At 37.8% G+C, this 288358-nt stretch overlaps 1 protein-coding gene across 4 annotated transcripts; it reads right to left on the bottom strand.

Annotated features, from left to right (window-relative positions):
• Positions 1-163486: 163486 nt before the first annotated feature.
• On the bottom strand, positions 163487-287343 carry ZBBX (zinc finger B-box domain containing). Of its 4 annotated transcripts, none has more exons than XM_080655203.1 (20): positions 287222-287343; positions 277280-277396; positions 267801-267914; positions 266126-266216; positions 259282-259330; positions 258061-258170; positions 254525-254620; positions 225216-225374; positions 219441-219615; positions 217639-217759; positions 208493-208602; positions 208033-208133; positions 199516-199595; positions 196654-196793; positions 191699-192006; positions 187649-187802; positions 186722-186817; positions 179837-180094; positions 165807-165945; positions 163487-163768 (listed from the first exon to the last, which is right to left on the bottom strand). In XM_080655203.1, exons 2-20 carry the CDS (start codon positions 277345-277347, stop codon positions 163642-163644), a joined length of 2496 nt encoding a protein of 831 aa, XP_080511329.1. In that variant the 5' UTR covers positions 277348-277396; positions 287222-287343; the 3' UTR covers positions 163487-163641. The 4 variants fall into 4 exon arrangements, with proteins under 4 accessions (XP_080511329.1, XP_080511328.1, XP_080511331.1 ...); XM_080655202.1 differs by having other exon boundaries at positions 163558-163768; positions 186701-186817; positions 287222-287315; XM_080655205.1 differs by lacking the exon at positions 165807-165945 and having other exon boundaries at positions 163558-163768; positions 186701-186817; positions 287222-287293.
• Between the last annotated feature and the right edge of the window lie 1015 nt (positions 287344-288358).

Here is a 288358-nt window from a genome sequence, read left to right as displayed (position 1 = left end):
CTCCCTTGTGCTCTCTAAAAGACATTTTAAAGTTAACAACATTCCGCATGTTGTCAGATTTACAATTGATTCCAGTTTCCAGTGTGCAACTTATTCTGACAGACTGCTGGAAAACGAACACTTCTTCCACTCAGCATTTGATTCTGAAGAAAAGCCATAAGAAGAGAACATATCAGCAGCAGCAAGACCATTACAATTTCAGTGGTTGCTTTCAAAAATGGTTTTCAATGTGATATGCACTGAAAATAAGGGACTGGAGTAAGAAATGGCATCTGTCTCATGCCACAATATTACTGAACATTTTTTCTACCTATTTCTTCTCATTCTTCTAACTGAATTAAAATATACCTCATTAGACAGCTGTCTATGACATCTTCAAGTGATTTCCAGCTTCACTTCATAGTATTCAAGCCAGTTTAATTGTTGAGGGAATCAGACACTATGCAATTACAAATTTATCTTTGCTAATTTATTATTTTTCTGTCTCTCCCACTATCTATGATCTCTGAGATCAGGAACTGTGTGTATTTCTTATTCAAAACATTTCTAGCTCCTGGCTAGGTATCTGATACATGGTAGCTATTTAATAAATATCTGGTTAATAAATAAACTTAATGAATAGAAATATAAGTACAACTCATAAGCACTAATTCCAGTTGAAAGCACCATCCACTGGACAGCTGTATTCTTTAGCTACAGAAATATTTCAACCATGCACTCACATAGTATTATTTTTTTCAAGAATAACATCAACTCTTAAAACAAATCAAAAAGAACTTTAGAAACAGAGATCATGCCCAATCCTATTTTAAACAACAATTACAATTACAAGTGGAGACATGAAACTGGAACTCACATAGTATGAAAAAATTATCAGAAGATGTCTACAGAGAAAGCAAAGCTAATCCTTCCATAGGTCTACTGCAAAGCTGGTCAGAATAATGAAGGTGAAAGCACATAATGTAAATATAGATGTCAAACTGATTTATACAATACATCATCTGTAATCTTTCCTGTGTATGGCCATATAACCCTTCAATAATTGTAATGCTTATTGATCAATTGTCTGATAAAAATAATGCCCTACTCTAGTCATTTAGAATACAATAACATGACAAAAGTTTATCTGAATATATAAGCATGATAATTACAAGTAGTGATAAATGCTTTGAATAAAATGATAAATGAAGATAAACTGAGAAGAAGAGGGGTTAATTTGGTATAAGTTGATAAGAAATGACTTTATTGAAGAGGTATCATTTGAGCTAAGGCCTAAAATATAAAGAGGCAGCCCTGTCAAGTTCGGATGGAAGAGCATTTCAGAACAGAAAAAGCACGAAGGCCAAGTTTAAAAATAGGATTGGTGTCTTTCAGGAACTGAAAGACCAGTATGATTAGAGTGCACTGAACAAGATAAAATGTGGTAGAAGGAGGATTCCTTAGGCAGAGTCTGGTAAAGCATGCTAAGGACTGTTTCTTTGTGTTTTTTAAACCATTTACTCAACTGACAGGGTGGCTGTCTATATACAATGAAGATCCAGGCCAAATGAAAAGGAAAGCACATATCCTACATTCTGTAGATATATTTCCTGTGCAGGATCAAATACCACACAAGGATGCTAGAAAAGGGATAGAAATAAGAACTCCTTAATTTTGCCAATAAAAGGCTATGTAACTTGTCTTACCTCTTATAATAATTATTTTTGTTGAGTGTTATTCTTAAATTAAAAGTGTAATTAAGGACCATAACTTACTAATAAATGCCATATGTAGTTTTGCCTTTACATTCCCTAGGGTATTTTGCTTCAGTAGTTCTAATATCCTTCACTATGACAATGTTTCTATTAGATATAATGGACCCTTACACAGCCCCAGCTGAAATTTCAACTGGAAGCAAAGAAAAAGTTCATTTGGAAGCATTTTATTTCTCCACAGCTGAAAAGGTCATGCAGTCTCTGTGACTCAGATACTTGAAAGCACCAAATAAAATTAATCGTATTTTTAGGAGTTTCCTTATGCAGTTTAAATGGAATCACATTCTAACCTAGGTTAGGAATTTTGTGCCCAAGCCATATACATTGTTTTGTACCAAAAACAAATGTCCGAGCAATGGAAAACATGGGATGGAACAGTAGGATTTCTGGTCTTGCTGTAGTTTTTGACACCTTATTCTTTTTTAAGTATGTTTTTATTGATTTAAGAAAGGAATAGAGATGAAAACATCAATGATGAGAGAGAATCATTGATTGGCTGCATCCTGCATGCCCCACATAGGGGATCGAGCCCTCAACCCAGGCATGTGCCCTTGACCAGGAATCGAACCATTACCTCCTGGTTCATAGGTCAATGCTCAAACACTAAGCCACACTGGCCGGGCATTGACACCTTATTATTAAATAAGATCTTAAACAAAGGGTTTATTTTATATCAGTATAAAACCAAGGAGATTTTATTCACCAAATGAGATAGGTAATTCAGCAAATGTTGCTAAAAGTTCGACACCAATGTCAATATCATTTTCATGCCTTAAGTGATATTCACAATCTAAAAAAGCACAGAAAAAAAATGGAATGCATACTACCAGTTTTCCAAAAGCAAAAGGATTTAAGTGTTCATTTGCATTATGTTTAAATGATTTTGCTAAATTACTAAGCTACTTTTCCTCACATTTAAATTGTCTATTAGTCTTAGAATCCAGGTCTTATTGGTCAGGAACTTGACAAGAATTTTGCATGGAAAATGGACAAGAGAAAGTGATACAACTCTCTCTTTTCCATGCTTATAAAATGGAAGGATTTATCTGATGAAGTTATAAAGTGACAATTTTTTGAAGGTGCCTTTAAAATGAAGAAAAAGAGAAAAGAAGGGGGATCCAAGGCAATTTAATACCAGCTCTGTGTCAATGTCTATGCCAGGTTTTAAGACAAAAGAGGAATCCAATACCTGCCAAACATTTCTTTCACTAACACCATTTGATTTTAAAGTTAATTTTACTACCCTGGCCAGTTTGGCTCAATGGATAGAGCATTGGCTTGTGGACTGGAAGGTCCCAGGTTTGATTCAGGCCAAGGGCACATGCCCAGGTTGCGGGCTCAATCCCCCCCAGTGGGGGGCGTGTGGGAGGTGGCCAATCAATGATTCTCTTTCATCATTGATGTTTCTATATCTCTATCTCTCTCCCTTCCTCTCTGAAATCAATAAAATATATATACATTTAAAAAAAAAAAAGCTAATTTTACTATGTTAAGAGTTAGGCCATTCTTGTGACAACTATTGCATAATGTGCATTGTAAGCAAAATGTATGCCTCTTGTTAACCACAGTAATAGTAGTATGGGATAGCAGTAGACTTTGAGTGGACACTAGGTGGATGAGTCAGCTCTGTCTTCTCTAACAAAATAACCCAGACTGGTATTTCTTAAAAAACAGAAATGTATTATCTCACTGTCAGATGGCTACAAGTCCAAGATCAAGATGCCATCAGAGTTGGTTCCTGGTGAAGCCTCTCTGTCTTATAGATGATCAGGTTCTCACTGTGTCCTCACAATGCATTTTCACTGTGTATCTGCAGAAAGAGAAGGAGAGACATCTCTGCTGTCTGTTCCTCCTTTAATTGGATTAAGGCTCCATCAATATAATCTCATTTACCCTGAATTACTTTATCAAAAGCATAAATACAGTCACATTGAGGGTTTGGGTTTCAACATAAGAATTTGGGGTTCTACCTTTAGCAGATCCTTCTCTCTCAATCCCTCTTGTTTTTTTTTTCTCCTTTATGTTTTTCAATGTGTAAAATGAAGTTGAAGTGAATGATCTCTACATATCTGAAAACAAAGAGAGAACACTTTCCCTTCTATAATTTCAATAATAGGATGATTTCTAATGACCAACTATAATATTTAGTGTTTAATTTAATTCACTTCATTATATACTAACTCATCTTAACCCACAGAAAATATAACTTAAAAGTTATATTAAGAGACACCCAATGAGCCTATAATCACCAACTCTTCTCAAATGCAAAAACCAACATCTTAAATAATACATCACAGAGTAATGCCAACAATGCATTCCAAGTCAGTCTGTTTAAATATCTCAGCCACAATATTTGTTGACATACTGGCCCATCATAAAACATTAATCTAGTAAATGCCTTGGGAGTTTATAAATGCACACATGTCAAAATGTTAATTAATTGAAATGTATTAAATTTAGCAAAACTATTATTATATATGCCTAGCAATTTAGGCAAAGAAAGAATTAGGTCCTGTTCACCCTGTTTTCTAATGAGTGGAACACTGGATTAATTACCAAGAATCACAGACATACTGTTATTCGGACATGCTACTCAAAAAGTCAGATTTCCAGCCACAAGATATAATGCTGGGGTGCCAGGTCATTAAGCATAATTGGAAGTCAGTTTTCATCTACAATCCAGAGTTCACATGAAAGCACAAGTAAATATTCCAGCATGAAGTAAGGTAGGAACTGAAGGCAGAAATAAGATTGAGAGACTGAAAAGTAGGTGTGAGAAAATGGATCAGAGAGCTGCTTTTTCATCACCCTTTTTGTCCAAAAAATGCAGCAGTTTTCCTCTTGGGATGTTTGAAATGTGCTACTCTGGCATCTGACAAAGAACACTTTGTACCATAATTTAGCTGATGTATGTTCCTGACTTTGCTGCTTGAACTTAAATAGTACATTTCATTCTACAATTTCAACATCAGGGGTGAAATGAACAAGAGCCACATAGACTCAATCCTCACCCTTTAGAAGCTGGTAATTGATGAAAGTGGGCTATAATGAAGAGCCCAAAAGAGGAAAATGCAATTCACCAGGAACTCTGTATAGTATCTAATTTGATTTTCTTGGCTTGTTAGCTCAGCTGGTTGGAGTGTGGTGCTAATGAAATCAAGCAAGTTCAATCGCCATATGGGATGGTTAGCATTACTCAATTCCATGGCTACTGATCAAATGAGTCCTATTGGTCACAAGAGGAACTAGACAAGAGAGAATGGATTAGAGAAAATCCATTAGTATGACTGTCAAAACAAACTCAAATTACTATCTTTCAGGGCAGGGTTGTACTGTGGAATTCCTTTTTAATTATTTAAAACTAGCAAATAGTTTACAAAAGCCTGAAAAGTGAATATTGAGACCAAAATTTAGACCTTATAAACACTATAATTAGTCTTCTTAATCAAATCAAGAGTTTGCCTGATAATCCTATTTTAGGTGTTTTTCACCTGAGTCTTAGACATCCTAGTTCTAATATGGCTGGAAACATAGATTTTAGTTGAAGTGTGTCAAATATATGAGATGAGAGAGAAAAGCAAGACAAGGATAAAAAGAGTTTTTAGGGCAGAACAGCGAAGGGAAGCAGGAAAAAGAAAAATAAAGGCTGGTAATGTAAACAGCAGACAAAGGACATGCAATTGCTCCACCTTTTACTCAATATGAAAAAGACCTAGTATCCAATCAGGCCCGCCCAATCTTATGATTGGGCTTTAATTCCCCTTAGACTTGTGATCCATTTTAAGTCATGTGAAAATAGTCATAGATTTCAAAGACATCCACATAATTCCCTTATCCAGGGAAAAATTACAGTCAATTCCTTTTTATCCCTGCATCTTAAGACCCATATCCTACAATTGAGTGCTGTAATACTCAACACATATGTAACATACACTAGCCACTCTGCTATACAAAAGCAACATGTCTGGAACTCAGTTTTATGATACTCCCAGAGAAATATGAGAGAAAGAGGTATCGCTGAACTAGTTTGTTTGGCAAATTCCCATTATAATGTCACAAATGATAATGTAGAATATGACCAGTGAACAAATTACTTTTGCAGAGAAGAGTGGATTATTTGAGAACCAAAAGCAAGCACACAGCATAATTTACAATTCACCATCCCCCGCTTTAATCCAAAAATCTGGCTCTTCACCTTGTCCCTCCCTGCTTTCACTCACAAGGGAAATGTCACATCTCTTGTCCTTCCATTCTGGCATATTTTGGGAAAAGCTCAAGATACAAGTTATATTTCGAGAGTTCTATGATTTTCAGGAAGGTTCTGAGGGTTCTCAAATATCTTTGTGGGAGACAGGGAATAAATCAAGCACTACCTCCCTGCTCACTCCCTAGGGTTGCATGCATTGGCCTGCAGCATCTGATGGGAAATTACAGGACAGATAATTCTCTATTTGAGATGACATGAATAAAAACAAGTGGTATACTTTTAGATGTCTTTGAATGGTACTGTAATTTATTCTTAGGAGTCATTCTCAAACTTTTTCAGACTCTCTCCTTTAAATTTCTCCTATTATAATTGCAGAGCAAAAAGTATTTCTAGCTAAAGTGTGGGAGGGAAGGGACAGACAATTAACTAGTGGTCTGCTCTGTTAGAGTAAAATTGCCTGAACAGCATTTTGTTATCTTGAAATAATAGGGTCATTTATGTGTGTCACATTTTCATTTTCAGCTCTATGTTCATTTTAATTACTTTCATTTGAATACCCAATCTCAACTTTTTCCCTTGCACATGCCTTGCTAATCAACATGATTCATTAACATTGTAAGAGTTAGAGCATTTTATTAATTCACTAATTTAAGTAACTAGTTCTAGTATAACAACTACAAATACCAAGGCCAGCCATAGAGATATTTTAAGTGTCTTGAGAATGTCAGATAACTGTTGTTAAAAGGGACAAGCACCAAGGACAATTGGTTACAGTGCTCTCATGCCCCCTATTGGTTAGTCACTTGAGAATCAAATGGAAGTTAAGTCATTTTGTGCCCAGAGAAAAATGTTCAATGATTTCACTTGAATCTAGTTTAAGTCATAAACTAAAAAATATTTACAGACACACATACATATGCATGCATGTGTGCGCACACAGACATAATACACTGCTCTGATTTCACTTTTGAATTGGAACTAAAAGAAAAACAAGAGATTAAAAAAGAAGGTAAAATTTGCACTAGGTTTAAAATAGCTCATACACCCACTTATATTCAACGATATAGTCAACGAGTTTTTCTTCCTTGTAATATTGAACCACATAAACATGAGAAAGCTATTGTTTTTTATCTTGAAAATGATATGAATTATAATTCTTACTGAACATTATTGTATAAAGTCTAAAAGAGTGATGATTTATGTGACAGTGCCTACATAGCATATAGTAAATGCTAAGTGTTAATTTACTCTTTGTTTCTTACAATAACCCTGTAAGAAAATCATCTATACATCCATTTTATAGATTGAAAAATTGAGGTTGAGAGAGAGAAAACTGCAGCTAGTAAATACTAATGATGGCATTCATATTCAGAACATATTGCCTCCAATATAAATATTTATCTTATGTTCTACACACTGGAAATTTATTACAATTCATTGCTACAAAATTAGCTCCATTACAAGTTACTCTCTTTGAATGATAGCCTATTAAATTTAATAAGCAAAATGCAAAGAAAAAAGTTGTGGTCTTATTTATCTTACTACTAGAGGCCTGGTGCACAAAATTCATGCATGGGTAGGGTCCTTAGGCATGGCCAGCAATCAGGGTTGATAGGGGCCTTCCAGCTGCCAGCCAGGGCTTTCCTTCATTTTGTGCCACCCATGGTGGTCAGCACATGTCATAGCAAGCAATTGAACTTTCAATCTCCTGGTCAAACTCCCAAGGGGATACTTTGCATATTAGCCTTTTATATATATAGATGTTAGAAAAATCACAGGCTATTCTCAAAAAAAAAAAAATGAGAAACAAAACATCTACAATTCATTAACATAAAGAATTTGTCATTTGACAGCTATTTACTCTCATTGTGGGTTTATTATAGTATCTCTTTGTTTTTGTTACCATTTCTCTTATTAGAAATACCAGCTACCATGTCTAGTCTATAAATGAATGAAAAGTAATTGTTACAGATTTTGATTAGCACATATACATTTACAAGCAGAATTAAATATTCCTGTAAGTACAGAGATTTAATTACTAGTAGAACTAGTTATATTTTCAACATAATTAAGACAAAGTACTTTGATTTTTTAATATATCTATGTTTTATATTATAGAAAATTGTATGTGAAAATTCATTTTAGTAATTAATCAAACTCTTAAAATCATGTAATCAGATATATATTTGATTGTGTTTGTCTACCAGTGCTTTAGGTTGCAAATTATTCAAAATTGTTTGACCTTTTAATTATTCTAATTTTTAGAACAGAGGAGAAGACAATTTGTGAACAATTAAATACACATTCATTTTCATTTCGGAATAATGTAGAAGACTATAATGACTTAAATATCTGCCTACTTACAGTCATTTTCTAGGTAGATCATAAATCAAAGTTAATTAAGCCAAGGCATTATTTTTTGATAGGTTTGGAATTTGCACATATATATTTAATAATGAATAATTGTAGGTCATTTCTTTATCAGCAAAGACATGTGCTATTATAATTGTATTAATCTTAGTAGAAAATGATAAGCTAAGGTTAAACAAGCCAATTAAGCTTTTTTGAATGTGATAAACTGAAACAAATAATTATGCATTGGATCTCCAATGGTGTCTTGCAGGACAGTGATACATTGAAATCATTCTGGTAAACTCATTCTTTTATTCATTCATTTACTCAAAAAATATTTACTGACTTATCATGTATACCAAAAAAATAGGTTTTAGCCTAATTAGCAACATGCTAACTAACTGATATATAAGAAAATTCCTCATGTCTTGAAATCTCTTATCTACAAAGCAAGGATAAAAATACCAACTTCACAAAAATGCTTTAAGATTGAAATGCAGTATAAGTACAATTCCTGGCATTTAAGATCTCTGCAATAAATATTATCTTGATCTAATCTTGAGCTTTCTTTTCTGGAGAGATAAAATCATTCCACTTTTCTATAATGGTTTCTTGATCTATAAATTATTGGACAAGAATATGTAGGAGGTACTCTTTGTATCTAATCTTCTATGTTATTACAATTCTACCATGTCTAAGTAGACCCTGAGATATTGTGTCACATTCTTCTATCAACGGATTTTTAAAAATTAAACTGGTGTCACTATTATTCCATAACTTGAACTAAGTTATATAGAGTACAGAAACAGATACTGTTTTACAAAAAAATAATACAAATAAATCTTTAGGTTTAATTGTACTATTCTGTTCCACCTAGAAAAAAATTTCAATATGTGTGTATGAAAAGATTTCTTAGCAACACATAAACAATATCAAGAAAAATGTGGATTAAAAGCAGTGTTATTTAAAATGCTTCTATCATGTAGTTACCCTAAAGTAAGTTTTTCTTGATACCTAAATATGGAAAAAAATCCTTTAACAAACTCAAATATTAGGTGGGCAATAGCATAACGTTGAGAATGTTTTACAATATCAGCCTATAAATGGTTGTTCTCTTTGTTTTTCTGTATTAAAAGCTGTATTTTGTCTATTTTTTTTTACATATTGGTAGTTGGAATGCTATTAATTGTGAAGATATGAAGTAAACAAAAAGATTGTTAGACAAATTTTAAAACATTTCGGGAGCCTTAATTCTAAGGGTCCTTAGGTTATCTTCAAAGACTCTGGGGTAGCTTGAACAACAATCTGTTTATTCTTCACTATGCTTTTAGGTCAAATTAACCAACATTTGGCAATCATAGATTGTGCTGAACTTGAATTTCCTGACAAATATTCAGAAATGACCATCTGTGCAATGGCAGCACTGAGGGTCAAATAGAGTGAAAGAGAGGTAGTTCAATGCTAGCTCTCTCAGCTGGGCCACATCCTCATGACACAATGGCTTCAATAAGCTGGCAGTAAGGGTGAAGGAAGGAAGAAAGTAATAGACAAAAACAGCAAGAGTTCCTTTATAAAATTTCACCCTCAACCTTTCTTATAAATGTGCTTTCTGATTTCCTCATGTCACTACATGTTAAAAAATGAAACTAATGAGACATAGAAGAATGCAACAGACTGAGGATTTTCAGAGAGAAGAGGGTTTGGGAATAGAGGGAAGAGATCAGCCAAAGAGCTTATAGGCATAATGCATAACTCATGGACACAGACAATAGTGGGGTGAAGGCCTGAGGAGGGGGCAGGAGTGGGGAGGTGGGAATCAATGAGAAATAAAAAGAGGACATCAGTAATACTTTCAACAATAAAGATAAGTTAAATAATAATAATACAAAAATAAACTGCGTTTCACATAAAAAAATTAAAAAAACACATGAAAATCAGCTATCAGAGACAGTGAGAAAAAGCATCATGGCAAATATGTGTAAATTCCTTTTACAAATAATTAGGAAGCATACACTGCATGCTTCTCATGAAGGGTAACCGAAAAACAAATGAATTGTTACCGTAAGAAATTAACATTATCAGTCAATGTCAGTGTGTCTTATAAATGTCAACCTAAATAAAATGTTATTTTGGTGATGATAATGAATCACCAAGATTCAGCAAAATTTCCATTTTGGAGATGAATTGAATTTGAAATGATGCTTTCCTCACCATTTAAAACTTACAATAAATTCTACATAGGGTCAAGTGATGGTAAAATTAAGACTCCCTTATTGACCTTATTGGAGGTAGTGATTAATTGCAGCTATTGGAAAAGATGGCGGAAGGGAGTAAAGGTTTTAGAGCCATTTGGGAATTGTGCATGCCCACACAGGTATCCAGGAGACTTTAGGAATCACTGACACAGTAAACTGTTATCTTTCCAGCATATCGGGGTGAAAAATATCATTGAGAATGATAGGTTCAGATTATCCTTCCAAAATATCTTTTAGTTTAAAAGATAGCATGATGCATATGCATAGTAATAGCATCTAAATGATTCTTACCACCAGAACACTCGCTATACAAAAATGATAAATAGCTTGAATATTATAGGTATCTAATCTTAGACTGCCACTTCCCTAAGCAACTTATTTATTATATCTTATTTATAAATATCTTATTTAATACTCTTTGGAAGAAAGGACATGATAGTATAAAATCTCCTTATTGGGTGACAAAAATGAGATGTAGAGGTTAGAATAGTTTGTTCAAGTTTTCACACCTTGCAAATATCAGAGCAAGAAAAAAGATCCAGATGTGCTAAACATCAATTACCTCAGAGTGCTTCCCATCCTAGGACATGTTTGTCAATTTGACTCCCAAGATGTGGTCTAATGGGGTACAAAATTATTTTTGTTGTTGCTGTTAATCCTCACCTAAGGATATTTTTCCATTGATTTTTAGAGAGGGTCGAGGGGAGGGAAGAGATGGAGAGAAACATCAATATGAGAGAGACACCTCAGTTGGTTGCCTCCTGCATGCACTCAGACAAAAGCTGGGGATGCAGCCTGCACCTGAGGTACATGCCCTTGACTGGAATTGAACCCAGAATCCTTCAGTCCACAGCCAACGCTCTATCCACTGAGCCAAACTGGCAAAGGCACCACATTCTTTTATAACAGTACATGGACATATAGTCTCACTGGCTTCTTCTCATTTTAAATCTTTCCCAATTAATTATATTTCAAATTACTCCCACATATGAGGTTTTCCTCAACTCTCAAATAATTTCAGTCATTTGCTCTATTTCACAACAAACCACAGTGGTATTGGAAGATCAACATCCATTAGTGACAGGGTATTACAAGAAAGCGTCTTCTAAGTTGGAATTGCTTTATTAGAGGCAATCATAATAGCAACTTCCAATAATTTCATTTTTATCTTTCCCATAATGAATTTTCCTACACTTTTAAACAGCACGTTTCAAAAATATTGAGTCAATTAATTTCTCAAATTTTATAATGTGATTGCAATGTACACAGTGGAAAAATCTAAATACATAATGTGTTATAAGAGAGGAAAAAAACACAGAAAGAGAAAGACAGAGATAGAAATTCATGCTAGTAATAGATTGTTTTTTTTTCTAATCTATAAAAGGAAAACTATTTGTCTCTGAAAACTTTTATTTTGTCTAGCAGACATATTTTAACCATGAAATTCCAAGTCTATATTTAACTACAGAGCTCTTTTGGCATACATCAAGTTCAAAGAGAACAATCTGTGCCTGGCAAAGCAGATTTGAAAACATCCCAATATGAGATTAAATGATAATGATCAATTCTAAAAACATAGTCAACCTAAATAACCAGATGAGTTAAATCTGGTTGCCTTTTTAAAATGTGATATGCAGCATATTTTTTCCTACCTGGTCCTCCACCCAACTACCAAATTGTGTTTAGCTACCAAAAATAAAAATATAAAATCCTCATGTCTATTAACTTTATAGTGCAGAGTAATTCCCTTGGTGTTTAGCATCTAAATGTTAACAAACTTCAACTAGAATTACATGAAATACATTAGAGTAGAAGAAAAACACATATTTGTAAAATTTGAAAAACTGGAAAGAGAACTGGAGTATAGTTATTGTGTAATGACAGGAATATGCCAGCATGATTTCCTGACATAACAGTTAAATTTCTGAAAGCAAGGCTTTTAGCTTGCTTTACTTATAAAAATAAAAATCTTTCTGAGGAAGAAAGGTGTAGCATTTTCCTTTGTAATACTAAAATATATGACATTTTCCCTAGTTATAAAACTAAATAATGAGCCCTAACTGGTTTGGCTCAGTGGATAGAGCATCGGCCTGTGGACTGAAGGGTCCCGGGTTCGATTCCGGTCAAGGGCATGTACCTTGGTTGCGGGCACATCCCCAGTGGGAGGTGTGCAGGAGGCAGCTGATCGAGGTTTCTCTCTCATCGATGTTTCTAACTCTCTATCCCTCTCCCTTCCTCTCTGTAAAAAATCAATAAAATATATTAAAAAAATAATAAAAATACAACTAAATAATGAGCTATTATTTGGGAAAATAGGACATTGTTAAACTACATAGAATATTTTGGAACTATATGTAGGTGATGGTTGCACAACATTGTGAATATACTACTAATTGACACTGAATTGTTCACTATGAAATGGTTAATTTTATTTTTTGGGAATTTAATCTCAATTTAAAAGTGCACAAAAATTACTATATTTATCTTTGAAACAATGAAGTGACTTTACATAAACATTATATATTATTGAGTTTAAAAACTTTCAGGCCTGTGCATCTTGTATAGATCTCTTATATATAGACATTTTTGGATACTCCTCCCCCAGTTTCTGATTGAAGATTATTTTGTGTCTGTTCAAGAAAAGGTATAGTTCTGGTGTATTTTTATTTTCTTTTATTAAGGAACTCTATGTCATCTTAAGGTTCAATTATCCTCATCATTACTATCAGCATCTCATCATTATCATATTTGAATCACAAATCACAATTTGTGAAGTTTTATAATCTGCATTTCCTCATTTGAAATGACTCTGTTGGGAAACTGAGAATTGGAGAAAAAAAATAAATTGACTCAGGTACTGCTACACAACAGTTATGATTGGCAGAGTAAGTTCCCAACCCAGGACTGAATCAAATCCTATATAGTTCAAGGCAGAGGGAAGCCTTGTGGTTATCTGTGAGTTGTTTGCTATTTCCTTTTATAGTGTATCTTAGAATCTTTTATTCTACATTCCTCTTATTTCAGGTAATTTTAACAGTTCTGATTATCCTATATAATAAAAGGGTAATATGCAAATCGACTGAACTGTGGAACGACCGGAATGCCTGCGGCCCCTCATCCCGTCTGGCCCCACCCCTAAGCGGGTCCCCTCACACCCCAATTGGGGGCAGGGCCAGCCTGCAAACCACCCACGGCCCCTCAACTCAGCTGGTGCATGAATTCATGCACCGAGCCTCTAGTAGGTTTTATAATCATCTATGGTGGTGAGCAAACAACTCAAACTCCTCAGAACAAGGATAATTTGCTTTTAAAAATACACAATGCACAAATCTCATTGTAATTGTTTTCCTCCTTACATCACAGAAGTCATGTGTCTATAAGTGAAGTGTTTCATAAGAATTAGAGCAGTAACTACATTGGTAATACTTAGAGACAGCTTAATGAAGAAACTGTAGGCTTGAGAGGGGTTTTTCAGAGAAAAAAAAACCTTCCCTAGAAACCTGTGCTTGTTCTTAGCTGAAATGACTAGGTAACCAGGTGTGTCCATTTTTAATTACTGTCGTCTGTGGTTTCACGTCAGTGTCCCTTGTTACACCAAAAAATTACATTAGTTATATATAGAAGGGATGTAATACAGTTTTATATTGGAAAAGGATGGTGATTTCAAAAAATAATTACATTTCTCATTTTCTTCCTTTGAACTGTATGCTCCATTTTCAGCTGATAATTTTAGTTATCTGAAGAGCAATTAAAAATACGGAACCAGCCCCAGCTTTTCTGATAAAAAAGATAGGAATATTTAGCAGTGATGGGGGGTGCAATATATGTTTTTAAAATATTTTTCTGGGTCATCCAGGTGATGGGGAAGACTTGGAAGCAGTCTTGTAGACCATCCATATTCACTGTGGCAAATAACTTTTAGAAGCACTGCAGAGGCAATTTAGAATCAAAGAAACACTCTGTTCCTGTACACAAAATCACATTTGGTGAGACTGACATTTCTAGGTCTCTGCCAACCATAACACCATGAGTGGATTATACTTAAAACTCAGATTGAATTTTGGAGGCGTTTTTCAACTGGGCCATTCCTGACCAGTTATAACAATTAGAAATTTAAGAAAGTAACTTTTCAGGTACCTCATGAGTATGGTAGTAACAATAATAACAACACTGATAAAAGACCTCTGTAAGAATGCTGTAGGCTGTAAATCAGTATAAATATAAGTTGTAATGTATCCTCAGTTTCTTTTCCTTGTGAATTACCCTACTATCATTCAAAACATAGAATTAACCTCCTCCTTGAAGTTTTTTCTGAAACTCCCTAGTCAGAATTAACCTGTCCCTTCTTTTTTTTTTAATGTTTTTTATTGATTTCAGAGAGAGGAAGGGAGAGGGAGAGAGAGAGAGAAACATCAATGATGTGAAAGAATCATTGATCAGCTGCCTCCTGCACACCCTGCAATGAGGATGAAGCCCACAACCCATGCATGTGCCCTGACCAGGAATTGATTGAACCGTGACCTCATGGCTCATAGGTCGATGCTCAACTACTGAGCCATACCAGCCATGCTTACCTGTCTCTTTTTTATGGCCTCATAGCACTTGACTAAGTTCTCTACTCTTGTTACTTTTGTGTCATAGGTATGTGTATACATTAGTGATCCCATTAGGTTTTTAGCATCTTGAGAGTGGATAGATTTCCCTTATCCTCTTGGTGATCTTTAGTGTTTGGCATAAGGCCCTATACAGTTAGTCCTCAAGAAATATTTATTAAACTGTAGTTAATAATAAAGACCCAAGGCTGTGAAACTGCATGAAGTGACCATCTCTCCATTCTTTTTTATTAGGGAGACATTGATTTATTAGGGAGACAATGGTTAATGCTATCTGAGAATATCAGCAGTTTTTCTTTGCTTGCTTGCCTCATGGAAGGGACAATCTCATTGATATAAAACAGTCTGAACCTATCCCTTCATCTATGCTTGATGCTGCTAGTGTACAGACTCTAAGGAAATAATCTTTGCAAGGTGAATACAATATTCATAAGGCTCTTACAGGACTGCTTTTACAACCCACCATACCAATTTGGTAAATAATATCCTGGAATCGAATTTTACAATGTTGTTATCATATTTGAGAGATAATCCCAATTATTAGTTGTTATGCACTCACTATCCTTAGCTTCAAATATTTTCTAAGTGTCCTAAATTTATGACCCAGAAGCAACAAGAAGCCTTTAATAATCATTATTTTAACATTTTGCCAAAATTTAACTTTTAAATTATTGGTAGGTTTGCTATAGCTTTTTCACAAAATCTTTCTCTTTCTAGCTATTAAAAGTCTACTGTTTTCAATTCGGAGTTTTATTGTATCAGGAGCAGTCACAGAAAGGGTTTTTCACATGTTCTTTTTGCTTGTTAGCTTTTATTCATCATATGTTTTCTTTGTAACTATACCTACAATATATGGTCACACAAAAATGTAAAAGCTTCTCTTAAATAATCAAAAATAATTACCTGTAATCTAGAATATGGCAGCTATTAAGTCAATGAAGTAAAATTATAGTAAATTTAAGTTATAGATATTTGACAAAGGGCCTGCTCCACTGAGCAGTTGGAGTACAATCTGAAGACGCAATTGAATACTTCAGTCACTATCATTATAAGATCAATACTCTATTGCAAGAATGATATTGTATCTGTCATGGGCACATCAAGGTCTGCTTCCCAGTTTGCCTGCAAATGATCAAACTAGCTCATGCACTAGTTTGTTGCAAACTAATGACTTCTTGGTCTTAAGGATGGAAGGCAGCGATGAAGAAAGAGAACACTAAAAGTGTATTCAGCAACAAGAGTTTCAGAATAAATCAAGAATGAGGAAGACATGGGATCCATGAACCAAGGACCAAACAGAATGAAGGTAAAGAGAATCAATGAAAACACAAAAGGAAGACCCAGGATAACCATTTGGTTGCAGACTAGGCCCAATTAGCAAAGAAGAATTTCTGGGGTAAAACCAAGAACAGGAAAAAATGAAACTCATAGATTATCAGAAAGTTTTGGCTTTGTGGAAAACTAGCACAAGAGGAGTGCCAAACAAAGGTAATAAAAGAGCCACATAATTACAGAAAAAAAATTCAAAGATCTTCAAAAAACAAGTAAACTCATAGTGTACTGCTTGGCTTAGCAATCAAAACAACAACAAAAGTTATGTCTTTTTTATGATGAAAACCTGTCTATATGGAATTAATAAAAAATGAGTTATAACTATATTTTATGGCTAGATTAAGGGGACATCTGTTTGGACATGTTGGATAACAAAAAAGAGGTAAATTTTAAATTCTAGTTACTACATAGTAGGAATAAGATGGAAAATATCTAAAACTGAAAAGTTAGGAAATACTATAATTATGCTTAAGAATAATACTGTAAATAAAGGAGTAATAATGTCAAGAATTGTAATGGTTGTCAGTGGAAATTGAACTAGAAGATAAATACACTTTTTCTTTATATGAGCTACTTTTCTACTTCTTAGCACTCTGAATAGGTTAAAAAATAAAATTTAAAATAAACAACTGGGTCTATGGATATTAAAGAAGCTTCAAGCTAACCAAGGTAGAATGACTTTGAAAGACAATGAAGACGAAATTCAAATTCCACTGAAGTGAATTGAGCACTTCTTATTTCTTAGGCACTCTTCTATACAGTATAGAGTCACTCCTCCAAACAATTCCATGGGACCAGAATTGTCAAGTGGAGACTTGGAGGGGCTAGATGATTTTCCCTTTATGTTTCCAATGAACGCATGTCATTGACATCACCAAGGTCCATAATCTGAAGGTATATTAATCTGCCATATGTTTATACACGGATCTCAAACTGCAAACGGAAAAGGGATAGGTACAATGTGTAAGGACTGCAAGCAAATTAGATTTGCATCCCACCAATTTCAGACATAAACTACCCACCTCTCCAACAAGGTAAGTGATGCACTGCTGATCATTTGAAGTTTCTAGTGTCTGCCCTTGTGTGATTTACAATAATAGAATATGTACTGTACTCCAGGCAGAATTCTAAAAAATTTATGTCTATGGATCTTGTTAGTTATCATAACAATCCCATAATATAGCTATTAATGTTCTATAAATGAGGAAACTGAGTCACAATGACAGAAATTAGGTGATTTACCCAGGTCCCCTTAGCTAGTAAGGGAAGAACCAGGATTCAGACTCAGGATTTAGGAACAAAGCCTTTAACGACTACCCTCTACTTATTTTCCACTGAGACATTGTAATAAACATATATCAACAAAATAATCTCCTAACTACTTTTGTACTTTTTTTTGGTACTAATTTCCCTTTACTCTGGGGCTCCTGTGGTGCAGCTGAGGGAATCAACTCTCTAAAACACAGATCTGAACACATAACTTGATTGTACAGAAGTAATTCAATGACTCCTCACTAACTCCTCAATATGTAAACAATTCTTTTCACAACCTGTTTCAATTTCCCTTTGCCTTCTTCCATCCCTTTGAGATGTAGTGCTATTTGCTATTCTAAGAACACATGAGGGCACTAGGCAATTACAGGCTCTATACATTGGGGATGTGTTTTATTTTAATGCTGGGTTAGGGAGTTATAGATCTGAAGCTATCCCTGCTCTGAAACTTCACTTTGATTATGTTACAAGGGAAAACACAGAGCTCTCCTATTTTCTCCACCAGGGCAAAGGTTTGCTACTTCTTCATAATGCAAACCAGGATCCTAATGATCCTATATAATAAAGGGCTAATATGCAAATTATCCCCTCGACCAGGAGTTCAACAGGGAGTTTGACCAGGGGGTGGGGCTGGCCGGCCAACCGCCCATGGCCCCTTCTCCCCTCCCCCACCCCCCCAACATGGCCTGATGGGCCTCCATCAGGGTGGGCCGGCCCCTACCTGTACACGAATTCATGCACCGGACCTCTAGTTTTTAAATAAACTTAGATTAACTTTCAAAATTAACCAGACCCAGGCAATGAGTCACAGGGAAGTTTTCCTGTTGTAGATTTCCATGAAGTTGTGTGTGTATACCTGTGTGTATATATGTGCATGTGTGTGGACATATGTATTTGAGAGTCCAGTGATGGGGTGGACTCACCATATTCCCAGCACCCTGCTAAGATTTTAGCTATCCTATGCCTTCACAAAAACTCAAGGAAGTAGGTACTATTATCCCCATTTTGTGAATGAAAAAAGTAGAGCTCTTGAGTATCTGAAATAACAGAGGGAAGATAAAAAGTATACTCTCCAAAGGATTAGAAAATCTAGACAGCCTTTATATATACATTTTATATAGATTCTGTAATGATTACTAAAAATGTCAAATAATATTATTAACATCTAATAGTCTCTCTGAGACTTTCATTTATCTTAAGGCAAACATCTCTATCACAAAATTTAAGTTTAAGGTAGTTTTAAGGCAGCAGCACAGCCAAACAGAATAAATCTGAAGATGCTGCTGTAAATATCTGTATTTAGGCAATCTTGAGACTTGCCACTAATAATTGACAGAGCGGGTGATTTTATTATCCAATGATTTATTTTAGAGTGCATTTATATTTTCAGACTTTCTGCTTTGTCTCACAGTTCTGTAATCTTCTAAAGACTTCCATTAAAACTGTTTGTGTTCACCCGATAGGCATAGGGTTTTACAAAATGTGCAAGGGAACACATACCCCTACCTGTTATTTAATCCAATGTGTTCCAAAGCACCTCTTGTTCTCTTTGATGCTACACTGCAGTGTGTCTCATAGAACAACCTTTGTAAAATCCTTCAATTTCTTTGGTCAGAGATTAGAATATTTGATGTCATATACAGACAATAAAAGTCCTTTTTATCTCAGTGGTATTTCATTACACTTTGTGACTTAGAAACAAAATGGGCTTAAAGTCAAGCCAAGACCCATCTTTAAGATTGCTATGATAATGCTAATATGCCCTTTAAAATTGAGGCCAGCTGGGAAATTGAAAGGGTGACAAGTGGAACCAACTTGCATCAAGCTGGCATGACACCAGACATTGGCATGGCCTAAGTGACAGCTGCAGCATCTGGAGAGAGCTTGATAAGAAAATCCTGTTATAATACTGAGCGGGTGTTTCTTAAATTACATCTTACATGATTTCAGAGGTGCCATATTTTATTTTAGAACAAAATGCATTTCTTTTGGAAACTGAAACACACTTGTCCTTAAGCAAATGTGAAGGAATGGTATTTGACGGTGCTTTGGCAAGAGGAAAACCCATGTATATTTAATTAGGCCCTTTACCTGAGAGATTTTTTTGTTATGAGAACAGAGTGTGAGACTACAACTTTGAGAGGCAACATAAATGCTATTGGAGCTTCAGAGCAAAGAGTGCAACAAAAGAGCTGCTGTCTGTGACAGCTGTTCGGACCATTGAGAGGTTCTGGACGGGAAGTGGATGAGGTAGAAGCAAGTCTCGGTTTCACTCCCAATTGAGCATCTTGTTTGGACAGGAAGTCAAAGTAACTACTTAGGTATTCTGGCATATAGAGTACTAGAGGCCCGGTGCATGAAAATTCATGCACTGGAGGGGGAGTCCCTCACCCCGCTCTGCCCCCTCTCACAGTCTGGGAGCCCTCAGGGGCAGGAGGCAACCAAGCAATCAGGGGAAGGTGATGCCCCCATCACACCTCTGCTGCTGCCAGCAGCACAAGCCTCAGCCGGCCCTGGTTACCTGAGCCTCAGGCAGCCCTGGGAAGCTGGTCAGCCACCATCCAAGACTTGCCTGTGTCTCAGGCCGGCTCTGGGCAGCTGGGGAGCTGTGGGGACTGGGCATCTGTGGACACTGCCATCTTTGAGGGTGTGGCAGTCAGTTAGCATATTCCCTTCTTATTGACTGTGGGCGCTGCCATCTTTGAGGGCGGAACAGTCAATTGGCATATTCCATCCTTATTGGCTGCAGGCGCCGCCATATTTGCGATGGTGTGAGGGTCAATTAGCATATTCCCTCTTTATTAGATAGGATAAGGAGGTCCCCACCCCACCCCTGAGAGCCTGACTTTATTGCAGCAGAAAACAAATACTCTAAGCCAGTGGTCAGCAAAATCATTAGTCAACAGAGCGGCAAACCACAGCTCGCGAGCCGCATGTGGCTTGTAGCCACAGTTTGCCGACCACTGCTCTAAGCAAAGACAGTCTGCCATCACTCAGCCTGTGGGTCTACACTGAAAAAACATGGCTCCTTTTTAGCAAAACGTCTTTCTCTCCCTTCTCTTCTTCACTTATTCACTATGTGCTTATTAAACAACCACCCTATGATAGGCACTGTGATTCTATTATTTGGATGTCTGTAATATAAAATTAATGTCCTATGGACTGCCTCTCCTGTTACAGACTAATAAAAAAGACACCTATATAAGCAGACAATTGTACTAGGGTGCGATAAGAGCATCAATATAAATATGTACACAGAATCCCCAACATTGCAGCTCCTCTTGGCTTTCTTACTGTGTAGAAGATACACATTTTTATCTTTATCTTTAAACATATTTTTATTGAGTTTAAAGAGGAAGGGAGAGGGAGAGAGGCTAGAAACACCAATTATGAGAATCATTGTTAGGCTGCCTCCTGCATGTCCACTACTGGGAATCGAGCCAGAAACCAGGGCATGTGCCCTGACTGGGAATTGAACCCATGACCACCTGGTTCATATGTTGATGCTCAATCACTGTGCCACACCAGCTGGGCCACACTTTTATTTTTGAAATCTTCAAATCTCTTTTTAGTTTCACAGACTCTTTAAAAATGTGTGAACAGCCATGGCCTATGACACTTTTGAATATGACTGATCTTTTGTAAATATTAATATTAGATCTTTCACTTCTATGAAACAGTCCAAACTCAATAATTATAGCATGGACAATCTAAAAAGAAAATGAAAAACAGCCTGGAAAATTTCTAGCACGTTATTTGATAGATTTTACCTTGTTGTTTTTTTAATCACAAACGTAAGTAGTCGTGTTTGCAATACATAAGTGTATTGCTTTATCTTACTTATATCTTTTCTGAAATAAGGTGGAGTATACAAAAATGAAGACAGGATTAAGGTACTAAAATAAATGAATACATGATTAAGATACAATCATTGCACTCACAGAAAGATGATAAACAAGAAAAAGAATGTAATCACACAGAAAGTTAAAAAAAAAATTCCTATAGATGGCATATCTGTAAGATATCTGTAAGATACTGGCAAATTATCAGCTACCAGCAGCAGTTTACTAGAAAACCAGATTTGATAATAATCTCTGATACATATAAAATATTTAATAATAACATCTTAAGCATATTATCTTTCAGAGAATCATTAAGTGAAGACAGTTGGTGTCAGGTGGGTGATTTATCAAAAACTCTCAGTAGGATCTCAGAAAATGCTAGTTTTCACCTCCCTACCCTACATTCTCCCCTCTACCACCTTATGCCCAGGTTTGAACACTTCTGCTGCTTCTTCTTATGCTTCAGGAAGTTTAATGATGCATGCTCAATTAGTTAGTTGTTCCAAAAAATTTGGTACAGGAATTAGAAACCATTCATAAGGTAAAACTACTACCCAACCTGCTGCCACCTACCGCCACCTAAAAGAAGGCCCTTCCATATTCTAATTATTATATTCACAAAAGGAAAAGGGGCATTTTCTAGACACTTTGCTCAAAGGCCTAATATTTCTACCTACTTTACTGATTACTGATTAGGAATACTCCCCTATAAAGTATTGATCACCCCCTGCAGGAATTTGTTCATCATAGTTTGCCATGAATGTACTGCAATTAAACATTTTTCTTTTTACTAATACTTTCTGTTTCTATCCTGTGGTTTTGAAAAACAGAGAACCAGATATAAAGAGAAAAATAAAGAGGCTTCTTTTCAACTCCAACTTTCATAAATTCTTGACTGCAAATTTTGCTTCTGATTTTAATTAAGGTGTCTTGTGGTTCTCACATTTTGTCAGCTAACGTGGACATCTTTGTTCACTGCCACTAGGGGGTCATAATGCATCCCAGTGCTTGCATTAAAAATCATGCTGAGAAAATAAAATTCCTGGACCTGCTCTTACCATTCCTGATCTCTTTTTTTTTGTTATTTTTATTTTATTTTATGGTAGAATAATCTTGTTATACCACCAAAGGGACTCCTATATTGTGACAACAAAGAAAATATCTATCAGATAATACCCACAGGCTAAGAATGAAAAAAGCCTCAGCTGATTTAGGGATATTATCCAGGTTCTCACTGTGACCTAGTCTCATTTATTCTTTTGTCCTGAGCCAATTACACTCTTCCTGAGATTATGACCAACTTCCTCTCTTAACCAGGTTCAATGCATATTACATGACTCTGACCAATATTAGCTGGTTGTGTCCCCAGGCAGATCCACATGTTATTTGTTCCTTTGCATGAATAGTCATTCAGCAACAATTACCTCTAAGTGCCTCGGGACAGGAATACATCCAGATATAAGTGTAGACCGCCCACACACTGCCATGTATTCACTATGTGATTACAAAACTATGTGCTCCAACCTACCATGCCAATTCTAAAATAGTTTAGCCATTTAAAAGAGGGGGAGGGTAACCTCCTTTTTTTTTCTTACCTAATCAACAGCCATTCCCAATTCTCTCCCTAACAGATCCAAGTAGATTTTAAGAACTCCCAAGACCTAGGAAAACAATTTTATTGGCCTCTACCAATCATGGTGATTTCATTTATCATAATTGTGAGCAGTTGAGTCATAGACATGTGACCCAATTATAATTAATAGACACTGGATGAACTTCTGTGGGACTTTTCAGAAAGGGCTGTTGGTTAAGAAAATAAAATGTATAGAATATAAAATTTTTCTTCTTAAGTATAGGTCATGGAGTTTGCATGGAAGCGCCACAGCTATCATGTAAACATGAAGGAAAGGTCACGACATGTTGAACAAGTCAAAGGTAGAAATACAGATAGTGCTAGCACCAAGGTCCCTCATGAGGACCTTGAACTGTTGAATTCACCAACCGTGGATACTGCCTACTTCTGCTTTTCTTATAATTTAAAAACATGAATAGTCAAATGTTTGTGAATAATAAAAAGTTGGTAAATATGCTACTTTTTTATTTTTCTGGTATTTAGCTAAAAGCGTTCTAGCAGTTAGAGCCTGCATATCCAATTTACAATACTTTTTCTTCTGTTATCACAATTTAAAACTTTAACCAATCCCAGTGTAATGGTAGTAAGAATAAATAATTACCTACTTCTTTAAATTTTATTACCCAAATATATGTCTTTGCCTCCTCTCTTATTATGACAGCTAGATTTTAAAAAGAATCTTATATGTGATTGCATTTTATGAAATAAGAGTGTGAAAACTAGAGTAAGTCACCAAGGAAGAAACCAATACTGGGGCAGAAATAACAAAATGCCACCCAGTACAGAACTGTCTGAAGCATTTGCAAAAGAAGGAAACCTAGGAGATTCAGAAGCCAATAACAACAAGGAATGGCAAGGTGGAATTTGAGAATTCCATAGCAGGTAGAACAGAGTGAATGCTCTGTTAGTGGGATGATGAAGAATTGGGCAGGACTGACTACATTATTTGTAGTTCCCCACACAAAGTAAAAATTCAGGGCTGTTTTTTTTAGAAATTGTTACGAATTTCAAGACAGAGACAACATAGCACTAAACCAAGTGTGGAGTCCTAGAAGGATCCTTAGAAAAAGTGGTATCCTGAGCAACTTCATGGGTTGCACATCCATGCAGGAAGCCTGAAAACTGGATATGCCTAAGAGGTATAATTCTTACTAGTTCATAGAAAGGGACTGAGATGAGGTGGGCATTATAAGGTTAATGATATAAAGTAGAAGTGAGCTCCAGAAAAACCTTCTTAGCTAGAGTTTAATTTCAGTACAGAGCTAGGAATCTAGAGAAGTGGTGATACATTGAGTTAGCCCTGTAGTAGACTCTTTCATATTTCAAATTAAAGATAACACAAAATACTATTTAAATGGCAAGGAAATACTTGATGTACAATATTAACATAGGTAGCTAGATGTAAAATCATATGTGCATATCTGTTTTTATAGGGAATTTATTAAAATAGACTCAAATGTAGTACACCAAAATATAAAATAATATGTGTATTAGTTTACTAAGATAAAATAAGCATCACAGACTGAATGGTTTTAAAAAACAGCCCGTGAACACAGACAATAGTGTAGTGAAGGACTGGGTTTGGGGACTGAGTGGAGGCGGGTGAAGAGGGGAAAACGGCAGACATCTGTAATACTGTCAACAATGAAAAAATGGAAATAAAAAAGAATAAATAAATATACATTTATTGTCTCACAGTTCTGGAGGCTGGAGGTCTGAGAAAAAAATGTTGGCAGGATTGGTTTTGGAGAGGGAAAAATGGCAGCTGAATAGGCAGACATGTCCCGAGTCTTATCCTGGGGCAGATAGAAGGAGCATCTAAATCAAATGACATCCACCTGGAACTGGTGAAGTAGACACAGCTGGTGAGACAATTCGCAGCGTGAAGGGCAGAGGACACCAGGAGAATGGTAGGATCGGGGATCTGGGCTGGAGAGGGTCACGAGAGCACCGAGATGAGAGGGTCAAAAGGAAGCTGCTTGGCACCAAATCCACATCCCTTGGGGACAGGCATCACATCTGACTGTGAAAAGGAAGTCCACAGGGCTGCTAAGGGCAGGGGATTCTAGATATAAGTCCACAGCCATGAGAGGCTGACCCCAGAAAGGCAGTCTGAAGAGCTGCCCAAGCCATGCAGTGCCGGGGGGAGAGAAACTGGCAGTTGTGCCGTTGTTTTGCCTCTGTTTTGTCTTTGCTTTTATTCCCTAAGTCCAGTTCATAGGACCTTTCAAATACAAGCACTCACCTGTGGCTGAGGTGCAGGTGGAGGTGTGGACTTATGGAGTATGGGAAGAGGCTGTGGAAGAGAGTGAGTAGGGGAGAGCTAACCAGGAATCTGACACTGATACACTCCTGACCCTCCAGACCTAAGCAGCCATTTTTCTCCTGAAGACCAGCCCCTCCCAGAAGCCTCAAGTCAGCTAAACACCCAGACTACACCCTGAGCTGTACAAAGGACACAAAGACTCTGAATAGTCCCGAAGAGCCTTTGGGGACTTTGTTGAAGAGAGGCTGTCCAGTCCCAGAAAGCAATACAACACCTCCTGACCTATAGCCAGAAACAGATATTTGAGAGATTAAGATTGACAGCAGGCAAACAGGCTAAGAGGGCAGATTGGTCCCACCTGTTTGCAGCCAAGGCTGTGGAGATAGACACAATCAGAGGAGCAGTGGATCACTTGGAACTTCAACACGGTGCTGACTACTTAACAGAAAACTGAGAAGTGGCAGACAGAGCAGAAAAGGGGGGTCTTAAACCAGCCTGCATAGGTCTTTAAAATGCAACCAAAACAAATCACACTTCACTTTTTTATTTCATTTCATTTTATTTATCTTTTTTCTTTATTTTTTTGTATTATTCTTCTTTATTCTATTTTTATTTTATTGTTATTCTATTTTACTTATTTTTCCTTCCCACCCACCCTTTTCTTCCTCACTTCTCCCTCTTTCATACTGTTTTTCTCTTTTCCTGTCCCTGCTTTAGTTTCTCACTTTCCTTTCTTTTTACCCTTTGTTAAAATTGATTTTCTTTATATGCTTTATTGATGTGTTATTATTACTGTAGTCTCTGTTGACTTACTCATATATCTAATTTCCTCTATCCTGCTCCAATTCCATGCACCCTTCTCCTTTCTCTTTCTTCACTAGTCAATTTTGTTTTTTTAGTGCTTGTTTTTCCTCTCCTCTCTTGATTTCTTCTTCTCCTAATTGTTTAATTAGTTTCACTATCTAAACTCAAGCCTACCTGCTCTCTCCTCTATTCTCCTTTTCCAAAAATGGATGAATAAATGAATAGATAATTTTTTTTAATTTTTTTGTTTTATCTTTTTTTATTATTTGTTTTTATTTTTATTACTTTTCTTCTTATCCACTCATTCTCTTTCTACCTCCTCTGTACTGAACCAAAGTCCTTCCCAAATTCATTCAATACCTTATCCTTACTTTCTGTATATAAGCTCTGCCTCTACAGATTCCACTCCCTGCCTTCTTTCTGGGTGTTTGTTTTTTCCATTTTATGGTTTATCTGTTTGTTTTGTGGTGTTTTCTCCCCACATATTTTTTTCTTCCCTTTTCTTTTCTCTCTTACTTTTTTTCCCCCCTCAATATCATTTTTGTTCTCTTTTTCCTCTCCTAATTCTCTTTTCTCTGGTGGTCACTTATATTGGGGTTATTGGTGTCATGAGTACATTCATATTTTGTTCCTTTGTGTCATTTCTTGTCGAGTTGCATTTTGTGCTGTTTGGTCAATGTGGTAGAGAGCAAGCCACATAACCAGACACCCTGAGAGGAGACTCCATCCACGAACATGACAATAACACTCAAGACCCAACTACATCAAAAGAATCCAAATATCCTAAGTAGGAGGCATCCCTACATTACCCACCCAAGAAGACCAGAGAGATTGTATCACTGGGACCCACAAAACATCTACTATATAAGACAAACTCAAAAAATCTGGGTGGCAAGAAATTTGATCTAATACAGAGAAACAATCACAAAGGAACAGCAAAAAATGGGGAGACAAAGAAACAACCCCCATGCAAAAGAAAAGGAGGAATCAACAGAAAAGGAAGTAAATGAAATGGAGGCAAGCAATTTATCAGAGAAAGAAATCAGAGAAATGGTTATAAGGACACTAAAAAGGATGGAAGACAAATTCAACATGTATAAGAATCAAGAGGAAATGAAGAAGAACCAGGAGAAAATGAAGAATGACATAGCTGCAATAAAGAACACAATGTAGAGTTTCAACAGTAGACTATGAGAAGCTTAGGACTGCAACAGCAAGTTAGAAGACAAGGTAGAAAAAAACCACCCAAGCAGAGCTGCAACTGGGAAGAAAACTTAAAAAGTCAGAGGAGAGCATAAGGGAGCTTTGGGACAACATGAAATGAACCAACATCCACATTAAAGGGCTTCCAGAAGGAGAGGAAACTGAGCAAGGAATAGAAAACCTGTTTGGAGAAATAATGACAGAAAACTTCCCTGGTGTTGGGAAGAAAAATGCCACACAAGTTCAAGAAGCACATAGAGGCCCAAACAAGATGAACCCAAAAAAGAACAACAAGACACATCATAATTAAATTGGCACAACAAGACACATCATAATTAAATTGGCAAACATCAACGACAAAGTAAGAATCTTAAAGGCTGCTAGAGAGAGACAAAAAGTTACCTACAAGGGATCTCCCATTAGAGTACCAACTGATTTCTCAACAGAAATTGATCAGGCCAAAAGGTAATGGAATGAAATATACAAAGTGATGCAGAGCAAGGGACTGAATCCAAGAATATTATACCCAGCAAAGATATCATTCAAAATTGAAGGTGAAATCAGGAGCTTCACAGACAATAAAGGGCTAAGGGAGTTTATTACTACCAAGCTAGCAATGCAAGAAATGCTAAATGGACTGCTGAAAAAAGAAGGAATAGAAAGGGAAAAAGGAACACAGGCATAAAGAATAAAAATGGCAACAAACAAGTACCTATACCTATCAATAATAACCTTAAATGTAAATGGATTAAATGCTCCAATCAAAAGACATAAGGTAGCTGAATAGATAAGAAAACATGACCTATATATTTGCTGTCTATAAGACCCACCTTAGAACAAAGATTTCACACAGACTGAGAGTGAATGGACAAAAAAATTTTTTTCAGGCAAATAAAAATGAAAAAAAAAAAGCTGGGGTAGCAAAACTTATATAAGACAAAATAGACCTCAAAGTGAATGCCATAGCAAGAGACCATAAGGAGGGCTACTTAATAATACTACAGAGAGCAATTCAACAAGAGAATATAACTCTGGAAAACATATATGTACCCAAGACGGGAGCACCCAAATCCATAAAAAGTACTTCTGGAAGATATCAAGGGAGAGATTGAAAGCAATACAATCATAGTAGGGGACTTTAATACCCCATTGACACCACTGGATAAATCCTCAAACAAAAAATCAGCAAAGAAACATCAATCCTAAACGACTCACTAGTACAGATGGAAGTAATTGACATCTTCAGAACATTTCACATGAAAGCTATAGAATATACATTCTTCTTAACTGCACATGAGACATTTTCAAAGATAGACCACATATTAGGACACAGGCAAAGTCTCTTCAAATTCAAGAAGATAGAAATCATACCAAGCATCTTTTCAGATCACAATAGCATAAAACTAGAAATCAAATACAACAAAAACAATTTTAAAAAATCAAACACTTGAGGCTAAATAGCATGCTATTAAACAATGATTGGTTTACCAAAGAGATAAAAAATAAATAAATAAATAGCATGCTGGCAATAAATGGCAATGAAAACACAACAATCAAAAAATCTATGGGACACAGTGAAAGCAGTCCCGAGAGGGAAGTTTATAGCTCTACAGGTCTACCTCAAAATAAAAAGAAAAAAAAAAAAAGAAAGAAAGAAAAACTGGTAATAAATTATCTAACTCTACAACTTAAAGAATTAGAAAGAGAGCTGCAAGAAAAGCCCAAAGTGAGCAGAAGGAAGGAAATAATAAAAATCAACAAAAGATCAATGAAACCATGAGCTGGTTGATTGGAAGGATAAACAAGATGAATGAACCTCTAGCTAGACTCACCAAGAAGCAAAGAGAGAGGAACCAAATAAACAAAATTAGTAACAAAAGAAGCGAAATAACAACAGACCCCACAGAAATACAAAGGATTGTAAAAAAAATAAAAATAAAAAAAATACTATGAGCACTCTATTCCAACAAAATGGTCAATCTAGAAGCAATGGACATATTCCTAGAAAAATATGACCTTCCAATATTCAATCCTGAAAAATAAAAAAAACCTGAATAGGCCAATAACTATGGAGAAAATTGAAGCAGTCATCAAAAAACTTCCAGCAAACAAAAGCCCTAGGCCAGATGGCTTCACAGAGGAGTTTTACCAAACATTCAAAGAAGAACTAAAACCTATCCTCCTCAAACTATAACAAAAAATTCAAGAGGATAAAACACTTTCATGCTCTTTCTATGAAGTCAGCATTACTCTAATCCCAAAACCAGATAAAGACACTAAAAAGAAAGAGAATTACAGGCCGATATCCCTGATGAACATAGATACTAAAATCCTCAACAAAATTCTAGCAAATCAGTTTGACATTACATTAGAAAGATCATACACCATTACCAAGTGGAATTTATTCCTGAGTTGCAAGGTTGATACAATATCCACAAATCAATAAACATGATACATCACATAAATTGAGAGACAAAAATTACATAATCATATCAGTTGATGCAGAAAAGGCATTTGATAAAATCTAACACCCTTTGGGATCATACTTCACCATAATAAAAGCCTTATATGACAAACCTACAGCCAATATCATACTCAATGGGCAAAACTAAACACATTTCCCCTGAGAACAGGAACCAGACAGGGATGCCCATTTTCACCACTCCTGTTCAACGTAGTATTGGAAGTGCTAGCCATAGCAATCAGACAAGAAGAAAAAAATAAAAGGCATCCAAATTGGAAAAGAAGAAGTAAAACTGTAATTATTCACAGATGACATGCTATTGTACATAGAAAACCCTAAAGACTCCATCAAAAAACTACTAGACTTAATAAATGAATTTAGCAATGTAGCAGGAAACAAAATTAACATCCAGAAATCTATGGCTTTTTATACACCAATAATGAACTCACAGAAAGAGGAAACTTAAAAAACAATCCTATTTATCATTGCAACAAAAAATTACGATACCTAGGAATAAATTTAACTAAGAAGGTAAAAGACCTGTACTCAGAAAACTACAGGACACTGAAAAAAGAGACAGAGCAAGACATAAACTAATGAAAGAACAAACCATGTTCATGGATTGGTAGAATCAACACCATTAAAATATCCATGCTACTCAAAGCAATCTATACATTCAATGCAATCCCCATTAAAATACCAACGGCATACTCCACAGACCTAGAACAAACTCTCCAAAAATTCATCTGGAACAAAAAAAGACCTCAAATAGCCACAGCAAATGTGAGAAAGAAGAACAAAATTGGAGGGGTCACAATATCAGATTTAAAGCTATATTACAAAACCACTGTTCTCAAAACTGTCTGGTACTGGCACAAGAACAGACATATAGACCAATGGAACAGAACAGAGAACCCAGAAATCGAACCAAGCCATTATGCTCAATTAATATTTGACAAAGGATGCAAGAAGAAACAATGGAATCAAGACAGTCTCTTCAATAAATGGTGTTGGGAAAATTGGACAGATACATGCAAAAAAAAATGAAACTAGGACATCAAATTACCCCATACACACACACACACACACACACACACACACAAAAAAAAAAAAAAAAAAAAAAAAAAAAAAAAAAAAAAAAAAAAAAAACCTCAAAATGGGTAAAGAACTTAAACGTTAGACGGGAAATCATAAAAATCTTTGAAGAATCCATAGGCTTCAAAAGAGTATGCATATGTCATTACCAATATCTTTACCAGTACAGCTCCTAGGACAATGGAAACTTAGAAGAAAATAAGCAAATGAGACTACATCAAAATAAAAAGCTTCTGCACAGCAAAAGAAACCATCAACAAAACAACAAGAGAGTCCACTGTATGGAAGAACATATTTGCAGATGTTATCTCCAATAAAGGTTTAATCTCCAAAATTTTTAAGAACTCATACAACTTAAAAAAAAAGAGATAAACAATCCAATCAAAAAATGGGCAAAGGACCTAAATAGACCCCTTACGAAAGAAGACATACAGAAGGGAAAGAGACATATGAAAATATGCTCAAAGTCACTAATCATCCAAAAGATGCAAATCAAAACAACAATGAGGTACCTGTCAGAATGGCTATCATCAACAAATCAACAAATGACAAGTGCTGGCGAGGATGTGCAGAAAAAGGAATCCTCGTGCACTGCTGGTGGGAATGCAGACTGGTGCAGCCACTGTGGGGAATAGTATGGAGTTTCCTCAAAAAATGAAAAAAAGGAACTCCCATTTGACTCAGTAATCCCACTTGTAGAAATATATCCCAAGAAATCAGAAACACCAATCAGAAAGGACATATGCACCCCTATGTTCATAGCAGCACAATTCACCATAGCTAAGATTTGGAAACAGCCTAAATGCCCATCAGCAGATGAGTGGATTAGAAAATTATGGTACATCTACACAATGGAATACTACACTGCTATAAAAAAAGAAGGAACTCTTACCATTTGCAGCAGCCTGGATGGACCTGGAGAGCATTATGTTAAGTGAAATAAGCCAGGCAATGAAAGAAAAATACCACATGATCTCACTCATTTATAAAAAATAAAGAACATTATAACCTGATGAACAAAAAGATAGATACAGAGGCAGTAAAGCACCGAACAGACTGCCAAATTACAGCGGGAAGGCTGGGGAGTGTTGCTGAGGGGGGAAAAGAGATCAACCAAAGGACTTGTATGCATGCATATAAGCACACCAATGGACACAAGACACTGGGGGGTGGGATGAGGGCATGTGACAGGGGGTAAGAGAGGCTGGGGCAAGGTCAATGGGGAAAAAAAGAGATATATGTACTACTATCTTATCTAATAAAAGAGAAACATGCAAATTGACTGTACTTATGCTATGCCCACCAGCCACGCCCACCAGCCAATCAGGAACGAGTATGCAAATTAACCCAGCCAAGATGGCGGTTAATTTGCATATCCAGGCGCAGAGCAAAGACTGAAGACAGCATAGAAGGAAGCCGAGAGCTGCAGAAGGGAGTGAAGCTGTGGAGATGCAAGCTGGGAGGTGGAGAAGGGAGGGAAGCAGGCAGGGCAGAGAAGGCCGCAGGAAGTTCTATTCTTGCAGGAATCTTCCTGCAACGGGCCTCTAGTATGTAATACTTTAAACAATAAAAAAAAAAATGATGGTATATCTACACAATGGAATACTCAGCTGCTGTAAAAAAGAACTTTTACCATTTGCAACAGCTTGGATGGACTGGAGAGCATTATGCTATATGAAATAAGGCAGTAGGAGAAAGATAAATACCACATGATCTCACTCATTTGTAGAATATAATGAACAACATAAATTGATGAACAAAAATAGAGCCAGAGCTATAGAAGCATCAAACAGACTGTCCAACCTAAGAAGGAAGGCAGGGGGGAGAGGGAATAAGAGACCAACCAAAGGACTTATATGGATGCAGATGAGCATCAGCAATGGACATAGACAGTAGAGGGGTGAGGGCATGTGCTGGGGGATGGGAGTGGCCGAGGAGAGATCCATGGCCGGGGGGTGGGGGGGAGAGACTTATGTAATACTTTAAACAATAAATAATTTAAATTAAAAAAAGAAAGCTTTGAGGAATTTAAAGAAGTAGGCTTACAGATGTGAATATGCAATCAGAATTTATTCTCTTTTTTAAAAAATAACTATTTTATATATTTTAAAAAATATTTTATTAACTTTTTTAGGAAGAGAGGAAGGGACAGAAAGAGAAGTGACCATATGAGAAAGAAGCATGGAACTGCTGCCTGCTGCATGCCACCTACAGGGCATCTAGGCAGGCATGTGCCCAGACTTGGAGTGGAACCAGTGACCTTTCAGAGCACAGGATGTTACCCAACCAACTGAGGCACACTGGCCAGGGAAGAGTTTATTCTTGTATTTTCATTTTTTAATTATTGTATTAATTTCCGTACAACAACTCTAAACCTAGTTTTGCCACATCCTATATTTACCTCTTGCCCTTTCATAATTTCTCTTTCTGCCTTCCCCAGCCTTAAATGCAGTCATTGATTTTCCTTTGTTTATAAGATTAGTTCATATTATTTTAAAAATATATTTTATTGCTTTTTTACAGAGGAAGGGAGAGGGAGAGTTAGAAACATCAATGAGAGAGAAACATCAATCAGCTGCCTCCTGCACACCCCCTACTGGGGATGTGCCCTTAACCAAGGTACATGCCCTTGACCGGAACCAAACCTGGGACCCTTGAGTCTGCAGGCCAACGCTCTATCCACTGAGCCAAACCGGTTAGGGCAAGTTCATATTTTTCATAATTTTGTAAGCACTCTAAGGTGTGTACTCTTTAACAAGTACTTGTTCCCTTCATGCCACACAGTTATTTTGAGATTCAACACTAAGGCTTATGTGAATTGTTAATTATTTTTTATTGCTGAGTAATATTGTTTTCTATAGATAACAACTTTATCTATTAATCTATAAATGGACTTTGTTATTTCCAGATTTGCAGTATTATAAATAAATCTACGGGGAACGTTAAAAAAAAAGATTGATTTCTTCTAAGAAATATGAGGTAAGGAGCTATTCAGGGACTCTTCTTGGCTTGTAGGTAGCTGTCTTTATATGCACATGGAATTCTCCCTATATGCATGTCTGTCTCCAAATATCCTCCTGTTATAAGGACACCAGTCATATTGGATTAGGGTCTGTTATCATGAGCTCATTTTACCTTGAATACTTCTGCAAAGGTCCTCTATTTAAATAAGGCCACATTCTGAGGCACTGCAAGTTAGAACACTGACACATGAATTTTGGGTGGGACACTTTTAACCCATATGTTAGGTTAAACATATGCCAGAATATAATGTTTAATGTATTTTCATTGCTTTCAAAGATTTTCAATCAGTTTCATAATGAGAAAAAATGGTATGAAAATTTTTAAAAAGTTCTAAATAACAGGTTAAAGAAAATATCAATCATATATTGACTTATTATAACAGAAGTCTTTGTGAAGAATATGGGGAAATAAAATGATGCATAAGAAAAGATGGTCATGTAGGATAAATCATTTTGTAGCATTTACATAGGTAATTCATTAAAGTATATATACTAAAAGAATATTATGACCTTAAGAATAATGATTCCAACTCTCACCCTTTACCCTCTTCCACACAACTTCTCCCCCAACTATATTAATCCAGAATTTCAGCTTTACATTTAATACTACATCAGACACCCCATTCCAACCTTTTAATTCCAAACCAAGCACATTCAACACATTCTAAGGAATATCACCAAACTCTGATTAGACTGAAATGGGCAAGGTTAACATTTATTCAGAAATACAATTTACTCGTTAGTATGTTTTAAGAGTACAACAAGCCTATATTCTTATAGGACATAATTACATTACAGCTATAAATTCATAATAACTACTTTGTAGAGACATTGGAAAGTGACTTTCAGTTATCATTTTCACTTTTCTATTCACTCTGTCATTTTTATTTATTCAGAACTCACAGAGTACACACACAATATGGAATATATTTGTTCATGAGATTTTGAGTGGAGGAAGCTGTGAGTATATTCAAGGAGGTGGCTCAATGTTAGAAAGCTAATTAAGTTTTGTTCTATTACTGCACTGCCTCAACCCCCAAATTTCCATTTGACAATATGGTATATTATAGGAAACAAACAAAATTATCCAAGAACAAAGCTACTTGGTCAGCTAACCAATTGAATCTCTAGAAAGCATTAAACACATAAACTCTCATACACACACAAAGACACAGATACCAAACATATATAGTTTCAACAAATGCCAAGATCACTAAAAAACATTTTGGATATGTTTCAAAGGAAGTTACAGAAATATGTCACCCATCAAAATCAAAACACACAGTTGTCACTGAAATTTCACAAGACAAATTAGAGCTGCCAAAATCTTTTAGAAATCCCATCTACTTTAAGGATGAACATAGTCTTTGCATTGCTTCTTAGCTTAACAATAACAAAAATATAGATAGAAACTATAAACATAAAGTCAGACTCTGCTAAGGCCTTAGTTGCTCAACATTATGATTTTCTAGATACCATCATATATTTTAGCTGACGTTAACAACAGTTTAGTTCAAATTGACACTCGTGATATAAAGCAGCAATTATAGTTGCAGATACCATGTATTAAATCATACCCTGACAATGACAAGTTTGTTTGTTTGCTTGCCATTATGGAAGATAGTGTTCTCTTGTTATATTTATATATTTTTATAAATATCATAAAGGAAGACAAGATATGTATTTTCCATTGCAATGTGACAATATAGAAGTTGATGTGCATTCTATATAGGATTTCAATATTTATAAAAGCGGGAAATGTTATCTTCAGACTCTCAAGGTGGATGACAACTTCATGTTGAATCAATGCCATCTACTTTTCAATGTGGCTACTATGCTTAAAGCACTCTTGAATATTGATTTTGAGTTAAAAATATGCAACCCTATCTCCATTCAACATAATCACAATCCAGTAGAGTCGATAAGGCATAGGAAAGCTTTGTTACCAAATAATACACTTGCTTTGTAATTGGTGTAAATACATAACTATGAAGATTTAAATGATGGAGAACACTTTTCTGTGGAGGGCGATTGTGAAAACCTTCACACAGAAAGTGCTATGTCTTAAAGGATGAAAAGGATTTCCAGGGAACCTATGAATAAGAAGAAACGCCTGACAAAATAAAATATTTTCAGCCAACTCATAGGGAAAGCAAAGTACAAGTAGCACATGTGAAGCAGCCACAATTATAATTCAACTGAAAAGGAAAAAGGCTGAATATGAAGAAGGCTAAAAACAGAGGATAGGAAAAAGAGAGAGAGGGCCAAAGACCAAAGAAGGGTGAAGCAAAGGAAGGCAGAAATGCATCTCCCCCATCTATTCTTCATTCAGTGATTTGGCATTTTGCCTGGGAGTTTTAAGTGGGACTGGGCTTGTTTACAGGAAGTACTGTCAATTACTTATGCCACATGCTTTTTCTATTTTTAATCCTCACCTGAGGATATGTCATTATTGATTTGAGAGAGAGAGAGAGACAGAGAGAGAAACATTGATGTGATAGTGAAATATTGATCAGTTGCCTCCAGTATGCACCCCAACCAGGGATCAAACCTGCAACCAAGGTATGTGCCCTGACCAGGAATCAAATCTGCAATCTTTTCGTGTATGGGACGATGCTCCAACTAACTGAGCTTGTGCCACATGTTTTTGAAAAATGGGGAATGCGTCCGCACACACACAAAACTCCACCAGGGTATTCCTCAGGGCCCTGCAGGTTTCTGACCTTGCAGAAATGATCATTATTTTCCCTGATTTAAAAGCTTAATAACAAAAGAACATTTTATGTATTATTGATCATCTTGGTGAAAGTGAGTTTACTTAACATTTTGGGGGGAAATGGAAGTTTGATTTGGGTTAGAAATAAAAGATCATACCTAAAATAACAAAAATGAAAACAACTGTTCTGTTTTATTAGTTTAAGTTCTAGAGAAAAAATTCTTATGTCTAATCTTCTGAACTCAAAATTCTGATTTTCAGCAGATCATTCAATTACACTGTTAGACACACACACACACACACTACCTCTGTTACCATTACTTTCAGCTTTAAAATTGACCAGGGCTTGATATGTTCCACACAAATCAGCAGACAGTTCTAAATTTCAGTGAAAGACCACATTTTTTTTCACACTATTTACTGCATTACATTTAAATAATGTGATGAAGATTATCTTTCTTTAAGCTAACCATTAATACAATATTTTCAAAAAGGAACAGAAAAGTAATAGGTAATTTAGCACTTTTTCCAAAAAAATATTTATATTCTGTCTCATTTCATACCTTATCTTGTATTCTTATTAGATATCTTTCCTACTAGATATCTTACATTCCTGATATTATAAGACCATCTCTCTGATACCAAATTAGTTACTTAAAAATAGCTCTATGGCCTTGGGAAGTTATATACACTTTCTGAGCCTTCATTTTCCTATTTGAAAAAAAGTAATGTTATCCAAATGACCATGGCATGTATCATACCACGATTTGCAATTTCTACATTTTTCTTTCCTTCCGTGAAAAATGACAATCACAGTGGCTCCTTTGAGTATCAGACTCTGCCATTTATACATTATGATAATTAAAGTAATGATCAGAGGCCAGATTTGCAAGTGCACATTTTGGAGTGAATACAATTCTCTGTCTTCCCCCCTCTGGCCTTGGAGGAGGCACCAGCACACCCATGCCAGGCTCCGAGGTTAAGGACGCCTTCTGCCTGTGAGGATCCCAGATTTTACTTCACAATGGCTTTATCAGCTTCTACAGCTGCTGGGTAATGCAAGCCCCTGAGAGGCTCTAAGAGACACTTAGACACCTGTCAAACCAGGTGCACTGGGACAGCAATTGCCCAAGAAATATCTAGGCTGGCATGGAGCCAGCTTCTTCTCTACCCTAAAAAAAAAAAAAAAAGAGCTGATGTGATCATATTTCAGTAACAGAAACCCTTTCCTATCCAGACAATTTGCGGGCACTGAAAAGACAGCAAATGGTGCTATTTAAATATCTGAAGTGAGGCTAGGTCAGAATCCAGAAATGACGCTTACTCAGTCTGTTCTGAACTGTTACATTGTTGTTAATCATTAATGAGACTCAAAATTTATGAAACCTTGAAGTGAAACAGAAGACTAAGATTTTGGCATCAACTTTCATTTGAATCAAGCTTCTGGAGGGGGAAAAAAAAAAAGCTCATACATTGGACTGCAGGCTGCTGGGGCTACCCCAGGGCATCCGTGTTATTCTCTGAAATCACACTATATCATTAGCATACATGTGCACAGGGGAGAAAACACATTAGACCATAAGATAATCGGCAAGCAGAGAAAATAAAATACGCCCTCAGGCATCCCATTTGTAATTCCCTGGAATCTGAGCTCACGCGGCTTTCTTTCCTGTACAATTCCTCAAGTTAATGCAAACCACTTTATGCAGCCACTACAAGGCCTCAGATCCCTGAAGTTTTGTAGTGTTAATTTATGGCCAGCTGAAGCAAATGCCTTAGAGAGGTCAATAAAAATCGCTCCTATCACAAAGTCTTCATCTATTGTACTCAAGATAGCATAGGTGCCATATCCCTGGTTTTCTGGTAAGCCTGATGAGAAAGGAGTCAGCAAATTCTTTGTCTGCAGGTAATTTGAACTGTGTATGTACAGAAAAATATATTGTTTTAAGAAACAACCCAAATAAGCCTTTGCTGAATCAAGTCTCTTAATTTCACTTCTGTGGAGGCGAACTGCACAGGGACATTTCCCAAGCTGAATGAGGAAAGACCTAAGCTAAGAACAGAGGTATTTACCTCGACTATTAAAGAAATTGCCTAGCAAAGAAATTTGGGCTTTTCGCTGAGATTGTGTCTCAACTTAGTGTTCACAAGAAATAATTCTAAACCTTCCATTGCATCAATTAATCTCCCACCAGATATTCACATTAGTAACTCCTGTGTGTGTGTATGAGCATGAAAGCACAGTCCCCATCACCCAAAGAGGAATGGGTAAAAGAAAGAATAATAATAACCTGATGTTTGTCATCAGAGTTTTACTGTTTTAAATGCGTATGGTTAACTATTTTAAAATATTATTTATATACTAGAGGCCCATTGCACGAAGATTTGTGCAATAAGCCTTCCTTCCCCTGGCTTCTGACACCGGTTTTCCTCCGGCACCCAGGACCCAGGCCTTTGCTCTGGCCACTGCCTTCCGCCTTCGCTCTGGCTGGAGTCTGCTGCCTTTGCTGTTGACTCTGGCCGGAGTCTGCCATCTTTGTCTTCACTGCGCCGGAGTGCAGCTCCTGTAGATCCCTTCGCCCCCCACCCTCCCTCTCATAGCAGGCGTCCTGCCCCACCCGGCCACTCCATGCCTGAAGCTGCTAAGCGGGGGAACCGCCACCATCTTTGTCCTTCTAATTTGCATATTCCCTCCTGATTGGCTGGTGGGTGTCACAGAAGTACAGTCAATTTGCATCTTTCTCTTTTATTAGTGTAGATATAAAATAATAATATAAAATTATATATATGTACATATATAAATTTCTTTGGTATTTATCTCCATTTTCTAAGAAAACTTTTTTCAGATGTTTCCAGAGATGAATTTCCTACTTATGTATGTACTAGAGACCCGATGCACGAAATTCGTGCAAGGGGCTCGGCCCTCGCAGCCCCTGCTTCATCTGGAAGGTCGTCCTGATGGGGTGGGAGGGCAGATCAGGGGTGGGGCCAGCCAGGGAGAGGGGCCATGGGTGGTTGGCTGGCCGGCCCCATCCCCTGGTTGAACTCCCTGTTGAACTCCCGGTCGAGAGGACAATTTGCATATTAGCACTTAATTATATAGGATGCCTGGACCAGGGATTGAACCCACAACCTAGGTACTGGGAATCAAACCAGTAACCTTTTGATGAACATGACAATGCTCAACAAACTGAGCCACTCAGGCCAGGCCACCAATTTTTATTCTTAAGTGGAAGATAAATACTACCATATCAAAATATTTTCTTTCTTCACTAAAGTTGTAGCTTTAAAAAAAAAAAAACTAGAAATGAGATGACATTTTTAAATAGCAGACACGTATAGTTTCAAGGTAAATATCCAATAAAAATTAAAAACTAAACATAACATTATTGAACTTACAGAGAAGTATGCTGAAGAAAATTATAAATGAAACTGGACAATATACACAGAGCATTTACCATACCAAGGCTATGTGCTTGGTATCATTGAGACATAGACATAATCCATCATTAGGACATCATAGAATATGATAAAAGTTGAGCAACAAAATATTTACATAACCATTCAAAACAACTGTAGGAAAGATGTCATTTGAAATGTGCAGATAAATATTGCCGTAAGGATTTATAGAAAGGAGTTCTTGTTCAAGGAGCGCTTCATTCATTTGAACAAAGTTTGGTGAAATATTGGATTTGTACAAGAAACAAAGGAAGCAAGAAAATAGAAATTTATGAAAAAATGTTATATATAAGTATTCAGCAACAAAACAACAATATGATAGATGTAGAAATGAAGTAAAATAAAAGAATATTTAAGCATGAAATTATCTGCTCCTACAGTTTTAAACAACCAAAATTGCTGTTCCAGGAAAATGGGGTATTAAGGAAATTTAAAGCATACATTGATCGAAGAAAAATTTAAAGGATAAAAAAGACTTAACTGCCGAAACCGGTTTGGCTCAGTGGATAGAGCGTCGGCCTGCGGACTCAAGGGTCCCGGGTTCAATTCCGGTCAAGGGCATGTACCTTGGTTGCGGGCACATCCCCAGTGGGAGGTGTGCAGGAGGCAGCTGATCGATGTTTCTCTCTCATCGATGTTTCTAGCTTTCTATCCCTCTCTCCCTTCCTCTCTGTAAAATATCAATAAAATATATTAAAAAAAAAGACTTAACTGTGATTAATAATTTTAACAATTCTCAGCCAGCTCTCCAACTCATTTCTTTTTTTACATGCAACAGTCACAGATTCAGTAGAATCACATAGCCCATAAGAAATGGAAGCTACAGATGGGGGGAAATGTAGGCCACCTCTCTAAGCAATCATTGAGTCAATTGTTCCTCAGCTAATTTTCTCCTTACTCTCAGAAAAACAGATTTCTGTATAATTGCACTAGTAATTTTGTGCTATCAGTTTAGCAAGAAATCAACAATCTGATTCCTGTTCATACTTCGTTGTAAATAAACTACTAGAGCAGCAAATTGATTTTATAGTTTTAAACATTTTGATATCTCAAAGCTAGATTGTCCTTTGGATATTCCTATTGGACACTTTGAATAGCATCTTTTTACAAAGAGAACATGTTTACTCATTTCCAGTAATTGGTCTTTTGAATCACAAGATGCCAGAATTCTCAAACTAAATATTGGAAATTCAGATCTATACGCTGGTATTGATTTCTGTTGTAATCCCACAGTGCAGAAAATTTGTTGAAATTATCTCATAAGGGTAATGCTTTGAGAATCTAAGCACAACTTTCTTTTTCCTCCATTTATTTTCTTTTATTTCCAAAGAAATTATGCATTTTATTTTTATAACAGCTCAGCATATAAATACATATAACTTTAGAAACATCCTAATATACTTGTAGAATATAAAAAGAAATTGAAACTTGAACACAAAAGCTTTTTTATTGGCTTAAAGAAGTAAGTTACTAGCTCAAATTAATATATAGAATTAGAACAGAATATTGTGTATATGTGAATTATCACAATGGTTAATACCACATAATAAAATAAAAAGGCAGTTTAAGTATGCTGACCTGATAAACTTTAAATTAGTCTGTATTTTAAAATAACAGCCATATATTAAATTGAAATATACAATCAGATGGATTGATCATAGTGTCTGCCTTAATTCTAGTAACTAATATTTTGATAGTAGGTTTTCTTTGTTTGGTTTTATACACAATTTTCTAACTATCACAATAAGAAAAATTTCAACAGTTCTGTCTGTTGTTTTGTATTGAAGTGGTATCTTCATTTAAAAATAATCATATGGCCTTAACTGGTTTGGCTCAGTGGATAGAGCACTGGCCTGCAGACTGAGGGGTCCCAGGTTTGATTCCGGTCAAGGGCGTGTACCTTGGTTGCAGGCATATCCCCAGTAGAAGGTGTGCAGGAGGCAGCTGATCAATGTTTTTCTACCATCGATGTTGCTGACTCTCTATCCCTCTCTCTTCCTCTCTGTAAAAAATCAATAAAATATATTTAAAAAAAGAAACAAAATGGAAAAAAATCATATGATTTCACTCATATGTGGGATATAAAAAACTGAAATATACACACTGACAACAGTAAGGTGATTACCAGAGGGAAGGGTGAAGAGAATAAAGGGTAAAGAGGGCCAAATATATGGTGACAGAAGATTATTTGACTTTGGGTGGTGGACACACAATACAATATACTAATCTTGTATCAGAAATGTGCATTTGAAACCTGTATAATCTCACTAACAACTAGAGGCCCAGTGCACGAATTTGTGCACGGGGGATGGGGTGGTGATTGCGGGAGGTTGGCCACCAGCTCCAAGGAAGGATCTGGCCCTCAGCCCCCTAGGAAGGGGGTCATGTCCGCTGCCACCAACCCCCAGTTCCCCGTTCCAGCCCAGGGCCTGAAGGCACCAGCAGGGTTGGGAGAGGAGGCGATGGTCGCCAGTCCAGGCATGGAAGAAACGAACACTGGACACCAATGCTGCCCCACCACCACATGGTTCCCTGCCTCTCCCACTCCTCCTTCCCTTGCCGCTGCGCCACCGCAGCAGGCGGGTGGCCCCTGGGGAAGGGAGAGAATGCAATTAAACAAACCTTTGTGTCCAGGGCTGACTTTCAATAGATCGCAGCGAGGGAGCTGCTCTGTTACATACGAAACCCCGACCCAGAAGCAGGTCATCTATGAATGATTTAGCACCAGGGGCTATGAGGGCCGGCCAGCTGGGGGGAGGGGCCAGGGGCGGTTGGCTGGCAGTGGGAGGTTGGCTGTGGAAGAGCACTGACCACCAGGGGGCAGGTCCTGTGTTTAGTGTCTGCCCCTTGCTGGTCAGTGTGCATCATAGTGAATGGTCAACTGGTTGTTCCAGTCGTTTTGGTCCTTCTGTCATAATGGTCGCTTAGGCTTTTATATATATATAGATGCCACCCCAATAAATGCAATTAAAAATAAAAGGATTTCACTAAAGAAAGTCATCATTTCTTATAGCCCTGATTCTCCTCCCACCAAAATTACAAATTTTTAATACCACAGAGATACTTTTTTTTAAATCCAGAATAACTCAGAACATTTATCTTAGCTTATCCCTAATGTGTTGTATTTTTTTTTTTTTTCACATAAGAAACAAAGTTCAAATCTACTTGGGTCAATATGAAAACAATCAAATCATCTGGACCTTAGTGGTCTAGAAAGCACGTGCTTCAGTTCTAGTTCACAAATATGAGTTAAATTTCTGGGGGTGTTTCATGGTACTCAATAAATACTTTAAGGACCATTTGTGTCCACAGGCAGTATGGCAAAGGCCAATACATCATAAAATGAAAAATAAAGAGAACTCTCCAAGCTCTTATTTTAGGTGATTCTATTTAAATTTGAGTAAGAAAAAATAATAATTTTTAAAATTTTTCAAACAAAATCCTAGGATACAAAACATTTGCCAATGCTTATCTAAATAATTTTATCTTGCTATAGAGTGAATTTCATGTCTACAATATATAGACCTGACAAAACTATAGAGTTGGAAAATAGAACAGTGATGCCAGGTTTTGGTATTGGAATGAGGAGTTGGCTATAAAAGATCAACATAAGGCAATTTTGGGGAGATGGACCTGTTTTGCATCATGACTACTAGGGAGGATACACAACACTAAGCATTTATCAAAACAGAGATTCATACCCTACAATTGGTAAATTTTACTGCATATAAGTAAGAAAAAACTAGAAATAATGATAAGAGGTTTATTAATAGAAAATATTACTAGTATGTTCTTTGTTAGTATCAGATACTACAACAAGTGTGTCAATTAGTCATTCTATTTTTTTGTGTTTTGTCCATATCTTACCCACAACTTTAGACTACAACCAACACCTTCATTTCCAGTAAAGAAGAAAGGCAGAAATATGAGTGAGAGTCAGGGGGAAAAAAAAGAGAGAGAGAGAAACCCTCTCTGATAATTCTACTTTAATCCATTCATTCAAAAATTATCTAACTTTTAGTATTAAAAATATAACATGTGAAAATACCAGTATGCATAAAAAAGCTAATTTAAAATACCAGCAAGTACAATAGGATGTGAAGGTTCCGATCAGTGCCATTCAAAAGTGGCCATAAAATATATATTTTTAAAAAATTTCCTGTGCCTTTAAAATTGATATAAAATTATTATTAAATAATTTTTACTCCAAACAAATACCAGGCAAAATACATAGTAAAATAATATGCAATAATTATTCTCATCAATTTATACCACTTGAGAGTTCCAACTTGCTAGAAATAAATTTTAGAAATACCCTGGCATTGTACCTAGATTTAGATTGAAAACATCAATTAAATAACAACAAAAATTTTGCAGGAGAAAAAGAAAAAAAAATGAAACTTCTGTATAACTAGCTTTTCTTTAATCAATAAATTTAAAAGGGCACAAAAACTCAATTTCTTCTTTTAACCGTTTATGTTGTTTATTTTGTCTAAGTGTAATTCTTATATACAATATATAGGTAGGTTTTATTTTTCAGCCCAATCTGACAGTCTATGACTTTTGATAGAGATTTCAAACCATGTGCATTTAACTATTAATCAATTTCCTTCAAGCAATAAAACATTTTATTTTGTACTGTCTTTTTGCTCCTTTTCCCTCATATACCTATTTTTATAACTTACTAGAGGCCCGCTGCATGAAATTCGTGCATGAGGGAGGAGGGGTGTTCCTGAGCCCAGCCTGAACCCTCTCCAATCTGGGACACCTTAAGGGATGTCTGACTGCCAATTTAGGCCTGATCGCGATAGGATTGAGCCTAAACGAGCGGTCGGATATCCCTCTCACAATCCAGGACTGCTGGCTCCCAACTGCTTGCCTGCCTGCCTTCCTGATTGCCCCTAACCGCTTCTGCCTGCCAGCCTGATCACCCCCTAACCACTCCCCTGCCAGCCTGATCAATGCCTAACTGCTCCCCAGCCGGCCCGATTGCCCCTAACTGCCCTCCTCTGCTGGCTCAGTCACCCCTAGCTTCCCTCCCTGCTGGCCTGATTGCCCACAACTGCCCTCCTCTTCAGACCTGATCTCCCCAAACTGCCCTCCCCTGCTGGCCTGGTCCCCCCAACTGCCCTCCCCTGCAGGCCTAGTACCCCCCAAATGCCCTCCCTTGCTTGCCTGGTCTCCTCCAACTGTCCTCCTCTGTCAGCCTGGTCACCTCCAACAGCCCTCCTCTGCTGGCCTGGTCACCCCTAACTGCCCACAACTGCCCTCCCCTGCAGGCCATCTTGTGGCGACCATCTTGTGTCCACATGGGGGCAGCCATCTTGTGTCTTAGAGTGATGGTCAATTTGCATATCACTCTTTTATTAGATAGGATTTTGAACAACAGTCCCTTGCTAATGACACACAGATTCAAAAAAAAAAAAAGGATTCTGCACCACTTTACATTTAAGCCTTAGATATTTTGAAACTTTAAATAATAAGAAGACTCATTAAACAACCTGGAACTTGACCCCTTGATTTGTCCAAAAACAAAAACATTCTCATTGCAGTGTTCTAGGACAGTGGTCAGCAAATTCATTAGTCAACAGAGCGGCAAACCGCAGCTCATGAGCCGCAGTTTGCCGACCACTGTTCTAGGACATTGCTGATTCTATTTATTAAACAAGATGTAACAGCCAATGTTAAATTATTATAACCTGAGGAAGGTTGAGCTCATTTGTAGCTTTGAGCAGAGAGAAAAGATGTAGCTCTGTCACATTATAATGTCATCTACTTAAATATCTCTGAAGTTTCACATACACTGTTGAAGCAAATTTTCAAGGAAGTTGACAACACCACCCTTTTCTTTCAGTGGGAAATAACTTGATAATACTGATTTCCCTCCATCTAGTCATGTCCTCCTTAGTGCATGATGTGTTGCTGTTGCCTTCACAAAAGCCTCCCTGTTTTAAGAGCTCCTTTTTGAAATGTCAAAGATGGTGAACTTCTTCAAAATTTTAATTTTGTATTTGACTTACAGACAAAAAAGATTGTTCAACATAAATTCATGGCTAAGAACTAAAGTTCAATGTTCTTTAACTTTAAGTCTTTATTTTTTATTTATTTATTTTTCTTTATTGATTTTTAGAGAAAGTGGAAGGGAGAAAGACAGAGAGAATCATCAATGTGAGACAGCTACCTCTTGCACACTCTTACCAGGGATGGAGCCCGCCGAAAGGGAATCAAACTGGCAATCTTTTATTTTTTAATATAGTTTTATTGATTTCAGAGGGGAAGGGAGAGGGAGGTAGAGATGGAAACACCAATGATGAGAGAGAATCATTGATTGGCTGCCTCCTGCACACCCACTACTGGGGATCAAGCCTGCAACCCAGGCATGTGCCCTTGACTGGAATCAAACCTGTGACCCTTCAGTCCGCAGGTTGACACTCTATCCACTTAGCCATACTGGCTAGGGCTTAAACTGGCAACCTTTTGGTGCATGGGAGGATGCCCAACCAGTTGAGCTACACCAGCCAGGGCAACAAAAGTCTTTCTTTCTTATTTTATTTTTATGAATTTTTAAAAAGGAAGAAAGAAGGATAGAGAGATAGAAACATCAATGGGAGAGAAACACCAATAGGCTGCCTTCTACATGTCCTCCACCAAGGACTGGCCTATATATAACCAGGCACGTACCCTGACAGGAAATCTACCTGGTGACTTCTTGGTTCATGGGTCCATGTTCCACCATTGAGCCACACAGGCCGGACAACACAAGTTTTTCTTAATCTAGTGAAGTTAGTAATGTAAAATTTTGGGAGCTATTTGTTTTCCTATGTATGTAAGATTTTGCATTAGTACTTGCTATGACCAAAATGGAAAGTTACTATGTATATGATTTCAAAGATATTACATAAGAGATTGGTCAATAATTTTTGAATGTCACTTTTAACCATCTTAGGTGTGTCAACCTTTCCTTTGGCCTCTTAGGAATGTGAGTTCTTTAATCTCATATAAGAATTAATTTGTAGTGATGCTACAAGCAAAGTATTGCAAATCCTGATTTATTTACCCTAAAATGGCCAAATAGTCAGTAGGGGAAACAATAGACCTATAGTAACCCAGAAGTTCTTAAATACACAAACTGGAATTTGCATTCTTACACAATTTTTTAAAATTATTTTCTCTTTTGATTTAGACAAGTCACATCAGTAAATTCGTATTTCATCATGTCTTTATCTTCACTTGTTAATTCCTTAAAGTGGTATGTCTTCCAGACCAGCAACCCTCTCCATGTTATCTCCCTATGCTATAAAAGTCCACATCGAAATAATATTTGTAGTCTGTTATCTTTGTTACCACATGATTAAATAAATGAAGCATGGTTAGCTGTCTTTGTATTCTGTTCAGTCACCTATATAGTCCCTACTAACAATACCCTCAAGCTACTTAATTTCCTTCTTTAAAGCATATTGTATGTCTTTGAATTTTGGTTAATATTAAAAGGTTATTAAAATCAAATATCAATAAATAATATGCTTTGAAACATGTTTTTATTTTATCTAAAAGATATCAATTAATGTTTAACTGAACTACTCAATTTTATTCACTATCTTAGACTTTTTATTATTTTATTTGGTACAAAAATAAGTCTACCTTTTTGGACATATTTTATAAACACTTACATGCTAATCCTATCTAATAAAAGAGTAATATGCAAATTAACCATCACTCCACTACATCCACAAGCCACGCCCACAAGCCAATCAGGAGCAAATAAACCCAACCAAGATGGCTATGGCCACAGAGAGCAGGAGGGAGGCTTGGGTTTCCCCAGCAATGGAGGTCGCCAAGCTTTCTGCCTGCCCTTGCCAGCCCAGGCCTCCACTCCAGGCTACAAAGTTTCAATGATAGAAGATACATAAATCCAAACAGAAATGGCGGCAGCCACAGAGCTGGAAAGAGCAGGAGGCTAGGGTTGCCCCTGGCAATGGAGGAAGCCAAGCTTTCTGCACACCCTGGCCAGCCCAGGCCTCGGCTTAAGGCTACAAAGTTCCAATTATAGAAGATACATAAATCCCAACAGAAATGGCTGCTGCCATGGAGCGAACAGAAGGCTTGGCTCCTCTCCAGGCTACAAAGTTTCAAATGTAGAAGATAAATAAATCCCAGATCCCAGGGCCTCCACTTGGGTCGCTGGGGGGTGTGGCCAGCCTGCAAACCACCACAGGCCCCTCACTCAGGGCGCCCCACGCTCCAAGGGAACTCCCACCCTGATCTGGGACACCCTTCAGGGCAAAACAGCTGGCCCCCACCCATGCACCAGGCCTCTATCCTATTTAATAAAAGAGTAATATGCAGATTGACCATCACTCCAACACACAAGATGGCTGCCCCCATGTGGTCAAAGATCCTCCCCCCATGTGGACACAAGATGGCCACCACAAGATGGCCAGCAGGGGAGGGCAGTTGGGGGCGATTAAGCCTGCAGGGGAGGGCAGTTAGGATTGACCAAGCTGTCAGAGGAGGGAAGTTGGGGGCGACCAGGTCTGCAGGGAAAGGCAGTTGGGAGGGACCCAGGCCTGCAGGGGAGAGCAGTTAGGGGTGACCAGGCTGGCAGGGTAGGTCAGTTAGGGGTAAACAGGCTGGCAGAGGAGCAGTTAGGCATCAATCAGGCTGGCAGGGGAGTGGTTAGGGGGTGATCAGGCTGGCAGGCAGAAGCGGTTAGGGCAGGGGTGGGCAAACTTTTTGACTCGAAGGCCACAATGGGTTCTTAAACTGGACCAGAGGGAGGGCCGGAACAAAAGCATGGATGGAGTGTTTGTGTGAACTAATATAAATTCAAAGTAAAGGAGTGGAGGGGAGAGCAAGAGAACCCTCCGCTCTCTCGGCTCCACGGTCTGGATAGAACAGCTGAACGGGCCAGATCTGGCCCGCGGGCCATAGAGTTTGCCCACGGCTGGGTTAGGGGCAATCAGGAAGGCAGGCAGGCGAGCAGTCCTGGATTGGAGAGGGTGCAGGCTGGGCTGAGGGACACACAACCCACCCCCCGCCGTGCACGAATTTCATGCACCAGGCCTCTAGTATATTATACTGTTCATGCTCCTCATTACTTTACTGACTCAAATTTCCAAATACTTTTTTTTGTCATTTAGTTTTGAACAGAATTAAAGTTTTAGGTTTTGACTTATTTTCACAGTTCGAATTTCATTTTATTCAAGAAAATGCAATTATATTTTGCTTGAAATATGAGACAGAAAAATTTAATCTTTTGAAAAGATCATTTTTTATACACAAACTTTATAAAGAAAAATATTTTTTTACTTTTATGAAAGCTTTCTATCAAAACTTCAATTCTGCATTCACCATGATAGATATAACTATAAAATATATTGTTTTAATTCAACCAATTATTTTATTATCCTTAGATAAAATTCATCTACTGTTGTGGTATATACTTTTAAAAATAATTTCACTTGCATTGTTTTATTTGATATTGAAATAAACCTCTAATGGAGTGTACCAACACCACACTGGCCAAGTCTTCCAGCTGCCTCCCCCAATATCTCAATTTTACAATTCATGACACAGAATCGATGAGATAAAAGCTTGTTATGCAGCTACTAAAAGAGAAGTTAAGACTAATATTTATGCTTCCAGGGTGGAATGTTCCTTTCTCCACATGTCTATTTTATTGTGTGAAACAAGAGAAGAAATTAGGTTTATTATTCATTAATTGTCCCATCATATTAAATGTCTCACCAGAGTGAATAATTTAATAACTTGATATTTATTTTAAAACTACCAATATTGCAAGCAGAGGAACTAGGTGAGTCATTGGATATATTTTACAATTTTATACAAATATATGCCATGAAATAAAAACTATTTTCCTTTTCCTATCTCTGAAGATAAAAACTAATTTGCATATAAGTTATCAAAATTAAGTCAAAATCTTTATTTACCCAGCCTACATATGTAAATCAGTTGAGATATGGTTCAGCCAGAAATATGTCATCATCTTGAAATTGTATCTGATTTAAGCAGGTCATTGATTTTTAAATAGCACAACACAATTGAATATTCACCCCAGAAATTATTCTAAAAAGGTTTTTAAATTTCTGTAATAAAGCTGTAATCATATTTTGGTTTTCATGATGTTTAATAATATTTTGCATCAATATGTAGCTCATTCACAGAAGTAATTTTAATTGTTAGAGAATTGGTTGTTTGTTCTATTGGTTTGCTTAGTTTTCTAGATGGAGTGGACAATCAGAAGACCTTTATTTTGTTTTTGTTACTTACTCTCAGAAAGGCCAACCAGAGGTCAGCCTTTCTGTAAAGGGCCAGTAGTTAGCATTTTTGGCTTTGAGGGTGAAAAGGAAAATCAAAGATATCATGAAAGTACTTACATACTCATTTAAATATAACCATTTACAAATGTAAACATCATTGTTACCCTGCAGGTACATTGAGCTGGATTTGGCCAGTCAGTTTCATGACCACTGCTTTAGGTAATTGATTAACTCTCTTTGAGCCTTAGTTTATAATCTTACCTAATAATAGACAAACATGTAAATTGACCATAACTCTGCTATGCCACCAGACAATCAGGAGTGATATGCAAATTAACCCAACAAAGGTGGCGGTTAACTTGCATACACAGGCGCCCAGTGATGGGGGCAAGACACTTGCGTTGTCGCCATGGTGACGATGCAGGCATTCTGCCCCACCCCCAGTCTCTCAGGGCCTCTGAGCAGCATGGGAAAGCAGGGCTGGAGCAGAAAGAGGTGGTTCCAGGGCCTGAGAGGAAATGGGCTGGGCTGGAGTGGAAAGGCGGTGCTGGCAGCCAGGGAAAGGAAAGACAATTCTAGCATGAATCTTCATGCATCGGGCTTCTAGTCAGTAAATAAAAGGCTAGTAAAGCCTCTGACAGAAAGATGGGAATTTGAAAGAAGCATGAGATTCAGGTTTGAATCCTTTTTCTGCTGGTTACTTGCAAAACCATCTATATATATAAAAGCCTAAGTGACCAAACGACTGAACAACCAGTCGAGTGGTTGCCGTGACATGCACTGACCACCAGGGGACAGATGCTCAATGCATGAGCCTCCCCCTGGTGGTCAGTGTGCTCCCACAGCCAACCACCTGTGGTCCCTCCCCCTGGCCGGCCAACCTCCCATGGTCCCTCCCTCTGGCCAGCCAGTCCCAATGGCTCCGATTGGACCAGCTGGCCAACCTCCTGTGGCCCCTCCCCCCAGACAGCCAACCTCCTGTATCCCCTCCCCCCGGCCAACCTCCCACAGCCCTAATCAGCCCTGATCTCCGGCCAGGCCGAGGGACCCCACCCGTGCACGAATTCGTGCACTGGGCCTCTAGTTCTCCATAAAAACCTCCAAATTCTCCTTAGTGCTAAATCAAGTGTTTATTTTATAGTCCTCATTTTAGTTCTAGACAGCTTTTGACTCCAATAATAAGCCTTTCATACTTGAAAAGCACTCTCTTCTTGGTGTCTAGGGCATCATTTTTATATCAGGCTGCCATTACAGGACTTTCTCAAACAGCAAAACTCAGAGACAGGAACTCATACTACATTACACATGCTAAGGTCTTCCATGAAATCTCTAGTCCTGTGCTGATAGTAATGAGGAGAGAGTCTGAACTTAACGTTCAGAAGAAAATCATTTCATGTCTAATCTCCATTTCATTTGGGTCTGGGTACAGGAAAAGCAGCCCATCATTCTCCAAAGCAACCTCTACTCCTACAAAATCCTTTCAAAAAAATCTCCTCTGATATATAAACATTTAGTCTTCTCTAAAACAGTCTGCATGTGGGGTTATGATGATTTAGGATCCATCTTGTTATATTTTAGCAATTTCCATGGGGATCCATGACCTTCAAGACTTTGTGTCTACTTTTGAAAGGGAGAGGAGCCCAGCTGGCTTGGCTCAGTGGTTGAGCATTGAACCTATGAACCAAGAGGTCACCGGTTCAATTCCCAGTCAGGGCACATGCCTGGGTTGTGGGCATGATCCCCTGTGGGGGTTGTGCAAGAGGCAGCCAATCAATGATTCTCTCTTCATTGATAGTTCTATCTCTCTCTCTCCCTTCCTTTCTGAAATCAATAAAAATATATTTTTAAAAAATAAAAACAAATAAATAAAAGGGAGAGGATAAGCTCATCCTCACTTGACATAGGATAGTTACATGTCATTAGCAGGAGCTTAGTGCCATAATAACAGTTACATTGAAGTTCAGATGTATGTAGAAGGATGTTTATGGATGTTCAGAAGGCAGACATTTGACCATACTGGCCCTTCACCTATCATTTACCAGCTCTAAATTCACCCGTATGGACAGCACTTTGTTAGGCTGCAGCTGGGACTCTGCCAACTACATTTCTCTTTGGGCTGCCAGTTTTTGGTCAGGTTCTGACAGTGGAAGGCACCAGAGGGAAATGGGAAGGCAGTTGTGACACTTGACTGCGCCCTTCCCTTCTCTCAGAGCCAGCCTCACTTCATATCCTCTGACGTGTTAGCAGCAGCAGTTGGCAGCGCCCTTCCTCAAAGGTCTGACTGAGTTCCAGCTTCACTATATTTTTCACCCAAGATTCAAAATTCTGAGTAATCCTATCTGTTCCCTGGGGTAAAAACTGCTTCTTGCTATTATTACTCCACTGTTCCTTTTTCACTCTCTCAACCTTCCATACCTACAGTTCTATCTATCAAAGTTCTTTGTTGAAATGTACAGTGAGAGTTTTATTTTCCTGTCAGAACACTGGCTTATATAAAGAACACACTAAATTTTAGTTTCATTTAGATAGTAAAGAGATGATTAATGGAAATATCAAGACAGCAATGGATCACCTGAAAGTAGAACAGGAGGCGTAAGTAATAATCATAATTTGAAACCTAAGAGCTACACTGTTGTGTGTCTACAGATGGCCAGCATTGTGCCAAGAGCTCTATGTTTAACTCCTCACAAAAGCACTGCATGGTAGGATCTCTACTTCGCTGGTGAGGAAATTGAGGATCAGAGAACTAAACAACTTGCACAAAATCGCAAAGCAAGTACATGGCAGGGTTGGTATGGAAGCCCATTTCTATTTGATTTGAACTTATGCCAATTTACCTCCCAAGAAAGACATCATTAGAAAAACAGAGAGAAGGGCTGTAAGTGTGCCTACTAAATGATGCCACATACAGAAATACTGATCAAAGGTTTGCTTCGTTGACCATACAAATATAATGCACACACAGATCAACACAGAGTTCATAAAAAGAAAGATAGGTACCAGTTAGAGACTGTGAGAATAGAAGTATGAAAATTCAAGGAACATACTTGAGATCAGAAGGGCATGTCTTATTTAGGAACACTTATTCAAGTCTATTTGAAAAAGTGACTTTGATTTTAACACCTCAGGCAAATTCACTTCAAGTCATATATTCATGTTCAGCTACAAAAAAAAAAAAAAAAAGTAATGTGGAAAGACTTAATCTAATTTTAAGGAATTTCTCTAAATACTGCAGGGCCAGACTCTGCAGTTGCTCAAAAGAGCTCAATTAAGGGAAAAATGTAATTCCAAATCTGGGACCAGGGACTTGGAACCAGGGGCAGGATTTGGGAATTAGTTATGGTGGCAACTGTAAGAGAGGCAATTGAGAACAATATGGCTGTAGAAAAGCCATTGTAGGCAGCATTTGTGACATTTAAGCACTGGTTATTTTGATGGCTGGTGAGGATCACAAAACATAATATAAAGTGAGTTATTCCCAAGTCTTGATAAGATCTTTTCCACTGTCACATACCCCATATTCTGGCCACATTTGACCCCCTCTCTTAAGGATTTAATGCATCGTGGGCTCACCTTTACATGCTTTTTGAATAAAATGCTGTAACCAAATCCATCTGACTACTAGTACATTTACTCATCTTCAATGCCAAAACAAAATGTTTCTGTTTGGTGAAATGTTTTAGAAACTATCAGAAAAAGTTTGTGTTCTCCTAACAGTTTATCAAAATCCCTTTTATTCTACTTTCCATTTTGGATGTACTTAATCATTCCCATGCCTTCTCCAAACACTCAACGTATGGATAGGAAATTCATCTTTTTCATTTTCTAAACCTAAAATGGGGTCTTGCAAAAGATAGTTGCAATATAATATTTGTTGAACAAATTAGTAGAAAGAGTTAATAAATTAAGTACACAAGTGTAAGTTGGTTATCTGATTACAAAGAACAAACTATTCTACTGCCAATCCTATATAATAAAGAGGTAATATGCAAATTGACCATCACTCCAACACACAAGAAGGCTGCCCTCATGTGGTCAAAGATGGCCACCCCCATGTGGATACAAGATGGCCACCACAAGATGGCCACCACAAGATGGCCAGCATGGAAGGGCAGCAGGCCTACAGGGGAGGGCAGGCCTTGTCCCTCCCAACTGCCCCCCCATGCAGGCCTGGTCACCTCCAACTGCCCTTCCCCCTCCCCGTGCACAAATTTCGTGCACCGGGCCTCTAGTTAAATATAAAGTCAAATACACAGGGAAAGACCCAGAAACAATTACTCTGACACAATTTAAAATTTTTTTAAATATAATCAATTAAAGCAGTGCTATATGTTAATGATTTCTAGCAAATTAAGCAACTTGGGCATTCAACCAAGCTGTTTAAGTACCTGTGTCCTTAAGTGTTACCAATTATCTGTCTCTTTTATTTGAAAAAATATGGCTGTAAGTTAATAAAGCATCACTCCTTCTAGACAAGGAAAATGATTAGTTAATTAGTGAAGAAGATAAAACTGCTTCCTTTTGAATGAGCAAAGTGGCATATAGCAGCACCTAGAGCATAGGTTGAGAAATAAGTAATTTTGGGTAAAAAGGTTCTTGAATTAGAGATTTCTACAAATTAACACCAACAAATGCAGGCTAACCCATACTTTGACAGGGGATGGACAGAACAAGAAACTGAAAAGTACTCAACTATATGTAGTTTGTTTTGTGTGTGTTTTTGTTAATCCTCACCAGAGGATATTTTCCCATCGATTTTTAGGAAAAGTGGAAGAGAGAGAGAAAGACAGAGAGAAATATCGATGTGAGAGAAACACATCAGTTGGTTGTCTCCTGCACAAAAGCCCTGAGCAGGGTCTGGGCCGGGGAGGATCCTGCAACCCAGGTATGTGCCCTTGACCAGAATCAAACCTGGGACCCTTTGGTCTGCAGGCTGACGCTCTACCCACTGAACAAAACTGGCTAGGACTATGTAGTTTATTTGTATGAATTTACTACAACTGAATATTCTTTTCCCCAAGTTTTCAATAATAATGTACTTAGTGACTAACAGGAATACTTGCATTCTGATTACTCCAGGTAACTAATGAATATGAATCATGAGATTTTTTTACCCTGATTCTTGTTCAATTAATTCTTCTTCAATTTTGAATACTATGAACATCTTCATATATCTGGCAATATTTCTCTCTTTGTTCAAAGCTCAAAATATGCTGTTGACCAAAAAGAAAGAAAGAAGGCTGGATAGGTAACATTTTTGTTGGAAATCGTAAGAAAGACAACTTTTATGCTACCAAAACTTTCTTCTTTATCATACTAATATATCTTAAATTTTTTGGTTTCTGATTAGCAGCTGAGAAATTTGGAATATTAAGTGTGTTTCTTTCTTGATAAGGACATATGAGTGAAGAAGTAAATATTATTTGTAAAAACTGTTATTTCCTGATGCTAGACTAGAACTATCAGGTTCTAAGACACAATTAAACACTCCCCCTTACATTTGACCAATGATTTGTCCATTTATCAAGCTTTCATTGATAACCTAAAAAGCTTAATTGCCAGTCCCTGCCAGAAAGGAACAGAACGGTAGTGCAAAAATAGACATAAAGTAGCAGAAAGCAGCAAATATGAGCTGAGGACCATGACATTGTAGAATTCTTTCATCTCTCCAAGGATGTTTCATCATCAGAAAATGAGAATATTGACATCAGTGGTACAGGTGTGTTGTAAACATTTGGTTTGGCAGAGATTGCAGCTATTTTCTCCTGGGCATCCTGCCTTTCCCAGACCATGTGGAGTAATTGTAACCACATGCCTATGTTCTGGCCAATAATCTCAATCAAGAAAATATTCTCCCAAGGAGTGCAGTCATCTTTTCCTTCTAACTTCCTGCTGGCTTGAATGTAATCATGTTAGGTATAGCTCACTCAGCAACCTTGGACTATGATGTGGCGCTTGAAGGTTACTAAAGCACCAGAATGGAAGGAATCTAGTATGTAATCATAATGGCCTACAGTCTACTTCTAGACTCCTTATATGTGCAAGAAATATAAATTTCTATCTTTATTTTGCATGATCTTACTTGTTTCCTTGTCTCTATGTATTCAGCATCATCTAGTACAAATTACAATTCCTATACTATAATCTCAGGATGATTTTAAAAGAATAGAAATTGAAGGCAAAGAGAGAATATAAAAAACCTCTTACACTTGCTAGGACAAAATATCCTAAATTCACAAGTAAGAGAGTGGCAAATGAGATTGGAGACTAATTTAAAAATATTTAGAATAGACAGGCAAGGCCTTTAAAGAGGCTAAAATGATATGGAGTAATGAAAGAACAGAGATTTTGAACCAGAATGGTAAGCAGTATATGATATTATTCATCAGAATAGGGATTTAAGAGAAATGAAGCTGTTGCAAAATAAAATAATAAGTCTGACTTTAGACATGTTGAGTTTGGGGTGCTGGTACAGGACTCTGGTGAAAATGTAAAGCGAATTTCACAATCTTATACTTCCTTATTTGTAAACTTAAGTTGTAGTCAACTTATCAAAATTATTCAATAATTCATTCACAAATTTTTCTTAAGCAACTGCTTTATACTTGCCACTATTTCAGGCTCTTGTGATACAGCAGTTCTCTTGTTCTCAATAAGACTTGTTCTAATAAAATGAAGAAGATAACTTCATTGTAAAGGGATCTTCCCTGTTATGGTAGCACAGTATTCACATTGATACCTTAGCATTACCTACTATCCTAGCCAAAGGTTACTTTTTAAGGTAATTTCATGTTGTTTTTTGTGTTATACCATGAAGCAGCTAGTTACTTAAGCTTGAATTTTTAAAACAAAAGAGTGATAGAAATAAGGGTGCAGGACAGAAATGAAAGGAAAACAGCCTTACACATTCCACTGATTTTAAGCAATAATTTCCTGAGTAAAATCTGGAGCAGCGCTTTGAAATTGTAGACATTAATAAAGCCCGTTTCTTCCCCTTGCTAGCAATTTGGAGAGTGTACCTGTATTATTGCAAGCATAAATTCGGCTGCAAGACCATGTAAACAGCTCTATTAATATTTATTACCTTCTTTCTTTGTTTCATGCAGTTTCAGTCAAGGTCCTTATTTTGGTCATGGGGGAAAATACTTAAAAGCACGTAATTTTGAGATTGCTGAAAAGTAAATGATTATTCTCAGTAAAATACACATATTTATATTGGTTTTATTGGTTTATATTGGTTTTATTAATCACCTCCAGCAATCTTCGCATTCTTTAACTATTTTAGCAACACAGAACTCTTCAAACAGAAAATCAGTAATACTTCTTTCCTGCAATTGTATAACAGAAATATAAAACTATAGTTTAGGATGAGCTTCTGACTAGATAAATGGTTTTGAACCAAGTCATAAACTTCAGATGACTGAGCAGCTCAGTCCACTAAAATATTGATGTCTTGCTTTAAACATTCCATAAAAATACCAACTTTGGTTCCTTGAACTTTTCTAATATTTTAAAGATTTCCATGCCAGGTGCTTTGGGAGGCTTTCAGTAAACTTTTTTTTAAGTATCCCAGTTGCTTATTTCACACACCACGGATTGCAAAGTGACTCTAATTGGTATAACCCTGGCTGTGCACTACAAAGTTGCTTGTTGTGGATTTAAATAATTAGGGGTGGAAGTGTTGGATTAAACATTGAGATCATTGGATCATATTCACTGATTCAGATTGGCCACTAATCTCACCTTTTTTGAAGGGCATAAATGAGCTTGAAGAGAAATATTAATTATAGTTGCAATACCTACATTTTATAGAACAATCTTTGGCTTTTCAAAATGTTTCATCATTTTCAACCTTATAACATTCTGTGAAGTAACATTTAAAAATGGGCAATAGTCATGAATATAATTGAGAGCTTTATCTTTAAAAATATTTAAAAATTTTATTCATATTATGTTCATATTACTTATGAAAATAAGTATGTTGGACTTGTTGTTTTGTGTTTAAAATATGCCTTTTTGGATATATTATTTATGTTAAAATATTCAGTTATGCCTTCCTGATTTGTCTAGTCTGCAGTTAGTGGCTATAAAACAAATATATAAAATATGCATAGGTAATATTAATTATTTTAAAAACTTCAAAAAACAGCATTACAAGTTACAAATTATTAATTATGCATTTATTTATTTAAGATTGATTTGTGTTTTAATAATTTAATGAACTTGAAAGGGCATGATTGTGGTAGAATAGAATCTGTGTTTAATGAAGTCTGTAAACAGATGAGCAGCCTGAGTCAGGCCCAGGTCATAATGGCTATTAACACATAGGACCCAAGATAAAGGGCTAGGTACTTTGGTTCAGATCCCAGCTTTGCCATTTAGTAGCTGAATGACCTTGAGAAATCTTTTAATAGTTACTAGTATCAGTTTCCTTCTTTGAAAATATACTCCTGCCTGCCTCACAGGAAAAATATGGGTCTTAGATATGATCATTTATATCAAAGCACTTTACATATCAAGCCCATGAAAAAAATGCAAGTTATTAATACTAATGCCCTGTTGTTACTACATTTTTGTGGATTACTGGAGAATAATCATATGCCATATGTTCCAGATAGGACAGTCGATCTCATCTATTCTCATTGCCTGTGAACTGAATTTCATCATTTGGGATATCTGATCCTATTTATCTTCTGTTCACATATTTTTGGTCTGTCTTTATAGTTTTTGTCAGGGAGATGATAAGTTGGATGATAAGTTGACTTTGAAGGATCTAAATAGTGGTTCTACCACAAAACTTTAGTTCTGAGAATTTGGATGGTGCTTCCTGAACCATTCCCTGAAATATATTATCTAGTATAATATTGAGGAAATAACAAATATACTAAAAAACTGAGATGGGATTTACAACCCAGCTGTGACTCACCATCTCCATTTGTCTTTCTCAACCCTACTCTTCTTATTACTGATAGAAGGGCCTCTTCTATTGCCATCATTCTTTGATATGATGTGACTGAGTTAATCCTGAAGGAAAAGTCAAGATATCCATAAATTCTAAAGACATACCATTCATTATCTGCGTCACTACTTCCGTTAAAAAGAAAAATACTTCCATGAGAACTGACCAACCATGTTAAATGACATTTGGTTAATGTTATATTTATTAGGAATGTGGCTTTGCCCAATTTTATCTTTCCTCATTTTTGTGGTTGAGAAAATACCAGAATTTGAGGTCCCACTCAAATTTTAAGGTTTTAGATTTTTCAAGATATTGCTGTTTAGCTTGCTTTGATGGATGGGTTCATCAGTTGTGTAAACATGGATATAAAAAATAATGCAATCATATTTTCAATTATATTTTATTGTTCCTTAATAGTGTAGCTCTTTTTTTTTTGCTAATCAGCTGACTTTATTTTTTTTAATTTCTTTATTGATTAAGATATTCCCCTAAGTGTAGCTCTTTTAATGTGTCATTGTTTTCCTGCCTCAATTTTTCCCCACTCAACTCTTTTCCTTAATCAAGAGTGTTTTAAAATTTATTCTAGTGCCTCTATTATCATTTTCCTTAGGCCTTTTATTCAAGATGGCAAACACCATTTAAAATTTAATAAAAATGCATAGTATATAAAACATTTTTCCTTATTAGCACTAAAATAATTTTGAAATACTGATGGACTCTGAAAGGATGATTTGTAAATTGTAAAAGACATTTATAGGTAAACATATGGTCATATTCTTTATCTAAGCATATTATGTTTGACTAGAGGCCCAGTGCACGAAATTCGTGCATGGGGTGGGGGTGTCCCTCAGCCCAACCTGCACGCTCTCCAATCTGGCACCCCTCAAGGGATGTCCCACTGCCCGTTTAGGCCCAATCCCAGTGGGATCGGGCCTAAACGGGCAGTCAAACATCCCTCTCACAATCCAGGACTGCTGGCTCCCAACTGCTCGCCTGCCTGCTTTCCTGATTGCCCCTAACCGCTTCTGCCTGCCAGCCTGATCACCCCTAACCACTCCCCTGCCAGCCTAATTGATGCCTAACTGCTCCCCTGCCAGCCTGTTTGCCCCTAAGTGCCCTCCCCTGCAGGCCTGATCCCCCCCAACTGCTCTCCCCTGCAGGCCTTGGTCCCTCCCAACTTCCCTCCCCTGCTGGCCATCTTGTGGTGGCCATCTTGTGTCCACATGGGGACAGCCATCTTGTGTGTTGGAGTGATGGTCAATTTACATATTACTCTTTTATTAGATAGGGTACATACACATTTCAAGAGAAATCAAAGCTATTCATTTAAACTTTTCATAATAGCCACTGAACACTTAGTTGTTATGCAGGACTGACTCATAGGGCTAAACAGGACATGGAAAAATTGCAAAATATGACATTTGTTATTTAGAATTGTATAATATAAATGGAAAGGATATACAAACAGACACACTCACTCATGTTGACTACAGGAAATATTACTTTTTGTTCACTACTTCCTTATACAGTGCCTGACACTAGTAAATATTCAGTAAGAATTTTGAATGAGTAAATAAACAAATGGCACAGCCAAAAGAGTGAAGTTAATGAGACATAAATAGTATTTGCCTCGGTACAGATGGCAAAATGCATTTTAAGTGAAGATTATTTCAGAATATTTAAAGATGGTGGTTTCTATCTGTTTATATCAGCCAATGAAATCCTTACTACACAGACCCTTACCTCAACAAATTTCTAAAAATCCTTTTTGCTGACTTTTTTTGCTTCTACTTCCCATCTCCTGAACTTTCTACTTCTTTAGAATCCACAGACAAACCCTTTATATTTTTATCAGTTTCTCTAGATCTTCCCTTCACATTCATGCTCTAATCAAAACTTGCCCTCCCTTGGGGGAATTGCTTATCCAGAGCCCTCTCAAGTGTTTGCCAATTTGCTACCCTCATCATTCATACCATTTAGAGATGAGATAAAAATCATCCTGGCTCCTCACTGCTACTTGTAGATCTTCTTCTAGAATAAACAAACAAAAATATTTTAATTTAATGTGTTTGCATACTACAACTACAACCTCTCCTTGTTGCATACCCTGGGTCACATTTATGAAAGTTTTTAGCTCTAGAATCACAAAAGGTTCCTTTTATGGAGTTCTTATAATTTACAGTGATTCTAATATTTGTTTAGATTATATTTCAGTATGTTGGTTTCTCAGCTGACTGATATTTTCTCTTTTAATAAATTTTCTCCATTTAGCTGCTCACTCAAATTATCACCCCTTATCATTTGTCATTAAGAGCAAAGTTAATGCTTTCATGTTCTCAATGTCCATCATCACAGTTTCTCCTCTGTCACTGTCTAATTCTTCTCAATATCTTTTCTGACTGATCCTCATCTTCTTGACCCCTAGATGCCAGAATACCCAGAGCTTGGTCCTCATGTATATATCACCTTGTCTCTCTATGCTTACTCTCCTGTGATTTCATCTAATCTCACAGTTGTAGCATTATATCCAAGAGTCTTGATACATTTACATGAAAGTCTAAGCAATATATCACTGTCCACAAGTAAGTCCAGAACAAGACTGTTGACTTTTTTATCCAGACCTCCTTCTTCTCCAGTGTTGTTTTTTTATCCCAATAAATGTCATCTTTCCAGTTGCTCAAACAAAAAACAGTGCAGTTATTCTTGATTATTCTCTTTCTTTTAAATTCCACATTCAAACTATTAAAACCCATATTTAAACTATATTGTTTATATTCCAAAAACAGTGCCTAAGATAACATAGTTTTCCAGTATTATTCAAATAGTGCCCAAGTGGTGTCTCTGCTCCCACCCTGATCCTTTCAAAATTTAAGCTGATTGTGTTATTTCTCTGCTTTAAAATATTCAAATGTTTCTTATTCCAGAATAAGATGCAACATTTTTACGAAGGTCTTTAAGGCCCTAACTTTTCTGGTTTCCCTATTATGTATTTCACCTAATTCACTAATGGTCCCATGCCCCCTCCATTCCAGCCAAAGAGGACTCCTTACAGTTTCTCAGCTATGCCAGGTCCTTTTGTACTTCAGGGTCTTTGAAATTGGTACTTTTTTGGCCTGGAATACTACTTCCCCAGATATCTACATTTTTCACCTCCACACCTGCTTCAGGTACCTTCTAGAAAACTTCCTAAAGATAGCTCATCTTCTTCTCAATGAGACCTTCGTTACCAGCCATCTGAAATTCTCCTCTCCTAGAAATCCCCTTCCTTGATATTAATTTATTCATAAAATTTATGACCTTTGACATAATGTACATATTACTAAATTTCTGGTCTCCGTCTTCCCAGTTGGCATGTAAGCATTATGGTAGAAGGTATGTTTACTTGTTTTCCTCTGTTGTATCCCCAGTGGCTTGTACAGAATCCTATATAATAAAAGGGTAATATGCAAATTATCCACTCTACCAGGAGTTCGACCGGGAGTTCAACCAGGGGTTGGAGTCGGCCAGCCAACAGCCCCCAGCCCCTCCCCCAAGCTGACCCTGCCCCTGATTGCCCCCACACACACCGATTGGGGGCAGGGCCGGCCAGCCAACCACCTGAGGTCCCTCTCTCCAGCCAGCTGGACCCCACCTGTGCAGGAATTCGTGCACCAGGCTTCTAGTATGGCATATAATTGATGTTCTTTGTTGAATGAATGAGAGAATAGTGAATAAATACTAGGATTATAACAGAGTAGAGAGAGTCTTTATTACCAGCCTAAAGAACTAAGATGTATATCTTACAAAACTACCCACTTCCCTACTTCTCTAGTGCTTTCAACATTTCTCACTCCTAAAATTGTCTCCAGGCTTTTTTTATTTTTCAACTACCACAACACTGCCAGAGTCATTTTATTTCTAAAATAATGTGTCCAAGTTACTCACATTCTCAAAGCCTTTCATTGGTTTTCTATTTCCCAGTAGATTAATTTCAATTCCTTTCCGTACTTCAGGACAGAAATAAGACTATTGAAGACAGCTTACCAGAAAGGCATTTTTAACAAGTTTGCCTCCAGGACTTCACAGAATACTTATTGTATTAGTTAGGAAACTCAATTTTATCTAGTTAACTATATAAAATGCTACCCTATCTATTCTTTAACTCAATTGTTTATCTTTATATGGTAGAAAATTTTGGTTGAGATTGATATTATGGAATGAAAGTTTTATGAAACTCTACATAACTAAATGCATAATTATAAACCATTTGTACTATATAGTGCAAGTCTGACATTAATTGTAAAAAATTGATGCAAACATAGCTCATTGTGGCTTAGGGAAATTATTATTCTTCCTTAATATAAAACATATGTTATAATTCTGTGTTTTGTTAAAGTGATGAAATTGTTATTCTCCCTTAAAAATAGAATATTTTAGAAAAAAAGATTTGTGTGTTGGGAGGACCCTGTTGTGTGCCATCTTGTAGAGAAACAAATACAGTTGAATCCAAGTTTTCCATGCTATACCCCCTACACTGACCCACACCTATCCCACAAACTACTTTTTTAATGTTGTATATGTTTAAAATTTAGAAGAGTTTTCATGAAATGACCTGCATGATATGTTGGCATAATCGATAGAAAAGTCTGTCTGAATCATAGCATCATTATTTACAACTAGAGGCCCAGGTACAAAATTCATACTGGGGGAGGGGAGGTCCCTCAGCCCAGCCTGCACCCTTTCCAATCTGGGACCCCTGGGGGGATGTCCAACTGCCGGTGTAGGCCCGCACTTTTAACAGATGACAGCTTCATTGTTGTTTCTTTCTTTTCATACTTAAACCCATTGGAATTAATAGGTATTAAAAGTGTGTATACATTTTGGGGCGACACCCTGTATATCTCTAGTCAGTGGTGAAAGGAACCAAGGGTGGGTTTGGGACCCCCCAGACAGGGAACCTCACTCACTCCCCGTATGTCTCCCCACTCCACATTCTTACCTTCACGGGCAGCGGGAGAATCAATGTTTTCTCTCATTAACTTGGAAAAGCACATCCTGTCACCTGCTGCCCGGCAGGAGTGCACTAGGCCCCAAACAAGCAAGGCTCAGTCAGAGCAGCCTTCGCTCATGGGTGCTGGCACCCAAAGTGCACATTCCTCCTCTGCAGTCACCCCGACTCTCCCGCCATTTCACTGAGAGGACAGACCTCCTCGCCTCCTCTGGGTTCCCAACCTCAAACACTGACTGAAGGCACCTCAGCGAGGGCCACCCTGCACCCACCAGGTGTGTCTGCTCCCACCTCAGCACCTGCATTAGTCCCATGGAGGCGATCTCGTCACCACACTGTCATGTTACAGCTGCCCACACCGAGCAACCAGACACACTCCAAAGAAATTGAGTGTGCCAGAGGGGATGTGTGCATGTCATGTGGGGGACATAGGCATGCTACCGTTGATGGAAGTGCGGTGGAGGGACGGGGGGAATGTGCGCATCCATGGTCTGGGACTGTTGCACGCTCCTGTGGATGACAGCACCCTGGAGGACGTTAGCACATGAGCGGGGGAGAGGATGCGCTCCCACGAGGCCTGCGCCTGCCCAGATCTGCAAACCCCCCGTGTGGCACGGCCAGGAGGATGTCAATCTGGCCCGCCACCATGGCTGTCCCTGCAATCACGCACCTTCTGGGCCAGGAGGCGGGACTGGCGCAGCCACTCCTCAGCACTGATGGCCCACAGGCACTGCTTCAGCTCGGCCTGCAGGCTCCACTTGTTGCTGCTCACAGCCGCTGCCACCACATGGGGAGTACACGCTGACCTCCACCAGGTCCCGCCTCCCCTGCCCCAATCCCCCGATGCTGCAAGTCCCCGCCCACCCACACCTGCTGCCCACACAGCCTGCTGATTGGTCATTAACTGTGACAGCATCCCAACAAATTTGCATATTACCCTATTAATAGTATAGATAGCTAAGATCTGGAAACAGCTAAATCTCTTACCCTTTGAGACAGAATGGATGGACCTTGAGAGTATTATGCTAAGTGAAATAAGCCAGGCATAGTAAGACAATTATCACAGGATCTCACTTATATGTGGAATCTAATGAACAAAATAAACTGATGAACAAAATAGGTCCAGAGTCATAGATGTATGAAACAGAATGACAGATTTCAGAAGAGAGGTGGGTAAGATAAATAGGAAGAGATTAACCAAAGTACATATATATATATATATATATATATATATATATATATCCCATGAACACAGACAATAGTGTGGGAAAGCCCTGGGGTAGGATGGGTTCTGGGTGGAGGGTGCCAAAGGAGGAGAAATGGGGGATATCTGTAATACTGTCCACAGCAAACAAATAAATAAATAGGCCAGCAACTGAGGTGGCTGCTCAAAAAAAAATTCTGTTAAAGGAAAGTCACATATTTTGTTAGATAGCCCTTTCTGAAGCAGGAGGTGTGATTGAAACAACAGGCTTTGATGATCCATATGATATTAGGCTCTGATATATATGATATTCGTTCCTCCAGAGACCACCTGTTCACCAATAACTTGTAGATAATTTTTTAAACAATTGTGCAGATATTACTTAATTAGTCCTTTCTTTTACCTAAAACACCCATGCATCACTGCTTAAAAATAAGTAATTCCATACGTATTCAAAGTTGGCATCATCAGAAATTAAAACATGGTGCCCATAAAACCTCAGTGATTATCTAAATTCCCTTCTGCAGTTGTGAAAAATGATATTGCTTTTTGGTAACCCACATCACAATCACAGCAGGATATTTAAGTCCTTAATTTACACTTCTTTTGTCATTGCAGAGCTTTAGTAATATAAAAAATAATAATATTTTTTAAATGTTGGTATGTCTGTAATGTAAATTAGGTATAGATGAAACTTAGTCTCTTTTCATCAATAGCAAAAGCACTTTAAATCTCTGAGGCAGGAAAATTACAAATAATTTATGCAAATACTCCATCCTTAAAGAGGGGGAACATAATCCACAACTCTAAGTGTGGGTTATGCATAAGGACTTTCCTCCAAAAATTAAAGTATGGAGAGGAAGGGGAAAAATAACTTTACAGCAGAGAAACTGGCAAATGCTACCCTAGCCAGGTGATTAAGGTTAACATTAACAGTCATATTGACAGTGTGCATCCTGGATTTGATATGAAGACAATGTCACTTCTCTGTGGTCTTCCTTCCAATTGAGAAATATTCTACACTATTTGGCTAGTAATCGTCAAAACTGTCAAGGTCATCAAAAACAAAGAACATCTGAGAAACTGTAACAATCAACATGAGCTAAAGGAGACATAATTAATAAATGTAAAGTAGTATCCTAGATACAATACTCAAATAGAAAAATTATATTGGGGAAAACTAAGAAAATCTTATTACAGTATAGAATTTAGTTCATCATAATGTATCAATGTTTGCTCATTACCTGTGACAACTTTACTATATTAAAATAAGATATTAATAATAAGAAAAACTTGGTATGTAATATTGAATAACTCTTTGTACTATCTTTGCAATAATTCTGTAAGTCTAAATCTGTTCTAAAGTTTAAAGTTTATTTTAAAAATAAGTATAGTTTATCCCAAGCTCATAATAATTATGGCAAAATGTCTAACGGCAAGCATATGAAGAATATGTTTATTGAACATCTAAAGATGAGATTATTTGCGCCCAGCTGGCATGGTTCATTGGTTGAGAGTCGACCTATGAACCAGGAGGTTACAATACGATTCACGGTCACGGCACATGCCTGGGTTGCGGGCTCAATCCACCGGTGTGGGGCGTGCAGGAGGCAGCTGATCAAGGATTCTCTCTCATCATTGATGTTTCTGTCTCTCTCTCCTCGTTTTCTTCCTGAAATCAATAAAAAATATATATATTTTAAAAAATAAATAAAGATGAGATTATTTGGGGATATGTTCTATTTAATTCAATATGTTATATTTAATTTCTTGCACTTGATGCAAGACATTGAGGAGCAAACTGGAAATGGGAAAGATTAGACAGTCATTTAGTAAAGTGGTGTCTTGATTCAGGCTGCTATAAAAAAATATATATGTATATTCCCACCCCTTTTAGAAAGTTCCCATTATTCTGCTACATTTTATGAAAGATCTACATTACTATCTGTTTTCACTAACCAAAAGAAACCCAAAGAGGATTTTCACTTTTACTAAATTAACTTCAGCATTTATTCTGCAGTGAGTGGCTATAGATACGGCACATACCCACAGCAGCGAGAACAGTGCTGCTTTTTCTATGTGTCAGTGTTCTTTTGGGTTTTATGTGTTATCTGATATGGAACGATTTGGTAGGATTGTTTTGGGGGGGGGCTGGGAATGCTCACAATTTACTTTTTCTATATGAAATAATGGCAATTTATTGCTTCTTTGCTTTACACCAAGCATATCGAACGCAAAGGCTAACATGGGCCAAATAAACAAGGTTTAAGTTTACTAGTATGTGGGCCACAAAAAAACAAAAGCTTCAAGTTTCATAGAAATGTAGATTTATTTTGATAGAGACATGCTGAATACAAAGGGCTGAAATAAATGAGTAACCATTAACATAAAATAATAGAACATTTTAATAAAAATTCATATTTTTCTTGAACATTAACTTACCAGACACTGAATAACTGCACAAATTGATAAGTGTAAGCAAATAAAGCTATTTTTCTTGTTCTCCAAAAGTGAAACATTTCCTGTTGTGCACACTAAACAAGTCAGTCCAAGACTAATGAGGTGGCAGTCAGCTGCTAAAATATTCGCTGCTAGTATTAGTGGAGAGAAATGGTGCGCCTGTGCATAAGGCGAGTAAGGGAAATGAATGCAACACGATTATAGTAATCAATCATTAGCAAATGTTGTTGTTCATTATTAATAATCATGTATAACAGGATATTATAAAAATTAAGTTACAAAATTTTTATTAAAACGTTTCTTACATACCGTTATATTGGCTGGGCCACAAAAATATTCGTTGTGGGCCACATGTGGCCCACTGGCTGAGAGTTTGATATGTTTGCTTAACACCATTTGGACTTATGAGAGGTTTTGTTAGTAATGCTCTATTTTTTAATAGCAGGGGAAACCTATACCACAGATTAGGTGGCTTAAACAACAGACTTTTATTTCTCACAGTTCTGGAGGCTGAGAGGTCCAAGATCAAGGTGTTGGCAAATTCAGTGTCTGGTGAGAAGCCTCTTTCTGAGTTGCTGATGGCCACCTTCTTGCTGTATTCTCACATGGAGAAGAGCTTTCTTATTTTCCCCCTTTTTATAAAGCCATTAATCCCATCATGAAGACCCTGACCTCATGGCCTTTTCTAACCCTCATTACCTTCTTTTTTACCTAATTACCTAAATACAATCACAATATGAATTTGAGGGGAGAAAAACATTCAATCCACAGCAAGTGATAAGAGTTTTGTATGATGGAATTTAAATTTTTCTCACTCCAAGTGTGCCATGGAGCCTGTTAGAAATGTGAACATACAAGCCTATCTCAGACATATTTCATCAGGTATACATTTTAGCAAGGTCCTTATGATCACAATGCACCTTATAGTTTGAGAAACACTGAGTTATACTATTATTTTTAAAAGTTTAGAGACATCAAAATGAATGGAGAAAAAATCAGAGTTTGGGTAAGGAGTAAATTTTATGAAATCTATAGATATAAAAAGCCAGTAACCGGAATGCTGTAACAACCAGAACAAAAGGTCGCTATGATGCCCACTGCGGCTAGCAAACCAGCCCAGTCTGGGGGTGGGGTCAGCCAGCCAACCTCCCTCAGCCCCCCCCCCAGCTGGCACCGCCCCTGACTGGCCCCCCTACCCCAATAGGGAGTGGGGCCAGCTGGCCAACCTCCTGCAGCCCTTCCCTCCTGACTCCACCCCAGATTGGCCTCCCACCCCAATCAGGGGAAGGGCTGGCCGGCCAACCACCTGGGGTCTCTTCCCCCAGCTGCTGACCCCCAATGGACCCCCCACCCCAATCAAGGGCGGGCCCTACCAGCCAATTGCCCATGGCCCCTCCCCCCAGCCAGCCAGCCCTGATAGGCCCTGATTGGGGTGGGCTGGCTGACCGACCTCCCACTGTCTCCTCCTTCCGACAGGCCTGGCCCCGATCCTCCCCAATTGGGGCTGGGCTGGCTGGATCCCACCCGTGCACGAATTCGTGCACTGGGCCTCTAGTTTTTGTATAAGGGAGGATACATGAACATATTTATAGATGAGACAAAGAAACAAGTGGGTAGATAAAAACATTAAAAAAAAAAAAAAAAAAAAAAAAACAGAACATAAAGTACTGCCCATGATGTTAGTTATGATGGCTGTTCTTTCCCATCTTAACTCATCATCTCATGACCATTCCTATTATCTGGGGCTTTGCTATTAACTGTAAGTGGAAGTGGGGATTCTGAGGAGGATTCTCCAAATCTCTTGACTTAGGTTATACAAGGTCTTCTGTAAATTTCCTGACAATTTGACTTCTCTGAAAATGAGAACACTGAATGAATATCTGTACAAGCAATTCAAATTTTAATAAAAAAAATTTGTACCTTTTATGGCAACTAGTTAGTATTAAATAGAGGAAAGTAAAAGGGAAGTTATTCAATTTGAAATCTCCTTATAGAATGTGCTTTATAATATGAATTTCCAAACTAATTGTAAATTTCATGGATCCTCAGAGAGGCCCATAGACCTGTCCCATTTTGCTAATTAAAAGGCCAGCAACATGCCACTAGGCTTTTGCAGTGTGCCTTTCCTGGGGAAGTGTTTTGTACCCAGTTTTTCCCTCAGAATCGTCTGTAAATAAATGTTAATGAACAAGATTTCATTCATAATTCTCCTGTGGAGACCCAATGAGCACTAAGATAGTTTAATAAAAAGCATATTTTTGTTGACATCCATTAGTTTGATACAGAGAAAGGAGCAGGAATATCTGCATTAGGAACTAGGACATCAAAGCTATCAGCTTAATACTATGACTCTGGCATTTTTATTGTCTCCTTAAAGATTCAGTGTTTCATCTCTAAAATGGGGAGATTGAACTAAATATTAAATAGCAAACCACTCTCTAAAAATCAGTGAGTTCATTTTGCATAATATATAATGCTTCCATACATCTTATTATTTTTATATATTACTCATATATAACTCTCCAAATCTTTCTGAATACACAGAAAAAGAATAACCCATTTACCAGATAAAACATGAAAGAAATATTTAGATTCCATTATCTTTATTTTATGTAATCTTCACAAAACCTCATAGCTATTGGGAGCATTATCTCAATTCGTTGAGGTTCTGCTTCCCAGCATATGTTGGCAGTTTGGCTCAAATAAACTCACAAAAATTCTTTACAGGTTTCAATGGTTTTGTTTACGTTAACATTACTTGGCGTAGTCGCGGCAGGATTCCAAAGACACTCACCCAGGACCATCCCTTGGACTTGGACTCGGTGCAAGGATCCAGCAAAGGGCCCATTGAGCCCGCCGTTCTCCGCCCATTGGGTGAACGTGGGTGAGTTGTCTCTTGGATCCAGGACCTTCCCTTGCTGTGGTAGAGGGTCTGACTTTATTTGAGCTGTGTTTTAAAATCCTCGAGGTGGAACCAGGATTGACAGAACCCAGGCTAAGGCAGGACTGGAGGAAAAAATGGGTGGCTGGTTTTGATTTTGGCTTTTCAATTGGAATTGGTGAGAGTCTGAGCAAAAAATAACCTTCGCCTTATAAATGAGCTGAATTCATTCAGCTCCAAAGATAAAGGGGCAACATTTTTTTTTTAAGAATAGTCCAATTCTGGGGTGTTCTTAGGTGACTAAGAATCTTTGTGGAGGTGTCAGAAATGCAGGAGCCCCATATGGAAGTCCCGACACAACTGTAATTATCTAAATGGCTCATCTAGGGGGCCACCATAAGGCTTGGTCTCCCGGCCCCAAACCTTTCTTGTGGTTTTAGACAGCAGGGAGAGAAACTAAGGCCACATTTGGCCCACTACATAACATGTCTAGAAAGTTTGCTCAGACTGCAGATATCCAAAAATAAAAAAAATCAACATGGGAAATTGTGCCTCCAAGGCCTGAAGTTCCCAAGACCCCAGCCCTCATTTAATACTCCTGATAGGAAGCCTTTACTTGCAAGTAATTTACAGACATGGGAAGATTTAACTAGAAAATATTAACAGAGAAATGGCAAAAAATGCAGTTTTTTGGGGTACCTATGTTAATATTTTGCATGCAGAAATTAGAAAATGCTGGCTCTGAAATTAAACTGAATGAGTATATGGGAAGCATATCTTGATTTGGAAATTAGAAGCTTCTAAGGAAAAGCATAGAAAAAATTTCTTCCAATAAGATGAAAATTAATAAAAATTTTAGAAACTGTGTCAGAACTATTCTGAAGTTAATAAATATCTACACCCTGTTTTTCCCCGTAGGAAGCATGCCTCTGATTTATCTTCATAGAAGATTCCCCCAGACAAAGGGAGTCAGAGGCAACTAGAAAAGACTCCAGCCCATTTTTTTAAATAGTCCATTGGGAATATACTGAAATTCTAGAGAGGGGCAGTTCCCGAACCGGTGACAAAAGACACTGATTTGGTAATTTTTAATGCTGGACATTCTCTGGTGTAAACTTTTAGTGTGTTCTGCATGCCTGAAAATAGCGTTGATGTTTTCATATCTCTTTGTTGTTGTTTAATTTGTTTAAAGAAGAGGCAAGTCCTGCTTTGGGGAAGCCTAGTTATGTGTGGTGGGGTTGAAGCGTAAGAGAGATTGCAAGAACCTCCCAGCAGCTGCCAAGAATTTTTAATCTTGGGGGCTCTTCTTGCTCTCCCTCTCAGGGTTCAGCCACCAGAAACAGCTAGTGAGATTTCTGTTTGCCTGCAGTGTAGTTTTGGCTTTCTATCTTTTAGGGATTTCGGTTTGCTCTTTCCTTGTTTATTGTGAGAATAAACAAATCATCTTTTCTGTCAATAGTTTAGACAGCCTCCATTTTGGACTGTGGGACTTGGCAGCCACCATGTTGGCCACATGGCTTGCCACTCCCCTGAGGGCTGCCATCTTGAAACAGCAAAGGCCAACCACTCCCTTTGAATTAGCCAATTAGGGAAGTCCGTACACCTGAGCTCCAATCAAGAGCAAGGCACTCTGCTTCTGAAAGGAACTTGCTGATATTCAAAGCCAAGTTCAAACAGAAAACTTTCAGGGGGGTAGCATGTGCCCAGTCAGGGACACTGGGCAAGCCAAGAGTCATGATTCCCTGTGGGGGCATCTGCCAGTGATATTTGTGTTTCACATATTGGGAGTTTATGAATTATTTTCAATGCACAATACACTGCTTGAAATAAGCCATGTGCCTCATTTTAAAATCTTACATATTATTCTTTATATGCTGAAATTATAATTGAATCTAAAGACACTGCTTTATATACAAATTTTATATTATTCTCTATGTCATTTTACAGGGATTATTACTTACCAAGAAGTTGTTGTCTTGGAATGTTATATTTTATAGAAAAGCAAAGTTTTTTTTATCAAATCTATAACCATGCCACTTTTAAATTATTGTCATTCGTGGACAGCTTTATTCTGATGCATTTGTAGGTATATTATATGTCTAGAAAAATCCATGAAAAGGACTTGGAGTTATTCTAAATTGCAGGCTTCTAAGCAGGTCATATTTTTGAACTGGATGAAGATTTATAGAACTTCAAGGAATAACTGAATTCAAAAACTACTGGCAAATAATCATGATAAACAAAAATAACTATGGGACTAAATGAATTGAGGATAATTATTCTTATGACTCTGTTAAAAATATTGTTGACTTTTAAATCTTTTGTTTCCAAAATATAAGGAAAAGCAAAGAGCAGACATTCTGCGTTGTAGGAACTAACAAATTGGTAACAGATTCATTTCCCAGTGCACTCCTGGGAGACAAGATTTCAAAGATCATGGCTTACAACCAGGATATTTGGTGTCTTGGGAAAGACACCAAATAAAAGACTCTCTCCAACCTCATTGGAGGGGACTTTACCAGGTATTACTAATTAACCCATGTGCAGCTGAACTTAAAGGAGTTAGCTTATAGATTCACATTTCTCATTTAAAAAAAAAAAGGCACCTGACTGTGAATGGACGTCTACTCCCATCACTGACACCCATCTCCATCTGCAGTGGAGATCAAAGACTTTTCAAGGACGAGAAGTCGCTGACCACAGAGGCAGACAGCTATCCCAAGATGACGTCAACAAGGCCTGTATGCTCACAAACTGATATTGCTTGAACCTTGTTTTTATATCATCTGATTGTTATTGATTGAATGTTCATAAAATGATTTTCATATTATTATTATTATTATGGTTCCCTAGTGGAAACAATATCTATCTCCCCAAACCTCCTCCCTTATTAGATATGAAAAATTTAACTTGAATACCTGCTAATCTTTCCCACCTACTACATAATGATGTTCTAATTATCAGGTATGATAGTGAAATTAATGCTTTGTTAGCCACACATTGGTCCTCTCCTACTATCAATAGAAGCTTTGGTTGTTGTTGTTGTTGTTGTTTTCTGGCTATATCTATTATAAAGGACCCACCTTAGGCAAATACCTCCAAGAATACCTCCCTGATAATTCCACTGGTAGAACTGTATATGGATCTAATCTGGATGAATATTGTATAGCTATAGAGATGGGTGATGAATAGCTAAGAAAAACACCTGGATATCATGGCCAAAGGCTTGCAGCAGCCTGTCCTATCTGTCATAGTATATCTTGTCCTCGAACTCACCAGCCATGCTCTTATGGCTGGGTGTCTGTGAAACAAGAAAGAAATCAATGGATCCCATTTCAGAAATTATTGGGATCACTTGGTGGGTAGAGATGTCTATAATTACTCCACCGTCCTTGTGTCCTGGACGCTTGTGAGAAGCCCTGTGGAATACTCAAACTCTAGCTCATTTGGGGGTCACCTTCAACCATTTAACTATGGCATGGGAAACTCAACATTTTTGGGTCCACTCAGTCTACCCTAACTGCTCCCAAGCCATAACTACCCAATGGCAACAATATTCCTGGTGGATCCAACAACATTGGCCCCCCCTAAAAGAATCAAAAGGGGAATACTTGGAGGAGTAGGGGCTGGCCTTGGTATCCTGGGGACAAGCTGAACTTGCAGCTAATGAAGAACATCATTCATTAGAAAAAGATTCTTTTTTTTTCTTCAAATTTTTATTAAGGTATTATATGTGTACATATCTTACCATTGCCCCCCCCCCACCCCACTCCCATACCTGCCCTCACCCCCCAATGTTTTGCATCCGTTGGTTACTCTTATATGCATGCATACAAGTCCTTCAGTCGATCTCTTATTTCCCCCACCTCTCCCTAACCTTACCGCTGTAATTAGACACTCTGTTTGATGCTTTACTGCCTCTGTAACTATCTTTTGGTTCATCAGTTTATAATGTTTTTCATTATCCCTAAATGAGTGAGATCATGTGGTATTTTTCTTTCATTGACTGGCTTATTTCACTTAGCATAATGTTCTCTAATTCCATCCAGGTGTCTACAAATGGTAGTAATTCCTTCTTTTTTATGGCAGCATAGTATTCCATTGTGTAGATGTACCATAGTTTTCTGATCCAGTCATCTGCTGACGGGCACCTAGGCTGTTTCCAAATCTTAGCTATTGTAAGTTCTGCTGCTATGAACATAGGGGTGCATATATCCTTTCTGATTGGTGTTTCTGGTTTCTTAGGATATATTCCTAGGAGTGGGATTACTGGGTCAAATGCGAGTTCCATTTTCAGTTTTTTGAGGAAACTCCATACTGTTCTCCACAGTGGCTGCACCAGTCTGCATTCCCACCAGCAGTGCACGAGGGTTCCTTTTCCTCCGCATCCTCCCCAACACTTGTCGTTTGTTGATTTGTTGATGATAGCCATTCTGACAGGTGTGAGATGGTATCGCATTGTCGTTTTGATTTGCATCTCTCGGATAATAAGTGACTTTGAGCATGTTTTCATGTGTCTCTTGGCCTTCCTTCTGTCTTCTTTCGAAAAGATTCTATTTAGGTCCGTTGCCCATTTTTTTATTGGATCATTTATCTTCCTTTTATTAAGTTGTATAAGCTGCCTGTAGATGTTGGAAATTAAACCTTTATCAGTGATACCATTTGCAAATATGTTCTCCCATACCATGGGGTTTCTTGTTGTTTTGTTGATGGTTTCTTTTGCTGTGCAAAAGCTTTTTATTTTGATGTAGTCCCATTTGTTTATTTTCTCTTTGGCTTCCATTGCCCTAGGGGCAGTATCACTGAAAAAGTTCTTTTGGCATATGTCTGAGATTTTGCTGCCTGTGGATTCCTCTAGTATTTTTATGGTTTCCCGTCTTATATTTAAGTCCTGTATCCATTTTGAGTTTATTTTTGTGTATGGTGTAAGTTGGTGGTCTAGTTTCATTTTTTTGCATGTATCTGTCCAATTTTCCCAACACCATTTATTGAAGAGACTGTCTTGACTCCATTGTATGCTCATGCCTCCTTTGTCAAATATTAATTGCGCATATTGGTTTGGGTCGATATCTGGATTCTCTATTCTATTCCATTGATCTATATGTCTGTTCTTGTGCCAGTACCAGGCTGTTTTGAGGACAGTGGCTTTGTAATACAGCTTGAAATCTGGTATTGAGATCCCTCCTACTTTATTCTTCTTTCTCAGGATTGCTGTGGCTATTCGGGGTCTTTTTTTATTCCAGATGAATTTTTGGAGAGTTCTTTCTAGGTCTGTGAAATATGCTGTTGGTATTTTAATGGGGAGTGCATTGAATCTATAGATTGCTTTGGGTAGTATGGACATTTTGATGATGTTGATTCTACCAATCCATGAACATGGTATGTTCTTCCATCTGTTTACATCTTCCTCTATCTCTTTTTTCAGTGTCCTGTAGTTTTCCGCATATAGGTCTTTTACCTCCTTGGTTAGGTTTATTCCTAAGTATCTTAATTTTTTTGGTGCGATGGAAAATGGGATTGCTTTTTTAGTCTCTCTTTCTGTAAGTTCACTGTTGGTGTATAGAAATGCCATAGATTTCTTGGCGTTAATTTTGTATCCTGCTACCTTGCCGAATTCATTTATTAAGTCTGTTAGTTTTTTGATAGAGTCTTTCGGGTTTTTTATGTACAATATTATGTCATCTGCAAATAAGGACAGCTTTACTTCTTTTCCAATTTGGATGCCTTTTATTTCTTCTTCTTGTCTAATTGCAATGGCTAATACTTCCAGTACTATGTCAAACAGGAGTGGTGAGAGTGGGCATCCTTGTCTTGTTCCTGTTCTTAGGGGAAATGGTTTTAGTTTTTGCCCATTGAGTATGATGTTAGCTGTGGGTTTATCATATATAGCTTTTATTATGTTGAGGTATGATCCTTCTATTCCCACCTTGTTGAGAGTTTTTATTAAGAAAGGGTGTTGGATTTTGTCAAATGCTTTTTCTGCATCAATTGATATGACTATGTGATTTTTATCTTTCAATTTGTTTATGTGATGTATCACATTTATTGATTTTCGGATATTGAACCATCCTTGCATTCCTGGGATAAACCCTACTTGGTCATGGTGTATGATCTTTCTGATGTACTGCTGGATCCGATTTGCTAGAATTTTGTTGAGGATTTTGGCGTCTACATTCATGAGGGATATTGGCCTGTAATTCTCCTTCATTGTGTTGTCTTTATCTGGTTTTGGTATTAGGGTGATGCTGGCTTCATAGAAGGAGCTTGGAAGTGTTCCTTCCTCTTGAATTTTTTGGAATAGTCTGAGGAGGATAGGTTTTAGTTCTTCCTTGAATGTTTGGTAAAACTCTCCTGTGAAGCCGTCTGGCCCCGGGCTTTTGTTTGCCAGAAGCTCTTTGATGACTGCTTCAACTTCTTCCATAGTTACTGGCATATTGAGCTGTTTAGATTCTTCCTGATTGAGTTTTGGAAGGTTATATTTTTCTAGGAATATGTCCATTTCCTCCAGGTTGTCCAGTTTGTTGGAATAGAGTTGTTCGTAGTATTTTTTAACAATCCTTTGTATTTCGGCGGGATCTGTTGTTATTTCACCTCTTTCATTTCTGATTTTGTTTATTTGGGTCCTCTCTCTTTGCTTCTTGGTGAGCCTGGCTAGAGGTTCATCAATCTTGTTTATCCTTTCAAAGAACCAGCTCTTGGTTTTGTTGATCTTTTGTATTGTTTCTTTGGTCTCTATGTCGTTTATCTGTGCTCTGATCTTTATTATTTCCTTCCTTCTGCTTACACTGGGCTTTTCTTGTTGCTCTTTTTCTAACTCTTTGAGTTGTTGGGTTAGGTAATTTATTACCCCTGTTTCTTGTTTTTTGCAGTAGGCTTGTAGAGCTATGAACTTCCCTCTCAAGACTGCTTTCGCTGTGTCCCATAGATTTTGGATTGTAGTGTTTTCATTGTCATTTGTTGTCATGATGTTTTTTATTTCTTCTTTGATCTCTCTGCTAACCCAGTCATGGTTTAATAGCATGCTGTTTAGTCTCCATGTGTTTGATTTCTTTGGGTTGTTTTTATTGTAGTTGATTTCCAGTTTTATGCCACTGTGGTCTGAGAAGATGCTTGATATGATTTCTATCTTCTTGAATTGGAAGAGACTTTGCCTATGTCCCAACATATGGTCTATCTTTGAGAATGACCCATGTGCACTTGAGAAGAATGTATATTCTGTGGCTTTGGGGTGAAATGTTCTGAAGATGTCAATTAATTCCATCTGGTCTAGTGAGTCATTTAGGATTGATGTTTCTTTGCTGATTTTTTGTTTAGAGGATTTGTCCAATGGTGATAGTGGGGTATTGAAGTCTCCTACTATGATTGTATTGCTGTCAATCTCTCCCTTGATATCCTCCAGGAGTTTTTTTATGTATTTGGGTGCTCCTGTATTCGGTGCATATATGTTTACCAGAGTTATTTCTTCTTGTTGGATTGCTCCCTTTAGTATTATGAAGTGGCCTTCCTTATCTCTTGTTATGTCCTTCAGTTTGAGATCTAATTTGTCAGATATAAGTATTGCTACCCCAGCTTTTTTTTCAGTTCCATTTGCCTGGAAAACCTTTTTCCATCCCTTCACCCTCAGTCTGTGTGCGTCTTTTTTTCTGAGGTGGGTTTCTTGTAGACAGCAGATATATGGGTCATGTTTTCTTATCCAATCCATTACCCTATGTCTTTTGATTGGGGCATTTAATCCGTTTACATTTAAAGTTATTATTGATAGGTACTTATTTGTCGCCATTCCTATTCTTTACACCTGTGTTCCTTCTTCGCTTCCTATTTCTTTTTTTTTTTTTTTTTTACAGCAGACCCTTTAGCATTTCTTGCATTGCTGGTTTGGTGGTAATAAATTCCCTTAGTCCTTTTTTGTCTGTGAAGCTCCTGATTTCACCTTCAATTTTGATTGACAGCCTTGCTGGGTACAGTATTCTTGGATTCAGACCCTTCCTTTGCATGACTTTGTATATTTCATTCCATTCCCTTCTGGCCTGATGAGTTTCTGTTGAGAAATCAGTTGCTAGTCTGATGGGGGTTTCTTTGTATGTAACTTTTTGTCTCTCTCTGGCCGCTTTTAAGATTCTTACTTTGTCGTTGGTGTTTGCCAATTTAATTATAATGTGCCTTGGCGTCGGTCTTTTGGGGTTCATTTTGCTTGGGACTCTGTGAGCTTCTTGGATTTGTGTGGGTTTTTTCTTCTCTATATCAGGGAAATTTTCTGTCATTATTTCTTCAAATAGGTTTTCTATTCCTTGCTCAGCTTCCTTTCCTTCTGGAACCCCTATTATGCGGATGTTGTTTTGTTTCGTGTTGTCCCAAAGTTCCCTTAGGCTCTCCTCCTGCCTTTTAATTTTTTTTTCTAGAAGTTGCTCTACTTGGGTATTTTTTCCCATCTTGTCTTCTAGCTCACTGATGAGGTCCTCTGCTTCTTCTAGTCTACTCTTGATGCTTTCTATTGAGTTATTTACAGCAGCGATGTCATTTTTCATTTCTTCTTGGTTCTTCTTCATTTCCTCTTGGTTCTTGCTCATATTGTTGAATTTGTCTTCCATTCTTTTCAGCCACCTTATGACCATTTCTCTGAATTCTTTCTCTGGAAGGTTGCTTGCTTCCATTTCGTTTACTTCCTTTTCTGGTGATGCCTGCTTTTCTTTCATATGCGGGCTGTTTCTTTGTCTCCCCATGGTCTCTCTTCTCTGGGTGTCTGGTTATGTAGTTCTCTCTCTCCTGCGTCGATTTAAAGGCACAAAATACAGCACTTTCCGTGGTGGAGTGTAGAGCTCCTCTGAACCCGTGTGTTTGCGCCAATTGGGGAGCGTTGTTCTGGGGCTCGCAGCTGTTCCGTGGGTGCCGCAGTTGTGGATCAGAAAAAGATTCTTATTTCAAATAGGTCATATAGAGGGAATGCTATTTCAGGAAGAAGGAAAAAGGGTAGCAAGCAGCATGGAAAGACAATAAAGCCTTAGTTTCATGGATAGAACAGACTCCACAGACTATAAAAACTCCTGCACAAACCCAACAATGGGAACGTGCCTGTGCCCTAACTTAACTGGGCCTATTGTCTATGCTAATGCAAGGAATCTGAAGTGGCTATGAAACAATGGCCAACAATAATGGCTGCAGGAGCCCAGGCCAGACACTTATGGGACTCATATGGTTCCCCAGGAATTTGGAAAACTTTGAATGGGAAATGCAATCTACAACGCTGTGTTTTAAAAGCCCAGGTGCCAGTTAAATCCTAAGCTTAAATTCCCAGTAGTTTAACTGGCTGGCATAGGGACCATACTCAGTAATACTAGAATACTTCCAATGGGAAGTAGATGGGCCATATTTAAAAATAATAAACAGTGTGAACCCATCTCACTGTCTGATTGTGAAAATCGGAAAGGTGAATGGTTATGCCCCCAATCCATATGGAATACTGAATTCACCCAGTCCTGGCCTATTGTATCTACCCCAACAAATAACAATATATGGTGTATGGGAAAGGGGCATTTTTGCTGGGAAGCGTTAAAAAAACTCTTCTGTTATACTAAGCAATTTTGACTGTAATATCACCAAGTTTACATTAAATAATATTAGAATATGGTGTAATACTGAAATTATAGGCAGAATGACTTTGCCTGATGTTCGTAAAATCTGTGATAATATTGATACTGAAAAACCAATGCATTGGGAAATTGAACTCCTCTCCATGAAGTCATTTCTATGGAAACTAACTGGCCAGAAGAAAATTAGAGCTTCTAGATAATGAAATAGTAGAGAGTCTTAATTCATCTGGCCAAACATATCATAAGGTACAACTGACAGTGGATGAAGGAAGAAAACATATAATTAGCTTAATAAAAATTATGATGATACATGTAAAGGGTTTTTCAGTTGGCTGGGATGCTTGTTCCCCTCAGACTTTTCCTCGTCTAGTATTAGACATTTTCTCTTCCTAATCAATGTTACTGGTTTAGTATTATAACTTTTGTTCCTGGTATGTAAATGTTATACTAGATGCAGAAAAACAAAACTTGACAAACAGCAAAAAAGACTCGGATCATGGTGGCTCAAAAATTAGAAATGATCCAGAATATTTTTTAACAAGGACATATAGGATCTGACTGCCTCCCATTTACCTGCCCTTTTTGAATAATAATAATTTGATCTTAAATGCCATCTAAGGTTATGGTCTTGCCCCATCCCCAGTGGTCCGCCTGTTCAGAAAGATATGCTGACACTGAGACATCCTAGGAATGAGCCTTCCTAACACCGTGGGACTCTATTATCCAACCAAAAGGTTGGTCATCAATGCATCCTTTGGATTGATTTATGACCAAAAGGGGGATGTGTGGATAAAAGGGGCCACATGCTAACCTGACAAGCTCAGGGGAGGCCTGCATGGCAGTCTTACAAACTCAGAGGCCTAAAGGAACCACAAAAGATGGTCTGAAATTAAACTTTAACTAAAAGCAGTTGTGGTGGACAGTTACATCCTAGGCCAGTATCTTCACTGACAAGGTCAACCTTTACCTTAACTGAGCCTATCTGTCTTTTTGCATCTATGATAACATACCCTTGAAATGTCTGGGTAACTTGTAACTTCCTTTCTGGAGCCCCTGGGTCACAACCAAATGTGGTGGGCGCCAGGACAGATACCACAAATTCCTTCATTATCATGTTAATTGTTTCTGCACCTACCTTAGTATGTGTCCATCATTTTACTTTTTATCCAATCCCAGGGGTCCCCCCAACTGCCGCCGCTCTTCGCTTTATCCCACCTCCTTAATCAATCACCAATGAATTTCATGTAACCCACCTATGTTCCTCCTTTGATTGCAATCTATAAATACAAATGTAACCCACCATTCTCCAGAGCATTATCTCAATTCGTTGAGGTTCTGCTTCCCGGCATATGTCGACATTTGGCTCAAATAAACTCACAAAAATTAAAAAAAAACAAAACACGCACACACACACCAAACCTCATAGCTATTTAGTAACATGTACAAGGTCATTCCAAGCACAAGAGTTTCTGTTCCTGAATGCTTGTCCAACACTTTTCTCATTATTTGACAAGTGTCAATTTATTAGAAATTTACATGAAGATGCAGAGAGAGGAATAGGAAGAAATTGACATGGCTATGTGCCAGTTGCTGTTTCAAGCTTTTGTTAACTAGAGAAGATAAGGAGAAGGAGTTAAAACACTTGTGATCCATTCATTCCCTTTACCAATGGGATACTTCTGTGGGAAGAAAAAATGGCAGGGCATCTTGCCTAATATTTTTGTCAACAATTTTCTGCATGAACCTCTAGGTAATAGAATAATCGTATTTACTAAAAGGAGGATGTCTGTCTATTGACTGTTCTCTACAGTAGGCCTGTGGTTTAGGATTATATTTAATAATCCCAAAATTTAATGATGTCTGAAGCTCCATAGACAGTGTTACATAAGCTATGGTATAAAATGGAGAGAACTAAAATCCTCCTGCTCTGTGAAGGGATAACCTCTCACTTGTAGATCATGTCTACTCTTGGTCAGAGAGTACGTGTCCTACACAGGGAGGAGGGACTTAGAGAGTGGTGCTCAATGTCCCACTTCTCCCAATTTTGTTTGTCCCTCCCAATTTCCTTTAAGATTACAAACAGGCAAGGGTTTTATTTATCAGATTTGAAAATATGATCCCTGTGTTAACTCAAAAAGAGAGTTTAAAAAAGAACAAAAATACATGCTTAGCAATACATTTCTCCAAATAACAGGTGTGACTTAAAAGTACAAGGGAAATGAATATTTATGTAGAAATTACCATGTACCAGATGCTTTCCTTATGTTATTTTCTTATACTACCTACCATGCAAGGTAGGTAGAATAATTTCCATTTTTATATAAAATTAATAAGACTTTTATTTATTTTTTTAAATATATTTTATTGATATTTCACAGAGAGGAAGGGAGAGGGATAGAGAGCCAGAAACATCGATGAGAGAGAAACATCGATCAGCTGCCTCCTGCACACCTCCCACTGAGGATGTGCCCGCAACCAAGGTACATGCCCCCGACCGGATTCGAACCCGGGACCCTTCAGTCCGCAGACCAACGCTCCATCCACTGAGCCAAACCGGTTTCGGCAAGACTTTTATTTTTAATGTGCAATCTTACTCAGCTGCTAAGTCAGGGATCTGGCATTTTAACTTAGGTCCAATTCTCCACTATTTACTGTTGCCTTCTAGGAGGAAGTTAAGTCTCTGATCTCCTTTTCCTCGGGTTGAATTCGAGAACTAGTTCTCTACTTTAGAACCTGATGGGAAATCCCAAATGTGTTAGGAAGCAATATTTTGTAGGTTTTGCAGTCCTCTACTAATCACCTTCTAAGCTCCCAACAAGCAACTCACTGCCTTTGGTTAGATGTCCAGCACTAGGTTAGGACTCAGGAAGATGAAATGATTCTCCATCTAATAAAAGTTCTTTTGATGTCAGTCAGCACTCACTCTTGAAAAAGTCACTTTTATTACACTTTGACATCTATTTTCTTTTACACCAAAAAGAAAAAAATAAATAAACCTCATGACTTTTAATGGAATAGATATGGGTTTTGCCCTGGTAGTAGGTCAAAATTATAAGAAGTCATCTATAAAATGTTTGAAAGAGTTTGAATGAAATGACTTCAAGTTTCTTCACCTAAAATATAGTGAAATTTCTGTGCTCCATGGGTAGAAAGTTTTCTTCCATTTGATATATGATCCTAGGGGATTTATAATGCTTCTGTAGAAAAAAAAAAAGAATTCTAGAGAAGTTAAGATGATGAATGATTATAAATAACAGAGTTCTCTTCTTTTGATGTTTTCTCCAGTTATATCTAATTCTGAAATAATAAATATTTCTGGGAACAGAAGGGCAGTTGAAGAGTAGGCACAGGTAGGAGTATGTCATGTTATACAACTCCAGGATTCATCTGCAAGTGTGCATTAGGCCACAGAACAAAAATCCCCGGGAGAGCAGATAGAATCAACCCATAAGCAAGGTCATGTCGGCCACATTTTTATAATCACACTTAAAATATATAACTCATAGGAAAAAAGATAATTATTGTGTTGCTCCATGATTTTCATTATTTTTCTAACATGCACTAAGCCTCTGTGTTTACAAAAAAAAAAGAAAAAAGGAAGAAAAATCATACAGTCAACAGATCACAAATGGCAGAAAGTCTAAAGCATAAGTGATAAAAATATATCACTCCTGGATGATTTGGTCTAGGCATTTTGAGAAGAAACATTTCTAATTTGGCAAATATGCTGCTGTTACTGTGTTTTGCATAAATTAATAATGATGTGCTAGTTATTAAAAACAAGTTGATTTATTATTGGTATGATTCTTCTATTTTGAAAAGTGGTAAGAAAAGAAGTTCCTGATTCAACAGCCTTCTGTCCCAATGAAGGGATGCATTTTCCTGATGAAAATTGTTTTGGTAACATCACAGTAAATTCATTATCATGGCATGTATGCCTTGCTTTTATAAATTGAGGACGAAAGCCCCTCTGAGGTCCAGAGATTGAGAATAGCACTATAAGGGCAGATACACAGGTTTCTGTTTATAGTTATTCATCTTCTATAGCCTTTTTCCTTATATGGACCCTTAAAGTGTGATATTTGCCTCAAAATGTTTTTCTCCTAATTCATTCTGAATGTTTATGTGCCAAATTATAAAGTGATGGAGGGATGATACATTGCCCATTTTGCCAAATGCCTTTTTCCTCTTCCCTAACTTCATTGCTGCTTCTATTCCTACTCAAAATTAAAATTAGCTATAATATTGATTTCACATAAAAACAAACAAACAAACAATCAGCTTTTCCCAATGCTTTTCTGGGGACCCATCTTATAGCAGGACCTTTTCTGCTGTGGAAATGTGACACATATGTTCAAAAAAGAGTTTCTATCTGAGCTGTCTAGTTTAAACAGAACAGTTCAGAGACCATAAAGAGTGGGACAAAGAAGGAGAATAATGGAATATGTATTTTATTATATCGAGTATGAGTAACACTACTCATATTTTACATAAGAAAAACAAGAAAAAAACCTTTATGTTTCTAATGTACAAGTCAAAGGAGTCTCTCCTCTCCCATCCAACGTTGCTCCATTCTCTCTAAGAATTTTTTTGTTGAAATTCTGCTAGTCTAAAATTAATTAATCATTCCCCTCTAGCCTCCTTCCTTCCTAGTTATCCTGATAAAGGGAAGGCATAGCCATTGGCTCACCCAACAGATCTGGAAATCCCTACTTTCTCTATGATTCTTCCTTCACATGTAACATCCAATCACCAACTAAGTCCACTGGTTCTCACTCCTGTGTGGCTCATTTATGCTTCTCCTTTTACCCACAATGCATCCACTGCCTTTCAAAGCCCATCAATTTCTCACCTGGACAAAAGCAGCCTATAAACAGGTAACTTTGTATCCCTAATCCCTCCTCCCCCTAGTGTTGAGAATACTTTTTCTGCAGTTATATTCTGTTATTTCTTGTTTGAAATAATTTAGAAGTATTAGGGCACTCTGCCTAAAGTGCAAGTGTCTTATATGTTGCACATTATCTTCTGGGATTTTTCCTACACCAACAGGCTCCATTGCTTGGGGAAAATATCACTCTTAATTGGCTTATTTTCTAGCAAATGAACACTGTGAATTTAAAAAAAAATTTTCACTCAATATATGTGAATATTATCCATCATAGGTTATATGAAGATGTTTTGGGGCTCTAAGACTTTCATTCAAGAGGTCAGGATATGGGCCCTGGCCTGTTTGGCTCAGTGAATATAGCATCAGATTATAGACTGAAGGGTCTCAGGTTCAATTCAGGTCAAGGGCACATGCCTGGGTTTCGGATCAACCCTAGTAGGGTCATGCAGGAGGCAGTGGATCAATGATTCTCTCTCATCATTGATATTTCTATCTCTCTCTCTCCCTCTCTCTTCCTCTCTGAAATCAATAAAAATACATATATAAAACAAAAAAACAGAGGTCAGGATTTGGGAAACAATACCTGTGAAGGCTGAGTTGGGCAGAGGGAGAGGTTGAATTGTGAAACTGTTACAATAGAATCTTGGCCAATCCTGAAGCAAGCTTTGATGCTGGGGTTCTCTTTAATTTTTTTTCCTAATGGAGGTGAGGGGCCAGGCTTTTGCACCTCCACATGCACTAATCATTAGCTATCAGCTGCCTCTGTGGAGGTCAGACCTGAATGAACTAGCTTCCTTTCAATGACAGAAATTCCTAGAAAAACATTTAGCTTTGAGTCGTCAGGTGCTAATACTAACAGCAGCTGGGAAAATGAGTACCTAGGTCCTAGAGGGGAATGTGGGTAGAGCATCCCAGAGGCACACTACCTTTTACCAGGATTTATTTATTTATTTCAGCAGTTACTGTGATTTAAATTGTTCCTAGAATGAGAGCCAAATTCTAAATTTAAAATGAGGATAAATGCTCAAGATGATAGTTCTGAAGCCCTATACAGTTTGATCGTAATTTCCAACACATTCTAAAACATTAAGAAAATACAAGTTAAAATTGAAACAATTCATTCATGTCCAGCCGTGCTGACTTCAGAAGGTAGATTATTAATAAGGTTGATTTCCAGATTTACTCCCCGCCCCCCCCCCCACAAGATTTCTATAAATGTAGAATGAGAATTTGGGCTTTCAAGAACACTTGAGAAACTGAAATATCCTTGTCCATTGGCCAATCTCATTAATGTCACATACTTCCATTGTTGCTCTCTACAAGAGATTTTCTGCCATGGTTGATGTCACATTTAAATTGTAGAAATCGATCAAAATTTTTTAAAGTGTATTTTGACCTTACTTTTTGTGCTAAAATATTGTCTTATATGTAGAAATAAATATGATACTTTGGTGGTGGTGGTGGTGATGATTATGCCCCATTGAATACAATGCAATTAGGGTTCAGATAGAATTACTTACTACCACACACATATCTTAAGTCAAGCATACCTACAAAGAATATGGAGAATTGTCTCTAAATGATTGTGTGAAACACAATGTGAATGAACCCCTCCCCTGACATACACACATTTCTCCACAAAGAGGAAATGAATAGTCAGTTGCCTTATAGAGTAACTGCCATAGGAGAAAGATTCCTTAGAGTCTGCATGTAAAGATAGCTGCTAATGAAAATGAGTTTAATAAAGCTGTAGCAAGAGAATTTCAAAAGCAAAATGAGTATGCAGAATTTTTAAAGTACTGAGATCACAGCTGACATGATATTCTCAAATTTTTAACTAAGGACAAAAAGATACTTTACTTTTCAACCTCTTCAAAGAATAACAATCACAATAAAACCTACATATATGATTTTAAATATATTTTTATTGCTTCAGAGAAGAAGGGAAAGGGAGAGAGAAATAGAAAATCAATGATGAGAGAGAATGAACTATGTGTGACTAGTTATCATGTATCTTCAGAACATATAGATAATGGGTTGTATCTGCTTGCTTATAAAACAGCAAGAGTTCTGTCATTTTTTTAACTTTTTAACATTTTTTTCTTTATTGATTAAGATATTACATATGTGTCCTTATCCCCTCATTGCCCCCCACCACCTGCTCATGCCCTCAACCCTAGTGTCTGTGTCCATTGGTTATGCTTATATGCATGCATACAAGTCCTTTCAAAATATGCCTATATTTTTATTTGGGGATTTGTTTGTTTTTAGTTAAAGTTAGAGCCTTTATTTAACCACACATTTTAAAAATGACTAAAGCGAATATATTTTAATTGTATTATAATACATGCATGTATTTGAAAGAACACATAACAATGGGACTTTAAATTTTAACTTAAATTGTGTAGCATGAGCATGTTTTACTTCCATAATTAAAAAGCAACCCAAACATATTTCAAGCCCTGGGAAAAGGTCATAAGTCCATGGTGTTTTCTGAGGACTAAACTGGTTTATTGGTCTATTGAGTTTGAGCTGACCCTCACATCTTTTGTGATTGGATCAGAGTTTCAAAGAAGCCTATACCACAGTCAGTAATGAAAAAAGAGAAAGCTGCTTAGATGTGATGTTATATACCTAGAAGTTCATATTCACTCTATGGATCACTGACCAAAGGCCACAAAATTTCCAAATTGAAATCATGAATGAGAAGAAAAGTTAGCTGCTGACTGAGGCACCTTTGTCCTGATTCCCAGCTGCCCATGCTCTCTGGTTTGATGTGCTTCAGCAATGTTATTCTGGGTTAGTTACTAGGCAACTCTATGAGTCATGGGAGAGAACTTAGCAGCAATATCATCTGTGTCATCTTTCAATAGACTTAACACAATAGCTAAATGCCTTCCACAAAGACCCATGTCACACATCAGGAAACTAGCTTTATATTATATAACTCATAATTGCCTTTCCTGTCATCTCATAAGTAAATATTAATATCATTATGGAAATAAATGGCATACTAAAAAGGAGTCAACACTAAGGAGCATGAAGTAAAAATAAATAGAAATTTCTGAAGGGGGATGGTCAATAAATACAACATCTTTGGAAGATTATTGTCTCTTTCAGGTATCCAGGATACAGCTTGGGAAATCAGTTACTGTCTTCAGTGCACTGAAATAATCAACTTAATTCTTCCCTTCCTGGTGTTTCAAACAATATGTTTTGTTATCTTGGTGGAGACAAAAGCCTTCTCTCTATTACTTTTAAGCAGACTCAATTATTCTTTTGGCTTAAAGTTTTGTAGCATCCTAAAATAGAAGAGTTATTAGGGATTGTGGATGTTGAGCCTGAGAGAGAGCAGGTGGGTAATGAAGGAAATAAAAAGAAATTTTTCATAAGCAGATATTCAACTTCCCAGTGAACGGTGCCTGATCAATGAGCCACAAGTAAGGAACTTTCAACATTTCATTCTACTCCTTTGTCTAGATCAATTTCTGCCACTGCAGGTACCTACCATCATTTAGCCATTTATGGTGAAAATAATAATCATCTCCTCCATCTCCCTGTATCAGGACCAGCTTCATGTGTCTGTGTTCTGTGTAGTTGCACAGGGTCCCATTCAAAGAAGAGCTCACACTTGGTTAAATGGGTTGATGGCACCGTTTGAAATTCTTAATAATTTATGAACAATGTGCCCTGGGTATTCATTTTGTGTCCTGGGCCCCACAAATTATTTAGCCAGCCTGTCTTTCATTTATTGCATGAAAATAGCCACCAACCCTATTCTACCTCTTAGAGTAACCTAAAAACTTATCAGTTCTATATCCTATTTTCATGGTTCAGGCCTTCAATACAAGAAACTGATTGTGACAAGGACTTTAGAAAAAGTGTCTCCTTGACAATGAACAGTCATGAGTAGGAACTGGCAAAGAAGAGTAAGGGAAAGAACATTCTAAGCAGTAGAAATAGCCGTGGGTAGTTATGAGGTGGGAAAGGGGATGGAAACTGGACAAAGAGAGGTTCAGAGATCCTGGATGCTTTCCCTTTATTCCCTCCCCAGTTCTCAGTCTCCACCTGCATGTTATCCAGGTCTAGGACTTCTGGTTAGAATTCCTCATTCCTGGGCCCATGTACCTCTGGATCTAAGTGAGCTTTTATTATTGATTTTAATCTGTGGCACTGTTACAAACAAATTGGTACTTATCCTTGGAAACACTATACATCTCAACACCCCACTGATAGGCTTATCATACCCCCTGGAGTAGGGGGAGGAGGTCAGATAAAGCTACATCTTTTAGCATTTTTATGCACATTTTTCATCATCATTGATTTTTCATCAATCTATGTAGCTCTATGCCTTTGCATGGGCTGCTCTCCTGACCTGTAACTCGCCACATACACAAGTTCCCAAGGAGTTTAACCAGCAAATTTCTACCCAACCACTATCTTCTTGGAAAGATGAACTTGTGGTTAGAGTCACCCCCTGCCTCTTCTATGTTGATGTAGCTGGTTTGCACATTTCCATTATAGAACCAGCCACGTTTTAGATGGTTAGAGGGATGAAGAAAGAGGCAAGAAACAAGAGTTCTGTACTCCTATGGAGTCTACAAATTAGCAAGTGAAGGCATTTGAAATGGAATTACTATAGCCACCAAAGACAGCTCTCCTATTTCTCAATTTGCCCTACATTTTTTCTCCACCAGAAATCATCAGGGCTTCCCGAAATGAGTTGATGTCAGTCTGAATTGTGCAAACATTTCTCGTGAGAAAAGCCTAAGTGCCCTCCTTCCAGCCCTGTGAGAGAAAATTAACCAGAAGTTAGCGAGACCAGCCATCCCTAGTATGAAGAATAATTTTTCCAACTACTTTAGTTTGACAGTAGTTGCTCTTTGTTCATTCTAAATTCATGGGCTCATGGGGACCTGAGTATACTGCCCCAATTAAACGAAATTTCCTTAGCAAATGTCAAGTTATATCTCATATTAAAATCTAATTATTTCACATTTTAGTTTATAAATAAGTTTCTCTATGATTTTTAATGTAAGTTATTAATAAATTGAAACTAACTCAAATATTTAAATAAAACAGATTATCTAATCCAGCAAAAATTGGAAGCCTGTTTCTGGACCCACGATGGTCCACCAAAAATCTCTTTCTCGAGATATCTCATTACTAGCAACTACAGTTTAATCATATTTAACTACAGAGAGTTGTTAAAAGAAGTTTAATTTAAATCATTTCCTTACTTTTAAGTTAAATACAGCTAAAGAATTGAATTGACAACTGAATGAAATTTTCTGGAAGAATGGTCAATGTTATTCCCTCAGTACTAAAGACATTTTTCACAAAGTCTACCAAGAGCATCATTTAGTAATTTGCAGAACTTCCTTGAATTAGTTTCATTTTCAAATGCAAACAGAAGTTTTCTTATTCCCAAAACTGTTTAACTTCAGCATGCCAAATAACAAATTATTCTCACCTCTGGGTAAGAAGACCGGATGAGCAGTGGAAAGTTCATTAACTTGTTCTTTTTGAAGTTCTTCAAGGTAAAGATTACATAAAGCTGCCTAAAGATGGTATGACTTGACATAAGGTTGAAAATGTATTTAACAAATAAGTATAAAATCCCTTTTTTGTCTATTCAAAATTTATATTGGATATTGTTGCTTCTCTGAGTTTTCTCTCTCTCTCAAATTTTTTTTAGAGTTTAAGCATGCCAACCTACAATATCTTTCAGAAGGCTATTGACCTAAATAATATTTTATTTATGGATGGTTGATTACTCTGTCTATATGTTTCCCTCTGGGACTTCTTAAAAACCAAAGTAGAGGGTTAGGAGAGGTCCCAGGTTGGTCAACATGCAGAGATGTGGGGAGAGTAGCATGCTTGAAGAATTCTTGGACACATTGCTGGTGTTGAGAATTTTTGTTGGTGTGGAAAACTGCCCAACCCACATTGAAAATTAGGTCTCAGAACACAAAAAGACTTTGTGATAGGACAATAGGTCAAAAATAATCTGAATAATATTAAACCTTATATTGGTGAATTAATTAGTTTATAAAATTATATTCATAAAATTTGTCTTATTTATGCCTGATAATTTTTAAGAAGGTCTCTGGTCACCAATTTCAGTATGTGTCGGTTTTCTCCATGCCACCAAACAATTCTCCTACCCCAACTGGGTAGCTGCAATTCAACTCAATTCTGACACTATGCAGAAATATAGCATCTAGTACTCAGGTTAAGGGCTCAGTCCTACAATACTGTCCCACGTCCCCTACTTCAGCTACCAGTTATAAGTCTAGGAGGAATGGGGAGAAATAGATTACAAAGAAGCAAGAAACTTTTGGTGGTGATCAGTATTTTCTATCCTTCTTGTGGTGATAGTTTTATGGGTGTACTAGAGGCCCAGTGCACGAAATCTGTGCATGGGTAGGGTCCCTAGCAGCTGCTGGCTGCCAGCCTGGGCTTCCCTTCCCCTGCGTGCCTCTGCCACCACCAGCCGGGACAGGGCCAGCCATGGAGAGGGGCCATGGGCAGTTGGCCAGCCGGCCCCACTCCCTGGTTGAACTCCCAGTCAAACTCCCGGTCGATGGGACAATTTGCATATTAGGCTTTTATTATATAGGATAGATAAGTCAAAAGACATTAAATTCTTTAATTTAGATGTGTGCAGTTTGACATATGCCAATTTTATCTCCATTTTTAAAAGCCTTTGTATCTTACAAAGTTTTATCTATGGAATATTTTGCATATACATTCTTGAGAGTTTGTTTACCAGGGACTGTATCTTCTGAGACTCCCCGTCAGTTGCGGAAGATAATGTTCTTACTTGTAGTTGCCTATTCTTCAGTCAGTAATGAGTAGCTTTCCTGTCCAAATCAGAGCTACTGCTCAATTAAATTATGCTTATAGATGAGAGATAAATAGATAGATAGATATAGATATATGGATATATAGGTAGATATATAGATATATAGATATATTTAGACTGAGAATGTTAATATTGGGTCATTCAGTCATTATTCTCAACATTTACATAAACTATCTACTGTTGCCTTTCAGTGGGAACAAATTATTCACTCTGAGAGACAGCCAGGATAACAGAACAACAGGCAATCAAGATTGCCCATTTCCTCACATTCATATATTAAGTAACCATAGACAGACCCTTAACTTCTCTGAGTCTAGGTCACTTACTAAAAATTATCAGGACATTAATTCCTGTCAGAAACATTGTTAAACCAAATGATTATTAGAAACATTCCAGTTCAAACAAATATCTATTACCAAAATTTAAGATCAGACTTTTTAATAAGTCAAGGTCACACAAGCAATGATTTTTAAAGTAGATTGCAATAAACACCATAATTAAGGGTCCATAGGAAATACCTTCTACTAGTATTTTGGAAACCTATTTTTGAAAGACTAGTTTCTCTTAAAGTTTGTTGTTATACGCCTTTCAATTAAATTATCTGTGGAATATATGCATTTTTAAAATAGTAATTTAGAAAGTTTCCTTGGTAATATTTCCCCCGAAAATCACCATTTTAACCAGAACACACACATACATTTAGAAAAACTTTCAGTTGGTATTCATGGATTTAATAGCATTTTGAGGCAGTAAGGGACTTTAGAGATCATGCTGTTTTAATTTATATAGCAGAATTTGATGTGATGTTCCAATCTAAAGAGAATTCATAGAGAAATAAAAAAACCTTATTTGTCCTAAAGAGATATTCAGGTAAGATGTTCACTTCTCTGAAATAATGAATTATCTTCAATAAATTGTCAAAAAAGACCTGTTCTTGTGGCCATATCTATCGATTCAACAGAGCTTCACATTTAAAATATATAATTTATTATTATATCTGACCAAATACACCAGGTAGGTTCTAAAGGCATATTTTTACTTTTGTCATTGTAAATAATGTAAGTCCCATCCATTGTTATCTCTGAGAACAGAGTGCTATCACCCATATCAATCTTATGCAGCAAATAATCTTTCATACTAACTCTGCCTTTGTATCCACTACTATGTCATATGTTTCCTGGAAGCCATTAGCAGTTAAAATATTTTATTCTGTCACATTGGAAAACTATTTAATACAAACACTAAATGTATTAATTGGCAGCAAAATACCAGGATTGAAAGCTAGTTCAATTTTTTTTTCAAGGATTCACTTATATTTCTGATTAATGGCTTTAACCTGACCAGTGTTTAATGCCTTAGTGGGCTGAAGAGAAATAAAGTAATCATGTATAACCATTAATTGCTCTATTACTTTCAAGAAATAGAAAAATCAAGTTTCTTGAATCACTATTTCTCATAAATGTTGTTCAGCCAGAAAAGTCAGAAAAGTCTAGCACAAATTCAATATATATAACACAAGGTCAGTTTTTAATATGTATGTTACTTATTTCTTAATCCCTTAGAAATGTCCTTGCTTTATCCTGCCTTACTTACTCAGGGCATCACTGATTTGTAGAATAGTAGAGCAAAAAATCCTCAGCTATAACAAAGTCTATGACTATTTCAAGCAAGTATTTTTTTTCATGAATTACTTGCATAAGAAGCTTCAATGTGCTTTTTCAAAGAATGCAGAGTCCTAGGCCTCACTTTACTCAGGAAGATATTCGGGAATATGCTATAGTAATCAGTTTATCATACAGTTTTCAGGTACCATAAATGCTAAAGGTTCTGTGCCCACCTATTTCAGAGATCTCCCTATGAAAATATAGAGAACATCATCTATTTAGGACTGAACAATCTCAGTGACATTTTTTTAAATTATCTAAATCAGTCTCCTAACTCTATCCCCATCCCCAACTCTCTGTTTTTCCCTCCACAGCAATTATTCTTAACAAATCTTTTCTAACCAAAAGCTAAGTTCCATGAAAGTAGAGATATGGCCGGTTTAATCACCTATATCTTCAATGCCCAGTAGAATAGGAGCCCAGAAATTAGTTATTTTTTGAACCAATGAATGAATAAACACAAAAGACCTTCAGGACTTATTGAGCATAACTGAAATGACATTGTAGTAATATGCACTTTATTATGGAGTTAAATTATATATGCATGTGTATATGTGTGTATTTTATGTATATATCTCTAATTATAAATGATATCTTCACTTTATGGATAAGAAAATTGAAATTTAAAACAGCCTCATGTGGTTAATTCAGTTCATTCAGTGAAGATGGCAGCCTTCTGGGTGTCATTCCAACTGAGGATCTATTCTGCAATAGACTCCCTACTCATCACTCATAGCTTCAGGGAGAAGGCTGACCTCAGTGCCCCTTTCACAGATTCAAAGACAGAAATATGAAAATGCGGTAATTTATGAGAGGAACACAATCAGCAAACAACAGAGAAATAAAGAACACACATTTCACATGGTGATCAAATGCTATTCATTCCCCAAACACTAGCATAACGCCTCACTAATTCACAGAACTGCTTTGCAGACTTCCAGCACTGCTGTGAAATCCCACCACACTTTCTTTCCCGAGCCAATATGACAATCATGTACTTTCTGCCACATATTGTTATTTAACATATGGTGTTCTCCATAAACAAATTATAAGCTACTTCAGGGACAAGCAGTGCATTTTACTTATTGAAATGTTACTTTCCCTACCCACTAGAATTTAAACAATGTTGTTTGTAGTTGGCTTTCAATAAATATTTGTTGAACAAATGAATTAATAAATGGACTGCAGTGGGTTCAGCACAGCCAAAAGAAGCACAAACCACAGAGCAGATCATCCAGAAACAAGAGCTCTTAAAAATGAGAAAGAGATCTATTTCCTGGCTGCTAAATAATGCAACTAAATTAGGCTAATTAATTATAATTAGACAGAAAAGATTATCTCTACTCAAAACTATGTTTTACTTTCTGTTTTAATTTTCCTAGGTTAATACTGTGCAAATAAAATCTCTACTCTTGACTGCAGCAAACTTACAAGGACAACATGCAAAATGTCTCATTTTCATACAACTTTATAATAACAATAATTAAATCTTCTCCACATTTCTAAAATTCATACTTACATAATTTCCATAGAACTCATTTTAAAGTAAAGTTTCTTGAGAGCTGAGAAGGCTTATCTTAAGTGAAATAGAAAAAGCCCAAGGCCTCGGGCACAGAGTAAACTTGTCTCTGTAGACATGTTGCGGTCTGCATTTCCTGGCACATATGCATAATCTAGAACACTGTGTTAAAATATATTTGAGGCCAATGGGAATTTCTTCAGCACCCCTTGTGAGTTTATGTATTTTACTGAAAGGCAATAGGCCTTAATTTTTGTAGTCCTGAGCCAATTTAAGGACACATTGACAATTGCAAATTCCTCCATGGCAAACAGCACCTATACACAATTTTTTTAAATGCAATCTGTGGACATTTTCCGATCTCTTTGATATTCAAGTTAATACTCCCACTGCACTTTATGAAAGCCATTCATTTATAATCCTATATAATAAAGATGTAATATGCAAATGGTCATTACGCCGTGAAGCATAATGACTGACTGCGTAACGACTGGATCACAGATCAGCAGGAAGGTGGGCAGCGAGCTACAAGCGGGTGGCGGAGAGCTACAGGAGGGGGCAGGGCAGCAAGCTATGAGGGGGGGCAGGTGGTGGGGGTAGGGGGAGCTACAGGAGGGCAGGGCAGTGGGCGGAGAGCTACTGGAGGGTGGCAGTGAGCTACTGGCAAGCTACTGGCACACAGATTCATGCTCAGGGCTACTAGTCCTATATAATAAAAGCCTAATATGCAAATAGACCGAATGGTGAAACAACCAGTTGCTATGACACATGCTGACCATCAGGGGACAGACACTCAATGCAGGAGCTGCCCCCAGCCCGCAGGACCCAACTGGTGGCGGCGGCGGGGGGTGGGGCGTGTAAGCAGGCAGCACCAGGCCAGTCAAGGCAGGTGCCAGATGGGATCCCCAATCGCCCCGCTGGTTGCCCCGCAGAGGGAGGGAACCAGCGGTGGCAGTGGGGGATGGGGCTGGTGAGCAGGCGGCACCAGGCCAACCAAGGCAGGTGCGAGCAGGGGCCATGATCACCCCACCGGTTGCCCCACAGATCGGCCCTGATTGCTGGCCAGGACTAGGGACCCTACCCATGCACAAATTTCGTGCACCGGGCCTCTAGTTACTAAATAAGGGTGGTTTAACATGTTCATTTGGAGGCCAAATGGGCCCTATTTTGAATTCTGCCTTTTGTCTGGTCCCCTGTTTCTACCCGGACAGCCTGCTTTAACATTGTTGCAAGGCTCCCAACTCTGAACTGCACCTCATTTGTAGTATGTATCCATATGTCTTGGTTCCCACTCACCAACATTCTTCTTTTTCTTCCATTATTGCTTATGATCCAACATGACCCAAGTGCAACATGACTTTTTTGTTCACTGTTGAGTGTTGAGGAGACAGAAAAAAAGCTATGCAGACAGGGATGGGGACCGTGGAGGAGGGAGAGGAATTAACCCTGGAACCTAACTAGGTGGAGTTATTAAGACACCCCAACTGGGTGGGGAAGGAAGGATGTGTGTGGAAGACATGAGCTTTAAAATATATGAATGTTACTAAGACAGGCAGTATGCAAATAACCAATCAAAAGGCAGTGAGGCATATAACCAATCCCATGAGTGTTGCTAAGGCAAAATTCTTTGAAAGGACCAATCAGGAACTAAGAAGAATATATACAAAAAAATCACATGTACTTCCTCCTCTCTCTCCCAGGCAGACTAGGTTCTTGGATTAATGGCAAGAGATGAGCTCCCCAGTGCCCACATACATTATGGCCAGAGGGACTCAACACATGGACTAATAGACTAATTCACATGGATGCTCTCAATAAACTTCGGTTCCACTAACAGTTTTTGTCCGTGACTTCATTCTTCAATTTTGCAAGACAATGGACTCAGACTCAAACACCCATACTTTGGTTTCACGATGACAAACAAATTATTTACCTTGGGAATTTCAATCTCTTATTTATTTTCATTTTTAAGATTGTGTGTCAGTGATTGGTTAATGAACACATGCCAATCACTAAGGTTCCCTGGGTACAAAGTCCTAATATATCTCATGCAGCATAGCCAGAATGGGAATTTCTACTTCATCTGAGAAAATTGGGAGTAAGGGCACATTTGCCTAACAACAGCAGAAAATATTATAGATGAGAGAAGGTTTCAACAGCAGATTCTCTTAAGCACAGAACATTTTTATTTTCAAAATGTCAGGGTTTACTTTAAGTGACACTGAGAACAGCATTCATGCTTTTAAATTACTGGCTTTTCCCTGCCAGCGAAATGAATCATCAAAGAAAATTAATTGCTTCACCACCAATGCCTTATCCCATCTGTTTGATTGCACTTACTTTACTATTGAAAGTTCATATTTAGAAAAAGCTCATATTAAAACATAGCAATAAATTTTTGATGTTAAAATATTATTGCTTCTATTGTCAAGTAGTTTATATTTTACTTGAAGATAAGTTCCCTTATTTTTCCCAAGCCTCTATCTTTCAGATGAAAGGAAAACAATAGCTCTCAGCTTTAAAAAAATATATATTTTAATTTTCTTCTATGTCAGTTTTATTGATGAATAAACACAAAAACATTCATAATGAGGAAAGAATCTTAAACTGCTTATATAGAGAAGGAAAAAAAGAACTGATGCTAGGAGAGGGAAGGCATCTATCCATCTTTTGATGTAACCTGCACAGGAAAAAAAAGCATATATTTTCTTGCTTTGGGATACTGAAATTCTGAGTTGATTTAGTAATAAACTATAAAAAGATATTTGGTACTTCATTCAGCACTCTAAGCTCCAGCTTTTCACCTGCAAGGCAGACATGTTCTAAAGCTTTGCTACAGAATGTGAAGCCTGTAAATCAAAACCACAGGCCTCACTTGGGAGCTGGCTGGAAACAGGAAATTTTAGGCCTCAAACCCTCCAAGGGCCTCCAGAATCAGAATACACCTGTAATAAGGTCCCCAGGTAATTGGTATGTACATTCAGCTTTGACAAACATCAATCAAGAGGGTCTCACTAAGATCTACGGGAAATCATACTGGGAGGGTGGGGAGGAGGAAAAAAAGAAGAAAGCCTTTCTTATACTTTTTCAAATCCTCCACCTATTTCACAGAAGTAATTATAGACCCAGGTTGTTTGTTTATGGAATAGCTCATGTGGCTACTTGTGAGTTCCATTAAGAAATCAAAGACATGATTTTGCAAACAAAAATGTTATATAAAAAAAGTACAGAGAAAAAGGAGTAGACTGAGTAAGTTTCTTTGAAAATTTGCCCATTTGTTTTCTGTGACAGGAGAAGATGAAAATAGATTGACTTCCCTAGAAAGATAACAGGGAAAATTTGCCTAAGAGCATGCTATTGAAAATAAGATAGAAAAGCAATGAAGTAGAGCATCGACAGGTAACAAAAGCAAGCACGGTATGGGAAGGATGTTTATTGTAATGCCTGGAAATCTGTAGCACTGTCATGAATCTCAAAATTTATTTTTCTTTTTTTCTGAGGCATCGGTGACTTGAATAAAACAAAAGAAGAAAGCAGGAAACACTGGTAGTCTCAAGGTGGACAGAGATGCAGAAGCAGCCCTACTTGTCAACTGTGTTGCAAGCATAATAATATTAGGACAATGTCATTTGAAGGGAGAAATATAGTTTCCTTCCACTTGCTGACTCTCTTAAATGTCTATAAAGGTATAAAAGATGTTGGTAATAATGGAGCAAATGCATCTGAGTTGGTCAGGGAAAATGTCCTTTCGCACATAGCTCAGAAAATTATAGCTATATTTTCATCAACTTTTTCAGATAGGAAAATCCAGTTGGGTTCTATGGTCACTTAATAATTTTTAAAGTTAAGTGCTTTTTGCTTATTTTTTGGTTATATACAGAAAAGGAAATAATATTTCAAAAATAAAGCAAACGAAGTGAGATAAAAAGGCATCTTTAGTAAAGCAAAGGAAAAAGGGTGCTTCCTATCGGCAATCATTTCCATCCACACATGTATCTGTGATAGATGATGGGTACAATGGATGGATATAGAAGATCTTGTCCTGGGACTGCATGGCAGGTTTTACTTTCCTTGCTTAAGCTGAGAAGTTTGGTGTATATATACACTGAGTGGCCAGATTATTATGATCTATGAACTCATAATCACCTGGCCACTCAGTGTATATCCTATATAATAAAAGGCTAATATGCAAATTGTCCCCTCTACCAGGAGTTCGACCAGCAGGCAGGCCGGCCAATCCCCTCGCCCTGGCCAGGCTGGCCAGACCCCACCCATGCACAAATTCATGCACCGGGCCTCTAATATATATACACATTGAGTGGCCAGATTATTATGCGTTCAGAGATCATAATAATCTGACCACTCAGTGTATATTTTTTTCATATCATCAGCTATTTGAGCAAATCACACATCTTAGAAAAAGTTCTAATAAAAGAAAAGGTCGGGGTTGGGGGACTAGTTTTGTTACATTCAGGTCAGCTTTCCCAAGTAGCTCAGAAGTAGCAATGAAAGTGTTTGCACTGCACAAGGATGTTTTGAGAATATGGATTGTGAATGTCTAACAAGTCTGAAACATCCCCAGGGCAATTGTATAAAAACAAGCCAATGCTTTATTTTCTAATATGTTCAGTCACTTTTTGGAAGCCTTTTCAAGAACTGGTACAGGCCATTTGCATATGAAGAGGATTCAAAGACACTCTTTCTAATAGAAAAAGCAGAGGGTTCTGAGAGGTCATTCTGAAGAGTATTTAAAGGGCACAATAGTAAGGGCTGTATATGTTACTCTCTTTAAACTGTAAATTTGGAGCAACTTTACACAAAAAAATGGTATAAGTAGGGAGCGGTTATAGGGTTAAGCCTCAGACTGACCTGCTGGCAAAGCCCTCTTAGCATAATTAAGCTTGATCTTGTGACTGCTTCCTAGATCTTTCCTGGGTAGCTAATGGGCTGTGGGAGGTGCAGCAAGTGCTGCCAAAACAAGTGAAACTTACAAGAACATTGTCAATTACCTTGTTTACCTCTGACTGTAAAATAAAGCATCAGCTTGCAGTCTGGATCTGTTCTGTGGTCTCAGTCACACACAGAAGATCCACCTAGACCAGGGGTGAGCAAACTTTTTGACTCGAGGGCCACAATGGGTTCTTAAACTGGACCGGAGGGCTGGAACAAAAGCATGGATGGAGTGTTTGTGTGAACTAATATAAATTCAAAGTAAAGGAGCGGAGGGGAGAGCAAGAGAACCCTCTGCTCTTTCGGCTCCGCGGGCCCCGGATAGAACAGCCGAACGGGCCAGATCCGGCCCGCGGGCCGTAGTTTGCCCACGGCTGACCTAGACCCAACTTATTCTCTTTGTCTGTCTTTTCTTCATCCTTCGCCGGCCCTCCCTCAGGCTCGCTGAACCCTTGGCTGTGATGGCGCGGCACAGGTATAGACCCTAGAAATCAATTATTAAAAATATGTAAACATCAAACAACAATACTTCCTTGTAAGCAGCAAATCTTCATTAAGTCTTTTGCATTGATTATAGTCACACGATTCACATTTGAACTCTTCTTAGCAATGTAAATTTAATGCATAATTTTGTGTAATGACTTTTTTTAATTACCACATAATCACGGGTGAAAAAAAGCCTCCTCCATTTGGTCCATTTTATGAGGCTAAGCAAATAAATCTATAAAATAATTTATTCTGCTAGTTGCTTGGAAACCTTATTGTTGATATGACAACCCTGGCATAATAACTCAAATCATCACTTTCTTTCATTTGCATGTAGAACTCATATATTTTCAGAAGAAAAGAAGGCCTCTTTCTTTTCGTTATGCTACAGTGACATCTACAGAAAGGAATGAAGAAAATTGGATGGAAAAAGAGCTTTCTTTCTTTTTAAGACTCTAACATGAAGTACGTTAAAATTCCCAGCTTTAAGGAAAAAGTTTAATGTTTCCAATACAGAATATGTTATTAGTACCCTAAAAATCTCAGAGGGCCTAATTTATAGATGCTTAGAACTTGTGCTTCCTAAAAATCTATCTCATAGCAATTTTTCAAGCAAAGTTAGTCTTGGTAATTCCAAAAAGAAGTAATTATTTCTTTCACGAGGATCAGTGAATACTTGAATTTTTTAAAAAATCAGCATTTGTAGTCAAGTATAAATAATCACTTATCTCTGCAGTTTCTTTTAAAATACTTCATCATACATTTTGCAATCTATTACTACAAATTCCTAAACATTCAAAAATTTTTCATCCACTTTAAAATAATTTAAATAAGAAAATCTATGTGCTTAAATGGAGGAGAGAGGACAATATAAGTACCCATCTTTGTATCAAATAAATTGTAAATGAGACCTTTTATTTTTGATTTACCAAATATCTACCTTCTCTGACTACAAAAAGTAATTATGATGAAAAATATTTTAATTCCTATTTGCTAGTGTCCAAAAGTTAGTCTACCTGCACCTCATTAAAAAGGACAAGAAAATAAATGATCCTCCTTTTTGGTCAGGGTCACTACCATAACAGAGATGTTCAAGAAAAAAAAAAAAGTCACTTTGAGCAGAATCTATTGAAACATCTCCCTTCCTACAGGGCTTTAACACATCCCATGACAGATTTCAACTTGATTTCTAAGAGGCAGTAAGGTTATGTAAAGCAGTACAGCAAAGGCTTTTGCATTAGTAGAAAGAAATATTTCAGAGATTTCCTGTCTTGAGTACTTTCCCATTGACTATATTTCCTTTACAGAACAAATCAAGGGAAAAGAGAAAGAAGACATCATCCTATCATTGTCATCATCATCATCATCATCATCATCATCATGTTATGATGGAAGAGACTGTAACTTTATGCTATGGTAGTGACTTATGCCTCCCAAAACAGAATTGGGTAGTGAGGAGGCTGCCAAGTGTGGGAAGAATTGGTTGAGAAATGAAAGAATTTCAATTCAAGAAAAGAAATTAAATTAATTCAACTGACACTTATGAAATACCTGCTATGTACCAGACTGTGTTCACTGGCTAAGATAAAAAGGAAAATGGAAATGAGATATTATAAAACATGGACATTATTCCTTGGTGATGTCCTGAGGAACTCAGTACAGAGTCGTCTTAAAGATAGAGCCCTAGCCCGTTTTGCTCAGTGGATAGAGCATTGGCCGGGTTCAATTCTGGTCAAGGGCACATGCCCAGGTTGGAGGCTCAATCCCCAGTGGGGGCATGCAGGAACCAGCCAATCAGTGATTCTCTCTCATCATTGATGTTTCTATCTCTTTCTCCTTCTCCCTTCCTCTCTGAAATCAATTAAAAATATATATTTTTAAAAAGATAGATAGGTACATACATAGATGGATGGATAAATAAGAACATTTTTTTTCTCCACAAAAATGCATTTGTTTTTGGATTTTGGATTTTGTGTTTAGCTTTATAGGAACATATTTAATTCTTAGAAAAAAGATATGATTCATATTGTTTTATTTTTATTATATATTTTATTGATTTTTTACAGAGAGGAACGGAGAGGGATAGAGAGTTAGAAACATCGATGAGAGAGAAACATCGATCAGCTGCCTCCTGCACATCTCCTACTGGGGATGTGCCCGCAACCAAAGTACATGCCCTTGACCGGAATCGAACCTGGGACCCTTCAGTCCGCAGGCCGACGCTCTATCCACTGAGCCAAACCGGTTAGGGCATATTGTTTTATTTTTAAATGCACAGAATTGGTATTCACCAGGAAGAATATTGGTTCACTAAAAGCAATACCCTCATTTTTCTTCCCCTGGCAGCACACATTTCAAAAGGATGATTTAAGATGTTAGAGACTCTTACTTTTGAAGAAAATCCCTTAATCCTGCCTTCATCTAAGAGGCACTATGCTCATTCAAGTAAATCCCTCTGGAGCATTCTGCACACTATGGAAAGAAGTCCCCATTCACAGGGCTTCTCCACTCACATTTCACATTGGCCACAGCAAAGATCCCAATGCAACCTCAAAGAAAATGCTAGTGAAAATATTAAATGAAGGAAGAATAATGGAACGTTGATAAGTATTGAAGCTGGAGATGGATACTGAGAGGCCCATTATATTGCCGTGTGCATTCTACTCTGAAAAGTTTTTAAAAGAACATTAATTTCACAAAGTCACTAAGATTCTGACTGTATGATAGTCAATCCATGTCACTAGTCATACAAAATTTAAAACCTGTTTACAAGAAACTTGTATCTTTTTTTATTCAAAGATGACTAGATAATACATCTAAACTGAGATCCTATGACAAGTTTATACCTGTGAGAGAGGAGCTGGTAAATTGTGCAAAAACTTGGAATTATCTATATGACTGAACTTCTCTTATTTCAATAACTATCCAACAAACCCCAGAAAATGGGCTCTAGGGATCCTGGGGGCATAGGTTGGGCTTGGCACAGGTATACAGCAGATCAAGACCCAGGATAATCTGACAGATATAAAACAAACAAAATCAAAATTTTAAATTTAAAAATTTTCCAAAACCTGCTTGTGTTGGCCTTGTCCTCATTGGCTATATTTAGACCTTTTATTCCCTTATTTCTTCACATCTGCTTCTTCCAGCACCCTGGTTGACCAGTTATTCTGATTCTTGGCCTCCTATTTCATTTCTAGTTTATGCACTGACCCTTCATCTTTGCTTCACACCTGAATTTTCTATTCCTCATCAGGTCTCTGGAGTTTTCTTCTCTGAACTTCCTCCTTTTGCATTTCTGCGGAGTGAGGCCTTGCTCTCCTATCTCTGTCCCACCCCTGGCTCAGGCCACAGGATGGGGCCCCACTGGTGGTTGTCCAAGTCAGCAACCTGAACAAACACTAGGGGTACAAGTCATCTTCTCACGTTTGTCCTATACATTGCTGGCAGTCAGCAAATCCTGCTAAATATCAGAACTTCAATTGCGATGCAGAAAGTCCATGTTAGTGATATTTTGTAGATATCCAAAGCATCAGATATGAGCTTTAAAACACATAACAAATGCAAGTTGTCAACAGTGGACATTGTGTTAAAGCCACTTTTGAAGAGTTCCTATTTGGTTGGTGGAACGGTTATGGCCTCTGACTTTACTTGGTTATTCCTCAGGTTGAGGATTGAAATATAGAAGAACTCCATGACTGTTAGTTTGGATTCTGGAATTCATTCATCCAGTCATTCATATAGATACTTAGTGACAATTATCTGCAGGCCTTGTGTGCTGGGCCTCCTTGGATGACAAGGTGAGCAAGACAGATAGGCGCCCTGCCTTAAAGGAGCTTTCTGTCTTACAGGAGGTGCCAAATAACTAATAAAAATGGACATCTGGTATATTACTTGAAAAAAAAGATAAATACTATGAAGGAAGATTATAAGGAGCCATAAAACTGGAGTAAGAGGATTCCATCTTATCTGAGGTCATTGGAAAGGGAAGGGCTTTCTAGGGAAAATGACATTTTTGCTGAGATTTGAAAGGTGAGAAGGTTTATATTAGGTAGGAAGAAAGATTGTGAGTTGGAGAGAAATTTTCCTGGCAAGGGAGATTAGCGTGTAGAAAGGCTCTGAATGAGTAATATGCCTTTGAGGAATGTAAAGAAAACCAGGGTATCTAGGGCACCAAAGGTAAAGAGTATATCTCCAAAGGGTTACAAATCCTGATCACTATGGCTGTAAAAATGATTGTGTGATCAAAGATGCATTGGTTGTATACAACCAGTGACTGTGCACAGTTACTGAATGTTTAAATAGTTCTCCTATTCTCACATTTAGCAGTACACCAGGTTGAATGATGTCACCTAATTTTCTTTGTCAATGAGAAAATAATTTTCTCCTGTTCCCTTTGTTATTGATTTTCAAAATCACCTTGAACTGACTGAGGAATATTTACTCTGTTTACCACTTAATAGTAAGCAACAAGTTCTCTCCTTGTCAATATCTGCTCACTTACCTCCCACAGGTTCTTTGATTTTTTGCCAAGACTTTCAGCATTTTAGTCATTGAAGTAAAATTGATCATTTTACAGACAGGTTAAGTGATAATTATATTAGCTAATGATATTTTTTTCCTTACTTAATGTCAATAACTGTAATAAGTACTTTATTGAGTGAACTTCTCACAGCCAGAACTGGAACCTTGGTTTTCTGATGGTCAATTCAGTGGTCTTACTACCACACGATGCTCCTCTCTGCACCATTAATCATCATGAGATGGACTCTTAGCATTTCATAGAATAGGAACATGTATGAGACCTAGGGATTTGTTTAGGACCCACCTGTGTGATGTCAGGTGTAAAGCAGGGGGCCATAAGTATAGACTTAGTAGTGAGGAAGTGTTCTGGGAGCAGGGCAGCTGGCTACAGCATTCTAAACTTAAGTTTCTCTTACTAAAGAGAGAAATTCTTGGACAAAGAAAAGAAATTCATCCTCTGGAAAATGAAATGGAATTTCACCATGGCTATCTTGATCCTAGGACCCTTTCCAAGAAACATATTTCTCTTTAAGAAGCAGAAAAAAAGATTATTCAGGACTGAATAATTAATTATTCAATAAATTTAAGCATCTATGCACACTTCAATCTAGGTTGGCCACAGAGGTTTAGGAGTTCACAAGCTAAGGTTAATGACTCTTCCAAATAACTCATCTCTCTTCAAGGAAATCAGAATTCTTGTCACTGGTAGCGACATTTTTGCTTTATAATGTAAGGCAAGGGGTAGGAACAAATAAGTACCTCTGGTCTGTGTAACAAAGGGGCACCACAATCCACTTGACCTAAGAAGAGAGGAGTGAATTTATTCAAGCAACAAACTACATCTTCCTTCGAGGGAAGGTATTTTCTATGCATTGCACAGTTTGTGTCTGAATTGTCATGTGTGTTTTAGGTATAATCAGCAGCACAATTCCCACAGAATAACAAACATGAAGCATCTTCTGTTTCCACTATATGACACAGTCTAGATATAAAAACGGGCTGCAAGCTTATCATTACACCTACATGCAACATTGGAAAGAATAGAGTGTTTTCTATAAAGCAGGCAATATGCCCTAACACTGCCTGTAGATTTTAGCTGATAAGCAAAAGTTTTGCTTTCTTTTCTGCACTAATTAACTACACATCAACTGGAAAAAAAAGAATTATTTTTAAAGATGATTGTCCCGCCCTAGCTGGTTTGGCTCACTGGATAGAGCGTCGGCCTGTGGACTGAAGGGTCCCAGGTTTGATTCCTGTCAAGGGTACATGCCCAGATTGTGGGCTCGATCCCCAGGAGGGGGCATGCAGGAGGCAACCAAACAATGATTCTTTCTCATCGTTGATGTTTCTACCTCTCCTCCCTCTCCCTTCTTCTCTGAAATCAATAAAAATATATTTTTTAAAAAGAGGATTTTCCCAACTATATGTTTATTGGACCACCTGTATAAGTACTGTTCTATGATTCCACCAGCATTTTATTCAAGCTCTCTGTATTACATATGGTTCTATTCATTCTCCAATTTATTTTTCAATCAAAATTTTGGGTAACATTGAGTAAATTGTAGAGACATAGTTCTCATAAGAGCTTAGAATCTATAGAACTAGAAATGCTAATTCAATTAATTGAATTTTAATTATTAGTTAATCAATAATTAATTAATATGCTTTTAATTTTAATTTTTAACGTGGGACAAGACTGAGTCTTGACAGCATATTTCAAAGCATAATTATACAAAAAGTTCTCATCACATCTATGGCAAGTATTTGCAAGTGTTAAAATGAGAGATTTTAAGAAAAGAGATCGTTCCTATGGAGGCCAGGAGAAGGATTCGCCTTGTGTTGCACAAGAGAATAAAATGTTTCCAGTGGAAGAGAAAAGGCTAAGGGAAACTATGGAAGTCCAAGAAGCCAGAGTATTTGCAAAGGGAAGGGGAAGAGACACCGATGAGAATGGAGAAAATTGTAGGAGGAAACCAAGCAGTGCATTAAGCCATATAATGGGGTTCAATTTACCTCCTGAGAGGCAGGGGAATGGCATAGTCAGATTTTCATTTTCAAAGTTTAACTTATTGTAATGCCGAGTATAACGTGGCTGTAGGCAGAGTAGAAACAAGGAGAGCCACTGTGGCTTGATCTAGAGTGGTTCTTCCCAGGACAAGGAAATGGACATGGAGCAGAATTGCTTTGCTGATTTAGGAATTCTGCTATCTTTTACTTAAAACTAGTATATTGTGACCTCTCAGAAACTCTTGAAATATTCCTGAGCCACCACCAGCATCCCATTTCCAGATCAGCTGACATTGGAACTTTCAGGCCAAAGAGGAGGCTTTCTTGAGGACAAAATTATATTCTGCTTTTTTACCCACAGAATCCCTGGTTTGATTCACGCAATTCAAAATGTAGGTGTTATTACTATTTTTGCCCAATCTGGGATTTCACTGTCAGTATACGTCTAGGCCTGGAATGCATGTGATTTGAATTTCCAATGCCATCAACAGTTTTTCTCTAATTATATTCACTAGACATTCCCGTGTTTCTAGTACAGTGTGAGAAATATAGGAGAGGCAAGACTTAATGTCACGTGTTGATTGATGACAGGCTTTTCTACACTGGAAATGTGTTTGTCCTTTCATCTGTAGGACATGTAAGTGACAAATTCTCTTAAAGTTGTATTATTGAAAATGATAGGTTTCCTTCTTTCTCTGAGGTCTATTTGTTCCTTTTTTTCCCATTTTAGAAAATATTTTTCTTTATGATTAACTGGAGGCCCGGTGCACGAAATCCATGCAGGGGTAGGGTCCCTAGGCCTGGTGTGCCCCCTGATGGTCAGTGCATACCATAGTGAGTGATCGAATCGAACTCCCAGTCTCCCAGTTGAGCTTCCGAGGGGAAAATTTGCATATTAGCCATATATGTGTGTGTGTGTGTGTGTGTGTGTGTGTGTGTGTATATCCCAAATCATTTTTAGTACCTTAATTGTTATTTGTTCCTATATATATTAACAAGAGCTAAATACCTTCTAAAAGGCAGTATCTAGAAGTAAAAAATGACCTTTCTTCCCCAAAATAAAGGTTAAACACTTCTCTCACTAAGGAATTAAAAAAAGTCACATTATTTCTATATTACAATTGCTATTGTATTCACATTTTTGTCATGTACTAGTAGAATTCACATCTTTCTCTCTCTTCCTCTCTCTCAATATACCCATGATAGATGATTGATAGATAGATAGATAGATAGATAGATAGATAGATAATTGATAGATTTTAATTTAATGTTAATTTTTCTTTAACACGGGTAAAGATGAGTCTTACCAGAATATTTCAAAAGCATACTCTTTTCAACATTATTTTGTAATTCATTTACTTAGGAAATCACAGCCCAAATACAATGTCTGGTTTTCAGTGAGTTCTGGCTTCTTCCCCATCATTCCATCTGGGTTGTCTGAGGTGCAGATCATTCAAGTATGGAGACAAAGGTCTCACAGAAAGATAGTTATGTAGGGATTATGAGTATACTAGTAGCATATATATAAATTGATTTCAGAGAGGAAGGGTGAGGGGGAGAGAGATAGAAACATCAATGATGAGAGAGAATCATTGATGGGCTACCTTCTGCATGCCCCCAACTGGGGACTGAGCCTACAACCTGGGCATGTGCCCTGACCAGGAATGGAGAAACTGTAACCTCCTGGTTCATAGGTCAACTGAACTATATTTTTAAAAGGTAAGTAGCATTTTTGTTACCTTTCAGAAAACTCCTCTCTTGTCTCTGCTTGCCTAAAGAATGAAGTACAAACTCATAGCATGGTACAAGTAGCAATTTTGTAATTTTGTTCTGACTTACCGAAGCAGTGTTACTTGGTGTATCCTCTTCATCTGAATGATCACAAAGTCTTTCCTCAAATCTCTACTTTAGCACTTAATACTCTGAATGGATTCTTATTTATATCTGTCTCTCTTCTACATGGTAAACCGCTTATGGGCAGAGCCCCTAACTTGTTCTTTATATTCCCAAGGCAATATACGTGATAAATTTGAAACATACTTTTTATCTAATCAATACAATACAGGAAACACTACAACTCAGATATTTTGCAAATTTCATGTCAAGTTTCAACAACAGCTATACTTTTTACTAAATTTAAAAATAACAACACAGATTGGTAGGTCAGTTCATGTATAAAATAATAGCTTGTTGAGAAACTGAACTTGAACCACCTGTTCTAAAGTAATTTGGTGGAGTATCTGGTATTGTGCCTGCCCAGAATTATCCAAGATGTGAATCTTAATGCTCTATTTTTTCCCATGAAGCCTTTAACCTAAGCAAATCCTGTAAAAAGAGAAATAGTTCCCAGATTTTCTTCTAAGTCTTGTTTTAGCTTATTTTTTTAATATGTTTTTGTTTATTTCAGAGAGAGGAAGAGAAAAGGACAGAGAGATAGAAACATCATTGATGAGAGAGAAACATGGATCTGCTACCTCTTGCATTCCCCCTACCAGGGATCAAGCCCACCACCCAGGCATGTGACCTGACCAGGAATCAAACTGTGACCTCCTGATTCATGGGTCAATGCTCAACCACTGAGCCATGCCAGCTGGGCTTATTTAGCTTCTTAATTCTCTAGTGCCAAATGCAACTCTAAAAGAGACTGTGATTTTAGTTCCCCAAATGGGCATCTCGTGAATTAGTGCTCTCAACCAAAGGGGCACAAAATAATTTTTTAAAAATATTTTTTAAAGCCGTGGGTTTCTCTAGTAATTTACTTTTGAATGCAAGTACTTCTGGCTTGTAGCATGCACTATAACTCCATAAGCTTCTTCCTCCTTTCCTTATAATTGTCTATACCTTTTCTAAATCAACAAATTGGAATGACAGAATAATATTGCCTAATATTCTTTATATAGTTTCAGACTTTTAAAACTGTGTATTATTCAGCTAGATTTATTTGCCCCCTACATCTTGCTTATAACACATAGCATTTGAATTTAAACCTTATTTCTCACTAATGTCATCAGGTTGGTAGAGATCCTAAACTGTCATATGTTTAAGCCACATTAATATATAGAAAACTATTTCCAAGCCTAAGCAGGCGTTTTCACTCTCACATCCAGTTGTGGTCCTTGGAGAGTGCTAAATGAGTGAAACTGACATTGAGTGGCCCTTGCCTCAGATTATTATCCTCTCTCTCAGCCAATAGTAAAGGGCTTTGTAGGTCCAATCTGGTATGAATTTGAGCTTCAAGAATGGTGGATGGTCCCCAATTGACAGATAAGAATCTATCCTGCTCTTGAAACTTCCAGCCAAGGAGATTCCTTTGTGTCTTTCAATTACCTTTAAGGGAAAAAAAATGCATTCTTTACATAGCTGATTAAAATTGAGGCCCATGATTTCCTTTTCAATAATTAGCAAAGATGCAATGCTACTAGTATACTCATAATCCCTACATAACATTCTTGCATAAGTGCTGATATGAAAACACAATAATAAAAGCAACTAGCAACATTAGTTGAGCACCTATTATTTAATGAGCGCCTATTATTTGCAGGTACCATGCAAACAATCTTACATGTATTATCTCATTTAATCTCTATAATATAGTCTTAAAATGGAAAATGTTACCAGAGGAATCCAGACTGAGAGAAGTTAGTTAACTTGCCCAAAGTGAAAAGTACAGCTTTTATGATTAAACCAGAGGCCCAGTGCACAAAATTCATGCACCAGGTGGGGGGGGGGTGTCCCTCAGCCCAGCCTGCACCCTCTCCAATGTGGGACCCCTTGAGGGATGTTGGACCACAGACAGTTGGACATCCCTCTCACAATCCAGGACTGCTGGCTCCCAACTGCTCTCCTGCCTGCCTTCCTGATTGCCCCTAACTGCTTCTGCCTGCCAGCCTGACCACCCCCTAACCACTCCCCTGCCAGCCTGATTGATGCCTAACTGCTCCCCTGCCAGCTTGATTTCCCCTAACTGCCCTCCCCTGTAGGCATGGTCACCCCTAACTGCCCTCCCCTGTAGGCCTGGTCACCCCTAACTGCCCTCCCCTGCAGGCCTGGTCCCCCCCAACTGCCCTCCCCTGCTGACCTGGTCTCCCCCAACTGCCCTCCTCTGCTGACCCAGTCACCCTAACTGCCCTTCCTGCTGGCCTGATCGCCCACAACTGCCCTTCCCTGCAGGCCTGGTCCCCACCAACTGTGCTCCACTGCAGGCCTGGTCTCCCCCAACTGCCCTCCTCTACTGGCCTGGTCACCCCTAACTGTCCTCCCTGCAGGCCTGGTCCCCCCCCCAACTGCCCTCCTCTACTGGCCTGGTCACCCCTAACTGCCCTTCCGTGCAGGCCTGGTCCCCCCCCCAACTGCCCTCCCCTGCAGGCCTGGTCCCCCCCCAACTGCCCTCCCCTGCAGGCCTGGTCCCCTCAACTTCCCTACCCTGCAGGCCTGGTCCTTCCTAACTGCCATCCTCTGCTGGCCTGGTCACCCCTAACTGTCCACAACTGCCCTCCCCTGCAGGCCATCTTGTGGCAGCAATCTTGTGTCCACATGGGGGCAGCCATATTTGACCACATGGCAGCGGCCATCTTGTGTCTTGGTGTGATGGTCAATTTGCATATTACTCTTTTATTAGATAGGATCACTGGCTTTCTGATTGCAAGTACTAAATTGCTTTGCTATACCCCCTTTTGAATAAAATATGCATTTAAATTTCATGACATATCCAAAAATATTAGAGCCAGATTAATTTTGTGCACTCAGAAGAGATCACAAATTGGAAAGAGAGCACAGAGATCCTTCTAATTGCTCTCCTCATGTTCTCCATTGCAAATCCAAATCCATTGTTAGCTCAAAAGCCGGAACAAATGATCTCTTCAAACATAAGTCTGATCATGTAAATCCTCTGGTTTAAATACTCCCAATGTCTTCTCTTTCAGAATAAATGCCAAAATTCTGAAGACATCTACTCAGTCTGTTTCCTGCCTTCTCCCGTTCCCTCTTATCTTTCTCTTATCTTCTGCTTCTTCCCTCCTTCACTCTATGGAGATCTACTGGCCTCTCTGCTGTCCTCTGAACATATTGCTCCCACTCAGAGCCTTCAAATGTGCTGCTCCCTCTGGACTGGAATGCCTTTACTCCATTGTGTGCTCTTGCCTCCTTTGATCTTAACTTGTGATCATTTAGTTTGATCTTTCCAACTGAGATTTTTGCTCAAATTTAACTTTCCCAATCAGACTTTCTCTTGACCTCCTTTTTAAAAACTACAGTCCTTCTCTGACTTTTCCTGTGACTCATTACACCCCTTTCACAACACTTACAACACTGATTATCTCTCTATATATAAAAACTAAGATCCATGAAAGAAAGGATTATTATTTTTTGTCTGTTTTATTTGCTATGGAATTCCTAGTGCCTGCAATGGTGCATGGCACATAGTGGGAGCTAAATAAATACTATTTGAATAAATAGAAGATACCAAATGAGGGAATGATGTTCATAATGAGTCAGGTGTTTTTTTCCTGAGCAGGATGCATGGGTGATTACTTTCCTGGGTTCTTGTCCAGATGGATTCAAAGAATGAAACCATGGACAAAAGGTGGTAGATAAAAAAGGTGGAAATTTATTGTAGGCAAATACAGACTCCCACATAGCGAGGGGGTTCCAAGGGGGGTAACCCACTAAGCTCCTTTTTGCTAAGGTTTATAAAGACTGTAGTTCTTTGTCTCTTGATGCTCCCTTCTCATTGGTCACTCTTTTGCAGAATATCAGCTTCAACCCCCAAACCCCACATGGTACCCTCCCCCCTCCTGTCTCTCCCCCTTCAGTTATAGAATTCTCTGTCTCCTGTGAAAATATGTTTCCTCTTTCTCCCATTTGTCGGCATTTCTCTATTCCCTGTGAAAGTTTGTTTCCTCTTTCTCCCCATGCCCTGTGGCTTTTCCCTGTCTTCTGTGAATGGATGTCTTTCTTTCCCCTTATCCTGCGGCACCTCTTTTTTCTTCTAGTGAATGTATGCCTTTTGGCAGATCCAAGCCTTCACCTATGACTTCCTTCCCCATGGACCCTTTTTATCCCTAAAACTCCCTAAAACTGTCTTTTTTTATCCATAAAATTCCTTTCAATAAGATCACAGCACACAACATAATACCACTATTGACTACATTCTGGCAGCAAACTAAGAAGAATATGTATTTGAACTACAAAATGGAAATATGCTCCACAAACCTATGTATAAATGAACAAAGACTAATCTCAAGATAATTTTAAATTAAAAAGGGCAGAAAGATCTCACAAAACCACATTTTTAATTATTAAATGGACAGATTGAGACTTTCGAGAAGACCAAAGATATAAGACGAACCACCCGGACACCTCCATTACGAAGTGCTACAAATAAAGCACCTAATAAAGTTACCAACACAAAATGTCATGTTCAGGAAAATCAAGATTACAGTGTCATGACTTCATTGTTCCTGTCAATTGAAAAGTGCAGGAAATGAAGTGAAATCTAACCAGTGACGCTAGTGAACAGAGTGACAAGAAGACAGGGGAATAATAGCCCCAGAGTAATGGCTCATGCACACTTTAATTCATCTTTGCTCTTTACCAGTTTCCCATTAAAACCTGATAGCAAAAGATAAGAGTGAAATACAGCCACACACACGACCTTTATGAGTTTTTAATATGAACATCAGAGAGAGCAGGAGTCAGAAAAGAAGAGTGATTCTTAAATAACTTTTGAACAGTCATTAAGTCCTCACACTGCCAGAAATGGAAAAGAAGTCAAATATGGCATGGGGCTGGGAAACCTTTTTGAAACAGCTCTATATTCCTAAATATTCATTGACTTGCCTTTTAACTACCTGTCCTTGGCACCCAAACCAGCCAAAGCCTGTGAACTTCGACTCTCTCACCAGATGGAGTGTTCTCAAGTTCCTCTCTACTACTGTCTTCTCCAAGGATAGTTGAAAAGGGGGGGAAGAAAAACAAAGGTGGAAAATACTCAACAGGGGGATGCGTTCTTTTTATTTTGGCAGTGATGTGTGTCGCCTTGGCAGGCGGCACTGTTAGTTAACGTTGTTAGCACTTTGGAATTGTCTATGGCTTTTGTCATGTGTTTAAGCTGATTAGCCCCCTGGGTGACTTTGGCTTCCAAGGCAGCATTTCTTTTGAGAGCTTGCTGAGGATACAGATGTCTGGACAACAGATAAAGTTCTTAACCCTTATTTTTCATCTGGTTTTTGTTTCAGCTATTTTAATAGTGTTTATGGACTTATAAACAGAAGGCGATGGTTTATAATCTTTTAAGATGTTCAGTTCCAGGCTAACCACTATTGGCTGTGGCCAATTTGCATCAGTAGATGCACAGAAAATTGTGACTCTTCCTTTAAACACTCTTAAGTCCTTTCACATGCTAAACTGTAGATTCTACCTCAGTGATCTCAAATTAGCTTCAGCCTGTTCATATCCATTGCTACCACCCATTCTTCAGCCTGCAAACAGAACTAGCTTTCCACCACATCACTCGCAATATGAGCTCATCCTAAGCTTTATATTCTACTAGAGGCCCTGCAACAGGAATCTGTGCATGAGTAGCTTGCTGCCGCTTGCCTCAGCTGGCCACCTGCCTACCACTGCTGGTAGCTCTCCGCTGCTCATAGCTCGCTGTCCCGCCCTCCTGGAGGTCTGTGCCTGCTGCCCCACCCTCCTGGAGCTCCCCGGCCCCCTTCCTCATAGCTTGCTGCTCTGCCCCCTCCTGTAGCTCTCTGCCCCCTGCTTGTAGCTAGCTGCCCCACCCTCCTGCTAATCCGTGATTTGGTCCTTACGTGATCAGTCATAACGCCTCAGAGTGTGACAGATAATTAGCATATTCCTCTCTTATTATATAGGATTGTTTCCCTCTAAATGAGCAATGCTTCATCCAAACTGTATTCCAGGGCCTTTGTTTTTGTTCATTATTAATCCACCCAATATGTCTTTGTATACTCTATTGCTCAAAATCAATCTTTTAAGCACAGCTGGCCATTGCAAAATGTCTGATATATCCTCATAATTTTTGTCAATTTTAATATATCAAGTCATAGTTCTGTTTTTTAATCACCCTAAATTATTTTCTACATATATTATCCATCAAATTGCTAACAAAATTAATATTCCTGAAGAACAAATCTCAACTAACTTATAAAATAAAATTCCAACCCACATTCATATAGGTTGTAATGAACACCCTATTTCCATAATGCTTGTGGTGGCTGTGTTTTCTTACTGAACTATGACCAATACAATATTTAAAATTTTAAAGCACAAATTCTTTGACCCAATTATTTCTCTTTTAAATATCTATTATAAAATATCCATTCAGGTACATAATGCTTCACTGTAATAGCAAAAATGAAAAAAAAAAAAACATTGAAATATCTAACAACAACAAAGTAGTTAAATGTATTAGGAAACATTTTTTATGGTATACTAGGCAGCAATTGAAAATATATCTAGAAGGATTGTGCCCTTTAACTGTGAAATTTTGCCTGACTTTGGGTAGCTAGTGTCAGAATATAGAATTCATCAATATAGAAATTTTGTCAGTACATATTGGAAGTGAAAAATAACAAGTTGCAAATATATATATATATACCATTAAAAGCACTTATTAAAAAGAAATGCAGTGAAAAAAGACTGAAAGAATTTATCATAAATTGTTACTTCTTGAGAATTTATGTTTGAACAATAAATTAGTTCACCGTTAGTTTACCTTTGTATGGTTTGATTTATTTCAGGGGAAATCCATTCAAGTTTATGAACTTGTTTGAAACAATGTATAGAATAACAAAAATCTAGTCTTACAGCAGATTGCGTAATAAAGACTTGATGAGTTATTGTTTATGTTTGTTTATTTTTTACTTCAAAACTGCATTATATAGTAGCAAACAGCTTATTAGAGTTGGCTAGATTGATAATGTAATTTTATAGAGCACTAGAAAAAATCAAGCAGCACTGGGTAAGTCCTAGGGTATATTCTTCAATGTTGGGTACCACATTTCATGATGGAAATGAATAATCAGTGTGACTCTGGAGTAGAATAATCAGAGTAATGGTTAATTTTTTGTGTAAATGTGACTGAGCTAAGGGATTCTCAGATAGATGGTAAAACATTATTTCTGTGTGTGTCTGTGAGGATGATTCCAGAGAGATTTAGCATTTGAATTGGTAGACTAAGAATAGATGATTTCCCTCCCCAATGTAGCTGGACCTCATCCAATCTGCTGAGGCTCCAAATTAAACCAAAAAGCAGAGGAAGGGCAAATTTGCTGTCTGCTTGAGTTAAGGCATCCACCTTCTCCTGCCCAGAGAATTAGTGCTCCTGGTCCTCAGGCCTTTGGACTTGGACTGGGACTTATACCATTGACTTCCTTGGTTCTCAGGCCTTCAGATGTAGAACAGAATTACAACTCCAGCTTTCCTAGACCTCCAGCTTGCGATGGCAGATGATCAGATTTCTGGTCTGTGTCTCCAGGAAACCCTGACTAATACAATCAGGATCTAGAATCCATGTGATGTTAAAAACATTAAACACTGAGAAAATGTACACTGAACAGGAGAAGGTTATATCACTTAAGATGTTAGCTAGAAAGCAGCAGATTACTTGCATAAACAACTATATAACAAGATAGCACATGGTAGGCAATTTCAGAATTGGTTACTTCAGCCCACGCTATATGATTAGCCTACATTTTCTTTTCCTAATTGAAAAACAAAAAACAAAACAAAACAAAAACACTCCAAGGATCATACCATATGCTTTCGTGAAAATACTAAAGTCCAGGAAGAAGATGGGAAGAGGTTATTCTTCCTTCAACACTGGTTAAGCAGAACCTCCAAGTGTTCCCATGTCAACCACATGCAGAAAAAATGGCCACATGGTGACACCATATGAACTAAAACCTATTCTAACTCTAAGTAAAGTTTTAGACTCTCCAAGTGCATCCACAAATCCACTCATCCACACAGGAGAAGCAACCATCAGTACTGTAAGAGAACCAGAGTACAACCTTATTTTTAAGGAACCAAAACCTGAAGCCGGTTAATCTAGTTAGGAAAGAAAATAGCAGGTAATAGGTAGTCATGGAATCAAAATATACCTATTCACTAAGCTGCCTGTAATAGTGGTGATGTCATATTCAAGACAGAGAATAAATAATTATTTTGCACAGTTACAAATGTCATTTGAAAATCAGAAGATTGTTAAAGTCTCCCATGTAAATATTTTGATAAACCAACCTAAGTGTACTATTATTATACCCTGAGATAAAGCACATCCTCATTGAAACATTTTTAATTATTATTTTAGAATCTCATCTCTAAAATTCAGTACCATATTCCCGGATTCTGTTATTTCCTCATGTGCTTGGGCAATTCTTTTCTGTCACCATTATCTACTAAGCCTTCTCACTATGCTAAATTCATCATTATTTCCAATTCACTTTCACTGAGAAGATGGATGTAGGAGCTAGATAGTGATTATACCACAGTAATTTATAAAGGTCTCTTTAGAATAGCTCCATTTTACATTTCCTAATGACCATCCCATGGAGTTTTGCATTATCCACTATTACTAAACCTACAGAGATGCTTCACGGGGCTTCACTCTTAATAATGATGGGAAGGCAGAAGGAAGGACCTATTTATAAAACCTCAACATCTAGTATATTCACTAAGCTGTAAGTACTGTCCATTATATTGATTCACTCGCCTTCACTTTACCAACACCCAGTGCTATTTAATAATGTCTTTATTATTTGCTTGCTAATTTCAAACTCAGGTATATAGATTTGTGCTACACTATTGCTGCCTTTTAAATAGAAAATGCTATGTTTATATATTCTTATCTTCTCTATTAATATCTATTTTAATAGATTTTAATATGTATTTTCTAGCAGCTGTAAACTGTTAGCACTTAATTTCAAATACATTCATTATGCATTTTTATCAGTTTTCTGCTGAAAGAAAGGATACATCTGTTCCTCAGACATTAATAGTCACCAACAGCTAGCCAATGATGACAGTCTGGATTTAATGAAGTTTCTGATTCATATATGGATGAGAATATGTTGATATAGCACTCATTTAATCTAACATCTAATTTAAGGCTTATCAATAAAGTATGATTTATATTATAATTTTTATTATATGTTTTTTAAATCAAAGGATTTAATTTAGTTTTACAGACTATACAAATGTCTATATTGTTAAGTATATCTTTGCTCAGGAATTTTCATTATTAAGTCAAGGTTGAATTTAGAGCATGCAATGTATTCTCACACTAGCTACCCAAAGTCAGGCAAAATTTCACAGGTAAAGGGCACAATCCTCCATAAGACAGCCCTTATTTCAAACACCAGGTACAAGTTTGGGAGTGCCCGGATCACCTTTACTCTGACCAGCTGGCGGCAAATGCAAGGTTTTCATTTCCCCCTCAGGTCTGATAATTCACCTGAAAGACTCACACAACTCAGCAAAGTACTATATTTATGATTACAGTTTTATTATTGAAAAGATAGAAATCAAAACCAGACAAAGGAGAGATGCATAGTCTGAAAGGGTTCCAAAAATGAAGCTTTCATTGACCCCAGAGACACATTACCCACCTGGAACATTAATATATGATGCTACACAGAGTATTGCCAACCAGGGAAACTCACCCCAACCTCAGTGTCCAGGGATTTTATTTGGGTTTCATTATGTAGGCATAATTGATTAAACTATTTGCCACTTGGCTGAACTCAGTCTCTAGCCCCTGACTCCTGCCCAGATAGGTCAGGTAGATAGCACATGGCTCAAAGCCTCAACTGTCTAATCACATAGTAGCTCCTCCCGTCATGGCCAGTTCTCATCCTGAGTCACTTTGTTAGCATAAACTATCTAAGGGTCCACCATGAATCACCTCATTAGCATAAACTGTCAGGTGTAGTTCAAGGAACCCACCATGAATAACAAAGACATTCCTATCACTCATAAAATTTCAAGGATTTAGATGCTACCTCACAGGATCTAGGGACCAAAGCTAGCCAAAGTATTTATTACAAAGGTGAGAGAGGTAAATTTTATTCATATAATTCCCTGTTTGATATTAAATTCAAGATTTATTAGGTCTATAGAGAAAATTGTCAGCCTAGTGCACTAGGAGCAATAGAACAGACTTGATGTTCAACACTGACTACTTTTTTCTTTTCTTTTCTTATTTCACCTCTGCTGCAATAGCCAGCAGCTCAGTGGGAAGAAAGAATGGTAAAGTAAGAAAGCCTGTGTCCAACATGCACCAGTTAGTTGAAAAACCAGCAGGCTGCAATATTAGTTCACTATATGTAGACCTACAAAGAATTTTTCCCTAGTTCTTTTCATGATTTATGCTTTGAGAAACCATGAAGGGTTTTCTTATTGTGACAATAGACTATGTTCTTAACCTGTTATGAAAGGGTACTCTACTTATTTTTTAGTTTGGGTTTTCATTTAACGTATTTTCTTTTTATATAAACATTTGAAGCAGCATGCCTGTTTTCACAGAACAGCCCCTTTCTCCTCACAGAATAGTCCCAAAGAAACACCATCACGATAACTAAGAAACAATCATTGTTCAAATAGAAAATACATAGCTTCATAAAAATACACCTACCACCATTTTTTCAGAATCATCATGGAGCTATGATTTTGCAGGCTCTATGTTGTTACCCCAAAATAATTTTAACTTTGGACACAGCTTTTGGATAAATCTAAGACTTAAATATTTTTTTTAAAAAAAACACTAGAAATTAACATATTTAGCCAGACACTTTTGACAGCTGAGCTGGAGGAGCTAACTTGAAAGAGTCAGCAAGACAAAGACTCTTATTTGGGTGACTGAGAAGTACCCCCCCCCCCCCCCACACACACACCTCTATCAGGCAAATTAAAATGCATTAATATGGTTTCTTTAGTTGTAATTTTATATTCATCATCAATGATCTATTAGTCATTACTACTTAAACTGTCATTAAAAATGTAAATGCAATACTGTTTACTGAATTCTTTGACTAAAGTAAATTCTAAGTAAAGTCATATAAAATTCCAAGCTGTACTAATCCAACCACCCCTTCAAAGTGCTATTACTCTCATTTTCTACCACATACAAACCTATTGGTAGTACATAATGAGAGTAACAGTAATTATTTTTAATTCAGAAAGTTTGTTTTTCATGAACTCTCTACTTTACTTTTCTACATTTTCACCTAAAAGTCCAAGAGTGTAATGGATGTTATGATGGTTTTTGCATACACATACCTAGAATAGCAAGTTTGCTTAATAATTCATAAAAATCATATTAATATGGTCAAAATCATTAAAATTTAGAACCAATCATCTTCCAAATGGAGAGAACTCATCATTGAAAATGCATAGTGGGTATAGTGATTTTGACTTTCAAAACAGACAATTTTTATTCAGCATGTGAAATTTAAGTTGGTGATTTTTATCTAACACAGGACATTTTTAATTTGTATTCAAATATGAACTGCATTTGCAAACAAAGCAGAAACTGAAGTGTGTAGTACATCATAAATGTCTTTTAAATTGTCAGAAATGCTCTTCTGAAGAATTACCCATGTAATGTGCAACAATTACCTTTGTATTTGGTTTTGATCAATTGTACAATATATTTTCCCAAAATTATAAGTCATAAAAAAGCCTTTAGCAAAGATGAAACCTAAAAATATTTTATTGTATTCACGTTTACTCAGAAAACTAAAACACTAAAAAAAACCTCACTGATGTTTTCCATTATTCTATGTTCACATGATTTTCTTGGCCTCATTTCTTATATTGTCCCAAAAGCAATAGATCTGAATATTTCTTGATATTTTACTTAATTGTTGCCATAAAAGCTTTCAATACAAGACAAAAATAGGTAATTATCTAGAAGGTATCTTTGCATTTATTTGCCTAAAGTAATTTTTCAGATGTGCTTTGTTGTTGCAAATAATAACTTTTTGGAACACTGTTTCCTTTTCATTAAAAAGCATTCTGATTCCTTGGAGACTTGATGACAAGCAGAAATCAAATAAGACCGTATCTCAAACCTTTCCCATCCATACTGGTAACAAAATACCTCAAACTCTGAAAGATTAAAAGTTATGCTCAGGGATGAGGGAATCAGTTTTGTAAAAGCCTAACATTTATACAACTTTGGGGAGGATACTTAAAAGTGCAATATTACAAATACAAAATTAGGCCAAGGAATGTGTTAGTGAGGAACCTACAGCTGAATACAGGGTGGGGCAAAATTAGGTTTACAGTTCTGAGTATATGAAACAGAGTTTATTCCTAAATTATTATTTATTAATTATTATATTATTTTTCATAAAAACTCTGTAAACCTACTTTTTCCCAACCTGTATTCATCAGCTTCATGGCAAATGCACTCCGACAAGTCACTCAAAACATGTCTAGATGTTCATTTTTACACTGCTAAAATTACCAAATCTACATTAAATCTTCTGTTACATTTTAACAGTTTGAAAATTAAGGATTAAGACACATTTCAATATGGAAAATAGGACACGTGCTGCCAAGGGTAAATATCGTGCTGAAAAAATAAAGCTTTATTATAAACAAGAAGTTATCGAGCATTAAGATAAAAACTGATTATTGCAGAACTGTAGCAATCAGTTCTTCCCTTTGGATCCTTACATTAGAGAAGAACATATGGCACCTTTTTTTCTTATTTTTGTTGTTTGTTTTGTTTTAAATATAGCCAAAGATATTGAAATCCACTGGCCTTTCCAAGTGTCAATATACCTATGATCATACAGTGAAATATGAGGCTACACAAACTTCCAAGTTGAAAGAAAAAATGGACTTGTTTTGGAACTCAATTTACATAGTTATGCACCACTTAATCTGAGAAATCTTTCTTTAGCAGATTTCATCCTTGTGTGAATATCATAGCATGGATTTATACAAACCTAGAGGGTATAGCCTATTACACACCTAGATTATATGGTTATAGCCTACTGCTCCTAGGCTATAAGCCTACACAGCATGGCACTGTACAAAAGCAAGATTAAATCAAGCACTAGAAAATGATGCAATCAAGAGATGAAGCAAACATGAGATGTATGAGGTTGCTGCTGGCATAACACAGCATACTGTTTTACAGAAAACATTTTTTAATAAGCAGAAAGAATGCACTTTTAAAACGTGCTAAAAATGTATAGTATACTAAATACATAACCTAGTAACATAGTTGCTTATTATTATTATCAAGCATTAATAACTGTGCCTAATTGTATGTGCTATACTTTTATATGACTGGCAGCATAGTAGGTATGTTTACACCAGCATTTCCACAAACCCATGAGTCATGCATTGTGCTATGATGTCATGAAAGATACAATGCCACTAGGAAGTAGGAGTTGGCTTCATTATAATCATATACCATACACCGTGCTATATTGTATATGTGATCCATAGTTGACCAAAGGGTCATTATGTGGCACGTAACAGTAGTAAAATTATGATTTTGACTCTTACTACCTCTTTTACCTGATAGTATAATTCAATCACCCTTAGATTGAGTTTGCTCATCTGTAGATAAACCCCATAATCCCTACCTTAAATTGGTGCTATAATAATTAGAGACAATGTATGCAAATGTGTACTATGTGGGAGAAGAAGTATATGGTTTTTACTAATGCTAATTCTCAGTACTAGTATTCTCTAACACTGACTATAGGAAATTTAATGGCAACAACATATTTATGCATAATTGACCAAAACAACTGAAAACACTCGATATGACTCCCTTCTGCCATTAGTATTATGGGGCTATGGACACAGTGTTTGTGACTATGATTTTTGTTCATGATTCACATCAATTTATCTAAACAGGTTAATCCAAGAAATTACATGTAAATAAAAGCTGGGGATTCTCCTCAAATATTTTGCAATATTTTAGAAGAAACCAGAGAGATTTGTGACTTCTGCTTAAGAGGCAGAAAGCTGGAGACAGCTTTGATTCAAATATTACAACAAAACAGCCAAAAATGCCAGACAACCAACAATTTCAAAACTTTGTTGAGCTCATTAGAGAGCTGAGGTCTCAGAGCAAACAATTGACCTAAAATCTAAGGAGATGAGCTGCCTCCCAGAAGAAAGGGATCTGAGCCTTTGTTTACTCAGGGGAGAATCTACTGGTTATGAAAGAAGAGAGCAAGAATAATTCAGGAAAATTTTATCCTATTTCTAAAGGTCAGGTGTGGGCAGAAATGAGAGAATAGAGTCTCTGGGCGCCATAGACACAAGCGGACTTCACATCGACTCAAGGATTCTTCAAAGACCTCACATGATGCTTACGAAAAAGACTGGTAGGGAGGCCTGAGAAACCCCCTTCATCATCAGGTGTTAGAAAAGAAAAAACAACAGTGCTGCGGAAAAGGTACAAAGTTCTGCCCAGACTCTCTTTCCTATGATTCCTTTGGAAAAAAGACAAGCATCCAGGGTCAGGCCAGCCAAAGCCTGTTGTCTTTAGAATATCTGGGAGGAAGCACTGAAGCTGAGGAAGGGAACAGAAAAATAATTATTCCAGAGGCTGTGTCCTTAGACCATACCATTAGATAGCTTGGCATGACTTTTTTTGTTTGTTTTGGTAGAAATTGACAAGATGATTTTAAAGTGTATGTGTAAAAACAAATGAACTGAACTAGCCAAAACAATTTTGAAAAAAGAAAAAAATAAGTTTGAGGTTCAGAAAAAGTGATTTCTAGATTTATAGCAGAAGAAAAGATAGTTCTGTGTTAGAAAGGGATTGATCTATGGACCAATGAAACTGAATGGAGAATTCAGAAATAGAAACAGAGCTACTCACACAAAAGGAAGAAAGAAACCTACACATTACATGTTCCATTGATTATTTAAAAAATATGCAAGGAAATTACATGGATAAGGAATGTTTTTCAACAAATGGTGCTAGAAAAACTGCATAGCAATAAAGAACCTTCATTTAGACACCTCATCTTACATATAAAATAAATAAAAATTGATCATAGAAATAATCCATTAAAGAACAAATTGATAAATTGGATTTCATTAAAATTTAAAACATCTCTTCAAAAGACAAGGAAGATTGAACAATAAAAAGACAAGTCATAAATTTGAGAAAATATTTGTAATCCACTGATAACATCTGATAAAGGGCTGATATTTAAAATACATTTAAGAACTCTCAAAAATCAATAATAAGAAAACAAAAATGGTTAAAAGACCTGAAAAGAAATTTCAGCAAAGGAGACATTAGGATGTGAAATAAGCACTTTAAATGATGCTCTGTGTCATTAATAGTAGGGAAATGCAAATTAAAATCCAAATGAGAGACCACTACCCTCTTAGTCTAATGGCTAAATAAAACAATAAGCCAGATTCCAAAAGCTGCATATTCTATAACTCCACTTACATAGTATCCTTAAAAAAAAAAAAAAAAAAAAAAAACTATGGGGGAATAGAAACCAAGGCTGAGGATGGTAGTGGTTGACTATTAGAGGCATAGTAGAAATTTGAGGGAATAGAACTTTTTCTGTATTTTACTTCATATTGTTATTGTGGTTGTGATGACTATAATTTTTTCAGAACTGTATAATAAAAGCATGAATTTTGCTATATGTAAACTTTATCTTAATTAAAAAAGAAGTCACATTAATTTGACCTTTGAATACTCAAGACTGATTGTGATCATATGTCCTGGCCGGTTTTGCTCAGTGGTTAGAGCTTTGGCCTGGGTACTGAAGTGTTGCTGGTTCAATATCCGGGCAAAGGCACGTACCTGAGTTGCAGGTTCACTCCCTGTTTGGTGTGGGAGAGGCAACGAATTGATGTGTCCCCTCACATAGATGCTTCTCTCTCTTTTTCTTCCCCTCTCTCTCCCCCTCCCTTCCACTCTTTCTAAAAATCTCTTTAAAAAATATCCTCAGGTGAGAATTTAAAAAAAGTGGTCCCATTATATAGCCCATAAGAACATTAAAACTGCAATTACAACATTCTTTAAAATCACCCACCATCTGCCTTCCTAAGATGTTACATTCTATATATATATATATATATATATATATATATATATATATATTTGTATTGATTTCAGAGAGGAAGAGGAGAAGGAGAGAGAGATAGAAACATCAATGATCAGAGGGGATTATTGACTGCTGCCTCCTGCACGCCCCCTACTGGGGATCGAGCCCAAAACCTGGGCTTGTGCCCTTGACCAGGAATCAAACCTGGGACCTTCAGTCCGCAGGCTAATGCTCTATCCACTGAGCCAAACCAGCTAGGGCAGATGTTACATTCTTTTATTTTTTCATGTACTATGTACACTATAATTCTGTAACTGAATTCAATACTTATTCTGTTTTTCCACACTTATAAATATGTATTTTAATAGGAACATATTCATTATCATCTTTTTTCATCTGTACATTATTCCATCTAGTCGAAATATAATTGACTTAACATTTTCTCAGTAATAGACCTTTGGTCTACATTAACATTTTTAGTGTTATAAATAAAACTTCATTGAACATCTTGATAGATGCAACCATTTTTTCTCTTAATTTTCCCCCTTGAGATAAATTTCAATCATGGAATTATAGCAATAAGAACTGTCATTCACAAATATTGCCCATTTTTACTAAAAATATTTTGCTCATTTTCCCACTCACAATGGATATTGGAACAATTTTATAATCTTTCATATTCACTGGTATATATATCCATTATATAATTTAAATTATATGTGAAATTGAGTGTTTGCTTTAATTTCCATTTTTTCTTGTATTATTGATTGCATTGTTTCAAAATATGTTTCAGATTTCATATCCATTTGAGGCACAGTCCACCCCATATCCTTTGTCCATGTGCATTTTTAACATATAAGCGAAGGAACTTTGCCATGGATAGAGTGCCCTTACATGTTCCCTTCTGCATCAATGATAAATGACATTGGGAAACTCTACTAAATCTAGTGAAGCTAGGGACCAGGTGGTGTTTGTCAGTAACTCGCACACTGACTACCATATACTAATCTAGATGCTCAAAAGACATTTTTGAAAGTAAGAAAAGAAGAAAGGAAGAGAGGTTGGTTGGAGGAAAACAAAAATAAAAGAAAGAAAGTGAGGAAGAGGGGAGGAGGGATAAAGAAGGAAGAGAAACTCACTCCCCAAGGGAAAAGTAATCTTAAACAAGGAGTCATAATCATCTTAAGAGCCAGATCTGGGAGACGTTTTTGAGATAACCTCTAACGTTGATCAGTTATGCAGTCCTTATTCTCTCTGAATCACCTTGTCTTAAAGTCCATACTACTTTTGTTCATCAGTTTATGTTGGTCATTAGATTCCACATATGAATGAGATCATGTGATACTTATCTGACTGGCTTATTTCACTTAGCATAATGCTCTCTAGGTCCATCCATGCTGTTGCAAATGGTAAGAGTTCTTTCTTTTTTACAGCTGCATAGTAATCCATTGCATAGATGTACCATAGTTTTTAATCCACTCATCTGCTGATGGGCACTTAAGCTGTTTCCAAATGTTAGCTATTGTAAATTGTGCTGCTATGAACATAGGAGTGCATATATTCTTTCTGATGGGTGTGAACAAAAATAGACACAGAGACATAAAAATATCGAATAGACTGTCAAACCTCAGAGGGAAGGCAGGGAAGGCTGGAGGGGGGGAAGAGATCAACCAATGAATTCATATGCATATATGCATAACCCAAGGACACAGACAGTGGGTGGTGAAAGCCTAGAGTGGGGGGAAGAGGGAGAGAGAGCAATGAGGGGAAAAAGGCACATACGTAATACTTGCAACAATAAAGATTTATTTTAAAAAAAAGTCCATACTACTTCTACTATGTAGCTAACCGCATTGCAGTCTTCCTTTGTTTCAGAACAGTTACAAAGAGAAGGGCAGATTTCATGTAAATTACTGACCTCAGTAAATTTGCATTTTGAAAGTCAAATATATACATAAAGGGTTTCTTCAGTCAATAATATCTATGAAATATTGATATAATATTTAAATATAAATAAAGTATATATAGCACAGCTGGTAAATTTGACATACCAATATCAAATGAAGCAGATCGTTTTGAACTGAAGAATCAAAAACAAGCATCTATCTTCAAAAAATTGCTGATACAAATAGCAGAGAAGTTACGTTGAATAGGTTGCCATAGTCACACAACTTTCTCTAGCTTGTCATATTTTGCTGATTTGAGTTGTCTTTTTGTTACAAGAACTAGATGCTTGCCATATTTTCCCCTTCTTAAAAATTGACCTATTCGACTTTAAAATGTACTTTCATTTCCAAGGCGAGGATGAGGTATCTGTCACTGGAACACTATATTTCTGTACAGCAAGAAGTGACACCTTTCACTGTATTTGGCATTTGGGTTTTGATTGTTTATTATGCAGAGAGGGAAAAAAATGTGAAAGTAGAGAGGGTTTGCCACTAGACCTAAACTGCTCAGCTTTATTTTGTTTTCTTTTTAACTTCCCCTCTCCTGTCATTCTGCTGCTTATGATACCAATTTTATTCAGATGAGGCATTTTTGTTTGTCAAGTGAGATGGCAAATGTAACAAATACATTTCTGGCAGAATAGTGAGAAATCTATCTTTGACAGGAGTAGCAAAATCACAGATTGGTGGACCCATGTGATAATTGTACTACCTCAAATCATCTTCCCCACCCATCCCCAAAAGAGTAACTGTGGGATATCCATGGCCCATCTGGAGTACTCAGAGCCAACTCTGCTAATTCAGGAGGATGGTGTACACATCTGAGCAAAGCTGAAACAATCCTGGCAAAATGGGAACTGATAATTGATGCCTGACATTTCAAGCTTTCAAAGAGGCCAGAATCAAGCAACATCTCTCTTTCTGCTATGAATGACAGAGCTGTGCATTTCACTGACACTAAATCTCTCTGTGCAGTAGTCTAGTAAAATGAAAGCAAACATTACTTGGAACATTTGCTATAAGTCATGCAAAATTCCACAGCTCTAATATGCATTTGAATAATAAATTGAAAAGAGCTCAACGAAGACCAAGTCTGCAGCAGACTAATAGTGGAAATTATATACTCAAGGATATTACTATCCAAGGTGGCAAGGGATACAAATGAATGTTGGAATTCACCATAAAACTGTGTAGTAGTTCATTCAACAATATTTATATACATTTACAACTGATTTATGGTTTCTTCTTCCTGCATTGAATCATACAACAGGAGCTTACCAGAGAAACCAATTAATATGGACAATATATTCCATTATAAGAACCTTTAGCAAACTAGCCCCTAGAATCACAGAGCTCTCCATACTTTCTAAACTATAAAGACAAAGAAAAACACAATCTGGGATTACAGGAAAAAAATCATAATAAATGAAAAAATATTACTGAGATTAAAGAGAGTGTGGTTAAACTCTGTGGGATCATTGGAACTATCATAAAGGCAATTATTTAAAGAAGAAACCTTGGGGAAGAGACCAAGGGGTTTTTTGACACAGGAAAGTAGGGGGTATTGGAGAAGATTTAGGTTGTTCATTCACTCGCAGCTTCATTTATCAACATGTTTACTGAGTAGCTAATGCCTCAGAGCCATCTGGTAAGATCTTGCAATAAAAAGATAAATGTAATAAAAATGCATTTTTAAGAGATTTCACAAGTCAGTGGGGAAGATGACATGTAGAGAGATGGTGTAAAACAGTGTGAAAGTCCTGTACTAGAATGATATGCAAGGGAAACTTTATCAGGCTTCAAGAGGAGCACTAAAACTCTTCCCAGTTGACTGTAATGTCGAAACTAAATTATAAAGGGTAAATAAATTATACATGTGATCAATTTGTTATCACCATAAGAAAAAATGCACAATGTAAATTTGTGTGCTATTATGATATTGACAGTCAAGCACACATCTAATATTTATAAGAGGCATGCAGAACACAAATCCTCCCATGTTCTTCCTTTTGCTGACTCTGAAGACTCGATGACTTTGACCTTTCATCTACATGATGGCTTTCCTTTGCTTAGTACCTGTCCCCTATATTCTCAGATTATATTACCCCAAAAGACTGCAAGTCATCTAAAGAACTCATTTCAGAAGAGAAAACAGATTCCTGTGATCTGAACACAATCAGACATCTAAAAACATTTCTCTCTCCATGTTGGTATCTAGAGATGCTTCCCTATGCTCACCCCAATTAATATAAAAATATGTGCCTTCCTAACTGAAGGATGATAACAAGCCTGGGAGGATAATGTCATACTTTTCAAAGGTTTCAAAAACAAACCATTTAAAAAAATAAAAATGTCCCATTACTTCACAACAATTTTGAAGTGTGCTAATAAGTCAATGCCAAACACACACACACACACATACACACACACACACACCCCAAATCCCTCTGAAGTCCACACCTCAGAGTAATATTTATAAGTTATGTGCAAATTTTTCTAGAATATTAGCCACTTTATATATGCATCCACTTTTTGAAAAATAGACTTTATATTTTAGAGAAGTTTCAAGTTCACAGAAATACTGAGCAAAAGGTATAGAAAGTCCCAATGTACCCTAAAGTCTATGGTTTACATTAGGGTTCACTGTTGGTGTTGCACATTCTATGTATAAGTTTGGACAAATGTACAATGACATGTGTCCAATGTTATAGCAGACACACACTATTAACAGCTATTTTCATATTTTACATAGTGATCTATAATTTTCTTTTTCACTAAATATCTGTCTATTTGAGACCAGATAGACCTACATTTCCTTTTAGTAATGTTACAGAATCTCATAAACATATACTTTAATTTATTGCTTATTGATATACATTACATTTTTTTAGTCTACATATCACAAACAAGACAATAAATATTCTTGTTCATATATATTGCCATTTTATGTGCAAAGTTCTGGATATCACACGTAAAAAGACTAGGTATATAGGTAAAAGGTCATGGTCTTTGGAACCATACAAAATTTTCTTTCAATTACAGTTATATCATTTGCAATTTTTAAGGCATTTTGACCAAATGGAACCACAGTTTATCATCAATAAATTGATGGTAATAATAATCTCTTCTAATGATTATGAAGATGGAATAAAATATATAAAATTGATATATAAAACTGAAAATAATGTACCTGGTTTAACTTCCAGAGGTTTTGTTCACTTATGAGATTACCAACTTGGTCAGTTATTATCACTTCTCTGAAGCAGAGCCATTCATTAAAATTCACACTAAAAAGAGGATGCCAGTGAGCTGGACAGCCTTTAAACTGAACTTCAGAACATGCTGCTGCACACAGACTACTGGGGGAGTCTAAATTAGTTACAGAGATTAGGGCCTATGCTTCTCTTCATGAAGGCATGGCTCCATCTGAAAGCAGAGTAGGTACCAGGAAGCACTAAACAGCCCTCAGCAATGTCCTGCAGGCAGTGGCTGCCAAGGTAAATGAAGTGGCTCCATTATGACAACCCCTAAGGGGCAAGAGCCGTCCAGAGATCTACTAATCTTTTTCTGTTTCAACTACAAAGTAGAAAATCCATTCTGGCTATCTCGGGTGACCTTCCTAAAAATAAGGATTTGGGAAAGTCAAACAGGTTTTGTCACATCCAGAGTTGAAGAATCAAGAGAGAAAGGCTGTCTTTACTGAAAATGCACACCCATACTAGTTCAGGCAATGTATGCGTGGCTCATTGCCGAGGAGAAAGAAAATTCATAAATTAGGACCTTCCATGGGTTAAGCCACTCTAAGGGAATCCTCTCAATCACTACACGCCTACATTTTCCTCCATCTCAGAAGTATTTGAGAAGAACGTATGATCTTGTTGTGAAAGCCTTCACTTACCTCTCCTCAGGAGAGAAATGATTTTCTCATTGCTGAAACTGACACACGGAGCACAGAGCCCCCAAAGCCCAGTTTCTCACGCGCCCCCCCCACCCCAGGCCCCCTGGATTCCAGTCTGTCCACAGGACACATCTATGGCTCACTCCTTTACAAAATGTGAATGAGATGCTGCTTGATCCCTGGCAATCTCCTTCCAAAAGAATGACCCCAGATGTGGAGAGGATGGTGCTGAGAGATTTACCAGTGACAATGAGGACCTGGATGAGCTGGGCCTGATGTAGCATCAGAAGTCATCCCAGGGAAGATTGAAGGCCTGTAGTTCCCTGAGGGATTTCCCTGGACAAGAAACTGAGAGCAATCAACCACAGAAGTGACAGGGGTTACCAATAAGAAGACCTGAAAAATTGTAATAAACATTTTGATTAACCAATTACAAGTTTTCTTTTTCTCAATATTGAAAATAATATCTTTTTTAAAAATCATGAAGAGGAAATCATAGAACATACCAATTGGTGTAAAAATGTATTATAAAGGTGTACCAACTGTTAATAATATGTAATTTTACTGGATTTGTGGCAGTTATATTTGTCAGCTTTTTAAAAGTTTGTAAATTGTAGCCCTGACTGGTTTGGCTCAGTGGATAGAGCATCAGCCTGCGGACTAAAGGGTCCCGGGTTCGATTCCAGTCAAGGGCATGTACCTTGGTTGCGGGCACATCCCCGGTGGGAGGTGTGCAAGAGGCAGCTGATCAATGTTTCTCTCTCATCGATGTTTCTAAATCTCTTTCTCTCTCCCTTCCTCTCTGTAAGAAAATCAATAAAATGTATTTTTTTAAAAAAGTTTGTAAATTGCTTTGATTTCTGATTCTAAACAACAATAATTTTATCTTTTACATTTCTGTGGATTTACTGTGCTCAACTGAGTGATTCTCCTGTGCTAAATGATTTATCTCTTGGGGACACTTTTGAGATGTTTGACACCACACTGTGGGAACTAAGAACACGTGGAGAACCCCTGTGAAAGTGTTCTGGTTGATTGGCCAGATGGACTGCTACTTGATGCCAAAGCCATCAGATAGTTCAGTCATCTGAGGTGGCTCATCACACAGGTTCTCCAGGTGCTCTGGGTTCTCACAGAGTGGTGTCCAAAGTCTCAGAAGTGTCCCAAGAATGACAGTCCATGTTTAAGAAATCAGAAATTTCCAGTCTTCATAAAATCTAGGACTGGAACTTGCATACCACCATATTCTAAGAAGAAATCAAGTCAAACTCTCAATAAAAAGATTAACAAAAAATGTATACCCATTTTTAATCCACCATGCAAGAATATAAAGTAGTCAGATCCCCAAAATTTACCATTAAATCCCAGATAGTAGTTGTTATATAAACTTAATGACTCTTAGGTTAGTACTATTTTTCTCTTTGTACATTTGTCTTTGAATTCTTCCTGAAATTGTATGAGCTTGGGATGAATTAAATCAGAGAATATTTGCCTGTGTGAAAGGACAATTTGACAACTCCTTATCATGACATAATTTTCATAATGAAAAAGGAAATATGTTAAGAACTTAGTTGATCAATATCATTGAATTTAAATTCATTATTAATTCTCAGTTCATTCAAATCAGCTTGGACCCTGGCAATGAGAGATTGATGTTAGTCAATCTGCTTTTGGATAACTATGATCTGAGAGACTTCCTTCCTATCTAGAATAAAATAATATAAATAATCTTCAAAGGAAACACGAATGTTCTTAGTAACATGGAAATAAAACTCACGCCAAACTAATTATTTTCCAAATTGTATTTTACATAGAAAGTCAAGATGCATAGCTTTGTCAAAAATATACATTTAATCAGAGTCAGTCTTAATCAGACTGAAATGTAATAAAACAACATTTCTTCCTGGTGGATGCTGTGATTCTTGTACTGCAGAGTCACACCATCTGTTGTGACAATAAAATTTTGGGATATCTTAGAGAACATATTTACAAAGTGACTGTATATTCTATTAAAATGGAAACCATAATAGTAACCTTTAAATGCACCAAATCGGATGTTTATAATAGCCTAAAGAAAGCCTCAAGCCATCTCTACATGCCAAAGACTCCAGAGCAGCAGTTTCTAATATAAACTAGTTAAGGGCTGTCACACCATTCAGCATCACATAAACCCAACTCCTCACTTAACATTGAAGTTTAGGAGTTTTACTCTCTGTAGATTAACACATTTTGAGACCCTGCAATGGTATATAAAAAATGATACATATGCATTACGACACTTGTATGTTTGAAATCAGTGAGGCCATTCTCAAATATTTTGTTACCCAATTGTTGTCCAAGTTCCTATGGCTGCTGTAAGTTCTTCTGCATGACATTGTTCACATAGTGATGGCTCTAAAACCTGTCATGACGAGTGTTGCCTTACCATAGGCAGTTTCTTTAGTCATTTCTGATGCCCTTTTGTCTGTGGTGTGATCAAAAGAACATTTCATTAGAGCAAACTGGGAACTAGTTTACTAAAGTTCTAGACAGGAAACAGGAAACTAACACATGGACTCAATTCTATCTTACACTGATTGTGAACGTCATAAATGTAATTCCTAGAGCCAGCATAAAATTTAAAACAATTCTAATCATCTTGTAAAAAGTCTTTTTACTACATACATTGTTCAACATGTATCTGTTTGGTGGTATTAGGAAGATTATCTATATATGATTCTACCGTAGCTGTATTTAAAATCATCTACAAAACTTGTAGTAAAATAGATGCTTGATATGTATAGCCCCTATGTTTTTTATTTTAGCAGGAAATTTTAAGGTAACTACATAACTCAAGTGGACCGTTATCCAAAGCCCAATCTTATCAACAATTGATAATCACTAAGATAGCAATACCAAGGAAAGCAAAGTGACTCTCATTCATGCAGTAATGATTCGATTTCAGCATCACCTATTTGCTAATACTGTTAACTATAAAAGTTCCTAGAAAATCAGGATTCCAAATATATGCTAGAATATTTTAATTACTAGCTTAAAAGAGAACAAACAGTTCAAAATTATTTAAAAACTTAATGAAGTTGTGATTGGATACCTGAGTTTTAAAGAAATGGGAAATTGTGCCCTTCAATATAACTTTCTGAGGCTAACATATCAAAGCCATTGGATTCACTGAAGGGAAAGACTTTTTGATGTAATAACTCCAAGATGAGAAAAGCCATTCCAAGGCTTTCTAAGGTTACACAATTTCTATCATTATTTTCTTCCTTTGAAGACAACCATAGCAAAGCTGTTTCATTGACTATTGACATTATAAGAAAATGCCAAAAGATCAAGCAGGTATGGGCAGTCTAAGAGCAGAAACTGCTGGTATATTGAAGTGAATATACTGGACTGTTTCTTACCAGTGAGGCTTTTCTTTTGGTGCAAGAAGAGCATTCAGCCAAGATCGCCCGATGGCACTACTTCTGTGCTACTCATGAAAAATGTATCTTCAGAATAGAATTATACAGAAAATAGACAGCAGTTCTCCTTGTTAGGGAGCTAAGACTTTCCATAGTCAGAACCACAATTCAACCTTTAAAATCAGTATAGAATTCAAGCTTTTTTGTGATTTATTTTCTAAACCCTTAATTATGTCACCAAATATACACTGCAAAAATGTACTGTCCTCTGTTGATGACCACATGCTCTCTCTTCCTCATACTTGAAAGAATAGTCTCTAATGTTGAATCCTGATTCTTCTTATCATTTGGTTGTTTCCACATTATGCCATGGCTACTTCCTTGAAAATTCTAATTTATTGCTTGGAGCCTATTAAATTACACAGTTAACTGCATGGAAACCCAGATAGACAGGTATCTTTGAGAGTATATATAATAGGGACTTTTTAAAAAAAATGCTTTTGACAAGTGGTCAAAATAAATTGTATTAAAATATTTTATTTTAAAATTAAGCTGTTACTAAAGATAATGGTCATTGAATCTTCCTATACTATATGTATAACTCTTTTTTATTGTCTGCATGGAAATTATAGGAAATAATACTGACATATAGAGTGCATGTCCAGATAACTGATACAACAAGTTATGTAGTCCCTGTCTCTACATAGAAAATAAGTAAAAAAACTCATTTTAATATCCATATTGATTTTGGAGGACCATTATCAAAGAAAATATTTTATGCCATTTTCTTTGACAGCCATATGTTGAACAAGGGAGTCAAGTAATATTAGAAATTTTACATATTTTAATATAAATTACTATTTTCTGTTTCCTCTTAGCTCTATGAAATGTTTTTAATGAATGTATACACAAATACATTTAATCAAGATTAATTTTATTTTCTTGGTTTTAGATCATTATTCCAGCTTAATTAAGTTTGTTTTTCATTTAAATTTTACTATCTTTATAATTGTTTTTATTTCATTGAGATATAATTGGCATACACATTGTATAAATTTAATGACCACATAATGGCTTACATTTATTATGAAATTATTATCACAATAAGTTTAGTTAACATTCATAATCTCATAGATACAAGAAAAAAAAATACTGTTTTTTTCTTTGTCATAAGAACTTTTAGGATCACTCTCTTAGCAACTTTCAAATATTTCGAAGAGCAGTGTTAACTACACTCAGCATGTTGAGCATTACATCCCCAGTACAGATCTATCTTATTACTGGAAATTTCTATATTTTTTACCACCTTCATGGAACTCCCCAATCCCCACCACCACCTCTGGTAACCAAAAATCTAATCTCTTTAAGAAAAACTTGTTTAGTCTTGTAAATGTTTGATGGTTTTACACACCATTATTTCTAATAACATTGCTTCTATCACAATTAAAATAAGGGCATTTTTAATATAAGAAATTTCACCTGGGCTATCATCAAGACTCATTTACATAAAGCAGTCTACAAAGGCAAGGAACATTGTTGGCTTAAATAAATAATCAGCATTATCATTTCATCTACAGCAGGTCATTCTTTGCTCAATTACCCTAATCAGTCTTACTTAATTACTAATCATGTGATACCTCAATATTTGCCTCCATCATCTTTACCCAGACTCAGTTTTCTTTAGAAGATATATATATAAATACATACACCCATACACACATCCCCACACACACAAAATCCAAATGTTCCTCTGTCTTTACTTCCTTGTCATAATCATTTTTACCAAAAAAGTTCATCTTTTCTGGATCTTTCGGACTGATGGAGCTGGACCAAGGTAAGTGTCTGTGTCCACGATACAAGTCTTACAGCCTGATCTGTAAGTACCATGAAAGTACCAGTGTTCTTATGGGCTATTTTAGAAAAATCTTGTAAATCAACCACAAAGGATCCATTGCTTGATAAAAACAGATCAATTTGAAGGCTCTTTTCTACCTGATTGACCTTGATTTTTCTATAATATTATTTGAGAATTATTAAAGACCCAAAAGTAAGAAAACATAAAAACCCTTCTCTAGGCATTTCAGTTACTTGAAGAGGAATGTCCTAATAGTGTTACATTTAGCATTAAAGGAAAAATTTCTCAGATTTGTCCCTATGCTTTCTCCTTTTGTCTTGCTGTATTTTTTTTCACATGTTTAAATGAATGTGGGTAAAGTTGCTATAAGAGCTTTATTAACCATAAAGAGGCCTCCTGTTCCTTGTCTTATTGCTGCAAACACATGGATATTCTAATGTGATCATATAAAATATGTATTTATAATATTATTGAAACATATTTAGTGGGGTGAAGAAGAAAATAAAGAGTACTTTTATCTATTAGATTTGAAGATGGCATATCTGTTTTAAGGGTGAATTAAAACTGTTAGCATAGATTCTGTGACTATTTCAAAAAAGGAACATTAAAAACATAAAAGTCATAAAATACAGAGGATGTATATTAGGAATTGGAAGATTAAATTAATCTTCTTGTCTAAATGGTTCCATTAAAATTATGCCATATTTCTAGCCAAATAACAGAGGTAAAACACTTATTAGATCTGAATGAATCACAAAGCTTTAGAAACCATTGGGAAAAATCATAACTACTTCTTGAGTTAGAAATTTTGAGCAATTCATTAAAACTTTAGCTGCTAAATTTGTTAATGACATAATATACCCTCAAAAGAGCTATATACCTGTCAGGAAGAGAGGGGTTATCTTTATCACACAGAAATTTGGGCAAGTCTTTAATTAATTTTGAAAAGAAATGAAAGTAAAAGTCATGTAGTAGGAGTGTGTGCAGATTTCATCTTTCTGGAAAGCAATTTAACAATTATATTTTTAATGGAAAGCTTTTAAAATGTGCATTCACCTTGTTTCTGTTTGAGTTTTCCTAAAAGCAGAGAGAGAAAAACAAACAAACACTGAGATAAAATTTTAGACACAAATAGTTTGTTTCTGTATGATTTCAGGAAGCACATAAAAGAGTAGGGAAGCCCTGACTGGTTGGGCTCGGTGGATAGAGCATCGGCCTGCGGACTGAGAGGTCCCGGGTTCGATTCCGGTCAAGGGCATGTACCTTGGTTGCGGGCACATCCCCAGTAGGGGTTGTGCAGGAGGCAGCTGGTCGATGTTTCTCTCTCATTGATGTTTCTAACTCTCTATCCCTCTCCCTTCCTCTCTGTAAAAAATCAATAAAATATATTAAAAAAAAAAAAGAGTAGGGAAGCGGGAGTAGAAGCAGGAAAGCCAATGATGGTGAGTTGATGAGCAGATGATCCCCATTGTGGGCCACTGAGAGAGAGACTGTGAAAAACACCTCATGTCTGTACCACTGAGTTGGCAGATTTATCCAGCAACATTCATCTTTTGTTGATTGAGGGTAGCTCCAAGGCCGTGGATTTTCTGGTTTGTCTAGTTTAGTGATGCCAAGAAGGCTAGCTATAGCATCCAGACAATACACTCAAACAAAATAACTTAGTAAACCATCAGGCTGCATGGGATTTGTATGCAGGTGACCTTCTGAGTAAGCGAAGAGGACATAAGTGGGGCCAGATGCCATCTGCTCAGCCCTTTGACCCAGGGAATGTAAAAATTTATTATTTTATCTTGCCTCTCACAGTGAGTAGAGGAATGCTACCAACAGAATTTATGAAAGGTTCTGTGATATGGAAATAGTTACCTAAGATTTTTGTTTAATGTTAGATTTCATCAAAAAGCCATTTATTCCTGCAATCAATTCAAAATTCTATTTAAATTATGGTCTATTGCATAATCTGTTCTATAATATGTAGCTATAATCACAACACATCTTTCTATCATGAGACGCCTGAATACAAATTGGGTGCCTTTAAACAACCGAAATGTATTCTCTCACAGTTCTTAAGACTAAAAGTTTGAAATCAAGTTGTCAGCAGGGCCATACTTTCTTTGCTGTCTCCAGGAAAGGATATTTCCTTGGTTCCTCTAGCTTGTGGTGGTTGCCTGCATCGCTTGGTGTTACTTACCTTGTAGATGCTTCACTTCAATTTCTGCCTCCATATTTACATGTTCTCTCCCCTCTGTGTCTGTGTGTCTGTGTCTACAAAGACCCAATTTCCAAATAAGGTCACATTCACAAATTCCAGGTAGCATGAATTTTGGAGAGACACAATTAAACCCAGTATACCCAGTTAAAATTGACCTTTAGAAAAACAATGTAGATTGCCCACAAATACTGCATGAAGCATACTTATGATGAAAAGTAATTGTTGTTTACTTAAAATTGAAATTTTATTAGACGTCCTATCTTTTTATATGGAAATTGTACTCCTACAGACTATTCAGATTCTTTAGCATCACCTCATTTCTTCATACCTTTGAAGAGACTCAGTTCTGTAATCAGAAACTGAAATTAAGGAAAAGTGTCAAAGATTCTCAGATTGCGCTTGGGCTTAAATTCTGATCCACTTTCTCTAAATAACTGCAAAGTATAGAGAGCAATCTTTTTCCTCCTTTACACCATTTTCTCTTGGAGTCTGAAGTCATAATTCCACTTATTAAATATTTATTGAGTTAGTCACATATCAAGGATATATGGGAAGAATGAGTATGGGCACTCTGTCAGATGGTAAAGACATAGAAATAAAGTTCTCTGCCCCCAGAGAACCTACAATTAGTTCTAGTGATGAAGAAGACATCTGCCAAATAACTGATGCAAGATAGAGTCCATGCTGCCAAAGAGGTAAAAGCAAAGTGGAAGGAAACATGAGTAGTTGCTATCTCACAATTTCCTTCCAGCTGAACATTCTGGAAGGTTCAAGTCAGATCACATGGAGAGGTCACTTTGGATTTCAGTCTTAGAAGATTAATAGAATGAGAGTGTGAAATTGGGTGGGAGATTCTACCCTAGGTAAAGAGAATAGCATGACCAAAGGTAGGAGTCATTTAGCCTGTTTAAGGGTAAATGAATCATCTAATTCCCTAGTTCCCAAACTTTGTTGTCTGTTAGAATCCCCTGTACTCTGAATTTCTTGTAGTTCATCCCAAAGGATGTTGATTCAGTAGGTCCAGGATGGTTCAATTTTTAAAAAAGCTTCCTAAGAATTGCAAAATACAATATAAACCCAAATGTGTAATAGCTCAAACACAACCAAAGTTTATATTTGTAACATAATAGTACAAGTTAAATGTGGCAGGGTAGAGTTGGGTTTTGTAGAAGTGACTGAGGGGGAAATCTATTTTATATTTCCATAGCACAAGTTATATTTAGATCTACTCAGTAATCAGATAATTTTATATCCAAGAAGAATTTTCATTAATACAAGCCCCTTCTTTCTTTTCTTTCACAAATACTAAAAAAAAAAAAAAAAAAAAATTCCTGTTATTCATTCCTCCTTTAAGTGTTAAAAAGGCAAAATATAGTTCCCATTCCAAATCTATAATAATAAAAGTGTAATATGCTAATTAGACTGTACAGCTGAATGACCTTCCGGACATCATTCCAGACATCCTTCTGAATGAAGCAGCTGTGGTGGGGGCCGAGGTAGAGGCAGTTAGGGATGATCAGGCAGGCAGACGAGCAGTTAGGGGTGATAAGGCAGGCAGGCAAGTGATTAAGGGCAATCATGGAGGCAGGCAGGTGAGTGGTTAGGGGTGATCAGGAAGGAAGGCAGAGGTGGTTAGGGGTGATGAGGCAGGCAGCTGAGCAGTTAGGGGCAATGAGGGAGGTAAGAGGGAGAGTGGTTAGGGGCGATCAGGCAGGCAGGCAAGCAGTTAGGAGTGAACAGGCAGGCAGGCAAGCAGTTAGGGGCAATCAGGCAGTCAGGCAGAGTGGTTAGGGGCGATCAGGCAGGCAGGTAGGCGAGCAGTTAGGAGCCAGCAGTCCCGGATTGCAAGAGGGTGCAGGCCGGACTGAGGGACCCCTCTCCCTGCCATGCACATATTTTGTGCACCGGGCCTCTAGTTAATTTATAAATGCCCATTACTAATGGTTTCCAATTAGCAACATAAAATAAAGACAACCAAATGTTCTCAATTCTAAAACATTAAAAAAAAAAAAACACCCTGTACCACCTGATTATTTATTTTAGGTTAATGATATAAATGAGTCAGGAATATATGAAGTAAATTGCACTAAAATAGAGGAACTGCTTTTTTCTTGTAAACCACCAAAAAGTATCATAAGTAACAGTTTAAATAACTGAAAATAACAGTGTGAGTCAAAACGTAGACTGTTACTGGTTGTATCTCTGCATTTCAAATCATGTTTAGAAGAAAAAATATATATTCCTCTATACAGACAAAATATGCAACTCTGCATGTAGGGTTATGAACTTTTAGAGAAATGTTTCTTGATGGTGTGGAAAATGCTTAATGTCTTTAGGAATTTTTCTGTTCTTTTTATTTTAGGAAGGCTTTACAACATTTTTATGCCATGTGTCACCTTCACATAAGTAGAGAACCAAGTATGCATTATTTATTTAAAAGGTCAACATAGTTCTCATCTACACACCAGGTAATAATGATAACTAACACTTGCTACTTATGATGCACATGTGCCTGCTCAGTCTCATGTGGTCCCTAAACAGTTGTGGTGGGTGGAGAGAGATAGGGGGCTACTGTTACCATGACCTTTACCACACAGGTAATCAAGCTGAGGCTTAATAATGTCACTGAAGGTCCAAGGGTCCAAGTGCCCAAGGTTACATAGCTTCTTAGGGAGGGAAGCAGGCCTTGAATCTGATTCACAATCCTGATTAACAACCCAGTGGTCTTCCTATTACACAATGAAGTTCCAAATTGTTTCAGAAAAAGCTTGTCCTCGTTAAATAATGTGCCAGAACAGAGAACATGCAATTGTTCTCTTTGCCTCAGATTTGTGAGAAGTATTATCGGATTAAATAGCTGAGAAGCAGCTACTGGAGATATGCAAACTTCATTAGCATTTAATATCTCTGTGGTTTTGTCTTAAAATTACTTAGCAAGCTGAACTAATCAATATGATCAAGTAATTGTCTATGAACTTCTATTTTAAAGTAAGGCTGTTAGATTAAAGGATCCAAAGATAAAATCTGAAACTAGTAAACTCCTGCTAGTAATCTCCTTTATCCTTTTAATGAAATTCAAACCAAGTCACAATGAAAGTTCAGAAATGAAGAGCTTAAAAAAGAAAACATGAAAATTTATTCTGCAGAGTTTCATTTCAAATCAAGTCTTCATAGCCAAGTTCTAAAACCCTGAAAATGGAGGTTCATATGGCAGGCCTTTCACTATCATTGTAAAAATGAGGTACTACTCCAATCAAGCAACATCATTTGTGGTGGAAAGTGTGATGGCTATTTACCAGTCTTAGTTGAAATACACTGTCGTGGTGTTTTACCTTAGATAACTAAACACATAGCTTCCTATTCAGATCATCTGAAGGAAACAAGGGTTTCATTAATTCTAAATTCTGAAAGTTTCTAGCAAACAGGAACAAAAGCTAAATATCTACCTACTAAAGGCCCGGTGCACAAAATTCGTGCATGGGGAGGTGGGTGTGTGTATCCCTCAGCCCAGCCTACACCCTCTCCAATCTGGGACATCCCTCTCACAATCCAGGACTGCTGTCTCCCAACCGCTTGCCTGCCTGCCAGCCTGATCACCCCCTAACCACTCTCCTGCCAGCCTGATTGACACCTAACTGCTCCCCTGCCAGCCCGATTGTCCCTAACTTCCCTCCCCTGTCAGCCTGGTCACCCCTAACTGCCCTCCCCTGCAGGCCTGGTTGCCCCCAACTGCCCTCCCCTGCAGGCCTGATACCCCTAACTGCCCTCCCCTGCAGGCCTGGTTGCCCCCAACTGCCCTCCCCTGCAGGCCTGATACCCCTAACTGCCCTCCCCTGCAGGCCTGGTTGCCCCCAACTGCCCTCCCCTGCAGGCCTGATACCCCCAACTGCCCTCGCCTGCAAACCTGATCCCCCCAACTGCCCTGCCCTACAGGCCTGGTCCCCCCGCAACTGCCCTCCCCTTCAGGCCTGATCGCCCACAACTGCCCTCCCCTGCTGGTCATCTTGTGGCAGTCATCTTGTGGCATCCATCTTGTGTCCACAGGGGGGCAGCCATCTTTGACCACATGGGAGCGGCCATCTTGTGTGTTGGAGTGATGGTCAATTTGCATATTTCTCTTTTATTAGATAGGATAGGGAACAGTCAATTTAAAATGATATTTCTCTGCAGTGGTATATCATCTCATGAAGAATTTTTATATTGACATGGCAAAATGCCTATCCTATATAATAAAAGCCTACTATGCTAAGTGTCTAGTCGTCGGTCAGCCATTCAACCAATCAAAGCATAATATGCTAATGATATGCTAAGGCTGCTCAACCATTCGCTATCACATGCACTGACCACTAGGGGGCAGACGCTCCGACTGGTAGGTTAGCTTGCTGCTGGGGTCTGAGCGAGTGCTGGGGTCTGAGCGAGACAGGTCAGACATGCCCTGGAGCCCTCCCTCACTCCCGCCCTAGGTGGCCAACCTCTCACATCCTTCCCCAGCCCCTATCATGCACCTGTGGGGTCCCTCAGGCTAGCCTGCACCCTCTTGCAATCCAGGACCCCTCAGGGGATGTTGGAGAGCCGGTTCAGCCCGATCCCACAGGCCAGGCCGAGGGATCCCACTGGTGCACGAAATCGTGCACCAGGCCTCCAGTGATCTAATATTAATAGTGGGGGGACAAAATGCCAAGTGATTTGGTTTTTAAGGGTTGCCATAACAAAATACCACAGACTGGGTGGCTGAAGCAACAGACATTAACTTTCTCCTAGTTCTGGAGGCTACAAGTCTAAGATCAAGATATAGAAAGGTTTAATTTCTCCTGAGGCCTCTCTCTGAGGCTAGTAGATGGCTACCTTCTTACTGTGTCTTCACATGGCCTTTCCTCTATGCATGCTCACACCTGGTGTCTTTTTCTCAGCTTCTAAGGATGCCAGCCATATTAGATTAGGGTTCCAAGAGCCTCATTTTAACTTAATCAACTCTTTAAGATTTTATCTCCAAATAAGTACATTCTGAGGTACTAGGAGTTGAGACTTCACCATATGAATTTTGAGGGGATACAATTAAATTATGTGTAGAAAGATTTTTCTCTGGCTATAGGTGTGTGCATGTTATGACAAAAACTCAAAGGAAATCTAACAAATAGTTAACAAAAATAAATGAGTAAGTTAAGTAAAGTTAATTTTATTTCCATCTTTAAATTCTTCTTAATTTTAAAACTATGAATGTTTATTGAAAGAGGAATGAATTAAATCACTATTCATGAACTATCAGGCCAGTTAAGGGAGTATTAAAATGGTGAAGCAAAGGACTTCTACACTAATCTATCTATAGCAATGATTATCTTCCTTTTTGGAAACACTCCTTTCCTTTTCCATTTCTTAACTATAAACTATTGGAAACACTTTTTGGAAACACTCCTTTCCTTTTCCATTTCTTAACTATAAACTATTTCTTCAGCAAAAGTCTTAAACTGTAGCCCAAGATGTAATATTGGCAAAAGCAAAATTTCTCTAGTTGATGCAAGGTCATTTTCTTTGCAATCTGTAAAATTTTGCTGCCCACAGTAAAAATTTAAGTATTTTGAGGGCATAGACTAAGTCTTATTCATCTTTGAAACTTTGAATCACTACAGTGCCTTCAATTGAACACATACTCAGTAAATATGTCAAAAGACAAAACACTCAAGTATCTCTTAGCTATTCCTAAAATAAGAAGACAACAGAAAGTGTACTCAATTTGAGTGGAACAATTCGGTTCAAGTCTTTGTTCTGCTGAATATCACATGGATAATTGATGTCAGTTCACATGAATCTTCTATGCTCTGGTTTCCTCATGTGATGGCAATGTAGAAGAAAAATATATTTTCTTAACAGTTGGTCTAGGTACAGGGAGAGAATTGCTTTAGTTTAGAAAATGTCTGCAATAAAACAAGTGGGATGAAAGATAAAATTCTTAGGACAGAAGAAGAAACCAAGGTGGGGGGAAAGGAATGATTAGTTTCCTTGAACAAGAAAATGAGATAAATATGGTTCTTTCTATTCAAGAGAGAATGAAAAAAAAGATAAATTAAAGAAGAAATAAGAGAGGAGAGAAAGAGATGACAGCAAGTTGGCAACAGTGTGGGGGCACAGCATGCCATGTCATGGGAATTAGAAGTCTCTGTGTCAGGGAAGGAAAAAGGCCTAATATACAATTTTAAATTGTTTTCTGTATAAGGCACAATTTTATCCCTCATCAAAATCCTCAAATTTTATATTTCTATTATATTGAAGAGCATTATATTGATGGTTGGTGGTAAATACTGGGGGATGTGGAGAGAGGAGGGATGAATCAATGAGAAAGGGCAAGTCATTCTCAGGAGTAGAAAGAAGGAGATAAGGCAACCATGACAATGCAAGCCATGAAGAATTTGAAGAAAAAAAAAGGAAGAAGTCCTTTGGGTTTCCACAATCCATAATCCTATATAATAAAAGGGTAATATGCAAATTGACCAAAAGACAGAATGACTGGTCACTATGATGTGCACTGACCACCAGGGGGCAGACACTCAACACAGGAGCTGCCCCTGATCGTTCAATTGGGGCCTGCCAGCCAACTTCTTGGTCCCTCCCCCTGGTCGGCAGGCTCTGATTGCCCGATGGCGAATAGGGAACAGGGGGTGGGTGGCAGCAGGGGGTAGGACTGGCTGCCAGCAGCCGGGGAAGATGGCCCTGATTGCAGGCCAAGCCTAGGGACCATACCCGTGCACAAGTTTTGTGCACTGGGCCTCTAGTAAATATTGTAAGTTCTTATATGGTTTTGGGATACCAAGTAATAGGTGGGTCATATATTAAATGGAATAATTATGTGCCATACTGACATTATGAAATTTCTATATCAATCAAATGAGATAATAAAAGCTAACATTTATATAAGAATTACTATATGCCAAACACTTTTTGGAAACACTCTAAATCATGAGGTTCCTACTGCATTTTTGTCTGCATTTTATAAGACAGGAAAATAACTTGCCCTAGTCCACATTGCTAATAAGCAATTGGTGGAGCCAGGATTTAAACTTGTAATAACCACACTATTGTAGTCCAGAACAACAGAATCATTTATGCATATTAAAATGTATTGTGAGCAATGTAAGGTGTCACTCTCTGGCATTTAGACAGATTGAGCAGTTATAGACTTAGGAAGAGGAAGCGTGGTTGACATATATAAGAATTCTTCCATCTCTCTTAAATTAATAATGACCTCCTAGATGTAAGGTTATGTAGTTTTCCCTATTATGGTTCCTCGATTCAGAATTTCCTTCTGCTTATGTTATAGAGCTCGTACCTGACACAAGAATTTAGGCACAGGGAGTGATTTGGGCTGAAATTCAGCCTACTAGTATATTTATTAGTCAAGCCATATTTCCATTAGACTACAGCCACTCAAAGAGAACAGTTTTTAAACCCTACACAAGAATGCTTATGGTTCAATGTGTCCTGTTTCCTCTCCTTTTTAAAATAAATACATTTTTATTGATTTCAAAGAGGAAGGGAGAGGGAGAGAGAGATAGAAACATCCATGAAGAGAGACAATCATTGACCAGAGCCCAGCCTGCATGGTCAGTGGTTGAGTGCCAACCTATGAATCAGGAGGCCATGGTTCAATTCCCAGTCATGGCATATGCCAGGGGTGGGGGCTGCCTCTGCACACTCCACACTGGGGATCGAGTCCACAATCTGGGCATATGCCCTGACCAGGAACCCAACCGTGACCTTCTGATTCATAGGTTGACGCTCAACCACTGAACCACACAGGCTGGGCTCCTCTTCTTCTTGACTTAACAACCGTCTGCTCATTATTAGGGACTCCCTCTCCATCCTCAACATGGCCTTCCTCTCAGGCTCCTCACCCCATACCCACACCTGACATCCTGTTAGAATTAACCACTGTACTATCCTATCTCTCCTCCCCTTTTATATATGAAGCAAAGAGCATATTGGTTCCTAACTCCAAAATGCTCAGCAAAGTGCTAAAACCATAGTAGGCTCAAAAAAAGTTTTAAAAAATATATATATAAAGAACAAAATAGATTTTTCCTGGGAGAGACTAGGAAACCATAGACCACACATCCTGGAAGAGATCCTGTGTGAGAATCCATAGTTGAAATTTAGTTTTAGCTCTGATTCTAACTAGCTTTATGACTTTGGGCAATACACTTAACCTTCTGGCTCTTTGAAGCCAAGAACATACCCAGTTTTATTTTTACAAGATAAAAAAGAGCCCTCAAGTTTTGTTTTGTTTTTTAATAAATAATTGGTTTGGGCAAAATTGATCTTTTGGGTCTATTCTAGTTCTTAACTTCTTATTAACACTCTTTCTCCTTTGTCAGAAATATGATTAATGAAAAAATGCCCCTTATAACCCATTAGTCAACTTGGAATTCTGGCAAAATGGATTTTTTAAATCATTATTTTATGTTTTTCTTGGTCCAAGTTCAAATATTTACAGTCCTCAAGAATTTATAATTTCTGTTATACTCTTGCTAAATCTGTTCTTAACCAGCCCCATGATCCAACTTATCTGTCTTTATTCCTAACTAAAGGCTTGATGCACGAAATTCGTGCATTGGGGGGTGTGTCCCTCAGCCCAGCCTGCACCCTCTCCAATCTGGGACCCCTCGATGGATGTCCGACTGCCCATTTAGGCTCAATCCCGGTAGGATCGAGCCTAAATGGGCAGTCGGACATCCCTCACACAATCCAGAATTGCTGGCTCCCAACTGCTCACCTGCCTGCCTTCCTGATTGCCCCTAATTGCTTCTGTCTGCCAGCCTGATAACCCCCTAACCACTCCCCTGCCAGCCTGATTGATGCCTAACTGCTCCCCTGCCAGCCTGTTTGCCCCTAACTGCCCACCCCTGCAGGCCTGGGTCCCCCCCAACTGCCCTTCCCTGCAGGCCTGGTCACCCCTAACTGCCCTCCTGTGCAGGCTTAATTGCCCACAATAGCCCTCCCTTGCAGGTCTGGTCCCTCCCAACTGCCCTCCCCTGCTGGCCATCTTGTGGCGGCCATCTTGTGTCCACATGGGGGCAGCCATCTCTGACCACATGGGGCCAGCCATCTTGTGTGTTGGAGTGATGGTCAATTTGCATATTACTCTTTTATTAGATAGGATAGAGGCCTGCTGCATGGGTGGGAGCCAGCTGGTTTGCCCTGAAGCGTGTCCCAGATCAGGTTTCCCTTGGGGTGTGGGGCAGCCTGGGCAAGGGGCCTGTGGTGGTTTGCAGGCCAGCCACGCCCCCTGGCAACCCAAGCGGAGGTCCTGGTATCTGTGATTTCTTTATCTTCTATAATTGAAACTTTCTAGCCTTGAGTGGAGCCAAGCCTCCTGCTTGCTCCGAGGCTGCAGCCATTTTTGTTGGGATTTATTTGTATTCTATAATTGAAACTTTGTAGCCTTGAGCCAAGGCAGGCCAGGGCTGAGGAAGCTTGGCTTCCTCCATCACCGGGGGCAACTCAAGCCTCCTGCTCTCTCCAGCTCCGTGGCTGCCGCCATTTTTGTTGGGATTTATTTATTTTCTATAATTGAAACTTTGTAGCCTGGAGTGGAGGCCTGGGCCAGCCAGGATGTGGGGAAAGCTTGGCTTCCTCCATTGCTGGGGAAAACCAAGCCTCCTGCTCTCTTTGTGGCCACAGCCATCTTGGTTTGGTTAATTTGCATACTTGTTCCTGATTGGCTGGTGGGTGTGGCTTATAGGTGTAGCAGAGGGATGGTTAATTTTCATATTACTCTTTTATTAGATAGGATGGCTCCACATATAAACTATGTGGCATTAAAAGAGAATGATTTCTCTATGATAGCTAATTGTCCCAATGTTTATTTTTTTAAATACTTAAAAAAAAAAATAATAAAGCAGCAGATGAGAGTGAGATGGCTGGGGATTTTAATGCCTTAAGCACTTTAACCTTATCCTACAGCTCAGGTGATCTGCTTGGCAGGCATACCAACAGGAGGGAACATAGCAAATGGGAAACAAGATATTAACAGACTCAAAAGCATGGCAATTAGCAGTCCATTATCTCCACATCAGGACTAGATTGGTTTCCCAATAAGCCTCTGAATTAACCAGGCTTCACATTCCAATGTAAATCAATTAAAGCATCTTGCTTTATTTTTTTTCAGATTTCTCAGAATAAACAGATATATATTTGCTTAAGTTCATGTATTTTTTATAAACTGTCATATGAAAGGTCTTTTTGTTCTACAGATATGATTGATATAATTTCTGAATACTATCCAACCACAGAAGAAAACAGAATGAAACTCAAATTAATATAATTTAATAATTATTATAGCAAAATTTTAAAATCATTATTAAACGGTGGGAAGTAGGTCATTTTACCCTGACAAAAATATACGTGTGTGGGAAATATAGCATAAGCTTAATATATAATCATATGAAATTTTCCTTTTAAGTTTTGTCACTTGTTATCCCTGTAAATGCCAGGACCATCTCTCCATTTGATTTAAAGCTTGAAAGCCAGCTTTCAGTGCTCTTTCTCTTATCTGTGACACCCAAGCTCACTGGAAAGGAAGCACGCAGCTCTCCCCTGATGAGGCTGGAATGGCACTTTTTGTTCATTGGCATAGCTCAGGCTAGAGAGAAGCCTTCAGTAAGGTCAGAATTAGTTACACTTTGCCTACTTTCCTCTACCTCTACCCAAAGCAGGGCAAACCCTCTTGTTAGGCTTGTTCCTGCATATATTCTGAGTCCCTTTCTGTCTTTTATTAGGAAGCAATTTGTTGTTCAGCTATCTCTCAGAATCAAGTTCACCTTGACTTTATCTAACCTTGGATCTCATTCAGCAATCCTGAAACTTTTTATATGTAAACGCCTTTAAAACTCTGAAGAAAGCCATGGACTTGTTCTACTCTACAAAATCATGCAAGTTTACAATTTTGTGGGACAGTTCTTCAGAGACCTTTTCCTCCATATTCCAGAGACCTCGAGCTAAGAAATGGACTTCAACCTAATCCTCTGACAAAGTTTCCATGTATACCATTGTTAATGTTTTGATGATAGTTCAATACCCACAATTTTATCTTGCTGTGATTCTGACTTTTATACCATTGTAAAAACCTTACTCTATTTACTAGGCAGAAGACAGACTATCAGCTAATTGCTCCTCCCCTTATTTTCAGTAAGTCCAGACCATTCTCCTTGCCTACAACTAGGTGATGGCCCCTTCTCTGAGCTCCTGTGCCTGTCCCACCAAGGGACTATGTCTTCAGTTTAGGTCCATGACCCTCCTGACCTCCACAAGTCCATCGAAAAATATTTACAAATATATCTTCAAATTCTTTAAAACCAGAAAAAAAATCCTCTAATATTGAAATAAAAAAAACTTTAAAATCTTATTTGCTCAGCTTCTTACAACTATGAATGAATTAAAATAGGTTGTAGAGTCACTTTACACATTAAGATGGTCTCAAATTACTTCCAGCAGAACTAGAGGCTACAGAGTTAAAATCCTTCTTAAATTGATAAAAAGAAAGTGCATCATCAGAACAATGACTCAGCTTTTGGGTCAAGCTGAGCTTTTCAAAAACAAAGTGCTCTGTAGTCGATCTTCTATGCTTTAGACTACATTCTATGTATTTGTGCATTATGCTGCACTAAGCATGTACACAGTAGCATTCCACTCAAAGTAACAGTCATAAGAAGGACTCATTTCTCATGAGAGTGCACTTAGAATGAGAACAATGCTATTTCAATGTTTTAGATGAGAACTCTTTGTGGAGAAAAATCTTATACAAAAGAGTGATAGGGAAGAGAAAGAAGTAGAGTTTCTGTGACTGAAACTTGGGTAGGGTTCATAAGCGTGCTCCCTGATACCCTCCACCCCAAGGGGTCTTCTTGGAACCCCCAATGCTCCATGGAACAGAGTCTAAAGCACATTGACAGAAAATGTTTTTCTCTGTGTTGAATCTAATTTGCATATGACAATGCAAGAGATAAATATCTCAAAGAACAGTGCTGATAATGCTTCCCATCTTACACAAAACCAAAAAGGAAGACAGCCCATGATCCCATCACTCATTTTGCTAGAGGTCCCTGGTGATGACTGTTTTCCCAGGAACTCAAGAAGGCAAATAAGCACGTTGCTGTTACACTGAATGATATACCCCTGTCATGTATGGCTGCCTTCAGCTTGTCCGCACGCATCAGTGGAGGTCCCCCTTGTGCTTTTTCCATCTTGACATCACTACTTAATGCATAACTTGAAAAATAGACACCATTGCTTCCTGTCCATTTAGGACAGATTGTCAGGTCCTACAGCTTGGAAGAATTTACTGATCTCTGGTGTCAAACCTTAAGATAACCTTAGCACATAGAAATTCAGAATCTTCCATTTTCAGGCTATAAATTGCCTGAATACGAAACTGAATGATGATTGCTTAACTTATTAATGAGAAACCTCGGAAGACAATGGTTGCCCTCTCGATGTGGGCTATTTCTGCCACATAAGTTTTGCCAAGAATGCTTTTCAACCCTCATCTCACTATAGTAGTTGACATGGCAAGCCTAAATCATTCTCAAGACCCAAATTGAACATAACTTCTTCTAAGAAGCTTTCCTTAACACACATCTCACAGAGGTGAGTTTGGTCTGCATTCATTAGCGCAATTATCTTGTGTCTATTTATGTGTCTATCAGACCATAAATTCCTTGAGGCAGAATTCATGCTTTATTTATTTATGCCTCAAAGCTTACTTAAAGGATTAGCACATAATAGAATGTCAAAAATATTTATTAGGTGGATGATACTAACTATTGATATCAGTGAGGTATTTCACAGACTTGTTCTGTGGGCAGGTATACTATGAAATCTGATGATCCAAGTGATACCTGAGCCTACAGCCAAGGACAAAAAGGACACATGCTAGCTTTAGCTTCCTCACCAGTCCCTTATTATTCATAAAAAAAAATGGCATATTCCATTTGGAAGAAATATGATCACTGTGAAGCTAAGAGTGTGTATATATATATATATATATATATATATATATATATATAATATCACATATCTATATTCTGTTTTTGATATTTTATTCAACTGTGACCTATTAAATATCTACTAGATTTGAGGCAATGTAGCAGATGTTTTAAATTTTTTCAAAGAAACTCATTTTTTAAGAATTAAACTGACTTACCTATAATAAAACCCTATTAAAATATTTTACTAAACAAACAAAAAAGTTTCTAGCACCTAAAGTTAAGTTCTATTCTATAAATCAATATTAAACTATATTTTAACAGTTCATTGTAGTGAGAAACAGCAGTAAGGAAGTATTATACATATTGACAAATGTAGACTCTGGAACTGGAGGCCTATACTTGTACTCCAGCATCCTCACTAACTAGCCCAGTAACCTTGGGCACATTATTTAACCATTTTGTGCCTCCATTTTCTCACATGTAAAACAGGGATTAATAATAGTACTTACCATGTTCGGTTATTATGAGGTGATAAAAATACTTGCAATATATTATAAGAACTTAACATATGCTATAAGTTATTATAGAAAGTTTCTCCTATCAACTGCCCTCTCTACAGACCTTTGCAAAGAAAAAATATTCCTTATTTGATCAATATTTACTAACCACCTTCCCTGTACCAGACACACACTAGTGACATAATCATGAACAAGACAGTGCATGCCTTCAGGGTGCTTATATTCTAATGAAGACACTAGGTAAGAAGGTAAACAAATGTTTTCTGTAGTAATATTGGGAGTAGTAATAATGTGCAAGGAGATAGAGTGAAGAGGTATATGGCTCCTTTACATATAGTGGCCAGTGAAACTTCTCTGAGATTTTTTTAAGTAAAACCTGAACCTGGAGGAGCCTTATGAGAATCTAGGGGAAAAGTGTTAAAGAGGGTAGAGTGGGTATAAAGATATAAAGTTCGAACTTTCTTAAGATCAAACAACAGCAAGCAGGCCAGTGTGCTCAGAGCAGGGTGAGCTTGAGGAAGAGGGGCAGATGATGAGAGCCTAGATCTAGGCAGGGTTCTATTCACAGGAGGCTTTGGTGGCCTTTGGGAAATTCTGGCTTTAGTTTTGACTGCAATGTGAGGACAATAGAAGACTTTGCACTGTGGAGGCATGGGACTGTTTTGTGAAGTAGAGACATTGGATCAAGTGTGAGAGAAGTGAATTTGATTAGGTGGAACTTGTATAGGTAGTTAGGAGGAAGCAACTTTCAGGGTATATTTTATGATAGAGTTAATAGGACTTACTGCAGAATGTATATGACCCTGCAAGGAAAATAAGATTCAGAGATGACTATTAGTGTCTTTGGCCTGTACTATCATTTAAAAAAATGGGAAGACCAAAAGGGGAGCCAATTTGCAAAAGAAGATCCACAGTTCTGTTTGGGGCATGTCGATATCCTAATCTAGAGGTAAGGGGGTGATGTTTAAAGTGAAATTATGTATTTCAGATTGGCTAGGATCATCCAGACTGTAGATATATAGGAGGTTGCAAGATTGTACCCTGAGCACATCAAAATTCAGAAGCTGGGAAAGGAGAATAAATTTCAGACAATGCTGCGAAGTCCAGTCACTAAGATAAAAAGGAAATCATGAGTGTGGTGTCCTCAAGGACATGTGAAGAACAATTTCAAGGACATTGGAGTAATCAACCACATCCAATGATGCTGAGAGGCTAATCTGAGCTCTGGAAAATATGGAGGTCACTATTGACAAGAGCATTATGGCCAAATGGTGAGAACAAGAGCATAATTTCACGGGTCAAAAGACATACAGGAGGTGAGGAAATGGAAGTGGTGTATAGACATGTTTTATTAGGAATTTTACTATGCAGGAAGCAAACATGATTGTGAATGGAATGGCTAAAGAGGAGGGTTCAAAAAATCTGTGTTCAGTTGAAGATATAACAGTATGATGTTCCCTCTCTAAAAGGAACCTTTTGGATTGAGCAACGGGTAAAAATTATATCTCCTTCATAAACAGATCTCCCACTAAATTGGTGGTAGGTATTTTAAAGGGTATTCATTCCAAGAAATTAGATGCCTGACCTGCATTTAAATTTTGTACACTTAGGATTCCATAAAGAAAATGCAAAAACACCTTCATTTTCTTGAGGTAGCATTTATGTTGACTGGTGTTGTAGAATCAAGTAAAATAATTTCTCTAAATTTAATTTTTAAATGGAAGCATTTTATTTCCATATTTTAGAACAGGAATACCATATAATGAAAAATTGGCCATTTATGATAAGTGCAGTCTATCATTCTTGTTCATAGAAAAAAAATTTTTGAGCTATTCAGAGATGTCCCAGAAATCAGATACCTTAATTCATAAAAGGTAAAAAATATTTCTTTAGAAATATTGAAAATTAAATTTTGACTAGCTTCATGTCAAAATTGTCTTTTCCTAACAGTGCAATGAACTGTTTCATTTAATACCAACTAAATGTGTTTTTAATGATGTTGTAATAAACCTGAAATCTTGAGAGTGATGCTGTCAAAGTATAATTGTTTCCAACTTGGAAAATAAACCATTTATCCCCAGTGCAATGTTTATTTGCAAATAAATGGCTTGCTTTCACCTTGGCATTTTCTGATAGCAGGAGGAGACATATCCTTGGAAAAAGTTCTATTATCTGTATTCCTTATTTTAATCACAAGCATCTGGATGAGGCTTAGTTCTCCCTCAATAAAGAAGAAAATGGAGCCATTTCACGAACCAATAAAGAGGAATCTGTGTGCGACAAGCGTGAGTTCCCCTTCAGAATAATCTGGTCCTGGATACCAGGGGAGCCCAGGGAAGCACCTGCCACATGGTAACATTGCCTTGAAAATCTTCTGGGACCTCTAGAGAATACTCTTCCCCAAGGGAAATTTGGTGTGAAATTTTGCCTCATTGTTGTCAAGTAGATCAGTCCTGGAAATAAAAAAGTGTCTATGATGAGGACATTAGAGAACAAAATGAGAATGGAGCTCCTGGTTACTCATTTCCAGCAATGGCTCTTTGAAAATAGAGTAAAATTTATATGCAAGTCACATGTGAGAAGATGGCCTTGGGGATGTCTAGTAGCAGCACCTGCACTTCAGGTTGATGTTCAAGATGAAAGGCTCCACCTGCATTGTTCCGATACAGCCAGGGTGGTCCTGACATGCCGTTAACGCTTAACACACTTTCTATATTCTAGAAAATAGCATTTCCTTTACTGTCCATATCCTCACACACCCCCCTCCAACATTTACCACTCAATCCTACAAACCTTATCCCTACATTGAGTTCCTTACCTCAGTGTCTTTCAGAGAAGTTAATGGTATACCAAAACCACTTCACTTTTTAAAAAATTGACTTAAATCATTGTCGTGGGCTTGCTGAGATGCAGAGGCCACGTTTTATAACAAGTTGTTCTTCCCTCTCTCCATACCATGGCCTAGCAATATTGTTTGAATCTGACTCATCTCTGGGCCCTCCTTAGGCCACCATGGCTCCAGTTTATATTTTCAAGCCAGGCAGATGGTGGCCTAAGGAGGACCCAGAGATGAGTCAGACTCAGACAATGAGTCAAGATCTGAAACAGTCCAAGTGCCCATTGATAGATGAGTGGATAAAATGCTGTGGCACATTTACACAGTGGAATACTACATGGCTGCTAAAAAGAATGAACTCTTACCTTTTGTGACAGTATGGATGGACTGGAGATTATAATGCTAAGGGAATTAAGCCAGTCAGAGAAATACAAGTACCATATGATCTTACTTACATGCAGAATCTAATGAACAAAATAAACTGACAATGAAACCCAGTCATGGATACATGGTACAGATGGACAAATGTAGAGGAGAGGTGGGGTTGGGGGTGGGGACAGGATGAAAGAAGGTGAAGAGAATAGTCAAAAAAAACATATATGCATACCCCATGGACACAGACAACAATGTGGTCATGGCAATGGGGAGCATCTGTAATAATGTCAACAATAAAAAAATAAATTAAAAAAGAAAATATAAACTGGACCAATCCAACTTTTCTCTTGATATAGAATTGAAAAACCAATTCAAGCAACTGAAATGATTAGTGGAGATGGATGCTATGAGGCAGAGTGAGAGGCCTGATTAAAACCATAATAAATTAAATCATTGGCCATAGGCAGAAAGTATGAGTGAATATAAGAAGCTATTAGTCAGAGAAAATAGAGCTAATGTGCCCCCCAAAAGTAGGGGCTCATGGGTGTCCATACCATCCTGAGAGAGAAGTGTCTCAGGTCTAGGAACTCAAAATTCCTGTGAGGCCAACTCTTCCATAGTTCTTGTTTTTGGATTTCCATACAATTACACTTCTTACTAAAATAAACTCATTGTGTTTTATATGTTGTGTGGGTTCCTATACTTGAAGAAAAAATATATCTAACTAAAAGTGAGTTACCAATATAGATGGCTGAGTAAAGTTGGATAATTGTTGCTTAGCTTTCAATGAAATGAGGAAGAGAAACTATCTTCTTTCCATGGTTCTCTGGAGTCTGGCCTTACAACAAAGAGATGCATATTCAGTCACATATCTTGACAACATAGAGCAATTCTGTGACATAAATCCCAGAACACTGGACTGTGATGGGGCCAAGAAATCTAGGACTCAAGGCTAAATCTTTAACTTTTGTGGTAGATTGTTTTCTTTAATCTTAAAAAACAAACAAACAAACAACCTTTTATATAAAACATATCCAAGCATAGATGCTTTTATTGAGCAACTCAGTCCCCCTTTATACTCCTCCCCTTAATCATGAAACCTTAAAAGTCTCCAGAACTCAATTTAAAATCAATTGATATCTCATTTTATATGTGGACTATGAAGTATTTGAGCACTACTATATGGGAACATAACCATGAGGCTTTATCTCTGAGATCATTTGTAATCTCTGGCTCTACCAAACTAATATTCAACATTCCTATAAGAAACTATTTTATATTTGTTCTCTGTATAATCTTCTAAAAATTTTCAACATCATAGGTTTCAAATTCTCTAGTATTTTAACATTCATTTGAGACAAATATTTCATATCGCAGTATTTTTAACAGAGCACATTGAACGCCTTTGCCAAAGCAGATTGGATTTGGGCATCAGCCCAAAGACTGAACTTTAAAGAGATGTTGAATGTGTTTCAAGAAGTTCTAAGGTGAAGACTTGAAGCTGAATAATGATGAGGTCTCTGTTTGTGTAACTTAACTATGTCTTCCAGACTGAAAAAGAGACATGGTTTGTATTTAGAATTGAGTGGTTTAATATCGTAATGTCTCTTAAATTTGACTTACTTAAATTTCAAAAGGTTGGCTTCTACCACATATTTCAAACCACATTTACTGCAAAATCTATATACTGTATTCTGAAACCAAGGAGCTGTGGATCAGAATGACAGCATTAGAGCCTGTGACAGAGGTGTCAGTTGCCTTCAGGATCCACTCTGCCCATCTTCCCTGGTCACAGAACTCTGATTTTTTTCTGAGCAGCAATGTATTCATTATATTCCCAAATTCCCTTAGATCTAGACATGGCTAAATTTGGCCAGAAAAGCTATAAGCAGAAGAATTGTGTGATTCTTGCAGGAAGACTGGTTTAAAGGAAGCAACCTCACCTGAGAGGTACCTATCTTGCTCTCCTCACTTTCCTCACTCTGATGCCTCAAGCGCAGATTGTGATGGCTAGAGATCTAGGACCATCTTGGATGACAAGGTGACCTTGAGGATGGCAATAACATAGTAAGATGTAGTTGCCATACCAGCTCTTGAGACGCCTGCTCTCAGAACTTCTGTCTACTGCTGTTATTTTGTTACTGGTGTTTCCAGTAATATAAATTAAGCCAAATTCTCACTGACTCAATAGCCCCATGGTCGGCAAACCGTGGCTCGCGAACCACATGGGGCTCTTTGGCCCCTTGAGTGTGGCTCTTCCACAAAATACCACGGCCTGGGCGAGTCTATCTTGAAGAAGTGGCGTTAGAAGAAGTTTAAGTTTAAATAATTTGGCTCTCAAAAGAAATTTCAATCGTACTGTTGATATTTGGCTCTGTTGACTAATGAGTTTGCCGACCACTGCAATAGCCTAACTTCCAAGCTATTCTCCCAGAGTTATGCCATAGGGGGTCAGAAGAGAAAGTAAATGTGATGATTACTTTGAAAAATTAAAGATGCATCTGTTCACCTCCCACTTGCACTTGTAGGTCTCATTTTTTAAGTACAAATTTTAAGAACTGTACCATGTTTGAAGAAGCAAAATGATCATTCTATAAAAATATGACTATTACCTAAAAAATGTGAAATTATTTTAAACTTTACCCTAAACATCTCTTTCATACTTAACTTCTGTTGAATATATAAGGTTTAGTTCATTTTAAAATAAGGATGAAGTACATATTTCCCCTTGGGAAATCTTTCTAAGCATTTGTATCTAGAATATTGTGTATTTGTTTTCTGTATAACTATGTATATATTTATTGCTTCCTTCTTTCAGAAATAAGAGCAAATCGACTTTTCAGAACTATGTTTCTGTATACTTATTGTATATTATCTATATTTGAAAAAAAAAACACAAGATAACTCCATCAATCAATTATTTTCATTGTAAATGTAACTGTCACTTCACAGAGAACATTAAGAATATCCACTCCCTTTCCTTAACTATGAAAGACATTTGCATTTAAAAAGGAACATCTTTATTTCCTTAGAGTTCATCTATGCATGCTGGTTATTTCCCAGCTAAAGTCATAATCTTGTTTGCAACATCATAATCATTTACCCAGCAAACAATCAGGATGTCACTAACAAAGAATTATGACTTTAGGTGGGGGATAAAATACAGGCACAGATGAACTCTGAGGAAATAAAGATTGCTTTTATGAAAATGTGGCTAGCAATAAATAACCAGAGATGAAAATTATGCTGAAACAGAATATCCCATAAAAACAGATTTTGGAAGGTATAAATAGTATGTTTTTAAAATTTCTCCTCTCTGAAAATATCATGCACAGAGTGTTTATAAAGTACCAGTACAATTTTAACACTTAAAAACTCTGAATTTTCAAAACAGAACTCTATAAACATAGTGAACAATGTTTCAGAAATATTTTTAATGAAATAAATTTAGATATTTAGCTTTCAACGTGTTATACATCAATCAATCTAATCACTCTACTCATTGAATGCATTCTCTGTTTTTGATATTTAGTGATTTTTGTGAATGATTTATGTCAACTTGATCCTGAATTCACTAACTGACCCATCCATTAATTTGCCTCTAGATTCAATGACTGTAGCCTCAATTCATAAAAAGTGATGATAAACATGGCAGAACATGTTCCAATGCCTAAAGTGTTTCACATCATTACTACCTTTGATTCTCACCCCCTTCTTTTGAGCTAAGTAATGTCAGTATCTTTTTCTCCAATGCATGAGGAAGAAACAAATAAGTGATCTGCCAGTTAGTAAACAGTGTAAGCTGATAACCTCTGTTTCTTCCTCTACATACTAGCACATCATGTTCCCTTCCCCTGGGAAAAGTTAGAAACTGAGATGATTTATCAGTTAGGTCCTGATCATTCATTCATCACTAATCACCACCCAGTCTAAGTTAGGATTATGCTAAGAGGCTAAGTGTACAATAGTGAACAAAAGAGACATAACCCATGCTCTACTGAAATGTGTAGTCTAATTGGGGGACATACATTCAAGAAATAGACAAATTAATAGTTATAGGTACTACGAAGGGAAGGTAGGATGCCATTAAAAAAATAATGGGAAAAGAACAAAAGAATTTAGATAGAAAGTAGAGAAAGTCTCATTGAGCAGGTATATTTTTAAACTTTAGAGAAATATCATGTGGCCAAAAACAAGATGAGATAAACATAGCTCAAGATCTTTCCAACAACTGAATCATAGGGACAGGGAGAAGTGTGTTTGTTTTCTTGTTGTTGTTGTTTTTTATGAATCAAGGTGTTATTCAAAGTATCTGAATCATTTTGTAACATTCATTTGTTCAAAAACACTTTTCTGTCAGCCACACAGATAAAGTACAACATTAAGTGGTATTAAGGGTAGTGTAACCTTGGCCTGTGTTATGCGACACACCAGATGTGAAGGACTAGATGTGAAGGACTTCAACAAATATCAAACAAATTAAAACTATCTATCTATCTATCTATCTAAAATCTTAATATGGAAATAGACCAAATGGCGGGACAACCAAACAACCAGTCACAATGACATGTGCTGACCACCAGGGGGCGTGCACAAAACATGGCGTGCATCAGCCACAGCGGGATGGTGGAGCAGGTGAGTGGGGGCACCAGACCAAGGCGGGGCATTGTCACTGTCATCAGGGAGAGCCTCTGGTGGTTACTGAAAATTATTTGCTCCTATGCGCCGCGGTCCTGCCCGGCGCTCGCACCTGCTGCCCGTGCCCACATCTGCTGCCAGCGCCGGCTGCACTCACACCCATAGCCAGTGCTGGAGTTGCTGCTTGCACCTGTCGCTGGTGCCTGGCGCAGTCAGTGGGTGCGAGCAGGGCCAGCATGTGGGAGTAATGGCAGCAGGAGTGGGGCTGTCTGCAGACATGGGACTGGGGGCCATGGCAGGAGGGGCCAGATGGGGGCATGGAGGATGGGCCGAGACCTGCCCCTGTGCCCACCACAGCCTTGCAGCCCACAGTTCCTTTCAAGATGCATGAATTTGTGCACTGGGCCCCTAGTCAAATATAATTTAATGTCAGTTTGTTTCCACCATGTGTATGTCCAGAACTGTAAAATTACAGAATTTAATATACCTATTACACCCCCAGGCAAATCTGAGTATAAACTACTAAATGCCAACATGCATGTAATATCATGTGGTTGTCTAATAGTTGTGAGAGGCACGCCCTACTAACTCTAGTAGCAGGAACATGACTGTGATGTACCTGGAATGTCTGTAACTCAATTCCACAGTGAGAACTAGATGCATGCCTTACACAGCAATTTTAAACTTGAGCTTCAAAATGAGAGAACACATCGCAGCTGCTTCAGGCACAGGCTCTAATCTTATTTAGTTTTTATTTCCTCATTAGACTAATGGCAAGGGAATTAAGGAACTTTTCTAAATGTGTGGTTATGGGAAGCCAATAAAGACAGAAGGGGGTCTGATCTGCTCTGCACAGAGGACCCTCATGTTTCATTTCAATGCCATATTGCAAGTTAAATGACAAAGTCAATGGTCCACTCTTTATCTCACATTCTGGCCAGAAATGCACTGATGACAACTAATTATCAGCTTAATTTCTTATTTTAAAATTCTTATGTTGTAAAAGGCAATGTCATCTTACAAAATGTCTTTCTGAGCTAGTTCATGAATGACTCAAGCTATGAGTGAAAACACAGAAAGAATACTAGTGGTCCTCTTCCCTAATGAGAATAGGAAAACATCTCCTTCCACTTGGTCTGAGAAAAACATGGGTCTTATAAATTTCATCCAGAGGAACAATTTTCTTCATCAGAACTGTAAGGATGATGTTGTCTCAGAGCAAAGGAGTATAGGGAGAGTCAAGAAACATTAAACTTGAGTGAGCATGCTAAAAAGAAAAATAACATATTTGAACAGGCAATCCCCATTCTAGCTACAGATAATTCAGAAAGCTAGCAGCCTCGGGACAAGATGCCAGAAGGGCTCTGAGACAAATGATGAAGATTCAAGGGTGACTCACTTTTGTCTCTACAGGATTATGATAGAGGAAGTGCACAGAAGACATTAAAATACTGGAGAGTCACACTCTTAATTTTAAGGTATTTCTTTTGTGACAAATTTTATTCTGATAGTATGATTAACTTTGCTGATTTCTTATTGTTCATTTATGTTCATCACTTTTAATAAAGGGCATTTTTAGATTTAAAGACATACAAATGGCTATAGGTTTCTTCATCATTTTCTATCCTTTCCGTAAATGATGTGTGTGAATGTCAGTACAATTTATTGATGCCATGGAAAGAATATCAAAGATGAATTTACACTCAACAACCATCTGTCTTGTGTAAGAGTTTACTATCCAGAATCACAGAGAAGACAAAATGATGGCACAACCAACCTGCAGGGATATTTTTCTGATAAATCCACAAACTCCTTAAAGGGAAGCCATCCTAAAAAGTCCGTAAAACTTTCTCTCCATGTAGTCTTCTGCTCTTGAGCACCTGAATTCTAAGTTCTTATAAAACATTGAACACCCACCCACCAACCCAAGTAACTGCTATTTTTGTTGGCTATCATAGCAGTCTTTCAAAGTGATTGCAGTAATTAGGGTTCTCCAGAGGAAAAAAATCAATTGTGGAGCCTGGCAAATCCAAAATCTATGTAGCAGGCTGGCAGTCTGGAGACTCAAGGAAGAGTTGATGCTGCACCCTGAGTCTGGAGGAAGTCTGAAGGCAAAATTCCCTCTTCCTTAAAGGACCTCAGTCTTTCTTCTCTTAAGGCTTTTAAACTGATTGCATGAGACTGGAAGGTAATCTGTTTTATTCAAAGTCTACTGTTTTCAATGTTAATCTCATCTAAAAATACCTTTGCAGAAACAGCAAGGATAATGTTTAACCAAATATCTGGGTACCATGGTCTAGCCAAGTTGACACATAAAATTAACCATCACATTGGCCCTGGCCCTCCTAAAATAAGATGCTTTGGGGACCTTTTTTTGTGTTTTACTAGAACAGAGAACAAAGTATTATTTCCACTTTATTTGGGGTCCTTTTTTTGTTTTGTTTTCTAGCAGCAACTTTGAAGCTATCAGAATTTCTATAAATGCCAAAACACTAACAGAAAAAAAAACAAAAAAACACCTATAATTATCAAGTAAAAAATGGATTCCAGACACACTTGATGATACTGCCAAGTATTACTTGGCCCTCAAGTGTGTACTCTTACTGATGACATAACTACTCCAAATATAATTTGACAATTAAATATTACTTTAAATGTAATTATGTTGTAGTCTATGGTAGGTTCTATAAACACAGATTTAACTGTTATCTATAATAATAAAAGTGTAATATGCTAATTAGCCCAGACGTCCTTCCAGATGAAGCCAGGACTGCTAGGGAAGCCCAGGTCCTGGGTGCCAGAGGAAAACCCGTGTCGGCAGCCGGGGGAAGGAAAGCCTACTCTTGCACAGATGTCATGCATGGGGCCTCTAGTTTACTATCAGTATATATATATATTATTGATTTCAGAGAGGAAGGGAGAGGGAGAGATAGAAACATCAATGATGAGAGAGAATCATTGATCAGCTGCCTCCTGCATGCCCCTCACTGGGGATCAAGCCCAAAACCCGGGCATGTGCCTTGACTGGGAGTTGACCACAACCTCCTGGTTCATAGGTTGACGGTCAACCATTGAGCCACACCTGCAGGTAACTATTATTGTTTTAAACTCACCAAATTATACTAATATGATCTGCAATATAGATTATTGTTTGGCACACAATATATTATTTGGAAGAAAAAGACCTTAAACTTTTAATTTTACTAGCTTTTATTAGTCTGAAAAGCTTGAAATACCAGAAACATTAAAGAAAATCTCCAGCACTACAGAAGTAATTGCTTGGTTATTTTTATTAGTTGTTAATTCTTTTCCAATTACTTTGGGTACAAAAAGTAAAAAGTAATGAACAAATGCTCTTTAGGTACTCTTTGGCCATGGTAGTATGATGACATGTTGCTTGTCAAGAAAGTCCTTTTCCTCCTCGTCCTTGCTGTTTTCAGAAAGTGTCAGGAAAGACTGAATTTCAGTATCTTTTTCAGAAAAGCTGGAAATACATTAAGAGATCAATACACAATATACAGAACTAGGTTTGAACTCTTCATTTATCTTCTGATCAATACTACAAACGTAGAAGTCACTGGAGGCAGGCAGATGTGAGGGGGCCGCCTCAGACTGGGGCCATAATTCAACATGCCCAATATACCAAGCCACCTTTTAATGAGACATTCTCATCATTTTCCCTCTCCCAAGAAATAAAGCCACAGTGGTACCAAGGAGAGAAGGTTTACAGTCTCTGACTGTGTCTTTCACTGATGATTCAGAAGGCACTTCAGAAACTTGCTGAGCCTCAGGGTCAACGTTAAGGACATTCATCATTACATTGGCTGTTTAATAGAATCCCAATGAATGTAGACTGCCAGAAAAATCAACTCTTTTGTGTGCAGTAAACTAGGACTATGTGGATAGCCAGTCAAGATATGCCAAAACCAGAATGACAATAATTATTGAGTTATTTTATTTCATTGTGTTTTATTGTGGAGAGGAAGCTCTGTTGGAGGCTCCAGTGTGTAAGGTTCCAAGGTTTGAGAAGAGGTAGAGTGGGGAACAGTGGGGGGCCTGTACCACTCATATGTTTTGGTTTAAATTATCTCAATTGTCAGTCCATATATAGCACTAAATATAAAATACTTGCATAACATTCCATGATGGATATAACTGTTCTTTGGATTTTTTTTTAATGTCCAACTCTGGCAAAATAGCAGAGCCTACATTCTCATCTGTGAACCAGTGCAGATCTAACTGTGAATAAAAATTTTCACTGGTAATGACATTTTCATGACATTCTTAGTTTTAAAGCATAGTGTTTTATTCTGTTAATGCGTTCCCCTTACATTTTTGTATTTGTCCTTTATTTTATGAAACGATGGTGACAGCAAGGGGTAGTTTTATTTTGTTTTTAATTACTCTGGGGGGGGACAGAAACTTTAGATTTACCCCTTTTAAAAATAAACTTTTAGTGTTAGAAATGCAAAAACCCAAGAACGACAGCTAAATTATCTCCTCCTTCAGAAAAAGAGAGCAACACTCTTGCTTTCCTTTTACTACAATATTAGACTTCAAACCAATCAAAGAAATTTACAATACAAGGGACTTTTATTTATGTTTATCATAAACGTATGAGAAACCCTCCTCCTTTTACAAGGAGTTCCAGTATGTCAATAGTAGAGTGACATGGTAATTCTTAAGCTTTTATTAGTATATTAGTATGTTCCCTATAAACTGGTTGCCATTCCTAAAAGCTCTTACCTCATGTGAGGAAAGAGTGAAATGATAAACCGAATTATGCTATCCTCGACAGCATGGACTTGATTTCAAGAAAGAAACCTCTCAATATTGTATTCTGAAAACTTTATTCACATTGAGTAAGATTCTACTGATGCAAAGCATTAAAATTAAAATTATTAGGTTAATTAACGAAAGTAAAGCAACTGCTTTTCAATTTAAAAAAGAAATGCTGGGTTATTATTGAATTACATTTTTTAAATTTTTCTGACATGTTTTACAGCAGAGAATTGTATACTTATATCCTATATAATAAGAGAGGAATATGCTAATTAGCCTCAGGGCATAATGACCAATCATGTAAGGACTGGATCTGCAGGAAGGTGGAGCAACGAACTACAAGCGGGTGGCAGAAAGCTAAAGTATGGGGCAGGACAGCAAGCAAGCGGGAGGCGGAGAGCTACAGGAGGGGGCAGGGCAGCAAGCTATGAAGGGGGTTGGGGGAGCTACAGGAGGGTGAGGCAGTGGTCAGAGAGCTACAGGAGGGCAGCAGCGACCTACTGGCACATGGATTCATGCACAGGGCTAATAGTATTATAAGTAATTGTTATACTTCATAATAAAGCACCTTCATAAGCCTTTTACTAAATCCCTACAATAGGTCAGCAAAGGACACAAACATTTTACATGAATAGCCATATAAAGTACACACATGGGGGCAATCTTTCTGCATATAGTGAAGAGAATTAGTTGGAGCTTGTCCAAATTGTTACTATGCATTATATTTACATATAACCTACCTCAATTCCTTAATTCCACAGGGGTCCCTGGAATGTGAGGTCTTAAAGAAATCTAGGGTAGCCTGACTTATGTTCAGCGAATCATTGTTGAAGGCTGGTGACTCTTCTGAGGTTAGGCTGCAACATTTTTCTGAAGGATCTGAAATATTTTATTTTATGAATTGTCAACACATAAGTTCAAGAAACAAATGCACAGCATATGGCTCTGACATTTTATCCAGAGTAAACTAGTATATATAAAAGCCTAAACGACCATCACAATCGAATGGATGACTGAACAGGCTGCGTGGGACGACCAGGGCCACAGGGGGGTCAGTGAGGGGCGACCAAATGACCAAGCAGCAGGCTGCATGGGGTGACCAGGCCCACAGGGGGGTCAGTGAGGGGCGACCAAATGACTGAGCAGCAGGCTGCATGGGGCAACCAGGCAGTAGGGGGAGCAGTGAGGGGCAACCAAAAGACTGAACAGCAGGCTGTGTGGGAAGACCAGGCCAGTGTGGGGGGGAGGAGGGTTGGGGGCAACCAAGCCAGTGAGGGGGGAACAGTTAGGGGCGATCAGGCCAGCAGGCAGAGGCAGTTAGGGGTGATCAGGCCAGCAGGGGGGCAGTTAGGGACAACCAGGCCAGGAGGGGGGTCAGTGAGGGGCAATCAGGCCGGCAGGTAGAGGCGGTTAGGGGTGATCAGGCTGGCGGGGAGAGGCAGTTAGGGACAATCAGGCAGGCTGGCAGGTGAGCGGTTAGGAGCCAGCAGTTCCAGATTGTGAGAGGGATGTCTGACTCCCAGATATCCCTTGAGGGGTCTTGGATTGAAGAGGGTACAGGCTGGGCTGAGAGGACCTTCCCCACCCTGCACGAATTTCATGCACTGGGACTCTAGTAAGTAGTACAAAGAGGATCATAGATTTTGTATTATCTCTAAAGTTTCTAATGTTTGTAGGATCATCAGATAATGGCGTAAATTTGTTTTGAGATTCCAGATTAGGGCATTGTATCAAGTCACTTTAACCATATGGTTTTTTGTTTAGCAAATCCCACATCTTACTTTTTGGCTTCATTGGGATATATTTGACACAAAACATTGTTTAAGTTTAAGGTGTACAATTTGTTGATTTGAAACATATATTGTGAAATGATAACCACCATAGTATCAGCTAAGACCTCAATCACATCACATAAATGCCATTTCTTTTTTGTGGTGAGAACATTTAAGATCTACTCTCTTAGCAACTTTCAAATATGTAATACAGTAATATTAATTATAATTCCCACCTGTATGTCAGATACTCAGAACTTCCTCATCTTGTACTTTTTGATCAACATCTCCCAGTTTTTCCCACCTGGAAGCCTTTGGCAACCACCATTCTAGTCTGTTTCTATCAGTTTGGCTGTTTTAGATCCCACATGTAAGTTATATTATATAGCATTTGTCTTTCTCTTACTTATTGCAAACAGCCATATTAATTTTTCAATCTACATTATACCTAAGAAAAGTGTCCAACGTCCTAAGAATTCATAAAATTACAAAGAAAACCAAGTGATCCTCTTAAAGCTATAATATTGTCAACGCATCAACTTATATGAATGATAAACACTTTGTTATCCCTTTTGGTCTTTTAAGAAAAGCTTTACCTCCATACAGTGGGAGGCAAATGTTAGTCTTGGCAAAGTTGCCCTTTTGTGTTTATTTTTGCTTCCTGGCTTTGTTTGGGTAGAAAATAACCATTTGTATGTGAAAAGAGAGAAGTCTTAAATCTTCTCCTTTTCTGTAAAGCTGGCCTATGGTTCAGCCTAGGTAAAAAAAAATAGTGCAAGTTATGTGAGCAAAAATATAAGCAAACATATCTACACTAATAAAAGAGAAAGATGCAAATTGACCATAACTTCACGACGCCAACCAGCCAATCAGGAATGAGTATGCAAATTAACCCGACAAAGATGGAGGGTTAATTTGCATATGCAAGTGCTGAGTGGCCGGGAGCAGGGTGGCTGCTTGTGTGCAGGCTGGCACCAAGCGGCCTGCATCCCGGATACAGGTGTACTTGGGAGCCAGGCCACTCTGAGCTTGTAACCCGCACATAGACCCAGAGCACCCAGGGTCCCGGAACACCTCCGGCCACTCCAGGCCTACGTGCGCAGGCACTGAGCAGCCGGGGGCAGGGTGGGAACATCCCCAGGACCCAGGCGCTCTGAGCTGGCATGTGTGCAAGCAGCCGGGGGTGGGGCGGGAACATCCCCCGTAGCAAGCAAGCAGACAGCAGACTGTGGGGGACTGCTTTCCCCTCACCACAGCAGCAAGGGGCAAGCAGTCCCCTGCAGCAAGCGAGCAGAAAGCAGGGTCCTGCTTGCCCCTGGCCGTGGCAGCAAGGCACAAGCAGTCCCCCGCAGGGCCCCCACAGAGAGCAGACACCAGGGCCCTGCTTGCCTCTGCAGCGATGAGCAGAGAGCAGACAGCAGGGCCCTGCTTGCCCCTGGCCCTGGTGGCGAAGGACAAGCAGGCCCCCACAGAGAGCAGACACCAGGGCCTGTGGTGGCATCAAGCAGGTAGGTCCCCAGAGAGCAGAGAACCACTGGGAGCAGGCCTAAGCTGTCAGTAGGACATCCCCTGAGGGCTCCCAGATTGGAGAGGGTGCACGAATTTCATGCACTAGGCCACTAGTCTTTATATAAACTACTAAGAAGTCAAGTATAAAAAGAAATGATTACTATATTATAAAAGCCATAATACCTTCTCTCTGTCATTGATACAATTCTAAGAATCATCTAACTTGTACATAAGGCTATGTGGACTTTTAAAATTGTTAAAATTCCTGGGTTCTCCTCTTCCCTTCATTCTGATGACAGTGCCAAGTAACCACCCTCCTGATCAGAATAACCAAACACCAAACTGAAAGGAGTGTTAGGGATAAAATAGGCAGGTTTAGGGAGATTTAGAAATAAAGGGGGAGGAAGGCATAGGTGAGAGCTTGGAGATGCCAAAAGGCATACATTCACAGAGAACAAAAGGTGCCACAGGAAAAGGGAAGAGGAAGACATCCATTCACAGAAGATAGGGAAAAGCCACAGGGTATGGGGAGAAGGAGGAAACAAACTTTCACAGAGGATAGAGAAATGCCAACAAATGGAAGAAAGAGGAAAACAGATTTTCACAGGAGACAGAGAATTCTACCACTGAGGGGGGAGAGACACGGAGGGGGGACACCACACGGGGTTTGGGCTTTGAAGTTGATATTCTGCAAAAGAGTGACCAATGAGAAGGGAGCATCAAGAGACAAAGAACTGCAGCCTTTATAAACCTTAGAAAAAGAGCTTAGTGGGTCACCCCCTTGGAACCTCCTCCCTCCGTGGGAGTCTGTACTTGTTTCCAATAAATTCCCACCCTTTTCATCTACCACCTTTTGTCCATGGTTTCATTCTTTGCATCCATGTGGACAAGGACCTGGGAAAGAAACCACCCTTGTATCCTGCTCTGGAAAAACAACCTGGATCAAAACCACAATGTATCATATACTTGACTGAAGAGTTTTTTTTTGTTTTGTTTTGTTTTGGTCATTAGTATTAATTTGAAATTACTTAGATTATTTCTTCTGTAAGACAGACCTCAACACATGTATAACTTAAAGTGTCCTAAAAATTATTGAGCCCACTGACTTTCGTATTATGATACATGGAGAAATCCAGTAGGCTTAAGGATGAAGCCACTGCTAAAGCAATCAGGAGGGCTTTTCTTGGTCTTATTTACATTTGAATAATTTGGATTAATTAAGATTAATCTGGAAGAAAAAGAAAAGATTTCTCAGCTAAAATTTTTGTCTCATCCCCACTTGCTGGAAACTAGGAAATTAAGGGCCCATGGAGGATTGGCAACTTGTTGAAATTCTCACAGACACATGGTCGAAGAAATAGAACTATATCTGAACTCTTTTAGCTCACTATGTCCTAAAACACTTTATGTCCCACCATCTAATTTTCTAGCTTTAGGCCACTATCTTCTCTCCCAATTTTCCACTAAGTAAAAGAATATGGGTCTTCCAGGCCCCTTTACATGTCCCAGTGATAGGCAATGTTACCTGTGGGAAAATAGTCAATTCAGGATTTGGAATTAGTAGGATTATGGTACTAACACTCAATAATGATGCTTAGAACTGAAGAATACCACCAGGAAGGTATTCAACCTCTGTTATGTATTTGAGTTTTAATTAAATGAACACAGAACTAATTTAAATTGTGCAAATAAAATGGGCCTTTTTTGTATAATTATTAATTCTCAGAATTATATTTCAGAACATCTTGTCAAGGTAACAGGTGCAAAGGTGACATCACTTAATTTTTCACGACAGAAAAAAAATATAAAACTGCTTATAAAGTCCTGTTGTAGGTTAGTTTGTGTTAAACCTAAAAGGTCAATTGTACAAAAACCCAAGTTTCCTGACTTTTTAATAGAGAGTGAGGAAAACTGGATTGATATTTATATTGAAAATTTTACTTTATAACTGTCAGGTCAGCTGATTGTTGAAAAATGGATTTTCTATCCCTTGAGTAAGAGTATATTCTCTGATCATTGAAAAATCTCTGAAATACAATAATATGGAGAGGGGGGCAGGGAGTGGAGGTGGAAGAGGTATAGGGAAGATAAGTAGTGATGGAAAAAGATTAAATTTAATTTTTAAAAAATTAGACAAAAGTATTGGCTAAATATAAACTTCTACGGTGCATTTCTAAAAACTCATGTAATTTAAAACATATTCATATAACTTTATTACACACCAAAAAAAATCAAATATGAGTAAAAGAAATAAAGGAAAGAAGAAAGGAAGGACCAAAGAAACATTAAAAGTTTAAAAACATTAAAAAGTTAAAAACTTCAAAGAATGTAAACATAGAGATAGGTTATTTACATAAGGAAACAAAAACAATAAGCATTTCTTTTTTTTTCTTTTTTTTTAAATATATTTTATTGATTTTTTACAGAGAGGAAGGGAGAAGGATAGAGAGTTAGAAACATCGATGAGAGAGAAACATCGATCAGCTGCCTCCTGCACACCTCCTACTGGGGATGTGCCCACAACCAAGGTACATGCCCTTGACCAGAATCGAACCTGGGACCTTTCAGTCCGCAGGCCGATGCTCTATCCACTGAGCCAAACCGGTCAGGGCAACAATAAGCATTTCTAAAGGACTGTGTAGCATAGCTACAAATGACCAGTGTTTAGGAGGATGTGACAACCAGGACACTTGCTCTGCACCCTGTGAGCCCCTCCCCAGCTCTTTGGCCTCCTGCTCGCCTATCCCTCCATTTCCCTTCCGCTCTGCCACTGGATCTCGCCTTGTTTATCCCCCGCAAACCTTCTTCCCTTTACCTTCATTCTGCCCACACCCTCTCCCACTCTAGTGGTCACAATACTGATTTGAAGTAAGGATTTCAAATTATTTGAGTGGCATTCTGATATAGTGGTAAGACAAAGGAATATAGGACAGTCCTGCCTGGGTTTGTGCCTGGGCGTCTGTGTACAAAGGGGAGACCATGGCAGTTACCTTGCCCAGAGCTAGTACCCACAAAGGGGAAATCAAAAAGAACACCTGTCCAATCCCAGAGTAGCTATGAAGAGCAAATGAAGCAATATTATATATAAAAACAAATAAAGAATATTACTACTCATTGAATGGGTTCATATTCCTTTTATCAGAGTATTTTTAATATGTTGACTTTCACTTATATGGAGCATTCCAAGCCCATCATTACCTGGCTGTTTTATCTAGTGAATTTGCTAACTATAAACCTCGAGTAGGCCTTCTACAAGTTAATATCATGCTTGATGGTCAACCAATGAACAGAGGCTCCAATTACATAGGAAGCCACTGACTCACTATTTTACATCACAGACAGCTGGCCACATCTGATAATATCAGGTAGATGTTTAGTCTTTCTTGTTTAAACGAAGGTGCTTTCCTCTCTTTAATTGCTTGGTTCAGTTAACTATCTATAAACTCACACAAAGAAATGACTGCCATGGGAATTGAAGGACCACCGAGGCTGTTAAATTGCAAGTCAGAATGGGTTTGAAGCAAACAAATCATTTTTAACTATTGAAAAGGACATGCCTTAAAGTACTACATTACTGCTACTTTCTCATAATGCATCTTTTCTGATACTTTCCAAATTTCTTTAGGCCGTAACATCTGAAACCTGCTGAGGTGCCTTAATAAATAAGTTATACTGATATGTTGAACTTATTAAGGAAATTACTGTAGTATTATTTACAAAAACATGTGTGGAGAGAATGATAATAAGGCATGAACTATAGCTAACTATAATCCTCAAAGCAGCCTAGAAGAAAACATAGGTGTAGAATAGAAATAACTTTTAAATATTTTCCCCTGAAATTTAGACTTACCAAGAGTACCTTACCTTACTGTGTGTAGAAAGCACCACCCACTGGTTCCTTATACAATGTAACTTTTTTTTCCCCCAGGACTTACTATGTGCTAGGCACTGCTGAGTTAGTGTTTGTGTGTGTGTGTGTGTGTGTGTGTGTGTGTGTGTCTACTTCAAACCCCTAATGGCTTGGCAGGACTCTTAGAATGACATCCAAACTCCTTATTGTAGATAGAAATAAATTTTTGTAAATATAATATTAATACACATTTGAATTCAAATTCAATCACTGGACAATTTTATGATAGGGCCTATTACTATACCCAGCTTTCATACATAGAAGCTGATGCAAAGTGAGATTAAGAAAATAATTTGCCCAATGTCACAAAGCTGTAAGGGAGTGTTTTGTCTCAGAACCAGCTCCCCCTCAGGTCCCCCCTGCCCCAGAGCCTGGAGGCTTTCAACCACCCGGCTTTGCTGCCCCCTTTCTCCTGATTCAGCAGGAAGCTGTGTCTGCACACAGGCATGCCCTGCTGTGCCCACCTCGCCTGCTTCTGAAATGGCTCTAATATCAGCCGCAGCAATCTGAATCAGAGGAGAAACACTTTACTTAATGTAGTTATTTTCTTTTCTTCTCCCAGCTCTTTGGCAAAGTTGTTTGCCACTGAACTTAGTGGAAGTGGATGCATCCTCGAGCTAACAGAAAATGGGTCAAGGTTAGCTGCTCACAAAAACGCAGCTTTCACAGGGACGTGAGCACATTTACATTTGTATAAGCATCAAATTGTGTAGCTGTGTCTGCATGAGACCAAATCTCAAGAGTTTTACCAGATTGCATCATAAGTGGCAAAATGTGGGTGGAATTTTTCTGCCCATTGATGCTAAACAGAATACAAAAACCTTGTGCAGATTCAGTGAATTTTCTAGAATAGGGCCTGATTTCACTCCAGCATCTGTCACCTCACTGACTGTGGGGTTGTTTCAGCTGATGTGCCATCTTCTTCCATCCTCGGCTCCAGAAGAGTGCCTCAAAGCTCTGAACTCATCAAAAGCTAATCTTCACAAATGAAAAGAGAGCTGTGCTGGGGTCAAGTGTGTGTACTAGTAAGTGACGGCCTCCTGCTCCTGGGCCATAGGCTTGCTTTCATATATGAAAAGTTATGTATTCCGGTGAAAACTTGGGGGTTGGTGTATGAGAAGATGAGAGACACAGGACAAAAGTGAAGCATGTAATAATGAGAGTGATAAAGGCAAATCAAAAGCTCAGTGGTTAGAAACACACATACAATAAGACTATTGTTTGTAAGTACTGTATTTGATTTGTAAATAATAGAATTTATCAATCTATCAAAATAAGAAACCCTTTATTTTCTGATTAAAAACGTATCCCTTTAGACCCAGATCAGACCAGACATGCTTCATATTACAATTCACCTTCAGTGTATTACCTCCCAGGAGGTTTACATTTGATTTTTAGCAATTTAGAGTAAAGCAAATGAAGGGCAGATGGGTAAAGATGAATCATAAACTCTCTTCCCTCAATTTATAAGGAAATGTATACAAAAAGCAGAAAAATTAAAATAAAATCATAACAGCCCGGCTGGTGTGGCTAATGGTTGAGCCTAGAACAGCCATGGGCAAACTACGGCCCATGGGCCGGATCCGGCCCGTTCGGCTGTTCTATCCGGCCCGCGGAGCCGAAAGAGCGGAGGGTTCTCTTGCTCTGCCCTCCGCTCCTTTACTTTGAATTTATATTAGTTCACACAAACACTCCATCCATGCTTTTGTTCCGGCCCTCCAGTCCAGTTTAAGAACCCATTGTGGCCCTCGAGTCAAAAAGTTTGCCCACCCCTGGCCTAGAACCATAAACCAGGAAGTTCCAGGTTCCATTCCTGGTAGGGCACATGCCGGGGTTTGGGGCTAGATCCCTAGTAAGGGGCATGCAGGAGACAGCCGGTCAATGTTTCTCTCTCATTGATGCTCCATCTCTTTCTCTAAAATCAATAAAAACATATTTGAAAAAACTGTAAGAGGAACCATACAAAGAAAGGGCTATAAGTTCACATAAGAAATTTGACAAGGGGCAAGCAAAGACATAAACAGAAGACTAATTGAGATTTAGCTGAGTGTTACTGCTGTTCACCCCAACCCCCTTCCCACCCAATCTTATATAATAAAAAGAACGACCAGAGACCAGAACGACCACGGCCTCTTGCCATGGCCAGCCCCGACCCCCAGCAGGGACCCCCACCCAATTTGGGGCCCCCATCAGGGCAGACCAGCAGGCCCCCACCCATGCACCAGGCCTCTAACCTATATAATAAAAGGGTAATATGCAAATTGACCCTAACAGCAGAACAACTAGAACGACCTGGACCAGTCACTATGAGGCATACTGCTGGTCCCTTTCCCTGGTCAGCAGGCTCTGATCGCCAGATGGTGAATGGGGAATCAGGGGTGGATGGCAGGGGACACGGGTGGTGCCAGGCCAAGTCCCCCACTTCACCAGTCACCCCACACACAGAGGGCAAACCGTGGTGAGGGTGGGTCTGGTGAGCAGGCGGGAACGGCCGACCTCTCGGTCCCTTTCCCCAGCCGTCAGGCTCCGCTCACCCGATGGCGAATGGGGAACTGGGAAGGGTGGCAGTGGGGAGCGGAGTTGGCTGTGGGCAGCCGAGGAAGATGGCCCTGATTGCAGGCCAGGCCTAGGGACTGTACCCGTGCATGAATTTTGTGCGCTGGGCCTCTAGTATGCTAATAATAGGAACATGAGAATATCTAAAGTACTGATAAGCAGAGGCAAGTAAATTGTAAACCTACAGGTGTCCCCACAGGGACAGAACACACTTGAAACCAGGTTCAATGAAATTTGCCATTTAATAAATTTTTTAAAAAGATAGGAGAACCCAGATCCTCCAACAAAGGAGGGTGAGCTCCCCAGCCCTTCATCTGTCCTCTCCAGAACTTCGAGCTAGCAGGATACAGAAGAGTGCAATAGTCAACCCACCAATATAGCCCCAAAGAGAAGACTGACAGATCTCAGTGCAGGTATAAAGCACTTCAACAAAAATGTATTCTCACTATATCAGAAAAGATAGAGGATATGAGCAAAGCCACCCACAATAAGTATGAGCAAGTAAGATACAAATAAATGATAGCAACTAGCTATGCAAACAAACAAATCAGAATTCAAAAATCCATAGCACACAAAGAATTATTAAATAAAAGACAAATGTGGTAGAAAACAGATCAAGACCATAAGAAAATTCCTGTAAGTCTTTTGGCTACAAAAAATAATAATAATATTTTTTAAAAATACGTTTTTATTGATTTGAGAGCGAGAGAAAGGGAGAGGGATAGAGAGATAGAAAAGAAAGATCCATGAGAGAGAAACATCAATTGGCTGCCTCTTGCATGCCCCCTACTGGGAATTGAGCCCAAAACCTGGGCATGTTCCCTGACCTGGAATCTAACCTGGGACCTCTTGGTTCATGGGTTGATGTTCAACCATTGAGCAATACCAGCTGGGCAAAAACAATATTTTTAAAAAGAGCAAAACTAGTATCAAAGATCAAACATGTTAGATATAAGAAAAAGGAAAAAATTAAATGTTGATCTGTTTCTGGATTAAATTTTGTACCAGAAAAAAATAAGCTATAAAGAACATCAGGACAATTTTTAAAAATTAGATATGCACTATGTATTAGAGACTCATATTACATCAATGTTAAATTTCCTAATCTTTATCATTTTACTATGGCTGTGTAAGAGAATGTCCTTGTTCATGGGAAATGCACCCCGAATTTTTTTTTTTTTTTTTTTTTGTAAAAGGATCATGGTGTTGATAACTTCCTCTTAAATTGTTCAAGGGGGGGGGAAAAGAGCTTGTGTGTGTGTGTGTGTGTGTGTGTGTGTGTGTGTGTGTGTGTATACCTATGTGCAATGAAGGAAAAAATAAACAGGCGATGGACTGGATAAAGTAAATACAGAAGGTCTTTGTATGATTTTTGCATTCTTGCAAGTTTTCTGTAAGTTTGAAATTATACCAATGTAAAAAATTACTAAAGCAAGTCAAAGCAATTCCTTTAGAGAGCTAATTTATTAAGTTGATCAATAAGGAATAGACTATAGCCCACTGAAAATTGTAACTCTGACATAGAAGCTACCTTTGAGAGAATCACAGTAAATTCAAAAGAAAGTAAAAAAAAAAATGGATTAAATAGTTTAAGAAAATATAAGTAAATGCATTGTACAAAGAGGATCCAACATAAACAAAATAGGTTTCTCAGCAGGAGAAAACCAAATGGAACAGAAAAGCAATTTAAATATACAATAGCAGAAAATTTCTCTGAAAATAAAGAGGAACTTATTTTGCAGACAGAAAGAGAACCCTCTATTTTAAGAAAGGCTGGATTATTAAAACAAAAACAATCCTCATTCAGTTACCAAATTTCAAAGATACGAATTTCTTTTTAAAATATCCAGTGAGAAAAGAGAGAGAGGGTGAAGTAAAGAATCAAGGTGACCTCAAACTACTTCAGAGGGGAATTCAGGCCCAGAAAATGATGAGTCAATATATACAAGGTTTAAGATAAAAGTGTTCCAGGGAAATTACCCTCAGCCAATTTGCCATCCTATCTAATAAAAGAATAATATGCAAATTGACTGTCACTCCAACATACAAGATAGCTGGCCCCATGTGGTCAAAGATGACTGCCCCCATGTGGACACAAGATGGCCGCCACAAGATGGCCAGCAGGCGAGAGCAGTTGGGAGGGACCAGGCCTGCAAGGGAGGCAGTTGTGGGCGATCAGGCCAGCAGGGGAGGGCAGTTGGGAGGGACCAGGCCTGCAAGGGAGGGCAGTTGGGGGCGATCAAGCCTGCAGGGGAGGGCAGTTAGGGGTGACCAGGCCGGCAGAGGAGGGAAGTTGGGGGTGACTGGGTCTGCAGGGAAGGGCAGTTGGGGGGGACCAGGCCTGCAGAGGAGGGCAGTTAGAGGTGACCAGGCCTGCAGGGGAGGGCAGTTGGGGGCAAACAGGTTGGCAGGGGAGCAGTTAGGCATCAATCAGGATGTCAGGGGAGTGGTTAGGGGGTGATCAGGCTGGCAGGCAGAAGCGGTTAGGGGCAATCAGGAAGGCAGGCAGGCGAGCAGTTGGGAGCTAGCAGTCCTGGATTGTGAGAGGGATGTCCGACTGCCCATTTAGGCCCGATCCTACTGGGATCGGGCCTAAACGGGCAGTCGGACATTCCTCAAGGGGTCCCAGATCGGGCCTAAACGGGCAGTCGGACATTCCTTAAGGGGTCCCAGAGGGTTCAGGCTGGGCTGAGGGACACCCCCTACCCCCTTGTGCACGAATTTCATGCACTGGGCCTCTAGTTCAAATATAAAGGTAGCAGGCATTCTGAAGCATGAAAGAACTCAAGAAATTGAGCACCATGAGCCCTACTTAGGGGAAAAGCTATTTGACAATCACATTCAAGCAAACAAAATTTAAAGGAAAACTGTGCTAAGGGATGAACTAGCACATATTCAGAGACAGCAGACTAGAGAAATGTCTAAGTGCAAGAGGAAAAATTGTGATCCACTAATTTCATATAGCTAACTTGCTAATTAATCATAAAGTTAAAGCACAGACATTCTCACTAATGCCACAATAAAACTTTCCAGAGAAGAATCAAAATAAAAGGCCCACACCCTGGCTGGTGGCTCAGTTGATTCGAGTATCATCTCATACACCAAACAGGCTGCAGGTTCAATCCCAGGTCAGGGCACATACCTAAATTGCAGGTTCAATCCCTGGTCTGAGCATGCATAGGAGGCAGCCAATCGTTTTTCTCACTCTCTCTCTCTCTCCTCCTTCCTCTTTCTCCAAAATCAATAAACATTTCCTCAGATGAGGATAAAAAAGGCACAAAATTAAAAAGTCATAGCAAAAATGCTGGTACTGATCATTTTAATCCATAAGAATTTTCATTAAGAAAGAAGAAATAAAAGGATACCTTGAAAAAAATGAAAAGTTAAAACATCACTATAACAGAGATGTATTCAATGCTATCTATAATTACATGTGGTTAAAAATAAGAAATAAATGATTTCTTATATTTTATTACTGTCTAAAATAAAGCATAAAGAAAAACGGTCTCAATTGCTTACTGTTTATTTTTACCTTTTTCCTTAATTTTTAAAATTACTGGTTGGGCCATATAAAATTGCCAATATTCCACTGTTTTTAATTACAAAAGGCAATTTCATGTAGTTCAACAACATTTTTTGTGATTAAAAAAAAACTTATTTGAAATGTATAATTTCCTTTAGTTTTAGTTCAATTATTTTTATTAAATTGGGTAAATAAATTTATAACTTTAAAAACTATTATGTAAAACATAAGTCTATTTTTATAAAATTATTACTATCTTTCCTATAATTTATTTATCCTCCTAACTATAAGTTCTTATATATATAGTTACGTTATAAGCAGAGAAGTTTAAAATGATGCTCATTAAATATTAATAATAGTTGTTTTCAGAATAGTAAAATTTTGGGAGGATTTTGGCTTTCTTTTGTTTTTCTTTGTATTGTTTGAATTTTTCAAAACCAAGATGTATCCTTTTTTAGGAAAAGAGCAAAGTCATTATTCTAAGGTAGTGGTCGGCAAACTGCGGCTCGCAAGCCACATGCGGATTTTTGGCCCCTTGGTTGTGGCTCTTCCACAAAATACCACAGCCTGGGCAAGTCTATTTTGAAGAAATGGCGTTAGAAGTAGTTTAAGTTTAAAAAATTTGGCTCTCAAAAGAAATTTCAACCAACCATTGTTACTGTTGATATTTGGCTCTGTTGACTAATGAGTTTGCCGACCACTGTTCTAAGGTAAATATCACTAAAACAGCCAAGGGAGGGACTGTGGGTGGAATACACAGGCCCCTGGAAGTTTCTGGCCTGCCGCTGAGATTTGCAGCTGGCTTCTACCAAACTGAGTGAACAACTGTCAGTCGAATATTAAGATTTCCTCCCCTAATGTTTTGTTACTGAACCAGACCTTTCTAAATTCAAGAATATGGCTATGATTTACTATTCTCCATCCATGGAGGTTTAGGAAGAAGACTTCACAGACATAATTTCTCCTCAAACTGGTAGGCCAACTACTACCATTGGTCTCAACTGGGTATTTGTTAGATGTGCAGAATCTTGGCCCATCCCCAGATAATACAGAGACACAGTCTGCATTTTAACAAGATCCCCGGAGGCTCTCTGTATAAGGTAAAGCTTAAGAAATACTGCTTTAAAACATCTAACAGCTTAACTCTCCAACAGGGATGTTGGACAGCAGCTTTCATACAGCTACAGAGATTAGCCACTCAGTGAGTTTGCAGAAAAAAGAACACATTTTTTGTTTCTGTCCACATGAAGGTTCTTATGCAATACAATGGAGCTATGTATCATGTGACCTAAGGGGGACTATTTCTTGTGTGGCTGGCATTCACACATAACATTTGCAGAGTGACCTCAAGTGATATTCAAGAAAATAGACACAGAACTTGAATGGTTAAAAGAGGTAAATGAAAAGATATTTTGCTTGTTTTCTTGGAGCAGGATATGAAGAATCAGGCAGAGGGCAGAGTTAACACTATCTACAGAGGGGGAAAAAAAATAGCAGTACCTGCAAGATTTCTCAGCACATTCAATTCCTTTTCCAGACTTTCAAAGGTTTGTTGATCAGCAGTGTTGTCTGAAGAAGGCTCATTGTGGTCAGTAGTATCAATGTGTTCAATTTCTGAAATTTCAGAAGCAGCTCTAGATAATAATTGAGCCGGGGCACTTCTTGGTGGAGGATAGAAGGAGGAATAACAGTTGGAACTTCTTTTAACAGAGGTGGAAAGTGGTAAATTTGCTGTTGAAGGTCTCTGTGATGTCTTGCCTAAAATGAAAAAAAAAATTTTTAATCAACTACTTTTTAAATTTTGAATGAGTGGTTAAAGATATAAAATACCAGCCCCCTAAACTTAGAGCAGTTCAGTTCCTGCAAGAGAGTGTATGAAAAATTAAATTTTAGATTATCATCCATACTTTGCTAATCCCAAATTATTTTCCCCATGTTATAAAAAACAGTTCTCAGTAAATTTTTCATAATTTTTCTATATTCAGAAAAAGATTAAATAATTTTAATATTAACTAAAGCAGAACATCTGCAAACTAAGTCAATTCCAGACCAGTAAGCGCTCAATCTTATACCATATATCTCCTAGGCAACTGCTGTGCCATGTCTCTTAAGTTCTAGGACAACACCACACTGTGCCTTGTCAGAGGAAAACAACCCAAGCATAAACATGGTACCACTTCCTAGTGAACCAATTTTACTTGATGGCATGTGATTTATTTTTATACTAGAACAAACATGGAGCCTGGCCGGAGTGGCTCAGTGGTTGAGTGTCAACCTATGAACCAGGAGCTCACAGTTCAATTCCTGGTCAGGGCACATGCTTGGGTTGCGGGCTCGATCCCCAGTGGGTTACATGCAGGAGGCAGCCAATCAATGGTTCTCTGTCTCATCATTTATGTTTCTATTTCTCTCTTCCCCCTCCCTTCCTCCCTAAAAACAATAAAAATGCATTTTTAAAAAAAGAACAAAGATGAAGACAAAATAGATTAGTATAAATTATTTTAAAAAATGAAAAGTATAGGCTTTAAAGAAATTGAGATCACATCTCTAATTTCCTAAACACGAGTTCACTCTCTGCTGCCTTATAGGGCACTCAGTGGAAAAGTCCCGGAAGCACAGATCTAAGTCAGGTTATCACTGTGTCCTACCCGGGCATCAGGGCTTTATCTTGATATATTTCAAAGGTTGGTTTCGTTGGTTTCTTCAACATGTGTGTCTCTTTCATAGTAGGAAGAAAGCAATCCCTTCAAATTTTATACTAATACAACATGATTAATTTATACTTTGGCACTGTTCCAAAATTCTTTAATAAAGGGAATTTTCAAGGTACAAATTTAGAAATGCATAGAACCGGTAACATTTTAAATGTACTGAATCATTGTTCTGATTCAGATAAATGTATTTATATTGAGTATAAATGATTTATATTAGAAGATAAGCTTGCATTCCCTTAACACAAATTGGCATTGTGTAAAATATTAAATTCTTTAGAGAAGTGCTATTGTCGTTATCATAAAAATTATGATTTGACTGAACATATGCCATATAGCATTATGCCCAATCTATTGACTCAAAGGAAAATGTAAAATTCAGAAGAGAGGCTACAGGCAGTTGGCATGTATTAATATTTAATGACTATTAAGTTATTTTTTTTAACTTTACAGATCTACTCTGAATGTAGCTAGTACCCTAAGAAGAATCTTAATGCAGTGGGTAATTTTTTAAGCAATTAAAACTGACTAAGGTAAGTCCCAAAGGGCACCAATTTTAATGAACACTTCAGAAATCAATTTTGAAAACACTTTTTGTTGGAATAAAATTATGAATAAATTAAAATAAGATCCTGACCTTTTGTGTCTGTTTGTGTTTGGAGACTATTCTGGAAAAAAATATCTGACAAAAAAATTGCCTATGTTTTAAGAAAAATAAATGCCCTAAGAATTATTTTAATGACAAGAATTTGAAAATGACTTACCCTTTTAACTATAATATGTAAAGAATCGATATTTTATTCATAGCCATCTATAAAAGCAAATTTGCCATTCATTCCTGCATAATGAAGCAGCAGTAGGAACAGCAATAGAAGCATAGGTCGGTGCGTGTAACAACAATTCACCTATCTAAATCAAAAGTTCTGAGTCTATGGAGAAAACCACACCCATCTATCTGTAATGTGCTAGGTTTCAGTCAACTAAAATTTAAAGGGGTTTAGAATTCTTATGAAAATAAAACAAACAAAAGATTTATTAGCAAGAACTGGACTTCTGCCAACACGTATAGATACAAGGTGAGAACATTTTGACATAACATAGATGTCCTTCAGAAAACTCAGGAGAGTACAAATACTTGCTGAACTCATAACAACATTTGGTTGCCACAATACTTGAGGGTAATTGATCCCAATTGAGAAAAAAAATAATAAAAGTATACCAGAAATGAATCAGACTTATGCTTAGCACTCAGCAAGGAGACAGACTGTCTTTCTTAATGAAAATACATTCAAAGTGCAATTTAGAGTAACCAACATGCAGAGACAGAAGATGCTCTAATTTGGTCCTCGACTTTAGTCATTTATTTTATTCATGTAGGTGGGTATGTCATTCTCTTTCATGTTTATTGCATAAGCTTATTAATGTTATTGGTAGGGTTAAGATTTGAGACACAGTTAAGGCTGGCATTAATGAAAAATGCCACTGTTGCAGGGATCATTCCATACTTTTTTACAGTCCAGTTGGTAGATTATAAATATAAGAAATTACTTTAGGAGTAATTTGTGCCATCACTGGTAATGTAATATTGGGAAATTATAGATTAACACTGACCACAGTTAGACTCTAAATATAACATATGAAATTGTCCTTGGTATTAGCTAAAGAATATATGCTCTATGATTACTAATGAGACCATGCCAAATATTGGTAAGATAAAATTGAAGGGTGCCTTTGGGTTATATTAATGAGCACAAGAATGGCGATAGGAATATGAAAATATGAATCACTCAATGAATAAGAACAATAGTCATGGTTGCTATTCTAATTAGACATTAAAATTGATGAAGCATAATCAGGGCAACATGGATTTTCCACAGTGTTTCAATAACAATTTCTATTCTGATCATAAGACCCACTATTTCATTCTTGAACAAAGGTTGCAAAACATTATTGTCTATTGATATTCTTGCTCAACTGTGTAAATTACTGACAATTTATACATAAAACATAGAAATGTATTTTCCAACAGTTCTTGAAACACATATGGAAATTTTATTCAGCAGCATGGTTTAGTGGAAAAATGCTAAACTGGGAAGCAAGAACCTGTCTCGTCTCCCAGAATTAGAAATCAGCTCTGACCAAGGACATGAAAATTCATATCTTGCCAGTAAAATTAAGGAGTTGGACAGAATAATGTCTTAAATCCCTTCCAACTCTGAGAATTTATAAATTCACACCCTATCCAATTCAATAACAAAATCATGTGTCAAATCCTAAAACTGCTAGGCACTGTGTCAGAATCCAGATTATTCATAAGTGAATCAGACATTGCCCCACCCTCAAGTTGCACTCCAGACTAACACACAGTCCTGCTCTCCAGCTTCCCTCATTCAGAAGCACTGCCTAAGTGCTTACAATGACCCAGGGCCTGTTCCATCACTGAAGATGCACCAATGAACGGGACAGGCTAGGTTCTTGCTTTTTTCCCACTATGGATGGGATCAGCAGAAAATATACAAGTAAATGAAAATAATTTCATTTAGTGGTAGGTTCTATGAGAAAGATAAAGAAAGGTAAATGTGTCCTGATTGGTTTGGCTCAGTGGATAGAGCGTCGGCCTATGGACTGAAGGGTCTCAGGTTCGATTCTAGTCAAGGGCATGTACCTTGGTTGCAGGCACATCCCCAGTAGGGGGTGTGCAGGAGGCAGCTTATCGATGTTTCTCTCTCATCAATGTTTCTAACTCTCTAGCCCTCTCCCTTCCTCTCTGTAAAAATCAATAAAATATATTTAAAAAAAAGAAAGGTAAATGTGACTAAGGGACTCAAGAGACCAGCATTAAATAGATGGGGTGTTCTGAGAAGGCCTCTCTCTAAGGAGGCAGCCTCTGGGCTGAGACTGAATAATGGAAAAGAATCAATCATATGAATGAGGATATGAAGATGGAGATGAAGGCTTCAGAGCAACCTGGGTCAGAGGGAAGAGCACATTTTAAAGCTAAGACATAAGGTGAAAGTGTGGCTTGTCTAAGAAAAGAAAGAAAGCCAATGGGGCTGAAATGTGGGAGAAGCTGCAGTTAGAAAAGATGGGCAGGGCCAACACAAGTGCTGTTATGTGATGCACAGTAAGGAATATGATTTTTTTCTCTGTCTTCTCTAAGAGTATATGGGATGTTTTTAAGCAGAAGACTGACATGATACAATCTATGGCTTAAATTTATGGGAAATATGATCTACTCCCTATAAATTATAAATAATTTTATGACAACAAATATGAATAATTCATTCATTGACTCTGTAGTAGAATTTGATGGAAATTAATCATAGCTTTATGAAGAGGCAAAAGTGAATTTTGGGGAGACAAGTAAGAGGTGATGAACAACTGGCTTGTGTTCATCTGGAGCAGATAGAAGTGGTTAGATTTGAGGTCAATTTTAGAGCTGAAAACAGCAGAATCTACAGATAAATAGGATGTGATGAGTAAGAAAGTCAAGATGATTCTCTGGGCTCAGACTTAGCAATGTTTGGATGATGGTGCCATTTACAGAGACAGAAAGGTGGGTTGGGGGAGGACTTGGGAGTAGGTTTTAAGAGAAGGTGGGTAGAATCAGTGGACTTGCTGGTAAACACACATATGTTTCATAACTACCATGTTTTACATTCACAAATCTAAAAAAAAAAAAAACTCCTACAGAAATAGGAATTCCTTTATATATATTGGCATCAGTTCAGAATGCAAGATTTCCACAAGTTATGGCATAGCCAGGAAAATTTTGTTTTACAGAAGGCCACTGATAAAGCCATTTTTTGTCTCCATGAAGCCATTTCTCTATGCTCCTCACTGGTGAATCTTATGAATTCTTCAAGCTTTGATTGAAATGTCATTTAGTCTCAAATACCTTGCATATCTACACTTTTCAGTGGCAAAACAATTATTTTTATCATCGCCACTCCTAAAAGACTGCATAGGTACCTACCTCTATTATAACTATTATTAATTACATTTCAATCCCCAAAAGTATGTCACTCACAGTCTTTTTATAAAACTTATAGATGATGTAATTGATGCTTACATATCTATATAGCAGTTTTCTCAATATATGATTTTGGACAACTATATTAGTATAACATAGAGTTGTCGATAAAATAAATGCAAATTTCTGGAGCTTATTTCAGCCTGAATGAATCAGAATCACGAGCGGTGAGGTGAGGAGAGTTGTATTACAATAGGTCTCCCCCATGACTCTGCTCTCACTGACATTTGAGAACCTCTATGCTAGACTCAGCTCTGGGGCCACGGGAAGGAGGGCTATTTCATATCACCTGTGTCTGGTAGTCCTGGCCTGAAGTTGGTGCTCTCAAAGATGTTTCAATAGTAAATTATTGATTTCAACTGACCATTCCAAATGGATATTTAAAGGCATTTGGGTAATTATGTATGAAGATTTGTCTTAGTAACAAGTTTCTCAGAGCATGCTGCATGTGAGTTTGAATTCATCAATATACCATGACTTAAAACATTTCCTTTGACTGACTCAGAAGGAAGCAACCAGAATTTTTTAAGATGATCTAGATTCTGATATGAGTATGGGTACCTAACAATAGAGCCAAAAAACATTTGTCATAAATGGATGATTTTTGCACTCAAAATATCTCATGTCTGACAGTTTCATAACATAAATGTATATGGAAAATATCTAATCTAGCCAAGGAGCTTTAATCATAGGATTTAGGGCAATAGGGACATATAAATCTTACATATCTGTACAAATTATATGTAATTAAATTTCTGGTTTTAAGATGGCTTTCAGGCAAAGGCAAAAAGCCCCTTTTTCAAATGTGTCTCCTAAATTGTTCAGGGAACATTGCTGATGCATGCTTTATCCCCTAGTCCAGCACAGTGCCAACACAGTCAACACATCTGTGTTGAATTGCCTTAATTCATCAGTCATATACTACAAATTCATATAAAATTCAGCATAAACTTACTTTAGCAGGCATTATTGGGTAACAAAAATTAACTAATAATACTATTGATTGGAATAATGTCAAAATTCTCTGCATATACTCACTACAAAAATATTGCAACAAACATTCAACATGTCAAAAGAAAATCTGGCAATTATTTTGGTTAGAGAATGGAGTAAATGAACTAAATCAAGAGCCCAGCGTTAACACCCTCAGCATTAGGTTTAGAATGGAGGCATCTCAGCAGTGATCTTAGCCTAAGCCATTCATTACGTAAATGGCTATATCTGACCATCATATAAGCCAAGTGGAGAAGTACACAAAACCTAGTATAAATACAGTTTTCCTCAGAGTGTAATGAAACTGAGTAGGTAAGGACTGTTCAAAGTATACACCATATCCTGAGCTACATTTTTAAAACATTATGCTCCAATATATTGCTACAGAAAATAACTAAGGTTGCAACTCAGTTTGTTTGTATGTGTGTGTTTTTGACAGGAATAATGACTACTCTAGGTTTTTTTGGTTTGGGGAGAAAAGTATAGGACAGTTAGTTAAAATGACTAAGTTTAAATTATAACACTGCAAAAATTAATTTTCAGGTGGCTAGTAAACTGCTAAAGACAAACTAATCGACAGAGTGAATCACCAATATGTCACTGTCCAGTATGTACAGTCCATCTCACCCATCTTTTGCCGTGTTCTACCTGATGATGGGTTCTGGCCACTCTGCGCAGTACCCAAGGCGACTGCACTGTTAGGACATGCACTTATGCTCTGGTCTGGGATCCAGTCTCTGTCTCCTTAAATAGAAAAATGGTACAATTATATACATTGTAAAGGAGGAAAAATCATGTTGTTGCTTTATTTCTTTTTATTTTTATTTGTTATTAGTATTGAATTTATTGGGGTGACATTGGTTAATAAAACTATATTATCCTACTGGATAATATTTAGTTAAAGATGGAACATTTATAATGGTTTGGTTTATATTATGAAAGACAAAATCTCATAATTACACAATAAAAACCATTAGATTCACATAGCTTAATAAAGAGGAAAAAAATAAACTGTATATTGCAAAGATATTATACACGTGTTTGAATAGAAACAAATATTTTAAGAAGTATTTAACAATATTACATAAAGCAAAATTGTTTGTATGTAAATAAACACATTTGAATACAGAGGAATCCTAAGAACCATGTGAAATCAAAATCTAGTTTTAAAAGGAAATTATAGATATGTCTCAGAAATCGCACAGATCCTGAGATTTTGGGATTTTCCTTTAAGTTGACATTTAAGAATCATCATATAACACTTGCCAGTTAATAAACTGATTCAAAAGATTTATATTTCATAGTTTATTAAGGGACACATTGCTAAATTCTAAAAATAATCTCTCCCTAGTCTCATAATAGTCGTGTTATCTCTCATTCTGATAGCAGTCTTCAATATAAATATGTGGCAACTCACACGGGACAAATAATTTCAGCTAGAGAAGAATATAATGATTGTATTCGTTGAACAGAATTGCCTGATATTTCCTAAGATGAGGATGGACTGCTTTAAAAAATGTGTCAGAAAATTATTAGGTTGGTCAACAGGCCAACTGATTTCATGTCTGAATTTACCTGCAATTGTTACCTTGGTACCGGAAGATCTGCGTTCTAAACTAGGAGAAGGCAGTGAGTTGAGTCTTTCGTTTTTATCAGAAACAAAGAATCTTTCAAGTCCTTGATATTTTTCAGTAATAGGCTTATTTCTGAGGGCTATTTCTTGTAACAACTAGGAAAAAAATATTCAACAAATTTATTTATCTCATCAACACAAAGCAGCACATTTATTCATTGAGTAGCTACTATGTTCTTGGCATGGATTCTACCCTCCTCAAGTTTAATTTCTAGTAAGGAGACATAAATAATACCATTTATATATAATAAGTTTTGAGAAATGTAAAAGCCACAATTACAGTAATTATCTGAAAGTTGCCATCAAACTAAGGAGTACAGAAGTTCATGAAACAAAATTTTCCTTTCTCCTTTCTTTCCTTTATTTTCCCACCAATGTCATTGCACACACATTATTTGGAAAACAGAATCTCTCTCATATGCTGTGCTTTTTTAGCTAGTATCTTTTTCTATACATAATATTATTTCAAAGATGAAATGTCAAAGGGAATAAATCTGATCAGACCATGATCATAGACAAAGTCCAAGCTAACAAAATATTCATCATGAAGCAATTAGGAAACTGAGGCAGGAACAAGCTATGAAATTTGAGTTTATATAGCTCAAAAGTAGCAGACCTAGGTTTTGAATATAAGTCTCTCTCATTTGATGCCTAGACTTACTCTATCACCCTATGAACTCATTTTTTTATATGCTTGCATCCTAAGGAAGAGTACAAAAGAGATTAAAAAGTACATGAGCCCTAATCGGTTTGGCTCAGTGGATAGAGCGTCGGCCTGCTGACTGAAGGGTCCCAGGTTCGATTCCGGTCAAGGACATGGACCTTGGTTGTGGGCACATCCCCAGTCGGGGGTGTTCAGGAGGCAGCTGATCAATGATTCTCTCTCATTGATGTTTCTTATTCTCTATCTCTCTCCCTTCCTTTCTGCAAAAAAAAAAAATAAATAAATAAAAATAAATATATATATATATTTTTAAAGTACATGAGTCTAGTAGGAAACAGATTAGAGATTTGAAGTGAGAGCTCCAGATGGGCTTACAATATATCAGAGTGGCTATCAGTATTTAAAAGTTCCCTAATGGATCTAATGAATGTCCTAATGTGGTCTGTTCAAGCTGATAATCAACACAAAAGAAATTATTATAACTTGATTAAAATGTATAAATCATATAAATGCTAAAATGTACAAAACCAAGTAGTGACCAATAAATCATCATTCAAAGATAAGTCCAACTTCACTCTACTCATATCTTCACTGGTTCCCCCAGACACTGAAACCAATTTACAGAACCCCTTCAGCCGTAGTGGAGTTCATATTTGGATTAGACAATTACAAACCTGGAAAGTTTTTTAAAAGCCTTGGTCGACAGAACAATGAAAGTGAGTTTGTTCTTCCCAAACTCACAAAGTTAACTTGGTTGTTTCAGAACCAGACCAAGAGCCCCTGACTAGACCACATTCTTCCTGGCACCTGACTTTATCTCACTGTTGCTGCTCTACAATTTAGTACTTAATTTCTTAGGTGCGCTCACCTTTATGAATAACTCAATTTTAAAAACTGAAGTGCAAAATGAACTGCCATACAGTCAATTACAAAGTAAAGTAATGCCACTACTAAAAATTGCCCCTATTGCTCACTCTTGAATTTTCCACCAGAGCACAACAAATGTCCAAGTAATTTCTGCTCAGGGAATGGCTTTTACCAGGACAGGAGGAGCATAAAAAACATTTCCTGTAGTTAGATTATAAACCACTGTTCTCTATGATGTAATCATTTAACACTTTTTTCTTTTACAATCCTATATAATAAAAGGCTAATATGCAAATTGACCAAAAGGCAGAACGACCAGTTGCTATGACATGCACTGACCACTAGGGTGAAGACGCTCAACGCAGGAGCTGCCCCCTGGTGATCAGTGCACTCCCACGGGGGAAGCACCGGTCAGCCAGAAACTGGGCTCACAGCTGGCAAGCGCAGTGGTGGTGGCGGGAGAGCTAAGGATATCCAACTGACGACTTAGGCCCACTGTCCTAAGCCATCAGCTGGACATCCCCCAAGGGCTCCTGAACTGTGAGAGGGTGCAGGCTGGGCTGAGGGACCACCCCCCCGCCGAGGGCACAAATTTTGTGCACCGGGACTCTAGTAGTATCATAAAGGATCAAAATATAATTAGTAGCTTTTTTAACATTTAAATTTTAATTATGAAATGCTTTAAATATACAGATAAGTACAACACATGATTCAGCTTGATCACACAATTTAATATCAGTAAAGATTTGCTTCAGATTTATTTTTTTTATTTTTCCAGCTTTATTGAGATATAATGGTAATATAACTAAATTATATTTTATTTTACTTCATTTTATTATTGACATTATTATATATGACCCTCTGTGCCCACCTCCTCCCAGGCCACCCCCCTTCCCTTTGGCTGTTGTCTGTGTCTATGGGTTATGCCTATATGTTCTTTGGCTAATTCCCTTCACCTTCTTTCATCCAGTCCCTTTACTCCCCATCGCCTCTGACAGCTGTCAGTCTGGTCCATGTACTCATGCCTCTGTTTCTATTTTGTCCATCAGTTTATTTTATTCACTAGATTCTACATATAAGAAATTTCTATATCACAATATATATTAATCTTTATAAATTAATTGCACTATTTCATTGAAATTGACATTCTCTATTCTAATTACATTTTTAATATTAGATTTGAGTGTATCCATAAAATGTTACATATTGTAAATGTTTCCAAAAGTGCTATCAAACTCTGTACCCTTTTACATTTCAATTTTTACATCATATTTTTTAGATGTATCCATGTTAATAAAAATAGTTCTATTTTATTTATTTTAACAGGAGATGATGTCTCCTGCTAGGCCAAAGGTCAGCCAGGCCTATGCCCACTGTAAAAGAATCGGGTTTCTTTGCTCAGGATTCCTCTCCTCTAACACAGCACACCACATGTGCAGGTGTCACCAGCCTTCTTCACGGTGCCCTGTGGAAACGGGTCAATTAGAGTTCTTGTCTGTTCTGTTTGTACAAATTCAATCTATGATCAATTGTTTTCTTCATTGGAAGAGGGGAGAGAATATGTCTCCTGGCAAAGTCCTTCAGAGACTGAGCAGACTTTTAGGGGATCTAAGGTTTGCAGAGGTCTCAGTTCCACTTTGCCACTTTAAAAAGGTACAAGATCAGCCACAAAGTGGGCACAGAAATCCAATCTCCAAACAGAAGTAGCAGCAGCTCAATATTCAGTCCGATTTTTTGGTACCACCTTCAGTTTAGGCACCATAAAGATTCATTTCAAATGACTCTAAAGGGTTGTTAAATGTTGGACTTACCCATTTCCAAAGAATTTAACATTTATCTTGCTCAATTTCCCAAGAGTTTATTATTAATTATCACTATTACTTAACATTTTTAGTATGTAGAACAGAGATTTAAATATAGTTTTAAAATTTGGTAGTAATGCAATAATTATTGCCAATAGCTACTTTACCATTTTTCCTAAGAAGAAACAAACTTCACCCCTATTTCTTTATTAACCATGTTCCTGACAGGTACCTTTAACTCCTATACTTACATTAAGGCACAAAAACTGACTCTATCTACATATATGCCTTTATTTCATTTTAACCAGTGACTATACAGTAAAAATCTAGAATGGATTTATTATACTAAAATATTCATAACAACAAATTTCATTTAGAAAGGTAACAGCACTATAAATATGGTGCATGAGATAGATCTTAAAGTTTTATTTGTTATAGAAGACATTTATTATCATGGCATTTACCATATTAGATTTGTCCTGTAAGTCATTAACATTCTTTCCCATATAACTCAATCTTCAACTACCTCGTGATAATATATGGTAGTACATTTTAACTTCAATTGGAGAAAAAATTTAAGAATGTATTGTGTGAGTATAAAATTTTCTTACGATGTTTCCTATTAAAATTTTAATATAACAAACATAATAGAAATTTACCAGTGGTGACTCTGTAGTTTTTGAATCTTCAAAGTTTGGCCTCTCCAGAAAGTTGCTAAATTCCAAGGATTCTTTGATGTCTTGAGACAATTTCTCCTTAATGGAAGGTGTTTCTAAATCTACCTTTGGAAAAGAATCCTTGTTTGCAAATGATATGCAGGAAATATCCAGCGTTTGATTACATTCCATATTGATTATACTTTTCTCTTTGAAATATCTTTCAGAAAAGCTGCTTTCCCCTAATTTTTCAACAGCAGGAGAATAAACATCAGGATCCACATTGTTGCCAAATTTTTTATTTGAAGTTCCTGTTGTCAAAAACACACATTTATAAAGATTAAATAAATTTAAACAAATAAATTGATTAATCTGTTCATAAAGCATATGTTCTGTGATGTAAACCTGTATCAATAAACCCTATTTTATCAACATTTCTTTACTGAGTTCTCCGTGTTAAAATACTATTATGCTGTTTTTGTTCCTAAATGATAATCATGATTTACTTAGGCATTCAAACCTTAATGAGCTAGAGACTAATGGAGTGAGGCAAGATTTTATTTTGTAATGAAATCTTGAAATTGATGCAAATTTTATTCAGCCTTTGGTTCAATTCCCACTTGCCTACCTCCTCTCCCACTCTAGTTTTACAACAGCAATTTATGAGAAATAATGCGGAGGGAATCTTATTTCCACATTTCACCTCTTTTCCATAGCATGCTAGTGATGAGGAGAAGGCAAAAAGAAATCTGCCAGATAAATGAGCAGCAGTTAGAGGCATAGAAAATGTTTAAGCTGGGACACCTGCTTCTGGAAAGCTACAAAATGAGCAAGATTTTATGAGTCACCACCTCATCATGTCTGCTTTTAACATATCACTTGGTTTAGATCATTGGTTTCAACCTGGTTGCAAAATGGATTCATCTGAAGGTGCTCTTTAAAATTGTCAGTGTGTGGGCCTGACCCCAAAACAACTGAATCAAACACTGGGAGTGGGACTCAAGCACTGTTGGTTTATTTTCCTCTACCAAGTTCTCCAGGTGATTGTAATGTGCAGCTCGAGTTGTGAACATTGGTCTAGATTTTCTGAAGAATTAAAATCATTTAACAATTTTGCACCACATTGCTTTCATTTTACATATATTTTCCAGAATGAATACAGCTTCATTTGATTATCCCTTATTATCTTTCTAATATAAATAGCTTATCTCTATAAATATACTGTGCAAAACAGTAGAGGCTATGACTAAAATAATGTCCAGTGATGTAAATTCTGCCTTGCAGCCCAAAGGACTTGTTGCAATCAAATGTTGATATAGCTCGGCTATTACACGTAGTATTTCCTTAGAACTTTCACATCCAACAACTATCACCTCAAATTGCACAAATACTATGAGCAATGCAATAACTTGTATGTCATAGAAATGCTTTTATAAGAAAAACTTTATAAAGGCTATTCAATTTAATGAAACTTCCACAATAATGCTGTATTTTCCTTCTACACTTAAATAGAAGTTATCTGATTTTTTTTTCCAGTAGAAACACATGCCATTTGTTATATGCAAATGTCTGCAATTAATCTCTACGATTTTCACTTAAGGTGGCAAAATTTCATTATTAGGATCTTTTGTTGTTGAAAATGATACAAAACGTCAATTTATTAATGTTTAAAATGTGATAAACAATGTACAGGTATGATTTAATTTACTCCATTCATTGGATGCCCTGTTAAGTCATAAAAATTAGATATCTTGGTTCAATATTCATAAATTAATTTATTTTATCACATCAATAGGTTAAAGAAGAAAAATCAAAGGATCATGTCAATATATGCAGAAAACATGACAAAATCCAACACCCACTTATGATAAAAACTCTCAGCAAACCAGGAATAAAGGGAAATTCTCAATATGATAAAGACTACAAAAAAACACACAAATGCACACACACTCACCAAAACTATAGTTCACATCATACTTAATGATGAGAAACTAAAAGCTTGCCTCATAAGATGAGAAAGAAGGCTAGGTTTTATCCTCCTACCACTCCTTTTTCAACATTGAACTGCAAAACCTAGCTACCCAGTAAAACAAGGAAAGGAAATAAAAGAAATGCAGATTAGGAAGAAATGAATTTGATATTGTTCAAAGATAATATGATTATCCACAATGTCCAAAAGAATTTAAAAAAAAAACACCTCCTGTAACTAGTTATTGCAAGACTGCAGGATACAAACTAAATGTACAAGTCAATCACTTTTCTATGTACCAATAGAAACAAGTAAAATTTGAAATTAACATAATAGCATTTACATTAGCAAACAAAAATGAAATACTTAGGTATAAATCTAACAAACCATGTACAGATCTATATGAGTAAAACTAGAAATCTCTGATTAAAGAACTCAAAGACTAAATAAATATATAGCCCGTGTTCATGGATAGGAAGCTTCAATATCATCAAGATGTCAGTTCTTCCCAACTTGATCTATAGACACCATGAAATCCCAATCAAAATATCAGCAAATTATTGTGTGGGTATTGATAAAATGATTCTAAAATTTATACTGTGAGGCAAAAGACTCAGCATAAGCAACACAATATTGAAGGAGTAGAACAAAGTGAGAAAACTAACTCTATCCAACTTCAATAATTATGATACAACTATACAATAAAGACAATGTGGTATTAGCAAAAGTATAAAAAATTGATCAATGGAACAGAATAGAGAATCCATAAATAGACCCACACAAATATAGTCAGCTGATATTTGACAAAAGAGCAAAGAAATACAATGGAGAAAAGACTGCTTTTTCAACAAACAGGGCTGGAACAACTAGACCGCTGCATGCCCCAAAAGTTAATGTGAACACAGACCTTACACCCCCTTCACAAAAATTTACTCAGAATGAGTGATAGACCTAAATGTAAAACGCAAAATCATAAAACTCCTAGAACAGTGGTCAGCAAACTGCGGCTCGTGAACCACATGCGGCTCTTTGGCCCCTTGAGTGTGGCTCTTCCACAAAATACCACGTGCGGGCGCGCACGTACAGTGCAATTGAAACTTCGTGGCCCATGTGCAGAAGTTGGTTTTCAGCTCTCAAAAGAAATTTCAATCGTTGTACTGTTGATATTTGGCTCTGTTTGACTAATGAGTGTCCTAGAACATTGGAGAAAATGTAGGTTGGGTATCATGATGACTTCTTCAAACACAATACCAAGCAGATTCCCTGAAAGAAATAATTGATAAGCTGGACTTGATTAAAATTAAAAATGTCTGTTCTGTGAAAGACACTACCAGGAGAGTAAGAAGACAAGCCACAGACTTGGAGAAAATATCTGTAAAATATGTATCTAGTAAAGTACTGTTATCTAAAATAACAAAAGAACTCTTAAGAAAATGTGAAACCCAACTGAAAAAATGGGCCTAAAACCTTAGCAGACTTCATCAAAGAGGATACATTGATGGAAAATCAGTGTTGATGAAAAGATGTTCAACATCATAAGCCATTAGAAAATTAAAAATAAAGACAATAATGAAATACCACTACACAATTATTAGAATGGCAAAAATTTGAAACACTGGCAACACCAAATGCTGATGAGGATGTGGAGAACAGGAACTGTCATTCATTGCGTTTGGGAATGCAAAATGGTACAGCCACTTTGAAAGACAGTTTGGTGATTTCTTACAAAACTAAATGTACACTTAACATGGGATCCAACAATCAAACCCCTTGGGTATTACCCAAATGAGCTGAAAATGTAGGTCCAAACAAAAACCCACACATAGATATATATAAAAACTTTATTCATAATTGCCAAAACATGGAAGTGATCAAGCTATTTTTCAGTAAGTGAATGTATAAATAAACTGTGGTACATTCAGACAATGAAATTTCAGCACTGAAAAGAAATGAGCTATCAAGCCATGTAAAAACATAGAGGCACCTTTAAATGCATAATACTAACTGAAAGAAGCCAATTTGAAAAGACTGCATACTATACGATTTCAGTTCTATGACATTCTAGAAAAGGCAAATATGGAAACAGCAACAAGATAAGTGGTACCCAGGGGTTAGAAAGAAGGGAGATATAAGAAATCAGAGCACAGAGATTTTCAGAGCAGTAAAACTATTTTGTATAAAATATAATACTGGACACATGTCATTATACATTTGTCCAAATCCACAGAAGGTACAACCAAGAGTGAACCCTAACATAAACTATGGATTTGGGGTGGTAACAATGTGTCCATCTATGGTTGTTCACTGAGAATGTACTATTCTGGTTTGAGATGTTAATAGTGGGAGAAGTTATGAGTTTGTGGTGACAGAGGGTATATGGAAACTCTGCACTTCCTGTTCAGTTTTGCTGCAAACCTAAAACTGCTCTAAAAAATAAAGCCTAGCCCTGGCCAGTTTGGCTCAGTGGATAGAGCGTTGGCCTGCGTCAGTCCTGAGGGGTCCCAGGTTCAATTCCAGCCAAGGGCACATGCCTGGGTTGCGGGCTCAATCCCCAGTAGGGGGCGCGCAGGAGGCAGCCGATCAATGATTCTCATCATTGATGTTTCTCTCCCTCTCCCTTCCTCTCTGAAATCAATAAAGAAATATATCTTTTAAAAAAATAAGAAATAAAGCTTATTTAAATAAATTAAGTATCTTTAAAGTAACACTTAGTGAACATTCATATTCAGCATTTTCACACAGGTAACTGGAACACTATGCTACAGTTAGGTCAAAAAAATACCCTCTGGACTAGATTTGGAGCTCTGTAAAAGTCCTAAGCTCCCATGTGGATATACTTTCAATCAAATTTCTTCTGAGAACTAAAATTTCTGGGGTTAAAATAAACAGCAAAAGAGTCAAAGCTTGAGCATACTGAACTACCAATCGGTTCTATTAAATTACCAACATTTATTGTTAATAGTAGTAATGAACAAAGAAAAAAAGTTACCTTTTGAGTTATCTTCACAATAAGAAGGGCTGTTGCTTAGAAGAAGATGTAAGAGGTCTGTTTTTCCCTTGGTGAAAACATGATGCTGATGGATATCACTTTTATACAGAAAAGTATTCTGATACTCATAAAATGTGCAACTTCCATGTTTATGGAAAAGCAAAAGAATAGCATTGAAAGAAATAATATTAAAAAAATAAAAATTCCAAATTTATTAAAACAAATATAATAAAACCTTAAAGAAATAGGGGTATTCACATTGATTTAATGTTTGTTTCAGCCTTGCTGTGAACACATGCTAAACTACAAGTAACTAAGTCGTATTATGGAATTAAAAGAAATAGGCAACTGGACCAACACTGGTTTTACTACAAAATTTTAATTGAAAGTTTCTTTTTTAAAATATTCTGAAATAAATGTGGTTCCTTATATTCTTTCTTCAAAAGATGGAGAGTTAATCTCTTAAGCTCATTAAAATGTGATGAAATCAAGGTGTGTTTTTTTAACTAATTGAATTTATTGGGATGGCATTGGTTAATAAAATTATATAGGTTTCAGATATACAATTCTATAATACATCATCTGTATATTAAATGATTAGTTCACCACCCAGGTCAATTCTCCTTCCATCAAATCAAGGTTTTATACTTAAATAAACTTTTAGTTGTTCATAAATGAACTGTAAGAGTTAAAATACCATATGTGGTATTTGTTTCATTTTTAATTATGATTACTATATATATAAGCATAGTTACAATTTAAATAACATTTTCAATGCATTGAATAATGTATTTAATAACACCTGATATTTATGTAAGTTCTATATAGTACCATTGTAAAAACACATGCATTATGCTTAATCAAAAAGATCCTCTTGAATCACCTATGATTCTTTATGATTTTTCTAAGAAAGTAAGAAGCTCTATGGGCACCTCCAAACCCAAGATGCAAAACTTTTGCCAAACAATGATCAGTAACTTTTTGTGTCTTCTCTAATATCATACAGGGGGGTCAAAGCAAAGATTTGTGGTAACATTCTATCTAATAAAGAGGTAATATGCAAATTGACCATCACTCCAACACACAATATGGCCGCCCCCATGTGGACACTAGATGGCCACTACAAGATGGCTGGCAAGAGAAGGCAGTTGGGGGGGACCAGGCCTGCAGGGGAGGGCAGTTGGAGGGAATCAGGCCTGCAGGGGAAGGCAGTTGGGGGTGACTAGGCCTGCAGGGGAGAGCAGTTAGGGGTGACCAAGCCAGCAGGGGAGGGCAATTAGGGATGACCAGGACAGCAGGGGAGGGCAGTTGCAGGGGACCAGGCCTGCAGGGGAGGGCAGTTGGGGGGGACCAGATCATCAGGGGAGGACAGTTAGGGGTGACCAGACCTGCAGGGGAGGGCAGTTGGGGGCAACCTGGCCAGCAGGGGAGAGCAGTTAGGGGAGACCAGGCTGGCAGGAGAGTGGTTAGGGGGTGATCAGGCTGGCAGGCAGAAGCAGTTAGGGGCAATCAGGCAGTCAAGCAGGCAAACGGTTGGGAGCCAGCAGTCCTGGATTGTGAGAGGGATGTCCGACCGCCCATTTAGGCCCGATCCCACCCTAAACGGGCAGTTGGACATCCCTCGAGAGTTCCAGATTGGAGAGGGTGCAGGCTGGGCTGAGGGACACACCCCCCACCCCATCCACAAATTTCATGCACCGGGCCTCTAGTATATAAAATAATCAAATTAAAGAGCAGAAATAGCATTCTTTCCCTGGGGATATATTAGTGGATATAAACCTCTTATCTACTGGCCAGAGGTTGTCTACTGCCTTCTGTCAAAATGTCAAATGGCAAAAGTACATGTGCTACTAGACATCTGGGTCTCTGTGTCCAAACATGGGGCTTTGCACATCCAAGTGCATCACAGAGGCCCATTGCTATTCCTAAATGCTGACGAGGGCCTAAGTTGATCTGAACGTATAAACAAATAATTGGCAGAAGGGTTACTTGATAGAAACTTCATTCTGCTGTTTAACCAATTTAATACTTTGTAGTCAAAACACCTTGAAATCCTAGCTAAAGTGAAGCGGACTTGTAGTAAAATTTATTATTATTAACAAATAGAGCTAGAGCCCTAGCCAATTCTGCTCAGTGGATAGAGCATCAGCCTGCAGACTGAAGAGTCCTGGGTTCAATTCCGGTGAAGGGCATGTACCTGGGTTGCAGGCTCGAACCCTGGCCCTGGGTGGCAACCAATCAATGTGTCTCTCTCACATTAATGTTTCTTACTATATATATCTCCCCCTCCCTTCCACTCTTTCTAAAAATCAATAGGAAAATATCCTAGGATAAAGATTAACAATAACAAAAAATACAGCTAGATATTATTTTTCATTTGAAATGACAAATTCTACCAAAAAAAGTTGCAAAGTGAACCATTATACTTAATTTATCACACAATGAAATCTATCTAGGATGTAATCCATAGTTTGGGAGTTCTTTTTTTCTCTCAAACTAATTATTAATATACCTGTTTTTACTTATGGTTCATAGCAAACTGAAGTGAGGAAAATCCAGAGTTATCTTTGAAGAAAAGAACAAAGCTCATATAAAATAAATTGGCCTTGGTCAGTCATTTCAAATAACAGTAATTCCTAAATTCAGAAGCATCTATTAAATAGTCCAGATATTAGATGAGTATAAATATATCATTATGGACACTTTTCTAATTATTGAATGTTGACTAATATTAGCAATATTGTACATGAATTTAATCATGGTTTTACTTGTTTTTTACATTATGTATGTCTGATTTAAATAAAGAGTTGATATTTTGGTGGTTTTTTTAATAGCATCAAAAGTGAATTAGAAAGACCTTACCTTTGTTGACTAACTGCATCAGCTAATTCGACTTTGTAAGGCACAATCTTTCCTCGTTCTTCAAATTCTTCTTCATAAGTCTTATTAAATGCATGTTGCATAATATTAGTATGTTCAATAAATGGATCATTATATGTTAACCAGCTAACTTGTAGGTGATATTTAGAGAATTTTCTTTCACTAATAATGTCATGAATTTTCTGACTAAATGTCATAGAACATGAGTTTCTAGAAGAACCCAACATATTCAAAAGATATTTGCTGAGGGCACTTGCTTTGTCAGTCATTTTATCATGACTGTCACACCCAGAAACAAAAATACCAACTCATATGTTACACTGTAACTACTAAGTGCCAAGTAGGTTAGTTCTATGGCATAAGCTTATTGTATGCATGAAGAATTTAGTAACATGTGTGTGTATGTGTGTGTGCGCATATTTATTTGTTCAATAGCTTAAATTTATCTAGAGGATAAATAAAAATGTTGCTAGGTGCATGTGCGTGCACACACACGTGCACACACACACACATACACACACACACACAGCAGAGGCTATTAACCTAAAGAAAAAAGTAGAATTTAAAGAAGTACTTCCGACATTCTAGTATTTTTCTTTCACAATCACAGTAATATAAATATTGAGAATAAGTGCTATATTCAGCTACTTGATTAGAAAGTCAGAAATATACGGTTTGCATAATTTAGACTTTCAGCCCAGAGCTCTCGCTCTGACTGGCTCTAGCTTTAGCTGGTTCTACATGTTGTCTTCTAGAGGTCTGTATTCAAATTATTATGCACTAAACCCCTTACATCGTCACAATATTTTTCCTTTAAATAGAAAACAATATTAAATGACATTTAAAAAACTAACTGTATACAGATTTTATTAAATAAATACCACACTAATCTTTGTTTAAAAGCCTGATAACATAAAGAACTAAATAGGACTGGGAATAATGGTGGCGGAATAGACAGACGTGTTCCAAGCCTTGTCCCGGAGCAGAAAGAAAGAACAGCTGAGGGTCGCACAAGGAGTGTTTGTTGGCTGGTTGGGAGACAGCTGAATTCCAGAAGGAGGTGGGGGACTGCTAAACGGGTTTCCCCTGACCTGGCAGCACCAACTGCGGCTGGGTCCCCTCCCGGAGCTGCGGGCTTGGACGCGGAGTCCGCGCCATCTTGATCCGGAAAGTAGAGCTTATCGGAAGCCTGAGAATCCACAACTGCGGCACCCAAGGAACGACTGCGAGCCCCAGAACAACGCTCCCCAATTGGCGCAAACACACGGGTTCAGAGGAGCTCTACACTCCACCACGGAAAGGTCAGATTTCGCCTGGGATAAGGTGAGGTCTCTGGTCCCGGCGGGAGAGAGGAACGCGCATTTTGCGGGAGCTGGAGGACCAAGGAAGTCTGTGCCTAGAAAAATCCGTGGCTGTAGGGGCTGGCGTGATCTGTGATTGTGGAAAGGGGTCCTCAGAGCTGCTAAGAGAAGGGCACTCTAAAAAGCAACCCATTTTGATCTGAAGTGCAGGGACACCCTAAGAATTTCAGGCAGTCCAGACTTACGCGCAGCCCCTGTGTTCCCTGGGTGCCTGGGCTTACGCGCAGTCCCGGAGTTCACACAACTGGGCTTTTTCCTCTTGAAATTCTTGCTTCTGATTACTAAGCACAATACATAGGATCACCCAGTTGGGGACACCCTGGGAGACTGCAGGGGAAAGTTGTTTTTCTGGAACCTGGGGATCGGAGCAGGGAGTGACCATCGGAGAGTCAGCTCTGAGGCAGCCCACTCCCACAAACCGGTAGTGAGTGCCACAGGGAAAGAAGGCTCTAACACTGCCTAGAGAGGCCATAGATAGACCCGGAAGTCAATCCAGAAACACTGCCACCCAGGGGCTGAATCACAAATTGACTCTTGTGTAATCAAAAATAAAGGAATACGAGAAATTAAGACACACCGCCTGCTTAAAATCAGGACTGGCTTACAACACTGAAGAGCAGTGGATCGCAGGGAACTGCAATACTGTCTGGACTGAGAAACAGGCGTGCCAAACAGAAAAACAGAGGAAGTGAATGACCTTCACTACTTCACATCTTATTTTTACCTTTTATTTTTTTATTTTTTTATTTTTTTTATTTTCATTTTTTGCATCTTTTAATCAAGAAACTTTTTTTTCTTTTTTCATCACTTGATTTTACCTTTTTAATTATTACATTTTTATTTTCAATCCGTATTATTACTACTGCTATTTTATCTTTTTTTTTTTTTAAGTGTCATTTTATTTTCTCTTCATTTTATTTTGGGATTAGGGATCTACATTCTATTTTTATCTTTCCTTTAGCATCGTTTTACTCTATCTCAACTCTACCTTTAGGCCATCACTCTCTTCCTAACCTCCCCCTTTTCAGTGTCCTGTTTATCTTACCCTTTTACTGCTTTAGATTTTCCCTATTCTTTCTGTTTACCCCTTGTTAAAATTTCACCCTACTTACATATCTAATCTCCAATCCCCTGCTCCAAGTCCACATACACCTCTCCGTTCGCTGTCTGAGCTATCCAGAAACTTGTCCTTCTCTCTGTCCTTTTGTTGTTGTTTGCTTGAATGTAGATTATATCGAATTTTTATGCTTTTTTGTGAGATTGTTCTGCTTATTCTTCTTTTGTTTATTTTTTTGTTTGTTTTGTGCTTCAGCTTTCCCTTACCTCACTCCATATTAGTTGGTGTTGTAGTTTGTACTAATCCCCAAGCACTTGTTGCTGGCATTTGCTGGGATTAGTGACTGTTCTATTGGAGTTTTATCCCCAATATATATAGTCTGTTCCCCTTTCTCTCTTAGTCACTTTCTTGTCTCTCTTACTTTTTTTTTCTTTACTTTCCCTTTTCCCAATTTCATTTTCACACTCCTTTTTTCTTTTTTTCTTTCTTTTTTTTCCCTCTTCTTCTTTCTCTCCTATCACCTAATTTGCCTTTCTCTGGTGGTCACCTATATTGGAGGTTATTAATATCGTGAATACATTCCTGTTCAGTGCCTTGTGAATTGTACCTCGTAGTGCTGTAGTTTGTGCCTTTAAATCAACCCAGGAGAGAGAGAACTACATAACCAGACACCCAGAGAAGAGAGACCATGGGGAGACAAAGAAGCAGCCCGCATATGAAAGAAAAGCAGGCATCACCAGAAAAGGAAGTAAACGAAATGGAGGCAAGCAACCTTCCAGAAAAAGAATTCAGAGAAATGGTCATAAGGTGGCTGAAAAGAATGGAAGACAAATTCGACAATATGAGCAAGAACCAAGAGGAAATGAAGAAGAACCAAGAAGAAATGAAAAATGACATCGCTGCTGTAAAGAACTCAATAGAAAGCATCAAGAGTAGAATAGAAGAAGCAGAGGACCGCATCAGTGAGCTAGAAGACAAGATGGAAAAAAATACCCAAGTAGAGCAACTTCTAGAAAAAAAAATTAAAAGGCAGGAGGAGAGTCTAAGGGAACTTTGGGACAACACGAAACAAAACAACATCCGCATAATAGGGGTTCCAGAAGGAAAGGAAGCTGAGCAAGGAATAGAAAACCTCTTTGAAGAAATAATGACAGAAAATTTCCCTGATATAGGGAAGAAAAAACCCACACAAATCCAAGAAGCTCACAGAGTCCCAAGCAAAATGAACCCCAAAAGACCGACGCCAAGGCACATTATAATTAAATTGGCAAACACCAACGACAAAGTAAGAATCTTAAAAGCAGCAAGAGAGAGACAGAAAGTTACATACAAAGGAACCCCCATCAGACTAGCAACTGATTTCTCAACAGAAACTCATCAGGCCAGAAGGGAATGGAATGAAATATACAAAGTCATGCAAAGGAAGGGGCTGAATCCAAGAATACTGTACCCAGCAAGGCTGTCAATCAAAATTGAAGGTGAAATCAGGAGCTTCACAGACAAAAAAGGACTAAGGGAATTTATTATCACCAAACCAGCAATGCAAGAAATGCTAAAGGGTCTGCTGTAAAAAAAAAAAAAAAAAGAAAGAAAGAAAGAAAGAAAGAAAGAAAGAAAGAAAGAAACAGGAAGCGAAGAAGTAACACAGGGTTAAAGAATAGGAATGGCGACAAATAAGTACCTATCAATAATAACTTTAAATGTAAATGGATTAAATGCCCCAATCAAAAGACATAGGGTAACGGACTGGATAAGAAAACACGACCCATATATCTGCTGTCTACAAGAAACCCACCTCAGAAAAAAAGACGCACACAGACTGAGGGTGAAGGGATGGAAAAAGGTTTTCCAGGCAAATGGAACTGAAAAAAAAGCTGGGGTAGCAATACTTATTTCTGACAAATTAGATCTCAAACTGAAGGACATAACAAGAGATAAGGAAGGCCATTTCATAATACTAAAGGGAGCAATCCAACAAGAAGAAATAACTCTGGTAAACATATATGCACCCAATACAGGAGCACCCAAATACATAAAAAAACTCCTGGAGGATATCAAGGGAGAGATTGACAGCAATACAATCATAGTAGGAGACTTTAATACCCCACTATCACCATTGGACAAATCCTCTAAACAAAACATCAGCAAAGAAACATCAATCCTAAATGACTCACTAGACCAGATGGAATTAATTGACATCTTCAGAACATTTCACCCCAAAGCCACAGAATATACATTCTTCTCAAGTGCACATGGGTCATTTTCAAAGATAGACCATATGTTGGGACATAGGCAAAGTCTCTTCAAATTCAAGAAGATAGAAATCATATCAAGCATCTTCTCAGACCACAGTGGCATAAAACTGGAAATCAACTACAATAAAAACAACCCAAAGAAATCAAACACATGGAGACTAAACAGCATGCTATTAAACCATGACTGGGTTACCAGAGAGATCAAAGAGAAATAAAAAACATCATGACAACAAATGACAATGAAAACACTACAATCCAAAATCTATGGGACACAGCGAAAGCAGTCTTGAGAGGGAAGTTCATAGCTCTACAAGCCTACTGCAAAAAACAAGAAACAGGGGTAATAAATTACCTAACCCAACAACTCAAAGAGTTAGAAAAAGAGCAACAAGAAAAGCCCAGTGTAAGCAGAAGGAAGGAAATAATAAAGATCAGAGCACAGATAAACGACATAGAGACCAAAGAAACAATACAAAAGATCAACAAAACCAAGAGCTGGTTCTTTGAAAGGATAAACAAGATTGATGAACCTCTAGCCAGGCTCACCAAGAAGCAAAGAGAGAGGACCCAAATAAACAAGATCAGAAATGAAAGAGGTGAAATAACAACAGATCCCACAGAAATACAAAGGATTGTTAAAAAATACTACGAACAACTCTATTCCAACAAACTGGACAACCTGGAGGAAATGGACATATTCCTAGAAAAATATAACCTTCCAAAACTCAATCAGGAAGAATCTAAACACCTCAACATGCCAGTAACTATGGAAGAAATTGAAGCAGTCATCAAAGAGCTTCCGGCAAACAAAAGCCCGGGGCCAGACGGCTTCACAGGAGAGTTCTACCAAACATTCAAGGAAGAACTAAAACCTATCCTCCTCAGACTATTCCAAAAAATTCAAGAGGAAGGAACACTTCCAAGCTCCTTCTATGAAGCCAGCATCACCCTAATACCAAAACCAGATAAAGACAACACAATGAAGGAGAATTACAGGCCAATATCCTTCATGAATGTAGATGCCAAAATCATCAACAAAATTCTAGCAAATAGGATCCAGCAGTACATCAGAAAGATCATACACCATGACCAAGTAGGGTTTATCCCAGGAATGCAAGGATGGTTCAATATCCGCAAATCAATAAATGTGATACATCACATAAACAAATTGAGAGATAAAAATCACATAGTCATATCAATTGATGCAGAAAAAGCATTTGACAAAATCCAACACCCTTTCTTGATAAAAACTCTCAACAAGGTGGGAATAGAAGGATCATACCTCAACATCATAAAAGCTATATATGATAAACCCACAGCTAACATCATACTCAATGGGCAAAAACTAAAACCATTTCCCCTAAGAACAGGAACAAGACAGGGATGCCCACTCTCACCACTCCTGTTTGACATAGTACTGGAAGTATTAGCCACTGCAATTAGACAAGAAGAAGAAATAAAAGGCATCCAAATTGGAAAAGAGGAAGTAAAGCTGTCCTTATTTGCAGATGACATGATATTGTACATAAAAAACCCGAAAGACTCCATCAAAAAACTAATAGACTTAATAAATGAATTTGGCAATGTAGCAGGATACAAAATTAACACCAAGAAATCTATGGCATTTCTATACACCAACAGTGAACTTACAGAAAGAGAGACTAAAAAAGCAATCCCATTTTCCATCGCACCAAAGAAATTAAGATACTTAGGAATAAACCTAACCAAGGAGGTAAAAGACCTATATGCGGAAAACTACAGGACACTGAAAAAAGAGATAGAGGAAGATGTAAACAGATGGAAGAACATACCATGTTCATGGATTGGTAGAATCAACATCATTAAAATGTCCATACTACCCAAAGCAATCTATAGATTCAATGCACTCCCCATTAAAATACCAACGGCGTATTTCACAGACCTAGAAAGAACTCCCCAAAAATTCATCTGGAATAAAAAAAGACCCCGAATAGCCACAGCAATCCTGAGAAAGAAGAATAAAGTAGGAGGGATCTCAATACCAGATTTCAAGCTGTATTACAAAACCACTGTCCTCAAAACAGCCTGGTACTGGCACAAGAACAGACATATAGATCAATGGAACAGAATAGAGAATCCAGATATCGACCCAAACCAATATGCGCATTTAATATTTGACAAAGGAGGCATGAGCATACAATGGAGTCAAGACAGTCTCTTTAATAAATGGTGTTGGGAAAATTGGACAGATACATGCAAAAAATGAAACTAGACCACCAACTTACACCATACACAAAAATAAACTCAAAATGGGTACAGGACTTAAATATAAGATGGGAAACCATGAAAATACTGGAGGAATCCACAGGCAGCAAAATCTCAGACATATGCCAAAAGAACTTTTTCACTGATACTGCCCCTAGGGCAATGGAAGCCAAAGAGAAAATAAACAAATGGGACTACATCAAAATAAAAAGCTTTTTCACAGCAAAAGAAACCATCAACAAAACAACAAGAAACCCCACTGTATGGGAGAACATATTTGCAAATGTTATCACTGATAAAGGTTTAATCTCCAACATCTACAGGCAGCTTATACAACTTAATAAAAGGAAGATAAATGATCCAATAAAAAAATGGGCAACAGACCTAAATAGAATCTTTTCGAAAGAAGACAGAAGGAGGGCCAAGAGACACATGAAAACATGCTCAAAGTCACTAATTATCCGAGAGATGCAAATCAAAACGACAATGCGATACCATCTCACACCTGTCAGAATGGCTATCATCAACAAATCAACAAACGACAAGTGTTGGCGAGGATGCGGAGAAAAAGGAACCCTCGTGCACTGCTGGTGGGAATGCAGACTGGTGCAGCCACTGTGGAGAACAGTATGGAGTTTCCTCAAAAAACTGAAAATTTTACTCCCATTTGACCCAGTAATCCCACTTCTAGGAATATATCCTAAGAAACCAGAAACACCAATCAGAAAGGATATATGCACCCCTATGTTCATAGCAGCACAATTTACCATAGCTAAGATTTGGAAACAGCCTAAGTGCCCGTCAGCAGATGACTGGATCAGAAAACTATGGTACATCTACACAATGGAATACTATGCTGCCATAAAAAAGAAGGAATTACTACCATTTGTAGGCACCTGGATGGAATTAGAGAACATTATGCTAAGTGAAATAAGCCAGTCAATGAAAGAAAAATACCACATGATCTCACTCATTTGGGGATAATGAAAAACATTATAAACTGATGAACAAAAAGATAGATACAGAGGCAGTAAAGCATCAAACAGACTGTCAAATTACAGCAGTAAGGTTAGGGAGAGGTGGGGGAAATAAGAGATCAACTGAAGGACTTATATGCATGTATATAAGAGTAACCAACGGATGCAAAACATTGGGGGGTGAGGCATGTATGGGTGGGGTGGGGGGGGCAATGGTAAGATATGTACACATATAATACCTTAATAAAAAAAATAATAAAAAAAAAAATAAAATAAAATAAAATTTTTGCCAATCTGCTAAAAAAAAAAAAGAACTAAATAAAGCAAACAGTAAACTACATGTCTATAAGTTAAAAAATAAAATGTCTTTTCATCTTCCATACCACATGCTTCCAAAAAAATGATACTTTATCAATTCAGAAATTTATTGTCAACACTAAAATAATACAGTAGTATTACTATCAGCATGTTTAAATTCAAACACTTATAAATTTCCTATTAAACTGTGTTGAATTATAAAAGATTCTTATTGAAAATAATATGTAGTTGTAACTATATGTTATGACTTTCCTGTTTGTTAAATAAACTGGTCATTAAGCACTCACATCATCCAGTTCAACTATTTTTACAGATGTTTCAGGTCTCTCTGTTCTTAATTCTTCCACTGGCAGAAAAAGAGCTGGGCATTTTACTTTGGTCTCCTCAACTAGGGAATAAGATTGGAAAATAATATCATCAAAGCATATACTTTACCTGATAATTTCCTATCTTCAAATAACATAGCCAAAAATAAAAGGATAATGTTCTCCTGTATGTCCACACAAATATATAAATGCTGTCAATTTTCCTAGTTCAAGTAAAATATACGTTTTCTTAATATTCAATTTTTAAATGAAAGTGAATCTAAAAAATGGAAGAAAGTATGCATTTTGATCATGAGATAAAGGGTACATGGTCCAGTTGAGAATCATAGAGTAAATGCTGATTAAGCAGATACTGATTAATGCTTAGGGTATATAATTTGAAATAATAAATTTGAAAATGTCTAATCAAGACTGAACTAACCATCATTATCTTCATCACTTTCACTCTGGGAACACTGTGCCTCACTAGTGGTTGTACACTGAGGTATGAATTTATCTGGTGGCATATTTTGAAGTTGCTCCTGTGGAGTTCTACAAAACAAGAAGGAAGCAATTAAAAGACTAAAATACATTATCTAAAACTTCCCTGACAAGATCTTGATTTATTTCACAAAGGAGTGAGTCTACAAAATTAATAATGAAATCATAGCTGTACCTCTAATTCATGGAAGAAAAATATGATTGCGTAACAGAATCTTAATCCACTAAAATAATTTTGTAAATCAAATTAACAGCACGTAAGATTTTTACATCGCATATCCCACTGTTTTTTGTTTAGGATGAACAGTAAAGTTATGATAGAAGTCAGTGTTCTTGCAGAAGCCACATGAAGCCCATTAAACATACCACCCTATTTAAAAAGCTAATTTATGAATGTGTGTTGTTTTCCACAGCTTTGGCATTATGTTGACACATTCTAAGAGAACCTGAAGACATTATTTTAAGCTTTCACCAAGCCAGGAGGGTGAGAACACAGGGTCCCACCATATGAATATGAAGTATTCTGGCTATGGCATCTGTCACCCAATTATCAATGAGGTTTGGTGTGGCCCACCCCATCTCATATGGAAGGCAATGAAACACAGGGATTCTCAGAGGTCAAGAGTGTCCCAGAGGTCATTCCCAATTTATTGGGGAGCTGGTCACTTTTTCACAAAGAATAAAAGTAGCTATAGCCCTTGGAAACCATACAGACTCATGAAGTCTACATATAAAAACTCAGCCCTAGCCAGTTTTGCTCAGTGGATAGAGCATCAGCCTGTGAACTGGAAGGTCCCGGGTTCAATTCTGGTCAAGGGCACATGCTGGGGTTGTGGGCTCGATCCCCAGTGGGGGGCGTGCAAGAGGCAGCCGGTCAATGATTCTCCCTCATCATTGATGTTTCCATATCTCTCTCCCTCTCCCTTCCTCTCTGAAATCACTAAAAATATATATTTTTTTAAAAAAGGCAAAGCATTTTTAGTGATATTAATAGGTAACATTGATGCATAACTTAAAATGTACCAGGATCTTTTCTAACTAATTTGGGGTATTAAATCTTAATAGATGCATTAAATGGGCACTAGTATTATTTTAATTTTACAGATGAAGATATTGAGGCACAAAGAAGTAAACCAACTTGTTCAAAGTCATTCAGGTAATAAATGCAGAAAAGGAATTTGAACCCAAGGCTTCTGCCTCCCCAAGTCCATGTTCATAACAATTACTCTATATTGCCTTTCTTTCAATTTGCAAAGACACTAAAATTTTTATAATGTCATGGCAATCTATGGCTATATGTATTTTCTGAATATAGGTTATATATAAAGGCAGAACATAACGTGGAATGACCAGTAGCCCACTGACCACCAGGGGGTAGACGCTCAATGCAGGAGCTGCCCCCTGGTGATCAGTGCACTCCCACAGTGGGAGAGCCACTCAGCCAGAAGCCGGGCGCATGAGCCTCGCCCGCCTCTGGCAGGTGCAATCTCCAGCAAACAGACTGCAGTCCCAATGCCTGGGTGGTGGGGTGTAGCCAGAATGACCATGGACCAGCCTTCACTGGCCCCTGGAACTTTTCAGACCCTGCGGCTGCACCGCACCCCTTACCTATTGCCCTCTGGGTCTCCAGATGCAGGCTCGGGAAAAACCCACAGAGGGGCGTCACAAACATACTGCCTGGGCCCCCATCTCAAGAGCAAGTGCTGGTGAAGTCCAGCCCAATGACCAACACCTACGCGTGTCCACACTGGTGAGCCCTTCACAACTTCCACCTACCACCCAGCCCTGGCCCCATCTCCCGTAAAGGACTATGTCCTGGCACCGAATACCCGCTCATGGATCCCTGCAGAGCACTGGTCAGCTCCGGTGGACGGAGGGGCACCAGCAGGTGCTGGCCTGACCTGTTCGGTTCAGGCAGCCCCACACTTGGGCTGGGAGTTGCGTGGAAAAATCACCCCCTATACTCTGCTGGTACAATCTACAGCGGACAAATGCAGCATGGAACGTTTGTGGGTGACTGGGATGACCTTGATACTGACGCCAGCCCCTGGAACTCCCCCTCTGGCATCAGGGCCATGTTCCACCCCTTAGTTATTGCCGTGTTCTTTCAGATGTGGAACTGAAATATTAAGAATGCACACCACAATCCGCCTCTCCCTCCTCCCTTCCTACCACCTTCAGTTGCCATCTCACCCTTCCCGGGGCTGGCCTGCATCTGGGCTCCCACATTCCCCACAGATCCTGGGTGGCTCCTGCGGGTGGGCCAACAGGCCCATGATGGCAGTTCCTGTGGATGGATACCTACCCGCACCCTCCCCACCCCAACCCTGTGGTGTTGGTACCCACCCCAGGGATGCCCACAGCTGAGCTAGAACTTGCTGAAAGGCACATACCCCGTAAGCCTACAGGTACAATCTCTGGGGAACCGATGAAGTCCAGACACTCAGAGTAGCCAGGATGAGCCTGATATTGCTGCCAGGCTCCTGGAACTCTGCCTCGGGCATAGAGATAAAATCTCGTCCCTTAGAAATTGCCCAAGAGCTACAGAGGAAGGCAGCAATATAAAAATGGCCACAAGGTGGCGACTGACAATCAGGGTAAAAGTGAGAGAGATGCATCTGAAGTTTGGGGGCATGGGGGAGAGAGCACCCCTCCCTCCAAGATCCCCAACTTTGTGTTGTTCACCTCGGAGCATCTCTTATCCGGCTCTGAGTGCTGGAAAGCATTCAGCACGGTCCAAGGGTTCACTAGGGACCTCCGGCCGGCAAGGCGTGACCCTGGCCACAGAAGGGACATTTGGAAATATTTTTTCAGGAAGCTGCGGGTAGAACAGACTCCCCACGTAACATCCCAGCAGCTCAGAAAACATGGAAACTCCCTGGGCATGCGGGCGCAGGCTCCCAATTTCCTTTCAATGTGCATGAATCTGTGCACCAGGCCACTAGTCTATATATGAGAATATTCCAAAATATTTATATTATTCAGCTTTTTGTCAAAAAAATTAATGGACATGTCATTTTATACCCACAATTGAATTAAGTGATAGAAATATTAAAGAGTAAATGTCAAAGACAAATTGGCATTTGGCAACCAGAAATCTCTTCCCAGTTTGACATGAATATGCTGTATTAAAATTCAATCACACATACACATAAATGCACTATTATCCAGATACTTCTTCATAAAGTAAAAAATCTAATTTTATTAATAAAGCCCTGAACCAAAGACTGAAAGAGTCTATATAGTAAAGCGTTGGAGCTAAGGAGCCCTATGAATGTTCATTATAAACTCAGTATTTTCCAGATGGAAAAGTGTGGGCCAAGAGAATTTGTGATTTGCCCACAAACAAGCAACCATTTAGTAAATAAACAAGTCTGCATTCTGGATATTGAAACCCTGGCACCCATGCCTTGTTATAGATCATGCTACATAAATAAAGAATAAAATATATTTTAGAATAGGATTACCTCAAAATTTAAATACATATTTATTGAACATTGACCAATTCATTTGAGGAAACTTTTGATGAGCGGTTCTAAATGTATTCTGTCAATCTGTTAGGCTTTTTGCATCAGAATCACCAAGGAAGATATTTTTAAAATGTAGTCTCATATTCATCCTTTAAAACACTGAGTTTTAGATTTGTCTGGGGTTAGGTAGAGAAATCAATATTCTAAAACTTGCCCAGGTACTTCTGATGATTAGCTAAACTTGACACTTAAATGTAATGAAAAGAGTAGGGGAATTTGAGTGGGAAAACCATCTAATTGCTAATACCCACCTTTAAAATACTCTAAATCCAAATCTCACGCTCTCTTTCATGAAACTTTCCTAGCATTTAGTAGATCTACTGGAGATATTAAAGTAGCTCTTAAAACACATGTATTGGTTGCTCACAAAATATAAATGCCATTATCCAATTCAGAAAAGAAATACAAAATAAAATGCAAAGGAACATCCTAATATATAAAAACCCTGGGTCTGTCACATCCACAATGACTGGAGGCTCTACCTAACACCCAGGCTGTGTGCACAGCAGGCTCTGGTGGGTGGGGACTTGTGGCAGCGGAGATGGGGACAGGGGAGGCGGGGCCGGCACTCATACTCACAACTGCACACACGCACAGACACACACAGCACCCACCAGCTCACAGCCTTTTCTCCCTTTCTTTCCCTCCCTCCCAGCTCACTCTCAGAGCCTCTCGCAGAATGAGGAAACAAAACAGACTGGGCATAAAGAGACCTGGATGGAAGGGAGGGTGGGCAGAGAGTGGAGCAGCCCCCACTGGCCCTGCCCCCTACCGGCTGGGAAAGAGAAAGAGGGAGACAGGGAGGCAGGGAGGCCTGGAAGACTGCTGAGAAAAACAAAGAGAGACAGAGACTGGATGAGATCAGGCTGGCAGGGGAGGGCAGTTGGGGGTGAGATCAGGCCAGCAGGGGAGGGCAGTTAGGGGTGATCAGTCAGGCAGAGGCAGTTGGGGGCAAGATCAGGCCGGCAGGGGAGGGCAGTTGGGGGCGAGATTAGGCTGGCAGGGAAGGGCAGTTAGGGGCGATCAGGCAGGTAGGCAGAGGCAGTTAGCAGCGATCAGGCAGGCAGGCAGGTGAGTGGTTACGAGCCAGCAGTCCCAGATTGCAAAAGGGATGTCCGACTGCGCCAAGGGGTCCCTGAATGGAGAGGGTGCAGGCTGGGCTGAGGGAACCCCCCTGCCCCGTGCATGAATTTCATGCACCAGGTCACTGGTATATTTATAAAAACCTATTATAAAACATGACAAAGATAGGCAAAGATAAAGTCTTAACCATGATCATCATTATCAACAAGGGAAACTTTTCAGAAGTACAGCATCAGAAATGTTGTAATCAATTTACAATCACAAGCTTGTAAATTGCAAATAGATTGCCCCACACTAGCATCTATAATTAAAACATAAAGCAATAACTACAAAAAAATCACTGTTAAAAAAATAACTGTAAGCAAGACCCTAGTGAATATGTTCACTAATCATTATTTTCTAACAAGGAAATTTGCCAACATTTAGTAGTCAGCATAGCTCAGGACTTCATGTGCCCATGATTAAAGCTTTTTGTATGTATCCAAGCAAATGATGCTACTCATTTAATAACAAAATTGTACTTTTATTGGATAACAAACTGAATGTGAAAGGCATCGAAAGGCAGCCACAATAAAAGATAAGTGAATTTGATATTACTATTATATCTTAATTCTTAAATTAGAAAGATGGAATCGATAGGTACACACTTTTGCGTTTCACAGGTGAAGAACTGTTAGGGCATCACACTTTAAAGGAGACATAGAAAACTTAAACAATAGTTACATAGGAACAACCAGAATTTGATATGAAAAACTTAAAAAACCCTGCCACATAAGCCACAATGGGATACACGACACACCTACTGAAGTGAGCACCAAAAGAACCTGAAAATACCGGGCACTAGCAAGAATGGAGAGCAATTAGAACTCCCATAGATTGAAGGAAGGAATGCAAAACTATTCAGTCTTAAGGTAAACAGTTTGTCATTTTCTCATAAAGATAAACATACACTTAAACCATACAATTTAGCCACCCCAGTCCCAGGTATTTACCCAGAAAATTTAAAACCTATATTCAAACAAAAACCTACATACAAATATTTGTAATAGCTTTAACCATAATTACACAAATACTAGAAATCAGTTCCCTATTTTTCAACAGTTGAATAAATGGACTGTACGCGTCAATTTGGAACTAATACTCCACAATAAAAACAAATGGATTTTGATTCACTGGAGAATATGGATGAATCTTAAATGCATTTTGCTAAATGAAGGACACAAGGTCTACCTATTATATGACTTCATTTACATGACTTTCAGAAAAAAAAAGGTAAATGTATAAGGAGGGAAAATAGACCAATGGTTGCCACAGGTCAGGGAAGAAGAGCTGACTATAAAGGGGAAGCATGAAGGAATGTTGGAGTGATTAAACTGTGCTGTTTGGTACAATGGTAAACACATGATTTGAGGTATTAATAAAAATACATAGACCTGTACAGGAGTTTATGCTAGTCAAATTTTAAAAAGTAATCAATGAATGATAAAACCATTCCAAGGAAGGTGGGGAAGAAATGGGGATCATGTCCTAAGCACCTTTGAAAAACAAGGTTTTGACTGGACACTGTGGGCTAACCATAAAAGCACTATACACATGTGCTCCAGTTGAGGAATCTGTTTCTCACAGTGATATTAGTCATGTGAAACTACTTTATACATATACTGAAGTTGATAAATTAATAAACATATCACAGACCATGAGAGCCAGTATTCTCACTGTAGGTGAAAGAAACTACAAATAAGCTACATTGCTATGAATGGACGTTTAAAGACAATTCTGGTGAGAGCTCAGAAAGAAATGAGGAGAGCTGTAGAAAAAGCCTTAGTCTTCCTAGAGAACACCTAGATAATCCTGAACGGAACATCTGTAGAAATAAGGGTGGTATATGCCATTCTGATGTGGTATTGAAACAGGAATTTTTAGGTTTGAAAAAGACAGGTTTAAATTTTAGAAATTAAGGGGACCATGGAGGAAGCACAGGGCTGCAGAGCAGCAGAAGGTACATTTCCATAGAATGAGGGAGCTGGGAACAGCAAAAGGTCTATATTTACAAAATAAAGAGAAGGAAGCCCTTCATTCAGAAGGAGAAGAAGAAAGCCCAAAGGGAATAGAAAACAATAAGGAAGGAGGGGGGAGTACCTCACATGTCCCATGTGAGGTGGACCTTTGAGCCCAGGAGTTACTATAGTAACCAGTCTAAGGGAATGGTGACCAATCAGAGGGAATACCAAGGATGCACCAGGATCAGCAGCCTTTATAAGCCATAGGGAAAAGGAACTCTGTGGGACTCTTTCCCCCTCCCCACGTGGGAGTCCGTTCTGTGGGACTCTTCCCCCTCCCTACATGGGGATCTATACTTGTTCTTTAATAAATTTCCACCTTGGCTATACCATCTTCTGTCTGTGGATTCATTCTTTGACTCTGGCGGACAAAGAATCCGGTTTCCAGTCCAGGGGAACACCGTGTGTTCCAGTCCAAAAATTCTGTTTCAGTATCAGATGGAAGTAAGCAACATGCTACTACACAATGGAGAAAGGCAATCTATGTTCATAAACCAGCACAGAACTTTCCTGGCTTGAGTTTCTGTCCTAGGGTTTTATGAAAGATAGAACTTGCGAGTTTTGAAATTATATATATGGCTGAGGCAATCTCTAAGCAGTGTTGAAGGAGAGCTCTGGTTTCTCATGGCTGCTCATAGTAAAATGCAAGAAGAGAGAAATGACTTAAAGACAGAATTATTAACCAAAAGAGAATAAAAAATTAATAATTTGGAGCATTCTCAGACTATCCATAATGAAAATAATGAGAGCCTATTCAGGAGAAAACAGGAAGTATATGGCCAAAGGATTATCTGATAGGAGATTAGCCAGCCAAACAGAAGCCAGGGCCTATTATCTAAGACAAAGATGACCCTGAAGGCAATAGAGAAATCATCAGAACTATCCCTCCCATCACAGAACAAGAAAGTCCCAGGCTACTGCAGAGAGCAATGCCCAGAAAAACTATAGGGACAAAGCCACCCATGTGACCCTTAACTACAAGCACCACCAGATTCCATGCTGGAAAGTCATTGGAATGCAATACAGCATTCAGCCACCATAGGAATGAGACCACCCAAAGCCACGGGGGGCAGAGCCAACCAGAAACTTGGGAGCCCAACCTCTGTCCAGCAAATCTATAGGGAAGGTCTGCTGCCTCCGTGTGTCCAGAAGGCTGGAGCCCTACTCTAGTGTATCTAAAAGGTGGAACCTCCATCCCAGTGGGTCTGGAGGGCAGAGCATCAACAAAGGGGATAATTCTCAAGACTTGAGGTGTCTAATAGAATTTGCCCTCTTGGATTGCAGGCTACCTCAAGACCTGTTTCTTCTTTACTATGTCTCCCTTTTAGAGTGGGAATATCTACTGTATGCCCGTCCCACCATTGTATTTGGAAGCACATATCATGTTTGATTTCACAGGTTCACAGTTAGAAAGCAATTTGCCGCCGAATGAATCATACACTGAGTCTCACCCATATCTGAATTAGATGATATTTATATAACAATGTGAACTTTAGACTATTGAATTGGTGTTGGAATGAGTTAAGAATTTTAGGGCTATTGAAATGGATGAATATATTTTGCATGAAAGTAGGACATGACCTTGGAGGGATCAGGAGCAGAAAGCTCTGTTCTGAATGTCTGTGTTCCCACAAAATTCGTACGTTGAAATCCTAGCTCCCAAGGTGATAGTATTAGGAGATGAGGCCTTCGGGAGGAGAGTAGATCATGAGGGTAGAGACTTCATAAATGGAATTAGAGCCCTTATAAAAGCGACCAGACAAAGAACCCTCCCATCTGCATGTGAGGACACAATGAGAAGATGGGCATCTCTGAACCAGGAAGCAGGCTCTATTCAGACACTGAATCTGTTGGCACATTTATCTTGAACTTCCCAGCCTTAAGAACTGTGAAAATTAAATGTTGCTTATTAATATTTAATGTTAAATTTTAAACAATTTATGAAATGTTGAATCTAATGTAAAAGTCTTTGTATAAAATGTATTTGAATACTCTTGATAAAATTATAAAATTAAAGGTCTAAATAAACTTAAAAGTAGATTCTGAAAAATATAGCCTCAAAAGTTTATGCTAATTTTAAATGTCTGAGAGCAATACCTTCTCAAAGTAGTCTTTCATTGATCACATTATTTTGCTATTATTCTAAAAATTGTATATTGTTTTGTGCCTTTCCCCACATTTACATTTACATTTCTCAAGGAAAACCCTAAATGAATGATGCATCATATATATAAATAGAATTAAAATTCTTATTAGAACAGCAGAAGTTCCGTGTGGATTTAATATTGCTTTAAAATTATTTATGCAAATATAAAGCAGACATATAAAATTGCTACAAAAAAGCATGTCACACAAGCAAAAATATAAATAGCATTTTATACTACTTATTAATAATGCAAAAATTCAGAAAATACCTTCTGTGTTTTTTAAGCCATAATTTTTCCATATAGGATATACTGTCTTCTTTAAATTCAATATGAAGTGGTTCTCTCCAAATTTTCAGGTTGGTTTGTACTTCACATTCTTCCAATGAGCCTATAACAATAAATATAACATACATAGTTAATATAACCTAGTCCAGTGGTCAGCAAACTCATTAGTCAACAGAGCCAAATATCAACAGTACAACGATTGAAATTTCTTTTGAGAGCCAAATTTTTTAAACTTAAACTTCTTCTAATGCCACTTCTTCAAAATAGACTCGCCCAGGCCATGTTATTTTGTGGAAGAGCCACACTCAAGGGGCCAAAGAGCCGCATGTGGCTCGCGAGCCGCAGTTTGCCGATCACAGACCCAGTCTATAAAATGTACCTTCTCCCAAGATACAGAACTTGTCAAATATGCTTTGATATCTATCTATAACCAATAGTTCTGGGCTTAAATAATGCAAAAGTTTTAAATATTGATGATTTACCAAATAACTGTAGACAGTTTTCTTCCATAATCCCTTGAAATGAAAGAATCTTATGATTGCCCGGCCAGAGTGCCTCAGTGGTTGAGCATCGACCTATGAACCAGGAGGTCACGGTTTGATTCCTGGTCAGGGCACATGCCTACCCAGGTTTCAGGCTTGATCCCCAGTGTGGGGCATGCAGGAGGCAGCCTATCAATGATTCTCTCTCATCTTTGATGTTTCTATCTTTCTCTCCTCTCCCTTCCTCTCTAAAATCAATAAAAATATTTTTTTTAAAAATCTTATGATTCACAAGGTTTTTAAAAGCAACTAATTCTTTTAAACGTTAACAGATAAATACAAATAGGTTCATTATATATTCCATAAACACACACAAACATAAAGGTAAAGGTATGTGTTACAGCCACTGACAATAATATTTACAGATAATGGGAAACAGAAAAGAAGTAACTCAGAAGGTGGCACCTGGAGGAGACAACTTTCTTCATGAATTGATGTCAACGTGGCAATTTACTTCCAGATGCTTCAGATGTTTCTGAAGTACTACATATTAAAACCACTATTCAGAGGTATTTAAAACTGATGGAGATTTCTGGGAAATAAATAACTAGAAAACTTGGAAATTCAAAGCACATTATTAAACAAAATGGGGCCAAAAAAACATATGGAAAGATACTCATGTCATTTGAAATGAGATGCAAAATTAGATATACCATTTTATTTCTATCAGTCCAGCAAAACTTTTAAAATCTGATTATTTAAGTGTCGGTGGTCATGGGAAGCAACCAACCCTTTCACACTCTGCAGGTGAGAATGTAAACTGATACAAACACTTAGGTAAATAACTCAGTTTTATCTAGTGTAGTTGAGTACATGCACACCCAATGACCCAACTCTTCCACTCCCAGGAATAGACACCCTAGAAATGTGGGCACATGTGTTCCAGGAGACCTGTACAAGAATATTCACAACAGCATCATCCATTTGTATAGCAAAAAAATGAGACTCAACCCAAATAACCATCTACATTCAAACAGGCAGATAGTACTATGTTCCTATAACAGAAGATGCTTAAGCAGTGAAAATGAATGAAATACAACTATGCACATCTTCATGGATAAATATCATGGGTTCTCTAAATATTAAACCACTAACCTTTGGTCATACAGTGAATATTATTTGAGGAGTTATATCAAACTACTATCCCAATGTTAATATTTTTGAATATTGCATTTATAGTCACAGAGAAAAACGTTAAGTTCAGCTTTATTTACAATATTCATTTTATAAAAATCGCTTTACCTGGCTTTGCTGCAGGGAAGCTCTGCTCCCCGTTGCCATTATGACGTCCAGTTCTCCACTCATTTAAAACTTCCTGAAAGGACTGGGCAGAAGCTTCTTCATCAAATGACCCTTCACACAAGAGCCTATCTCTCGGGTTTGTACACTCTCCTTTTTGTGTTGTTGAAACTTCCACCTACACCAATTAAAAATGTGTCTAAGTATGCTTTTCTAAATTTTCCGGATCATAAAATGAAGATAGCATTAATTGTTAGGCATTAAAAGTCACACGTTTTTTAAACTTAAGAGTAGAATGTTTTAAAGTTTTACTTATGTATATGCTCTACTGGTTTCTTTCAAACTGTATCCGGATTATAAATGGTCTCTTCAGAAATTATTAAAACTGGAGCCTACAGGACTGAGGATTTATCATTATGTTATTCACCAGTGTTCTCCCTGGAAAGTGACAACAGTCTTGTATGTGACCCTCCTACTTCTCCAATCTCCTGCTCCCGCCACCTCCCCACAGCAGAAAGAGCAGTTTCATAACTTGCAAATTTGATCAGGGCAGGCCTCTGCTCAAAACCCTGCAATGACTCTGTATGAAGCCCCCAGACCCTACTAGGTCTTACAAGGGCCTACACAACCTTGTACTCCCTGCCTTTCAGTTCAGTTCCTTCAATTTTCCCCTTCTCTTACCTTGCTCCAGACAAACATATTCTTACAGTTCTGGGAACTCACCCAGCACCTTCCCACTTAAGGGCTTTGCACACTATCTTTACCCAATGCCTGGAGTGAGTCTTCTCCACACTCCACACAGTCATTCTACTCACTTCAGTCAGCCTCTGCTCAAATGTCACCTACTCAGAGAGTAGGTGATGACCTTGCTGATGACCTAAAAATATAGACTCCCCCACCACACACACACTTTCTAATCCCTTATCTGCTTTATTTTTCTCAAAATAACATCTCTGTGTGAATTTACTTATTGTCTCTCTCTCTCACACACCATTAGAATGCAATGCAATCAGGGGACATTTTCCTCCCTCAGTGCCAAGAGCTGTGCCAGGTTCAAAGTGATGCTCATTAAAAGTTGGTTGAATAAATGATTAAATAAATGCATGTGAAACACTGCATGCTTCTTAGTGTAAAGATGGGAGAAATGATGAATTCAGTATAAAATATAAATCCACTGTGAACACACTGAAAAAATAAAGGTTGGCATTGGCAGTTATCCATTGAATCAGAGAAATCCAAATTATGAAGCCAAAGCAAAATAAATTCCACATCAATGTTAAATCACCAAGTGTGGATTACCTATACCAGTGGTCGGTAAACTGCGGCTCACGAGCCACATGTGGCTCTTTGGCCCCTTGAGTGTGGCTCTTCCACAAAATACCACGGCCTGGGCGAGTCTATTTTGAAGACGTGGCATTAGAAGAAGTTTAAGTTTAAAAAATCTGGCTCTCAAAAGTAATTTCAATCGTTGTACTGTTGATATTTGGCTGTGTTGACTAGTGAGTTTGCCGACCACTGACCTGGACTGATATCAAATTGCTAAATCGGCATTGTGTATCTTCTAGATACACAAGTAGGATCCTTTATTTTCAGTCCTTAATTGCAAAATAAACAGGCAGATTGTTAGAGTACAATTGAGAGAAGATGATTAAATAGTGCATAAAAAATTTAAATATAAAGAAAAAACACCTGGGAACCTGCCAGACACCGTGCAAGCTGCTGGCCACAGAACACAGGTTAATAAGTCCACAACAGAGACAGGTGCAAGTGCAGGTATTTAACTCAGATAAACAAGAATTCTGTGGGCAAAGAGTGGCATGGGCAGGATTCCAGAGAGAGGGAATGGTACATAGACAGAGACATGGAGCCAAACAGCAGTATGGCATGAAACTGGAAGTAGTTTATATTGTTACAGCACAGAGTGGGATATGAAGAAATATAAAGGGTGGAAAGACAAAGAGGGGGCAGATCATGAAGAATCCTGCCTGCCACACAGACAGTTAGGCTTAAACTTATTGGAAACACAAAGTCACTGAAGAGTCACACACAGAAAGAGAGAAATGGGGATGTGGGGGGAGATAATGAGTTTGGATGCAAGGAAAATGTTATGGCCATTTGGCAATATCAACATTACAAATGCATAACCTTCTTCAGTTAGGAATGTCAGGAATTTATTATGTAAATATATATATGTATACAAACCAACATTTTTTAAAAACATTCTTCATACTATAGTTTGTATTGGCAAAAGACTGAAACAGGTTAAATGTTGACCAGTGGAAAATAGATCTTAAAAAGTCTAATAAATGGAGTATTGAATAGCCACTATATAGAATTAGAAGGTGCTAGAATGCACTTAAATTGATATGAAAATATTGTGTTAAGTGTAAAAAACATGTTTTCAGAGCAGTTTGCAAAGTATATTAATATTGGTTTCAATAAATAACTACAAACAAAATTGGAAATATTATTGATTCCTAGAAGGAGAGAGAATGAAATGAAATTTACACCCTATAAACATTTTTCACTTTAAGAAAGAGCTAACTTCAGGATTAAGAATAGCAATAAAAATAGAAATGACCAAACAGTCAAGAGAGGTTTTAGATGGTAGACTGCATGGGTCATGGTAATTGATTGGATGTGCAGAGGCAGGAGAGACAGGACTATTGAAAATAACTGTTCTTGCCAGCTTAGGAAGCTGGGAGATAGGCTGACACCAATAGTAACATCTATTGGAGGAGAAATAATAAATTTGATTGGAAAATATTGAGTTTCAGAAATATGTGGAAGCTAATTATAGGCATCCAGTAAGCAGTGTGTGTGTGTGTGTGTGTGTGTGTGTGTGTGTGTGTGTGTGTGTTTGCACTAATGAAGAAGCATTGAAAACTCGGTGCAATGGTTTAAGTGTGCGGTGATTGCAGCAGCTCCCCAGGACGGCTCCTTTCCAAGCAACAAATCAGAATCAGAGATATAAGACATTTGCATTTTATAGCTATGCCTTTGGAATACTTGGCTTCCACATAGTAGTGACAGAAAAGGAAAAAGCCAGCAGATTGTACTTTGGTTCTTAAATGTTTCAGCCCAGACTGTCATATGTCACTTCCACTCAAAGCCCATGACCCTGCCCAATTCTAAAAGGGCTAGAAAATTTGATGAATCGGTGCTGCACATTCATTACCCTCCTGGGCCACAGGATATCCTGGCAAGACATGTTTATTCCCATTTTCATATATACGTGCCACTTTACAGAAGAGGAAACAGAGAATCAAAACGGCTAAGTAAAATGCTGGATGTTATAAAAGCTGTAAGAAAATCAGGGTCAGTATTTCAAATCCAGGTTTCAGTCTCTAAAATGAAAGCTCTTCCATGAACTGCACCCCTTTCCAAGGATACCCAGTGGCCTGAATCCATAAGAAAAGCCCTAAGACAGATATTAAGCATTGGCACCATTTTGACTCTTCCAGGCTTTGGAATTGCTTGGTAGGCTAATTAAAAATCAGATTCCTGTACTCTAACACAGATATGAAAAAAAATCAAAATTTGAGTGGCAGACCAGGAATGCACATGCCATACTTCTGATGCTTACTACAGTTGGAGAACCACTGCTCTTCAGTACAGAAGACTACCAAGCATATGATAGGGACATCTCTTCAGTGCATGCACTTCAGACGGGTGCACACCTGAGGGTCTATAGCTGTGACTCCCTGCCGGGGTTCTTGTCCCAGCATTAAGAAGGGTTCAGCAATCTGGAGAAAGGCTGTGCATAGATTAAATAAGAGTCCAAAGACAAAAGATAATTTTGAAAGGCATTGGGGGTCAGAGGAGCTTCAACTAAAGGAGCTAAAGTTCTAAGTTCTTCATAGTTCTCCTTGTCTCAGGACCCCTGCTTTTTATTAACACAGTTTGTCCTAAGGTAAGGTGGAGATAATACACTTCAAAGGGTAGGGTTTACAGAAGCATTGTCAGATTGGGGAATAGCCTACAGCTGTTCAGGTGTTTGGCCAACAGAAGACAATAACATGTAGATTAAGATGCCCTGAGCTGTCTGGCAACAAAAAAAACAACCTATTCAGGTTTGGGGGAAGTGCCTTTTAGCTATTCCAACAGGTGATTACATATGTGACTCAGCCCTTGTTGATCCCCCAAGTTTCATCAACCTTTTGATGAAACTCTTGCAATTATGACATGCTGGAATTGGCTTCCAGCAACTCCCAACCAGGAATACTCATCAGGAATAATCACTGAGCAGTTGCTAAGACCTCACATGTCTGGACCCCACCTATAGAGATGCTGAACTCAGTTCTGTGTGTTTCTTTAAGGTTTCTCCAGTTGAGAAAATGTATATACTCCCTGATGAAACCACTGAATTAAAGGTTCTTAAGATAAGACAAGAGGTGAGGGTCTATACAGCATTCACCTATGTGGATAAGAGGCAGCACTTATTCTAGGGATTAGAAGCACAAGCAAAGAAATAAGCTCTGTAGCTTTTTCATAGGTTATTTACTTAGGCCTCCATTGTCCTCATCTGTTAAATGGGGTAATAGTAATGCAAAACTCATATGGTTATTATGATTCTTGAATAAGGTAAGGCAGGTAAGTATAAGCACAATGCCTAGCATTAGGTGTTTAATAAATGTTAGTTGTTGACTTATCATTATTATTGATAGGATAAATTAGATAAAATGGCAGGAATGAAGAAAAAACCTTAAAATCATAGTCTCTGAGTAGTGGTTAAAAGCAAGTAATTTGGAATCAAAAGATCTGGGTTCATATATAAGTTCCAATATCAATAATACCTCGGGCAATATATAAAAAATGGTTTTTGCCACTATTTTCTCATCTGAAAAAAAAAAGAAATAATTAAAAAAGGACAAAAATGGATATTGCAGGTAAAATATTTAAGACAGTATCTGGCACATTGTCAGGCCTCAGTACATTATTATAATTATGAGGCTTTAATTCATAATTCAGTGATTCCTCATAAACATGAAATCCATGCAAATATGCTGACTTTCCTGGACAATTCAAGCATAGTTCCTCTTCTAAAAAGAGGTCAGACTAGCACAGAGCACATTTTCCCTTATATTCTGTGAGCATGGGTTTGGAACTCAGACTGATGAAATTCCAGACCCAAGTAACAAGCTGTGTGACTATGGCCAAGTCATGCACTGTTCTAAACTGCAGTGGGAAGGTGAGTGACATCTAAAGGAATAAGGATTATTGCATAGATAAAAATCTGAGAAAGTTTGTCTTTTGCTAAAAAGTCAATACAGCAATTCTATTATAAAAATATGGACATGAGCTGATGCAACTTATCTAGCACATCATGGGATCAGTAATCAATCTCAATAACTACCAGCATTTGGTGTAAATCCGATTATAAAAAGCTGTGAGATTCACTGTCACCTACAACACTTGGCAAGGTTTTGTACTCTAAGCCTCTGAAGTCCTGATTAATATAAAGTCATTATATTGCATTGTGTTCTCTATTTTTACGTTCCTCCCAAATACTCATTCATTTCCTGCAACGGTGGAAATGCCCAGAAAGCCACAGGGTCAAAGGATCATTCATCAAGAAATCAGCATCCAGTACAATGAAAGCAATATCCTTAAAGGGATTGTTATAGTCAAGATGTTTTTGATTGATTAAAAAAAATTCATATTAAATAACAATGTGATAAATAATCTGCAAAACTCTGTAGCTCTAGCTAAGTGTATGCATGCCAGTCTCCATGACCATGTATGACAGAAATGTCTCCTACATTTTCCACAACTTACCTGGGAGCTGCTCCCCTGCAGCGGAGGAGGTTTGGGTCGGTGCTGACTTTTACTAATCTCTTTGGGAGAGCGATTTTCCTCTTTGAGTTTATCTGGATTAACTTCCTTGATAAACCGATGGGCAACATCCAATACATTGGATAATATTTGAGATTTTGCCTGTTAATAAAAGAACAAAATATGACTAAAAAGTCAAATATATAAGACTCGGTAATTTAGATACCTCAAATTATATTTTCATTATTCCATTCCTACTAAATTCAATGTATTTTACTTAATATTTGAAAATACAAATTGACATTTATATCAACCAATATAACAGTGACAGCTACACAATGTTTGGAGGGGCTGGTTTGGGCTCATATTAGCCTAAGTATCTTAAAAACATGTTATTTAATCCTAAAGTCAACTCTGAAGCGTACCTATTTTTATCTGTTTCAGAGATAAAGAAACAAAAGCTCTGAGTGTTTAACTAACTTGCCCTTGGTCACATGGTGAGTGGGTGGCAGAGCTCGGAAGTGACCCAGGTGTATAGTATAATTCTAATGACTCATAGCCTTTCCAACCCCAAATAATAGATAGGTAATTTTATGCACACCATGGCTAAACAACTAAATATAGCTTATCTGGTAGGAGTCTGAATAAGCAGTAATAAGTATTCCTCGGTGATAAAACATCTTTAGAAACTATTAGCTGTTTAAACGTGGAGACACAGAAAGTGCATCTACCTGTAGTTCCTGTGTGTACTGCAAGTTTCTCCGCATGTTGCACCTTTGCTCATGAGTTTCAGTTACCAGGGAGGCCCTCCATCCTCTACTATTTTCTTTGCCTCTCAGACTTCTTCTCCTGGATTTGTCCCCTGTTACTCCCACATCAGGAACCTTTCCTGGCCTTCCTTCTCCAGCTGTATGCAGTGCCCCTTCTCTGTACCCTCTTCCTAGCACCCCTACAATAGTAATTTTACATCATCTTGTGGTGTCTATCTATCCCATGATACCATGTAAGCTCACAGAATAGAAAATCATATCTCCTTAAATCTCTGGGTGGCTACCACCATGCCTGAAAAATAACATATAGCAAAAATAAGGTTTGTGGAGAGGGAGCAGAAGGACTCCAGAATTAAAATAAATGATCTGGAGCAGCAGTCGCCAACCGGTGGTCCGTGAGGTCCGAAAGGTTGGCGACCATTGATCTGGAGAGCATTATGCTAAGCGAAATAAGCCAGTCAGAGAAAGACAAGTACCATATGATCTCACTCATATGTGAAATCTAATGAACAAAATAAACTGTTGAACAAAATGGATCCAGAGGCCTAGAAGCATGGAACAGACTGTTGAATCTCAGAGGGAAGGTGGTGGTGGGTGAATGGGTGGGAAGAGATCAACCAAAGAACTTGTATGCATATATGGACACAGACAATAGGGTGGTGGAGGCCTGGGGTGGGGGAAAGAAGTGGGCCTGAAGGGGTCAATGGGAGAAAAATGGGACATATGTAATACCTTCAACAACAAAGATTAATAAAAGTAAATGATTGAGAAAAATAATTCAAAGAAAGCTTTCCAAGAGCCTTCTTCAGAGTGAAAAGGAACAGGCAAATCTCAGGAAGGCCCTATTCTGAGGAGTCTCCTATCAGAACTCCCTGGGTTTGCCCCAGGACACTGCAGGATGCTAAATGCCTTCTGAGCTTGAACCCAACAAACTCCAGGGGGAGACACAGGCCTTTCAGAGGCTCTCTGATAGCCTGGCATTGGGAGCAAAAGCAACAGGTCTTACTTCTTAGCATATGTCCTCAAGACAAGGGAAAACTCTGGCAGGGATCAGAAATAATTCATTCAGACTCTCCCATGGAAATATTCCTATTTTTAAATTTTCAACTACTTACCTATTTAAATAGCTAACATTACATGGAAACTTTCCAGTATGACCTTTTGAAAATTTGTTAAGATTCAATCTGATTCTTGAATAAATCAGTGAACATCAAATTAACTGGTGTTATTTCACACTGAATTAATAAGTTATTTATGAAAAATGACTAAGGTGACCTATGCACATAATTGCTGTGCTTATACAGATCTATGGTTTCTAGTCCAAATTTCACAATGATCATTCAAAAGCCCATTTACACCTATTCAGCCCTTTTAAAAAAATACATTCATAATTATAGTATAATATTATTGTGCATATTCATAATACTGTGCACTAGATTTCTATGGCTTATTTACTACTCATTTCACTTAACACTGCTGAACTGTACACTTAAAAATGTTTAAGATCAAAACATTTATGTTATTTGTTTTTTACCACAAATTTTAAACAATGAGTGCATGTTATTATTTATATGAGAAACGTTGAGTGCATGTTATTGTTTATAAATTGAAGCTGAATAAAGTTGATTTAACAAGGAAAATATGAAAGGAAGACAAAAGAAAATATTCAAGCCAATGATACTGCTTTATCCTTCCAGAAATAACTGCATTTTAGCAAATATTTTCTAAACATAATCCTATCTAAGCCTGATTTTGTATTTCCTAGAATAAAGGTCTGTTGATTTCAAAGGTGGTTAAAATATCTAGTTTTCATCTTATCAAATCAAAATAAAAAACATTGGTATTATTTTATGTAAAAGTATGACAACAGAATTATCATTCAAGTATACATGTTTATTTAAATAGCACAAAAGAAAGATTATTCTTGTCCTAAAATGAATCTTGCTATCAATGTTACAATAATTTTTGTAACATTTTTAGGGAGCATTTTAAAAGACTATGAAATAGCTAAAAAAATGACTTTATTCCTATATTACATATACTATTAAAAATATAATAAACATTGTGGATAACTGATAAAATGGAATGCTGTTTATCTGAATGTCTTAAAGTTCTGTTAATTCCGGATAAATAAAATGCCAATAAACTGGAATTTTCTTTCTCACAAAATGGAATATTTAAATATTACTTTCCTCAGTTTTAAAAGTGTACATGTATACTTTATTTTTCTTATTCTTAAAGTAATCATTTCAATACAGGAACAGATATTTTGATCCCCATTACTTGGACAAGGAAACCTAAGCTCATACAGCTTAGGTCAAAGGCAATGGGTACAAAATCATTTAGAGCCAAGGTTTTTCTTCTTCCAGCCCAGTGGTCGGCAAACTGGGGCTCGCAAGCCACATGCGGCTTGTGAGCCGCGGTTTGCCGCTCTGTTGACTAATGAGTTTGCCGACCATTGACCTAGTCCTAGACTCTCAATTCCAATAATTACAGGCTGTTGTTGTTCCTTGTGATTAAGCCCCTCCTGTTTCCTACTGAATTAACACAGAAAATGTGCTTTAGTTATGCTTTCTTGAAAATAAGATTACTTTTTGTTTGTTTTTAATTTATTTGCTTATTTCAGGTTTCAGCAAGCACTAGCAAATTGAAGGGAGGACCCGAGATTCTCCTTCTGCTCATCTTCTCTGTCATCCACAAATTTGGGGAGGGTTGGGAGCAACATAAACTTCGAAAACAAAGTTTTGAACAACAAAGTTACAAGTATTCTATAAGAGTAGGATTATAGAATAAACTTTAACCATCTATCTCTTAACTAAGAGACATATATTTAACATGATCAATAAGCCTAGAAATTCACCATAGTACTGTAACATACTATTTTACAATATTTAAAAGTTCCCAGATACGTGAAAAATATATCGCACATATTAATAACTTATAACTTCCCGTTCTCCAGACCCAATCCCCATACTTCTCCAGAGAAGAAATGACAACTAATTGCTAGATACTTTCCCCTCCCCACCCAGGGAAGTTCTCCCCTTGAACCCAACGGAGCTCTGTGATAGCTACTGAGTGTGAGAGACAGTAATAAGTTCCAATGGCAAGATGATAGGAAATGAATGTGCCTTCTCTATCCTTTTCACTGTACGGTGTACAGTGACTTTGGAAGTAACATTGACTATGGTGAATGTTACAGGTAAAAGTCACCACATAATTGCTTAAGAGGGAAGATGTCTTAGGAACATCCATGTCAAACTCTTAGGTGAGTAAAAAATAACTTTTACTATAGCAAGCATATTTGGAAACTACCCCTAACTGAGTATTGATTGAGCTAATAAAAAGAAAATGTTTTAAAAAGGTGTTTCCCTTTAATAATGTACATAAATACGTTACTTCCATGCTTTGCCAAAGTTTTCCTCCCTACTTGAAAAGGTGAGTGCTCCTATTATAATTCCCTTTATCACTTTAGGCCCAGATCAAATGTTATCCAGTTCCAATGTATATCCAATGGCATTATTAAAAGTAGCTTAAAAGGACAAACTGTTTAATCTCTTTGAGACAAAGTTTTCTTCCTCAACTAATTGGAGCAAAATGGACATATTTTCTGCGTGCTCTTATAAACCCTGCTTACACCCATAGAGCTTTGCTGCTCAATGTGTGACCCATAAATCAGCAGCATCTCCATCCCTGGAAACTTTCTAAAAACACAAACTGTCAGGTCCCATTCAGACTCACTGACTCAGAATCTGCAGTTTCACAAGTAACTTGAATGCACATTCAGTTTTGAGCATCTCTGTGTCAAAACACTTATCCGACAGTAGTGTTACAGTTGGTTGAATACAGCTGTCTTCCCTTTTGTGAATTCTTGAGAGAGGGAACCACATCTCATTCTGCCTTATATACAATGTTTTACATTGCCTTCTTTCAATTCTCCTCCCTGAAGCCCTGTCCTTCACACTTTGCAACTAGAACATTGCTGGTTGAATCAAATTTAACTAATTTACTGAGATAAAAATGACTGAAAATTCCATTTGAATATTTGTCGCCAATACCCAAGCTAAGTCAATGTCAACACAGATAAAATAAATAGCACTATCAATAATAGTACAAAAGGGGAAATTATGTACCTCACTAAGCCAAAGTGTTTGTACCTGTAAAATTAAGACAATAGTTACCTTGCAGAGCTGTTGTGAAGAATATACATTCTGAATGAAAAACACCTTGCAGAGGGATAGAGTAGTGCATTCAAATGATTGCTACCTTTTTATTTAGATCACAATATACTACTTCTCTGAAAAATAAATTGGAAACAGAATTTCTCCCTAATTAATAGAAGTGGGACTTCAAACTAGGATATACTAGAGAGGTCAGTAAATAATTGTTCCTCCATAAAACAAATATTATATTGGGTACATTTGTTAAAAGCTATTTCAGGAAATCAACCAACAGTAAACAACAAGTAGTCAGTCAAAAAAAACTACTGGGACATTAGTGAAGAGTGTCCGGCTGCTCCTATTTTATATTTCTCTTACCAACTCTATCAGTGTAACTAGGGCGAGATTGGCCTTGCTCGATAGGGAGTGTGCTTGATTCTCAGTAAAAAGCAGAATCTTAAAGTTTCTGTGGCATTATCAACAATCGAGTGAATTTGGTTATAAGTGAATGGGGAAAATCTATAGCTCTGAAGCCTGAGGTTTTGGTCCCAGTTGGGGTAAGCAGTAGGCCAGCCAAACATTTAATGGGATGATCCTGAAAATGAGAGCGCTATAGAAAGGCTGATTAAGAAATGGAAATCATCAAGGAGAACAAAATGAAAACTATTGAGTATGACCTACATAGGTTAAGAAGAGATATAAAATGGAAGAAGGATTGCCAGGACTGACCAGCAGACCCTGAGCGACGGATGAATGGATCACTCTGACACACATTCCTGTGAAAGAGAGGGCTATGGGGCTGCTTGGCAGGAGGTACCAAAACAGCCCTGATTGCCTGCCACCTTGGGCTTTTATTATAACAACAGCTTGAACTGAAATTAACCTCTAGATACAATCAGCAGAATAAGTATCCTTGAGAAAGCACATGCTTCTACAAGGTCGGTTCTAAAGACTAAACATAGAGATTCCAGCAAAACACCCGGGGACTCGGACTTGTTTGGAAAAATCAAGGCAGGGGCTGCTAACTTAGGCAAGGTCTCCCTAGAGGCCCTGACCTTTCGGAGATTTCTCCTTACAGACTTTCCAACCAAGTCCCATGCTTCCCCACAAAGGATGATTTAGTGAACTTGATAAGAGATCAAGATACATTATCCAATTTGAAAACCAAAGAGCAAAAGATTGAAGAAAATGAATATACTCTTAGAGACCTAGGGAATAGCATCAAGCATCCAACATTCATTTAGTGGGAGTATCAGAGGGAGAGAAAAGAACAAAAAATATATGAAGAAATGAATGTCCCCAAATTCTCATATTTGATGAAAAGTATTACTTCAAAAATCTAAGAAACTCACCAAACCTGAAGATAAATATAAGGAGATTCATACCAAGACATATTATAAACAAACTACTGAAAGCCAAAGACAACCAGAAAAACTTGAAAGCAACAAAAGAAAAATGACTCATCACATATAAGCATACATTAATATGAGTAACAGCTGATTTTGCATCTGAAAAAAATGAAGACCAGGCAGCAGTGGAATGATACCAAGTGCTGAAAGAAAAAAAAATGCCAAAAATAATTGTATATTCAGCAAACCATCCTTCTAAAATAAAGGCAAAAAATTCAGACATTCCCAAGTAGACAAGTAAGATATAATTCATTATTAGCATTATTATTTCTGCCTTAAAAGAATTACTAAAATTAAAAAAAAAGGTTTTAAGGCCAAAATGTATTAAATTTACCAGAAGAAAAGTAGAACTCCAGGAACACTAATATATGGATAAATGTAAAACATGCTTAAATATTTAGTTTATCTTTTCTTCTCTTAATTTCTTTTAAGGGCACAAAATTAAATATAGCAATAACATTAACACTGCTGTGGGTTTATAACATTGATATAAATCAGTATTGCGTATAATAATATCACAAAGAACTGGAGAAACATAGAGCTAAGTTAAAGCCACTTACACAACATTTTACCAATAAATCAGTGTTAATGTGAAGTAAATTGTTACAAGATGTATATTATAATACCTAATACAACCACTGAATAAATATATGTATAGCCATTCATGCACACACTCATATACACATCAAAAAGGTAATTTCAATAGTACAATACAAAATTTGTTTAATACAAAATAAAGCATTAAGAAGGAATAAAATAACAAAAAAACATAGACATATAAAAAACAAATAGCAACATGGAAGATGTAAACCCAAATACATCAATAATTACATTAAATGTAAATGAACTAAATACTACCATTAAGAGGCAGAAAGTGTCAGGCTTGATTTTTTTAAAAAAGCAAGACCCAATATGAGCCATTTACGAACTAACTTTAAATTCAAAGACAAATAGTTTAAAGTGAAAGGATGAAAATATATATACCTTGAAAGTAATAACAATAAAAAAAATGGAGTGGTTATATTAGTAAGAAATATAACAAGACTAGGAGGGATATCTTACCTAACAATAGAGAAAGATGTAAATTGACCATACTTCCGCGCCCACAGCCAATCAGAGTGAGTATGCAAATTAACCCAACAGAGATGGTGGTTAATTTGCATACATACCTGGGTCCTGGGAACCTCCTCAGCACCCAGGTCACTCCCAGCTGGCCATCGGAGGGGCCGAGCCTGCGATAGGAGGGGCGGGGCAGGGGTGGGGGGGTGCTTCCCAAGCCTAAAGCCTGGGGCTTGGGAAGGGGCCGAGCATGCACCAAAGGCAGACCATCCAGAAGTCAGCGCTGGGTTGCCCAGCTGCAGCCTGGTGACCCAGCACTGACTGCCCGGGTGGCTGAGACCCAGAAAGTGAGTCAGGGTCTGATCTGCAGCCTCAGTGGAAGCTGTTGATCAGTGTACTTACCTCTCTCTTTCTCTCCCTCTTTCTTTCTGATCTTCGCCAGCAGCCAGGCTTTTCTTTCTCTCCCAGCCTCCTTGGGGGCTGCTGTTAAGCCCCACCTCTTTGATCAGGCCCAGAAATAGGCCTGGAGATGCTGACTGGCATAGGAACCAACCCATTAGAACCAAATGTGGGTGCTGTGGGAACCAATGGCTGCCTAGGAGGCGGAGCTTCTGACACTGACTGGCATAGGAACCAACCAATGAGAACCAAAGGTGGGTGCTGTGGGGAGCCAATGGCTGCCTAGGAGGCAGAGCTTTTGACACTTACTGGCATAGGAACTGACCAATGAGAACCAAATCTGGGTGCTGTGGGGAGCCAATGGCTGTCTAGGAGGCAGAGCTTTTGACACTGACTAGCATAGGAACCAAACAATGAGAACCAAATCTGGGTGCTATGGGGAGCCAATGGCTGCCTAGGAGGTGAAGCTTTTGACACTGGCATAGGAACCGACCAATCAGAACCAAATTGGCCAGAAGAGGAGGGCAGTTGGGGGCAACATCAGGCCTTCAGGAGAGGGCAGTTAGGGGTGATCTGGCTGGCAGGCAGAAGCAGTTAGGGGCAATCAAGCAGGCAGGCAGGTGAGCAGTTAGAAGCCAGTGGTCCCAGATTGTGAGAGGGATGTCTGACTGCCGGTTTAGGCCCAATCCCTGGGATCAGGCCTAAAATGGCAGTCAGACATCCCACAAAAGGTCCCCAATTGGAGAAGGTGCAGGCTGAGTTGAGGGAATCCCCCCTCCATGCACGAATTTCATGCACCAGGCCTCTAGTTTTATAATAATAACAGTCAATAAAACAGGAAGTTCTAACAATTATATATGCAACTAACAACAGAGCCCCAAAATGCATAAAGCAACAACAGACATACTAGTAACTAAAAAGATATTAAGCCCATTAAAAATTACAGTTAGAAATGTAAATACCCCCTATCAGATTTAATGAAATAGTTAGGCAGAAATCAGTAAGGATATAGAAAACTTGAACACAACCATCAAGGAAATTAACCTAAATCACATTTAAAGAACCCTCAACCTCACAAAATCAGAATATGAATTATTTACAAGCGCACGAGACATTCTTCAAGACAGACCATATGCTTCACATAAAATAAGTGGCAATAAATTCATGAGAATTGAAATCATAGAAAGCATGATCTCTGACCTCCATAAAAAATTAAAATTAAAAATCAGCAACAAATTATTTTGTGAAACAAAATATTTAGAAGTTGAACAAGCTACTTCTAAATAACCTTTGGATAAAAAAAATAAACCACACGAAAAAATTAGAAAATACCTTCAATTGACTGATCATGAAAACATAACACATGTGGTGTCAATGAATAGAAAAAAATGAATAAATCAATGAAATTAAAACTGGGTTTGTTAGGTAGACTTGAAAAATTATAAAGCCGTGGCTAGACTGACTGAGAAAAATAAAGAGTAAATACAAGTTAAAAATAAATAATGAAATAAGGAACATCACTGTTCTGCAGAAATTAAAAGGATTATAGAGGAATAAAAAAATGATGTCAGCCCTAACCAGTTTGGCTTAGTGGATAGAGCGTTGGCCTTCGGACACAAGGGTCCCAGGTTCGATTCCAGTCAAGGGCATGTACCTTGGTTGCAGGCACATACCCAGTAGGGAGTGTGCAGGAGGCAGCTGATTGATGTTTCTCTCTCATCCATGTTTCTAACTCTATCCCTCTCCTTTCCTCTCTGTAAAAAAAAATCAATAAAATATATTTTTTTTAAATGATGCCACCATTTTGACAACATCCACTGAAAGATACAAGTTACCAAAATTGACTCTAGAAAATTAGAATAGAATAAGGAAATTTTTTAATTAATAATTCAAAATCTTCCTATGAGAAAAAAAAATCCCAGACTCATACTGTTTCACTAATAAATTATAACCAATATTTAAGGAAAAAATTATACCAATCCAACACAAACACATTCAGGAAATAGAAGAAAAATATTTCTAAACTCATTTTATGAGACTAATACAACCCTGAAACCAAAATAGATAACCATATTACAAAAAAATAAAACTACATAAAAATAAACTCAAAATGAATAAAGGACTTAAACATAAGACGAGAAACCATAAAAATCTTAGAAGAAGCTATAGGCAGCAAAATAGCAGGCATCTGTTGTAACAACATCTTTACTGATACAGCTCCTAGGGCAATGGAAACTAAGGAGAAAATAAACAAATGGGACTTCATCAAAATAAAAAGCTTCTGCACAGCAAAAGAAACCATCAACAAAACAACAAGAAAGCCCACTGCATGGGAGAACATATTTTCCAATATGATCTCTGATAAGGGTTTATTTAATCTCCAAAATTTAAGGGAATTCACACAACTTAACAAAAGGGAGATAAACAACCCAATCAAAAAAAATGGACAAAGGACCTAAATAGACTTTTTGAAAGAGGACATACAGAAGTCCAAGAGACATATGAAAACATGCTCAAAGTCACATATCATCTGAGAGATGTAAGTCAAAACAACAATGAGGTACCATATCACACCTGTCAGAATGGCTATCATCAACAAACAAGTGCTGGCGAGGATGTGGAGAAAAAGGAATCCTTGTGCACTTCTGGTGGGAATGCAGACTAGTGCAGCCACTGTGGAAAACAGTATGGCATTTCCTCAAAAAATTAAAAATGGAACTTCCATTTGACCCAGTGATGCCACTTCTAGGAATATATCCCAGGAAAACAGAAACACGAATCAGAAAGGATATATGCACCCCTATGTTCATAGCAGCACAATTTACAATAGCTAAGATTTGGAAACAGCCTAAGTGCCCATCAGCAGATGAGTGGATTAGAAAACTGTGGTACATCTTACACAATGGAGTACTACACTGCTGTAAAAAAAAGAAGGAATTCTTACCATTTGCAGCAGCATGGATGGAACTGGAGAGCATTATGCTAAGCAAAATAAGTCAGTCAGAGAAAGATAAATATCACATGATCTCACTCATTTGTGAAATATAATGAACAACACAAACTGACAAATAAAAATAGAACCAGAGTCATAGAAGCATTGAACAGACTGTCCAACCTATGAGGGAAGGAGAGGGTGGGGGGGGTGAAGGGGTAAGAGATCAACCAAAGGATTTGTATGCATGCATGTGAGCATAACCAATGGACACAGACGGGGTGGGGGGGGGAGTGGGGGATGAGGGCATATGCTGGGGGGAGGGGGCGGTCGGGGAGAGGTCAATGGGGGGAAAGGAAGACTTATGTAATACTTTAAACAATAAAGAATTAAAAATAAATTAATTAAATAGTTAAATTAAATAAATAAATAAAACTACAGTCCAATATACGATATGAAAATAAATTCAGTTACTTCACCAAATATTAGCAAATCAAGCATCAACATGTCAAGTATGCATCATGAGCAAGTAAAATTGTATCCCAGTAATGCAATGTTAACTGAATATCTCAACATCAGATATTGTAATAAGTAATTTTAATAAAAGACAAAATAACATAATCATCTCAATAAGAGCAGGAAAAAAATCACAATAGGGAATTCGAAGGGACTTCCTCCTTTGGTATTCTGATAAGAGCATCTACAAAAAGACCTTGACTAATATCACAATTAATGATGAAAGACTAAGTGGTTAGCAATGAACCCAAAAATAAAATTAAGAAAGTAAGTATATCCACAGTAACATTAGAAAGAATAAAATACTTAGAAAAACATTTAACAAAAAATTGTAAGAGTTTAACACTAAGACCTACAAAACGATAAGAGAAATTAAATAACTTCTAAATAAATGGAATCAAAATCATGTTTATAGAATGAAATACTCAATATTTTTATGATGGACTCCACAAAATTTTTAGATGGCTACTATCAAGGAAACAGAAGCTAACAAGTGTTGGTGAGGATGTGGAATAATTGGAAACCTTGCACACCATTAATGGGAATTTAAAATGGTTCAGCTGCTGTAAAAAAAAAAAAAATTGGAGGCTCCTCAAAAAATTAAAAATTAAATTACCATTCTGGTAATTCCACTTCTGGGTGTATGGTAAAACAATTGAGATATTTGCAGACCCATGTTCATAGTGGCATTATTACAGTAGCTAACAGGAAAAAGCAACCCAAATGCCATCAATGGTGAATAGATAAACAAAATATGGTATACAGATACAATGAAATATTATTCAACCTTAAAAAAAAACTGACAGCCCTAACTAGTTTGGCTCAGTGGATAGAGCGTCAGCCTGTGGACTGAGGGGTCCCAGGTTCGATTCCGGGCGAGGGCATGTACCTTGGTTGCGGGCACATCCCCAGTGGGGGGTGTGCAGGAGGCAGCTAATCGATGTTTCTCTCTCATTGATGTTTCTAACTCTCTATCCCTCTCCCTTCCTCTCTGTAAAAAAATAAATAAAATATATTTTTTAAAAAAAACTGACATATGCCACAATATAAATGAACCATGAGGAAATTATGCCAAATACAATAAGCCAGTCACCAAAAACAAAGACTGTATAATTCCACTTGTATTAGGCACATACTCAATTCCTAGAAACAAAGTAGAATGCTATTTATTAGGTACAAAGTTTCAGTTTTGCAAGATAAAATTCTGGAGATCAATTGTAAAGAATGTGAACATACTGAACTATACACTTTAAAATTATTGTTGCAAACAGTTGTAAATTTACTTTTAAAAATGTATGCCTTCTGAGGCATGGTTCATTGGACAGGAAGTGAGCATCTAATCCAGGTTGATTTTGTGAGAATTTAGATTTGGAATCAAGAAGGTGACATTTGGTATGTCTGTTAGGTAAATTTATAATTTGTTAATTATAAGAAAAGAATAAAGTAGATATACACACACATACAAAGTTCAAAGAGAAGAAGTCTCCCTGGGCTCTCAACAGCTTTCCCATTTCCAGTCCTGGTTCTTACCATAACTCAGCCACATCTCACCAGACATCTGTGAGGCCATCAGCAACAAGGAAAAAATCTTTCTTTTTGATCAAGCTAGTGTAAGAGATCTGATTAATACAGAGATCACTACTTCCCAACTAGAGCAACAAGATTTGAAAATGTGGGGAGGTGTTTTTGGTTTTCACAATCATTGGAGAGCACTACTGACAGTTTATGGGTGATAACCACCAAGTTTAATAAATATTCTGAAATATGAGGGATGGAGAGCTTAAGAAGAAAAAAATCCTGCCCAAAATACTCAAGAACATTCCCACAGAGAAATATATAGATGTAGCCTTATATTAGCAACATCTTTAAAATTATAGAAACAGAGGAGAAACCAAGATGGCGGCATAGGTAAGCACCTAAAATGCTGCCTCACACAACAATTTCAAAACTACAACTAAAAGACAGAACAGACACCATCCAGAACCACAGGAAAACTGGTTGAGTGAAAATTCTACAACCTGAAGGAAAGAGAAAAGCTCACAGAGAATTGGAGGTATGGCAAAGGGTCTTTGTGCGCGCAGAGAGGAAGGGCGGCTGAGAGCCTGGCTGACTTTCTCTGGTGGAAAGGAAAAGGAAGCCCCCGACCGCACTGAACCCCAGTTCTGACTGCGCTGAACCCCAGTTCCAGGCGAAACCCCGTGGACCCAGGCTCATACAGGGGGAGTCTGGACTGTCAGGCAGAGAGAAAGGCACCCAGAGACTCACTCAGAGACCCGGGGGAGACCCGGGGGAGCCCCGGCAGGCAGGGGTCTGGAGGCACGCCAGACAGTGTGCACAAAGGCTGTGGAGGTTGCCACAAGCTTTCCCTAGCAGAAGGGAGTCGGAAGCTCCTGACTGCACTGAACCCCAGTTCTGACTGCACTGAACACCAGTTCCAGGCGAGCCCCTGGGGACCCACGCTCTTACGGGGGAATCTGGACTCTCGGACGGAGACTCGGGAGCCGGGGAAGGCAGAGCTCTGGAGGCGCGTGCGTGCCAGTGCACACAAAGGCTGCGGAGGTTGCCACAGGCTTTCCCTAGTGGAAGGGAGTCAGAAGCTCCTGACTGCACTGAGCCCCAGTTCTGACTGCACTGGACCCCAGTTCCAGGTGAGCCCCTGGGGACCCACGCTCTTGTGGGGGGAATCTGGACTCTCGGGCGGAGACTCGGGAGCCGGGGAAGGCAGAAGTCTGAAGGCGTGCACGCACGCGCACGCAAGGGCAAGGCTGACTGGAAGCCAAGACTGTCTGCTCTGCCCTGAGACTCCACCCCATCCAAGCTGAGCACAGAGGCTATTGCAATTTGGCAAGTCTAATCCTATAAGGCTCTCTCCAGCACTGAACTTCTCCCAGCATAGACACAGCTGATCCTTACAGCCAACTGGCCTGGAGGTCAATTCCTCCCAGTGATACCAACAACAATCAAGACTTAACTACAACAAGGCTGTACACACAGTCCACAAAGGGGTGCACCAAGAGTGTCCACCTCAGGTTAACTGGGGAGGCCGACTCACTGGGCCATATAGTAAACCTAGCACACAAATCTACCCTACCAAATCAGGAATCAGTGAAAATGCGGCATCAAAGAAACAGATCACAAACGAAAGAAATGGAGGAAAACAAATGACTGGATATAGAATTCAAAACCACGGTTATAAGGCTTTTCAAGAATATCCTAGAAAAGGCCGATAAATATAACGAGACCCTGGAAGATATGAAAAAGGACCAACTAGAAATTAAACATACACTGACTGAAATAAAAAATATTATAGAGAGACCCAACAACTGACTAGAGGAACACAAGAATCAAGTCAAAGAATTGAAATACAAAGAAGCAAAAAACACTCAACCGAAAAAGCAAAAAGAAAAAAAAATCCAAAAAGTTGAAGATAGTGTAAGAAGCCTCTGGGACAACTTCAAGCGTACCAACATCAGAATTATGGGGGTGCCAGAAGAAGACAGACAGCAAGATACTGAAAACCTATTTGAAGAAATAATGACTGAAAACTTCCCCCACCTGGTGAAAGAAATAGACTTACAAGTCCAGGAAGCCCACAGAACCCAAACAACAGGAATCCAAAGAGGACCACACCAAGACACATCATAATTAAAATGCCAAGAGCAAAAGACAAAGAGAGAATATTAAAAGCAGCAAGAGAAAAACAGTTAATTACCTACAAGGGAGCACCCATATGACTGTCAGCTGACTTCTCAACAGAAACTATGCAGGCCAGACGGGAGTGGCAAGAAATTTTCAAAGTGATGAATAGCAAGAACCTACAACCAAGATTACTCTACCCAGCAAAGCTATCATTCAGAATTGAAGGGCAGATAAAGAGCTTCACAGATAAGAAAAAGCTAAAGGAGTTCATCACCACCAAACCAGTATTATATGAAATGCTGAAAGGTATTCTTAAAGAAGAGGAAGAAGAAAAAAGTAAAGATAAAAATTATGAACAACAAATACATATCTATCAACAAGTGAACCTAAAAATCAAGTGAATTAAAAACCTGAGGAACAGAATAATCTGGTGAATATAATAGAATCAGGGGCATAGAATGGGAGTGGACTGATAATTCTCAGGGGGAAAGGGGTATGGGAGGGTTCAGGAAGAGACTGGACAAAAATCATACACCTATGGATGAGGACAGTGGGGGGGGAGGTAAGGGCAGAAGGTGGGGTGGGAACTGGGTGGAGGGGAGCTATGGGGGGAAAAAGGAGAAACAATTGTAATAATCTGAATAAAGATTTATTTTAAAAAATTTTAAGAAATAAAATTAAAAAATAAAAGCAAAAATATAAATAAATTTTAAAAAATAAAATTATAGAAACACAGTGAAAATAAATCATAATACCACCATATTAAAAAGTAAGAAATAGAGGTGTCTTCTAATTCATGACTGGTACTTTCCAAAGATAAACATTATTAACAGTTTGGTATATATTTCTGTAGCCTTTTCTCTCTGCTTAGAAGGACCCATCCGGATTTGTAAAACAAAACAAATTATCTTTTACTTGATAATACAAAAAATATCATTTTAAGTAATAAGTAGTCAGTGAACGAGAATATAAAGGTTATTGTTATGAAATATTTAAAATAGAAAACTATGCATATTAAGTACCATAACATTGTACCATATCTATTAAAAGGATATTTTCCAATTTTAAAACTCAAAGATATTCATATCTCCATCTTCTAAATATGAAAGTTTATATATAGCAGTACTAAAAGGTATCAACAGGAGGCAGAGGGGACTGAAAATGATTGAAATTACCTGTGCCACTTCTCCACATGCTAAAAATGTTTAAAAACAAAAACAAAGCAGCCTTCGGGGCACATAGTACATCATGCTGTAGAACAGAAGCTTAAACTAAAGCCCCAGAATGTGATTTACTGCCAGCATCTCCAGGTCCCCCCACATCCTTCATTACACTGTGTGCTGGTAGGATTTCATCCGGTCACTGTTCTAAATTCTCACCTGAACTTTCTTTTTTTCTCCCTGGAATGATATTATCTTTCAAATTACACCCTAGAAGAATTCATCACTCTGACAATGTATCATTAATCAAAGTAGAGTTGATATTTTATAACATTTTGCAATGGATGGCACCTTGTACAAGTTAAGGTCCAAGAGTAAAAGTTTTAGTTTAGTTAGAAAAAGGATAGACTTTATGACAGTGTCAGTGCTTCAAAACACAACTATCATTATCACCCCACACCAGGGCTACCCGGCCATGAATATTAATGCCCACATTGACATAGCCATGCCTCCTCATGTGATCCAGAAGTTCTAGCTCACAGAGTTCCCCACACAATTTGGACCTATGTTACTTCCTAATTGTGAACAAAGAAAATGCTGCAATGTCTCTTTTCATGGTGTTAACTTTCATTGATTTTCCAATTACAGAGTTTTAGAGGAGATTTATTGCAACCATAGCTTGCATTAGAAAGTAAAAACTAATTTCTGTGGGAGAGTTCTGCTATTTCATTGTATATGCTAAGCAAAAAGGTAGAGAGGGTAAAAAAACAGATACATATACACACAGAGAAAGAAAGTATGTTACAGTAGAAGAAACATTAGGAATTCATCAGTTGCAGTGATTGTCAGTGTTGAATATGGGCAAACTTGGATAGCTTTAATAAAATCATTTCAGGAATATCAAATGCACTAGTGGAATTTTTAAATTTTATATATATATTCATTATTTATTTATTTTGGCCTGCCTTTTGAGAAAAACACTCCTCCTCGCATATCGGGAACATTTTCCCAAGAACAGTTTGTTCTGTTTTCTTTGCTATGAATTACCTCATAAGCAATTGGTAAACAGAAGTATGATATCAGAAAAACTGTGGAGTTTTATTGATTCTTAGTTTTTTGTGTTTTTTTTTTTTTTCTCTCCAGCACATTACTGTCAGAAGGCAGTTAAGGGTAAGCTGTCTCACAATTAAAGCCAAAACCTTAGCAATGTATGAAGACCTTAAAAAAAAAAAAAAAAAAAAATGAGCCCTAGTGGTTTGGCTCAGTGGTTAGAGTGTCGGCTTGCAGACTGAAGGGTCTGGGGTTCAACTCCAGTCAAGGGTACATAACTCAGTTGCAGGTTCTTGATCCCTGGCCCAGAGACATCGATATCTGTCTCTCCCCCTCCACCTCCCCTTCCATTCTTTCTAAAAAATGAATGGGAAAAATATCCTCGGGTGAGGATTAATGGAAAGGAAGAAAGGAAGGGAGGAAAGGAGAGGGAGGGAGGGATGGAGGAAGTGAAAGAGAGAGAGAGAGAGAGAAAGAAAGAAAGAGAGAGAAAGAGAGAGAGAGAAAGAAAGAGAGAAAGAAAGAGAGGAAGGAATAGAAGAAGGAAGGAAGAAAGGAAGGAAGGAAGGAAGGAAGGAAGGAAGGAAGGAAGGAAGGAAGGAAGGAAGGAAGGAGAGAGGGAAGGAAGGAGAGGGAGGGAGGGAGGGAGAGAGAGACAGAGAGGGAGAGAGAGAGAGAGAGAGAGAGAGAGAGAAAATAAAAGAAAAAGGAAAGAAAAAAGGAAGGAAGGAAGGAAGGAAGGAAGGAAGGAAGGAAGGAAGGAAGGAAGGAAGGAAGGAAGGAAAAGTTGAAAAAATGCTGATTTTCCAGAATGGGAAATTATTTAGAAACTAGAGGCCTGATGCATGAAATTTGTGCAAGAGTAGGCCTTCCTTCCCCTGGCTGACGGCACCAGCTTCCCTCTGGCACCCGGACCCGGGCTTCCCTCCCTCTGGCCACCGGCAGGCACCCCGGACCCAGGCTTCCCTCGCAGCCCCGGTTTCATCCAGAAGGACGGAAGGACATCCAGTCTAATTAGCATATTACGCTTTTATTATCATAGATCGTATCTTTAGTTATATGTGTTTCTGCCATAACATAATATGCAAATTTATATCACAAACACATGTATACTAAAAAATTATGCTTTAATTTATAGCAAAGTAAAGTTTATTAAAAGTTATCAAACATTTGCTCAAGATTTATTTATGGAAAGAAACCTCTACAAATTATTTTGCTAGCATATTTCTATTCACACATTGCATTGAACACATTGCATGTGGAGGATATAAGGATCCCATTATCTGAAATCAACACTAACAATGAGAATAAATCTCTCAGTTTAAAACTACATAGATAAGAAGGAATACTAACTCACCAAGCAGATAAATTCCTCAAGTTATCACGGATCTATGGCAAGATGCAACAATCCCATTAAATTTCTACTTAGTAAAAATATCTTTCCAAAGTAAACATAATTTACTTATAAAATACATAATTTTAAACATGTTAATTCATGAAACAATGAAAATAATGAGCTTTATCTTTTAATTATTCTATAGTATTAAACTATATCTTCTATTCTTATACCATATTATTATTTGCTTTTCTGATGAATCCATCTTTAAAGATAATCTTAATATAAATTTGTTCCTTATGATTTATCACAGAGTCAAATCTGCACTTTCCATGAAAGTTAAGGAAAAAGATATTTATAAATTATTTGACCAAAGGTTGCATCTGCTGTTAGGATCAAAATAAAATAAGAAAAAAAATTAAGTTCAGGCCAGCTGGAAAGGTAGAGAAAAAGAGGATAGGAATTTCCACATGGCAGAAACTAAAAAAGAAAACAGAATTTGAGTAAATTCCTCATACAAATAAATGAAAAACATAAGCAAACAACATTTATGGGCTGAAAGAAAATTGCAACAAGTGCCAACTGAAGCTTCATAGACATCACAGACCGTAAGGTACTATGGGAAACAGAACACCCTGTCCCCAATGGCAGACCAAGAAAATATCAAGAGCCTGCAACTTGAACCCCTTGGAGCTCTATGTTCACCCTAGACTGGCTTGCTCTCAGGCTTTGATTTGAGAAATACATTTGTGTCACTGCTATCGAGCACCGAGGTCACATGTACTGACCTTAAATCTAATTAATACACACTGAGCTATTCTGAAGCCATCTATATATATAAAAGCCTAAGTGAGCCCTAGCAGGTTTGGTTCAGTGGATAGAGTGTCAGCCTGTGGGCTGAAGGGTCCCAGGTTCAATTCCAGCCAAGGGCACATGCCTGGGCTGCAGGCTCCATTTCTAGTAGGGGGTGTGCAGGAGGCAGCCAATCAGTGATTCTCTCTCATTATTGATGTTTCTATCTCCCTCTCCCTTCCTCTCTGAATAAAGAAATATATATTTTTTTTAAAAAGTCTAAGTGACCAGCCGACCGGCTGACTGGCTGGTAGCTATTATGTGCACTGACCACCAGGGGGCAGACACACAACACAGGAGCTGTTGAGCTACAGCAACTTTGCAGAGTGCCCTCTTACACTCTGGGACCCCTCAGGGGATGTTGGACTGCTGGTTTCAGCCTAATCCTTGCAGGCCAGGCTGAGGGACCCCACCTGCTGGAGGGACCCCACTCACTCCACAGGCACCCTTCAAGCCCCAGCCCTATCCCAGGTGCAGCTGGCCAGGGAGGGACCACTAGAGGTTGGCGCCAGGGAGTGTCCAGCCCATCTTGCCCAGTCCCGCCCCACCGGCCACCTTCCAATTAATTTACTTTCAGTGTGCATGAATCCATGCACTGGGCCTCTAGTATATATATATATATATATATTAAACTCTATATATTATGTTTAAAAAATAAAATTGCAACAGGAGAACTCACAACAAAACTATACTTTACATCCACTTCTGCTTATCATAGTTCTAAAAATGTGCAGAGTAGTTCAAAAATATCAATGGTATAAGAAACTTCTTATTGCAAGCTGGACAGGAATGAAATCCTGGAAGTGTGAAATTCATGTGGCTGGTTTATTGCTTACTCCAGTATCATTTAAGTATAACTTTAAGTAGAACTTAAAGGACCCTCAGATTTACCTTTCTTATAAAGGTCTAATGGAAACCACAGGCTTTATTATTCAAAGATTTATGTATTATTATTCCCCCTTGACACACAAAGAGATAATAAAAATAAACAGGGACCTGGACACATGCCCCTGATATAAATGCAGCTTGCTATTCAACAGATAGTAAGTGCCAAGTGAACCTAACCTGTACTCGATATTTAGTATTATCTTAAAGTAACATGTAAAAATAATGAAATAAAACACTGCAGTTAAAATATTTTATATAAGGCAATATAGCATAAAATGTAATAGCTCAAAAGGTAATATTTGTCAAAAATTTTTAAATCTCTTGGTATCAAGAAAAAAACAGAATGTAATCTCAGTATAAATAATTGTGCCTTCAACTTTTATTACAACATTAACAATTTCTATTTAGAGAGCAATCATAAAAGTGAGCCAGAATAGCAACAAGAAAATAATGCAGGAAATTCACACCTGCAACCTGCTTTCTATTTGCACTTCTGATGCCATGTAATTATATACAATATTTTAGCAAGTATTCACTATGTTTCAGACTAATATAACATGTAAAATGCATCCAGATAAGTTAGCTACTGTCAACAATTACTCATATTTGAGCTACATGAGGAAGAAATGATTTTATATGCTTATATGCAATTCTTTGAATGATAGATTTTTAGGCAGAGCAGAAGAAACTAACAATAAATAATTTGTCATATTTGATTTTTATATTTAGTAATGCTGTTACATCATAATTAGGTGGTTTTTATCCCATAAAGTCCAACGAACATAAAATACAGTCAATGAAACTACTCTAAAATTTGTCAGATTCCATGATAAATCTGTAAGATAACATAAGTAGCACCTGCAAATTATAAAGGTTCCATTGATGATGGATGTTTGCAATATGATTGATTAAAGGTTCAGACATGTGATTAATGATTTGAATAGTCCCCTCCAAAATTGAGATTCTATTATTCTCAATTTGGACAAGGAGAAAGTCTGCATTTTTAAATATACTCTGACAGACTGAGCTGTAATACCTTACTTCACTGTTGCTGTTTTTTCACAAAAGCGTTTTTTTTAATATATATATATATATATATATATAATAATAATTTGGAAAACAACCCTAAAACCAAAAGTAACCATTTCATTAGTAATTTAGACTCATTATCGCTAACATTACGTTATTTTCTAATTTCTAAATTGAGATGGTGTAAGACTTGACTGAATTTCTGCTAGCAATGCATCCTGACTAATAAAACCTAATGTATGGAGCACCTGCTATGAGTAAAATACTTTTACACTTACTGTCATTGAATCTGACCCACACAACCACCCTGGGAGTTTCTGAGCTTGCATATATGAGCTTTATCTTAAAGGTGCCATCAGCATAAATTTCACAGAAGCACCTTCTTTTCCCTTTGACATTGATTCGGGCCCTCTCTGCACTAAACCCTGGCACTGCCTCTATCCTCTCCACTGTACCTGTCACTTGCTTCTGTGATGTGCTCCCTAAACCACTATGTTGTTCCAACTCTCCACTGATGGTAACAGACACCTACTCTCCCTTTCCCGTAGTCCTATCAAAGGTGGTCTTTTCCCTTCCCCTAGCTTTTCTTAGTACTCGTATCTAAAAGATCATCACACACATGGAGTTTCACTGCAGTGCGGGCTAATAAACAGCCCCATACTTAAGTCTACTCAAAAATTCTTGCCACCATTTCTCCAAGGAAGACATACAGATGGCCAATAAGCAATGAAAAGATGTGTGGCATCATTAGTCATTGGAGAAATGCAAATCAAAACTATCAAGAGATACTACTTTTTGCCCACAAAGATGCCAGAATCAAAAAGACAGAGAACACGTGTTCGCTAGGACACAGAAAAAGCAGAAATCTCGCACACTGCTGGTGGAAGTTCAAAATGGAGCAGTCATTTTGGAAAACAGTGGACAGTTCCTCCAACAAGTAAAGAAAGTCACCAAAGTACCCACTGGTAGAGATACAACTAAGAGAAAAAAGACACATGTCCCCACAAAACCCTGTACACAGATGTTCATAGCAACATTACCATAATAGTCAAAAGGTGGGAATGCAAATGTGCATCAAACAATGAATGCATAAACAAAAATGTGGAATAACCATACAATGAACTAAAGTACTGATACATGCTACAATATGGATGAACCCTGAAAATATTATACTTAGTATAAAAAAAAAGCCAGACATGAAAGACCATATGTTATATGATCCAATTTACATTAATTGCCCAGAATAAGCTAACCTACAATGGCAAAAATAGATTAGTGGTTGCCAGAGAATTGGGAAAGAGGGATATAGGGGATGAAAATGTTCTAAACAATTAATTGTGCTGGGAGTTGCACATATCTGTGAATATACTAAAATCCATTGAATTGTGCTGTGCAACTTGAATGAATGAATTGTATGGTATATAAATTATATATCAAGAAAGTTGTTTTTTTTTTTTAAATCTTGTCAGTGATGCCTATACAAGTGTTCTTCACTTATCTTTCGGGTACCCTATCATTCTGGTTTTTGACATTCTGGTTAATTAAAGACTTAACTGCAATGTCCACCGAGGAGTCTGCCTGGATTAACTAAACTTTTAGACTACCAGGGCTGCCAGCAAACCAGTCTTGGCATCAGTGTACTCAGAACGATAAGAACAGGAATACGATTACCACCAGGACAGTATCTTTTTGGTTGGATTCTGGCAGCAGCAGTTCATGCGGAAGCACAGCTCTGACAGCTGAGGGATACATCTCGCTTAGAAACCCTGTTCTCAATGGAGTTAACCTCCTGCACATCTTCCAGAGCCTCACAGCAGGCAGGCCAGTTGTACAGCTCATCCCACTCAGGGAGCTCTGTCTCACTCCAAGTAATTATGGTTCTCCCAGTAGAGGCAACTGACCAATCAGGAGTCATATTTACCATATGTCTAGAAACACAGTAGATATCACTACCTTTATCTGTGTCCCAGGGAAAGAGCTAGAAAATTAAAGGTCAAATTCTCATACTAAAGAGCAAAGGCTTTTGTTAACACTCCTCTAACATAGCACCTTAACATATCATAATTCTTTTAATTATCCAATCTTTGGTTTTCAAAATTCAGAGAAAAAATATACACCGCTACTTAAAATATAGTTTTATATTATTTCAGGAGCTTGAACATCTCATGAGGGATTTATTCACGTTTTCATTTGTTCAAAAATTGATTTATATGTGCCAGGTACAATATTAAGCACTGAAAATACTGTGATGAACAAGACACAAATAGTACCTACCCTCACAGAATTTAAAATTTATCAGAAAAGCCTGGCTGTACTGGCTCAGTGGTTGGGCGTTAACCTATGAGCCAGGAGGTCAAGGTTCGATTCCCAGTCATGGCACTTGCCCAGGTTGCAGGCTTGATCCCCAGTAGGGGGCATGCAGGAGGCAGCCGGTCAATGATTCTCATCATTGATGTTTCATTTCTCTTTTTCTCTCCCTTCTTCTCCGGAAAAAAAAAATTATCAGAAGATATAAAAGAGGGACTAGTTAATAACAATATAGTTTTGAAAAAACCCTGATAAAGTGCAAAGTAATAATCATATTGAAGGACAATGAACACAGACCTGTGGCACAAGAAATAAGCAATATTCCCATTTGAAAAAATAGGTAAAACATGCCAGTACTCAGTGGTTTATATATATTTTAAATGCTTTATTTTTTCTTAAGTGTAATATTAACTAATAGTTACAAATAGCAAACGTATACATTTTTAGTATATTTACATCACCTGGATTCTAAAATCACGTGAATTATAATGATTCCTTTTTGAAGGAACATTTACTTCCCATCCATTTCTATAGTGAGACTTGGGGAGAAGAACGTGAGCCTCTGCCCTTCTCGGTTCTTTCAGCTGCCTGCCCAGAGAGGGATGCGTTCCAATCTAGGCCCTCACTAAGGAGTTTTACTGGTTAGGCCCTGCTCTGCCAAAGGTACGTAAATGTCTACAATTTGGTGGGGCGGATGGGAGAAAAAGAAGCAGAAGAAGGTTCAATTTAAGGAAGTACCAGGAAGTTGAATTTGTCTGTACCTGTATGCTACAACCACCAATTTTGATTGTATCAATAATAAAATTGATATTTTGATTTCTACCTTCTGGATCTAATATCTATTTCTTACTTAATTCAGAATTTGGAAAGTAAAGAAAAAGATGTTATATATTGACCTTCAAAATAGCAGCACTAAATTACTCTAAATTTAGGGCAACAATTATCTGTAATTTCACTCTAAATAGCATAATGTCATGTTCCCCAGGAAACAAATGCTGAGCTTTGCCTGCATGGCTTTTCCTGCTCTGAGAAGAACACCTGGACAGTGAAGGGAGGAGAATTGGATAGAGAGAATAGCTGACTTCAATGCAACTGCCAATCCCAAGGCAGGGAGCTTTGAAAGCCCATCAGAGTTGACAATGGAGGCAAGTGGGCTGCTGGCAATGTACCCTCACATAGACCAGAAATTAGACCAGAAAACAGGCTGCCTCCAGAGATGGAGTTTAAGCTTGGAAGTAGCCATTCCCTTTGAGCAAAATAATTCATGGGAAAGGCTCAACTACGGCTCATCCACAGGCAACACTCTAGTAAGGTAGGGAATGAGTGTCTCAGTCCTAAAGAGGAGGATCTGGGGGTACACCATAGCATCAACAATATGTGTATGCACAACATTTAAAATGGGCTACTAGCCCTGGCTGGTGTAGCTCAGCTGGTTGGAGCATTGTCTCCTACACTATAAGGTTACAGGTTTGATCCTGGTCAGGGTGCATACCCAGGTTGCAGGTTCGTGCATGAAGCAACTCATCAATGTTTCTCTCTCACACTCTCCCTCTCCCTTTCTCTAGAATGAATTTTTTAAAATTAAAAATAAATAAATAATAAAATGGGCTACTATAAGATCATCCAATTAAGTAACCATATTATCCAAAATGACTAGCTATGATTTGAAAATATATATTATGAGCACTGACTGGTGGTCGCCAGAGGCAAGGGTGGAGAGTGGGCAAAGTGGGCAAAATGGGAGTCAAAAGATACAAATTTCCACTTATAAAACAAATAAGTCATGGCAATGTAATGGACAACATGGTGACTGTAGTTAATAGTACTGTATTGTCTATTTGAAAGTTGCTAAGAGAGTAGATCTTGAAAGTCCTCATTGCAATAAAAATATTTTTTGGAATTGTATAATGACGAATGTTAACTAGACTTATCGTGGTGGTCATTGTGCAATAGATACAACTATTAAATTATTATGCTGTACAGCTGAAGCTAATATATTATGTAAATTATACCTAAATAAAAAAGAAATAAAATGAAAATATAATATTATTCTAAATGGCAACAGAATGATAATAATGTGAGTCCATAAGCTAATATTGGTTATTGTCAACTAAAAGAAAAAAAATTCTACCATACAGTCAGTAAGTATAAATTGTACTGTGATGATAACTGAGGTTCTTCCTGATAATTACTTTCCTATAGGTATGTTCAAGCAAGCATATATTCCCACTTATAGCCATATTTATATAGGCATACTTTTATTTGAAGATAAAAATATAAAGAGGCTGAATATAAAGGTTTCACACCAGAAAACATAGAAATTCTACCTCAATTATTTCTTCTTATTCGCCTCTCTACTTCCTAAGATCTCTCCTTTCCATTTAAGGAAATCTCCATTCCAATTAAGAAAATATACATACCAGAATATATTAATGATTTGTTTAATCCAACCTCCCTTTGTGTATGTCATACTTCACATTAAAATGCCTTTTGTTTGTTTTTCTCCTATCTTCCATTATCTCTGATTAACCTTGTCTCTTCTGTTTGATTGTATGTTGTTTAAAGGAAATAGAAATTCCTGCTATATTAAGACCTATTTTTTTTAATTAATGTGAGGCTCACCCACTACAATCATCTTTTTTAAACCATTAGTGTTGAAAATCATTCTAAATATAGAAGTAGAATTTTCATCCTTAGTAATTCCCGGTACACATTTACACTTTATTTTTCAGATAAGTAATTATTTAACAGTCTGAGAGGTAAAAATAAACTTGTGTCAAGCTCACTGCCAAGTCTAAATCAATCATAAGTCAGAAGAAAGGCCCTGTGAAAATATCATGTTAGTCAATATGGAAATGGAAATAGTTTGCTTTCAGTTTTTCAGGGATTTTTCTTGTTAAGTAAAACAAGATATGACAGAACAAAATGGTACTTACTGATGGTGAACTTCATACAGACTCACTGGGCTAGAAGATGGGGGTCAAATGATTTACAATACTCAAATTTGGCTATGCTTTATAATAACTAGGTTAAAAAGATAAAGTATAGCAGCCATTAGCCAAGAATGCTTGCTTTTTATATATTAATGCTTTTTTTCCCCTCACATAGTAATTTTATTTTTATTTTTTGAGGAACTGCCATATTGTTTTCCATAATGGCTACACCGTTTTTTATTTTAATTTCCAATGCCAGTTTACATTCAATATTATTTTGATTAGTTTCAGGTGTACAGCATAGTTGTTAGAGAATCAAATACTTTCCCACCAAATTTCTTCACATCCTCACCAACACTTGTTATTTTGTTTTTGTTTCTACTTTTTTAAAAAATTGAATTTATTGGGGCGACATTGGTTAATAAAATTATACAGGTTTCAGGTATACAATTTTACAATACACCATCAGTATCTTGTAGAGTGTGTTTACCACCCCAACTCAAGTATTCTTCCATCACCATTTTCCCCCCTTTACCTTTCTGTACTTCCCCCCATCCCCCTATCCCTCTGGCAATCACCATACTGTTGTCTGTCTTTGGGTCTTTCTTTTTTTTCTTTGCTTAATCCCTTAAAACGTCCACCCTAACTTCTCAGATTAGGTATGAATTCAGCACTCAATAAAAAATCTCTTATGACTTTGATAGTACCAAGAGGGCAAAAAAACAAAAACACTCTATGACTGGTTAATAACAACTGATAAACAGAAAGAGATATCCACTCATCGCTGAGCCATGGTCATCAGGCCAAGGCACAAGGCCATCAGGACCCTTAACACACAGAGAAAGACAGGAGAGAGGATGAAAACAAGGAGAGAAAAGCAGGATAATTTAGTAATTTCCCTCGTGCATTTTACTTGGCAGAGACTTATTTACAAAGGTTAAAATTTATTGAAATGTGTATTCCCTCTCCTTCCTCCTCCCTCTCCCCGTGTGTGTGTGTGTGTGTGTGTGTGTGTGTGTGTGTGTGTGTGTGTGTGAAAGAGAGAGAGAGAGAGAGAGAGAGAGAGAGAGAGAGAGAGAGAGATGGGGGAAAGGGAGTGAGAGAAAGAGAGAAGAGAATTAGACTTAAATCGGGAGTGTCAGATCCTGAAGTTGAGGGAGAAACCATGTCTCTTTTCTCTCTATATCTTCTATACCAGCAGTAACTACACTCACTGAGTAATATCTCAAACAATGTGCTGAATAAATCATTGAATGGAAAATTCCTAACATAAATGCACAGTGGGGTAATTATACTTTTTCCCCTTAAAGGGGAGTGTCTTTAGTTAAATTATATACTAGTTCCATGTTAGCAATTATACTCACTTTTGTATATAACAACTCTTATTTCTTATGACAGTTCAATTGCACCATCCTGAGGGGCGAGAATAGCAGGGAGTTGGGTTTGTTTGTTTTTGTTTCTTTGTCCTGTTCCCTCCATCATTTCTGCATTTCTACCAGGATGATCCAAACATTGAGTAGCCATTTGAAAGTAAGTGATGTTGATAAATATTAATATGAGTAAGATCAATTTTAGGTTTTATAGTTATCATGACTTGGATCTTTAGAGCTACCATGACTCGGGTCTTTAGAGCTACCAATATTTATATCCAAGTAACATGAAAAGCCCAGCTGGCATGGCTCAGTGATTGAGCATTGACCTATGAACCAGGAGGTCATGGTTCAAGTCCCAGTGAGGGCACATGCCCGGGTTGTGGGCTCCATCCCCAATAGGGATCATGCAGGAGGCATCTGATCAATGATTCTCACCATTGATGTTTCTATCTCTCTCTCCCTCTCTCTTCCTCTCTGAAATCAATAAAAATATATATTTTTTAAATGTAAAGATTTAAATCTACCAGTGATCTTTCAAAATATAGATCCAAACATCCCCATCCCTTTGCCTCTAAGGAAAGGCATTACACAAGTTCCTTGGTTCTCAGTTTTATCTCCAGGTCCAAGCACAGTATCCTAGTGATTGATATTCATCTGTGCAAGGTCACTGCCTACCACAGACACTGCTTCCTAAAGGTACTCAATGAATATTTGTTGTCAACGGAATGAAAGTCATGACAAATCAAGGCATCATTAAACATCTATAATAATAAAAGCATATTATGCTAATTAGACCAGACAGCCAAACGACCTTCTAGACATCCTTCCTGACGACCTTCCAGACGAAGCTGGGCTACGAGGGCCAAGGCAATCCCCTGAGGCTGCGAGGGTGGAGCTCCTTGCACAAATTTCATGCATCAGGCCTCTAGTAAATGCTATAATATTATATCTACATTTAACCATATTTGTTGCTCAAATATTAGAATTTTAAGACCAGCTCACATGGTTTGAGTTAGGCATTTCAAAAAACAATGAATATATGAAGATAAATAAAAGGTACTAATATGTAGGGGGAAACCTGAGAGATAAGCTTATTTACATAATAATGAGGACAAATAAAATAATAATTTTTAAACTAAACATAAAACGTCAAACATAAATTAGATAGAAATAATACTTAGATCATGTATTCAATTAAAACAATAGTTAAAAATATGGTCTAATTTTTAAATGTCAAATTCACAGATAGAATGCATAATATAAAAATTCTAATCAAGCTAAGTGTTTTAGGAACTATATTAAAACACAGTTTAAATAGCAAAATAGAATTCAGATTAGTGTTCAGTAAAATAATTTTAAGTATGTAAAGACTGTCTGTACCTAATAGAATTTTAGAAATTAGTGTAAATCATCCTAAATTTTCGATAATTAAGCATGTTTTAAATGTCTTTGTGTTGAAATGTTCTATAAATACACTACCAGTAAAGCATTTTAAAGTCATACCTGCAAAAGAGTTGTTCTATGGAACTTCAGTGCCCCCTTCTGGTGAATTTTAGCAAAGCATCCTGAACAGTAATCTTCTCCACATTCAAGACATACCTTAAAAGATATTTAATTTAAAAAACAAAAGAAAAAACACAATCTTATAATATGACTTTGATAAGATGTCTGTGTAAAGATGCTATTGCTATTATATCTATTTCTTCCATCACATACCTATAGTGAAGTCCGAGGAAACTGGGACAACCATTTGTCCCAGGTAAGATTTAACTCAGAAAAACTAATTTGTAAACAAATGACTCTCATATCAAAATAACTATACTAGCTAGAATGTCTTATATGTGTGTTAGATGAAAGTATGTATGTAACATTTTTTGATAAATCATAAAACAATAGGCAGCATCAGGTCAAACTTCTTGACCGGGTAAAAACTACACAGCACTGTCTCTGGGTCAAGACTACTCCAATGTTAGCTTTTTTATCTCTCTGTATGGATTAACAGGGTACACTTAGTTTCAAATTGTATGCATACAATTTGCCTCTAAAAGGCCCCACACACTTCCTTGAATGTACGGTTTCACTGATGCTTCTCAAAATATGGTTTTAAAAAGTATTTTTAGAAGATTCCCCAAACGAAATTATTTTTTTTTAAATATGGATAAAACTGCCACAAAAATGTCAGCAATGTTTATGACTGGTGAAATGATTATGGACAAGTATACCTTTATCTTCCAAATTCTTTACGTGTTAAAGCATAATTTTTAAGTTTAGGGATAAACTGAAAAATGTGATGTACTTGTATCTATAATGGTACCAAGCAAGACTGAAAGTTAAGAGAAAAGAAAATGGAATTTTTACTGCAAGTGAAAGTACCACCGTGCAGTTGTACAGTCATTTCAACACTCTTACCACTACGACAAAAAGCAGTGAGAATGGCTAAAATCCCTCATTTCCTTGAGCTGGCCCAGGTTAAGAACCACTGGTAGAGCAAATAAGCAATTATGACAAGATGGTGCCAGAAAGTCTCTGTCAAGGAGCTCACATTCCCTTTGACTCTCTTTCATTTCCTCCCCTTTAGGGTGTCCTCCAGCATTCTCCCCCTCCTTACTGTTTCCCTTTACAGGGAACTGTAAGCCTAAAGCATTTGGGGCAGATTGGGGAGAGGTTGACCAAGCTCTTCTGCCTTATACTGGTTAATGGTGGGCCGAAATACAGTGATGTTTCTCAAACTCTAACAGGGACATGGATCACCTGGGATTTTGTTGCATTGCAGACTCTGGTTCAGGAATTCTGAAATGCCACCTGAGATGCTGTATTCTAACAAGCTCCCAGTTGATACCATGCAGCAGCTGCATGCACTGAGTAATAAGGCACTAGAATGTATAAAACATAGAAAAGTAGGCTAAGCTCTTATTAAAAATTCAACAGACATTTTATGTCCATTAATTTTTTTAAATTGTATTATACTGGTAAGTCCCCATTTGATGACATAGTTACGTACAATAATGTAGACAGATTTATCAGATATATAAAATGACTAGGCCAACACTACAAAAAGGTTAAAAGAGTAAGAAACATTATTTAACTATAATAAAACTAAAAAGGAAGGCTAGAATCAAAGAACAATATTCACAATGTTTAGTGAGCATTTACTCACTGTTCTAAGGGCTTCACATGTTTCATCTCATTTAATCCTCACAACAACCCTATAAAGTGATAATGACCATTGTATCTCCATTGTGAAGGTGATTAAGAACACAATGATTAAGAATTTGTCAAGTAGTATAGTTAATAGAGCCAGAATTTCAACCCCACATTCTGGCTCAAAGCTTAAGCTTTTAGGCACAGCCCACATTACTAATCAGTAAGTCAACTTTTATCATTAGTTGCAATACTAATCATTTATTTTAAAAAATGATAAAATCTGCAATCAAATAAAAGCCAATATTTTTATAAATGTCTGCATGTTCAGACAATGTGAACACTTAATGCCACTGAACTGAGCATTTAAAATGGCTAAGATGGGAACTTTAAATTATGATGTATTTTACAATACTTTTTTTAAAGTTCATGAAATTGACACCAATGAAAAGTTAGAGAGCTGTTAGAAAGCATTACTTTTTGAACTTTTTTTTAAAGTTCGCTTTAGAACTTTTAAGGGAAGAAAGAATAAATGTCATTGGGGGAAGGGAGGAAGACTTGCACATAAATGTACACAGCAGCCATAAACATAATAGGGAAAAACAGAAACAACCCAAATGTCATTCAACACGTGAACAAACAAATAAATCTTGGTGTATCTATGCTATGAATACTAGTCAGTAATACAAATGAACAAACTACTGATAAATGTAACGTGAATGAATCTCCACATGCAGCAAAACTTACACAAACAGAAAAACTATATATATATATATATATATATATATATATATATATATATACACACACACATACATATATATATATATATATATATATATATATATATATATATATACACACACACACACACACACATACACACACACACACAGGGGTGGGCAAAAGTAGGTTAATAATAAATAAATAAATAAATAAACAAATAAATAAATAAATAAATAATACAAGAATTGCTGAAACCGGTTTGGCTCAGTGGATAGAGCGTCGGCCTGCGGACTGAAAGGTCCCGGGTTCGATTCCGGTCAAGGGCATGTACCTTAGTTGCGGGCACATCCCCAGTGGGAGGTGTGCAGGAGGCAGCTGATCGATGTTTCTCTCTCATCGATGTTTCTAGCTCTCTATCCCTCTCCCTTCCTCTCTGTGAAATATCAATAAAATATATTTAAAAAAAGAATAAACTCTGTGTTTCGTTTACTCACACCTGTAAGCCCACCCCTGTGTATATACCTTATAATTCCATTTACATGAAGTTCAAGAATAGGTACTACTACGTATAAGGAGCTAAAAATCACAACAGTGGTTGCCTTTGCAGTGGGGATGAATTGGAAAAGATACAAGGAAACTTGCGGGGGTCTTCTGTTATCTTGCTGGGAGTGCAGACATTTCTAGAAAGGCATCTAGTTATACATTTACTAGTAAGATCTTTCCACTTCACAGTAAGTAAAATATACCTCAATTAAAAGAGAGAGAGAGAGAATGAGAGGAGAGAATATGGTGACAGCAAGTATAACAGACTCTTCAAGTGTTACCAAAAGGGGAACAGAGGGAGATGTGGGGGTCAAAGGAGAATGTCTGCTGCAGTTTTGGTTTGGGTTGTAGGTGGAAAATATTGTAGCATGTGTGTGTGCTGATAGGCATGAACCAAGGCAGAGAGGGCAAGCTCAAGTAGTGCCTCACCCTGAAGCGAGAGGAGGCGTCTCAGTGCCATGTTGGCCTTCCCCAGCAGCAGGCACACTTCATCCTAAGGTGTACAGCGTGCACACTTCACAGTAAGAGTCACAGAGGAAAAGTATGTTGCTACCAGAGCAGGGCAAGTTGGGAAAGTATCTGAGACCACGTGTAAGTTCTATTCCGGTATCTCAGTATAGTGTACGTACGAGCAGAGCAGCTTTGTTCTCACACTGCCCACAAACCTTCCCTCTTATCTTGGGTTTTTCTCTTTCAGAAAAATTTGCCATTTGATAATTAAAAGCTTGTCTCACTGGCTCTGGAAGAAAAAAAAAAGTCAGACTAATCACTTTGTAATATGATGTTTAGATTTCCGATTGATCAAGTAATTAATGAAACTATGCATATTTCTAAATTACCAAATAATGTTTAAATACTAGTTGACCAATAAGAATGGCATGTAGCCAAGCCTAATCTTCCCAGTAGGCTGAAGATCCCACAGTCCCCTTCCTATGACCTTAGGGCCACACATATTCACCCATATGCTCTCTGCTTAAAATTCACTTAAACTGGGCCTGTAAAATTATAGAACGTAATAAGTGTTAAAAACTATGTTCTTGCCTGACCGGTGTGGCTCAGTGGTTGAGTGTCGACCTATGAACCAGGAGGTCACGGTTCAATTCCAGGTCAGGGCACATGCCTGGGTTGCAGGCTTAATCCCAGTGTGGGGCGTTTTAAAATATATATATTTTTAAAACACACACACACACACACACACACACACACACACACACACAAAACACACATAAAAAAACTATGCTCTTGATAGAATACCTGTGGCATTCTGTCACATCTCCAGATCAAACTGAAGCCCACACAAAACTTCTTCTATACTAAATGTTATACATTTCTAGAACTTGTTCTGCCAAATCACCTTAGCCATTCAAATCAAATGTGTTTGTCCTCTATTAAAAAGTCTTATTTCATTTGGAATTATTATATATTCAATATTGATTTAGGTTTTTGTTGTCAAAATATATTAAAATATAAATGAATTTTTCAATATTCCCTTAATTTCCTAGAATACATTTTAAATTTATAATTTCTACTGCCAAATTATTATCCTAGTTAAAAGATTACATTAATAAACTTTAAGGACTAGTGCTATGAAAGTCCTCAGTATAAAAAATGCTATATTATAATCATATTCTAATTTGATATCCTTTGTAAATAAAATAACCCCCCCCTCCGCCACTACAAACAAACATAAGTAAAATGTATTTTGAGTATCAAAGGTAAAGAGTCATCATTTGGGGGTGTGGAATCTTTATATTGCATAAAACAATTTTAGCACTTTAATTTTCTATGTAATTCAAATGTAAAAGAAATTATATCTGTAGCAACTAATAATACAATGGTAAACTGTTTACCTTGAAGATTCTCCTTCAGTAATTTTAATCTCACTTTTCCAGGAAAAGGCTATATTAATGAAATAGATACTATCTGTTAGGTATACATTCTCTTATTCAAAGAAAGTTTAAGTCATTAACAAAAATACCCGAAAGTTATAAAATTTTGGTGCATCTTGAACAAAACAAATGTTTTGAAAGAATAATATAAAATTAATAGATCCTCATTAAAGCATAAGTAGAACTTGTAATTAAGTTAATAAAAATTTATAAAAAAGAAAATAAATTTCAGAAATATATAAAAACAGTCTTTTAAAACACCATAAATTATTAATGAGACTAAATTGTCTTATGTTAAACAAATATCATTAGATATCATCAAATGATTTTAGGAAAGCCCTGCTATTCAAATATTACAAAGGCTTTTCTAGCTCTGATCTTTGTGAAAGACACAAAGTCTAATATTTGCATAGACTGGATCTGAACTAAATTATGACTGAGCTACTCTGCTTATATCCTGTAGGAGCCAATATTATTATCTTATTTGACCAATTTAGGGAACCACATATTTAAGCATCATAGACTTAACCTCCAAATATATTATTTGTGATCCTTGACTTTCCCAATTGTAGAAAAAAAAAGGGTAAATAAGACTCACTGCTAGGTATTTAAGACGAATATTCACTTAAAATGCTGGGATCTTAAGATTTAAATATATAAAACAGATTGACCAATTGCACATACTTGGCTTGGTCATTAAAACCAACATTTGAAGTACACAGATAAATATGGAGGAGCGTGCACAGTTACACAGACACTGTCAGTTCATGCCTACTTTTCAATTTGCAATTTGCACACTCAATTGCCCAATTTGTACATGAGAATATGGGAACAACGGTTGCCTCTATGTCGATGGCTATACCAACCACAGTCATGTGAAAATTTAGGCCTAATTATTCTCAGTGAAGCTAGTGGTTTTGCTTCAAAAAAGCATTTGTTGTTCAAGTTCTTTAAGTAGCTACTCAGATGCTATGTACCAAACACAGCAAAAAAGGAAATGGGATTAAAATAATCAATTCTTATGAATCAAACTTTTATTTTTAAACTTGTAATATTACAAAAGTTACAGATAAATTAATCTCATTTTTATAAGCAAAGTTTCCAATATTTCTACCTTAATGATATGGCTGAATTGTAACATGATCAGCATGAACAACATAAATTGATGAACAAAAGCAGATCCAGAGACAGGGAAGCATCGATCAGACTGTCAAACCTCAGAGGGAAGGTAGGGGAGGGTGGGGGTAATGGGGAGAAATCAACCAAAAACAGGGGGGTGAGGGCATGAGTGGGGCGGTTGGGAAGGTAATGGGGGGATGAGGACAAATATGTAATACCTCAATCAATAAAGAAATTAAAATGAAAAAAAAGACTACACCCCCCAGAAACTGGCACTTCTCTCATTTGCATCTTTAATCTTTACTCCACTTTGTGAATCCATCTCGCAAATACAAACTGACTCATCTCTACATCTAATAATGACCCCATCATCAAACCGAATTCCGTGTTTCTAGAAATTCTCATTCCCCATAAATAGACATTTTAATGTGATTTTCAGTTGAAGTTACAATTGGTTTCACACCTAGAATCTCACACATTGCTAAAGACTCTGTGAAGTAATTAACAAGTATCATTATTCATGTTTACAAACATAGTGACAAAATCTCAGAAAGGTCAAATGACTTGCCTGAAAATCACAACGCTAATGAAATGAGTGAGGAATTTAGTCTAAGCAGGGCTTCTTGACGTTGGCTAAGATAATTCTTTGCTATGAGAGCTGTCCAATGTACTGTAAGGTGTATAGCAGCACTCCTGGCCTGGAGCCATTACATACCATTAGCAAAACAAACAAACAAACAAACAAAAAACTCTCATTGGTGAAATCAAATGTCTCCAAACATTGCCAGTGTCTTCTGGGGGAGGGGATTGCCCCCTGTGGAGAAACACTGGTCTAAAACTAGACTCAAAACTTTTCCACTACACAATGTATCAGACAGGGTTGACTTCTCCATATTTTCCAAAAACACCCTCCTTCACTTTCCCCTTCGATGAAACCACATTATTTTGATTCTACTCCCACCATTCTTTCTCTTCTCAGGCTCCCTTCACTGCAGAGCTGGCGCATTATCTCAGAGCCAGCCTGAAAGCCTGCCTTTCAAATCCTGGCCCTGATGCTTGACCTTGAGCAAGTTACTTATTTGATGTTAAATTACTTCATCTGTGGAACTAGAAAAATAACCGCTGCCTGTTAAGAGTGATATAAGCACTTAATGAGCTAAAACAGACAAAACAGCTAAACTGTTGACTGGTGTAATACAGATAGTGAGTAAATATTAAAGTTCCCTTTGTCTCCATATACTTTGAGCTTTACCCTTCACACCTGCCCTTCCTGAGCTTTATCCTTTATATCTTTGTTTTCCTTTTTATAGATTCTTAGGAACCACATTTAGTCTCTCAGCTTCTACGAACACATGAGAATTCAAATAAAGACTCTAAATCTTGCCTTAGCCCAGTGGTCGGTAAACTGCAGCTCGCAAGCCACATGCGGCTCTTTGGCCCCTTGAGTGTGGCTCTTCCACAAAATACCACGGCCTGGGCCAGTCTATTTTGAAGAAGTGGCGTTAGAAGAAGTTTAAAAAATTTGGCTCTCAAAAGAAATTTCAATCGTTGTACTGTTGATATTTGGCTCTGTTGACTAATGAGTTTGCCAACCCCTGCCCTAGCCAGTTTTGCTCAGTGTTGCAGGGGTCCTCAAACTTTTTAAACAGGGGGCCAGTTCACTGTCCCTCAAACCGTTGGAGGGCCAGACTATAGTTTAAAAAAAAAAACTATGAACAAATTCCTATGTGTACTGTGGGCCCAGGACGAGTCGGCTGCTAAGCAGGACAGGCAGCGGCACCCGGCGGGCCGGATAAATGTCCTCGGCGGGCCGCATGTGGCCCGCGGGCCGTAATTTGAGGATGCCTGGGAGTGTCAGCCCATGGACTGAAAGGTCAAGGGTTTGATTCTGGTCAAGCCCTAGTTGGGACATATGTGGGAAGCAACCAATCAATGTCTCTCTCTCACATCAATGTTTCTCTCTCTGTGTGTCTTTCCCGGTCCCTTCTGCTCTCTCTAAAAATCAATGGAGCCCTAACTGGTTTGGCTCAGTGGATAGAGCATCGACCTGCGGACTGAAAGGTCCCAGGTTCAATTCTGGTCAAGGGCATGTACCTTGGATGCGGGCACATCCCCAGTAGGGTGTGTGCAGGAGGCATCTGATTGATGTTTCTCTCTCATCAGTGTTTCTAACTCTCTATTCCTCTCCCTTCCTCTATGTAAAAAATCAATAAAATATATTTTGTAAAAATCAATGGAAAAAATATCCTATATCCAATAAAAACTCTAAATCTCTGAAATTTGTTGAAAGGGTTGAACTTTAATGTTCTGACCAAAAGAGAGAGAGAGAAAGAAGAGAGAGAGAGAGAGAGAGAGAGAGAGAGAGAGATGTGAGGTGATAGATTATTAATTAATTCAGCACAGTAGGGGGTACTTTTACAATATATATGTATATTGAATAATCATATTGAACACTTTAAATATGTTACAATTTTGTCATTATACCTCAATAAAGCTGGGGGAAAGGAAGGAAGGAAGAGAGAGAGGGAGAGAAAGAAGGTCTAAATCAATATCCCAGAACTCTTTTTCTAACTTCTTTCTTTATTCTATCTCCTAGCCAACCCAGGCTGCAATATCAATTATACATTTGATTTCTTCCTTTCCTTTCTCACTGCTTTTTTAGTTCCATATATCCTTTGTAATTCTTCTGCTATATTTTAAGTTAGACTCTTCTCATCAGAATCTCTAGATTCTTTTAAAGATCTCTCTGCCTCTATACCACTGGCCTCCAAAGTAGCATGTATACATGTCTGAGGGAGCTCAGGAAAAGAGCAGAGAATACCAAAGAAACATCTATTTATTTTCATATTATCCTTGATTAATATCCATATTTTGCTTTACAATTCACATGATATATTAGTAAACAAGTATATATATATATATATGTTTATATACATATATGCACATATATACATATATGTAATTGAATTCTATTTATAAATAAAGAGTTCATCGGCACAAAGTTGTGCTCAAAATATATTCTTTATTAATGTAATGCATGATCAAAACAGTTTGGATATAATTTGCTCTATATTTATAAACTTAAAATACACTGGATATTTGAACAAAATCAACCATCATTAAGCATCACCTTAATCTTGCTATCCTCCTGCTCCAAAGCTGTCAGGGAATTCCATTCATCCAATAAAAAAAAATCAGGAAGCCTGAGTCTGTTATTTAAGGTCTTCCCTCCTGTCCTAGCTCACCTTATTCTAGGATACCCACCTTCTATAGCACCCAACTCTCCATGCTTTCATCATTTGACTCAATTATGAAGATTATGGGCACTAGCATTATGACTTATTCATCACTGTTTTCTTACAAACACATCTAGTAGACTTTCAAATATTTGCAGAACTAAACTATTATTTTTCAAGCACAGATGTCTCATACACTAAATAGTTATGACAAAAATTACATACTGATGTTTTCTATAAATATTTTACATTGTCTTCCACATTCGATGAGGATCTCCTAGAGAACAAGGATAATTCACTACATGACAAAGAAGGCACTTAATAAATACTAAAGAATAGCCTGGCTGGTGTGACTCAGTGGTTGAGCATTGACCTATGAACCAGGAGGTCACAGTTTGATTTCTGGTCAGGGCACATGTCCGGTTTCAGGCTCACTCCCAGTAGGGGGCATGCAGGAGGTAACCAATCAATGATTCTCTTTCATCATTGATGTTTCTATCTCTCTCTCCCTCTTCCTTCCTCTCTGAAATCAATAAAATGTATTTTAAAAATAAATACTAAAGAATGAATTAGATAAGAATCACAGTCATCATTTTAAGACATTATATTTACAATAGCATTAAAACATGGAACACTATATCTCAGAAAGATAATAAAAAATGGAAGGTGGATTATAAAACTTTTAATCCAAAAATTAAAGAAAGATATTTCAGTAATATAAAATGCTTTTTCAAAGCCAAAAAGTTAAGAAGCACCAAGCAAAATGTTTATAGATGTCAACTGCCCAATGAAAGTTTAATGACAGGTATATAAAAATAAAAGCTATATAAGTTAAAACTCACAAAGTCATGGATCTTGTACTAAAGAATTCAAAAGCAAAACAGTTTTCTTTATAGAAAGGCACTCATCTGGCTTTAATCATGCATATAATGCAATGTTATTTTATAATACACTAGAGGCCCAGTGCACGAAATTCATGTGCAGGTATGGTCCCTAGGCCTGGCCTGTGATCAGGGCCATCTTCCTGGGCTTCCAGCAGCCAGCCCCGCCCCGCACCGCCACCCACCCCAGGTTCCCCGTTCACCATCTTGCACCCAAGGTGGGTCCAGCCCAGGATATACTTCAAGCCCGTGCAGGAGGCTGTGATCCCCCGGTGGAGGCCCATTCACGGGAGGTGCTTTTGTGTGGAATTTCTTTCATGGTAAGGGATGGGGTGTGGGCCCAATACCGAAGAGACCAAGAGAGTTCCAGGGGGCTGGTGGCACTATCAAGGCCATTCTAGGCATGCCTGAACATTCACTGCATTTATTCGCTGGAGGATTCTACTTGCAGGGTCCTGGGTCACGACAACCCATCCCACAAAAAGGTCTAATTAGATTTCAGGTCGCATCACCACTGAGGAGGGTAAGATCAGGTGCTTTAAGCAGAGAACATGGAATTCTGAAAAGGTTAGACTTCAGCAGCATCAGGAGACAGGCTTCTCAACCACCCACCTAACCAATGCCTGCTACCTTGCTGATGGCTCCTCCCTCCCCCTCAGGGAGCAGGCCTGTGTCTGTCTGGGCTATGGGAAAGAATGCCATCCGGACGGGGGGAAGGACCGAAAGGTTGGCCATTCCCACCCACTCACTGGCCCCGCCCCCTGTCGCTGGTCGCCCTCTGTGTGTGGGGAGACTGGTAGGGTGGGAGCCTTGGTCTGGCACCTCCCATGTCCTCTGCCACCCACGCCGCCAGTTCCCCTTTCGCCATCAGGCAATAGGAGCCTGCTGGCTGGGGGAAGGGACTGAGAGGTTGGCCATTCCCGCCAGCTCGCCAGCCCCGCGATTGGGCGATCAGGGCCTGCAGGTTGGGGGCAGCTCCTGCATTGAGCATCTGCCCCCTGGTGGTCAGTGCGCATCAGAGCGACCAGTCGTTCCTCCGTTTGGCCTATTTGCATATTACCCTTTTATTATATAGGATAGTAAAGATAAAGTAATTCTATAGCTGGGAAACCTGTAAGTAGTTTTCCCTTGGTATCTTCACATATACAATCAACAGGATATGGATAATAATTATTATTTAAGCAGCACATCAACATATTAAGCAAATGTGATATAATGAAAAGGCAGAAAGAAATCTGTCCCTTTGTTACATCAAATAACCTGCAGATAGAACTACATAGTTCTGTTTCACATACTTGAAACCAGAACTGAACTGAATGGAAAAATTAGTTTAAAAAAATTCAACTCAAAGTGAATTTCTAAAAATCAACTTGCAGATGGAAAACAAAAACATATCTGAATATGAAACTTCTATATAACCTATAAAAAATTAATCAAAATCCAATAATATGCAGTTGTTAAAACAAGAACAGTAAGTTCTTAAGTATGGAGAGGAATGCAAGACCTGAAAACATAATTTATATATTATTGCTTAGCAAACTGCTTGAGAATCAAATAGTATTTTCTTACCTTAATAACATTTCTTTTATTTTGTGACAGTATATGTGATTGATTACCCAATTTCCCCACTTTTCCAGATTTCCAGTGATAGTCACTTGACCTTTAATATAAATAAACAGAAAATAAAATGTAATAACTAAACACATTTCTCCTTTTAATTAAAACAAATATATTTTTCCTGTTTCAGGAAATGGAAATTCAGTTGTTAGCATGTAACAGACCACCACAAAATGAAAATGAAATATCAATAATGCCACAGCATCCTCGGTAATTCTGAAATATAGCTCTACCATATTTGGAACTTTTGAGATAAAATGAATAAAAGTGAAATGTCCAAAGAGATGAAGTATTCCATTTGTTGGACATTATAATGACTGTAGATAGCTTGACTGATTTATAGGAGATTTTACAGATTGTCGTGCAGTTTTAAAAGCTAAGGGTCCACACATGTAAACAGGAAAAGGAAGCAAAACAATAATAAAAAATATTCAGCAGATCTACTAAGCGATTAATTCCTTATTAAAACTTAAAATTGGCTCCCACATTGAAAGATAACAGATATTACAAAGAAGGCAAGCTGTTTGCTCTACAGTTTAGTTTTCAAAGTACCTTTGAGACTCACAATGTTTTAAGTCAACAGAACAGGGAGTTCAATTCCCACTTAAAAAGTAATGAGACAAAATCTTGCGCAAGGTCACAGATAATGAATAAGAAAACCAAGATGAGAACACTGGGCTTCTAACTTCCTAAACAGTAAGTGGCACATTCTCATTCTGACTACAACATTTACTACCCATGTAACCTTAGTAAAGTATTTAACTCTTCTGAAAACTCAGTCAAGCTTCAGAACAATTTTTAAAATACCAAGAAAAAGTTCCTCGGCTAAATAAAACTGACTCTTGGGGGCTGATTTCAGAAACTCTCATTCACAGACACATTTGTGAACCACTGAGAAGTCCAAAGCAGTGAAGTGTCAAGAAATAAAAGTGGTAATTGGATCATTAAGAGAAGAGCAGCAAGATACACAATAAACTTTGTCACCTGGGGTGACATACACTATTGAGATGCCTTGTTTAAACCAATGTTCTGGTCATGAGAAAGGGTGTGTGCATGTGTCATGAATATTTTTAAAGAGATAGACAAAGATAAATTCTACTGAAACTATAATAAACATTTGAATTTTCTTTAATAAAATTTCAGCTAAAGCATATTGGTTTAAAATATTTCAAACATACTCATGGTTGTGAATAATTCTTATACATGTATGTACATGTAAACTCCTGCCCCCCGCCAAAGTTTTTAAATAAATAATAATGACTCTAAACATAAACTAGCAATCTCCTATTGATGGCAATTTTAGGGGAGCAAAGGGCAAATTCTGTATTAATGTCCTGAAAATTCCAGACTATAAATGATTCAGAAGAAAAATAGAAGAGAAATAAGAACTTGTGAGAGTAAATACGGTCCAGAAGATACAAAAGTAATGTAATTTTAAAAAGCAACATGTCTTATATAAGAAACACAAATAGAAAAAAACAGGGGGAATTCAATATTACTTGATCATCAGGAAAAGCCAGAAATTATTCATTCAGGTCAGATCTTTATTGGAAGGACAAGAGTACATAAAATAGTTCTTCACATAATTCAGTTTATTCCTCTGAAATTATCTAAAAACGTCACCTACTCTCTTTCTTCTCTGTCTTTGCTCCTTGTTGATTGGAACTCTTGTAGCTTCTTTTCCATCTCTTGGTTCTCCAACTCTAACTGTACTTTCTCTATCTTCAGTTCTCGGGCATTTCTGAATAAGATTTAAAGGCAGAATGTTCATTTGGGATAAACCAACAAAATCAAAGCTAAGTAATTTTATATCAACTTCTTCTTTTAAGCAAAATTATGAGTAATAAACAGTGATAAAGCATTTTAACTACTTTCTTTGTTCTTTAAAATATGGTTTCTAAAGTTAGCATTTGCTTTCTATTTAAGCAGGTATTTCTGCAAATCTTAGACTTTCATTTTTCCCATTGCATTGCTAGAGGTTTAAAATCATAATTCACCTTATATATGAGCCTATGCCTTTATATATGAAGAAATATCTATGGCACACAATAGAAAACAAAGGAAAATTATTTTTATATTTTATACTGTCTTTTCTCTAAGGATTTGAGTGTTTTTGAAGCACAGTGTTTAAAATAACCACTTTTTCTGTGTAAGCAGAATACATATTTTTGCTAAATCTTCAGTAAATTTCTATCTTTATGTCATATATGTATAATCAAAAAAAAATTAAATGTGAAAAAAAAAAAAAGAACAGAGCCTGCTTGGAGAAAGCAGCTCTTAGGGTTTTGGTACAGGAGCCATCGAAAAGATTAAATGGGAACTGAGCCAAGCACCTCCAATTGTTTTCTCTGAAGAAAAACAATAAGAAGATAGCTTTTTAGACAAGAGCCCCCTTATAGACTCTTGTAAAAGAAATTTTGATAATAATATCTGAAGCCCACCAAGCTTTTGACATAGCCATTTCCTTCATTTTACATTCTGTTTTCTAGTCAGCATGTCATTGACTCTTCCATGGGTCTAAGCTAACCTAGTTGTCTCTCTTTTGTTACCTATCATGAGTTTAAATCTCTATTTTCTGTATTACATGAGTGGCTTACTATAATCATGTAGCATGGGCACCCACACATGCTATAGCAAGAAACCAAAATAAGAATAATGGAAATCAGAAGAGAGAACTAATTTATAGAGATGGGAGCAGTCACCAAGGAGCAAGGGAGCCAAAGATATGTTCCCAAATGAACACAATCCAGGGAGATATATAAAAAGTGACAAGAGGAGATCCACAACGGCGGCACCCCAGGAACAGCTGCGAGCCCCAGAACAACGCTCCCCAACTGGCGCAAGCACACGGGTTCAGAGGAGCTCTACACTCCACCACGGAAAGGTCAGATTTCGCCTGGGATAAGGTGAGGTCTCTGGTCCCGGCGGGAGAGAGGAACGCGCGTTTTGCGGGAGCTGGAGGACCAGGGAAGTCTGTGCCTAGAAAAATCCGTGGCTGTAGGGGCTGGCGTGATCTGTGATTGTGGAAAGGGGTCCTCAGAGCTGCTAAGAGAAGGGCACTCTAAAAAGCAACCCATTTTGATCTGAAGTGCAGGGACACCCTAAGAATTTCAGGCAGTCCAGACTTACGCGCAGCCCGTGCGCTCCCTGGGTGCCTGGGCTTACTCGCAGTCCCGGAATTCGCACACTTGGGCTTTTTCCTCTTCAAATCCTTGCATCTGAATACTAAGCCCAATACATAGGATCACCCAGTTGGGGACACCCTGGGAGACTGCAGGGGAAAGTTGTTTTTCTGGAACCTGGGGATCGGAGCGGGGAGTGACCATCAGAGAGTCAGCTCTGAGGCAGACCACGCCCACAGGCCGGTGGCAGTGCCACAGGGAAAGAAGGCTCTAACACTGCCTAGAGAGGCCATAGATAGACCCGGAAGTCAATCCAGAAACACTGCCACCCAGGGGCTGAATCACAAATTGACTCTTGCGTAATCAAAAATAAAGGAATACAAGAAATTAAGACACACCGCCTGCTTAAAATCAGGACTGGCTTACAACACCGAAGAGCAGTGGATCGCAGGGAACTGCAATACTGTCTGGACTGAGAAACAGGCGTGCCAAACAGAAAAACAGAGGAAGTGAATGACCTTCACTACTTCACATTTTATTTTTACCTTTTATTTTTTTATTTTTTTATTTTTTTTATTTTCATTTTTTGCATCCTTTAATCAAGAAACTTTTTTTTCTTTTTTCATCACTTGATTTTACCTTTTTAATTATTACATTTTTATTTTCAATCCGTATTATTACTACTGCTATTTTATCTTTTTTTTTTTTTTTTTTTTTTTTAAAGTGTCATTTTATTTTCTCTTCATTTTATTTTGGGATTAGGGTTCTACATTCTATTTTTTATCTTTCCTTTAGCATCGTTTTACTCTATCTCAACTCTACCTTTAGGCCATCACTCTCTTCCTAACCTCCCCCTTTTCAGTGTCCTGTTTGTCTTACCCTTTTACTGCTTTAGATTTTCCCTATTCTTTCTGTTTACCCCTTGTTAAAATTTCACCCTACTTACATATCTAATCTCCAATCCCCTGCTCCAAGTCCACATACACCTTTCCCTTCGCTGTCTGAGTTATCCATAAACTTGTCCTTATCTCTGTCCTTTTGTTGTTGTTTGCTTGAATGTAGATTATATCCAATTTTTATGCTTTTTTTGTGAGATTGTTTTGCTTATTCTTCTTTTATTTATTTTTTTGTTTGTTTTGTGCTTCAGCTTTCCCTTGCCTCACTCCATATTAGTTGGTGTTGTAGTTTGTACTAATCCCCAGGCACTTGTTGCTGGCATTTGCTGGGATTCGTGATTGTTCTATTGGAGTTTTATCCCCAATATATATAGTCTGTTCCCCTTTCTCTCTTAGTCAATTTCTTGTCTCTCTTACTTTTTTTTTTTCTCTTTACTTTCCCTTTTCCCAATTTCATTTTCACACTCCCTTTTTCTTTTTTTTTTTTCTTTCTTTCTTTTTTCCTCTTCTTCTTTCTCTTCTATCACCTAATTTGCCTTTCTCTGGTGGTCACCTTTATTGGAGGTTATTAATATCGTGAATACATTCCTGTTCAGTGCCTTGTGAGTTGTACCTGGTAGTGCTGTATTTTGTGCCTTTAAATCAACCCAGGAGAGAGAGAACTACATAACCAGACACCCAGAGAAGAGAGACCATGGGGAGACAAAGAAGCAGCCCGCATATGAAAGAAAAGCAGGCATCACCAGAAAAGGAAGTAAACGAAATGGAGGCAAGCAACCTTCCAGAAAAAGAATTCAGAGAAATGGTCATAAGGTGGCTGAAAAGAATGGAAGACAAATTCGACAATATGAGCAAGAACCAAGAGGAAATGAAGAAGAACCAAGAAGAAATGAAAAATGACATCGCTGCTGTAAAGAACTCAATAGAAAGCATCAAGAGTAGACTAGAAGAAGCAGAGGACCGCATCAGTGAGCTAGAAGACAAGATGGAAAAAAATACCCAAGAAAAGCAACTTCTAGAAAAAAAAATTAAAAGGCAGGAGGAGAGTCTAAGGGAACTTTGGGACAACACGAAACAAAACAACATCCGCATAATAGGGGTTCCAGAAGGAAAGGAAGCTGAGCAAGGAATAGAAAACCTCTTTGAAGAAATAATGACAGAAAATTTCCCAGATATAGGGAAGAAAAAACACACACAAATCCAAGAAGCTCACAGAGTCCCAAGCAAAATGAACCCCAAAAGACCGACGCCAAGGCACATTATAATTAAATTGGCAAACACCAACGACAAAGTAAGAATCTTAAAAGCAGCAAGAGAGAGACAGAAAGTTACATACAAAGGAACCCCCATCAGACTAGCAACTGATTTCTCAACAGAAACTCATCAGGCCAGAAGGGAATGGAATGAAATATACAAAGTCATGCAAAGGAAGGGGCTGAATCCAAGAATACTGTACCCAGCAAGGCTGTCAATCAAAATTGAAGGTGAAATCAGGAGCTTCACAGACAAAAAAGGACTAAGGGAATTTATTACCACCAAACCAGCAATGCAAGAAATGCTAAAGGGTCTACTGTAAAAAAAAAAAAAGAAAGAAAGAAAGAAACAGGAAGCGAAGAAGTAACACAGGGGTAAAGAATAGGAATGGCGACAAATAAGTACCTATCAATAATAACTTTAAATGTAAATGGATTAAATGCCCCAATCAAAAGACATAGGGTAACAGATTGGATAAGAAAACACGACCCATATATCTGCTGTCTACAAGAAACCCACCTCAGAAAAAAAGACGCACACAGACTGAGGGTGAAGGGATGGAAAAAGGTTTTCCAGGCAAATGGAACTGAAAAAAAAGCTGGGGTAGCAATACTTATTTCTGACAAATTAGATCTCAAACTGAAGGACATAACAAGAGATAAGGAAGGCCATTTCATAATACTAAAGGGAGCAATCCAACAAGAAGAAATAACTCTGGTAAACATATATGCACCCAATACAGGAGCACCCAAATACATAAAAAAACTCCTGGAGGATATTAAGGGAGACATTGACAGCAATACAATCATAGTAGGAGACTTTAATACCCCACTATCACCATTGGACAAATCCTCTAAACAAAACATCAGCAAAGAAACATCAATCCTAAATGACTCACTAGACCAGATGGAATTAATTGACATCTTCAGAACATTTCACCCCAAAGCCACAGAATATACATTCTTCTCAAGCGCACATGGGTCATTTTCAAAGATAGACCATATGTTGGGACATAGGCAAAGTCTCTTCAAATTCAAGAAGATAGAAATCATATCAAGCATCTTCTCAGACCACAGTGGCATAAAACTGGAAATCAACTACAATAAAAACAACCCAAAGAAATCAAACACATGGAGACTAAACAGCATGCTATTAAACCATGACTGGGTTACCAGAGAGATCAAAGAAGAAATAAAAAACATAATGACAACAAATGACAATGAAAACACTACAATCCAAAATCTATGGGACACAGCGAAAGCAGTCTTGAGAGGGAAGTTCATAGCTCTACAAGCCTACTGCAAAAAACAAGAAACAGGGGTAATAAATTACCTAACCCAACAACTCAAAGAGTTAGAAAAAGAGCAACAAGAAAAGCCCAGTGTAAGCAGAAGGAAGGAAATAATAAAGATCAGAGCACAGATAAACGACATAGAGACCAAAGAAACAATAAAAAAGATCAACAAAACCAAGAGCTGGTTCTTTGAAAGGATAAACAAGATTGATGAACCCCTAGCCAGGCTCACCAAGAAGCAAAGGGAGAGGACCCAAATAAACAAGATCAGAAATGAAAGAGGTGAAATAACAACAGATCCCGCCGAAATACAAAGGATTGTTAAAAAATACTACGAACAACTCTATTCCAACAAACTGGACAACCTGGAGGAAATGGACATATTCCTAGAAAAATATAACCTTCCAAAACTCAATCAGGAAGAATCTAAACAGCTCAACATGCCAGTAACTATGGAAGAAATTGAAGCAGTCATCAAAGAGCTTCCGGCAAACAAAAGCCCGGGGCCAGACGGCTTCACAGGAGAGTTCTACCAAACATTCAAGGAAGAACTAAAACCTATCCTCCTCAGACTATTCCAAAAAATTCAAGAGGAAGGAACACTTCCCAGCTCCTTCTATGAAGCCAGCATCACCCTAATACAAAAACCAGATAAAGACAACACAATGAAGGAGAATTACAGGCCAATATCCCTCATGAATGTAGATGCCAAAATCCTCAATAAAATTCTAGCAAATAGGATCCAGCAGTACATCAGAAAGATCATACACCATGACCAAGTAGGATTTATCCCAGGAATGCAAGGATGGTTCAATATCCGCAAATCAATAAATGTGATACATCACATAAACAAATTGAGAGATAAAAATCACATAGTCATATCAATTGATGCAGAAAAAGCATTTGACAAAATCCAACACCCTTTCTTGATAAAAACTCTCAACAAGGTGGGAATAGAAGGATCATACCTCAACATCATAAAAGCTATATATGATAAACCCACAGCTAACATCATACTCAATGGGCAAAAACTAAAACCATTTCCCCTAAGAACAGGAACAAGACAGGGATGCCCACTCTCACCACTCCTGTTTGACATAGTACTGGAAGTATTAGCCACTGCAATTAGACAAGAAGAAGAAATAAAAGGCATCCAAATTGGAAAAGAAGAAGTAAAGCTGTCCTTATTTGCAGATGACATGATATTGTACATAAAAAACCCGAAAGACTCCATCAAAAAACTAACAGACTTAATAAATGAATTCGGCAATGTAGCAGGATACAAAATTAACACCAAGAAATCTATGGCATTTCTATACACCAACAATGAACTTACAGAAAGAGAGACTAAAAAAGCAATCCCATTTTCCATCGCACCAAAAAAATTAAGATACTTAGGAATAAACCTAACCAAGGAGGTAAAAGACCTATATGCGGAAAACTACAGGACACTGAAAAAAGAGATAGAGGAAGATGTAAACAGATGGAAGAACATACCATGTTCATGGATTGGTAGAATCAACATCATTAAAATGTCCATACTACCCAAAGCAATCTACAGATTCAATGCACTCCCCATTAAAATACCAACGGCGTATTTCACAGACCTAGAAAGAACTCTCCAAAAATTCATCTGGAATAAAAAAAGACCCCGAATAGCCACAGCAATCCTGAGAAAGAAGAATAAAGTAGGAGGGATCTCAATACCAGATTTCAAGCTGTATTACAAAGCCACTGTCCTCAAAACAGCCTGGTACTGGCACAAGAACAGACATATAGATCAATGGAACAGAATAGAGAATCCAGATATCGACCCAAACCAATATGCGCATTTAATATTTGACAAAGGAGGCATGAGCATACAATGGAGTCAAGACAGTCTCTTTAATAAATGGTGTTGGGAAAATTGGACAGATACATGCAAAAAAATGAAACTAGATCACCAACTTACACCATACACAAAAATAAACTCAAAATGGGTACAGGACTTAAATATAAGACGGGAAACCATAAAAATACTAGAGGAATCCACAGGCAGCAAAATCTCAGACATATGCCAAAAGAACTTTTTCAGTGATACTGCCCCTAGGGTAATGGAAGCCAAACAGAAAATAAACAAATGGGACTACATCAAAATAAAAAGCTTTTGCACAGCAAAAGAAACCATCAACAAAACAACAAGAAACCCCACTGTATGGGAGAACATATTTGCAAATGGTATCACTGATAAAGGTTTAATTTCCAACATCTACAGGCAGCTTATACAACTTAATAAAAGGAAGATAAATGATCCAATAAAAAAATGGGCAATGGACCTAAATAGAAGCTTTTCGAAAGAAGACAGAAGGAAGGCCAAGAGACACATGAAAACATGCTCAAAGTCACTAATTATCCGAGAGATGCAAATCAAAACAACAATGCGATACCATCTCACACCTGTCAGAATGGCTATCATCAACAAATCAACAAACGACAAGTGTTGGCGAGGATGCGGAGAAAAAGGAACCCTCGTGCACTGCTGGTGGGAATGCAGACTGGTGCAGCCACTGTGGAGAACAGTATGGAGTTTCCTCAAAAAACTGAAAATGGAACTCCCATTTGACCCAGTAATCCCACTCCTAGGAATATATCCTAAGAAACCAGAAACACCAATCAGAAAGGATATATGCACCCCTATGTTCATAGCAGCACAATTTACAATAGCTAAGATTTGGAAACAGCCTAAATGCCCATCAGCAGATGACTGGATCAGAAAACTATGGTACATCTACACAATGGAATACTATGCTGCCGTAAAAAAGAAGGAATTACTACCATTTGTAGGCACTTGGATGGAATTAGAGAACATTATGCTAAGTGAAATAAGCCAGTCAATGAAAGAAAAATACCACATGATCCCACTCATTTGGGGATAATGAAAAACATTATAAACTGATGAACAAAAAGATAGTTACAGAGGCAGTAAAGCATCAAACAGACTGTCAAATTACAGTGGTAAGGTTAGGGAGAGGTGGGGGAAATAAGAGATCAACTGAAGGACTTATATGCATGTATATAAGAGTAACCAACGGATGCAAAACATTGGGGGGTGAGGGCATATATGGGAGTGGGGTGGGGGTCGGGGGCAATGATAAGATATGTACACATATAATACCTTAATAAAAATTTGAAAAAAAAAAAAAAGTGACAAGAGGAAAAGGCTGTCCAGAGGGTTCAGAGAAGCTGGCAAAGATATTGAGGGAAAGGCATTGTTTTCATTATATTTGCTCTGCAAGGAGTAATTCAGCCCCTACTACATACCATACACTCACTAAATTAGGTAATAGAACATGAGACCCAATAGAGCTTCTAGCATAGAGAGGAACACGGACAAGCATGAGTATATCTCATCATACTAATTGAGATATAGTATGATGGTGAGCTCGCTGGAGGTGTTCGGGAGGTACCAAAAGGTCACATATGCAGTCCCTGGAACTATAGGAACAATTTTGTTTACTAACATCCTGTACAAGGTACCTGAGGACAGATTATGACTTCCTACTTTTGTTTCCACCATTCCCTAGAACTCTTAATAAATGTTTGTTGGATGAATGTTTATAAGTCTGTACACAAAGACTTGGAACATATTACTAAAATCAAAGGCACATCCCCTTCTCTTTCAGTAGAATAAAGGGAAATTGGTAATACCAGCAACTGCATACCTCCCCTCCCCACCAAAAAAAATGTGAATCCTTATCATGATAATGCTATAAATTTGTATTAACATTTTCTAGTTACACAATGCTTTTACAGTAAAGGGAGAATTAGGAAAGCTATGAAGACATTGAATACCATAGGACTATTGATCTGGATCAGGGAACTCAGAAACTAAAATTAAAAACCAACAGTCTGTTCCCAACCTGTGCTAGCTGGCTCTTAGTGATATTGGAGAGGGAGGTCTTGGGAATTTTCAGGGACTCTAGATGATCTCAAAGGCAAACAGTATACTGAACTTCTGGCATCCCCTCCATATCATGAAATTCCCAGATACCCAGAGCTGCTTGGCTCTGGCTGAATGCATCTACCAGGCAATCTAGGACAGAAGGTATTCTTCCTGAGAAAGGTGAATTCAACATAGCATCTTTTAACCATGCAAACTGGGGACTTCCTTTTGCCTGTTAAAAGGCACTCACCCTAATAGTCTCCTTAATTTTAAGCTTCTTTCAGTTTTCTTTGAGCAATATCTTTTTTTATTTTATTTTATATAAGTGTCACAAAAATATTTGTAACTTTCTGCTACAGTTTTAATAGTTAGTAAGCACAACCTTCATTTATAACTTTTCCCTTCTATTCCTGTGGCATAAATATTTTATTCCTTACTTTTTAAACTATTATCAGGCCAACTCTCTTATAGATGAAAATATAGCTGTGAAAAAAATAGAGATAAGAATTCACAAATTTAGAGTTCAACTCTAAACAGCCTTATGTAAAAATGCTTTCAGTTATAATATACAAAAACTTCAGCAATTATTTCTCCTTAAGTAAATATGTATGCACTTACTTATATTTTAGCTTCACAGAATGTCCAGGTTTTCCCCATGGAAGAACTACAAAGTCTTTGCTGTTCATGATTACTGTCTTAATATTCTCTACAAATTACTGTTATTTGTGGAAACTTCTGAAAAAGTAACAAAGACCAAAGAATTATGTCTGTGGTAATTTGAAACTACGCATAACTTAGAAATTGTTAGGAGGAAAAAGGCTAAATCAAAGGTTAAAAAACAAAAAATATTATATGTGGTAAATTATTATAATTTATATACATTTACATACCAATAAAGTTATAAATACAACATTTCTGATGGAAATAAAACTTTACCAATAATTATATAGTAAAAGACTATGGCAATATTCAACTGAAAGTGAAGAAAGCATTCATAAACACAAGTAGAGTACATATTCTGGCTCTTTCTATGTTAAGGTTATAAAAATATATATCATGTATTTGTTCCCATCCAAAAGTAACATCCAAGGCTAAATATAGTGAAAAGAGATACAATCCAAACTTAAAACCTCTTTTTTTTTGCATATATGGTCATGAAAGATGAGAATTAAGGTATATAATGATTACCTAAAGGCATTTTAATATTCTCATTTATCAAAGAAAATTTTAATGATGCTCTTAGCCTAAGATCAGAAATTAGCATATTTAGAAAGAATTTTTAACAAGAAATGAAACAAAATAGATTTTCTGCCTAACTCTAAGTTAACTAGAAAATTGAATTATTCAGAACACCCTATTTCCTGAGTATCCCAATTATTCATGGTCCTATAATAATTTACTCTGTAATGCTGAATTACTGAATCACAAGCAAAACAATTAGATTTTTATATGAATAAAAATTTCCAAATTCCAAATACTCTTTAGAAATATGAGGCAATATCATAGAGTCCTTACTCTTAAATGCTCAAACCATTTGATACTATCAGTTTATATATGTGTTCTTATATGCTCATACCCCTATAAATATTTGTTAAGGCTGTGTTATATGCAAAGTACTGGGCTGAAAGGCATGAAGGAGTCAAGGCCCAAGAATATTTGTTGTTTGGGCTCATATGGCATAGAGTCAAATACAGCACTTAAGACCTATATGTAAAAGCTATAAAACAAGGTGGAAATGATAAGGGCCATAAAACTTATACATTTAATAATAGAAGTGAGAGAAAAGAGAGAATTCTAGCTGGCTAGTAGTTAGAGCATAGCTTTAAGGAGAAACAGAGCTTATATATGACTAGAAGCCCAGTGCACAGAAATCGTGCACAGGAGGGGGTCCCTCAGCCCAGCCTGCATCCTCTCCAAACTGGGAACCCTCAAGAGATGTCCGACTGCCTGTTTAAACGGGCAGTCGGACATCCTTCTCACAATCCAGGACTGCTGGCTCCCAACTGCTAGCCTGCCTGCCTTCCTGATTGCCCCTAACTGCTTCTGCCTGCCAGCCTGATCACCCCCTAACCACTCCCCTGCCAGCCTGATTGATGCCTAACTGCTCCCCTGCCAGCCTGGTCACCCCCTAACCACTCCCCTGCCAGCCTGATTGATGCCTAACTGCTCCCCTGCCAGCCTGGTCACCCCTAACTGCCCTCCCCTGTAGGTCTGGTCACCCCTAACTGCCCTCCCCTGCAGGCTTGATCGCCCCCAACTGCCCTCCCTTGCAGGCCTGGTCCCTCCCAACTGCCCTCCCCTGCTGGCCATCTTGTGGTGGCCATCTTGTGTCCACATGGGGGCAGCCATTTTTGACCACATGGGGGCAGCCTTCTTGTATGTTGAAGTGATGGTCAATTTGCATATTTCTCTAATGATAGAATAGAGGCCTGGTGCACAGGTGGGGGCCAGCTGGTTTGCCCTGAAGGGTGTCCCAGATCGGGGTGGAGGTTCCCTTGGGGCATGGAGCGGCCTGGGCGAGGGGCCTGTGGTGGTTTGCAGGCTGGCCATGCCCCCCGGCGACCCAAGCGGAGGCCCTGGTATCTGGGGTTTATTTATCTTCTATAATTGAAACTTTGTAGCCTTGAGTGGAGCCAAGCCTCCTGCTAGCTACATGACCGCAGCCATTTTTGTTGGGATTTATTTATCTCCTATAATTGAAACTTTGTAGCCTGGAGTGGAGGCCTGGGCCTGCCATGGTGTGCGGAAAGCTTGGCTTCCTCTACTGCCGGAGAAACCCAAGCCTCCTGCTCACTCCGTGGCTGCAGCCATCTTGGTTGGGTTAATTTGCATACTCGCTCTTGATTGGCTGGTGGGCGTGGCTTGTGGGTATAGCAGAGTGATGGTTAATTTGCATGTTACTCTTTTATTAGATAGGATGATATGGATTGAGTGATCATTCTACACTGTAAGAAAGTACAGCTCTTAAATGGGAACTGACTGATTCCATTTGATTGATGTATAGGTTACATGAAGGGGGAAAAGTAGGCATAAGTTTGGAAATGTTGGCTGAGGCCCAATAATGGGTGGCTTTAAATGCCAACATAAAGCTTTTGGAATTTATTCTGTAGCTGAGAGTAACTTTAAGTTTTAAGGAAAGAACAGAAAATAACACTAGAAGCTTCTCACAGACTTAAGAGTAGGCATCAGAATATGAATAACCAAATGGAAGGTCATTGTGACTTCAAAGTCTACACAACCAAATGACTATTCTTCACTGTTGTTCTTTAGGGAGACATAATTTCAATGATTGAACCACTGATCAAAGCATCTTTTGAAACCATCTTCAGAATCCATCATACCCTCAAAAACACACACAAATCTATTTTGTTGTGCTTCATTGAAAATAAAAATGCCAAGCAGAAGCAACTACTTTATTCACTCAAATCTAGTTTCAAATAACCCTACTTCCAAAAATCAAATCTATCATGTAAGGGTAGATTTCTACAACCTTGGAGGAAACTCTGAAGGAAATTATTCTTTGAAGATAATTACAAAATGTAATTTCACAAAATAATTTCATATTGTAAGCAATGTAGTGAGTGGTTGCATCATAGGAGTATGTATATTTCTGCCTTTGATCAAGATGTATGTAGCTGCTCCTTTGTGACCCCAGTTACTGGTACTGAAGTCACAATGGTAAATAACATGGTATCTTCCCTCAAAGAACTCTCAAGCAAAGAGAAAGCCCACAAGCAAGAGCAATACCATGGGACTTTACAACAGAAGTACTTAGGAGGAACATTCAACTCAGATTCATTTCTCAACCACCACCTCCTGTCTCTCAAAGCTAAAATCAGTGTCAAAAAGAACCAATGCTACCACAGGAACAGAATCCTAGGGTTTTGTTTGCTTTTGGGGAGGATGCATCTTCTTTGTAGGTAAAATCTCTGTCTCATTTTTATCAAACAGAGGCTACAAAGGCTACCTGAATAAAACCTCCAGGAATAATCCTGCTTCTATAACATAGTCTATATCCGAACAGTATGGAGTTTCCTCAAAAAACTAAAAATGGAGCTCCCATTTGACCCAGTAATCCCACTTCTAGGATTATATCCCAAGAAACTAGAAACAGGAATCAGAAAGGATATATGCACCCCTATGTTCATAGCAGCACAATTCACCATAGCTAAGATTTGGAAACAGCCTAAATGCCCATCAGCAGATGAGAGGATTAGAAAACTATGGTACATCTACACAATGGAATACTACACTGCTATAAAAAAGAAGGAATTCTTACCACTTGCAGCAGCATGGATGGACCTGGAGAGAATTATGTTAAGTGAAATAAGCCAGGCAATGAAAGAAAAATACCACATGATCTCACTCATTTATGGAAAATAAAGAACATTATAACCTGATGAATATAGATACAGAGGCAGTAAAGCACCGAACAGACTGTCAAATAACAGCGGGAAGGCTGGGGAGTGTTGGGGAGGGGGGGAAAGAGATCAACTAAAGGACTTGTATGCATGCATATAAGCACAACCAATGGACACAAGACACTGGGGGGGGGGTGGGATGAGGGCATGCGACAGGGGGTAGGGGAGGCTGGGGGAAGGTCAATGGGGAACAAAAAGAAGATATATGTACTAATATATGTAATATTTTAAACAATGAAAACATAAAAAAATAAAGAAATCCAACTATTGGACCCTAGTCTACTGTTGTCGGTAAGTTTTGCAAGAAAAGAAATACTTCATCATTATCATTATCTACACTAATAAAAGAGAAACATGCAAATTAACTATCACTAAGCTACGCCAAGCCACGCATACCAGCCAATCAGGAGGGAATATTCAAATTAGAAGGCCAAAGATGGCAGCTGCCCAGCTGCTCCAGGCGAGGAGTGGCTGGGCGGGGCAGGACGTCTGCTATGAGAGGGAGGGTGGGGGAGGGATGGGACAAAGGGATCTTCAGGAGCAGTACTCCAGCCGCAGTGAAGACCAAGATGGCAGACTCCAGCCAAAGCAAAGGACTGGGTCCTGGGTGCCAGAGGGAAACCGGTGCTGGAAGCCAAGGGAAGGAAAGCCTATTACATGAATCTCTTCATGCAATGGACCTCTAGTCTATAATAATAAAAGCGTAATATACTAATTAGACCGGACAACTTTCTGGATGAAGCTGGGGTTATAAGTGAAGCCTGGGTCCTGGGTGCCAGAGGGAAGCTGGTGCCTGCAGCCCGGGGAAGGAAAGCCTACTCTTGCATGAATTTCATGCATTGGGCCTCTAGTCATTAAATAAAAGTAAAAGAATCCACAGTTAATGTGTCTAATTAATTAAAATAATTTACAGTGCCCTGATTTTATTTATGTATTGAGATATACAATTTTTTGTGTATGTACATATGCATAAAGCTGATCGATACAGAAAGACTGAAATGAATGAAAGAAAAGTCAGTGAATTTCATTAGCACAAGATGATTCAGATTTATAACTCTGCTGATAATGTGATTTAATCAATAAATCGTCTTATTCAGAGGGCATTTCACTTCACTGAATGCAATTAATAAGGTTTCTTCTCAATTGAATGTTTTATTGAGTCACACACATAAGCCAATTTTCTTGTCTAAAAAAAAAAAGAAAGAAAGACTGTAATTGTGAGTCATTCTGCATGTTTTCTTTCGCAAAACCAACAGAGAATCAGTCACCTTTCTTGGGACAGCAAGGATATAACAATGTCATCAAGAAGAATAGAGAATAGCAAAGCACAAAACTTCAGTTGCCTAATCAGGGGAATACAGATAAAATCCCTGTGATGCAAACCTCCTCTGGTCATTCATTTTTTGTCTTATCATTAAATCCAAAAAGTTTAGTAGTTATTTGGAACATTTTCTAGGTACCTGATTTATTAGGCTGCATCATTTTTCTGTCCCCAACCTTGTTCTTCCCCACACATTTACAAACAAAATTGTCCATGATGGTTTGATGATCCTTCCTCACAGTTAGTTCTCATTCTGAATGCAACCTAAGCACCAAGGCCTGCTGGCACCAGATGGAAACAAGGAAATTATGACGAGCTATAAATCTAAACACTCAGAGCATTCATCAAGAGTTGCCCTAGTTATCCAACAGGCATGGCTCAGTGGTTGAGAACAAGACCTATGAACCAGGAGGTCACAGTTCGATTCCAGTCAGGGCACATGCCTAGGTTGCAGACTCAATTCCCAGTGTGGGGTGTGCAGGAGGCAGCCAATCAGAGATTATCTCATCGTTGTTGTTTCTATCTCTCTCCCTCCCTCTCTGAAATCAACAAAAATACATTTCACTAGTGGGATGAGGGCATGTGCTGAGAGGTGGGAGTGGCCAGGGAGAGGTCAATAGGGGAAAAAGGAGACATATGTAATACTTTAATCAATAAAGAATAATAAAAAAAAGGAGTTGCCCTAGTCTCCAAGAATTTTCAGCACACTGGCAAATGGAAGATTTAGGAAAAATTGTTTTCAAGGTGAGCCATTTTGCATAACTGAAAACTTATATAAAATTAGTTGCTTTTTCTAAAGATTCAGATAATCTTAAACCCGGAAGGTTAAAAGCCAATAAATTAGGATTTTTTTACATTAGCACATATTCTAAAATATGATCTGCCAACCCACCCAGCTGATCATTAAGCTTGGCTCAGGGCTACATACATGTTACCCTGGTCATCCATGGTTCACATTCTATGTGCAGGCTCCCTTGAGAACAACTGAGAAAGTTTCTTTAGATAGCAAGGGGCAAGATATCATTTTAAAGTACTTTCCAACTAAAAATGAAAATATTAAAAGACTAGTAGCCCTGCAAACAAATCTGTGCGCAAGTAGCTTGCTGCCAAATGCCTCAGCTGGCCACCCGCCCACCGCCACTGGTAGTTCTCCACTGCTCCTAACTCACTGGCACACCCTCCTGTAGCTCTCACCTGCTGCCCCGCCCTCCTATAGCTCTCCACCACTTGTAGATTGGTCGTGACATTAAAGCATAATGGATAATTAGCATATTCCTCTCTTATTATATAGGATACTGTGTTTAAGTTCAAAAGAGTTTGTGTCAGAGTGATCTCTGAGCTGAGCTTTATCCACATGATGAAAATGGTGAGGATCCCACCCCACAACCCCCAATTTGCAGGGTATCTGTGGCCTGTAAAACAGTGAGCTCCTAAGGAACCTCCAGAGAGCTTGGGGTACAGAGAGGGGTGAGGAACCTTAGAAACTACCTTGCAAAGGGAATAGGGGGATCATTAAAGGCTCTGCTTTACCCACAACTTCCCTGATTTTACCTATTTTACATAATGAACCTCTGGGTCAGATTTAATATAAAGAAACTCTTCTATAGCTTAAAAACATTTTGAAAGGCATGACAATAAAGTAATATACAATTATTATTAATCCTGTATTAACTAGAAACATCTGCTTATAAATAGCAATAAAAATATTAAATTTATAAACCATGGCTTTCAGAAAAAAAAGCTCTTTCATATATAGGGTATCCCAGAAATATATATACACACTTTGAATGATTATAAAGTCAGTGTTCATTAACATACAGTTCATTTTCAAAATTTAAAAAAATCTACAGAAATGAATTTGTTTTTTTGCCAATGCCTTTTTCAAACTGATGACCATTCTGGTCCAGGCACTGCTGATAACATGAAGCAATGGAATCACAAACATCAAGAATCATTTCATTAAGTATTTGTGCCCCCTCAATTCATTAACTGTTGACGGTTTTGTATTGTAAGCTTTATCTTTTATGTATCCCCATAAAAAAAGTTTAGTGGAAAAATTTCCTTTGTTCAAAGCCTAGTATGGCTTCACCCATTATTTCAAATCAGTTAAACCTGAAAAGAGTGAAAATTAAATGAGTGATCAGCTGTTAAAGTGTGTATACATTTTTGGGGGGAGGAACACTGTGAATAATTATAAAGTGTTTGTACTTCGACTGCATTTTCAATCTTTCAGTAGCATCCTATATAATAAAAGGCTAATATGCAAATTGTAGCCTCAACAGGGAGTTTGACCGGGAGTTCAACCAGGGGGTGGGACCAGCTCACCAACCGCCCGTGGCCCCTCCCCCCAGCTGGTCCCACCCCCAGTCAGGGTGGGCCAGACCCCACCTGTGTACAAATTCCTGCACCAGACTTCTAGTCTATATATATATATAAAAGCCTAAGTGACCATTATGACCAAATGACTGGAACAACCAGTCGACCAGATACTATGATGCACACTGACCATCAGGGGGCAGATGCTCAATGCAGGAGCTGCCCCCTGGTGGCCAGTGCGTTCCCACAGCCAACCTCCCGCAGACACTCCCTCCCCGTCCCCTCCCCCCGCCAGCCTACTAGGCAAGATGGCCCCAATCAGCCCCCATCGCAGGCCAGAAAGAGGGACCCCACCCATGCAAAAATCTGTGCACTGGGCCTCTAGTTTTAGGATAAATTTCCTTTGTTCAAAGCTTAATCTGGCTGAAGAGAAGAAACATCAATTGAGCTATCAGCTGTTAAAGTGTGTATACATGTTTTTGGGACACCCTGTATTTATATTTTATATCTCCTACTAATTCTTTTACAATCCACTAATACCCTAGGTGCTCTCTGGCAAATATTTTAAGAATGGGCAAATTATGGCATCTGTCCAAGATTGGTAATAAAGCCAGGAATTACAATTTTATTCCCAGTCCTATTGGTTCCTCTTAAGACTCAAAATCTAAATATGGTTCTATTTACTTAAAATGATTCATTCATATCATTCTGATTCTTGCCCCTTTCATACTCTTAATCTGCCATAAAAAGAAAATTTTAAAAAAGAACTGTTTGACATCAAATATTTTACAGCAATATATTCAAACACCATCAAAAATGTACTGTATTGTGTGTCAGGTTGCTCCCATGTAATCTGGGGTCACAAATGTTTGCCTCTAAACGTTCCCGTTAGCCCTAGGAAAATAACAAATACCCAGTTTTTCCAGTTGGACCTTAAGATCCTCCGTTAGCATCCCAATCTTCCTAAACCTTATACTTAATTTTCCACTTCTCTGCTCACCAAGTTGTTTTCTATTCAATGCCCAGTTCGAAGGCCACCTCTACCACGAAGATTTCCTCCATCAAAAACGAGTTTCTCATACTGTGAGGGTATCATGTATATTTCATTAATTTCCTGTTATACACTGTCTCTTGTCATTTGTTTGCTGCTTCCCTTATATAGGTGTTGTTTCCCAAGGAACTCAAACATTTGGTCTTTGAATCTCCAGCAATTAGTAGAAGGCTTGCATATAGTGTACTGCCAATAATAATGTGCTGTTTTAATTTTTCTCTACTGCTTTGAATTTAGTGCACAATCAACCTTATGAAAAAAAAATTTAATGAACACACCACCCTCTTTCCCACTTCAACAAATTTTTGGGTTTTCTCCCCCAATTATCCTACCAGACTGTGATAAGCTTTCAACAAATACACATTAAACACCTCTTCTATGCCAGGTATCAGGTTAAGCGCTGTGGAACAAGGTGGACCAGACAGGCATAGTACCCAGTCCTCATTAGCCTTACACTCTGCAGAAGGAATTAAGAAAAATTAAAAAGCAAATAAAATAATTGTGGAAAGTATTGGGTTTTGAAGGAAATAAACCAAGGACCGAGATACTTTCAAATAATTAATTTGTGATACCATTGGCATATTTTATGGTAGGTCAGGGTGGACCTCTATGTAACCTCTAGAATAAGATGCTAGAGGGAGCTAGAGGATTCCGTTTTGTTTTTGTTGTGTGTGTTTTTGTTTTTTTGTTTTTTAAGTTTTCTATTAGCATACAGTTTGCATAGTTTTAATCTGTGAAGTTTCAACTTCATATGACTTTATTTTCTGAGACTTGCTCTCTCTGGATTTTAAATATCAGGGTATAAAAAAATACATAACTAGACCGATATATTGAGCCCTCAAATGCTGATTCGGGGAAGGAGGGAAAAAGTTCCACAGCTTCAGATTAATGAGGAATCTGGCATCCCTCTCTGTGACCTTTACTTGGGAGGAATAAAGTGGGTGCATGAGGCTGCCCAGGCAGAAAGAAGGCCAGGAAAGGGGATGTGATCGTGATTTCTCAGGCACCAGGTTCTTCCTAAGGCGCCAATAACTTCAGAGAATAAAAGGGGCTAGCACTTTAAAAGGTCCGGCTGCAGAAGAGGTACCAGAGCTGAAGGCCGGGTTTCCTGTCTGGGGCTCTCCCTGGATCCAGGTCTCCATTAGCCTCCTGAGCTGAGAAGTCATTTGCCTACAGAAAAGAGGCCTTTCAACTCCTGAGGTCAAGGCCTCCTCGCGCAGCCTGCAGCCTGCGGGGCTGACACAGTGCCGGGCACTTGGCAGGGGCTCAGCACATACCTTCTGGCCCAGCGGGGCTCCCCCGGAGCCCACTCTCCTTCCCCGCCGTCCCACCCGCTCCCCTCACCGCCCAGACCGAGCGCGCTGCCTCGCTCCGCAGACCCGCAGCCCCCAGCCGCCGCCTGCCCACCCACCTGCAGACCCCCAGCCCCCAGACGCCGCCTGCCCACCCACCTGCAGACCCCAGCCTCACGCGTCACAGCCGCCGGCCCAAGCTAGCCGCCCACAGCTTCCGCCTTGGTCTCCTTGGTTACCGCGTTTCCTCAGTACCCATAGCAACCGGAATGCTGAGTCCTGCCGCTGTCGGCCGGCAGAGGGAGCTAAGGAGCCATGCCGGGCTGGGGATAGGGGAGGGGATAGGTGGAGGAGAAAAGGGAGAGGAAGAAGAAGGAGAGGGAGGGAAGGAAAGGGCTGGGAAACTCTGCAGGTCTGGAGACTTTCTGCTGGAGTGGGTAACCCTTGGCTAACACTGAACCCCTACATATTCCAAGCACTATTTTAAGAGTTTTATTTGTAATATTTACCCTAAAAACAGCCTAATGTATATCTAAGAAAATTAAGGCACAGAAAGTTTGAATAACAACCCAAAATTACAAAACCAGCATAGGGCAGACCCTAGAAGAACTAATCCAAACAAGTTCAGAACTCCCACATATATGCCCTGTTCAATTGCTTATCCAAAGTCACAATAGACAAAGTCAAGACTAGACCCCCGGTTTCTTGGCAAACTCAGAACTCTCTTTTCTTTATACCAAATATATGGGAGGGGGGTGGGTAGGTGTAATGAGAGAAAGAGAGAGAGAGGATATAAACCCACACTTCCCAGAATCACCTTAGGTGAACTTAATTTTTGACTTCCGAAATATGCTATAGTTTTTCATCGCTGTTTTTATATTCTGCAAGTAGGATGTATACCTGATTGTGCAGGCAGTTGTCAAAAACTCTTTTATGCTTATCCACACTGAATCCTCCTTTATTTCTAGACTAATAATCTCAAGGTCTGTGGTTATAATGCTACCCTTTGCACCACTGCTTTCCACATTAATGTGCCTGCCAATACTCATTTAAGAACACAATGCTTTGCCTTGGCAGATTCAATTGTATAAGATTATAACCAGAATAGATAAGAAAGAACAATGATAGCCTGTGGTCATGACTCTGGGCTTTGAAATGAAGGCAGACCTGAGTTTGACTTCTAGAGCTGCTACAATTCACCTGTTGTGTGACCTTGAACATGTTATAAAACCCAGTTTAATCCATAACATTACACTTAGTCCATACATGATCTGCATGGAAGAGTAAATGAAACAA

This window comes from Plecotus auritus, assembly GCF_963455305.1.
Source record: "Plecotus auritus genome assembly, chromosome: 2".
Classification (NCBI taxonomy): Eukaryota; Metazoa; Chordata; class Mammalia; order Chiroptera; family Vespertilionidae; genus Plecotus; species Plecotus auritus.
Note: the sequence above shows the minus strand (reverse complement) of the source record. Positions and strands in the feature narration are given on the sequence as shown.

Bases quoted from the DNA above. Each gene is read 5' to 3' on its own strand.
- ZBBX (XM_080655202.1), bottom strand. From the start codon at position 277,347: ATGAACAGCAAAGACTTTGTAGTTCTTCCATGGGGAAAACCTGGACAT. The intron at 259,331-266,125 runs GTAAGAAAATAC...TCATTAATATAG, and splicing joins ATAAAAGAAATGTTATTAAG to CCTTTTCCTGGAAAAGTGAG. The intron at 225,375-254,524 runs GTATGACTTTAA...TTTTATTAACAG, and splicing joins ATAGAACAACTCTTTTGCAG to GCAAAATCTCAAATATTATC.